The sequence below is a fragment of the Hermetia illucens genome, chromosome 2 (assembly GCF_905115235.1).
Source record: "Hermetia illucens chromosome 2, iHerIll2.2.curated.20191125, whole genome shotgun sequence".
Taxonomy (NCBI): Eukaryota; Metazoa; Arthropoda; class Insecta; order Diptera; family Stratiomyidae; genus Hermetia; species Hermetia illucens.
The window spans coordinates 74,085,071-74,349,117 of NC_051850.1; the positions used below are offsets into that span (position 1 = coordinate 74,085,071).

The following is a 264,047-nucleotide window of genomic DNA, read 5'->3' on the forward strand; positions in this document are numbered from 1 at the left end:
ATGAGTTGAAAGCAGATCGCTTGACGGCAACAGGACCGACCACACATATTCAAGCAGAAGGTACTCCCAGACCAGGAAAAGAACCCATTCAAAAGTAGTTCGTCAACTCTGAAATCTCCACCAATGCTAAATATCAGGAAAGATAAAACGGAGGGAAGGTCAATGAACGCCAAATGTGAAGGACTATTCAAAACTAGTAATCCGTTAGGACTCATGGAGGGCTGAGTCCTGATCCAGAAGAATCACCCTTCAACTTGGTGCAAAAATAGTTGCGCTATCCGAGTTCATCATTCAAATAAACCTCAATCATTGCAGGGTCGATCAGGATTTACTCGAGCAGACCACACACGAATCCAAGGTAGAAATTTCCATTCGCTAATTAGCGAACACTATAGAAACCGTCACGTCGACTGGTGGAGCGGCGATATGGGCATGCGTTCGACAAGTCATACAATGTACTGGGAGTCAGACAGCCAACGGCTGTCACGCGAATTCGAGGAAATACTGTACAGTCTTGTACTCGACGCAAGGGGTCGTAGTCCAAGGGTGATTGCTGGTGACTTCAATACTTGGGCCCGTGAGTGGGATAGCAGAGAGGCAAATGCAAGGCGCCGCAGTCTATTAGGCGCTATTGCACAGTTGGATATAATTCTGGCCAACGAAGGTAATGTAAACACCTTTCAGAAAGGGGGCCTGCCTCAATCGTAGACCTAACTTTTGTCAGCTCTGCACTGGCACGTGGTATGTCCTGATGAGTCAGCAAGGACTACACCCATAGCGATCACCAGGCAATCTTCTTTGGGCTACGGGTGGAGTCACCGGGCAGAATACCATTATGCCCGAAACAGAGAAAGATGTCAGGCTTGTCGGCGAAAGCTCTGAATGAGCAGACCTTCATAGAGGTGTGGCTAGAACAACCTAACAAGGCCCCTACGGAAAGAGTGCCCATGTGGCCCGATGCATTGCCAACGCGTACGACGCGTCTATGCCTAGGAAGTGCTTATTCCCCAGTAGAAGGCCAAACTATTGTTGGAATACTGAACTGACCGTCCTTTGATCAACCTGTCACCGAGCCAGAAGAGCGGCTTAAAGGGCAGTAGGCAGAATCGACCAAGGGCAAAAGAGCGCGCCTATAAGGAAGCCCGCAAAACCCTCAAGCTCGCCATCCAACGGAGCAAGAGGGGAAGTTTAAGGAGCTCTGTTCGGAAGCGGACGTAAACCCGTGGGGGAGAGCCTATAAAATCATGATGGGGCGATTCGGAGGCCGATCATTTCCGCAGATCACGTGCCCTTCACTCTTGTTAAAAATTATCCAAGGGTTATTCCCCCAGGAAGAGGAGGACATAGACAGTTTCCAGCAACCTCTGAATGTGACAATACCACCAGTCATCAGTGCTGACGAGCTCCTGGAGATCTGCACTAGGATAGGAGATGACAAAACTCCGGGTCTGGATGGCGTTCTGAATAGGGCCCTTAAACTTGTGGTGAAATCCAGACCGGACATGTTCGCTGAGTTGTTCGAAGCGCGCATGTTCGAGGGGATATTTCCCGCATCATGGGAACGACAGAAGTTGGTGCTATTGCTTAAGGCTGGCAAACCTACAGAAGAGCCAACCTCATATAGACCGCTTTCTCTTTTGGACAGTGTGGGCAAAATGCTAGAGCAAGTAATATATAATAGATTATTCCCAGTTGTTGAGAGCCAGGGAGGTCTCTCCGATCGTCAGTATAGGTTCCGTAAAGCCAGATCGACCATTGATGCCATCAAAATGGTCACTGGTTTGGCTGAAGATGCAATCCACGGAAAGGGCAGTACTAGCAAATATTGCATAGTAGTGGCCCTGGATATGAGAAATGCATTCAATTCGGCCAATTGGAACCTAATACGGGAATCTCTGGCGAAGATTGGTATTCCCGCTTATCTTGGAGCTATTGTCAACCGCTATTTACAAGAACGGAGGCTTTGGTATGACACCGATGACGGACCCAAGGAGTACGTTGTCTCCACGGATGTCCCAAAGGGCTCCGTACTGGGCCCATTGCTGTGGTACACCATGCCCTTCTGGAGGAAGCCACAGTAGTGGATTACGCCGACGCTATAGTGCTGGTTATAATCGCAAAGTTTCTCGAAGATGTGAGGTGATCAGTGCTGTTAAGGGTTGGCTAGAGTTTTGATCTGATACTTACGGAGGAAAAATCGGAAGCGGTCCTGCATTCGAATTGGGAATCATATCATCACTTCTAAGCCTGCCATCAAATACTTCGAGGTGATGATAGACGGGAAGCTCAGTTATAAGCAACAGCCTGGTAAAGATGATGGCGAACGTGGGAGGGCCACGGCATGCTTCCAGGTTGCTTATAGCTAGGGTAGTGAGTTCGATCGAGCGCTATGCAGCTCCTGTTTTGGGCAATACATTGCATGTGATATTTAACGCTAACAAACTGAGTTCAGTCTATAGAAGAACAGCCCTAAGGGTGTGCACGGCATTCTGGACTGTCTCAGATGATGTAGCATTCGTCATCTCGGGAATGATGCCCATTTACATTTTGGCAGATGAGATGACGGATATATACAATGCGAAGTCTATCTCTCCTTTATCGCAGACCTCTAAATAGATGGCAAGATCAGGCTCATCCCTGTCATCAAGGAGTGGTTGGAGAAACGGCACAGTGAGATTAATTATAATCATACCCAGTTTCTGACAGGGAATGGAGGATTTCACCAATGCCTGTTCAGGTCCCAGAGCACGTATTCATTCACTGTTCAAGATTTCAGGAAGAAAGGAAGGATCTAGAGGAGACTTTAGGAGAGGTGCTCGTACCAGCAAATCTGGCGCAAAGAATGCTAGGATGTCAGGAAGACTGGGATGTGATCAACTCCATGGTCGCCTCTATCCAGGGCAAACTGCGAAAGGCAGAGGAGACTAGAAAATCGCGGTTACGTACACCACGTCGAGACGAAAGATGACCAAGCTAAAGGGAGCTGACTCCGCCCCGTAATGGAATACCTTGGGTGGTTCCACGGGGCTGAGGGGGAGTCGGGTGTGGTTTTAGTGGATAAGAATCTCACACGCTGGCGTGTCCAGGCCAGTGTCTTTCTAAGATTTCCACCTCTCAAAAACAAAAAGAGACAGATATCGACTCGATTCTAATAAGGTTTTGTTTCACAAAAAAACTTAAAAAAAGAACATATTTAGGTAAAGGTTCGATTCGTAGAGTGCGTAGCATCGTGATACCTATATTGTTGCAGGCGTGTATATTTTTAAAGTCAATAGAAAATGAACTTTCATTTGAAAAAGCAATAATGCCCGGCACTATCCAGGAAGGTTTTTGAAAGTTTATGCAAAGAAAATAAAACAGAAACTAATTAAGGGTAAAATAGACAACGCCTAGCACCGATATAATTAATAAAACATCTAATAAATATTATTAATTATTGCTTAAAATAGGAGTACATACCTGCATCTTGAATTCCCGTTACAGAGTAACTTGAATAAATATAACTTTTCCACAAAACGAACCCAAAAAAACGACAGGTAATGAATCACAGATAACACGGTACACCCTTAAAATATGATGTATCAATTTCCAAGGGTGAGGAAATATTTATACCATAATGAAGTACCACCAATAGTGAATGATTGGATGTCAACCAAGAAGAATTGTCTTTGAAAGTATGTACACAACTGTCGTATTGATCGTGTCAAGTCGTTGTATGATGATGTGTTTCACGTAGGTATAGCGGAGTCCTTCGAAAAATAACTGTAGGACACTTCAGGTTGCAAAAGGAGTCCATTTCTATAATGCCTACGCTTTTAAGTAGCAAATATCGTTTTTGTCCCTGACAAGTGAGGACGGCTTGATTCGTAGTGGAAGTAAGAAATAACCAAATGGACTAACTTTTTCCACAACACGCTCTTGAGGTTAGTGATGTGTTGTGGGCATAGTGATTTGTTAAATCTATTGTAGATCTCGTCCACGATACAATTACGATGTTCATTGATGCTCGACAAGATGGTGATTGCGGAATGAAATTCAGTTATTTGTTGTTTCTCGCCCTGGTTGTGCTCTACTGAAGTCAGGGTGAAGTATGTTTGGTCGTCGCACCTCAGTTCGAGATAATTTCGAGTGATGTCGGGAACTGAGAAATTTCCATTTTCTAAATCGTGTAGTACTCCAGTGAAGTGCATGAACTCGAAATTCTTGTTTGCGACGATATGAAAATAACCGAAAATCATAATTCCGTTTTCCTAGATTGAAACGTAAGCTTTGCCTACTTCCTGTGGAACTAAGGTTAGTTCACCGCCGAGCTTCTCTTGTATCCGAGAGAGGGTAGTCATTGCGGTTAACGCTGGCAATACTTCCGAAACGCTTCCTACTCTTGACTTAAGGGGGTCATCCCGTGCAAAATTATTTTGAAGGACGGGATAAAGATAGAAACGTGATTTTTTCACCATATGTTCATTGATATCTCTATTATATGTGATAAATTTTTCAGCTTGATTTCATAGCTAATTTTCGGAATAGGTGTTAATTTATGCACCCATCTCCAAAAAAAGGTGTTTTTCTGCTGCCACGCTGGAGGGCGCTGTGTTCATCTGAGTGAAATGTGGACAATATTCCACGTTCCGTAAACTAGGATAATTTGAAACTATTAAAAGGTAAATTTTTGGTGGGCTTTTAAACTTAATTTTTTGGATTTTGGTGTTTTTTTACGGCTTTTTTATGAATAAAAAAAAAACGACCCGTCCGATGCAATTATCCTAGTTTGCGGACCGTAGAAATATATATTAAAGAAGTGGTGAAAATTTCAAAGAATTTGGTTGGATAGATTTTGAGCTATGGTGGCAGCCGATTTTCAAGATGCAGTTTCGAGAAAAACGCATTTGAAAATTTAAATGTCATTATAAACAGTAAAATTTTAACTCAGCATTAATTTGCTGTACCTGATCCATAGAGAGCACCCTCCGTTTCTTCAAAAAAGTCTTGTAAGGCCGATTGTTGCTCTCTGGTTTCAATTCTGGCTCTTTTAGAGAGGTCAGTCGATCGTCGTTCGGACCGCCAAATTCGCGTTTCATTTAGGCGGTCGGCATAAACCTGACATATGTGACCAACTTAAAATCCCTTTGTCACTAGGTTTTTGAAAATGCCATTGAATCCTTCATTGAAAATAATTACAGCCGGAAAAGTGACTACTTCTACATACTTGGTCCCAGAATGAAGGTGTTTATGAGCGAAAATCCAGATCAATGCATTTAACGACTCATTGTTATTCTGGGTCTCTGCTCTTAAACATCTGTTCAAGAGATCATCTCCTGACAAATCTTCGTAGATCGGTTTGATGACTGTTTGAACTTCTTCAGTCAAAGGTGCCTTCTCGTGGTGACAACTATCCAGTTCTCCTTTTGCTTCAGCTTTACGCCATTTGCACAAACTGTCCTCGCCTGCTGGACAATTTTGATGGTGAGGATTTTCGTCTGTAGAACATTTATGGAAGAAAGTTTCCCAAATTTCTTGCTTCATTCCTTCTAGCGAATTTGCGTGTCGACGAATAGCTAGCCCAGAAAATGTAGTGAGGTCCTTATCAGCCCCTTTTCCACCAATGCCTTTGTGATTCTTCTTTGCATTTCTAAGCCGCGTTCCCATTCTTTTCTCGACCTGTCCTACGTATTCCTTTTTTACTACTACGTATATTTTATTATTTGCAGAAATTTGCAGAAATACCGGAGAAAACTCCAGCAAAATCCAATATACAAAACTTGTCGCAATTGGAACATCCATGTTCATGCTTGCTAAAAGTTTCTTTGCTGATGTTGATGCGAAGTCCTTTTTCTTCTCTGATAAGTATCGATTCTCATGAAATACTCGTTTTTTAGTGCGAGCATGACGTTGAACGGTAAAGCGATCTCCCTTCGTACGATCCATTTAAAAAAATCACTGAACACACAAACAGCATAATACTTACAACAAAATATAACTGAGTATAACTTGAACGCCTTTCAGTGCTCACTCTAGACGGGATTATCCTTTTTATTCCAATCAGCAAATAAGTTTAGACAATTGATTGATTTTTCATCTTTTTATATTTATACCTGTGTTCAAATTTATAAGGCTCAGGTAAAAAACTAACAGGTAAACAAGTCGGAATACCGGAAGCTCGTGCTTCGGGTATAAAGGTTTTGTGTTCATCTTATGTAGGAAGTTTCAACGTACATTTTTCTATCCATATATAACTACAAATTCAACATAATCTTTCGTATTTTTCGAAACTACGAGACATACGTACATATTACAGCCATAGATATTCCGCACACCCTAAACAAACAAACTGTCTATACTGTACACATATATGCACGTATATAAATGGATCGTACCCATATTTCCGATTTACTTCTTATATCTATTTGAATACCGGCAAAGTTCATTAGCACCCATATATTATATGCCTACATACACACATGTCTGGTTGACAAATAACTAAAAAACTAAAACAGAATAATTCTCTGCGACCCAATTCATAAGAACTCATTTCATTGTGGTATTGACGAATTGATATGTGATGATGGCGTCATGCAGGTTGTAGAGTGCACGAAATTCACAAAAAAATGTGAAGTTTCACCCCCTATAACTTTGTTAATAATAGTTGGATTTTCTTCAAACTTGACCAAATTGCGCATTATGTTCTTCATTACACGCATGCCAAATTTTGTACTTCCGGGATGAACATAAGGGGGGTGCCGGTACATTTCTAAAATGTGGAAATATACTATTATTAACTTTATTCGTGCAGATATCGGAACCGAATATATTTTGAGGCCTTGATTTCGTAGAGATGCACCACTGTGATTTTTTTCAGATTTTTCGGTTGGATAGGTTCTGAGAACGAGACCTGTTACACTTTTTGGGGGTCATATTTTGAGCCCTCACTCCCCTATGTTTCACCCAAAATCAAATATTGAACCAGTTTCGAAAAGTACTAATTGAGACCTTTCATTTGATATCCCACATGGCTATATTTTGTGAAAAAAAAATTTGCACCCTCCATTCACATGTATGGGGAGCCCCCCCCCCCCCTTAAACTTAACACAAAATGGCGCCACTTACTGCATGTAAAGGGAACACCAGATTACAGACGGACAGACCTGTGAAGAGTGGCCAGATCTCCCATCAGGCGCGACCCCAGCTGGCGGATTGGGGCATACCAATTGATGTGTAAATATGTGTTCATGCACTTTTCTTTTCTGACTGTGCATGGGCTAGTGTTTGCTCATCTCTGGTGCGTGGACCAAAATGGCTATGGGAAGGATACCCAGAACATAAAACCACCATGGAAGACGAGAAAAGGAGGCAACTTACGGTGCAGGGGCTCGGAACCCCAGTACCGGCGGCTTTTGGAAGTGAGCAAGCGGGCTCCCGATCGTCGATATCCCTCGACCGCAGTGCCTCGGTGGTGGACAACTTGGCCACCTTGGCATATAAAGCTACAAGTGATTTGGATCTGGAGAAGGAGGTATTCAAGCGAAGTACGACTTTACCGAGAACACCAATAACAAGACCAAACAAAGATGAACTACAAGCAGCTTTTTGGAGAAAAAAAAAACCGTGACAACACCCAGCGCACATGTTCAAGATGCTCGACAGCAGGAGGTGCTCCAGGAACAAGGAAGGAAGAGATTCATTCAAAAGAAGCTCAACTTTGAGATCTCCACCAATGTCAAAGACGATGAAGGATAAAGTACAGGCTAAAAGTGAAGGACCATGTAAAAGGAGTAACCCTGCCGGGACTTATAGGGAGCAGAGTCCCGGTCCGGAGGAATTACCCTTCACCCAGCTTGGGGCAAAAATAGTTGAGCTGTCCGAGTTTATCAAGGACAAGCACAACGTGCACCAAGCCATAAAGAATATGGTGAGGGCTATTAGAGTCCTCTATAATAGATCACAGATGGAGGGAAAGAATAATAAGGACACGCAGAACGCCGCTGTGCCAACAGTATCACAAGCGACCCAAGTGACGCCTAACCGTACTACCATCGAATCCCAGCGAAATAAGCGAGAACGTGAAAAAGAGGGGTATCCTTTAAATAATCAGCAGGCGCCTAAGAGAAAAAAAGGTGGACAGGACATCAACAGCTCAGAAGGAGGAAAGCATACAGCGAATCTAGGAAACTCGACCAGCGTTGTGAAGCCCAAGACGAACGAAAACGATGGATGTACTAAAGTTACCAACAAAAAAGCGAAACGAAAAGCAAAAGTCTGAAGTCGTCCAGATGCGATTGTTATCTCCAGTAAGGGCAATCTGTCCTACGCGGAGATACTTAAAAAGGTCAAAGCTGATCCCAACCTAAAAGATCTGAGCGGAAATGTGAACAGAATCCGAAGAACCCAGAAAGGGGATCTCATGTTCGAGCTGAAAAGATCCAGCGGTGGCAAAACTGATGACTTTCGCACTCAAGTGAAAAACTCACTTGGGGAGAATGCCGCAGTGCGTGCCCAAAAACATGAGATCTATATACAATGTAAGGATCTCGATGAAGTTACATCGAAAAGAGAAATTTGTATTGCTCTGAAGGAGCAATTCAAGTTGAAAGAACTTACAGAGGAGTCTGTTGTCGGTCTACATATGGTGGCCTATGGTGGCACTCAAATGTTGTTAGCTGCCGGAAGGGTTCGGATTGGATGGGTTGTCTGCCGTTTAAGGGAGCAAACTTCACTAAAGAGGTGCTTTAAATGCCTCATGTTTGGGCACTTCGCGAAGGCATGCATTGATCGGTCCGATCGATGCAGAAGGTGTGGGGAGAAAGGCCATATTGCCAGAGAGTGCAATGGGGACTCCAAATGCCTATTGTGCGAAGCAAAAGAGGGACAGGATAACCGGCACGTTGCCGGAAGTGGCAAATGTTCGGAATTTAGGAAGGCGCTCACTGCAATGAGAAAATGAGGTTTATTCAAATAAACCTCAATCATTGCAGGGTCGCTCAGGATTTACTTGAGCAGACCACGTTCAAATCTAAGATGGAAATTGTCATCATAAGTGAACCATATAGAAACCGCCACGGTGGCACATGGGTCACAGATTCGACTGGTGGAGCGGCGATATGGGCTTGTAGTCGACAGGCCATACAATGTACTGCAAGTCAGGCAGCCAGTGGGTTTGTGTGGGCGAAAATAAGTGGTGTATATATGTATATACAGCTGCTACGCCCCACCAAGTTTGACACTGCCTGAATTCGAGCAAATACTTGATAATCTTGTTCTCGACGCAAGGGGACGAAGTCCAAAGGTGATTGCTGGTGATTTCAATGCTTGGGCCCTAGAGTGGGGTAACAGAGAATCAAATGCTAAGGGGCGCAGTCTATTAGAAGCTTTTGCGCAGATGGACATGGTTTTGGCTAACGAAGGTGCTGTAAACACCTTTCAGAAAGGGGGGTCAGGCTCAGTTGTAGACCTGACTTTATCAGCCCTGCGCTGGCGCGTGGTATGTCCTGGTGCGTCAGCGATCACTACACCCACAGCGATCACCAGACAGTCTTCTTTGAGACATGTGTCGAGCCACAGGGCAAAGAGCTATCATGCCCGAAACCGAAAAAGTTTTCAGGCTGGTCTGCAAAATCTTTGGCAGAGGAAAGGAGAAAAGCGCGGTCACGTGCGCTGCGTATAGAAGAAATATGGGATTAAGCTAGAGTGAGCTTACTCCGCCCCATGATGTAATACCTTATGGTGGTTCCGCGAGGCAGGGAGGGAGTCGGGGGTGGTTTTAGTGGGTAAAAATCCCACACGCTGGTGTGTCCAGACCAGTGTCTTTTGAAGATTTCCACCTCACCAAAAAAGAAAAAAAAGACGGACAGACAGACCGTCTCGATTCTAATAAGGTTTTGTTTCACACAAAACCTTAAAAAAGATTCGATGCTCTTTCTCATCGAGTACTCTAGCCGCGGTTGCAAACTCCTTACCTGTTTAACCCTGTAATTTCTGAAGGACTCGGAATATCGGAAAATCTCTTTGCTCACATATTCTCCACTATATATAGATACAATTCATGCAAACAAAAAATCGATTTCTCCAACCCGACACATGGGATGACCCCCTTAATTTTGTAAATCACTTTATAGTGCCTTTGAGTGTGCTCCAGCCAAGCGAATGTCGCCTAGTACACTGCTAAGAGTTCACTGTTAATCCGGTTTTTGTTGGTGTACCAGGTGGTCATTTCTGCCATTGTTTTGAAGACTAGATCGGCTTTCGTAGCAAGAAGGTGTAACTTAATGGTTAGAGTTCGACGCATCTCTTTCGTTAGTGATGTAGTTAGTACTTAGCAACAAATTGCCATGATGTTTTGAAGCCTTGATCTCTTTGATTCTCATTCAGGTTGCCGATACCTGCATAGACTTCGCCGTTTAATCCGAAGAAACTATAGTTGCTTTTTGCGTCTGCGACACAAACTAACAAAGCTGATCATCAGTTTGGACATTTTTGATATCTTTTTCACAGGGCGAGGTTCTTGTTGCCCTTTTTGGATTTGGACGGATGCCAACGTTAGCAACAGTACCCATTCACCATTGTTTGGCAAAGGACAAATCTTCGAAATAAGTCGTTTGATTATATTATTGTCGGTCTTCAGTGTCACTGCTTTAGTTAATCTATCGTTTCCATGATGAACTGCCACAATTCTTCCCAGAGGTCATTGGGCAGGCGGTTGATTTCTCGTTTTATGAGTTCGGACAAAGGGTTTGCCGCATCGGATGTTGCGAGTCAAAATTTACACCACTCTGCTGTATTCTTCCACCAGCCTGTAGGATCTGGTCGAAATCGAGAAATGATGTTAACCTAATCAGCGATTGATTGATTGATCTGCAAAAGCCATTTTCTGAATCATTCTAAAGAGAGTGTTTGCCGATTGTTGGAGTTCATCTGACTTCAAAAATAAGTTTTGAGAGTTCGCCCTCCATTTCCCGCAAAACACAATTACTCTGATGAGTCTTGTTAATGAGAAAAACAGTTGTGACAGATGTTTCCTTTTGTCTGTACGGTTGTCAAACGCGTTGTTTTTTGCCGTAATTCTAAATTTCGCGCCGTTGCATTTGTCCCAGCCAGTCTGGTCCATTCCACAATAACGTACGATTAATCAACACTTTCGGGAAGATTCCACGTGACGCAACATTTGCTGGATTTGCTTGGCTGCTTATGTGTCGTCATTGTTTGATGTCAGATGAGTGGATATGGCTCACCCTATTAGCGACAAACACCTCCCACTTCGCTGCTGGACTCTGAAGCCATTGTATGATAGAACGATCATGGAATCGGTCCAGTAATACGAATTAGCATTAGTCCAGCCATGAGCTTCTAATGCGGTTGCCATCAAGTCGCACGAAAGCACTGCGCTGCACAGCTTGAAGCGCAGTATTGATTGTACTTTCAACGACGCAATCTTGGATTTTAATGTCACGAGTTTAACAGGGGTCCCATCCCATCGGATCTAAAAATTTTGCAATCTCAGAAAAAGCTAGCGTTTCGTTACCACATTATCGGTGATTTCTTCCAGTTTGACTTTGAACAGGAAAGAATCCCTTGCTGCCACCGTAAACCTAATGCCATGATGTGCCCGCCCTCATCGATGTTTAATGGTACCTTTGTTTCCCGATCAGAGGTAGAAATAGATTTCAGCATATCATTGTGACTGGCTATCCATTTTCGCAAGTTAAAACCTCGTTTCACTAACAGCTTTATGAGGTCCTGCTAAAGTGGCTGCGATTCCTTCAAGATATCTCTGTCAGTCAGGACGTCATCCACGTAGAAATCCTCCTTGAGCACTCGACAAGTTCCAAGATGGTACAGTTTTTCGTCTGCCCAGTTAATGGAGAGTCCGGATTGCCAATTAAGGGGCGTTAGCAGTACCATACGTCACTGTGATTAATTTGAAATGTTTAAGGCGTTCCGATGGCTTCATTTTACATAGCATATGCTTCAACCTAAGAATAATTTAGAACTTACAACTAAATAAACAGATAACAGAAAACAACGCAAAATAGTGACTACCGGAACATTAACCCGACGCGGTTAGCCTCTGTGAAAGTCTGAGGAAGAGCTTTGATAAAAGGAGACAATAAAGAGGGGGGCGGCGTGATGGTTGAGAGGAGAATTACTATCCGGGGGAGGGCCAGACCTGACACGTAGTATCTCTGCTCGCCCAACGAAGCGTTACGCGCAGTAAGATCTTTTATCAGTGGATCAGGGTGGGCCAGCCATTTCTTCAGTTTGACGCGCGGCAGTTTGCTCGTACGCGGAATTATGTTAGCCATCCCGCGGAGAGAATTTTTGTAGAATTTAAGTTCGGTCTTCTCTATTTGGCCGTACATTTCATGAGGATGATATCCTTTCGGAGCGTTGGAGGGCTTCTGATACGTTAGGCGACTTGGTAGCCCATGCTGGGAAACCATAAATCAGCATTGATCGAATAAAAGTTTTGTATAAAAAGGTTTTGGTGGCAGGGAAGGAGGTGGCAGGATGAGAGGAGGTTTTTTAAGGCAGCTGAGGCCTGAGAGGCTTTGGCAATAGATGATCTAACGCGAGGGTTGGATTCTTATCTTCTTATAGTCTTATTGAGAGAGATTCCCAGGTATTTAGTGTTTAGTTTTGGCTTGAGAGTGTGATTGGCAATGCGTAGATGAAGGTTTTTACCTTGTGGCATTGTGCGCCAGTGGCACTTCCCACTGGGGTTTCTGAAGCAAATAACCTCAGTCTTAAGAGACCTTATTGGCTAGATGTTTGAGGGGGAGAGAGGCTAGTGATGGCCTGCACCACTTGCGTATAGAATGGTGTCGTCAGCGAAGAGGATCCCTCGTGATGCGGGAGCATCATTGTCGTTGGGGAGAAAGGGCAGACGGGGGGCAGCCTGAGCTGTCATTGACGTAAAGGACAAGTTTACGGGGGGAAGAAGAATATCATGGAGGAAGGTGTCAAAAAGTTTGGGGCCTAAGATGGATCCCACGAAAAATTTTAACTTTTCCGAAACTTTGAAAGTCAAACAGGCATAAATGCCTTATGAATTTGCTCAAGTGCAGAGCAATCTTACCTAAGCTTCAACGGAAGAAAAAACTTCGATACGTGAACAATATTAGATCTTTATTGTATTGAACATTTATTATATACAAAAATTTTGCTTACGGGTTAAAATTCTTAGTAGACTAAGAATTCATAAAGTACAAAGCAAATCGCTATGTTAGCCTTGGGTCATCGTCCAGGTCACTAATAATTTCCCATTTTACATATTTTACGCTACACATGAATTTGAGCTGATTATGTTTAATTCTGTCTCGAATTTCCAAAATACTTTTTACGGAATTGTCCATCCAGAAGGAGGGCAAAAATCTTTCGGAGGACTTTTCTCTCGAACGCGGCCGAGAGTTCGCAATTTTTTTTTGTTAAGAGCTCAGGACTCCAAGGAATACATGAGGACTGGCAAGATCATTGTCTTCTACAGTAAAAGCTTTGACCGTATGGTGAGACGACGAACGGAACAGTTTTTGTAAGCCGAAATAGCAACCGTGTGTGGAATTCATCGTCGTAGTTGATATCGGTTGCGATTTTAGACCGTAGTGAAGAGAAATTATCAACCATCTCAAAGTTGTAGTCTCTCTCTCTTTGTTCGGTGCTGACGTTGCTATCATGTACTTGGTCTTGGCTTCATTAATGTGCAGCCCCAGATCTCGCGCCGCCTGTTCGATCAAGTTGTTCTTCCCATAATGTCAAAATCGCTAGTATAGGCCAGCAGTCCGCAACACAACGCTTTAACGCAAAGTGTGTGCGACTATGCAGAAATGCATTAATAAATTCCTGCCAGTCGCAAACACTTCAAGCAGTGTCACGATGGTTTTAAACTACAGAGATATGAAGATTGTAAGTAGAAGACAGTGCGAATTAAGAATAGATTGTTACCGGAGAGATCTCTTCAGGCTAGAATACAGGTTGCAAGGATGCTCGCTTTTTCATCTCCATGACGACTGGGACTGCTTCGATCTCTTACGGTCCACATGTCTGCTTCGTATAGTTTGCAAAGGAACCACAGTTCCGTTTTTCAACAGTATTCTGGTCCAATGGTATAGCTATATCGATTATGAACCACGTTCATTCCTCCTTGAGATGGTGGTAACAGTGTGCTCTCATAGTAATTTGACCCGATTATTTTCCAAGATTCCCTGAGGAATATATATATACGCCTGGCATTTCAAGTTAATGAATAACAGGGTGTTTCGACTCAACAAAAGAGTTGAAAATTTGAGAAAAGAGATTAGCCGTGACTCGCAGTAATATCTTGGAAATCCATCAAGAACAGCGCACAGACGTGTTAGGAATATCATTGGAATCTACCATCAGTCCAATGAAGAAATCGAAGAAATAGTCGAGGTGCTGAAGCAAGAGCTTCAGCTCGAATCGCATCCATAGTTAGCAAGAGTTTCCAACGATGGACAGGCAACAGTTTGTTCTTCCAAAACCAAAGGGGATTTTATAAAAATCTCAGCAGCTCAGATCGGAAAAGTAATCTCGATCTAGTTCCGGTAGAAAATTTCTGGAGAAATGCTTGGAGTGAACCCAGCCGTTGCAATTTAAAAGCACCATGGCTCCCGCACCTCATGCGTTCCTGCGAGGCCTCCACGAAATGATCATGCCTGATATCACTGAGGCTTATATTGAAATGGAGGCGGCAGTTGATAAGATTCACAACTTCTAGCGAAATCACTCACAGGGTATTGACAATCAACTGGTTGCCGTTCCGAAGGTAGTTCCATCATTTTTCACTAAGGGAATAACTTATCTCATTCCTACGGAACAAGGGGCCCCTTGCACTTCAAAATCTCAACCAATTACTTGTCTTCCCACCATTTACAAGGTATTCATTTTAGACCACTACGCGAACATCTCAAAACATCTTGATGTGATGGCACCGACAATGTCTCCAAACACCACACTGACAATGAAGGATACAGTGAAAATGTGATCCAAGTTGAGGTATGGATTGGGGCGATGTCTACAAATACCTCGGCATATTGCAAGCAACAAGATCTGCAGCAACGATTAAATCTAAGTTACTGCACTGGTTTGGAATCTGTAAATAGAGCTGTCGAATAATTGAGAATTACTACCCCGCAATGTCAATTATATCAATGAATCAATAAATTGCCTCATTTGAAAAGAAGATAATGGGATCAGGGGTCATATAAAGAATTTGTTGTTGTCATGCATTGACATCGGAACCGCCAACAAATGGTTGACTAACAGTGTACCATTCTCTTAAGGGGGTCATCCCGTGGGCCGGATCCGAGGAATCGTTTTTTTTGGTATCATTGTATCTAGATATAGTGTAGAATATATGGACAAACTGATTTTAAGTGTTAAACATTTAAAATGTCACATGCCAGGTTTTTGTCGATTGCCGTAATAACGTTCGTATTTATCGGTCCGAATGACGTTCGAATGTCTTCGCTAAAATCATAAACATTGAAGCTAAGGCTTTACATGTGTCTCTTCAAAAAACCTAAGGTTTATGGACTAGGTATAGCAGATTGATGGTTAGTTAAGATTTTATGGTTAAAAATCGCATTCTACTTTTCAAATGTATTTTTCTCGAAACTGCATATTGAAAACCTGGTGCCACCATAGCCCAAAATCTATCCAACGAAATTCTTTGAAATTTTCACGATGATAAAACGCTCGCCAATTGGTAAATTTATAATAATGTCAACCAGAAAACAAAGAAAGCAATCGCTGTCACCCGAGTGGCCCATTATAAAAATCTTTACGATAAATTGGAAACTCGGGGTGGCGAGAGAGATCTGCATCGACTTGCCAAAAGTCCAAAGGAACGCGCAGATGGTATTCTACTTTCCTGAATAACCCGATTAAAGAATTCATTGAGTCACAGTGTTCGGCCCCAGCTTTTCGCTTTCCAGAGCTCAGATGCGATGTCGTCAGTTCCTGTGCCTTTCCCCGATGTCATTCGTTTTATTGCCTCCTCGAGTTAAGTTGCACTGACACTTAAGCCCTTGCGGGTTTTACGTGAGCACCTGTCTGAAAGACTTAATCCCACGGTCTTCTTAGGACACGGATTGAATTTGTGACTACAATCAGAGCACCGCTGTGACAAGCAAGAACGGTACCAGTTTATACCAAGTGCATGGCTCAGCATTCATACTGGTGGATGCAAGACCTACCTAAATCTCCACCGAACTAAGGAGTACGGCACCCGTGTTGAAACGCAACACCATGCCGAGGCCCGAAGGTCTCTTCTCGCTTAAGCATCACATTCCCCATGTAGCTCCCACTGGGGGCCAACCTCAAACAACCGAGTTGTACTCACATACACCCGAAGTATGTGAGTCCAGGGGCTTTCCCGGTTCCCACGGTACCAGTATACCCCTGGTAAGGTTTTGTGACCAATTTGCCATTTCAGATGAGTCCCCGTGCAGACTCGGGTCTGATCGCCCTGATTAGGCCTTTGGAGCATTCGCCTACTGAATCACGGCCGGCAAACCAAAGTGATTACAGCGTCTCCCGGTGACACCACTATGGAGGTTCTCCTCGGCCACTTGGTTTTGGTTTGGCCGATAGGGTTGACGCCCCATCTTCCTCGCCGCCACCTCTGAGCACCAGTTGCACTGACAGGTGGAATTGCTCCAAATGTCGGCAATGGTTATGGAAGTGGAAGATGAGCAAATCCTTCAGTTGAAATCTGCTCAAAATATTCTTGCCACCTATTCGTCGTGGCTCGACGGTTGGTAAGAAGGTACCGTTCTGGTCATAAACGCAATTGATGTGTTCGATATCCTGTGTGCCTTCCTTTCCGCTTTTGGCAAGTCGATGCAAATCTCTCTCCCCACCCCGAGTTTCCAATTTATCGTAAAAATTTTTATAATGGGCTACTCGGGTGACAGCGATTGCTTTCTTTGCTTCCCGGTTTGCATTCTTATAAATTTCCCAATTGGCGAACGTTTTATCGTCGAGAAACTTGTGGTAGAGGCGTTTCTTTTCACGGACCTTTATTTCAACATCGTTATTCCAAAGCCAAGTATCTCGGTTGATGTACCGATTACCTTGCTTGGTGACCCCGAGGGTAGAAGGAGCCGCTTTGTGGATCGTGACTTTAATTTCGTTCCACATTCGTAATGGTTGGTAATCACGTAAGTGAGGTCATTTCGTATTTCTTCTCATGAAATCACCACTATTTAATGCGCTGCGGGCCAGTGCGTTCCTCACACTGTTTTATGGGTAGCTTGATTCGCAGGACGGCAATCGAGGTTGAGGTGTAATGGTCTCATAGGGAACGGTTTTGCAATCAGTGACGGTGGTAAAATGTCAGCGCCTTATGAGAATGTAGTCAATTTGCGTTTTACTATTCCCACTATAAAATGTACGGAGATGAGATAATCGTTTGATGAACTCGCAACTTCCGGTTTAATGTCTTATATATATATAGGGTACGGCTTGGCAATCAGTGACGGTGGTAAAATGTCGGCGTCCTATGAGAATATAGTCGATTTGTGTTTTATTATTCCCACTATAAAATGTAGTAAGATGAGACAATCGTTTGATGAAACATGTATGCATAAGTACAAGGTCATGGCGCCCGCAAAATCGATTATACGCTCGCCACCCTCATTGCGCGCTCCAAACCCCTTTCCCCCATGGCACCTGTTACCGTCTGCATTTTCACCCACATGACCATTAAGGTCGCCGGCAATGGTAATATAGTTGTCAATAGGCACGTGACAAGTTTTTTCATCGAGAAGTTGCCAGAAGGCATCAGGTCGACCTGTCTGTGGTGCGTCTGCGGTGAAGAAGTGAATAGTGCATTCAGCTGATATAATGGTGAGCTTCACTTTCCGATCATCAAATCGTTCGACTTCTTTAATGGCATCACGGAAACCCTCTGAGATGGCAATGCTAATACCATATTGAGTGTGTGGACTACCAAAACAGAGAAGTTTATAGCCATTTTTACCGCATTCGCGTCCAGCTTTTGGCACCAGACCATCGTGTTTCTTGCAGAGCGCAGATATCAATGCGCCTTTTCCGAAGGGCTCTTGCGAGTTCCTCGGTCTTTCCAGTTAGCCAACATTTAGCGTGCAGACACGTTTTGTTTGGACAAACTTACTTACATCCTGACGCCGTCCATATGTCAAGAACCCTTGCCCATTTCTCGACAGGACCGGGGCCCATCCTGCCGCGTCGACCGAGGTGGACGCCCTTGTATTTTCCGAGACTTGTTACTCGATCCGATCATCTTGTTTCTAACGACAATGGATGCATTTTCTTGGCCGGCCTATCGCGGGGCATGTCACCAAGGGAGATCAGGTAAGATTTAGCACAGTGGAATAACTACAACTATACTTTATTTATCTCTCTCTCTCTCTTTCCCTGACTTTATTTTTTATTTACTGAGGTAGTACAAAGTACGCTGCCTCAAACCCTCCTTAACCGGCCCAGCTCTAGATGCATTATTCAATTTGCAGCCCCTCATAGACTAATTCGTTTAGATCTATGGGGAAACAACGGAAATGAGACAAATAGCATTGGAAGGTTTACTGAATCCAGTTTTTACACTGCCTTCTGATTCGTGGGTCCCCATACATCTGTTTGGTAGAAGGTATGAAGTTATACTAAAACGTAGAGAAAACTGGGAACTCTCAGAAGAATTTGTGGCAGGATATACGGAAGTCGTCTACACCAACGGCTCAAAAACAGAACAGGGTTCCGGAGCAGGAATTTGCCCCTCTCGAGCAGAAACGAGAAGTGAGCTATTTAATCGATTTTTCAGGGTGAAGCGTATGCAATCCTAATGGTGGCAACCTGGATGATTGACGAACAGTTTGAAGAGCGGGGTATGGGTGTTTCCTAGATCAGTATCCAAGCGGGCTTTCAGGGTTTAATAATAATAATCGTTGGCGCAACAATCCATATTGGATCAGGGCCTTGAAGTGTGTTAGAACACTTCACTCAAGACCATAACGGTACACTACAGTACACTGTACGAGGCAATGTGATCAGCATTATGCTCCACCGAAATTATTACCCTGATTTGAGTCAGGTTCACAGCTGAGTCGATTGGTATCCGACGTCAAATCATGATACAAATCCCATTGCCACCAATGAGATTTGAAACGCGATCTTCCATACGATAGCCTTGTGCTCTAACCACTCAGTTATCCGGACAGTTTCGGGATTTGCCTATCTATAAAAAATTTTCATAGGTGTTAACCTTTGTATGCATTACCTCTTTCAATATTTCCACCTCGTGAATTGTGTGTCCTTCTTCTATAATATGCTTCGCCACGGATGATTTGCTGCCCATTCTGCCGTTTGGATAGTTCTGCCTCCTTTATATGTTCGCTGTCTCGGGCATGAACCAACATTTTTGTTTGGACAATGTGCTGCTATATTTCATACGATATTTCCCGCTGATACCTTTCTGTTTTCTGCCCTTCTTTGTTGTTAACCGGCACTTGAGATTATGTTCCCTGCTGGAAGTTCGTCCGTATTTCGCCGACGAATTCTTTGCTCATCCTATACGCTTTGTTCTTACTTTTTAAGGTTTTGTATAAAACAAAACATTATTAGAATCGATTTAATGTGTGTCTGTCACAGCCGATTTACTCGGAAACGGCTAAACCAATTGTGACAAAATTTGGTGGGGAGGTGTGGTCTGTGAATCCTTTTGCATATGGCAAGTGGCGCCATTTTGTGTTGAGTTTCAAGAAGGGCTCCTCATATATGTGAAAGGGGGTGTAAATTCTTTTTCACCGAATATAGCCGTGTGGGGTGTCACATGAGGTTCATAGTACTTTCCGAGATTGATATTTTTGATACCGGGTGAGACTTAGGAGAGTGAGCGCTCAAAATGTGTGCCCCAAAAAGTGTAAAAGGTCTCCTTCTCGAAATCTATGCAATTGAAAAAATCTGAAATAAATCATAATGACGCATCCATACGAAATCTAGGCCTCAAAATACATCCCAATACGATGTCTGCTCAAATAAAGTTAATATGAGTATATTACCATGTTTTGGAGAATCACCCGAAAACCGGCCTTAAGTTCATCCTATAAGTATAAAATATATAAGCATTAACACAATTCATAAGTTTAGAAAACAAAAATGCCACTATTATTAACTAAATTATGGAAGGTCAAAATTGTGTATTTCATATGAAATTATCGCCCTCTGCGACGTGTATGACGTCATCATCATATAAAGTGAACTCATATGAACGGCAGAATTGGAGTTTGGAAATATATATGTATATATCAAGGAATAATTTGAATTGAAGGTATATACGGATGGGAAAAGCGAATACTAAATTCCACACACTTTCTGTGTTTCTCTGAAAGTCAAACCTTCCTACCCGAAGCGTCTAGCTTCCGGTATTCCGATTCGTTTCTTATTTGTATAGGGTTGTGTTGTAGATTTTTGACAGTATCCTTCGGTTTTTCTTTATAATTTAATCGATCATCTGGGGGCGGAATTAATTTTTTATGGCGGCATCTTTGATGAACCTTCTTTCATTGTTGAATCCTTCACCAGTTAGGGGTGCTGCTAGGAGTCGGTGTATTAAGGAATAATATGCAGCCGTCTTGCGTGTGGTATGTTTGGTTGGACCTACTTATAATAGTCCTTTAGGTCGGGCTCGCTTTTCTGAAAATGTAAAATTCTATTTTATTGTTATTATGAATTATGTTGATGTCGAGAAATTGGACTTCTCCTTCTTTTACAGTTGTGGTAATTTTGATGTGTAGGGTGTAGTTTGTTTATATTCTCTAGAACTGTCTCCTTATCGCTATGTCCGTACCGTATCCGTACCCTAAGCATTGTGCTATTGTTGCCATTCTCTTCTCTAGCCACGAATACCTAGCTTATCAAAAAAGATAGTAGGTTATTCATAGCTCCATAGCTCAACCTCATTTACGAGTGACGTTCAGCTCCTAAACGCCGGTCACTTACAGCGTGCCAGGCAGCCACACTCCCTTTTTCCTTGCAACATGCATCGTGGGCCCTGGACCATCTTCCCCGTAATTTTTACAGCTTGTTGACTTGTCATGTTGGCTGGTTAATGCTGCTGCAAAATGGACTTAATAAAGATATCTAAAGCATCTCTTTAGAGATATCTGCGCTTTGAGTCTGCGACACAGCCTCTCCTAACTTTGCCGTGGTACTTAATTTAACCACTACTTCCATCGGCAAACTAATAATAGCAGTTTGCGTATCTCCCTATATATATGTCCTTTTATTGCATTCTGGTCTATATTGCTAATATTGAATTGCTTTCAACGCAGTGCAAACACCTTCCGCGAATTGATCTCGTCTAAGTTCTTCTATTCGGGCTTTCTGCCTCTTCCTATACGTATCCGGTGTGAATCTATTTTCCGCACCACTTTTATCTCTGGTTGCATTAGATGCCACCGTTGCCATGACAGCCGCTGGATATCGACGGTCTGGGGATCGCTTGCCCACTCACAAAAACTAACAGTACTGGGTTACCAAAGCCCTGAACGGAAAACAAATTCACTTTATCCCTTTCAAAATTTGATTCGGTTTTTATTCACGAGTGGGCTTTTATTACCACCTCCCAAGCCTGCGTATAAGCATGTTCATGTGCGCACATATGCATATTCAAAACGCATCTGCCTAGTGTTCCCTTATCCGCTAGAAGGGATGCACCTGATGGGAGATTCGGTAGCTCCATATAGAATTCCAGAGATATTTTATTCTAGGGTGTTATTTCTGATTTCCTTATCAGTGAATATAATGTGTAAATACATCTTGTTAGTTTTAGTATTACATTGTCTACCTGATCGTTAAAAGTAAGCTGTCCGAGATCATACAAAGATGATTAATTGATTCGCTGAAGGGAAAAGTTTAGTTTGGCTTGAGAAAAATTAGAAAACATTGGTAAATAAAGATCACTCAATTTTCCTATTTATTTATGATGGGAACTGAGTTTGCTCTTCCGTATATAGAAACCATATAATAGCCAATATCGCTCGAAATAAGCTTTTACTGAGATGTTTGCAGCATAGATAACATTGGACTGAGGCATGAACCCTGCAAAACACCATCAGATATGTCACGAGAATGAGATTCAAACGTATCTTACTGCGTGCCGACGATTTACTAGGAATGATCCACATTTTGATCATATGGATATAAGGCAATTATGCTAAACAATGTCAATGATTTTGGTATATCAAGCGTCACAAGTTTCACCGATTGCGTTTTCTGTAGTGTGTTCTTAATAAAACAGGTTATTCGATGATCAGTAGTTGAGGCGCTTTTTTGAAATTGAAAATGTTTATCTGAGTGTAATTATGCGGTGTTTCCAGCGATTAATTATTTGAAAAATAAAAAACTTGTTTTTCCTTTTTCGTTGGTGTAGATATATTAATTTTTGTTAGCACTGATGAAGAGAACAAGTGGTTCCCGAAATATCGGTATTGACAAAAAATAAATATATCTACACTAGCGAAAAAGAAAAAACAAGTTTTTTATTTTTTTCAAATTGAAAATGTTGGCACGATGTGTTTTGTATCTGGGTTAGTTAGTAGATAGCAATTATTTTTAGAATATTTCATTAAACACCGGAAACAAACTAATAGGACGATATTTTTGGTAGCAATTCTGCTTTTAAATATGATCGATATTTTTCTAGGCTTATTACTACGATTTGATAATCTCAAACAGTTTTGGGAAAGTTACTTGGAGATTTACACCGTTTAGTGAAGATTCTTTAAAGGTATCCGAACTCTTACAACTTGGGTTCGTAGCATAATCACCACAAAGTAAATACTTTCAACTTATTGTTAATAATTTCAAATCTAGTTTGAATGCCTTTAATTTTTCCCGGTTTAATTTAGTTCCCCTGCAATAAACCACAGATTTGCAGTTTTTACGGTCTCAATTTTAGTTCAAATTGACTGAATAATTTTAGCGTCAAACAAGCGAATAATATTATGTTGACTATTTTTTAATACATGTACATACGTATGTTGATGCGTTGATCACAGAGAACGCCACTTCATTCAAGTGATCGTGCTTTCTTTCTATGGCGCTGATAGTGAGTCCTTGAGGGTTTTACTTGCCTTCTTAAGGCACGGATTGATTTTGTGACCACAATCAGAGCCCTGCTGTGACAAGCAACAACGGCACCAGTCTATACCAAGTGCATGGCTCAGCATTCATACTGATGGATGCAAGACCTACCTAAATCTCTACCGAACTAAGGAGTACGGCACCCGTGTTGAAACGCGACGCCATGCCGAGGCCCGAAGGTCTCTTCTCGCTTGAGCATGAACCTCCCACTAGGGGGTCAACCGCAAACAACCGAGTTGTACTTACATACAACGGGAGTTCATCCGAAGTATGGGGCAATCCCGGTTCCCATGGTACCAGTATACCCCTGGTAAGGTTTCGTGACCAAGTTGCCATTTCAGATGAACCCCCGTACAGACTCGGATCTTATCGCCTTGATTAGGCTTTTGGAGCATTCGCCTACTGCATCACGGCCGGCAAACCAAAGTGAATACAGCCTTTCCGACAGGGTTGCCATCCCGTCTTCCTCACCGCCACCTCTGAGCACCAATGGCGCTGACAGGTGGAACTGTTCCAAATGTCAGCCGTGGTTGTGGATGCGGAATATGAGCAAATTATTCCGTTGAAATCTGCTCGAAGTATTCCCGCCATCTGTCCGTTGCGATTCGTCGATCTTTAACCAATGAACACTTCTTGTCATTAATTCAACAGAAGCGTTCCTGTGTGCTCTGGTGCCGGCTTTTGACAAATTAATACAGATCGCTTTCGCCGCCCTGAGTGTCTAGGGCTTCTCTATCATTTGTCGAAATTCTGTAGCTTTTGTTATAAACTTTCAAGTTCTCTTTAAAAGTTTCTATATCGGCCAAAACATCTCAAATCGCCATTTCGGCTTGCAACAAACACGCTTTTTTACAAGTTACAAACAACCGACTTCGTATCCCATTTGGGATCATGAATGTTCGTGACGGGTTGCTTGCAATTCATACACATATATTAGACCACCGGAAAGTTTTGTCCGTTTTGGTAGCAACCAGTTTCAACAGCTATGTGAAAATTTATTTTACATATATTTGTCTCTTTCTTATTGCCGCTGAATGTATACATACTGACCTATCGAATGAACTTGAAATGATGACTATTGATAAAGCTCATTTACGACTCTGTATTTTATACAAATTTCAACAGTGGAGGAATGTTTCGCTAGTGTGTGTGTGTGCTTAGTGAAGGTACAATTTGTGCCAGAACATACAAAGGATAGTTTGAAAAATTTGAAGTAGGAAATTTTGACCTTTCAGATAATCCACGTTTTGGGCGACCGCCTTTAATTGACCACGATATTTTGAAGACCATGTTAAGGGAAAATCCTTTTCTGACAATATCGGAGGTCGCGAAAAAGCTTACTTCAACTCAACAAACCATTTGGGGCCACATCCGGAATCTAGAATTGGTGTGGAAACATTCGAAATGGGTGCCATATGAACTAAGTGAGAAAAATTCGAATGATCGAGTCTTAAATGCTGCAAACTTTTCGTGAATCATAACTGGAAATTACCTATGAAAACATCGTAGGAAGAAGGGCGTATTACCCCGGAAGACTTGCCTCTTCCACCCTAAACAGAACTTTAACTTAAGTAACAGAATATTTTGAATATGGTGGAACATTGGACGACTGATACAGTATGCGTTGCTGAAACCAGGAGGGGTACTGCCAGTAGTTATATAATTTAAGCACATCACTTCAAGGAAAGGGGTCGGCCATGATCAATAGGAAGGATATTGCTTCCTGATAATGCCAGGCCACATGCTACTTTAGGGACGAAAACCGGCACAGCCAGGCTGAGAAATTCTACCGCAGCCACATATTTTATGGACGTAGCACCCTCCGACTACCACTTGTCTTTGTCCTTACAAATTTTTTTACAAGATAAAAAATGCAAAAACAAAGGGGATGTTAGGCACGCCCTGATCCAATTTTTCGACCCCAGGGAGAAGTCCTTTTTTAAAAATTGGATATACAAATTGTCATTATGGCAAGAAGACATAAAGACATAAATAAATAAATAATGATGAAAATTATGTTATTCAATAAAGTTGATTTTATGTATGAAAAAAATGTGATTTTGTTTTAATATGAAAACGGGCAGAACTTTCCGGTAGATCTAATACATATCTACAAGCGGGTTGGCTGCAAACCGAAATGGTAAATTGAGATGCCCACAAATATGTGTATGCGCGTACTGTGGCCTGGACTATTATTCCAAATTCAGGAACAGATATGGGTATTTCGTAAGTAGCATATATGTACGTAATTTGTGTATTGTGTGTGTACTGTCCAATTCCGACGGAAACACCTGTTTGGTTCAGACACAGCCATCTGTCTGCCTGTTGTCGAGAGCAGCCGTTTGCCTGGTAGGAAAGTACCACCGTTCCAATATGGAAAAAGAGAGGTAGTCCAGCTGTTCAAATTACCAGCCGATCTGGCTGCTGAAGAAGACTTTTGAAAGCGTTTTTCAAAAACCGTATTCGCGACATGATTTAAATAACTGTGAATCAAGCCGGGTTCGTCAAGAACTGCCGAACCACTAACGCAATACACGCTGCGCGGTTATTCATGGAGGAACATCGTGAGAAGCATCGCCCTCTTTACATTGCATTTCTGGATCTGGAGAAAGCCTTTTACCGTGTTCCACACAAACTCATCTGGTATGCTCCACGTCAACACCCAGTGCCAGAAGAACTGGTGCGCTAGGTTCAATTGTTCTACCACGAACGGAAAACTAAAGTTTGAAGTGTGGTGGGCATATCAAAACCGTTTCGTATCTTTGTCTTATGAATTAAGCGCCCTTTCATGACTCCTCTTTGTTTTTGTTGTTGATACTATTACGCGGAACATCCGACGTCCAGGGCCCTATACACTGCTATATGCAGATGATGTTTTCCTAGCGTCTCATGGCAAAAATGATCTCGAGTAACTTGTCCAAAAATGGAATGATCGCCACATACAACACAGTCTCAGAATGAATCTAAATAAAAATGAATTTTGACGACTGATACCCATGAAACACTATCACTGTCAGAACTGAGTGATTTAAATATCTCGGGTCAATGCTATCAGCCAATGGGGAACTGCGTTATGAAATGAGCGCAACCTGGATGAAGTAGCCTTCTACAACTGATGATCTTTGTGATAGATGTATCAATCAACGTCTCAAATCAACGCATGTCGGTTTTGAGTGTTTGCTCTAAGAGACATGGAATGGCGTCCCGCGATAATAAAGACGAGGGTGTTGCGTTGGACTAGTGGCGTCACACGCCTTGATAAGGTCATGTAATTTGCGCTAACCAAAATTCACTCGCCAAATCATCAGTAGCTTGATATGTTGGATGATGATTTGAAAGCCTTGCGACTACATCTAGGACAGGCCTTTAATAGAACAAAATGGCACAGCTGATCAAGACGAGCCGACCCCGCTTTTGAACGGGATAAAGGCTAAAGGCGAAAACATACGTTAATGATAACGTTTTCAACATGTACCTACCAGCGGGCAACACATACTTGCCTGCCTGACGTCTAAGACAGACACAAATATTTTTCTGTATGTTATCTGAGGTGGGTAGAGACCTAAGCCAGATATGGATGTTACTCCGTCCATCGCGTCGTGTCGTTCCCAGCGGGTGTTAGGGAATCTCCTCCTCCTCCCCTCCTTTGTTTGAACTTGATTATACGTAGCTTGTTGATTTCGTTTTTGATTGACTATGATGTTGGGGAAAGTTGTTTCTGATGATAATCAGTTGCTGATTGGGTCGTACATTAGGGTGAAACACGTGGTTTCTCGTTTTTGCGTAATATTGATATAATGGGCTTTCTTAGGCATTCTATATTAGCAAAATTCTGCTTTTCACAATTGGCATATCCGATCCGCTCCTTTCCGCTTTCTTTAACATCGCATAATTGTTTCGATTTTACTAGCTTTTCCTCTTCCTAGTATCGTATATTGGCATCATTTTCAAACCAAACTCTTCGATGACAAGCTTATTGATTATACCTATTTTTATTCCCCTTGCCAATATATGAATCGTAAGCGGAAGCTATTTTATCTTTTTCAATGTTTTCGTTGATTCAGATGCTACTGAAGCGTGTAGTACATAGTCCATTAGGACAGACAAATTTATTGGCGGTTTCTATCTTTGCTACACGTTTCACTTTAAGTGTGGCCCTAACGAGCATGTCCTCCGAGGAATCCGCCCCATACCGTTTTTTCACGAACTTCCTAACGCATTTACTTTTAATATTAAAACTAGGAATAATATAAGAAGGGAAAATGACTAGTTCAAATGCTAAAATTTACTTGAATTATTGATCTTCCGTAATCGTTGAAAATACTTGCATTAGCTCCGGAGATTCGAACTTGAATGACTATAAAATAAATTTATGACAAAAAATCTTGCACGGACAATATTTATTGATAGAACTTTTGTCTTAAAGTAACTGAAGTTACCTTTATTGACCTTCAATTGTAACAAATTAACAACAGTAAAGTTGTCTGTAAGTGTTTACTGCTATTGGAATGGTAGGTGGTATCAGCTGAAAATAATTTTAAATCTTTGGTCATTTGCGAATATGTGGACGATGGAAGTTATAATTAAATAATATATAATAATCGCAGCTGTCGAGAAAAAAAGGACGCATTCAAAATGCTCATTTTACGTTTTAACTTCTATACTCTTTAAGGTCAGTAGTGTGCAATCTGCAGGCATTTGCATTCACAGTCTCATTGATATAACGTAATCTTTTTTAAGGCGCAATCTCTATATTTAATAAATATGTATTGAATGCTGTATAAACTTCACACATGCGCGTTTAAAATATCATACATTTCTCCAAGATTCAATTGGAAATTGTACTAGACGACCGACAGCTAGTATTAGTCTTTTTCACAATTTGTTTAATTTCAATAAAGAGCTGGTATAGATTAGCCAAAATTACCAGTTTATTGACATCAAGCAGATAATATCATTGCCTAGGACCCGGGACATGTTCTCGATAATCCTTTAGTTTTGATTCCATTGCCTGAAAAAAAAACATTTAGAGTTAACCAACCAATATTTAAATGTTTATATCTTTTCAATAGTAAATATGCCTGCCTTTATATCGAAATTTAAACGTTATCTAGCAAGCAAGAGTTTGCCAGCGAAATTTGAAATTGCACGTCGATTCTGTGCATCTTGGATTGTTTATGATACACAATTTAATACTTTCAATTTTATAAAAAATCGGATTGTGATAAATATGAAGCCAAATATACTCCTATTATTCTTCCTTATACCTGCCGTTGCCGCGTACCGAAAACAATCTGCAGACAGTTTGAAATACGCTAATAGCGTAGTTCCCGAAGAGATTTTAAAATTTGATATTAGATATTTATAAAACCCATTATTGGCCACGTTTATGATTTAAATAACTAGGAAACCGGCAGCTAAACATTTCCAAGAGGATATACAGGAAGAGGGTTTGAGGCCACGTACTTTCTACTATCCTCAGTGAAACAAAAATAAAATGCTGAGATCAGGGAAAAAGACAAATGTTATAGTTGGAGTTTCTTCACTATGTTAAATCCTACCTAATCTCTGTTGGTGACGGGTTCAGCGACAAGACGACCAAGAAAATGCATTCAATGTCGTTAACATCAAAAATGATCGGGTTGGATTCAAAGCTTCGGAGAAATGCTAGGACGTTCACCTTAGCCAACGCGGCAGAACGGGCCCCAGTCCTGGCGAGAAACTTGGACGGCGTCAGGACGTAAGTAAATTAGGCTGAGTAAAACAAATACAAACAAAACAAATATTGGTACCCTTACTGCAAAGCTGTGTCAAAAGCTGCGACATTGGACGTGAATATGTTAAAATGGTTATAAATTTCTCTATTTTGGTAGCCCACACGCTCAATGTGGTGTTGGCATTGCCATCTCTCACGGACTCCGTGATGAGATTAAAGATATCGACCAATTCAATGACCGGTTGATGAAGCTCATCATTATATTGCACGATTCATATTCTCACCGAGATAGATGCCTTCTGACAACTTCTCGACACAGAGACCTGTAACATGCTTGCTGATAACTATAGCGGGAAACACAATTACGATGCGTGCGGAATGCGGACGAGAGAAACACGCAGTTCAATGTACAATGAAGATTTCAAGTCGGCAAAGTTCGCTCCACGTCGGCAAGGTTGGTTCTGATGACAGATAATACGCCAATTGCAATATGGCTGCGCTTTTTATTTTCGCCTGTTACTTTTGCATGTAAATAATTTGATTGAATTCGTTTTGGGAACTATGGAAGGCACTATTTGTGTCGCAAGTGCTAATTATTAATGCCACTTGCATTGTCCAGTAGCTTCCATTCATAAGAATTGAATTTAAGCCGGAGGTATGTGCACTCTTAGAGACATTAATATTATGATTTTCATAACATAAAATATGCAGGCAATTCGATTGTCCGCGCACAAAATCACGGCATTGCACATAATCTACAAGCTTATGGATCTTCCTGTATTTTATTTTATGAAATTCATGCAAGAAAATGATTCTAAGAGTGCACATACCTCCGGCTTAAATTCAATTTTTATGAATGGAAGCGACGGGACTAATGCAAGTGACATTAATGATTAGTACTTGTAAACTAAATAGTGCTTTCCACAGTTCTCAAAACGAGTACAATCAAATTATTTACACTCAAAAGTAACAGCCGAAAACGAAAAGCCATGTTGCAAATGACGCTATTATTACAACTATTATCTGTCACGCATCGTAAAGGTTGAATTTTCCGAACTATTTTGGATGCCGCATTGCGCATTGGACTTGTTGTATATTGCTTCACACAAGTCCGTGTAATGAACTTCATTCGACAGCTCTCTCATTCCGCACGCACCTAGTCATTCCGCTGTTGTGTTTCGGATTTATATCGTCATTGAGGACGACCTTAATTATTATGTGAGTGAAGGGGCAAACGGCAACAAGCGCTATGAGGAAAATGGCCTGGTGCTTGTGAATACTTTTTCTAGTGGGAACAGTTAAACGGCGCTCCTTATGAGTTCATCGCAATTCAAGATCGTTCGTTAAAAAAAAATCATTGTTGCCTAGGCTCCGAAATACTCGCCATTTCGATATCTGTTCAAATAAAGTTAATAATAGTATATTACTATAATTTTCAGCAAGCCAGCAAAGCCCCTTTAAGTTCATTCTCGCACCTGCCTCAGGGGTCGTCAACGATCCTTAACGGGCCGCTTACGATACGGAGAGTGGCGTCATCGAGGTGCCCGGGCAAGTCCTAGGTAGTAGCTACGAGAAAGTTTCTCGGTGAAGAGCGGACTGCCAATGAGCGATACATGCCGGGACACACTTGTCGACGTCGATGGGGTGATGTGAGCCTAGTTTTGCCAAGACGGTAGTTGTGGCGTGTGTCAAGAGCCAGCCCCTTCGGGACCCTGGTCGGGCAGGGTGCATTGGACCGGTATTAGTAGATGGCGTTGCCCCGAGGGAGCGCTGATCCGTCCGTGAGTTCTGGGATCAGTTAATTGGCCCCAGGGAACTGGGGTAGGGGCTTTCTCCCCGAGAGTATACCCGTTTCATACTATTGCGGCCCGTTCTCTTGCGCATCGTGTGCAAGGGTAACAACTTAAATGGCGAACAAGAACAAAACAAACGAGGAGATAGTGGAAATGGAGAGTGAATTGACTATACGCAGCACGAAAATTCACCGTTCGCCCAACACCCAGCGAAGGATGCAACAAGGGGTGAAATACCCGACGAGACATCGGGACGCGCAGACCGAGAGAAGGACTCGCAGTGTTTCGCCACCTACAACGGAGACTGGAACCCAGACCTTAATGAGCAATGCTATAATTGTGGAAAGAGGCACAGTGGAAACTACCAAAATTAACCAAATGGTTTTGAATATAAGCTGAGTAGGAGGGCTTTCGATTACTCTGGCGCAAGCTGAAGAGGAAAGGCTTATAAAGAAATGCGTGGCAGTTGTGAAGCGCATGCTATCTGCGATTCCTCCAGAAAAACGTCATCAAAGGGCTGAAAAATGGACTAATGGAACTGGAGGACCTCCTGGACAGAATTTCATGTTATAAGCGAACATGGGGAATAAGAGAAAATCCGAAGGAAGCAGAAACAACCGCGTCTCTCGACGAGAACACTACGAGTACCAAGCGGACCAGACCAGACAGCCCATTGCAGAGCAAACTGGGGAAAAACGAAAGGAGGAAGGACATCTGAAGGAGACTTCACTCAGGTACTCTCCAGGGCTTAAAAGAAGAAGGGGAAGAGGAACAAGAAACAACAACACGTCGCGTCATAAGAAAAACCTCTGACTAAAATTAAGGGGGACACGAAAGACGGAGCGCCAAAAGAAAAGGTGAGAAGACGGAGGAAAACTAGACCGCCAGCTCTACATATTAAGCCGACGGAAGGCAAGACTTTTGCGGAAGTCCTCAGTGAAATCCGTTACAAGATCAAACCCGAAAATAGCGGAGCAGAAGTGTCTTCCATTCGTAAAACGAAGGGTGGTGGAGTCCTAGTCGAACTAGGCCCGAGGACAACAAATAAAGTTGTGAATGGGGCATGCCTTACACAAACTCCAGAGGGAAACGAATTCTGGAAATGGCAGCGAGAACAGGGCTGGTAGTTCTAAACACCGGATCCACTCCAACGTTCCAGCGCCCAGACTGCGAGGGAAGCATTCCAGAGGAAACCTTCGCGTCGGAATCGCTGGTGGACGGGTGACGAGTTTTTGAAGAATTCACGACAAGCGATCATCAATACATTGCCTTCGTCACCTGCAATAAACAAGATCAAAGATCGCCGCTGGCAGGATCTGGTCGACGAGGTGAATAGCGATCCGTGGAGACTCGGTTACAAACTGGTAACCCGAAAAATTGGGGCTATGCGGAAATCCTGTTCACTTAAGACCGCGTAGATGGACTGCATTGTACGGACACCATTCCTTGCGCACCGCGTATGGGATGATGACATCGGCGCAGAGAGCGCAGAGGACTGTCAACTTTTCACTATAAAAGAATTGGAACAGGAAGTCCTCTCTATGAAAAAGAAGGCGCCAGGACCCGATGGTATTCCAGTAGAGGTATACAAACTGGTATTCCCTAGTTGCCTGGAAGAGATTCTTTTTGCGCCATTACTCCAAACCTAACTGCATGCTTGCATCCCTGCTGAACTGGATGGTGATGTCCAGCAAGGAACGAAGTTGGTCCTGGTCTTTTGCATACAATTTGACGACATGTCAATATATATCAAATGACAATGTACATTTCGACAATATACCATGTCTGATTTAAAATCCGTATTTGCTTTCATGCAGAAGATGAGATAACGGATTCAAATCCAACCAAAACCACAGTGGGCTTAGGGATTCGCCTTGGAAGATGCCACCTCTGATTGATATCTCCCCTGATGTTTGTGAGGATACCGGTAGCTTCGTGCTCCGACTCTTCATCACTGTTCTGAGGAGAAGAACGACATTCGGGTTGATTTTGTACAAGCGCAATCCTTGTAATAACCACGAATGTAATATGGAGTCAAAGGCTGATTTATAATCGATGTAGGCTGTCGAGATATTTCGCTTTTTGGACAGCCTGCTTTACAGTGACCATATCCGTTCTTTACAGCCTCGGAAGCCTTTTGCACATCCTTTATCCTCCTCAGTTATCAATTTATGAACATTATTCTAAATTGCAACGGTTAGATTCGCTCCAAACACTTCTCCAGAAGTTTTCTGCCTCATCCAGATCGAGGTCACTTTCCTGACTTCTTCGATAGGCACATCATTGGAACTAGGTGGAGATGGTAGTTTCCGACGATGTTTGCAGCACTCCTGGTTCCAAGAAGTGTTTACGTGAAACGACCAATCTCAACTTTTCGACTCTTTTGTTGAGCCAAAATATCCAGAACGTTAAAGTCCTCGTTTTGAGAATGAAGGGGGGTCCTAAGTCCGCATCAACTTAATGCAGGACCGGACCAATTGAGGAGCAACTTACTCCTTCTTTTCTGGTCCACGGACCCCTCGCAGGGTTTGCACCCAAACTTTTTTAAAAAAAGTCAAGCGACGACGGCTTTACGGTTTCGTAGGCATGTCGTGTTTTACGAATTATATAAAGGAGCATTCAACATCTGCGAGCCGCTACGGTCACGCTGCTCCCAGGGCAGAGGTGAGGCAGCGTCTGACGATTTGCCTCTGCCCTGGTAAGAAACCGTAAAGCCGTCGTCGCTTGACTTTTGTTAAAGTCCTCTTACGCATACCTCTAATATTCGCTCTATGATGTTGACTATGGAGACGAATAACCTTGGTAGCTGCAACTTAGATCAGGCTGTGAACCTCTGTAGCAGTAATCTCGCTAGCCAAACGGTAGGTGTGTCGATTCCTTCGCTCCGGATTACGGATTTATTAAGGAGGTTTACTCCTAAAGAAAGGGAAGAATAGGTAAGGGGAGACGAACACAAATGGAAACGTTCTGCTTGTCCGCGGTTACTTATTTACAAGATCATCTTTGGATATTCGACCAGGCGCGTATCATGGGAGAATGATATGACCCGCCGGGTGAGCTACGGATAAAATCAATTGTTCGGGGAAAATACATAGAAAACGAAGGATACAGCCAAAATAACATCCAAATTGAGGGTATACCTTAGCATATTGCAAGCAATAACACCGGTTGCGGCAATAATTAAATCTAAGTTGCTGGAGCGTCTGCATCTTGTTCTGAAAACTGAGCTGTTCCTTCGCCATTCCCGTCCTTCTATATACTTTCGGTGTAATACAGTGGAGTAACACGGATTTAGAATCGTCAATAGATGCTCTAGCCAATAACAGCCAATTAGGCTACCGTCATGTCAGATAATAAATTATCACCTTTGAACTTGAAAACAGAAAATTCGATTCCATGTCGAATGTTACTTCAGTCCAACAGAAGATCGACATATGGAAAGAGAAACCCATTCACGGAGGTCATATAAATTTTTTTTTGTTCCCAGACATTGATAATTGAAGCCTCCAACAAATGGTTGACTAATGGTGTACTATTTTATGAGACCGAAACATTCCTAACTTTAATTCAGGATGCTTCGCTCACAACAAAAAATTATAAACGGTACATTCTTCATGACTCCTCAATTATCAACTCTAGTTGTAGGTTATGCAACTGTGAAGAGGAAACCATCCAGTACATAACATCTGCGTGTAGGAAGTTGAGTAGTAACGAGTACACCAGTCGTCATAACTACGTCTGCAAGATTCTCCATCAAAATCTAACTTTGATGAATAACCTCGTTGCAACCTACCATCTTTATTATAAGTATGCTCCGCAGAGAATCTTGGAAAAAGATTGGGTCAAACTATTGTGGGATCACCCTATTGCCACCGACCACGGTGTTAATTACAACAGACTCCATCAAGTTCTGCTTCTCAATGAAGAACGAGTGTCCTTCATAATCGATATAGCCGTACTGTTGGACCGAAACACTGTTGAAAAACAGCAAGAAAAAATCCGGAACTACGGTCTCTTGGCGGACGATATAAAGCAGATTTCGGACTATAGAAGATGGAAGTAGTCCCAGACGTGATTTCGACGACGGGGCTAGTCCCGCAAAATTTGCATAAAGCGCTGAAAACGCCCGATCTTAGGGCTGGACCTGCAACCTGTACTATAGTTCGAAGAGTCCTGTCCGGTAACAGTCTGGCCTAGTGGGCTCCAGTCTTGATTCGTACTGTTTTCGATTAACATCAATATATCTCTGAAGTTTATAACCACCGCGTCTCTGCTTGAAGTGTTTGCGACAATCGAGATGTAGCAATACATTTTCCCATGGTCGCACACACTTTGCGTTGAAGCGCATCATCGTTGTGATGCGGGCCTATGGATGTTGCCTTCTGCCCATCCTTAGGTTGGTTGCCTCTCGGTGCGGGTTGGGTGGGAAAGGGGTCCATGGGTTTTTCGAAGTATATATATATATATATGAATGTGTGTGTCGAGTTGCCAAATCTCCCATCGTGTTCCTTCGTCCGGATAAGGGAACGCTCGGTGGGTTCGTTAGCGGCATGCACATGACGAGAAAGGAATTTTTTTTATGGTGCAGGGCTTCGGAAACCCAGTCCCGGCGGTTTTTGGGAGTGGGCGAGCGGGCTTCCGGCCGCCGGCAATCAACGCCTTCGCCATTTCCGCCTTTCTATATACTTCCGGTGTGATACAATGGCATAATATGGATTTAGAATCTGTCAATAGACGAGTAAGGGCAGTTCTTTCAAACTACAACATGCACAATAGAGCTGCCAAAAAATTGAGGATCACTACTAGGTAGGAAGGGGTACTTGATTTGAAAACATTGCACTAGACTCAATTGCATTCTCTTCGTGAGTTTTTCTTTGAGAAACAGTCCTCTAGTCAATTCCACCAGGCATGACGGTAGAATAATAAATAATCTCCTTTGCATTTGAGAAGCAGAGAATTGGATCCCACGTCTAATGTTACTTCAGTCCAACAGAAGATCGACATGTGGAAAGAGACTAACCGCGTACTATTATATGAGACCGAAGCATTCCTTACTTCAATTCAGGATGCTTCGCTCTCAACAAAAAATGATAAACGGTACATTCTTTACGACACTTTAATCCCCAAGTCCAATTTATTTATTTAATTCAAAATGTGCAATAAACAGAAAAATTCCATAAAGATATTGTATGTGCATATATAATAGAAAGAACATTACTGAGAAGAAAAGTAAAAGAAAACGACAAAAAGAAAAATTTGAAATTATTACAGTCTCGACGCTTCTTTCTTCTTAAATAAATGAAGTGATGAGGAGAAACGACCAAGCTGGAAGCAATTTTCTTCACGAAGCATTCTTAGCAGAGGGGAGTTAACAGTAGCATAAAAGCTTCGCGAATTCAAGTAATAAACAGTTGTAGGGGCTGGAAATTTGAGGGATTAAACTAACGTGAAACATTTACTAACTTATCAAGTTGGTGCTGTGTTGTTCTGGTGCTGACGAATTGACATGTGATAATGTCATACACGTTGTAGAATGCACGAAATTCGCAAGAAAGGGAAAAGTTAACTTTGTTAATAATAGTTGGATTTTCTTCAAACTTGTTCAAATTGTTGTTATCCCTTATATTGATGCCAAATTGTGTGCCTCTAGGATGAGCTTAAGAGGGGTTACTAATAATAATAATAATCGTTGGTACAACAATCCATATCGGACCAAGTCCTTGAAGTGTATCAGAGCACTTCATTCAAGACCGTAACGAAACACTGTAGAAGGCAATGTGGTCAGCATTGCGCTCGCTCGAGATTATTACCCTGATTTGATTCAGGTACTCATTTACAGCTGAGTCGTTTAGTGTTGGTATCTGACGTCAAATCATGATACAAATCCCACTGCCACCAGTGAGATTTGAACCGCGATTTTCCGTACGACAGCCTTGCACTCTAACCACTCAGCTATCCGGACACTTAAGGGGGCTTCCGGGCAAAATTCTACAATATGAAAATATACTATTACCAACTTATTTGTGCAAATACCGGAACTGGATATATTTTGAGGCCTAGATTTGGATTTTTTCTGATTTTTCTGTTGAATCGGTTTTGAGAACGAGACTACTTTTTGAGGCACACATGTTGAGCCCTCACTTCTCCATGTTTCACCTAATATTAGAAACAAGATGATTTTCGAAAAGTACCAAACGAATCGTTTCATTTGATATCCCACGCAACCGTATTTGATGAAAAAAAATGTACACACCCTTTGACATGAATGAGGAGCCCCCCTCAAACTCAACACAAACTGGCCCCACTGACTATATGTAAAGGGACTCGCAGACCACACCTTCGTATAAAATTTCGTAACAGGTTTCGTTCTTAGAACCTATCTAACCGAAGAAACTGAAAAAAAAAAATCACAGTGGTAGTAAATCGAAAATTGGTGTTAGATCAATTTATATACATGCATATGGAAAACAGTATTCGATAATAGGCAATGTGTGGTTGTTTAGCGTGAGCATATCTACGTCTGTAAAATGTACATATATCTTGCAGTTTGAAAAGAATATGAAGGAATATTTTGGGTTTTTAACCATATACGAATGGAAAAATGTGCGTAGAAAGTTTCTCACATAATATGAACACAAAACCTTTATACCAGAAGGGTTACCTTCCGGTATTACGACTTGTTACCTGCTATTTTCTTGTTTGCATACATTTTTTACCAAGTGCGTTGTGTAGTTTCCTTCAGGGTTACCTCCCTTCTTTTATGATGCATATGCTTTCCGCTGCAAACAAAACATTATTGAAATTGGTTCAATGTCTGTCTGTCCGTCACACGCACTTTTCTCAGAAACGGTTATACCATTTCATATGAAATTTGGCGAGAACTGGGAACGCCTAGACATGCAGTGAGTAACATCTTTCTACGTTGAGATTAAGAGGGTATTCTCATACATGCAAAAGGGGAGTGTACATTTTTTTCACTGAATATAGTTATGTTGGGTATCAAATGAAAGGTCTTGATTAGTACTCTTTCAATCCCAGTATTAGTTTTAACATTTGTTGGAAAGGCGGGGAGTTGAAAGTGATGATTTCTTTAACGGACCCATTCTCAGAAAATACCCAACTGAAAAATTTGAAGCTGCTAAATATCAATATCAAACTAAAGTGAGTAGTCTGATATGTTAAATGCATATACATTACCGGTAACGTACAAACGGGATAGTTTTGCACTCAAATATACTTACAGAAGAAACAAATAAAACCTGTCTCATGGATTTTTGGTTGGAGCCTCATTCTCGATAAAGACGAGTTTAGTATCTTTCGGTCTGTAATGTTTCCAAGTATTTTCCTACTTTCATCGAACGCATTTTCTACCCTTTATAACTCAACTTTAAAAAAATTCGCATTCTTCAATTTTTCTTCTAGGGCGCTGTTATATTCATTCTTGTCCATTATTACAACCGCGTTTCGTGTAGAAAACAACCTTTTCTCGTAATTTCTTAACTACTGGATCATATTTGTATGCTTTTTTGCTTTTTGTTCTTCTGTCCAGAATACCCCCAATTCTTGCGAAAGATTTCCTTTTATTCGGCTTCTAGATCACGAATGGCTCCTCTTATGTCGATGACTATGTCTTCAATTCGTGGCTTCGTATCTATTGTGAAATGGCGTGCTTTGTTGAATAGTTCCAGCTTACTTATCGTAAATGTTACCGATTTATTAATAATGAAATTCGGTATTTGTTGAATCTCTAGGGTAGTGGCTTTATTTTCATTCTGTATAGCTTTTTGTTCAGCAGATCCGACTTTCGTCTTTTTTCACATTCGAATGTCCAATCTAGTCGTTAAGTATTTTGCTAACTTTAGATGCGCGATGTAGGCGACTAAGTTGAAATTGTCCATATTTTTTGTACTTTTGATCGATGCTATCCTTCTCCTCCTCCTTTGCGCAGGATTATATATCCTGCGTGTAATTTTACTCGGTGTGATGACGATGTAAGCGAGTCGGGGGTGATTTTAGTGGGTAAAAATTCCAGGCCAGTCTTTTGAAGATTTCCACCTTCTTAAAAATAAAAAAAAGACAGACAGACAATGGGGAGAAAGAACATATGGCCACGGAGTGCAATAGAGACCCCAAATGCATTTTGTCGCAGCGGCGATATGGGTATGTGGTCGACAAGCCATACAATGTACTGAAGGTCAGACATACAGCGGCTTTGTGTGGGCGGAAATAAACGGGGTATATGTATACAGCTGTTACGTCCCACCAAGCCTGATACTTCCCGCATTCAAGGAAATGCTTGACAGTCTTGTTCTCGACGCAAGGGGTCATAGTCCAAGAGTGATTGCTGGTGACTTCAATGCTTGGGCCCGTGAGTGGGGTAGCAGAGAGACAAATGCAAGGGTCCGCAGTCTATTAGACGTATTCGCACAGTTGTATATAATTCTGTAAAAACCTTTCAGAAAATGGGGGTCCGTCTCAATCGTAGACCTAACTTTTGTCAGCCCTGCACTGGTGCGTCAGCAATGACTACACCCACAGCGATCACCAGACAATCTTCTTTGGGTTATGGGTGGAGTCACCGGGCAGAAGACCATCATGACTGAAATCGAGAACGATGTTAAGCTGATCGGCAAAAGCTCTGAATGAGCAGACTTTCATAGAGGTGTGGTTAGACCAACCTAATAAAGCAGGCGCCTTTACGGAAAGAGATGCCCATGTGGCTCAATGTATCGCCAAAGCATGTGACGCGTCCATGCCTAGGAGGTGCTCACTCCCCCGTAGAAGACTAAACTACTGGTGGAATACTGAACTGGCCAGCCTTCGATCAGCTTGTCACCGAGTCAGAAAAGCGGCTCAGACAGTAGGAAAAATCGTCCAAGGGCATAAAGAGCGCGCCTATAAGGAATCCCGCAAAACCCTCAAGCTCGCCATCCAACGGAGCAAGAGGGGAAGTTTAAGGAGCTCTGTTCGGAAGCGGCCGTAAACCCGTGGGGGAGCGCCTATAAAATCATGATGGGGCGATTCAGAGGCCGATCATCTCCGCAGATCACGTGCCCTTCACTCTTGTTAAAAATTATCCAAGGGTTATTCCCCCAGGAAGAGGAGGACATAGACAGTTTCCAGCAACCTCTGAATGTGACAATACCACCAGTCATCAGTGCTGACGAGCTCCTGGAGATCTGCACTAGGATAGGAAATAACAAAGCTCCGGGTCTGGATGGCGTTCCGAATAGGGCCCTTAAACTTGCCGTGAAATCCAGACCGGACATGTTCGCTGAGTTGTTCGAAGCGTGCATGTTCGAGGGGATATTTCCTGCATCATGGAAACGACAGAAGTTGGTGCTATTGCCTAAGACTGGCAAACCTCCAGATGAGCTGACCTCCTACAGACCGATTTGTCTTTTGGACACTGTGGGGAAAATGATAGAGCGAGTAATATATAATAGATTATTCCCAGTTGTTGAGAGCCAGGGAGGTCTCTCAGATCGGCAGTATGGGTTCCGTAAAGTCAGATCAACCACTGATGCCATCAAAATGGTTACTGGCTTGGCCGAAGATACAATCCACGGAAAGGGCAGTACTAGCAAATATTGCATAGTAGTGACCCTGGATGTGAGAAATGCATTCAATTTGGCCAATTGGAACCTAATACGGGAATCTCTGGCGAAGATTGGTATTCCCGCTTATCTTGGAGCTATTGTCAACAGCTATTTACAAGAACGCAGGCTTTGGTATGACACCGATGACGGGCCCCAGGAGTACGTTGTCTCCGCGGGTGTCCTATAGGGCTCCGTACTGGGCGCACTGCTGTGGAACATCATGTAAAACGGTATACTTAAGCTTCTTCTTCTGGAGGAAGCCACGGTGGTATAGCGCTGGTCGTGGTCGGAAAGCACCTCGAAGATGCTGAGTTATACTCATGCGAAACGATCAGTGCTGTTAAGGGTTGGCTAGAGACTGCTGGTCTGACACTTGCGGAGGAAAAAACGGAAGCGGTCCTCATCACCAAGCGCCGTAAAAGAAATTTTGCCCGTATTCAAATTCGGAATCATATCATCACTTCTAAGCCTGCCATCAAATACTTGGGAGTGATGATAGAAGCTTAGTTTTAAGCAATACGTGCAGTATTCTTATGAAAAAGCATCCACTGCAAGTGTGGCCCTGGCAAGGATGATGCCGAACGTGGGAGGGCCACGGCATGCTCCCAAGTTGCTTACAGCTAGGGTAGTGAGTTCGATCGAGCGCTATGCAGCTCCAGTTTTGGGCAATACATTGTATGTGATATTTGACACTAACAAACTGAGTTCAGTCTATAGAAGAAAAGCCCGGTGGACACATAGGCTCATCCGTACCATCAAGGAGTAGTTGGAGAGACGGCAGGGTGAGATTAATTATAATCTTACTCAGTTGCTCACGGGCATGGAGGATATCGCCAGTACCTGTTTAAGTTTAAACTAGATACCTTACCCGATTGTCCAAACTGCGATGAAGCCCCAGAGGACCCAGGGCATGTATTCTTCCACTATCTAAGATTTATGGAGGAAAGGAAGAACCTAGAGAAGACTCTAGGAGAGGTGCTTGTACCAGAGAATCTGGTGCGAAGAATGTTAGCATGTCAGGGAGACTGGGATGCGATCAACTCCATGGTCGTATCTATCCAGAGCAAACTGCGAAAGGCAGAGGAGACTAGAATAGCGCGGCTACGTACGCCACGTAGAGATGAAAAGGAACCAAGCTAAAATGAGCTGACTCCGCCCCGTGATGTAATACCGCACGGTGGTTCCACGTGGTTTGTGGGAAGTCAGGGGTGGTTTTAGTGGGTAAGAATCTCACACGCTGGCGTGTCCAGGCCAGTGTCTTTTGAAGATTTCCACCTCCTCAAAAAAAAAAAAAAGACAAGCAGACAGACCTGTGGGGAGTGACCAGATCTCCCATCAGGCGCGACCCCAGCTGCCGGATTGGGGCATACTTATTGATGTGTAAATATGTGTTCATGCACTTTTTTTCTGACTGTGCATGGGCTAGTGTTTGCTAATCTTTGGCGTGCGGACCAAAATGGCTATGGGAAGGATACCCAGAATATAAAACCACCATGGAAGACGAGAGAAGGAGAAAACTTACGGTTCAGGGTCTTGGAATCCCAGTACCGGCGGTTTTTGGGAGTGAGCAAGCGGGCTCCCGGTAGTCGATATCCCTCGACCGCAGTGCCTCGATGATAGACAACTTGGCTTATAATGTTACAAGTGATTTGGATCTGGAAAAGAAGGTGTTCGAGCGAAGGATGATCGCAGATGGTTGGAAAATAAAAACCGTGATAGCACCCACTTCATATGTTCAAGATGCGCGATAGCAGGAGGTGCTCCAGATACAAGGAAGGGATCCATTCAAAAGAAGTTCTTCAACTTTGAGATCTCCACCATTGGCAAAGACGATGAAGGATAAAGTACAGGCAAGGTCAATAAACACCAAAAGTGAAGGAGCGGGATAGTCCTCTATAATAGATCGCAGATGGAGGAAATGAATAATGAGGATACGCCGAACCATGCTGTGCCAATAGTGTCACAAGCGATCCAAGTGACGCCTAACCGTATTACCACCGAATCACGGCGAAATAAACAAGTACGTGAACAAGGGGAAGATTCTCTAAATAATCAGCGGGCGCCTAAGAGAAAAAAAGGCGGGCAGGACATTCTGAAAACCAGCACCAGCAGCTCAGAAGGAGGAAAGCGCACAGCGAATGTAGGAAACTCGACCAGCGTTTGCGAAGCCCAGGACGAACGAAAACGATGGATAGACTAAAGTTACCACTAAAAAAGCGAAACGAAAAGCAAAAGAGCGAACTCGTCCAGATGCGATTGTTATCTCCAGTAAGGGCAATTTGTCCTAAGCAGAGATACTCAAAAAGGTCAAAGCTGATCCCGACCTAAAAGATCTGAACGCAAATGTGAACAGAATCCGAAGAACCCAGAAGGGGGTCTCATGTTCGAGCTGCTGAAAAGATCCAGCGGTGGCAAAACTGATGACTTTCGCACTCAAGTTAAAAATTCACTCGGGGAGCATGCCGCAGTGAGTGCCGAAAAGAATGAGATCTATATACAATGTAAGGATCTCGATGAAGTGACATCGAAAGGAGAAATTTGTACTGCTCTAAAGGTGCAATTCAAAGCCTATGGTGATATTCAAACGGCCACAATACGAGTACCAGCGGAAGTAGTGCAGATGTTGTTAGCTGCCAGAAAAGTTCGAATTGGATGGGTTGTTTAAGAGAACAAGCTTCACTAAATAGGTGCTTTAAATGCTTCATTTTTGGGCACTTCGCGAAGGCATGCAAAGAACTATCGTGCCCGAAACCGAAAAAAAATCAGGCTGGTCTGCAAAATCTCTGGATGAGCACACTTTCGTAGAGATGTGGTTAGATCAACCTGATGAAGCAGGCGCCTCTACGGATATAGCCGTCCACCTGGCTGAATGCAACGCCAAAGCATGTGACGCATCCATGCCTTGGAGGTGCTAATTTCCCAGTAGACGACCAAACTACTGGTGGAATGATGAACTGACCGGCCTTCGATCAGCCTGCCACCGAGCCAGAAGAGCGGCTCAGGGGGCGGTAGGTAGGGTCGATCAAGGGTAGAAAGAGTGCGTCTATAAGGTAGCCCGCAAAACCCTCAAGCTCGCCATCCAGCGAAGAGGAAATTCTTTAAGGAGCTCTGCTCAGTAGCAGACGTAAACCCGTGTCGAAGTGATGAACCGTGATGGGACGATTCAGAGGCCGTTCATCTCGGCAGATTACGTGTCCCACCCATTTACTGAACATCATCCAGGGGTTATTCCCTAAGCAAGAGGAGGGCACCAACACATTCCAACCACCTCTGAATGTGACGCCAATTCCGCCAGTCACCAGAGATGAGCTGCTGGAGATCTGCGGTAGAATAGGAGACAATAAAGCGCCGGCCCTGGACGGAGTACCGAATAAGGCTCTTAAACTTGCCGTGAAATCCAGGCCGGACATGTTTGCCGAGTTATTCGTTTAGTGCATTAGTGCATGTCCGAGGGGATATTGCCAGCGGTATGGAAGCGGCAGAGGCTGGTACTTCTGCCAAAGCCTTGTAAACCTCCAGGTGAACCATCCTCATACCGACCCATATGTCTTTTGGACACGATGGGGAAAATGTTAGAGCAGCTTATCTATAATAGATTATTCCTGGTTGTTGAGAGCGAAGGCGGCCTTTCAGATCGGCAGTATGGGTTTCGTAAAGCCAGATCAACTATTAATGCCATCAAATTGTTTGCTGGCTTGGCCGATGATGCAATCCACGGAAAGGGTAGTACCAGCAAATATTGCGTGGTAGTAACCCTGGATGTGAAAAATGCATTCAATTCGGCCAATTGGAATCTAATACGGAAATCCCTAGTGAAGGTTTTTATTCCCGCCTATCTCGCTACTATCGTCGATAGTTATTTAACTGAAAGGCGGTTCTGGTATGACACCGATGTCGTGATCGGTTTCGCTATTTCGCTCTATCGAATGCCTGATCTGGGTGCAATCTTGAGGCTTTTAAATCACCATCCAGCGTATCAAGCCATCGTTGTTTCGGCCTGCCTTTTGGTCGTTTACCATGAATTCGATGTGTAGACCAATCTTGGCAAGTGAATTCTCGTTAGCACGAATTACATGACCATACTATCGAAGACGCCTCTCTCGCAACTTTTCCATCGGTGCAACCCCATAACGATCGCGTATATGCTCATTTCGGATGTGATCAAAACGTGTCATGCCACTACTTCAACACAACACCTTCGTCTCCATTACCGCAAGACGTCGTTAATTGTCTTTCATATTTGGCCAACGCTCACAACCATAAAGAGCGACAGGACGGACGACATTGCGGTAAATTATAGATTTAAGATGTTCGTTGATACTTCGATCGCAAAGAACACCAATTGTGGAACGCCACTTCACCCAGGTTGCTTTAATGCGTGAAGCGTATGTTCGCGATAAATCATCCACTGCTAGTATGGCCCCGGCGTGGGAAGGCCACGGCATACCTCTAGGTTGCTTATAGCCAGGGTGGTGACTTCAATCATGCTCTATGTGACCCCAGTTTGGAGGGAGGCGTTGCAGATGTCAGTTAACACCAGCAAACTGAGTGCAGTCTACCGGAGGATAGCCTGTCATCAAGGAATGGTTGGAGAGACATGGTGGGATTAATTATAATCTCATGCAGTTTCTCACGGGCATGGAGAACATCGCCAATACTTGCACAGGTTTAAATTGGACACCTCATCCTACTGTCCAAATTGCGATGGAGTCCCAGAGGACCCAGAGCATGTAATCTTCCACTGTCCGAGATTTGTGGAAGAAAGGAAAAATTTAGAGAAGACTCTAGGACAGGTGCTCGTACCGAAAATGATAGGACATCAAGAAAATTGGGATGCCAAACTGCGAAAGGCAGAGGAGAGGAGAAAAGCGTGGTCCCGTGCGCCGCGTATAGAAGAAAGGTGACTAAGCTGAATGAATTGACTCCGTCCCGTGATGTAATACCTTATGGTGGTTCCGCGGGGCGTGGAGAGAGTCTTTTAAAGATTTCCACCTGCTGAAAAAAAAGACAGACAGACAGACCTGTGAGGAATAACCAGATCTCCCATCAGCCGCGACCCCAGCTGGCGGATTGGGGCATTTCTATGCGTGTGCGATGTGTAAATATGTATTCATGCACTTTTCTGGCTGCGCATGTGCTAGTGTTTGCTCATCCCTGGTGCGAGGACCAAAATGGCTATGGGAAAATTGATAGGCCAGTAGTTTACTCCAAACTACAATTTTATTTTATTATGTATATATATATTTCGGGAATAACTTACTCCCTTCATCAGTACAAAGCTACATAGCTTACTCCAAATTACAATTTTAATTTATTATGTATATATATATTTCGGGGGCAACTTACTCCCTTCATCAGTACAAAGCTATGCGACTATGTACCATAATAAAATAAAATTGTAGTTTGGAAAAAGCTACTGGTTTATCAATTTTAGACTTAACTACAATTAGAAGACAATATCTAACCTCATGGGAAGGGCACCCAGAGAATAGAAGCAACATGGACGAATTTAGAAGGAGTAAAGTTACGGTGCGGGTGAGCAAGCGGGCTCCCGGCCGTCGAGCGCAATGCCTCGGTGGTGGACAACTTGGTCACCGTTGTATCTAATACTACAAGTCTTTTTGATTTGGATAAGGAGGTGTTCAAACGAAACGTAAATCTGCCAAGAACACCAATTGCAAAGGCAAAGGATGATGGGCTAAAGGGAGATAGCAGGCCAAAAAAGGCGATTTCGACACCCATTGGACTTGATTAAGAACAACAGTAGCAAATAGATCCGTTCAGGAGAAGCTCATCAATTTTACGATCTCCTCCAATACCAAAGCCGGCAGCTCATGTGAGCTCAGCAATTCAAAAAGGTGAAGGAGTCAGTAAAAGGAGTAATATGATCAAGATTCACCGAGAACAGAGCCCTGATCCAGAAGAACTACCTTTTATGCAGCTTGGGATGAAAATAGTTGAGCTGTTCGAATTCATCAAGGACAAGCACAACGTGCACCAAGCCATTAAGAACATGGTGAGAGCCATCAGGATGCTTTATAATAGGTCCCAGGAAGAAATAAGAAAGCCTAAGGAAAAGCCGGACATCCCAGCCCCAACAGTGTCACAAGCGACACTAAAGCACAAGGTAATTGATCTTCGATCAAGTAAGCGAGTGCGAGACAAAGAGGGGAAAGCTTTGGGGAATCAACAGGCACTGAAAAGGAGAAAGGAGTCTTGACCAGTTCAACAAACGGAACTAAAAGTTCAGAAGGGCCTAAAGTGTTCAAAGTAGGAACGTCGGCTAGCGAAGCGAAACCGAAAGAAAATAAGAACGGTGATTGGACTAGGGTAGTGAACAAGAAAAGAAACAAGAAACCAAAGGTGCAATTCGCCCGGAGGCAATTGTAATCTCCAGCAGAGGACATCTAACGTATGCGGAGATACTGAAGAAGGTGAAATCGGATCCCGACAAAAAAGACCTAGTCGGAAATGTCAGCAAAATCCGGAGGACCCAGAAAGGGGATCTCATGTTTGAACTGAAAAAATCCAGTGTGGGGAAAACTGACGGCTTTCGTGACCAAGTTATAAAATCACTTGGGGAGAATGTCGCGGTTCGTTACCAAAAAAAACGAGATCTATATCCAGTGCAAAGATCTCGATGAGGTAACATCCAGAGAAGAGATCTTCACTGCCTTGAAGCAACAATTTAAGTTGGAGAAATTCAGCGAGCCTAAGAAAAGTGTATGGCGGTACTCAAACGGCCGCAATGCGATTACCAGAGGAGTCAGCGCAGAAGTTGTTGGCCGTGGGGAAGGTTCGGATTGGATGGGTTGTTTGCCGACTAAGGGAACATATCTCTTTAAAGAGGTGCTTCAAATGCCTAATGTTTGAAAATTTCACGAAGGCAGCACTAGCGGCATCGATCGGTTTAATCGATGTCGAAGGTATGGGGAGAAAGGACATATTGCCAAGCAATGCAATAGAGACCCCAAATGCATTTTGCGTGGAGGAAAGGAGGTACGGGATAACTGCCATATTGCCGGAAGTGGTGAATACCCAGAATTTAGGAAGGTGTTAACTGCAGTGAATAAATGAAGTTAATACAAATAAACCTTAATCATTGCACAAGATTTGCTTGCGCAGACCACTTACGAATCCGCGATGGAGGTTGCTATTATTAGTGAACCGTACAGAAATCTCTACGGTGGTGTGTGGGTCACAGATTTGACTGGTGGAGCGGCCATTTGGACGTGCGATCGTTAAGCTATACAATATAGCATGCGCCAGGCGTCTAGTGGCTTTGTGTGGGCAAATATAAGCGGTATATTCGTATAAAGCTGCTATGCTCCACCGAGCCTCGCACTGCATGAGTTTGAAGACCTGTTAGACGATCTTGTTCACGACGCAAGGAGACGAAATCCAAAGATGATAGCCGCTGACTTTGATGCGTGGGCCAGCAAGGAAATTAACGCAAGGGGGCGGTGCTTATTAGAAGCATTTGCCCAGTTAGATGTAGTTCTCGCCAACGAAGGCGATGTAAACACTTATCTGAAAAGGGGAACTGGTTCAATTGTAGATCTGACTTTTGTCAGCCCTGCGTTGGCACGTGATATGCCCTGGCAAGTTAGCGAGGACTTTGAACTAAGGACGGAGCCACAAGGCAGGAGACCCGCACCCCGGAAGCCGAAATGCAAAAGAACACCAGGATGGTCTGCAAAAGCGATGGATGACAAACATTCATCGAAGTGTGGCTAGACCTGCCTAGCAAAGCAGGTACCTCCACGGATAGAGCTCTCCATGTTACACAAAGCATCTCTAAAGCATGTGACGTGTCCATGCCTAGGAGATGCTCATTCCCCACTAGAAGAACCAATTATTGGTGGAATAGTGAACTTGCCAGCCTCCGTTCGATTTGTCACAAAGCCATACGAACGGCTCAGAGGGCAATAGGTAGGATCGATCAAGGACAAAAGGAGCATGCCTATAGGGAAGCTCGCCATCCAGCGGAGTAAGAGGGAATGTTTGGAAGCAGACATAAATCCGTGGGGTAGCGCCTATAAAATCGTGACAGGACGATTCAGAGGCCGATCATCTCCGCAGATCACCTACCCTATGCTCTTGTTGAAAATAATCCTGGGGTTATTTCCCCACCTTCCAGCGTCCCCTGAATGTTTCGTCAATTCGGACAAGTTGCTGGAGATCTGCAGTCGAATAGGCGACAGAAAAGCCCCGGGTCTGCACGGAATACCGAATAAGACCCTCAAACTTGCCGTCAAATGTAGACCGGATATGTTCGCGGAGCTGTTCGGATCGTGCATGTCGGAGGGTATCTTTCCCGCACCATGGAAGCGGCAGAAGCTGGTGCTGTTGCCTAAGGCTGGCAAACCGCCAGGGGAATTGTCCTCCTATAGACCCATGTCTTCTAGACACTATTGGGAAAATGTTGGAGTGGATTATTTATAATAGACTACTCCCAGTCGTCGAGGGCCAAGGGGCCTTTCAGATAGGCAGTATCGGCTCCGTAAAGCCACATCAACCATTGATGCCATAAAAATGGTTACTGGCTTTGTGGAGTTGTACCAGCAAATATTGTGTGGTGGTGACCCTGGATGTGAGAAATGCATTCAACTCGGCCAATTGGAACCTTATACGAAAGTCTCTGGCGACGATTGGTGTTCCCACCTACCTCGCAGCTATTATCGATAGCTACTTCCATAAACGAACACGATGATGGACCCAAGGAGTACATTGTCTCCGCCGGTGTCCCATAGGGCTGTGTACTGTCCCCACTATTGTGGAACATCATGTATAAAGATGTACTTAACCTTCTGGTTCCGGAGGACGCCGCGGTGGTGGGTTACGCTGATGATATAGCACTGGTTGTGGTCGCAAAGCATCTCGAGGATGCAGAGTTTTACTCAAGCGAAGCAATCAATGTTGTTAAGGCTTGGTTAGAGAGTGCTGGATTGGCTCTCAGAGGAAGAAAAGACGGAAGCGGTTCTCATCACTAAGCGCCGCATAATAAATTATGCCTGCATTAGAATCGGTAATCGTATCATCACTTCCAAGCCGGCCATCAAATACTTGGGGGTGATGATAGACGGAAAACTCAATTTTAAGCAGCACATGGAGCGCAATGCTGACCACATTGCCTCCTCCTGTAATGTACCGTAACATCTTGAATGAAGTGCTCTAACACACTTCAAGGCCCTGATCCAATATGGATTGTTGCGCCAACGATTATTATTATTACATAGAGCATACTTACAAAAAACCATCCACCACGAGTATGGCTCTCATAAAGATGATGCCGAACGTAGGAGGACGGCGGCATACTTGCAGGCTGCTCATAGCCAGGGTGGTGATTTCTATCATGCTGTATGAAGTCCCAGTTTGGGGAAACGCGCAGCAAGTTTTAGGCAATGCATATAAATTGAGAACGGTTTACAGAAGACCAGCCTTAAGGGTGTGTGGTGTGTTGAAGAAACCTAAGGTTTATGAACTAGGTATGGCAGATTAATGATCAGTTAACGTTTTATGGCTAAAATCGCATTTAAAAATGCATTTTTCTCGAAACTGCATGTTGAAAATCGGCTGCCACCATAGCCCAAAATCTATTGAACGAAATTCTTTGAAATTTTCAGGACTTATTCAGAACATATTATATTTCTACGGCCCGCAAACTAGGATAATTGCGATTCATTTAGTAGTTTTTTTTTATTCATTAAAGAAGCCTTAAAAAACACCAAAATTCACAAAAAAAGTTTAACACGCCGCCAAAAATTTAGCTTTTAATATTTTTTAATAATCCTAGTTTGCGGACTGCAGTTAAGTCTGTACGTTAAAATGCCTTTTGCATTTTTTCTTTAAGATGATCGCGGCGCCCTCTAGCGTGGCAACAGAAACCCACCTTTTTTGGAGATAGGTGTATAAATTGCTCTGTATTTCAATAGCCAACTATGCGGTCAGTTTGGAAGAATTACTATGCACGCTCCAGATATTAATAAATCTATGGTGAAAAATTTGTACTTGCATCTTTATCCAGTTCTTCACAAAAAATTTCTAAATAAAGCCAAGAAAAGAAAAACGGCCTTCACACGGGATGATAACCTCCTTAATATCTAAATTGTTGATAAGAAATTCGACAATGGTAGGAGACAGAAGAGTGGAATGGGAGGCAAAGAGTGAAAGAATATCGAAACTATCAGAAGATGGGTGACAAGACGGGATAGATATAAAAACTGAAGAGAAGGAATTTCGAAGAAGCTCACATGCAGAATAGAGGGGGACCGAAACACAATCATCGAATTTTATGTTAATCGCTCGAGAAGCAGTCGAAGAGACTAGACCAGAAGGGCTTAAATTCGTATCGCTCGAGAGAGCCTTCAATATTCGAAAGGGATATTGAATAAGCATTCGTAATTGAGGTTTTGGTGGATAAATTTACGACTTTAAAGTTGGTTGGTTGGTTGTTAAACACTAGGATTTTACTTATTTATAAATATATATAATAGAAAACCTCCAAACATTGTTATTGTAGGCTTAATTTATAATTATGATAACAAAAAATTTAATAAATAATTTAATATAATTTTTAAATTTATTTTCTTAGCTCACACTTTTATAATTCAGTCAAATAATAACAAAAACTAATTCAATCAAGTAAATAAAATAATTTAATTAGAGCAAAAATTGTTCAAATCTGCAAATAAAACATTAATCGATATCGTCATCATTCTCATCATCGTCATAATACTCATACTACCTTTTTCTGAAGCAGGTTCTATCAAATCTATGGTTTCACTATCCTGAGGGAGGAATTCAAGATAACTTTCTTTCTTTTCTTTCTTTGCCGCGGTTAGCATCTTTTGGCTTTGACGGCTTTGACTTACGTCTTCCCGATGTGATGTGAGGAGTAACATATTTAACTGATATTTATTACTATCTTCCTGACTTGTTTTGCGCGTATGATATATCCGATTATGCCTAATGTCTTTATGTAGTATGGTTCCTAAGGCTTCTTTAGAAAGTACGCCTATCGGAAGATCGAAAAACTGTATTATGTTACAACCATGAATTAGTATTTTATGTACAGTAATTGGCATATAATACCAATTATATAGGTTAAAATACAACCCTAAAGTATCCTTCAACAGCACGCTAAATGTGACTGTATTTATTTTATTGCCACAAGATAAAACTCTTAAAATTATATTAAATTTATGTCAACGTTTGTTATTTGGGAGCGAATGTTACTAAAAAACCTCCTAGCCATATTCCCATCATTTGTGGCGCCATATCCCGGCTTTGGTTTTTCAACAATGAGACTGGGAGGCGATGGGACTTGAATTGCTCTTGGATTTTTTTATTGTTTGCAAATACTATCTTGTTTTCTTCACCTCACACTGGCCACTTCTGCTAAGGCAGCCTATACGAAATATGAAGCAAACATTAAAAGAATCTTATCCAGTAGTGCAAGGTGGATAAACCAAAACGATAATGGTCAGTATTTGGAGGTTTTTCAGTAACTCTTTTCAAATTCATCTCCATTGAGGTCGCCCCACAAATATAACATTTTGATGAAGAGTTCACGTTCGATAAAATGATACTACAGTTTCACCCCTTAAATTGTTTACACATAGGAAAAGGTTTTCTAATTTGATTGTTTATGTTGCGTTCATGTTTTCTTATTAATGATACACAGTTCCTCATTTAAATAAGTTTTATTGGCCGGTAAAAAAGTCTTGATGATGGTCGAAGATTTACTCATAGGGCTTGGTAATTTACACTAAGGAAACCTCTTTGCCTTTGTGGAAGAATTAACGAATTTTTGTTCGTACGTGTTATGATCTGAGCTTCCGTCAAACCCCCACTGACAAATAAGATTTAAATAGGTAGTGAATTCGGGAGTGTCAACCATTTTAAGAAAAAATGAATTTTTGTAAAGTTTAGTAAATCCCGCGAGGATAATTCTACAGTTGTTTCAGTCGCATTTATGGGGGGCGGAAACGTACTTTCCATTTGTCTTAACACCTTTACAGAAGGGAAGCAGTTTTCATGAATTGAGTCTAAAAATGAACGAAGAATTATGTACTTTCATTCACTGAAGTCTAAGTAGAAATGCAAAGCAAGGATATCAGCAGGTGACCGCCATATTTCTGAATGTGGTTGAAATATTGAGAAAGATTGTTGAGATGTTTGTAATATTTCGGCGGCAAATAAAATTTCTTCTGGACATCTAGAAACACTAAGTTTTGAATAAGACGTCTTTTAGTTCTTAATGATGCTTCAGAAAATAGCACTTCCGGCCTGCCTCAACTACAGGTTGGTTGGGGTTCGCTGAGTCTGAGGCTTAAAACTTCTTCTGAAACATAAATATATTTATCAAGCCACTCAAAATGACGTTGGACAACTAATTTTTTTTACCAGAAGCAATCTTTCCATTTTTTGCCCAAGGCTAGGCAATAATTGTTGGAAATTTTAGCGATTTCTTTTTCCACTGCAACAGAACACTCGTCTGCTATATTTAGTATATTCTTTAATTTTAAGGTAATGGCCGATAATTTTTTTTCTTGCCTTAAAATCCAAATTTCTTATGAAACGATTTTTTAAAAAAACCCATAAAAGTTATTGTTGCAGTTACTTTCAGATAATTTTTGCACAAGAACCTAGAATAACGGACGTATCCGAATCAATTGAAACTACAAGATTTTTGCACCGAAATTAAGATATTTGAATTTAAACATTAATATCGATACTTACTTCTGCCAGACATTTTTAGCAAAATAAACAGTCCCAGACCGTTAAATTAAACGTAGTGTAATTTCAAAACGCAATTGACAAAAAATTGCAATCCCATTAATTATATGTTCACCTTTCGAGTCATACATGCATAAAAATGCGCTCTTCAATTGTTTATAAACATTCAGTAATTTACCGTTACTCCTATCTGAAATAAACTGCCTAGTTCCAAACCACCAATGAAATATATAAATTTTTGATTTTGTGTCCACTGAGGGCCGCACTGTGATGCATTCTGAATTTCTAATGTAAACCAAACCGGGAATATACAGTGCCCGACAAAAAAATGTTCGCACTGCGAGTTTGAAAGAAAATACAAGTCCAAAAGGTGTTTTTCGGGCTTATCATGAAGCTGGAGAATAAAGTTGTGCTTCATGTGTTGCATGTGAAGTTCTATTCAAAGAATGTAGTGGAAGTTTTGAGGGAAAATCTACGTTCGACAAAGATTTGGGTGTTAATAGTAGAATACAAAAAACCTCTAAAATAAACAAATACACAAACAATTTGTTAAACAATTTTTTTTTAATGAAAGTACATGAATGAAGGTTTCTATAAATGTGAACTTAGAAGAAATGAATTTTCGCTTTTTTTATTTTTGGTCTTTAATTTCGTATGACCACCTTTCGGGCATCGATTGGTATACATTTTCAATAAATCGTCCGGAATTTCATTAAACTATATCTTTTCTAAAGTTTTTTCGAGTTTGCTTTGTTCCTTATCGATCTTTGTTGCAGTCGCCGCTTCATGAACGCCCATAAATCCTCAATAGGGATCAAATCTGGACTGTTTCCTGGCCATGGCAGCGAATGTATGCCAAGCTCCTCTCTCCAAGATGTTACCCGTGAATAAGAACCGCATTGAGGATAAAACAGATAAAAAATTTGACGCGGTAAAAATTTCGTTTCCTTACAGTGCGAACACGCACGGAGCACACGGAGCTGAATCGTCCTGAAACATTACTTAATCAAAGTGCTTATGCAGTGCTTCTACCGTCTGGACAACGCAATTTTCGATAGCTTTTCTGTACTTTCCTGCGTTGACAGTATCGCTTAGATACGAAAAACCACCAATTCCTTTGGATGTTATTCATATCCACATCATTACTGAGGAAGAATGGCGTGCACACTGAGGGTCAAATCCCTCTCTTTTTCTTCTTCAGACTGGGGACGGACTGTAAGATCCCAGCAAATTGAATTTCGACTCATCAGAGAACACAACCCAGCCCCAATCGTGCACAGTCCAGTCACGTTGTTCCAATGCCCAATTCAGCATGTTTTCGAGCATAGCCTTCATTAAAATCTCTTTTTTTGCTGGTCTTCGAGTTCTGAGTCCCAATTCATTTATCCGTCGTTGCACCGTTCTTACACTATCTAACACATTTTCCCTTTCCGACCGCCTAGCGGGGGAGTAATCACCTGCTTCCTCCCGTTCCCTTGTTTTCGTCCCAGACTGCCATCTCTGGCATACTTTTTAAATACATTTCTAATACTTGCCACAGGAAAATCAATTTTTCTCCCTAATTCCCTATTACTATCACCCCGTTCCCGCAAAATCAGAAAACGGGCCTTTTCCTCAACACTTAACTTTTTCCTTCCCGACATTTTTTCACACAAAATTAGGGGTTTCACTTTCCCTCCTTTCAAATTTCGAAGCAAACTGATACTGAACTAAATCTGAATATGACAATCCTTTTATAACATCAATATTTAAGTTAAGAAAAGAACTAGGTGTTTTTCCTTATACTGTAAATATTTTTATTTTTTCTCCCGCATACAATTGTTTCGGAGACCACGTGCCTCCTTCCTCAGTGCTAGTACCTAAAATTAAGTCTCCGAAACAATTATATGTGGGAGAAAAAATGAAAATATTTACAGTATAAGAAAAAACACCTAGTTCTTTTATTAACTTATATACCAACTGTAAGAAAAAAACATGGACATTAATTTCAACCAATATTTAACTTTAAATCCCAAAACAGACATCATTAGGCGAGACTAAATGTTATCAAGACGTAATAAAAAGGTGGAATCATAAAAGTGTCGATTGCGGACATTTTTTTGTCGGGTACGTACGTAGCTTCTGGTACGGGGTGGAAATGAGAATGGAAGCAATTTTTCGAAAGTGTCATAAAACGCTAAGAAAGCCTAGTTTCAAGATAAATTATAGAGGGCAGCGGTCCAATCAACCGAGCTAAGAGTTGAGTTTTGGAACCTTAGGTATTGGTTGTACGATGGTTCGATTAATATGGAAGCCGACTTCAAGAGGAGGATGGTGAGCATCCATTTTAAGATAAATGGAGTTATTGTTATGATTGGGATGGACGTTAAATTGTAAGGTGGGGCAGGAATTCATGAATGGCAAGATAATTAGAAACGAAGGAGGGATATGTTTGGGAAGAACGGGCGGTACTCTTCAGTTGATATATTGGACGCTAACCTGGATAGGGAAAGCTATTTCGGGGGATGATAACACATAAATTCGGAGCGGCTGAAGCAAGTGCTGACGTTAGCACCACCTGATTGGGTCGCTGAACTGATGACAAAGAATCTGACGAAACTGTTTGCTGTCATTAGGCTTGCAATATCTGCTTGCAAGGCCGACACGTTAGAACACGAATTCGGCGTAACAAACGATGGACTGATTGCACTCGTCAACTTGCTTGATTCGTTGTCAAGCCGTAAGACACCTAGAGAAGATAACGCGTAAGTCTAGCGGTGGACTTTGGGCACAACACCGAGTTACTTCATCATGTATTCCAGCTTTGCGATTAGCACTACTCGATTGCAATGGGACAGGCGGCACAATAGCACCCACCGCCGGAGAGGTACTAGATAAGTGAGTCATACCGGCAGACATATCAACAATTCGCTGGATGGCAGCAACAGTCGCAAACTGCTGATTGAATTGCGTCAGACAATATAGCGTCATATATCCCAGCGATATTTAAAGTTCACGGAAAATTTCGTGTGGATCTTCAAGACCATAAAAGGAATGCCCAGGCATTTTACGTGAAATGACTTCCCACAGTAACCATCGCAGTGATTCTGGCTTGCTACACTTTAAGTAACGAATATCATATATAGATAAAGAAGCCATAATAAGTATAAAGTTAAGCTCAAGCACGCAGGCTGAAAGTGATCAAAGCTATTTCACTCTTATAAGTTAATTTTCACCCTTTCACAGTTGTAGGCTATGCAATTGTGAAGAGGAGACTTTCCAGCACATAACATCTGCGTGCAGGATTTTGAGCAGCATCGAGTACATCAGTCGTCATAACTCCATCTGCAAGATCCTTTATCAAACACTTGCGTTTAAGTATAACTTAAGACAAACTACCATCCTCATTATAAGTAGACTCCACAGAGAATCTTGGAAAATGATCGGATCAATTGGCTATTGCGGCTTACTCCCTATAAGAAGCAATTGCAAGCATAGATAGCAAAAATGAAGAGGAGTTGACTGCGTCGAATTATTCTCTAACTTAAATTTTTCGGCCTTTCAATAACGTTTCCGTCAATTTCCTATAAAGAATTCAAACTTTAAGTCGAAGATTCCTTCCTCGAATTATCTTTTTAGCTTTTGGGAAAATATTTCATACATCACAATTCCTTTAAGTCGAAATCGTAAGATCGGCTCTACGGTGCGAATCACAAATCTTTCTATATTCTTGTATGCAGGTTTATATTCAGAAACTAATGTCTGACATAATAATTTCAATGAAAAAATAGTGTTGCCCACAGAAGTTTCACCGCGGGCTCCGTTTCTATGCATGATTTACATCTCGGGGCCAAATTGCGGTGTACGGTGTCTATCTACAGTGATTTTATGCAGAATACCTATATACACGATCTCCATCTCCAAAATAACGTCCGATTCAGAAGGATACTGAAAAAACTTATGGGATCTAGGAAGAAATTATATCAGGAGAAAGTCCAGCAATCAAGAAACGGTAGACCATTGATTCAAAGGACTTCATTCAATATTGTCCTATAATTCGACTGGTGAAGATATAAACAAAAACAATCTTTTCTTCTGTTTGGCAACACTTTAATGCTAAAAGAAGATAAATGTTTTGACTTCAATAATAGGGAGAAGTGACAAATTTCATTGTTTCCGAGATCCCTCCCCGTTGATTACATCGGTCATGGATGGCAGGGGATGTTTTTACAAGTTGATAAGTGAGGACAAGAATATGATGGGTAAAATTCAATCAAAGAGTCATGGGAATCATTACATCAACTTCTAAACGCATTACCAGAAATGTAGGTTAAAGAAAGTTCTATAATTCTTGTTTTTTGTATTCAAGATATCACGGTTATTTATTTTCCAACTGGTGGCAGAAAAAATATGAGAATAAAGAACTTGGCTAGACTGTCAAATTCTTTATTCTCATTAGACGTGACGATGAAAATGATGATGATGACGACAATTACATTAAAATAAAAATACCTGATAGAGATTTGTGTATCAGAAAAACATGTTTTCATTCATTTCATTTCTAATCTATGGGAACCGTTCGACGAACGCCTCCATGCCTGTAGAATTGAAACGAAAGTAGATATCATTATTCTTCAATGTATTATCGAACAAAATGTGTTAAAAGAAAAAAAAATGGAGGAAACATTCTTTAATCCTAAGTCGAAATCTTTATAACCCGAACAACTTTTGGCAAACGAGAATTCGAGTTAGAGAGGTTTTACTGTATATAGAAATTTGGTTAGTTACACGATTTATAACTCAAGAACGTATGGTCCAATTTTCACGATCTTTGATTTATTTGATTCTCTTCTGACGATTTTTTTTGCTTTGCAACTCATCAGCAAAAAATGACTTCAAAGAGCGAAGTTTAATTTGATGAAGTGCACATTGTTGAAGATTATGTCTTTTGCCATTGTAAACGCATCGACAATCAATCCAATCTGTGATTTTGGCCTGCGATTTTCCAGGCGAATTCCTTCATAATATAATTTGAATTGACATATCAGAAGACTTTTTCCATCGCGTCAGTCCAGAGAAATTCCAACCCTGAGGTGAATGGGGAGATACATAACCAAGCCTTGCGGCAGTTTGTTAGTCAAGTCAATCAGTTCAAACGAATGTATCCCCCTCGGACACCACCTTGTCGTGGTGGGGGAGCCTGTAATAGTTTACTATTGCACTAAGGGTATCCAAAATATAAATATGGAAACGAAGGATTTAAATTCTCCAAGTGGCAAGAAGTCGCAGATTTCGAATCCATCCGCGACCACGAGCAATCATATCGCGGCCGAGGCGCGGATTATGGAAGCCTCACCACATTCATACCCCTTTATAGACAAATGTGTAGTAGGCATGCTTTCTGATTCAGTGGAAAGTTTGCATTTAGTGCCTACGGCGAAGTTAGCCAGAAAGGAAAGTACGGTAACTCTCAACTTGGGAGAAACTAGGGCCGGCCGTAGGTCCGCGGTGCTACAGTCCAAATCTACCCGCAAAGGAAAGAGGAAGGCTCGGCAGAAGGGAAGTTCGGCCACTAAGGAGGCACTACAGGCTGAATCCTGCCATCACCCTTACCGGGAAGAGCGGAAGAGAGGGAAGCTGGTGACGTGGACGCTACTGGTTTAACGACGGTATGTGGAAATGGATCCAAGCGGCCCGGACAACATGGACGTGGAAAAGCCCCCAGGCCGGCGGCAGAAGAAGGCACTGCGAAGGAAGATGAATGAGGACATGCATGTGGCTATACCGCTAGGATTTTTTGGCAGAAAGTGATGATAAACTGGAAACCCTGGTGAGATCCATACTGAACGCACCAGACTCTTCTGGCAGCGGTAATGCCCGCAAGAAGCGTAAAACCAACACATCTGTTGTGGCCAACGCTTTACTGTGCTCTGCACCAGAGCTTACATCCACGCGTCCCGCGGGGATTAGGACCGATGTGCCAGGAGGTGATCAAATCAGCGAGAGAGATCTCAATGAAACTGGTCCCTCACATAGAAATTCGGACACGAAGGCGGGGAGGAAGAGGACGTATTCGCAAGCTGCAGCCTCTCTTTTGACTGCTGCCGTGTTATAGAGCAAATTGCAGCATCTTCGACGCGCTCTCCCACAATGGAGCTGCGCGCGGAGGATAGTGCATACAGAGTCGGAACCCCCGCATGGGAGTCCGCATTGGTGAAGGAACTACAGAATGAATCCTACGTGCTAGTAACTTCTCCTACATCTTCCAAGGAACAGGGGGAAGAAAGGGAAGCCAGAGACGTGAACGGAACTGATTTGATGCCAGTTCGAGTGATCGAATCTATGCAAACCGGACACCGCAAACCAATCAAGACTTTTCATGGATGAGGACATGGGAATTGCGATACCTCCAAGTGGGACTTTTCTCAGAGAAATCAAACATGAGGGGATCGAGTCTCTGGCAGAACGGTGTGGAGGAAACTCCGTCACACGCGGACTGCGGCATACGCTTATGTTTTCCATACCACATTAGACTATGTTTATGTCGAAAAACATAAAGATTGGTCAAATCAACCTGCAGAATGCCGAAGCCTTCTCCTATCTGTTGGCAGCGAGGCTGACAAAGCTGCAGGACTTCCCCTACATTTTTCTGGTGTAAGAGCCGCGGATTCGATTTAACAGAATCTGTAGCATTGGATCAGTAAAGGGAGCTAGGATCTGCTACGATGAAAGATCCATGAGACGATTAGAGGCATCCATGTTGAGATAGTTCTGTTCCCAGGACTTAGTTACGGTCATTGTACAATATCAGATAAATGGCGAAAGGAAAAACATAGTTGCCTCCGCTTATTTACCCTACGATTCTTTGTATCCTCCACCGACGCAAGAGCTTAGGGATCTGGTCTCAAACTCTTAATGGGCTACGATGCGAATGCTCAACATATTTGTTGGGGTAGTAGCAAATGCAATCCAAGAGGGGAGAAGCTATTTGATTTCATCACTTCAGCTGGTCTTATGACTGCAAACGTAGGATACACCCCTACGTTCGTGGGACCGAGAAGAAGCGAAGTAATTGACCCAACAATCTGTACCACAAAAGTGTTAGAGTCGATTATACGTAGAACCTAGAATTCAATCTGACTATTGCGGATGAATAGTCTACAGTACAAAGACGGAACCCTCGGAAAACGGATTGGACAAAGTTCAATGAACTTCTTGGCAATAAAGTACAGTTCCCTAAGCAACTAACGACTCCTTTGGCGCTGGAAAATGGATTGACAACTCTCACTTTTAGAGTGCTATGAAAAGGTTTGTCCTATTCCCAGAGGCCAAAGCCGTAAAACGGTTCCTTGGTGGAACCGGGAACTGAAAAAAACTCAGGAAATCAACCAGGCGACTTCTGAACCGTGCTTGCACGGTTGAATTTCAGGAGCTCACAACGTGAATATAAGAGTCTCGTTAGGGTTTCGAAGCGAGGCTTTAGAGCGTACTGTGAGGAACTGGAAGGCGAAAGAGACTTCAAGGCTGTGCAGAGCCCTTAAAAGGGAGAAGTCGGCCAATTTGGACTCTTTTAGAAAACCCGACGGTACTTTCACGAGCTCTGCACTGGATTTAGTACAGACGCTCCTCGAAGTACACCACCCGGAAGAACGGGTGAGAGAAGTGGCAGGGGGAGAGTTGACGGTTCTTCAATACGCAAGTGCTGCAAGGGAAACTGGAACACTGTGAAAACTAAAGGAGGGAATGGAGCACTTAGAACATCCTCTCAGAAAAATGTTGCGAGGATGCCTTGCTTTTAGCTTCGTGCCTTCCACTTTGCAAAAAGTTAAGGTAGTCTTCATGCCGAAACCTGGGAAAAATCGACTCACTACTCTGCGAATTGCAAAATTTGCCAATACACGCTCAAGCTTATGTTGATGTGGCTGGATTTGATGGACAGTTGGTGCCTAAGACATGGCCTTTCAGTTAGTCAAAAAAAAAATATTGGTGTTATTCACATAAAGGAGAAAACTGGATGGACTCTGCCTCCCTGGGATGAGGGGTACTAGCCTTCAACCCTCCGAAGAAGTGAAATATCTGGGAGTCACTCTAGATAAAAAACTTCTTTGGAACAAACATGTAGAGGTAAAGATAAAACGGGCTCTCACAGATTATGAGCTGTGCAGACGGACCTTTGCCTCGACATGGGGACTCAGGCCTCATGTGGTAATGTGGCCGATTGCAATCATTAGGTCGATGTTCGTTTATGCATTCGTAGTGCGGTGGGTTAAGGTGAGACAAAAAAGGTTTTCACCGTAAACTAACCACACTGCAAAGAATTGTGTGTCTGGGTATCACTGGTGTCATGAGCACGACATCCGGTCCAGCTTTAAATGCACTAGTCATTTTGCCGCCCTTGGATATATTTATTAAAAGCACTGAAATAAGAGTAGCTCATAGATTAATTCGATTAGATCTATGGGGAAACAACGGAAGTGGGGGGCACAGAGCACTGAAAGAGTTACCGGGAGTACTGAATCCAGTTCTTCTGATTCTCGTTCCCCCGATACATGTGTTTTTTTTTTGGGGTAGGGTAGGTGAAAGCATTTACGCACACAGTGTTGGACTCCCGATTCGGTACGTCGTCGGACTACCAACTAAACACCTCCCCATCGTTAGAGAGTTAGCCTGGAACCGTTTGTCACATTACTTCGGACTAGTCCCCGAACTCTCCCGCTAGGCGGAGCCTTCAAATCAGGGAATTCCTTTCACCAACGGGAGGGGAGAGGAGGAAGGGAACTGTCAGTTCAAGGAACCCCCTGCCATCCGGCTCCTCCACCGGTCGAGTTCTATCTTCTTAGCAACAAGAAGGGCCCGAACGTAGAAAGATCGCTGGGGTGGCGCACACCGAGACTTTGTGTCCACCACTTCGAAAGCAATGTATTGGTGGCCACTTGCCGAAAAGTCTTCCAGAACTCGCCACCCGTCCACCAGCGACACCAGTGATTCCGACACGAAGGTTACGTCTGGAATGCTTCCTTCGCAGCCCGGGCGCCGGAACGTTGGGGTGGATCTGGTGTTTAGAACTATCAGTCCTGTTCTCGCCGCCATTTCCAGAATTCGTTTCCCTCTGGAATCTGTGTGAGGCATGCCCCATTCAAGTGCCCTAGCATTGAAGTCACCCCCGACCAGGATCCGCAAATCCGTGCTTAAGATAGCGTCCTCCAAAGCATCAAGCCTCCGACGAAAGTCCGGCATCGTCTCATTCGGAGTAAGACAGGCACTAAAAAACGTTATCCTTGAACACCGAATTCAAACAAACCCGTCCCCTCGACCTTGGGCAAGAATCCCCAGGAAGGTGCCGTCCCGAACCCAGATGGCAGCGGTACCTGATATGTCTGGGTGCCATGAAACTGGGCCCTTATTTCGGTACTGCTCACTGATGAATACTAAATCAGCTTTGGTCTCCGCAGCGAACTGCGCTAGCAACTCGGTTGCACTCCGGTGCATATTGATTTGTAGGATGCGAATCATGTTGACCGTATCCTAGCTCTTTCCAGTTCTGCTCTGAAAACTGGACACCGCCCCGATCCCGCAGTGTGCGCAATGCCCTCATCAATAGCGCCACGGTCCCTGCATAGGACGCAGCTTTCCTTTTCATTGCAGGTGTTCGCTTTATGGCCTGCCGGACCGCATTTACGGCATGTTGCCCTTCTGTCAGGTCCCCGACAGTTTGCAGAAGTGTGCCCATAACCCAAACATCTGTAACATTTGGTTGGGGCGGCTCGAATTCGTATCCTACACACTACCCAACCAATTCTTATTTTCCCGCTGTTTAGAAGCTTCCTCGCGTATTGCTCGGCAACTTCCACCACAGAGAGTTTTTGGCCTCGAGACTTTGCGGAGGTGATACCAATCCGGACATTGGTTACCTCTGGGCATTCGCGTTTGATGGCCTCTTCTACCTCGTTCTTTTCCGTGAGACAGTCAAGGTCTCGGATTTCTAAAGCACACGTGGGTTCCAGGCTGGAAACCAAAGCTTTTTCTCCTAGAAGCCCCTTGACTGCTTCACAGAACGTGACTTTATTTATAGTCTTCGGGCCTAGTACGACTAAGACTCCACCACCCTTCGTTTTACGTATGGAAGACACTTCCGCTCTGTTGTCTTCGGGTTTGATTTTGTAACGGATTTCGCTGAGGACTTCCGCAAAAGTCTTGCCTTCCGCCGGCTTAATAAGCAAAGCTGGCGGTCTAGTCCTCCTTCGTCTCCCCACCTTTTCTTTTGGCACTCCGTCTTTCGTGCCTTAGTTTTAGACAGAGCTTTTTCTGATGGCGCGACGTGTTGTTGTCTTTTGATCCTCTTCGCCTTCTTCTTTTCAGCCCTGGAGAGTACCTGAGTGAAGTCTCCTTCAGATGTCCCTTCCTCCTTTCGTTTTTTATCAAGTTCGCTCTGCAATGGGCTGTCAGCGATCCGTTTGGTACTCGTGGTGTTCTCCTCGGGAAGGGCGGTTGTTTCTGCTTCCTGCGGATTTTGTATTACTTTCCATGTTCGCCAATAGTATGAAATCCTGTCCAGGAGCTCTTCCAGTTCCATTAGCCCGTTTTTCACCCCCTTGCCGACGTTTTTCTGGAGGAACGTCGAAGATCGCATGTGCTTCACAACTGCCGTGCATTTCTTAATAGGTCTTTCCTCTTCAGCTTGCGCCAGAGTAATCGACAGTCCTCCCACTCGGCTTATATTCGAAACCATTTTATTAGTTTCGGCACTGTGCGGTATGGTCTGGGTTCCTATCAGTGTTGCAGGTGCCGCATCACTTTCCGAGTCTTTCTCTCCGTCTGCGCGTCCCGATGTCTCGTCAGATATTTCAGCCCTTGTTGCGTCCTTCGCTGAGCGCTGGGGCGAACGGCGCATTTTCGTGCTGCGAATAAACGCAGCCAGCTCACCCTCCATGTCCACTATCTCCTCGTTTCGTTCGTTTTTATTCTCCATTTGAGTTTTTTACCAGCGCATCGTGTGCAAGGGAGCGGGCCGTAATAGTCAGGAACGTGTATACCCTCGGGGACACAGCCCTTACCCCAGTTCCCTGGGGCCTGACCTACGCTTAGCTGATCCCGGAATTCACGGACGGATCAGCGCTCGCTCGGGGCAACGCGGTCTACTAACACCGGTTCAATGCACACTACCCGACCAGGGTCCCGAAGGGGCTGGCTCCTGATACACGCCACAACTATCACCTTGGCAGAGCTAAGCTCACATCACCCCATCGACTTCAACAGGGAGTTGTCGACGGCTCCGGGGACTCCCAGTGTGTCCCGGCGTGTATCGGTCATTAGCAGTTCGCTCTTCACCGAGAAACTTTCTCGAGGCTACTACTTAGGACGCAAGTATTATGCCAGCTAGGGGGTCAGAACTACTTGCTCGGGCATACATCTGTTTAGTAGAAGCTATGAAGTTACCCTGAAGCGTAGAGAGAAATAAGCAGTCCCAGAGGAATGTGTGGCGGGATATACGCAAATCTTCTTCACTGATGGCTCAAAAAAAGAACAGGGTTCGGGAGTCGGAGTCTACCTTTCGAATAAAAACGAGAAGTCGGCGTTAGCTTTGGGACAATTTGCAACGGCTTTTCACGCCGAAGTTTATGCGATCCTAAGGTCGATTGAAGGGCAGGCGCATCGCAATCAGCAGTGATAGCCAAGCTGCATTGAAGGCGTTGAGTAATCCTTTGATCATCTCGAAAATCTTTCAGGAATGCAGAAACCGTTTGAAGTCTATCTCTAGATTCAATACGGTGGAACTACTCTGGGTACTTGGATGCTTTAGCGAAAGAGGGGGCAATCTCACCTATGCCGGGACCGGAACCAGCAATTGGAATATCAGAGGCATTGGCTAAGTCTGTCTCCATAAAACTGGCAACAAGCTTCCCACAATGACAAGTGGCGGAGCTTAAATGCTGCTCGACACACCAAACTTTTCCTGCCAGAACCGAACACGAGCACCGCAAAGTTTATCCTGTCGAAAAGCAGGAGGACTTGCAAGAGTATTGCGGGCATTCTAACAGGCCATAATTTACTAGCTGGGCATATGTTCAGAGTAGGAATTATTCAAGATGATACGTGTCCCTCCTGTAATGAGGAAGCGAATCCACGGAGCATTTCCTATGTGTTCTCCAGTTGCGACGGGTAGCATCACATCCACTAACGGAGATCCTGCGATATGTTAACGAATCCGGAATATTCCGTTAGATAGGGGTGGCGAGTATAATGGGCCAACGCGGCCTGAGTGTTCAGAAGCGGTAGCTCCTCCTTCACCACATACACACACCCCTATTGCGCCCCCAACCGAATGCAGGATACGATACGTATATGAAGGCAATTGATGATGAGAATGGTGACTTTTTTTCCTAGATCCATCCGATAGAACTCGGAGGATATTCCTCATATTATCGATTTTGGCCAACGTTTGCTTTTTCTCGGATAGCGGCAACGTTGCTTGAAAGATGCCGATAGGCTCATTTAACGTTGAAATCAGGGTTAAACCTTCAAGAAAGTAGAAACCCGACCTGTAATATTGCAAATACTGGCGTGATTGCAAAATGGCATACAAACGTGGTTGGGAGCACATAATTGAATAAAAGATTTTGCGTAATGACTCAAAATGTTCTGGAAGCACAATGCTCCTACTTTCTGGCGATTTCCGCCAAACATCACCAGTCATTCCAAAATTGGTGGATGCCAATGAAATAACCATTTGACCCAAATCATTGACACGGTGCGCTATGTGAAGAAACGTAACCTGACGGCAAACATTCGAGTTGCTAAACGATTCTTTAAGCAATTGCTAATTATTGGTAATGGTCGTGTTCATGTCGACGAACTGCACGGTTCAACATCAACAAACTGTGGTTGGATGAAAAAGCAATTTCTGCGGCAAATAACAAAGATTTTAATCACCTAAAGTTTATAATTCAAATCAAATATTTGGTCCACTGTATTTCTTCAAATCGAGCCACTGTGTAACCAACAAAAACACACAATTTACAACGGAAGACTGACTCGGTGTCATTATGGTTCGAAATCTCAACCAACCAAAACTATGTAACAAACGCATCTGGTGGTAAGAAAATGCATGGATAATGTGATCCACGCGGCGATCTTAAAGGAAAGTCGCTCGAGTTTGAACGAATCAAATTTCTAATTTGTCTTGCATTCGCCGTGACGGTTATTCAAATTTCAATGTCATCCCTTCTACCTAACTCCGCCATGCTATTAACATAGTATGCTGGTCCCAAGCCCAGGTAAAGGAGGAGGGTTTGAGGCAACGTACTCTGTACTATCCTCAGTAAAACGAAAATAAAATGCTGAGATCAGGGAAAGAGATAAATAGAGTATAGTTGGAGTTATTCTACTATGCTAAATCCTACCTGATCTCTCTTGGTGACAGGCCCCGCGACAGGTCGACCAAGAAAATGCATAGAATGTCGTTACAAACATGATGATCGGATTAAGTCACAGGCCTTGGAGAAATGCTAGGGCGTCCACCTCAGTTCATATTTCTACGGTCCGCAAACTAGGATAATTGCAATCGGACGGGTAGTTTTTTTTTATTCATAAAAAAAGCCGTAAAAAAACATCAAAAACCAAAAAATTAAATTTAAAAGCCCTCCAAAAATTTACCTTTTAATATTTTCTAATTATCCTAGTTTGCGGACCGTAGAATATTGCCCACATTAAAATGCAGTTTAGTTTTTTTTCTTCAGATGAACACAGCGTCCTCCAGCGTGGCAGCAGGAAAACACCTTTTTTGGAGATGGGTGCATAAATTGACACGTATTCCGAAAACTAGCAACGATATCAAGCTGAAAAATTTATCACATATACGAGAGATATCCATAAACATATGTTGAAAAAATCATGTTTCTATCTTTATTCAGTCCTCCAAAATAATTTTTCAAAAAAAGGCAAAAAAAAACGGCCTTCACACGGGATGACCCCCTTAACAAACAAACGCCTATTTCCGAATACTGTACATATATGGTATATGCACGTATATAAATTGATCGTATTCATATTTTCATATTTACGTCGTGCATAAAAGCATGCTTATGGACGTATGTAGTACGCACATCAAATACGGCTGGTTTAAGGCACAAATATATCTATCTAAATTAGACACTACCCGCAAACTTCATTAGCACGCATATATTATATACCTATATACCGACATGTCTGTTTGGAGTAATTGATATTCATATACATACAAACGACTAAAAAACTAAAACACAATAATTCTTTGCGACCCCATTCATAAAAACTTATTTCGCTGTGATATTGACGAAATGATATGTGATGATGACGCCATATAGGTTGTAGAGTGCACGAAATTCACAAAAAAAGTTAAAGTTGCATCCTCTATAACTTTGTTCATAATATTTGGATTTTCTCACTGACCAAATTATGTATGTATATGTTATTCATTACATCCATGCCAAATTTTAGAATTTTGGGATGGACATAAGGGGGATTGTCGGATAAATTTCTAAAATGTGAAAATATACTGTTATTAACTTTATTTGGGCAGATATAGGAACCGGATGTATTTTGAGGCCTAAATTTAGTAGAGATGCACCACTGTGATTGTTTCCAGATTTTTCGGTTGGAGAGGTTCTGAGAACGAGACCTACTTTTTGTGGGTCATATTTTGAGCGCTCATTCCTCTATCTTTCACCCAATGTCAAATATAAACTCGAACCAGTTTCGAAAAGTACCAGTTGAGCCCTTTCATTTGATACCGCGCTTTTAGGGATATCGAATTGGTAGACCTCGGCACAAAACCGAGATGTCCGGTTACCGGTTGTTACCCCGTTGATGATAAGACGCCAACATTTTACCACCGTCACTGATTGCAAAGCCGTTTCCTATGAAACCATCGCACCTCAACATCGGCCGTTGATTGCCGTCCTGCGAATGAAGCCTCCGATAAAACAGTGTGAGGAACGCATTGGCTTGCCGCGCATTAAATGGTGGTGATTTGGTGAGAAGAAAGAAGAAACGACCTCATTTTCGCGATTACCAACCATTTCGAATGCGAAAGAATCGTGGAACGAAATTAAAGACACGACCCACAAAGACTGCAATACTCGGGGTCACCAAGCGAGGTAAGCGATACATCAACCGAGATAATTGGCTTTGGAATGACTATGTTGAAATGAAGGTCCGTGAAAAGAAAGGCGTCTATTACAAGTTTCTCGACTATAAAACGCTGGCCAATTGGCAAATTTATAAGAATGAAAACCGTGAAGCAAAGAAAACGATCGCTGTCACCCGAGCGCCCTATAACAAAGATCTTTACGATAAACTGGACACTCGGGATGGCGAGAGATTTGAATCGACTTGTCAAAAGCCGATACGACCGCACACAGGTTATCGAACACTTCTGTTGCGTAAATGGCAAGAAGACTGTGGCTCAGTGAATTCTTTAACTGGGTTATTCAGAAGGTAGAGCACCATCTGACTGGCAAGAAAGTACAATACAGTTTCAATATGGAAAAAGAAGGGTAATACAGGAGAATGTTCTAATTACCGTTCGATCCACTTACTTTCCCATATCATGAAGATTTTTGAACGAATTCGCGAAATCGTTTAAATAACTGTGAATCAAGCCGGGTTTGTCAGGAACTGCGGTACTACTGACGCAATATGCGCTGCGGTGTTACTCATGGAGAAGGGGGGTATACATTTTTTTTTCATTAAATATAATCATGTGGGATATCAAATGAAAGATCTCGGTTAGTACTTTCCAAAGCTGGACCTAGTTTTGACATTTGTTGGGAAGGCGGGGAGTTCGGGGGGTCGAAAGTGATCATTTATTTAAGAGAGCCATTCTTAGAAACTGCCCGACCGAAAAATCTGAAAAAAATCAAGATGCTGCCACTATATGGTGACTAGGCTCCGAAATACCTTCGATACCGATATTCATTCAAATAAAGTTAATAATAGTATTATACTATAATTTTTAGTAATTGGCTGCAGAACCCTCCTTAAGTTCATCCTAGCACCACGTAGGCTATAATATAGAGCTTTATCCTACCAAGTTTGGTGGAAATCGCACTATTACTAGCAAAGTTATAATAGGTCAAAGTTGCTACTTCTTTAGAAATTCAAGATTTTGAATGTCAATATCACCCGAAAGTGAATATTCTCACATAATATATGCGTATATTATGTGTTTTGTACTAATGGGAAAAATTCACACTCAAATGTCTTTATAAAAGAAATACACAAAACCTTTCATGCCTGAAGTGTCGAGGTTCCGGTTTCCCGACTTGTTTAGCTTTCTTTAGTTATTTGCATATCAGCGCCAATTACCCGAGATAGACATGTATCTGCTAATGCAAGCTTCATTAAGTAGTAACAAATATATCTTAATAACCCTGCGTGTACTGTGTTACTAGCAGTTTTTCATTTATGTACATATAACATATGTATGTTTTCATCCACGGAGTAAAGTGGAAATGTGTGAAGATGCGTTTTTTTTGGGGGGGGGGGGGGGGGGGGGGGGGGGGTAGGGTAGGTGAATGCATTTACGCACACAGTGTTGGACTCCCGATTCGGTACGTCGTCGGACTACCAACTAAACACCTCCCCATCGTCAGAGAGCTAGCCTGGAACCGTTTGTCACATTACTTCGGGTTAGTCTCCCGCTTTGCGGAGCCTTCAAATCAGGGAATTACTTTCACCAACGGGAGGGGAGAGGGGGAAGGGAACTGTCAGTTCAAGGAACCCCCTGCCATCCGGCTGCTCCACCGGTCGAGTTCTATCTTCTTAGCAACGAGAAGGGCCCGAACGTAAGGGGCAGCACACGATGCGCTGGTTACTTTTTCATGGAGAATCTTCAGAAAATTATTAAAAAAAAACGACGAAACAACAGACAAGGAGGAAGAGCTGGGTGCGTTTTGGCGGAGCACAAAAATGCGCCGTTCATCACAACGATCAGTGAAAGAGGCAACGAGGGCTGACGTACCCGATGTGACACCGGAGATGGCAACTCCATTACCTTGCAGTGCCCCTGTCTGGAAGTAAGCTCAAATCGAGTGGAAGTGCATTCGACCGTCCTCGCTAGAGCCGAAGAGGAAAGGCTCATCAGAAAGTGCGCAGCAGTGGTGAAACGTATGCGGTCGGCAACGTTCCTTCATAGGAACGTCAGCAAAGGCGTCAAAAACAGGCTGATGGAACTGGAGGAACTACTGGACCGCATTTCCTTTTATAGACGAACGTGGAGAGCAGCGGAAGACGATTGTAGAGCAGAAACAGTCGCACTCCCCGCTGAGAATGCTGCTTGCGTCAAACGGATCGCAGATAGCCCTCTGCAAAGTGAACTGGGGAAAAAGCGGAAAGAGGACGACGCGCCTGAAGGAGACTTTATCGAAGTAGTCTCCAAGGCCCAAAAAAAGAAGACGAAAAAGGATAAAAAGAAACAACGGACTCCGTCGCCAGAGACACGTCTGTCCAAAAACAACGAGCCTGCCAACCCAAAGCCAGTAGCGGAAAAAACGAGGAAACGAAGGACTAGACCGTCGGCTCTGCTCATTAAGCCGACGGAAGGCAAGACATTTGCGGAAGTCCTTAGTGAAATCCGCTACAGGATGAAACCCGAGGAGAACGGAGCAGAGGTGTCTTCGATACGGAAAACGAGGAGTGGTGGAGTTCTCGTCGAACTGGGCCCAAAGACAACCAACAAGAACACGTTCTGCGAAGCGGTCAAGGGGCTATTGGGAGAGAAGGCTCTTGTTTCCAGTCTGGAACCCATGTGCTCTCTAGAAATACGGGATCTTGACTGCCTCACAAAAAAGGCCGAAGTAGAGGAGGCGCTAAAGCGTGAATGTCCAGAGGTGACCAATGCCCGGGTAGGTATTACCTCTGTAAATGCTCGAGGCCAAAAGCTCGCCGTGGTGGAAGTCCCCGAGCAATATGCGAGGAAACTCCTTAACAGCGGGAGAATCAAAATCGGATGGGTAGTATGCAGGGTACGAATGCGGATAGTCCCCACCAAGTGCTACAGGTGTCTGGACTATGGACACAAGTCAGCAGCTTGCAAGGGTCCGGACAAGAGGACAGCATGCCGGAGATGCGGCCAAGCGGGTCACCAAGCGAAGACTTGCAAGGAAAGCGAGAGTTGTGTTCTCTGCAGGGATCGTGGCGCGTCTGGCGAAAGCGTTGCACACACTACGGGCTCGGGACGGTGTGCGATCTTCAGGGCGGAATTGGAGAGGGCTAGGGTGCGAACGCCATGATCTGCACTTTGCAATTTAACATGCACCGGAGTGCAACCGCTCACTAGTTGCTAGCACAGTTCGCTGCGGAAGTAAATGCTGATCTAGTGCTGATTAGCGAGCAATACCGAAACAAGGACCCGTCCTCATGGTATCTCGACTTATCGGGCACCGCTGCCATCTGGGTTCGGGACGACGTTCGACTTCGTGTTCTTGCCGAAGGTCGGGGGGACGGATTTGTCTGGATCCGGTGTTTAGGGATAACGTTTTTCAGCGTTTACCTGACGCCGAATGAGTCGATTCCGGACTTTCAGCGCCGGCTTGACGCTCTGGAGGACACCGTTTCGAGCACGGAGGGACGAATCCTGGTTGGCGGTGATTTTAATGCCAGGGCTCTTGAATGGGGCATGCCTCAATTAGACTCCAGAGGGAAACGGATTCTGGAAATGGCGGCGAGAACCGGGCTCGTAATTTTAAACACCGGATCCACGCCACCTTTCGGCGCCCAGGTTGTGAAGGAAGCATTCCAACACGACGTTCCCCCTGCGTGTGGAATGTCGCGAGGGTGAACATCGGAAGGTTCGTCGAAGCTCTTGGAGCAGGTAGGGCCGCGCTGGGGGGGCACTCCGGGGGGTGGTGGTGTCGCAGCTGACACCGTCGTAAATTCAGTGATGAATCTGATAAAGACGACGTGTGAGGCTTCCATGCCCCGGAGAGGCCCCAGGCGCGACAAGCCTTCTATGTACTGGTGGACGGCGGAAATTGCCGACCTACGGAAGGAGTGTCATAAGCTTCGCTGTTTGGCACAACGTTTGTACGCCAACGAGGAGGCATGTGCCATAAAGGCACAATATAGATCAGCAAAAAGGAGACTCCGCAGTGCTATAAATAAAAGCAAAGCTCGCGGCTGGCAAAATCTTGTTAATGAGGTGAATGATGACCCGTGGGGACTTGGCTATAAGCTTGTCACTTGGAAAATCGAGGCTCTGCGGAAGCCCTGCATATTGAGCACCGACCAGATGGACCGCATTGTGCGGGCATTGTTCCCCAGACACCCTGTACGGGTTGATGTAAATAGCGCGGGAAGTGTCGTGGATTGAATTAGACCCATGGTTGAACAGAAAGCACGGTGAGATTGATTACTTCCTTACCCAACTTCTAAGTGGGCATGGAGGTTTTCAGTCTTACCTGCACAGGGTCGGGAAGGCGCGATCTCCTGATTGGGTGTTCTGCAATAGAGTGGCGGATGACGCTGAACACACCTTTTTCTCTTGCGAGAGGTGGGACGGCCTCCGCCAGCAGCTTTATGCAGACACAGGGGAGCTCTCTCCAGACAACATTGTCAGAGAGATGCTGAAGAGCGCTGGCAGCTGGAATCGTATTGCGCATTATGTTCGGGCTCTTCTTACTACGAAGAAGATTGAACTCGACCGGCAGAGGGATCGGACGGTAAGGGGTTTCCTGAACTAACAACAACTCCCTTCCTCCCCTCCCCTCCCGTTGGTGAAAGGAATTCCCAAAGCCGGAATAGCGGGAGGGCTAGCCCGAAGTAATGTGTCAAATGGTTCCAGGCTAGTTCTCTGATGACAAGGAGGTGTTTAGTTGGTAGTCCGCCAGCGTGCTGTTGCGGGAGTCCAACACTCTGTGCGTAAACGCATTCACCTATCCTACTCCCAAAAAAAAAAACACGGTTCCACCTGTCAGTAGTCCTCAGCATCTCTTCGACAACACACAATCCGGAGAACGCGCCTTTCCAATCTTGTGCAGGTAATACTGCCCACTTAAAAATTGGGTAAGGAAATAGTCAGTCTCACCATGCTTCCCATTCAGCCACGCACCTAAGTTGCCGATGAGCCGCGCAGTCCATCTGCCTCTAGTTTCATTTTGCCAAGAGAGCTGCCACTCGTCTAGATTGTGTTGCCGTTTTTCGCGGGCAACCACCTCCCTTGCGCTTGTATATGGCCTGACGCTCCCTAGCAAGAAGGGCAACGGGGATAACTCCCGCGATCACCATCACGGCCGGTTCAGAGATAGTGCTGTACGCAGATGCCACCCGTAAAGCTCCCCATCTCTGTACTTGCGCGAGGCGTTTACGATATACCTCCTTGTTAAGAGCACCAGCCCATACCTCTGCACCGTAGAGCAGGCCAGACTGCGTTGAGCTCATCAGGAGACGTCGCCTACTAGACGTAGGACCCCCAATGTTTGCCATTAGCCTACTTAACGCCGAAACTCCAGCCGCATCCTTGTTCGCTGCTGCTTGGATTTGCTCAGAAAAGCTCATCTTTGAGTCAAGAGTCAACCCGAGGTACTTTACCGCTGATTTTGACTCGATGATCGACTCGCCGAACGATATGGGACGCAGGTCGGAATTCTCTTTTTTGTTAGGATGACTACTTCGGTTTTTTCCAGTGCAAGGTTGAAACCATGAGTAGTCATCCATCCGCTTACCCGTCGCATCAATATGCCGAGTCTGCTTTGCGCCTGTTCGACAGTGCGTCCAGCAACAAGCGCAGCGACATCATCTGCGTAGCCGACCAGGCGCGACTCTTCTGGCATGTCGAGTTTAAGCAGACTGTCATAGGTAGCGTTCCAGAGGTCCGGCCCTAGGATGAATCCCTGTGCTACCCCCGACGTGACCTCCATCCACCTTTGACTCTCTAGTGTTTCATAGAGCAGAGAGCGGTTCCTCAGATAGTTCCTCAAAATCCGTAAGAGATAGTTCGGCACGTTGAAGGTATTGTCTAGTGTGCCTAGAATGTCTTTCCATCTTACGGAATTGAAGGCGTTTCTGACGTCAAGCGTTACGAGGAGCACCACCTGTCGAGTTCGGCGGCTATGTGCCTCTGCTCGTCGAACGGCGTCCACAACTTGCATGACAGCATCAATTGTCGATCTTCCTGCTCTAAAACCAAACTGCCGGGGAGATAAATCTCCGGCAGCGCGTATCGCTTCAGCGAGTTTACTTCTGATAAGCTTGTCGAGCACTTTCCCAGCAGTGTCAAGCATACATAGTGGGCGGTATGAAGACGGAAATTCGGGGTCGCCCTTCCCTTCAGGTATCAGCGCAAGCCTCGCAACTTTCCAACGAGCAGGGAAAATGCGTTGAATGTGCCGAGCAGTAGGTCTGGCCGGTGTTGGAATACCAGTTTGTATACCTCTGCTGAAATACCATCGGGTCCTGGCGCCTTCTTGATTTTCATGGAGAGGACTGCCTGTTTCAACTCTTTTATGGAGAAAAGTGGACAGTCCTCTGCGCTCTCCGCGCCGACGACATCATCCCATACGGGGTGTGCAGGGATGAGTGCCCTTACAATGCAGTCCATCTGCTCGGCCTTAAGTGAACAGGGTTTCCGCAGAGCCACGATTTTTCGGGTTATCAGTTTGTAACCGAGTCCCCACGGAACCCCATTCACCTCGTCGATCAGATCTTGCCAGCAGCGAGCTTTGCTCTTGTTTATTGCGCTGCGGAGTCTCCTTTTGGCTGATTTGTACTCCATCATTATGGTACATGACTGCCCCCGGTTGCCTAGACGTTGTGTTAAGCGGCGGAGCCTGTGACACTCCTTCCGGAGCTCTGCGATTTCCACTGTCCACCAATACATAGAAGGTTTGCCGCGCCTCGATGTCTTCCTGGGCATGGAGGCTCCGCAGACCGTCGTTATCAGGTTCATAACTGAATTTACGACAGTGTCAGCTGCGGCGCCACCGCCCCCAGGATTACCCTCCAGTGTGGCCCCACCTGTACCCAGAGTTTCGACAAACTTCCCGGTGTTCACTTTCGCGACGTTCCATGTACATGTAGATCGCTGGGGTGGTGCACACCGAGACTTTGTGTCCACCACTTCGAAAGCAATGTATTGGTGGTCACTTGCCGAAAAGTCTTCCAGAACTCGCCACCCGTCCACCAGCGACACCAGTGATTCCGACGCGAAGGTTACGTCTGGAATGCTTCCTTCGCAGCCCGGGCGCCGGAACGTTGGGGTAGATCCGGTGTTTAGAACTATCAGTCTGGAATCAGTGTGAGGCATGCCCTATTCAAGTGCCCTAGCATTGAAGTCATCCCTGACCAGGATCCGCCCATCCGTGCTTAAGATAGCGTCCTCCAAAGCATCAAGCCTCCGACGAAAGTTCGGCATCGTCTCATTCGGCGTAAGATAGACACTAAAAAACGTTATCCCTGAACACCGAATCCAGACAAACCCGTCCCCTCGGCCTTGGGCAAGAACCCCCAGGAGGGTGCCGTCCCGAACCCAGATGGCAGCGGTACCTGATATGTCTGGGTGCCATGAAACTGGGCCCTTGTTTTGGTACTGCTTACTAATGAGTACTAAATCAGCTTTGGTCTCCGCAGCGAACTGCGCTAGCAACTCGTGAGCGGTTGCACTCCGGTGCATATTGATTTGTAGGATGCGAATCATGTTGACCGTATCCTAGCTCTTTCCAGTTCTGCTCTGAAAACTGGACACCGCCCCGATCACGCAGTGTGCGCAATGCTCTCATCAGTCGCGCCACGGTCCCTGCATAGGACGCAGCTTTCCTTTTCATTGCAGGTGTTCGCTTTATGGCCTGTCTGACCGCATTTACGGCATGTTGCCCTTCTGTCAGGTCCCCGACAGTTTGGAGATGTGTGCCCATAATCCAAACATCTGTAACATTTGGTTGGGGCGGCTCGAATTCGTATCCTACACACTACCCAACCAATTCTTACTTTACCGCTGTTTAGAAGCTTCCTCACACTTCAAGGCCCTGATCCAATATGGATTGTTGTGCCAACGATTATATATTAGAAGCTTCCTCGCGTATTGCTTGGCAACTTCCACCACAGAGAGTTTTTGGCCTCGGGAGTTTGCGGAGGTGATACCAATCCGGACATTGGTTACCTCCGGTCATTCGCATTTGATGGCCTCATCTACCTCGTTCTTTTCCGTGAGACAGTCAAGGTCTCGGATTTCTAAAGCACACGTGGGTTCCAGGCTGGAAACCAAAGCTTTTTCTCCTAGAAGCCCCTTGACTGCTTCACAGAACGTGACTTTATTTATAGTCTTCGGGCCTAGTTCGACTAATACTCCACCACCCTTCGTTTTACGTAAGGAAGACACTTCCGCTCTGTTGTCTTCGGGTTTGATTTTGTAACGGATTTCGCTGAGGACTTCCGTAAAAGTATTGCCTTCCGCCGGCTTAATAAGCAAAGCTGGCGGTCTAGTCCTCCTTCGTCTCCCCACCTTTTCTTTTGGTACTCCGTCCTTCGTGTCCGCCTTAATTTTAGGCAGAGCTTTTTCTGATGGCGCAACGTGTTGTTGTCTTTTGATCCTCTTCGCCTTCTTCTTTTCAGCCCTGGAGAGTACCTGAGTGAAATCTCCTTCAGATGTCCCTCCCTCCTTTCGTTTTTTACCAAGTTCGCTCTGCAATGGGCTGCCAGCGATCCGTTTGGTACTCGTGGTGTTCTCCTCGGGAAGGGCGGTTGTTTCTGCTTCCTGCGGATTTTGTATTACTTTCCATGTTCGCCAATAGTATGAAATCCTGTCCAGGAGCTCTTCCAGTTCCATTAGCCCGTTTTTCACCCCCTTGCCGACGTTTTTCTGGAGGAACGTCGAAGATCGCATGTGCTTCACAACTGCCGTGCATTTCTTAATAGGTCTTTCCTCTTCAACTTGCGCCAGAGTAATCGACAGTCCTCCCACTCGGCTTATATTCGAAACCATTTTATTAGTTTCGGCACTGTGCGGTATGGTCTGGGTTCCTATCTGTGTTGCAGGTGCCGCATCACTTTCCGAGTCTTTCTCTCCGTCTGCTCGTCCCGATGTCTCGTCGGGTATTTCAACCCTTATTGCGTCCTTCGCTGGGCGCTGGGGCGAACGGCGCATTTTCGTGCTGCGAATAAACGCAGCCAGCTCACTCTCCATTTCCACTATCTCCTCGTTTCGTTCGTTTTTATTCTCCATTTGAGTTGTTTACCAGCGCATCGTGGGCAAGGAAGCGGGCCGCAATAGTCAGGAACGGGTATACCCTCAGAGACACAGCCCCTACTCCAGTTCCCTGGGGCCTGACCTACGCTTAGCTGATCCCGGAATTCACGGACGGATCAGCGCTCGCTCGGGGCAACGCGGTCTACTAACACCGGTTCAATGCACACTACCCGACCAGGGTCCCGAAGGGGCTGGCTCCTGATACACGCCACAACTACCACCTTGTCAGAGCTAGGTTGCTCACATCACTCCATCGACGTCGACATAGTGTGAAGATGCGTTAGATCAATTAAGATGCACACATATATATGTATGCATCGTCATGCGGCAATAGGCAATGTTTGTTTATTTAGGATGAACACATTACTTAAGGCTTTATATATACATATATACATATGTGTTATACATATATACATATGTGTTTCTTGGAGTTTAGCAAAATATGGAGGAATATTTTGTATTCTTAGCTATGTACGAATAGAAAATCGTGCATAGAGAGTTTCTTACATAAGATGAACACAAAACCTTTATACATGAAGTGCACAGCTTCCGGTATCCCGACTTGTTTTTTAATGAATCAGCACTATTTTTTCATATTTTTTTTCAAAGTATATAAAAGCTTTTGTGGGCCTACAAAAACTGTCTCTTTTAATTTTGTGTCTGAAGTGCTCGGAATCATTTTGTATAAATATTTAAAAAGCCCAAGCCCAATCAGCACAAATTAATACTGGGGGTAAAATTATATTTTGCGGATCCACAAAAAATATATTTTTCATATTCATTTTTCCCGTTAAATTCCTTTCAGACAGGCCATTCTTTTTTAGCAATGTTCTTTAGCTCGACTACCCTTTGTTTCATAAGTTTTTCACTGAAGATCAGTATGTAAAGGTGATTTTATATTGTTGTTAAGAAGTCAAAATGTGTTTTCAGTGGTTTAGATGAATCAATGTCATGTCTTACGAAAATAACAATCACTTTGGTGGTTTGGAAGGTCCCTCCACAGCATTGGTGAACCAAATTGAAAATAATATTATTCTCTCGAAGCTCAAAGACCATGTGGGACATAACATATTTTTTTCTTGATTACTGAGAGTTTAAAATAATGCAAATATACTGTTTTAAAACGTCTTAATAATGATCTCTTTTGATTAGAATTTAATCAATAGAGAGACATTTTAAAAAATATAAATCCAGTTTAGTTCGCAAAAACAAAGGCAAATAGAATAGATAAAAAATAGCTCTTTCATATTAAAAAAATATGACCTGATAGAATTTTTCCAAACAGGGCCTTCCATTAGTAGGAGCTAGTATAATAAAAAAATAAGTGTTTCATTGGAAGTATAAAAAAGGTAAAAATTGCACTGCTCTAAACTGGCCATTGTGACAATCGGGTCGATCACTTTCGATTAAATTGAGCATGATAGAGAAATTAAGTGATAATCGAATTCAAACAAGTTGTATTTTTAAAAGTTTTATGCACGTCCAGGGGATTCTTAATTAAAAAGAAACGGAAAATGGAATGTAAGTCAATGTTCTAGATTATAATATTTTCGCTTAACTTACATTAAGTTTCCGTAGCATATCAGCTACAATATTTAACGCTGTTGTTCTGGAACTTGCAGATAGAACATTGCCATTCAGTGTATTATCAGGAGCTGGAAAAAATGAAAGTAAAATGAATTTAATATGTTCGTAACAGCGTTAGCTTATTATTCAACTAATAATTGATTCAGCTGTTAATTGCAATGATTGTCCAACAATTGGTTAGTCGTAATCACGAAATCACGAAAATTTTGTAATTTTGATTTATTATTTAAACTTTGCAACTGCTAATTAAAAACTGGAAAAATTATTGGCTCCCTCATAAGTATGACTTATCGAAGATTAACTGTAATTGGCAATCAATTTTCTAACTAATTCTGAATCGTACCTACGAAAGCTGTACGAGTAGAAAATTAAACTTTGATTATTGCAAAACAAAACCTTATTAAAATTGGTTTATTGCTTGTCTGTCCGTCTGTCTGCCACACCTTATATCTCAGAAACTATTATTCCTAATGATATGAAATTCGGTAGAAAGCTGGGACCTGCGAATCCACTCGCATACAGTAACATATTTTTACGTTGAGTTTAAGAGACAAAAGACGAGTGTAATTTTTTTTCATCGAATGTAGTTATATGGCGTAACAAATTAAAAGCCTGGGTTAATACTTTCCGAAGTCGGTATTAGTTAGTTAGTTAGCATTGATTGCAAAGGTTAGTTAATTAAGGGAACCGTTCTCAGAAACTACCCAACATAAAAATCTGAACAAATCGGAAAACCGGAAGCTCGGCGCTTCAGGTATGAAAGGTTTTGTTTGCTTCTTCTGTGAGTATATTTGAGTGCAGAATTATCCCGTCTGTACGTAGCCCGTTATGTATATGCATTTAGCATGTCAAACTACTCACTTTAGTATGATATTGTAAATTTACACGGAAAAGTTAACTTTGTTAGGAATAGTATGATTTTGATCAAACTTGGGAATAATATGCTTCATATTATGTGCTATACTACTACAAATTTTTATAACTCTAGGAGAAATTTAGGGGGGTTTTTACTAAATTTTCCCAAAAATGTGGTAATATACTATTATTAACTTAATTTGAGCAGATATCGATATGGAGAGTATTTCGAGGTGTGGACACCATATAGAGGCAGCTTCTTGATTTCTTTGAGATTTTTCGGTTTCGGTAGTTTCTGAGAATGGACCCGTTAAAAAATCATCACTTTCCACCACTTTCATTTGAGCAGATATTGATATGGAGAGTATTTTGAGGTCTGGACACCATATAAAGGCAGCTTCATGATTTTTTTGAAATTTTTCGGTTTTGGTAGTTTCTGAGAATGGATACGTTAAAAATCATCACTTTCCACAAATGTGAAAACTAAGACCAGCATCGAAAAGTATTAATCAAGACCTCATTTGATACTCAACATCACTATATTCGGTGAAAAAAATGTTATACCCTCAAAAAAAAAAAAACCTTAAAAAAATATGGTCCATGTAATAATGCCCCAAAATACTCTGCATACCGATACCTGTTCAAATAAAGTTCATAATGTCATATAATTATGTTAATGTACAAATATATCTATTTGAATTAGGAACTACATCAAAGCTTGATTAGCATATACGTACATATTTCTGTCTCGAGTAATTGATATTGATACGTAAATGATTAACAAAATAAAACGAAATATTTCTTTGCGATCCCTCATTCAAATGAGCTCACTTTGATGTGTTTTTGACAAATCGATATGTTATCATGACATCATGCACGTTTTAGAATGCACGAAATTCACATAAAATGTAAAAGTTTCACTTTCTATAACTTTGTTAATAATAGTTGGATTTCCTTCAAACTTTCCAAAGTTATGCCTTATGTTATCCTTTATACCACTGCCATTTTTACTTCTAGCATGAACTTAAGGAGGGTTTCCGGTTAAATTTCTAAAATATACTACTATTAACTTTATGTGTGCAGATCTCGGAACGGAGTGTACTTTGCGGCCTAGATTTCGTATATATACAACACTGTGATTTTTTTCAAATTTTTCGGTTGGACAGGCTCTGATACGAGACCTGTTTCATTTTTTGGGTCACACATTTTGAACTCTCACTCCTCTAAGTTTCACCCAGTATCAAAAATATTATTAATTTCGAAAAATACTAACTGAACCGTTTCTTTAGTTACCCAACATGACCACATTCGGCGAAAAAAATTTTACTCCCTTTCGCATGTATGGGAACACCTCTTAAACTCAATACAAAATGACGCTACTTGTTATATGTAAAGCGATTCACAGACCACATGTTATCACCAAATTGCGTGACAATCGGTCCAGCCGTTTCCAAGTAAATCGAGTGTGACAGATAGACAGATATCGAATCGATTTGAGTAATAATAATAATAATCGTTGGCGCAACAATCCATGTTGGATCAGGGCCTTGAAGTGTGTTAGAGCACTTCATTCAAGACTGTAACGGTACACTACAGTGAACTGTAGGAGGCAATGTGGTCACCATTGCGCTCGCCCGAGATTATTACCCTGATTTGACTCAGGTACTCATTCACAGCTGAGTCGACTGGTATCCGACGTCAAATCACGATACAAATTCCACTACCGCCAGTGAGATTTGAACCGCGACCTTCCGTACGACAGCCTTGCGCTCGCCCGAGATTATTACCCTGATTTGATTCAGGTACTCATTCACAGCTGAGTCGACTGGTATCCGACGTCAAATCACGATACAAATTCCACTACCGCCAGTGAGATTTGAACCGCGACCTTCCGTACGACAGCCTTGAGCTCTAACCACTCAGCTATCCGGACACATTTTAGTAAGGTTTTACGTCAGTCATTGCCAATCGGAGAAACACATACTACAACCCTACGCCACAAATCATTCCTCAAACTGCAGAAACCAATTCATTATCTGATCCGGTTGAGCACTTTTTGCGAGTTGTAGTATTTTGATGGGAGCAATATGATATTTTTATATGCTTTTTACTAAATTCTAAAATGAAGTCATAAGTAAACTTATAGTACTATCAAGTTTGATACGATTTCTACTATTATTAGCAAAGTTATAGTGTCAAATGCGTCTTCTTCATTTAAATTTACCGTATTCTAAAGCATCATTACTGATCTAACCATTTTGATCTAAGACGTGATCATTCGTCAATACCTGTGTGCGTCGTACCATCGGAATACGCTGGCCTGACACTATTTCAGACGAACAACTTGGTCGATGCTCAGGCTTGGTATTCGTATGCGATGTGATTGGAAGACGAAAGTGGCACTGGATAGGTCACTTATGAAGGACGAGCGACAATTGTATTGTGGGCCATGCCATGCAGTGAAATCCACTCTTCCAAGATGGCCGACAAGTGGGTCGCCCAAGGGCACTTGGCATAGAATAGTAGAGGTCGAATGCGAGCGTCTCTCGGGACGTCGCAAGGAGAGTTGAAGCGTATTTCAGGTAACCGCGAACGATGGCGCACAGGTGTAGCTGACGCGCTATACCCCAAGAGGTAAATGGCCGAATTGATGAGAAAACGTGAAAAATGTGACCTCATCATGCGCTAACCAAAATTGTTTACGATAGATTCTCCACTTAAGTTTGGAATTTACCCAGACGAAACAGCTGAGTAATCGGGTTTCCTTTTACCAATAACTTCAACAAACAAGCTAAGTAGAAAGTTCAATCTCATTTGTACACCTAGCGAAAGCTCTGCCGTTTCGATCATTTCTTAAACTTACATGCGTGCTCATCTTTAAGGATTTGGAGGAATAACAATAGCACGATAGCAATAGCTTACGAGGTATACGCAATAGCAGCCCTTGCGAGGTACACACGCACAGCAGCTCTTACGAGGTAACTCAACTTCTCCAGAAAACTGGAAGCAAACATTGTTCGAGAAGCAATGACCTCGACTTCGACGTCGGTGGAAACGGTGGGATATGCGCAGTATTGGAACTTGTTTAATTTCTTTGGAAAATACTGAGACCAATTCAACTTCTACGGAAGGCTGTCCGATTCCGGTCAAGATAGGAAACATCCAACATATTGCATAAGGATATTTTGTTGTTATAATCTGCAAATTGTTTGCTTGTTCCTAAAAGTGCATTCAAAACAGAATTGAACGCCGAAATGTGTTTAAAACCAATACCAGTAGGGATTTTTCTAACAGAAATCGGTTACCTAAAATTAGCCATGTGAAATCGTCCGTAAAATGCTACAACTGTGGCAAGCTCGGACACATAGCGCGAAATTCCAGGTCAGGTGGACAATCGAATCAAAGCAAGCCCAACTTTAGTAAAGCGAATAAAAGCAACAAAACAATAATATACTATAAATCGTAACCAAAATAAAACAGGATACACAGCAAATAGTGAAAATGAAGAGTCTAGCAAAAGACATGCAAATACTAGCAGCAATTTTAAAGTGAATGCCGTGAATAGAATACTCGAAAGGTAAGGAAATGATAAATAGTCCGCATATATTTATCAAAGTTAACGGTGAATATATCAAGGTACTCATTGATAATGGAGCAGATGTGAGCTTGATTTTAAAAGAACAAGTGCATGAATATCAAGTGAACCAATGTGAAATAGTTAAATTCAATGGAGGAATAAGCGAAAATTCCAACGGAAAAGCCATGAAAGCCGGGAATATACCACACAGCATAGAATTTCATATTGTCGAACGGTACGTATTACGTTTTCGGCATTGATTTCCTTAAAAGGAATGAAGCATCTTTCAATTTCAAAAGCAATAATTTTAGTTGCGGAAATGTTGACATCAAAATCGGAAAAGATGATTTCATAATTCCAAGCAGACATTAAGTTTTGCGTTTTGTTTGCGTTGATGGGAAAATAGGAGAAAATGTTTTTCTATCCGAAACTAAAACTGATTGTTTAATCGTCTCAAATCGTGTTCATACCGTCGACGAAACTAATAGATTTCCTATAACCATTCTAAATACAGGAGACTTAAATATTGTGTGTAGGGTTAATAAATTCCAGGGGCATCAGGTTAAAGAAGAAACAATACCTGAAAAAAATGAGAGTCGCCAAAGATCAGCATATGAATGAAGAAGAAAAAGTTCCAATTTATGAAATAATAGAGAAATACAAAGTTTTTTTTAGGGAGGTAGACTCTAACAATTTAGCAAAGGTTGCAGTGCATTCTATTGACACAATCGGAAGTGCGGAACCCGTTCATATCAAAATTTATAGATACCCCAAAACACATGAACAGGAGGTAAAAGAGCAGATAAACAAATTATTGAAAGACGGAACCATTAGAGAAAGTAATTCTCCTTGGAACTCTTCCGCAGTAATCTCAAAAAACAGGACGCATCGGGAAAAACCAAGTGGCGAATGGTCATTGACTATAGGAAACTGAATGATCTTACTATAACGGATAAGTACCCTTTGCCTAATATTTCCGAAATATTAGACCAACTATGGAAAGCCAAATATTTCAGTACACTTGATCTTACATCAGGCTTTCATCAGATTCCGGTCAAGGAATCTGATAAACCAAAAAATGCATTCAGCACTCCGTACGGGCATTATAAATATAACCGAATGCCGTTCGGACTTAAAAATGCACCATTCTGCTTCCAGAGGATGATGAATAGCATTCTGAGCGATTTACAAGGAACGAGGTGTTTCGTTTACCTGGACAGCATTGTAGTGTATGAATAAATGAAATTATCAGTGAAATAGAAGAAGCTAATAATCATACAAATGAGCATGAGAAACTGATTAGATTAGAATCATACTACGCAGAACTTTACTCAAAGATAAATCATAAGCTCGAAGTTACTGATATGAAAATCGAAACCTTTCGAGATTCCTTATTAACCAGAACGACTTTTGGAACAATTGAGCAAATTGCAGGAAAAAAGAATATTTAGCCATTGATCCTTTAATAATTACCAACAGTTAACGAACGATCAAAAATTAAAAGCTTTTATAAAAAAAAAGAAAGTTTATGTTGTTATAAGTATTGATAGTCACAAAAGAAAATTTTGATTTATACGAAGTTCTTATTTTTCCATACCTAAAAGAAAATAAAGTAATCATCATCGAAAATCTCCCAAAATATCTCATAGTTAGCAAAGATCATGAGCATTATACAACTTCAAATGACATTGATTGTAAAGTTTTTGGAAACAAAAATATTTGTAGACCAACACCTCTAAAGTCGATTTATTCAAAAGCCTGTATGACAGAATCGTATTTTAGACATCACGATAAATTTTGCCAATTTCGGACATTAAACATTGAACTAGATATAATGCATAAAATAAATAATTTGCAACTTATTATCTCTAACTCAATTGAAATTAATTAAAGCACCGATGTAATAAAACTGAAAATTCAAAATTATTTGGCACGTACTTAGTAACACTTGCCAAAGATTATCCAATACCCTCCGTTAACCACGATTATATTCCGGTTATGGAGGGAGAACAAGTAAAAACTACAACTAGAAAATTGTTGTTTTAATTTGAATTTTGATGATATAAAACAAAGCAATGTTAAAATAAGTAAATTAGCATCTGAATATTCACGAGCTGAAAGAATTAGAAGACAGAAGTAGCAGAACAATCCAACTTTTGGGAAAACAATATCAAACCTTTACCTAAACTAATCTTCTTTTTCTTCAGCCTTTGTCCCGTTCAAAAGCGGGGTCGGCTCGTCGTGATCGGTTTCGCAATTTAGCTCTATCGAATGCCTGATCTGGGTGCAATCTTGAGGCTTTTAAATCCCCATCCAGCGTATCAAGCCACCGTTGTTTCGGCCTGCCTTTTGGTCGCTTACCAACGACTTCGATGTTCAGACCAGCCTTGGCAAGTGAATTCTCGTTAGCACGAATTACATGACCATACCATCGAAGGCGCCTCTCTCGCAATTTTTCCACGATCGATGCAACCCCATAACGATCGCGGATTTCCTCATTTCGAATGTGATCAAACCGTGTCACGCCACTAGTCCAAGGGGTCGTTAGCGATTTTTAAACGGGTCGCTTACGATACGGGGTGTGACGTCCCCGAGGTGCCCGAGTAAGTAGTTCTGCCCCCTAGCTGGCAGCATACCTGCGTCCTAGGTAGTAGCCTCGAGAAAGCTTCTCGGTAAACACACTGGGAGTCTCCGGAGCCGTCGACAACTCTTTGTTGGCGTCGACGGGGCGATCTGAGCGTAGCTCTGACAAGGTGGTAGTTGCGACGTGTATCAGGAGCCAGCCCCTTTGGGACCCTGGTCGGGAAGTGTGCATTGAACCGGTGTTAGTAGACCGCGTTGCCCCGAGCGAGCGCTGATCCGTCCGTGAATTCCGGGATCAGCTAAGCGTAGGTCAGGCCCCAGGGAACTGGGGTAAGGGCTGTGTCCCCGAGGGTATACACGTTCCTGACTATTGCGGCCCGCTCCCTTGCACACGATGCGCTGGTTACTTTTTCATGGAGAATCTTCAGAAAATTACTAAAAAAAAAACGACGAAACAACAGACAAGGAGGAAGAGCTGGGTGCGTTTTGGCGGAGCACAAAAATGCGCCGTTCATCACAACGATCAGTGAAAGAGGCAACGAGGGCTGACGTACCCGATGTGACACCGGAGATGGCAACTCCATTACCTTGCAGTGCCCCTGTCTGGAAGTAAGCTCAAATCGAGTGGAAGTGCATTCGACCGTCCTCGCTAGAGCCGAAGAGGAAAGGCTCATCAGAAAGTGCGCAGCAGTGGTGAAACGTATGCGGTCGGCAACGTTCCTTCATAGGAACGTCAGCAAAGGCGTCAAAAACAGGCTGATGGAACTGGAGGAACTACTGGACCGCATTTCCTTTTATAGACGAACGTGGAGAGCAGCGGAAGACGATTGTAGAGCAGAAACAGTCGCACTCCCCGCTGAGAATGCTGCTTGCGTCAAACGGATCGCAGATAGCCCTCTGCAAAGTGAACTGGGGAAAAAGCGGAAAGAGGACGACGCGCCTGAAGGAGACTTTATCGAAGTAGTCTCCAAGGCCCAAAAAAAGAAGACGAAAAAGGATAAAAAGAAACAACGGACTCCGTCGCCAGAGACACGTCTGTCCAAAAACAACGAGCCTGCCAACCCAAAGCCAGTAGCGGAAAAAACGAGGAAACGAAGGACTAGACCGTCGGCTCTGCTCATTAAGCCGACGGAAGGCAAGACATTTGCGGAAGTCCTTAGTGAAATCCGCTACAGGATGAAACCCGAGGAGAACGGAGCAGAGGTGTCTTCGATACGGAAAACGAGGAGTGGTGGAGTTCTCGTCGAACTGGGCCCAAAGACAACCAACAAGAACACGTTCTGCGAAGCGGTCAAGGGGCTATTGGGAGAGAAGGCTCTTGTTTCCAGTCTGGAACCCATGTGCTCTCTAGAAATACGGGATCTTGACTGCCTCACAAAAAAGGCCGAAGTAGAGGAGGCGCTAAAGCGTGAATGTCCAGAGGTGACCAATGCCCGGGTAGGTATTACCTCTGTAAATGCTCGAGGCCAAAAGCTCGCCGTGGTGGAAGTCCCCGAGCAATATGCGAGGAAACTCCTTAACAGCGGGAGAATCAAAATCGGATGGGTAGTATGCAGGGTACGAATGCGGATAGTCCCCACCAAGTGCTACAGGTGTCTGGACTATGGACACACGTCAGCAGCTTGCAAGGGTCCGGACAAGAGGACAGCATGCCGGAGATGCGGCCAAGCGGGTCACCAAGCGAAGACTTGCAAGGAAAGCGAGAGTTGTGTTCTCTGCAGGGATCGTGGCGCGTCTGGCGAAAGCGTTGCACACACTACGGGCTCGGGACGGTGTGCGATCTTCAGGGCGGAATTGGAGAGGGCTAGGGTGCGAACGCCATGATCTGCACTTTGCAAATTAACATGCACCGGAGTGCAACCGCTCACTAGTTGCTAGCACAGTTCGCTGCGGAAGTAAATGCTGATCTAGTGCTGATTAGCGAGCAATACCGAAACAAGGACCCGTCCTCATGGTATCTCGACTTATCGGGCACCGCTGCCATCTGGGTTCGGGACGACGTTCGACTTCGTGTTCTTGCCGAAGGTCGGGGGGACGGATTTGTCTGGATCCGGTGTTTAGGGATAACGTTTTTCAGCGTTTACCTGACGCCGAATGAGTCGATTCCGGACTTTCAGCGCCGGCTTGATGCTCTGGAGGACACCGTTTCGAGCACGGAGGGACGAATCCTGGTTGGCGGTGATTTTAATGCCAGGGCTCTTGAATGGGGCATGCCTCAATTAGACTCCAGAGGGAAACGGATTCTGGAAATGGCGGCGAGAACCGGGCTCGTAATTTTAAACACCGGATCCACGCCACCTTTCGGCGCCCAGGTTGTAAAGGAAGCATTCCTGACATCACTTTTGCCTCGGAATCTCTGGCATCATCGGTGGACGGGTGGCGAGTCCTAGAAGACTTCTCGGCAAGTGATCTTCAGTACATTGCGTTCGAAGTGTTTGACGCTACTTGCCGGCGAGCACCAACACGACGTTCCCCCTGCGTGTGGAATGTTGCGAGGGTGAACATCGTAAGGTTCGTCGAAGCTCTTGGAGCAGGTAGGGCCGCGCTGGGGGGCACTCCGGGGGGTGGTGGTGTCGCAGCTGACACCGTCGTAAATTCAGTGATGAATCTGTTAACGACGGCGTGTGAGGCTTCCATGCCCCGGAGAGGCCCCAGGCGCGACAAGCCTTCTATGTTCTGGTGGACGGCGGAAATTGCCGACCTACGGAAGGAGTGTCATAAGCTCCGCTGTTTGGCACAACGTTTGTACGCCAAAGAGGAGGCATGTGTCATAAAGGCACAATATAGATCAGCAAAAAGGAGACTCCGCAGTGCTATAAATAAAAGCAAAGCTCGCGGCTGGCAAAATCTTGTTAATGAGGTGAATGATGACCCGTGGGGACTTGGTTATACGCTTGTCACTCGGAAAATCGGGGCTCTGCGGAAGCCCTGCATATTGAGCACCGACCAGATAGACCGCATTGTGCGGGCATTGTTCCCCAGACACCCTGTACGGGTTGATGTAAATAGCGCGGAAAGCGTCGTGGATTGCCCCCTTTTCACAATGGGAGAACTCGAAGAAGCGGTTCTCACTATGAAAAACAGGAAGGCGCCAGGCCCTGATGGCATCCCGGCGGAAGTTTATAAACTGGTGTTCCGCCAACGGCCAGAATTGCTGCTCGAAGCGTTCAACGCGTGCTTGCTTGAAGGAGGGCATTTTTCCTTGTCGCTGGAAAGTGGCCAGACTCGCGTTGATCAGTAACGGTAAAGGAGACCCGGAGCTCCCGTCTGCATACCGACCGCTGTGTATGCTTGACACGGCCGGAAAAGTGCTCGAGAAGCTCATCAGAAGTAGACTCGCTGAAGCGATCCGTGCTGCCGGGGACTTATCCGCAAGGCAGTTCGGGTTTAGAACAGGGAAATCTACAGTGGATGCTGTTATGGAGGTCGTAGATGTGTTTAATCGAGCCGGGGCACACAGTCGCCGATGTCGACGGATAGTGCTCCTCATAATGCTTGATGTCAGAAATGCCTTCAATTCCGTAAGATGGACAGATATGCTAGGCACACTAGAGAACTCCTTTCACGTGCAAAGCTATCTCTTGCGGATATTGACGGATTATCTGAAAGACCGCTCCCTGTTCTATGAGACGCTAGAGAGCCAGAGGAGGATGGAAATCACGTCGGGAGTAGCGCAGGGATCCATCCTAGGGCCGGACCTCTGGAACGCTTCCTACGATAGTCTGCTGAGACTCGATATGCCCGAAGAGTCGCGCCTGGTCGGTTATGCAGACGACGTTGCGGCACTTGTTGCCGGACGCACTGTTGAACAGGCGCAAAGCAGACTTGGCATATTGATGCGACGGGTAAGCGGATGGATGACTGCTCACGGTTTCAATCTTGCGCTGGAAAAAACCGAAGTAGTCATCCTGACCAGAAGGAGAATCCCGACCTAGCGTCCCATATCGATCGGCGAATTGACTATAGAGTCAAAACCAGCGATTAAATACCTTGGTTTAATGCTCGACTCGAAGATGAGCTTCTTCGAGCAAATCAAAGTAGCCGCGGACAGGGCTGCAGCAGGAGTCGCGGCCTTGAGTCGGCTAATGGCGAATGTGGGCGACCCTATATCAACTAGGAGACGTCTCCTCATGGGAGCAACGCAGTCCGTCCTTCTCTATGGTGCGGAGGTATGTTCTGATGCCCTTGACAAGGAGGTGCATTGTAAACGCCTCGCTCAAGTGCAGAGGCGGGGAGCTTTGCGAGTGGCGTCTGCTTATCGCACCGTCTCCGAACCAGCTATGATGGTGATTGCGGGAATGATCCCCGTTGCCCTCCTTGCCAAGGAACGCAAAGCTATCTATCGCCGTAAGGACGAAAAATTAAGAGAAGTGGTTGCCCGTGAAGAACGTTAACGCACCCTTAACGAGTGGCAACTTTCATGGCAAAATGAGCCAAGGGGCAAGTGGACTGCGCAGCTAATCGACAAATTAGACCCATGGTTGAACAGAAAGCACGGTGAGATTGATTACTTCCTTACCCAACTTCTAAGTGGGCATGGAGGTTTTCAGTCTTACCTGCACAGGGTTGGAAAGGCGCGATCTCCTGATTGTGTGTTCTGCAATAGAGTGGCGGATGACGCTGAACACACATTTTTCTCTTGCGAGAGGAGGGACGGCCTCCGCCAGCAGCTTTATGCAGACACAGGGGAGCTCTCTCCAGATAACATTGTCAGAGAAATGCTGAAGAGCGCTGGCAGCTGGAATCGTATTGCGCATTATGTTCGGGTTCTTCTTACTACGAAGAAGATTGAACTCGACCGGCAGAGGGATCGGACGGTAAGGGGTTCCCTGAACTAACAACAACTCCCTTCCTCCCCTCCCCTCCCGTTGGTGAAAGGAATTCCCTGACTTGAAGGCTCCCAAAGCCGGGAGAGCGGGAGGGCTAGCCCGAAGTAATGTGTCAAACGCTTCCAGGCTAGTTCTCTGATGACAGGGAGGTGTTTAGTTGGTAGTCCGCCAGCGTGCTGTTGCGGGAGTCCAACACTCTGTGCGTAAACGCATTCACCTACCCTACTCCCAAAAAGAAAAAAAAAAACAAAAAAGAAAACAAACTAGTCCAACGTAACATCTTCGTATCCATTACCGCAAGACGCCGTTCATTGTCTTTTATAGTCGGCCAACACTCAGAACCATAGAGAGCGACAGGACGGACGACATTGCGCTAAATTTGAGATTTGAGACGTTCGTTGATACGTCGATCACAAAGAACACCAGTTGTGGAACGCCACTTCATCCAGGTTGCGTTAATGCGTGAAGCAATTTCATAACGCAGTTCTCCATTGGCTGATAGCGAACTGCGTTATGAAAATAAATGATACAGTACAATTTTCGTAACTATGATGGCAATTGGAATCATCTTGTAGTCAAGTGCTGTTTTCGTGAAAATTTTAAATTTACACTATTCAAGAAGTATAAATAGAAAGAAAAGATTTGCTGTTCATCCGGCTGTAGAGTATTTAAAAGAAAATACAACATCCAGAGAAACCCCTACCGAAAATTTACCACGATTAAGAATCAACCTGTAAATTAATTGTAATAGAATATGTAAAATCCTAGCGAATAAAGAAATGAAATACTATTTGTAAAAATTAATGTTAAAAATGAAAATCGATTAGAAAAGGAAACACAAGAAAAAAGGGGAAGGGGAGTTGTTACGATCCGAAAATAATACGATCACGTTAATGAAAAACGTGAAAAACTTGACATCATCATACGCTCTAGCCAAAATTGTTTACGAATGGAACTTACCCAGACGAAACAGCTCGGTTCGGTTTTCTTTTACCAATAAATTCAAAAAACAAACTAAGCAGAATGCTCGGTTTAATTTGTACACCTAGCGGAAGCTCTACCGGTTCGATCAAGTTCTGTGTACTTAAGATTAAATTCTTAAACTTGCGTGCGTGTTAATCTTTAAACATTTGAATGAAAGTATACGCAATAGCAGCTCTTACGATGTGCACGCAATAGCAGCCCTTACGAAGTACACACTCACAGCAACTCTTACGCGGAAACTCAACTTCTCCAGAAAACTGGAAGCAAAAATTGGTTGGGAAGCCTTGACCTCGACTTCTACGTAACATATATATATATATATATATCAATACCCGGTGAAAGTGAAAAATAATCGAGTTGCTCTACCAGGCAACAAATTCTCCACGTAGTTTCACTTGTGCTCGGTCTGGAGTCATCAACTTATCGGACTGAAGAGAGGAGCAACACGAATACTCTACCTGTAAGGCACTCCACGAATCCGGTAATCAGGAGAAGCTTAGTGACTGGGGATGTCAACCCAATTTATAATGAGGCTTTGACCGCATTCCAGGTCGCATTCACAGAATATGCTGAGATTCTCCCAGAAGTTAGGCCAAAGATCCCAAAATTGAAATTTACTTCGGCAACTGTTACAGCATTGTTGCCGTTGACAGAAGTGTGGCTGATCGTTAAGCTAGTGAGATTACTGCTACAGCGGTTCACCGCCTGACCTACTTTGCAGCTGCCACGGTTATTCGTCTCCATAATCAACAACTTAGAGCGAATAATAGAGGTATGCACAGGAGGACTGACCTAAGTGGCAAACGCAGAGCTGCATGCGATCATGCGCGTGCCATGGTTGCGGATAATGGCATGGCTTACTGGGTCAGCTACGAATATCCCAAGTTAATCCTGTAAATAAGTAACCGGGGGCAAGCAGAACGTTTCCATTTGTGTTCGTTTTTCCTTACCTATTCTTCCTTTCAGGAGTAAACCTCCTTAAAAAAATCCGTAATCCGGGCTGAAGGAATCGACGCGCCTATCGGATGAATTACAGTGACTTCTTCCTTTTCTTTTTCTTCAGCCTTTGTCCCGTTCACAAGCGGGGTCAGCTCGTCGTGATCGGTTTCGCCATTTGGCTCTATCGAATGCCTGATCTGGGTGCAATCTCGAGGCTTTTAAATCCTTTTGCCTTTTGGTCGTTCACCATCGACTTCGATTTTCAGACCAATATTGGCAAGTGAATTCTCGTTAGCACAAATTGCGTGACCATACCATTGAAGACGCCTCAATCGCTATTTTTCCACGATCGGTGCAACCCCATAACGATCGCGAATATCCTCATTTCGGATGTTAAGTCCTTGAGGGTTTAACGTGAGCACCTGTCTGGACGACTTAATCCCACGGTCTTCTTAAGACACGGATTGATTTTGTGACCACAATTAGAGCCCCGCTGAGGCAAGCAACAGTACCAGTCTATACCAAGTGAATGGCTTATCACTCATACTGGTGGATGCAAGACCTACCTAAATCTCTACCGAACTAAGGAGTAAGGCACCCGTGTTGAAACGCAACACCACGTCGTGGCCCGAAGGTCTCTTCTCGCTTGAGCATAACCATAAACCCCATGAAACTCCCACAAGGGGGCCAACCGCAAACAACCGAGCTGTACCCACATACAGCGGGAGTTCACCCGAAGTATGAGAGTCGAGGGGTTATTCCGGTTCCCATGTACCAGTATACCCCTGGTAAGATTTCGTGACCAAATTGCCACTTCAGATGAGTCTCGGATCTGATCGCCCTAGTTAGGCCTTTGGAGAATTCGCCTACTGCACCGCACCCGGCAAGCCAAAGTGAGTACAGCATCTCCCGGTGCCACCACTATGGAGGTTCTCCTCGGCCACTTGGTTTTGGTTTGGCCGACAGGATTGCTGCCCCATCTTCCTCACCGCCACCTCTGAGCACCTCATTTCGGATGTGATCAAAACGCCACTAGTCGAACGCAACATCTTCGTATCCATTACCACACGACGTCGTTCATTGTCTTTTATAGTTGGCCAACATTCAGAACCATAGGGAGTGACAGGACGGACGACATTGCGCTAAATTTGAGATCTAAGACGTTCGTTGATACGTCGATCACAAGGAACACCAGTTGTGGAACGCCACTTCATCCAGGTTGCGTTAATGCGTGAAGCAATTTCATAACGCAGTTCTCCATTGACTGATAGTGTTGACCCGATGTATTTAAAATCGCTCAGTTCTGCAGATCACTGCCGCTGACAGTGCCTGTTTCATGGGGATCGATCGTCAAAAATTCAGTTTTGTTTAGATTTAATCTGAGACCGTGTTGCATGAGGCGATCATTCCATTTTTGGACAAGTTGCTCGAGATCATTTCTGCTATTAGCGGCTAGGAAAGCATCATTTATATAAAGCAGTGTATAGGACGTGGGAGGTCCCATGTGACCGTGTACATAACAAGAACAAGGAGAAGTGGTGAGAACGCGCTTCCTTGATGAACACCAACAGAGACACGAAGCGTTTTCGATACACCCGCCATACTATTTCGAACTTTACTTTTCGGATCGTGGTAGAGCAATTCAACCCAGCGCACGAGTTCTTCTGGCACTAAGTGTTGTCGTAAAGCATACCAGTGGCACACGGTTAGGTGCTTTCTCTAGATCCAGAAATGCAATGTAAAGAGGGCGATGCTTTTCACGGTGTTCCTCCATGAGTAACGGCGCAGCGTGTATTACGTCAGCAGTTCCGCAGTTTTTGACAAATCCGGCTTGATTCACGGTGATTTCAACGATTTCGCGAATACGGTTGTCAAGAATGCTACACTTCCCGAGTATGAGCAGAGATTTGCCGCTGTGTTTTTGGATGCAAGAGGACGTTGGCCGACCATAATAGCAGCGATTTTAATGCGTGAGCTCTTGAATTGGGAAACCGGACAACTGTCCTTTTCGAAGCATTCGCGGAACTAGACATGGTACCGACAAATGTTGGGGTCCCGTACACTTTCCGGAGGAGGGATGTGGGGTCCATAGTGGACCTGACATACGTGAATGTCACTTTAGCGGGCTTGATTCACGGTTTTTTTTTATCGATTTCGTAAATACGGTTGTCAAGGATGCGTTCAAAAATCTTCATGGTATGAGCAAGTAACCGGATCGAACGGTAATTTGAACATAAGCGGATTATTGATTCTAATAATCATGAAACAATTGAAAAACTATATAATCAAATTAAAATACACTCAGTTTAAGAGGATAATGCAAACGAAATAAATAATAACAATAATAACATTCAGAAACAAGTAGAGAAAGAATTAGTAGATAAAATGAATGAATTTCAAAGAATTGTAAATAAAGAATTGGTAGAGATTCAAATTGCACAGGCCTTAAGCCATATTCAAGACGAATTAGAAAAAATAATTGACAATATAAATTCAGCAAAAATAGGAACCATGACGAGATCCTTCCTGACAGAAGAATAAATTAACTAAAAAAAAATAAATATTGAGAAGTTAAAACTAATAACTTTAGTGGTTCTACAAGAAAAAACAAACTTACTTACGTACTATCCATTTCAAGCATAAAGGAATATCCTCAATTCCGTATACTGTGATGAATGTAAAATACAAAATAAAGATTTCTCGTATGTAGAACAAATCAAAAAAGGAGAAATCTTTATTGTAAATGCAAATAAATTTCACTGTGTACAAAAATGTAATATTATTATAAGAAAATTATTTAATCATATTTCTAAATTGTGACATTATAATTAATAACAAAACATACACCAATAAACTAATATACCATAGCGACAACATTGAAACAAACCCAATAAAGAATACATCAAATATTAAATTCGAATTCAATATTACAGAAGTAAAAATTAAAACATTCGAGAACAAGTCGGGAAACCGGAAGTTCGACGCTTCAGGTAAGAAAGATTTTGGGTATTTCTTTTATAAAGACATTTGAGTGTGTATTTGCCTCATTATTACCTAACACGTGATATATGCATGTATTATGTGAAAATATATAAACAATATATACTTTCGTTTGACATTGACATTCCAAGCCTTGGAGTGACAACTTTGACCTATTATAACTTTGTTAGGAATAGTGTGATTTCCACCAAACTTGGTAAGACCATGCTCTATATTATAATATAGCCTACATTGCTGGAATTTTATGATTCTAGGATGAACTTAAGAGGGTTAGCAGCCAATTAATAAAAATTATTATTATTAATTTCATTTGAAGGGTTATCTGTATGGAGGGTATTTCGGAGCCTAGGCACCATACAGTGGAAGCGTCTCGATTTTTTTTCAGATTTTTCGATTGCGTAGTTTCTGAGAATGGGTCCGGTAAAGAAATTATCACTTTCGACCCCCCGCACTCCCCACCTTCCTAAAATTTTTTGAAACTAATACCGGGTTCAGAAAGCACTAACTGCGACCTTTCATTTAGTACCCCACATGACTATATTTGTTGAAAAAAATACACCCATCTTTTGGATCTATGCCCCTCCCTCTTAAATTCGACGTAGAAGGGTGTAACTCACTGTATGCGTGAGCGTTCACAGTTCCCACCTTTTCCCCAAATTTGGTGTCAATCGCTATAACAGTCCCCGAGAAAAATGCGTGTGAAAGACAGAGAAACGGACAGATAGACAGTAAACCGATTTTAATAAGGTTTTGTTTTACACAAAACCTTAACAATATTAATCCCACATTTGAATCGCATTGATCCAAAATTTTTAAAAAATTTTTGGCGACAGTCATGGTAGGGTGGCATATCACCTTATCAGTGCGTTCATCTGAGGGTGCTAATACATCAGAGCCCATCCGTATACGGAGGGGCATCTTCCAGAGTGATTCGTTGAGTCCTCTTTGGTTTTGTGTGGCATTGAACCCTCTTTCATGGCTACTGAATGATTAGACAAGTGTAGATGGAGCGGATGAACCTGCCTCGTGACATCGGAGGTAGGGGCGTGGTTCACGTGGCGGCACAGCATCATCGCTAAGTTGACTCGCTGCGCGCTTATTTTTACAGCAAAGAGCAGGCGAGCAGACTGTGGACTGACTCGAATGCACAGTAAACACATGAATTGTCTTTGGCACCCATTTGTCGAACAGATGGCTGTGTGCTTGGGAGCTCTTTGCTGAGACGGAGGGGTTCATGTGTGCCATTCAGGACGGCGTGGTCGCCACCCGAGCTTATAAAAAGCTCATCATGAAAGAACGGGTGGAGAGCGACCAGTGCAGAATGTGTGGTTCGGCATTAGAGACGTTGGACCATCTCATTTCTGGCTGTATTGTTATGGCACCGGTGCAATACATCACCAAGCATAATGCTGTATGTAAGGTTATCCATCAAAACCTTGCATATAAGCATGGGCTGATTACGGGGACATGCCCGGTTTACCGTTATGAGCCGCAAGCAGTACTTCATAGTTCTGCTAATAGCATGTCTTGGGACCGGCAAGTTCTCACTGATCGCCATACTCTACACAACAAACCTGACGTACTGTTAGTTGACAAGACGGGTCGCCCCGCGTATATTATTGATGTTGCTATCCCCCATAATAGCAACATCGAACGGAAATACGTGGAGAAGAAGAACTATGAGCCATTGGCTCGGGGAATCAAAGAAATTTGGCGTCTCGAGCGAATGGTTGTGGTTCCCATAATATTGTCAGCTACAGATATTGTACCTAAATCCCTCATGGCCTCCCTTGATATCCGGGGACTTTCGTGCAGTCTGGTTGCTCGATGTTGCGGGGAGTTCTCGACGGATTCTCTCATTAACCTACCATCGGCCACCACCCCCAGCGCCCCTTTAGTTTTTAAGTAGGTAGGATCGTCCGAGTCTAAATGCTTGGCACTTAGTGCTAGTATTAGGTAAAAGTCGGCATCTGTCGAGATTGTGATAACTCGGAAATAAAAATCGTTGGCGCAACAATCCATATTGAATCAGAGCCTTGAAGTGTGTTAGACTACCTCATTCGTCTTCCTTTAAATCCCCTGTTAGACTGGCCCACTAAATCCTCCGTTTTCAAATATTATTGCCCAAAATGTGCTTACTGATGATTCATTACACCTAATTTTGTTAGATATGGCAACATTTATCGTTTTTATAGGTTGTGGGAAAACTATGGTTTTTAGAGAAATGGAGAAAATATACATTTAATGAAAGTGTAAGAAGTTGTAAACTTATGTTTTTAAAAAGGACAAATGTTGCTATGTCTAACAAAATTAGATGCAATGAACCATCAGTAAAAAAATGTTGGATGAATTATTTTTCAGAGACAGAGTCATTTGTTAACATTTATCCTAACCAAATATTCGCCCATTTTTCCCACAGTGATGTTCGTCACAATATGTTTTCTTAAAAAGAAAAAAAAAATGCAAATAAAAACTCCATATGGCTCTCACCAAAATACTACCATTCGCAAAACGTGGTTAAGCCGACCTCGTGTCCTAGACATCGCGCCAATTTGCTAATAGAAAACTCCCTTCATGGTAATGGAATGGAATGATTTGTGATGTAGGGTTGTAGTATAATAGTAATAATCGTTGGCGTAGGAATCTTTATTGGATCAGGGCCTTGAAGTGTGTTAGAACACTTCATTCAAGACCGTAACAGTATACTACAAGATTACAGTACCCTATAGAAGGCAATGTGGTCAGCATTGCGCTCGCCCGAGATTATTGGCCTGATTTGACTCAAGTACTCATTCACAGTTGAGCTGACTGGTATTTGACATCCAGTCACGATAAATCCCTCTGCCGCCATTGAGATTTGAATCGGGGCCTTCCGCTGCGACAGCCCAGCGCTCTAACAAATTGAGCTATCCGGACACATCATATAAGTGCATCACCGTGATTTTTTTTTCAAAAATGAGTCGTTCCTCACTATAGGTGTGCACATTTTGACTCGTGCATTTTTCAATTTGCGTCAAAACTAATATCGGTTTCGGAAAAAACAATACTTACTATACTATATTCCCACGAAAATTCAGTCGGATCGGTGTAGCGGTGTTGGAGAAAAGTGCGTATGACAAACAGACAGACAGACAGTGAATCAATTTTAAGATTTTGTTTTAATTTATTTTAAGATTTTGTTTTACACAGAAAACACTAAAAAGCCCCTTTGAATAACTTGTTTTATTAAAAAAAGGCGGTCAAACGGTAGTGTAGGTCCCAGAACGGATCGTGGATTGGGAAACACGTGCTGAACCAACACCAGCAGCTTTACTACCAAACCATATCTGAAAAACTGAAGACGACGAAGAACAAGTCGGAATACCGGAAGCTCGAGCTTCGGGTATAAAGGTTTTTGTGTTCATCTTATCTAAGAAATTTCAACTAACATTTTTCTATCCGTATACAGCTACAAAACTACAAGGCATACGTACATTTTACAGCCGTTGTTACGTTCACCCTAAACAAACAAACTGTCTATTTTCGAATACTGTACACATATAAGCACGTATATAGATTGATCGTACCCATATTTCCCATTTACATCTTATATCTATCTGAATTAGGCACTACCCGCAAAGTCCATTAGCACGCATATACTATATACCTACATACACACATGTCCCGTTGGAATAATTGATATTCATATACAAATGATTAAAAAACTAAAACAAAATAATTCTTTTCCACCCAATTCATACGAGCTTACTTCGTGTGGTATTGGCGAATTGATATGTGATGATGACGTCATCAGGTTGTAGAGTGCACGAAATTCACAAAAAATTGTAAAGTTTTATCCCCTATAACTTTGTTAATAATAGTTGTGTATTTTTTCAAACTTCACCAAATTGTGCATTATGTTCTTCATTATATGCGTGCCAAATTTTGTACTTCTGGGATGAAGATAAGGGGGGTGCCGGGTAAATTTCTAAAATGTGGAAATATACTATTATTAACTTTATTTGTGCAGATATCGGAACCGGATATATTTTGAGGCCCAGATTTCGTAGAGATGCACTACTGCGATTTTTTTCAGATTTTTCGGTTGGATAGGTTCTGAGAACAAGACCTGTTACACTTTTTGGGGGTCATATTTTGAGCCCTCACTCCCCTATGTTTCACCCAATATCAAATATTGAACCAGTTTCGAAAAGTACTAATTGAGACCTTTCATTTGATACCCCACGTGGCTACATTTTGTGAAAAAAAATTGTGCACCCTCCTTTCACATGTATGGGGAGCCCCCCTTAAACTTAACACAAAATGGCGTCAGTTGCTGCATGTAAAGGGAACGGCAGATCACATACTCCTACCAATTTTCGTGATGATCGGTCCAGCCGTTTCCGAATAAATCGGCTGTGACAGACAGACAGACGCCTGTGCGGAGTTGCCAAATCTCCCATCAGGCGCGTCCCTTCGTGCGGATAAGGGAGTGCTCGGCGGATGCGTAGGAATATGTACATATACGCATTTGGAGGTGTGCGTGGTATGGGCATGCTTATGCGCAGGCCGGGTAGGTGGGAAGTAAACGCCCGCCCGTGGATAAAAATTGGCTATGGGAAGGATACCCAGAAATAAAACCAAACATGGAGGAACAGAAGGAGAATAAAGTTACGGTGCAGGGCTTCGGAAACCCAGTACCGGCGGCTTTTGGGAGTGGGCAAGCAGGTTCCCGGTCGTCGATATCCCTCGACTGCAGGGCCTCGGTGGTGGATTACTTGGCCACCGTTGCATCAAATACTACAAGTAGCCTGGAGAAAGAGGCATTTAAAAGGAGTACATCACTCCCGAGAACGCCTGTTCAAAACCCAAGAAAAGATGGGGCACAAACTGGTCAGTTATTAGCCCATAGCGGGGTAACTACACCTGGTCGAAACATGTCGCAGGACTTAGTGATTGATCCATTTAAGAGAAGCTCGACGATAGTGCGACCTCCTCCGAAATCAACCTTGATGAAGGAAGGAAATCAGGGAGGCTCTCGGAAGGCTAATAAGTACGTAAGCGCCCAATGTGAAAACCAAGCGGAGGAGCTATGTCAGAGTCCGGAAGAATCATCGTTTGCCCTACTCGGAGGTAAAATAGTAGAATTGTCTGAATTTATTAAGGACAAACACAACGTGCACCAGGCCATCAAAAACATGGTCCGTACCATTCGGGTACTATACAATGGTGCCAAGGAAGAAAAAAACGCCTCGAAGAAATCAAGCGTCACCCAGGCAACACAAGTGACACCCCCTCAAAATCCAAAATGCGGTAAACTTGAAAAGAGGAGTAGAGATTGCGCGAACGATTCTTTCGGATCCTCACAGGACGCGAAAAGGCAAAAAGACCTCTCACCGGCAAAAGGCAAGGGAAACAAAATTACCAACATCGTGGAAACTGCGGCGCCGGCTCCAATTAACCCAAGGGAGGCAAAGCCTTCAAAAGGGACCAAGGAAGCATGGACCAAGGTTGGCGGAAGGAAAAATACGACGAAAAGAAGATTACGGCCCGAATTAATCATAATCTCCAAAAAAGGGGATATGACTTACGCCGATATCCTTAGGAAGATCAAATCCGATCCTGAGCTGATGGACCTTGGAGAAAACGTCAGCCGAATCAGACGCTCCCAAAAAGGAGAATCGATGCTGGAGCTGAAGAAGTCTCCGGGCAAAACGGTGGAAAATTTCCTCGGCAAGGTGGAGAAGTCCTTAGGAGAAGAAGCTCAAGTACGGGCCAGAAAGCAGGAGCTTGTCATAGAATGTAAGGACATTGACGAAATCACGACCAAGGAGGATATCCGTGACGCCTTAGAAAAGCAGTTCGGACCACTTGGCTTGCAAGATTCCGCAATCAGGGGACTGAGGAAGGCATACGGAGGCACGCAAACGGCAACCATAAGCTTACCAACTGAAGCATCGTTCAAACTGCTGGCGGCTGGGAAAGTAAAAATAGGTTGGGTCGTTTGCCGACTCAGGGAGCAGGCATCCCTTAAGCGCTGCTTTAGATGCCTGGAATTCGGCCACATAGCCGCGAAATGCACCGGTGACTGTGACAGGTCAAAATGTTGCAGAAAATGTGGGGGAGAAGCCCATATGTTCAGGGAATGCAAGGCTGAGCCTGAATGCATGCTCTGCAAGGAAAAAAAGGGCGTCGACTGTAGGCACGTTGCAGGCAGCAGCAGATGCCGTGTTTAGGCGAGCCTTGAATGCAGTAAAAAAATGAGGTTGATACAAATCAACCTCAACCACTGCGAGGCAGTGCAAGACCTTCTCTCGCAGACCATCTATGAGAAGGGAATCGAAGCTGCCGTAATCAGCGAGTCTTATCGCAACAATAAGAACGGTGCCTGGACTGCAGATGAAACTGGCAAGGCGGCAATATGGGCGTTTCCAGAAGTTGGATTCATCAGGGCAAAAATAGCTGGTATCTATATATATAGTTGCTATGCTCCACCAAGCGCGACGAGAACAGAATTCGAAGGAATGCTAGGTATGCTAGTCGAAACCCCAAGATCATAGCTGGTGATTTCAACGCGTGGGCCGTTGATTGGGGCAGTCGCACTACGAACGCCAGGGGCCGTATCCTGCTCGAGGCTTTCGCGGAGCTAAATTTGGTGCTTGCCAACACGGGAAACGTTTCCACTTTTCGTCTGACATATGTGAGTACCACATTGGCGAGGAGAATGACATGGTTTGTCAGTGAGCATTATACTCACAGCGACCACCAGGCGATTTTCCTCCAGATCGAATATGGGCCATGCGTCGATATGTGTTCCCGTGAGGCTGGAAACCGGGGCTGGTCCGTGAAAGGGCTTGAGGAGGATGCATTCATAGAGATGCTATTGGGAGGCCAAAGTCCCGGTGGTGCGGCTACGGAAAAGGTAAAGCAAATGATGGGACGCATAACGGGAGCATGCGACGCTACTATGCCGAGGCGACGAGTTCTCGCAAAAAGGCGCTCAAACTATTGGTGGAATGAAGAGATCGCGGTGTTACGGGATGCATGTTTTCGTGCTAGAAGGAGATCTAGAGCAAGACCAGACTTCGACGAGAAACGGCTAGCATATGTGAACCTTCGAGGTAAGCTTAAGCAGGCTATACGGACCAGCAAGCGAGAGTGCTTCAAGGAGCTTCGCACAGAGGCAGATCAAAGCCCCTGGGGAACAGCGTACAGGATAGTTATGAAGAAGATGAGAGGCGAACACCACAATTGACCTGCCCGCATCTTCTGCTCGATATCGTGACGGCGCTCTTCCCCCGGATAAAGGGGAGCGCAAACAACACAAGCGAGCACTCGACGTCTACACCATACCTGCGGTAACTGAGGAGGAACTTACGCAAATTTGCCGGAGAATTGGTGATAACAAAGCACCCGGTCTGGATGCTGTTCCCAATAAAGCCCTTAAACTCGCTGTTAAGACCAGACCCGACTGGTTTATCAGCGTGTTTGAAACATGCATGATAGAAGGAGTTTTCCCCGACCGGTGGAAGAGGCAAAAACTAGTTTTGCTCCCGAAGCCGAATAAACACCCAGGACACCCATCATCATATCGACCAATTTGCCTTATCGACACGGCAGGAAAGATGTTCGAAAGGGTCATCTACAACAGACTGCTCCCTATCATCGAATACAAGGATAGACTATCAGAGCGACAATTTGGATTTCGTCAAGCCCACTCAACGATCGACGCCCCAGACGTTGTTTTGAAGCTGGCTCGAGACGCGATGTCGTCTAAAAAATGCTGTGCCGTAGTAACGTTGGACATCAAAAATGCGTTCAATTCCGCAAGCTGGGAGTGGATAAAAAGTTCACTGGCTAAAACGGGTGTCCCTAGTTACTTGACTAAGCTCCTCAACAGTTACCTTTCGGAGAGGACACTGTGGTACGACACGGATGAGGGATCCAAGCAGTGCACCGTCACCGCAGGAGTACCACAGGGCTCAGTGTTGGGTCCTCTCCTGTGGAACGTCATGTACAATGGGGTCCTTGTCCTTCCCGTGCCAAAGGAGGCCACGATAATCGGTTTCGCAGATGATCTAGCTGTGGTTGTCGTCGCGAAAGAACCTAAAGACGTTGAAATGTACGCTAACGAAACCATTAGCGCCATAAAAGCGTGGCTGGAGATGGTTCAGCTTGACCTTGCGGAACAAAAGACGGAGGCAGTCTTGATTACCAATCGTAGGAAGAGGAATACGATTAATATTCGCGTTGGTGGTCACGTCATCACTTCGAAGCCGGTTATCAAATACCTAGGAGTGATGATTGACGCTAAAATCAATTTCAAGGGACATCTGGACTATGCCTGTGAGAAAGCGGCAAATACCAGCGTATCATTAGCGCGGATGATGCCTAACATTGGAGGTCCAAGGTACAGTCGCAGATTACTTGTAGCCGGAGTGTTTCGCTCCACACTATTATACGCGGCACCAGTTTGGGACGAAGCATTAGCGTGTGAGAGTAATCGTAGGAGAGTGAATATGACTTACCGCTTAGTGGCGCTAAGGGTGTGCAGTGCCTTCAGAACAATATCAGGCGAGGCAGCGTGTGTTATTGCGGGAATGATCCCGATAGACATTCTGGCAAGTGAGACACACTGCCTGTACGAGACAAGGAAAAGGAATCCTCTTGAAAAGGATGCAGAATGCCGAAAGGCGGCAAGACGAGAGTCGCAGGAGAAATGGCAGAAACGGTGGAATGACTCGCAGAGGGGTCGCTGGACCCACACTTTGATTCCCCGTATTGAAGAGTGGATCCAGCGACGACACGGTGAGATTAACTACCATCTGACGCAATCCCTGTCAGGACATGGCGGTTACAGGAAGTACCTGCACCAATTCAGGCTGGATGATTCTCCCTTGCGTCCTGAATGTGGTTGCACACCTGAGGACCCGGAGCATGTTATGTTCCACTGTCCACGATTTCTCTCAGAAAGGAGGAGTCTAGAAGACTCCCTGAAAACCACTCTAAGCCCGCAGAACATCGTCGGGGAAATGTTGAAATCGGAGGGAAACTGGTGTGCGGTGAACACCGCCATCAAACGAATACAAGAGGAACTGGCAAGAGGGGAGCGCGCAAGGAGGACGCGAAGAACGGAAGGCGTGGTCGCGTAAAGCGCAGTCCATCCCGCGAAGTAATGCTTTGCGGCGGTCCCGCGGGGAGGGAAAAAGGAGAAAGTGGGGGTGGTTTTAGTGGGTGAGAATCCCACACGCTGCTGCAACCTGGCGCGGCAGTGTCTTTCTAAGATTTCCACCTCCATCCATAAAAAAAAAAAAAAAAAAAGACAGACAGACATCGAATCGATTCTAATAAGGTTTTGTTTCACACAATGAGTTTCTCGCGTTTAAAAATAGGACAAATTGTAAATTGACAACTGCGTTTTTTGCAAAGATCGTGGCGCGTCTGGTGAACGCATTGTATTCACCAAGCGAAGACCTGGAATGAAAGCGACAACTGCGTTTTTTGCAAAGATCGTGGCGCGTCTGGTGAACGCATTGTATACACTGCGGGCTCGGGTCGGTGAACAATCTTTACGGCGGATTTTGAAACATACAGCGGAGTGGCCCCGTTCACGAGTTGCTAGCGCAGTTCCCTACGGAGATAAAAGCCGATCTAATGTTGATCAGCAAGCAATACTGAAACAGGGACCCGGCTTCATGACACCTCGACTTATCGGATACCGCTGCTATCTGGGTTCGGGACGGCATTCGACTTCGTGTTCTTGCCCAAGGCCGAGGAAATGGTTTTGTCTGGATTCGGTGTTTAGGGATAACTTTTTTAAGCGTATACGCGCGTTTGACGCCCAATGAGACAATGCCGGATTTTCGGCTCAGCTGGACGCTTGAAGAACGCCGGGAGGTCACGGACTGACGAATTCTGGTGGGAGGTGACATTAATACTAGGGCCCTTGAATGAAGCCAGTCAGACTTCAAAGGGAAACGGTTTCTGGAAATGGCGGCGAGAACCAGGCTCGTAGTTTTAAACACCGGACCCACGCCAACGTTCTGGCGCCCAGGCTGCGAAGGAAGCACCTCTGATATAACTTTTGCATCGGAATCTCTGGCATTATCGGTGGACGAGTGGCGAGTTCTAAACGACTTCTCGGCAAGTAATTATCAGTACGCCGCGTTAGAATTGGTTGACCCAGCTTGCCCGCGTGCCCCAAATTGACCTCTTGCGTGCGGAACGTCGCGAGGATGAATATCGAGAAATTCGTCAAAGTTCTTGGAACAGGCAGAGTGGCGTGGGAGGGCGCTCTAATAAATTCGGTGATGAGCTTGGTAACGACATCGGGTAAGCCTCCATATCCCAGAGGGGCCCCAGCCGTGACAAGTCTTCTATGTACTGGGGGACGCCAGAAATTTCCGACCTACAAAAGGAGTGTCATAAGCTGTGCCGTTTGGCACAACGTTTAAACGCCAGCGAGGAGGCATGCGCCATAAAGGCAGAGTATAGATCAGCAAAAAGAAGACTCGGTCGGCAGAACTTAGTCAATGAGGTAAATGGGGACCCTTGGAGACTCCGTTATAAACTTGTCACACGGAAAATCGGAGCTATGCAAAAACCATGCATGCTAATCACCAACCATTGTACGGGCATTACTTTCCAGACTTCCCGTATTCCCCGGATTGATGTCAGCAGCACGGATACCGTTGAGGATTGCCCCCTTTTCACAATAAGAGAGCTCGAATAAGCAGTTCTAACGATGAAAAACAAGAAGTCCTGATGGTATCCAGGCGGAAGTTTACAAGGTGGTGTTCCGCCAACGGTTAGACTTGCTCAAGGCGTTCGACGCTTGCCTGAAGGAGGGCATTTTTCCTGGTCACTAGAAAGTGGCGAGACTCGCGCTAATTACCAAAGCAGAAGGAGCTGCATGCGCTTTATCGAGCCCAGGTACAAAGCCCCCGACCTCGACGAATAGTGCTCCTCACAACGACTGATGTCAGAAACGCTTTCAATTCCGTAAGATGGACAGATATACTAGGTACATTAGAAAACTCATTCCACGTGCCAAGCTATCTCTTACGTATATTGAGGGATTATTTGAAAGACCGCTTATGACTCTATGAGACGTAGCTTTATGCAGACACAGAGGAGCTCTCTCCAGACAACATTGTCAGAGAGATGATGTGGAGCGCTAGTCGATGGAGTCATGTTACGCACTATGTTCGGGCTCTTCTTGTTGTGCACAAGATTGACCTCGACCGGCGGAGAGATCGATGACAAGAGGTTCCTCGCATTAACACCCCTCTTCCGCCTCTCCCATTGCGTTGGTGAAAAGAATTCCCCGAACTTAAGGCTCCCAACACCGGATAAGCGGGAGGGCTAGGCCGAAGTAATGTATCAAATGGTTCTGAATAGGTCTTTGAAGACAAGGAGGCGTTTAGTTGTTAGTGTCCGACGGCAACTGTTGCGTTACTCCCAAAACAAATCCGAATACCGCACGTTTTTCCATTCGTATGTAGCGACAAATCCAACATATTCCTTCATATTTTTTCATAATAGAAAATATACCGTACATACGTAAAAAAGAAACTATACATATACCATACATGCAGCTTGTACATATATTTCCAATTTACTTCGTGCACAAAAGCATACATATCTACATATATAGTACGTATATTGAATATCGCTGGTTTAATGTATAAATATATCTATTTGAATTAGACACTACTCGGGAAGTTCATTAGCAACATGTGTCCGTCTGAGTAAATGACTAAAAAACTAAAACAAAACACTTCTTTGCGCTCCCCATTCAAATGAACTCACTTTGTTGTGGTATTGACGAATTGATATCTGATGATGACGCCATACACATTGTAGAATGCCAAATTTCCCCCTCGACAACTTTGTTAATAATAATTTTATTTAATGAAATTGTGCCTTTATGTTATCCCTTACATCAATGCCAAATTACGTTATCCCTTACATCAATGCAAATTTTGTACTTCTAGGATGAACTTTAGGGGGTTCCCGGGTAAATTTCTCAAACTCAACATAAAGTAATGATGGCTATATGTAAAGGGATTCACAGACCACATCACCTTACCAAATTTCGTGACAATTGGGTTAGCCGTTTTCTAGTAAATTGGGTGTGATACACAGATAGACATTGACTCGATTTTAAAAAGGTTTTGTCGCTTCCTCCAAACTACAATTTTTAGTTTTAAACGTAAATATATATTTCGGGAGCGACTTACCCCCTTCATCAACACAAAGCTGCTGAAAACAATTGCGATTATACGATCCTCTTATACTATTCACTAATTACTTAAATTACTTTTGAATTTTTTTTAAACTATCAACCTAATTACCGCGGCGAGTCTTATTAATTTCGCGGAGCAGTCACCTGAATCTGTGTTTAATAATCGCGTCGCGTCTTCTCTCAAAATTTCTAAACTTTCCCAAGAATCCAAGGTTGTCTTTCAGTTCGCATGAGGCAAGTGTTCAAGATTTTTCCGTTGAATGGTATGGCCTTCTTCGAATATATGCGCTGCAGCTGATGATCGTATGCATGACTTTTGTTTCCGAACACTACTTACCGCTTCCTTGATGTGTTCATTAAATCTAGTCGTTATCAGGCGTTTAGTCTGTCCTATCTATATCTTATTCCAATCGCTATTCCCGCTTTTTTCCTCCGCCGACAAAAGATCCTTAACGCTTCCATCTATCACTTTCAGCCGAAACTTTTTTATCCAATTCATGATATTGTTAAATAGGTAGGAATACGGGATACTTATTCGCCTCGTGGTGGCCTCCTTATGCTGCGAGAATAATGTTGTATAGGCATGGCCATTGTGTTGCTTGATTTTCTTTACGATCAGCTTTTCCATAGTTTGAGAATTATACCCATTCTTAATAGCGGTATTAATAATATGCTGTCGTTCCTTATTGAAGCAGTATTCCGAAAGAAGGCATGTGATCAGTTGGTGAATCATGCAATTATAGTCTGCAATTTTTTGGGAAAATGTGATGTTGCTGGTATCGTTCTCTGCGTTGCTGTAGGGTTACTGTATATTTCGAACTTAAGCTTCCCGCTAGAGTTGACGATATTCACAGCTAGGAAGAGTAGAGTCCCATCTTTTTCCACCTCTAGTGTAAACTCGATTTTATGATGATGTCGATATCGTCTCTTTTAACAATCGCAAATACGTTGTCTACATACCTTAATCATACTTTAGGCATTATTCACCTCGAATCAATTTCTTGTTCGATTGATGACATGAACCTTTCAGTGAGTAACGCCGTGAAGGGGTTCCCCATCTCTACTCCTGAAGTAGTTTTATAGAATCTACCCCAAAACTTAAAACAGTTTCCGTTCATGCAGAGCCTGGCGAGGTTTGTATAAATTCGAATTTTTCTTCTCCATTCTGGGCCAGATCCAAATTGACTCAGCGATCTTTCGAGTCCGAAAATTAATTCTTTCACTGCCGTGTTGGGAAACAATGCCTTCACGTCGAACGACACCAACACCTCGTCCTAACCCATCCTCTCATCGTCGTCCCAAGCGACTGGCACGCATTGATCAACCACTTGGCGATGTTGTACGTCGGTGAGTTCAAGTCGGCAATGATTTTTCGCATCTCGTCCCCTTTTTGAAAATTTTCGGATTCGGGAAGCAGGTTGTTTTGGAATTCGAAGAAATTTCCACTCTCCAGTTTCCGACAAACAGCCTGGTCATACGTATCTTTGTCCATAACGACAACGTTGTTCCCCTTGTCCGCTTTAAGAAAATATAGCGGTTTATCATGAAGTTCGCGTATTGTTTTTAAATCGCGTTTTTAGCGGCGCATTATTCCGAATGGTCTTACTTATACCCGAACGAATATCATCCTTAGCGTCCTTATCCAAAAATGTTATACCTGCCTCGACAACCTTAGTGGGTGGTACCGCGAACACAGGACCGTTATTAACAACTTCATTTCGTTACGCTGGACTACAAGTAGCAGACGAAAATCAACTCTCTTAGAAACAGTACCCAACCAGAAGACTGAGTTCAACAAATTGTTGAGGATGAAGAAAATAATTACGAGGAACAATAAGAATATCCAATTTTTATAGAAATGCTTCAAATCCGGCGTAATACCGAAGTTCCATCGCATTAAGATGAAATCGGGTCGCGTTAATAGTTAGAGTTAGAGCTGTAATACGTCACCGTGACTCTTAATTCTCTGTACGCTAAACAAAATAACATCGCGTTATGGACATACAGCACTCACCTCAAGATGGCAAAAGAAGCCGCAGAATCGGATCTGTCAATCGAGCAAATAACCGCGAAACTACACCGGGCTTTTGAGTGTGAAACTATAAAGAGACGGCACATTCTAAATAAAAAATTGTCCACCCAGGAAAAACGAATTGAGTCCGCAGGCAAATAGTAATAACATCGCGCATATTCATAACTACGTAAGAAACAAAACGGCAATTAAACTGACCGATAACTAACGGTCTTGCGTTCGTGGTGTAACCAATTAAGGTTATCGACGAAACTGTAGGTAACATCGACTCAGGTATAAAATTATTGGGTACAGACACTAATGATGGAATTGTTTCGGGTATAAGTTCGGAATAACACGCCGCTAAAAAATTGTAAACGCGATTTATAAACAATACGCGATCTTCGTAATAAACCGCTATATTTTCTCAAGGCGGACAGGGGGAAAAAAGGCCTTGTTATAATAATAATTATCGTTGGTGCAACAATCCCATTCCGACCCCGCTTGTGAATGGGACAAAGAAGAAAAAGAAGTTGGTGCAACAATCCATATTGGATCAACGTCTTGAAGTGTTTTAGAGCACTTCATTTAAGATCATTGCGGTACACTGTAGGAGACAATGTGGTCAGCATTGCGCTCGTTCGAGATTAATAATCTGATTTGACTCAGGTACTCATTCACTGCTGAGTTGACTGGTATCCGACGTCAAATCACGATACAAATTCCACTGTCACCAAGTGAGATTTGAACCGGGACCTTCCGTACGACCGCCTTGAGCTCTAACCACTCAGCTATCCAGACACGTTGTCGTTATGGACCAAGATACTTATCTCATACTTATGACCAGGTTGTTTTCGGAAACCGGAGAGTGGAAACTTCTTCGAATTGCGAAACAACCCGCTTCCCAAATGTATCAAAAGGGTCGATGGAGCGTTGAAGGAAGCTAGTATGGTATTCCCAAACATTGGGCGACTTGGAATGCCTAATCCTGCGTTTCCAAGAATCAGATGTCAACCGAAAATCCACAAGGAGGGGACGAGATGCGAGAAATCATTGCCGATCGAATTCACCGACGTAAACATCGCCAAGTTGATCAATGAGTGCCAGCCGCTTGGGACGACGATGAGAGGATGGGTGAGGACGAGATGTTGGTGTCGTTCGACGTGAAGGAATTGTTTCCCAACACGGCAGTGAAAGAGTTAATTTTCGGACTAAAAATCGCTGAACCAATCTGGATTTGGCCCAGAATGGAGAAGAAAAGTTCGAATTTATGCAAACCTTGCCAGGCTCTGCATGAGCGAAAACTATTTTAAGTTTTGGGATAGATTCTATAAAACTACTTCGGGAGTAGAGATGGGGAACCCCTTGAAGCTGTTACTCACTGAAAGGTTCATGTCATCGAACAAGAAATTGATTCAAGGGGAATAATGCCTAAAGTATGATTAAGGTATGTAGACAGCGTATTTGGGATTGCGCGATTGCGATTGATTCTAAGAGACGATATCGACATGGGCATCTCCTCTATAAACGAGATTCCTCATAAAATCGAGTTTACACTAGAAGTGGAAAAAGATGGGGCTCTACTCTTTCTAGATGTGAAAATCGTCAACTCTAGCGAGAAGCTTAAGTTCGAAATATACAGTAACCCTATAGCAACGCAGAGAACGATACCAGCAACATCACATTTTCCCAAAAAATGGCAGCCGGCTTCAATAAGGGACGACAGCATATTATTAATACCGCTATTAAGAATGGATATAATCCTCAGACTATTGAGAAGCTGATCGTAAGGAAAATCAAGCAACAAAATAGGCATATCTATACAATACTATTCTCGCAGCATAAGACGGTCGTCACGATGCGAATAAGTATCCCGTATTCCTACCTATTAACAACATCATGAATTGAATAAAGAAGTGTCACCTGGAAGTCGTAGGTTCGAGTCGTTCGTCTACCTTCTTACTGGGAAGCGTCAAGGATCCTTTGGCAGCGGAGGAAAAAAGCGGGATAAACCGAATAACGTGCAGCGATTGTAATAAGGAATCAAGAAAGCGGTAAGTAGTGTTCGGAAACAAAAGTCATGCATAAGATCAACAATTACAGCGTGCATAGTCGAAGAAGGCCATACCATTTAACGGGAAAATCTTGAGCACTTGCGTCATGCAAACCGAACGACAACCTTGGACCCTTCGGAAAGTTTAGAAATTTTGAGAGCAGATGCGGCACGATTATTAAACACAGATGCAGATAACTGCCCCTCGAAATTAATAAGACTCGCCGAGTCACGTCAGTTTTCACGAGTTACTTTTATTCATAATTAGTCTACTTTATGAAAAATAGGGAAATTTGTTTGACGTTTCATATCAATCACAAAACTCGTCGTATCACAATATTTTTTTTGTTTACTTAATAAATGTTTAATTAGTATTTCGTTGCACTTTCTTTTGCCTTAATTACGGCTCGAATCCTCGCTGGCATTGATAAAATAAGATTCTGCAGTATCTACAGGTCAACTTCATCATTCCACGTTCTTAAGAGAATTAAATCAAGCTAATGTTGGCCTTTCGGCTTCTGTTCAGCTATATTTTTCTTCATTAGTGCCCACAAATTCTCTATGGGTTTTTAATCCGGGCTGTGCCTGGGCCAAGTCAGCTGCTTTGCTGAGCTTTCGGCCAGAAAGTTGCACACCTCCAAAACAAACAAGGTCAAATAATTGGAAATCTTTCAATATTTTTTTTTAGCTACAGAAAACAAAAAAAAATATTGCTTACAATATGGGACCTGTTACATAGCGCAGAATCGTCCTGAAAAATTATCCCACTTGAATACTGATATTGCTCTTCAATGCAAAGTATCAGATGATTCCAAGATTCGTTTATAGACTGTATCATTGACTCTTCCATCAATTAATGCATGTCCTTTCACACCATAGTACGAAAAGCAGCCCCAGCTCATCCTCCTCACCGACTGGCGCACTGTGGTCTGAATGGACTCGCTCACTTGATCTTCTCCATACGTGGTGGATCACATCCGATCCAAAAATATTAAAGTGGGATTCATCGGAGAATATAACAGTTTGCCATTGTTCCCGGATCAAATTTTCGTGCTCCTTTAAAAAAAGTCTTCTTTGCCTCCAACGAACTGTGAGTGCATCAGTTTCTGTCCCAATGGCATCCTTGAGCTCTTTTTAATGCCTGATGAACTTTTGAACCGATCCTGCAGGCGGAATCTCCGCGCCAGCCTCTCTTCGGCAGATGTATTCTTTCTCGGCCTTCCAGAACTCTGTTTCCGGGCAGTAGACCCAATGGCCCAATTTTTTTTTTTAAATCAGCTATAGAGAACTGATTAAAGTCCAAAACGACCGCTATTTGTCGGGTGCTATATTTTTTATGAAATAAAATTAAAGAATTCACTGAGCCACAGTGTTGGGTTCCAGCTCTTCGCTTTCCAGAGCTGAGATGCGATGTCGTCAGATTCTGTTGCTTTCCCCGATTTCAATTTATTGCCTCCTCGACTTCAGTTGCGCTGACTGGTGGAACTGCTCCAAATGTCGGCAATGATTTTGGAAGTGGAGGATGTGCAAATTCTTCAGTTAAAATCTGCTCGAAGTATTCTCGCCAACTATCCGTTGCGTCCTGGCGGTTGGTAAGCAAAGTACCGTTCTTGTCATTAGCGCAACAGAAGTAATCGATATCGTGTGTGCGTTCATTACGGCTTTTAGCAAGTCGATACAGATCTCTCTCGCCATCCCGAGTGTCCAGTTTATCGTAAAGATTTTTGAAACCGTTCGCTCGGATGACAGCGACCGCTTTCTTTGCTTCCCGGTTGGCATTCTTATAAATTTGCCAAATTACCAGGTGTTTTATCGTCGAGAAATTTGTGGTAGAGGCGTTTCTTTTCACGGACCTTCATTTCAACATCATCATTCCAAAGCCAAGTATCTCGGTTAATGTACCGCTTACCCGGTTTGGTGACCCCGAGGGTTGCAGAGGCCGCTTTGTGGATCGTGTCTTTCATTTGGTTCCATGATTCTTCTACATTCGTAATGGTTAGTAATCGTATGAGTGAGACCGTTTCTTCTTTCTTCTCACCAAATCGCCACCATTTAATACGCGGCGGGCCAGTGCGTTCCTCACGCTGTTTTATCGGTGGCTTAATTCACAAAACGGCAATCAACGGCCGATGTTGAGGTGCGATGGTCTCATAGGGAACGACTTTGCAATCAGTGACAGTGGTAAAATGTTGGCGTCTTATGAAAATATAGTCGATTTGCGTCTTACTGTTCGCACTATAAAATGTAGGAAGATGAGACAATCGTTTGATGAACCATGTATTCATAAGTTAAGTACAAGGTCAGGTCAGGCTCGCCACCCGCATTGCGCGCTCCGAACCCCTTTCCGCCATGGCACCTGTTACCGTTTGCCTTTTCACCCACATGACCATTAAGGTCGCCGGCAATGATTATATATTCGTCAGCAGGCACGTGACAAGTCTCTTTCATCGAGAAGTTGCCAGAAGGCATCTTTCTCGGCATCAGGTCGACCTGTCTGTGGTGCGTACGCGGTGAAGAAGTGAATAGTGCGATTAGCTGATATGATCATCAAATCGTTCGACTTCTTTAATGGCATCACGGAAACTCTTTACTTTATTTAGAAATTTTTTGTGAAGAATTGGATAAAGATACAAACACGAATTTTTCACCAGATTTAATTTTTCCAGCCCGATCGCATAGTTCGTTAATGAAATACAGAGGAATTTATAGGCCCATTTCCAAAAAAAGGTGTTTTTTGCTGCCACGCTAGAGGGCGCTGCGATCATCTTAAAGAAAAGGGTAAATGGCATGTCATGTTAAACTTTTTTTTGTGAATTTTGGTGCCCATACTAAAGAGGCTTCACTCCAGGCAAATCAGCAACAGATCAGATTTTCTCTCTGCGGGAAGCGATGGAAAAACTGTTGGAATATGGACAACAGTTGCACCATCTGTTCATCGACTTTAAAGCCGCCTATGATAGCGTAGCCAGGGTAAAACTGTACACGGCCATGAGAGATTTCGGTATCCCGACGAAATTAATAAGACTGACTAGGCTGATCCTGACCAATGTGCGAGGCCAGATAAAAGCAGCAGGATCACTCTCAAGACCATTCGACATCAACAACGGTCTACGACAAGGGGATGCGCTATCATGCGTCCTCTTTAACCTGGCCCGAGAGATCGTTGACAATTTCTCCTATCTAGGGTCGAAAATCACAACCGATAACAGCTACGATGATGAAAACCGCGCACGGTTGTTGTCAGCCAACAGAGACTATTTCAGCTTACAAAGACTGTTTCGCTCGAAACGTCTCACCATAGAGTCAAAGCTCTTACTGTACAAAACTATGATCTTGCTAGTCCTCATGTATTCCTCGGAAACTTGTGTTCCTAGCAAGAAAAATTGTGAACTCTTGGCCGCGTTCGAGAGAAGAATCCTCCGAAGAATTTTTGGCCCTCTACATAAGGATGGACGATTCCGTAGGATACACAATGACGAAATCTATGAGCGATACCATGACCGTCCGGTTGTGGATAAAATCTGGCTCAATAGGTTACGGTGGGCGGGTCACTTAATCCGTATGGATGAAGATGATCCCACCCGGAAAGTCTATAAGGGCAATATCTATGGTAGAAAATGAAAATGAGGACGAGGCAGACCGTGCCTAAGATGGAGCGATGGCGTAGGTCAGGACGCCAGACAGCTTTTAGGGATATCGAATTGGTGGACCTCGGCGCAAAACCCGGATGTCTGGAGTTCCTTATTAAGGCAGGTCTAGACCGGATACCGGTTGTTGCGCCGTTGATGATGGTGAATTTCGAGAAAAAAGCATTTAAACAAGTCGAAATACCGGAAGCTCGCGCTTCGGGTATAAAGGTTTTGTGTTCATCTTATGTAACAAATTTCAACGCACATTTTTCTATCCGTATATAGCTACAAATCCAACATAATCCTTCATATTTTTCCAAACTACGAGACATACGTACATATTACAGCCGTAGATATTACGCTCAACCTAAACAAACAAACTGTACACATATACGCACGTATATAAATTGATCGTACCCATATTTCCCATTTACTTCTTATGCCTATCTGAATTAAGCACTACCCGCAAAGTTCATTAGCACGCCTATACTATATGCCTACATACGCACATGTCTGGTTGGAGTAATTGATATTCATATATAAATGACTAAAAAACTAAAACAAAATAATTCTTTGCGACCCCATTCATAAGAACTCATTTCGTTGTGGTATTAACGAATTGATATGTGATGATGACGTCACGCAGGTTATAGAGTACACGAAATTCACAAAAAATTGTGAAGTTTCACCCCCTATAACTTTGTTAATAATAGTTGGATTTTCTTCAAACTTGACCAAATTGTGCATTATGTTCTTCATTACACGCATGCTAAATTTTATACTTCCGGGATGAACATAAGGGGGGTGCCGGGTAAATTTCTAAAATATGGAAATATACTATTATTAACTTTATTTCTGCAGATATCGCAACCGGATATATTTTGAGGCCTAGATTTCGTAAGGATGCAACACTGTATTTTTATTCAGATTTTTCGGTTGGATAAGATCTGAGAACGGGACCTGTTACACTTTTTGGGGGTCATATTTTGAGCCCTCACTCCCCTGTGTTTCACCCAACATCAAATATTGAACCAGCTTCGAAAAGTACTAATTGAGACCTTTCATTTGATATCCCACATGGCTACATTCTGTAAAAAAAAAATTTACACCCTCCATTCACATGTATGGGGAGCCCCCCCTTAAACTTAATACAAGATGGCGCCACTTACTGCATGTAAAGGGAACACCAGATTACATACTCTCACCAATTTTCGTGACAATCGGTCTACCCGTTTCCGAATAAATCGGGTGTGACAGACCGACAGACAGACAGACAGACGGACAGACAGACACCGTCTCGATTCTAATAAGGTTTTGTTTCACACAAAACCTTAAAAGGGCTAGGGAGAATTAGATTCTTCTTGAATGGAATTTTATTATTTCACTCGAATTTCAATTATTCTCGTTAATTATGACGTCAGCATCTTATTTGTATGGCTTAGAATGCTGTTAATTAGCACGAAATTGATAAATTTGAACTGCTATAACTTTCCCACTAATAGTTGGATTTTCATGAAACCTGGCATGCGTATGCACGAGGCTGTCCTCTATGTCGGTGCAAGATTTAGTACACTTAGGATGAACTTAAGGGGAGTTTTTTAGTCTATTTCTAAAAGTTGATAATATACTATTAGTAAATTTTTTGAGCAGATACCGGAATAGGATATCTCTCGAAGATTAGATTTCACATAAGTGTTTTACACAAAATCTTAAAAAGGGCTGCAGATAAATAGATTCTTCATAAATGTGACTTTAATATTCCACGCGAATGTCAATTATTCCGGGTAATTATGATGTCAGCATCTGATTTGCATGGCTTTGGAAGCGGTAAACTCGCTCGAAATTGCTAAGTTTTAATTGCTATAACTTTGGCGTTAATTGCCTGATTTAGCACGTATATACGAAATATTGTCCTCTATGCTGGTACAAAATTCGGAAGTCCTAGGATGAATCTAAGGGGGGCTTTTCAGTAAATTTCTAAAAAGTAGTAATGTACTATTAGTAAGTTTATTTGAGCAGATATCGGAATGGGACATATTTTGAGGCGGCTACATCAAATCGCGAATATTAACAGAATATCACAGCTTGCAGAGAAAAGAACGAGAGCTTTTCTACGCAGATGTAAGTCGGTAAAGAACCCGCTAATTGCATCTTTCTCTAATTATTGCTAAGGTATACATTATTAGAGTTAGTTTAGGCTAGTAATAGGTATAAGTTTAGGTCGTAAGTTGCAAGCTAGGTTTTTTTTAAATTTTCCTAGGGAATTTTGAGAATTGAAGCGATTGCACTTATTAAGATTGTTTATACTGCACAACTTACCATAGTTGAAAAGACTTAGTCTGTATCACTTAAATATTGATTGTATCTGAACATGAATTGATTTACACTAATAAAGCTATCAACATCCAACATCCTAGCACGTATATTCGAAATATTGTCCCCTATGCTGGTGCAGGATGAATTTAAGGGGGGTTTTTCAGTAAATTTCTAAAAAGTAGTAATATACTATTAGTAAGTTTATTTGAACGGATATCGGAATGGGACATATTTTGAGGCCTAGATTTCATCTAGGCGCACCACCCTGATTTTTTTCGGATTTTTAGGTTGGGTAGTTTCCGAAAATGAGTCCTGTCTCACTTCAAGTGCGTACATTTTGACTCCTTACTCACGCACTTTGCAATTTATGCCAAAACTAATATCAGTTTCGGAAAGTACAAATCGAGACCTTTTATTTGATACCCTACACAACTATATCCAATAAAAAAAATTGTTGAATCCCCCCTTTGCATGTACGGGGAGCCCCCCTTTAAACTCCACCTAAATTTATGCCACTCACTGTATGCGTGGGATTTCATAGTTCCCATCTGTCCACCAAATTTCGTTCGGATCGGTTTAGCCGTTTTGGAGAAAAATGGATGTGACAGACAGACAGACAGACAGACATTGAATCGATTTTAATAAGGTTTTGTTTTACACAAAACCTTGAAAATGGGATGCAATTTTTAGCCATAACACCTTAACTGACAATTAATCTGCTATACCTAGTCCATAAACCTTACGTTTCTTGAAGAAACACTTGTACAGACTTCGCTTCGATTCCTGTCCTTTTAGCGAAGACATTCGGACCGATAAATACGAGCTTTACTACGGCGATCGACATAAATCTGGCATGTGACTTATTACGTGTTTAACACTATAATTTCCGAACGACTTCGAAAATCAAAAAATCACTTTGCCCATATATTCAACACTATCCATGGTGCATTGAGACAAAGAGGGGATCTGATTTCCAACCGTATGGGCATATGGTGTCCGGATAGCCGAGCGGTTAGAGCACCAGGCTATGATATGGAAGGTCGCGTTCAAATCTCCCTGGTGGCAGTGGGATTTGTATCGTGATTTGACGTCGGATACCAATCGATTCAGCTGTGAATGAATACCTGAGTCAAATCAGGGTAATAAGTTCGGGCGAGCGCAATGCTGACCACATTGCCTCCGACAGTGTGTTATAATGTACCGTTACGGTCTTGAATGACGTGCTCTAACCAAGGCCCTGATCCAATATGGATTGTTGCGCCTACGATTATTAATATTATCACTTTCACCCAGTTCTGTTTTATTGCGTCTTTTCTCACAAATAAAGATGATAGCGCAGAGAATGATGACATCCGCTCGGATTTCTATAAAGGGTGTCCAAGGCCGCAAGTTGTCCTTTAACACAGACGAATGTTGAGTCCGATGAATGATCAGCGTTTCCACATTCAGTCGCGGTACATTTATATTCACCATACTACTATTTATTCTCATTAAGGTACTGTTTAATTCTATTTCTGTTAAACTTGGTGTTTTGTTACTTTTACAGCGAATTAATTAAACACGGGACATTCACAATACACGAAATTGAGAGGATCTCTCAAAATTTTCTCGCGTCCTTTCGCAACGATCGTACGACTGCAGCAGCCTCAGCTTTTCGTTGCTGTCATTTTCACAACAGCGCCATGAGATTTCAAGGCCTGGCACTTTTGAAACGCAATTTCAACTACGAAATAATCTAAAGTAAGCCTCACTTACTCACTCAGTAATCTCCTCTGCTGTTTTTCCCTTTCTCCGCGGAACGACGCGTCCCATTCCACCAACTTTTTTCCCAAAATGGGCGAGTCTCCGCCAACGCTAGGTGTCAAAAGCCAAGCAATTTCGCGCGGCAGAGCGAGGTAGTGATGCCACAAAAATAAAAATTCCTTCTCCGCAGCCAAAGTTCGAAGACTTAAACCCGAAGTATCAAATTTGACTTTTCAAACTCCGAATGCAGGCCAGAAAAATTCATCAACATAACAACTCCTTCTTATAATCGAGCATCGATGACGTTTTCGACTGAAAACTAGATGGCTTTCTCATATCTTCTATCTTACTCTAAATCACTGAGGAAGGAGAAAATTGAGTCCTGAAATACATATCTGCAATAAGGAAAGCTATCTTCGAAGTCAATCTTTTACTTGAAACTTTGGCTACCTAACCACGTCCTAATTCAAACCATTTGTTCATATTTTTGTCAAACTCCAAGCTATATGTAAATACATACAGATATAAATATTATGTTCACAAACAAATATTGCTATTATCGAATACTATATTCGTATGTAAACTGATCGTACGCATATTTCCGATTTACTTCGTGCGCAAGAGCATATATACATAGATATACAGTACGTATATTGTATACTGCTGGTCCTAATGTATAGACGTGCATATCTATCTGAATTAAACACTACTCCCAGACTTCATTAGCATATACATCCATATAATAATAAGCTAAGCTAAAAAGTTTGCCTATTCGTTACAAACATATTAAAATGCACTAAGTTCACATACAATTTAGAAAGCGTTCACCTTCTGTAACTTTGTTTTATTTCCTTCAAATTCCCCAGAATGCTCAATATTCTCATTCTGATGCCAAATTCTGGGTTGAATTTAAGGGGAATTTCGTATCGATGCATGTGATTTTTCGGTTGGATAGGTTCCTAATTGTCTTAGATTTCACCCAACATTAAAAATAGTTCTGAAAAATACTAGCTGAGCCTTTTAATTAAATATCGCACATTGCCATTTCTGTGAAAAAAAGTGTGCACCTTTATTTTGCATATATGGGGAGCCCTCAAATTAAACGGAAAATGGGGCTTGTGTGATTAAACACCGGATCCACGTGAACGGTGCAGCGTCCAGGTTGTAAGGAAAATATTTTCAACGTAACCTTCGCGTCGAAATCAGGTGGCGAGTGCTGGAATGCTATTCAGCAAGCGACCAGTTGACAGTTGCAATCGAAGCCACCGAGGATTGCCCAAGTTTTCTCCATAAGCGAGTGGGAAAAGGCAGTTCTCTCTATGAAAAACAAGAAGGCGCCAGGACCCGATGATATCCTGTCAGAGATACAAAAACTGAGACTCCAAAACCGTGTAGACCTACTGATTAGCAAAGGTAATGAATTCCTTGAGCTGCCACCTGCATATCGGCCACAAGAGACAGATAGGTTGTGTGGCTCATTGACAACTTAATACGTGGCTAAATCGAAAGTATGATGAGACTTACTATTCCTTCCTTAGCTGCTAAGTGGACACGGAAGTTTTCACGGCTCCTGCCTGCTCCTGATGTTGGTTTTTTTTTTGGACCACGCAAATCACCTTTTTGTTTTTCCTAAGAGTCGGAATAGTCGTCAACCACTTTATTTAATATTAGAAACATGCTAAAGAGCGTTAGCATTTGAAATCATGTTGGGAAGACGATTGAACTCGACCTAACAGCTTCCTTCCTCCTCTCCTCTTCTGTTGGTGAAAGGTCTATTTTTTACTATCGCTAGTTAGGAAATTACTTATTCCCGACATGATGACTAAGGGCCCCGAAGAATGCATTTGGGTTTCTCCCATTTTTTGGACCTGACCTGTGTATTTCCACATTGTAGATGCTTCTACGGAGCTATTTGCAGAATGAATTTCCTAATTTTGTTTCGGTTTGGGATAAAAACCGTTTGTAGCTATCCATCGAAAATTATTTGGGGTGGTCGGGTTAGCTCTGTTTTAATTTTTTTTTAAAGGAATAGGACCTAACAGCAAACTAAAATATTTTTGGGACGGGAAAGAATTTATGCATAAAGAACAGGCATCCCCAATAAATTAGCCTTCTTGGTGATAAAAGCTGTCAAACTATAGACCAAGCCAGGAGAAAAACGTTTATCACATGAAAAGACAACCATAAAGTAAATTATTTTTACTTCAGGAGGTAGCTCAAGAGTTATGGAGTCAATAATACTTCATATTGTATTTCAAACAGGAAAACCTTGGGTTTATAATATTACAAACACAAGTAAAACGAGTGTCAAAAGCCTATTACGATTTCCTCAAGGTAAATGATTAAGTCATTCAGTACAAAATTCACTTACGTTTTAATGATCGTGTATGCGCGCCACCTTGAGAGTTTGCTTCAACTACGTTGACTGTATCATCGGTATATATCAAATCAGATAAGCTGTTTCTATTCATACAAGGTAATCTATCTTTCACATGTAGTTCTTGCTTTAGATCTGAAAATAAAAAGCTAGTTTTGATACTATTTGTTGTAAATCGTTTACCTCTCGTTTCGTCCATAAGTCGTTGTAATTTTTCTTGGAGAAATTCTTTTTCATCAACTTCTATTTCCAGAAGGGCATTTTTCTCATATGCCTTGTCAAGATCAGTTTTAACACCTGCAATGCTTTCACTCAAAATTCTATACCCTCGTTCCAGGTCATCGTTTTGCTGCTCTAACTGTCTTAAATATTTTTTCATGTTCTCCTTTTCTACTTGTGCGCTCATCAACTGTTTTTCGGCATTTTTAAATTCCAATGCAATTGATTCCAATTTGACCTATAAGTGGAGAAAAAATACCTTCAATAACTCATGTGAATATTTATAATAGAATCGGTAATATCAACGATTTGCTTCTTCCGCTTATGAGAGAGCAGGAGTCCCTTAACCTTAAAGGCCATGTACGGTTAGCTAAAAGGCTATGTTCGGTCGTAGTTTACCGTACGTAGCCTTATGGTCGCCCCGGGGTTGAAATTTACATAGACCCACCCCAGAGTCGTTGAATCAATCTTATTTTGTTAAATTATTATTGTGGAACAATGTGCGGAGTTTACATCCCTATCTGTTCAACGTCAATAGGAAGTGCATGTGGAGTGCTTTACGCAACAGGGATATTCCGGAAAAATTAGGAGTTATGAGGGCAACATATGATTGTGCAAAATGGCACATGCTGCATCGAGATCAAACGTCAGAGGAATTTGAAGTTGAAAGCGAAATCTGCAAAGATTGCATTCTGCCGCCGATATTTTTCTTCTTGTTATCGGTGACGTCTTCCATGCTATGTTGGATGGAAGATGTGGAGGGATTCAATGGACCCTGCAATCTTTCCTCAATCGATTCGACTACCTTCATTTTGAAACTGATACGACTACCTTGATGACGATAAAATATCTTTTTTATGATGGTTAGTACATCTGGGACGCAAAGCTCAAAAAAAAAAACGTAGGAGAGAATTCTCTCAACTTGAGAATTCGCTGAGATGCGACATCCAATGACGGAAATTTATCCGCGAGCATGGCTTGCGTGTGTATCAGTGAGGCAACAAGGACATGGCCAACGGTATCCCTGGAACTGCATATAAACATGCAGGCAAGCAGAGTGATTTTCAGAAGATCCGGGAGTACCAGCGAAGCGGGGCATCGTCTAAATCGAAGGAAGATTGATACTCTTTCTACATAGGTAGAATCACATATTACTGATTCCAAGGGATAATATGACTACGAGGTTTCACTTCGATAAGAAGTTTGAAAAACGTTAAAGCAACAAGGCCAACTGGTGCATGGCACTGACATACAAGTAAAGCCAGCAAATGATTACGTATTATGAACCAATGGGCAAGCAGACCAGCATATCCGAGGCGAAAATATACGTTGTAGACAGGTATACCTCCGTCAATGGCAAAATGAAATTAGCCTAATGCCGGCTTTTAAAAGTCCTAATCAATCCATTTTATGCTCCACATGATTATATTTTGCGAAAAAAATGTACACCCTCTTTGCAAGTATGGGAACCTCCCCCTTTAAGCTGCCCCCTTTAACGTAGAAGGGTGTTATTCACTGCATGCGTGGGGATTCATAATAAAGACCTTTCTAAAAAATTTCATATCAATAGGATCAACTGTTTCTGAGAAAATGCGTGTGATAGACAGACTAATAGATAGTAATGTGCGAAGTTGCCAGATCTCCCATCAGGCGCATCGTAATGTTTATACGCATGAACGTATATTTGGAGGTGTGCGTGCATGTTTATGAACAGTTCGGTTAGGTCGAAAAAAAAACACCCATTCGTGAACAAAAATGGTTATGGGAGGGACCCCCGGAACAAGAAACCAATATGGAGGAAGAAAGGACAGTAAAATCTATGGTGCTGGAGATCCCAGTTCCGGCGGCTTATGGGAGGGGATAAGCAAGCTTCCAGTCTTGATATCTTTCGTCTACCTCAGCCGAGGCGGCAGGACGGGCTCCGGTTCTGTTGAGAAATGGAAAAGGGTTTTTGACGCATGGACGGCGTCAGGACGTAAGTTAGTTCAAGCAAAACAAATCCATGATTGCATGCTAAATGTTGGCACCATAACTGGAAAGATCGAAGAACTCGCAAGAGCCCTTCCAACAAGCAGCATTGATATCTGGGCTCTGCAAGAAACCCGACGATCTGGTACCAAAAGCTGCGACTTAGAACGCGAACGCAGTAAAAATGGTTATAAACTTCTCTATTTTAGTAGCCCACACATTTAATATGATATCGACGTTGCCATTCATTCATTTCTTCACAACGTACGGACCAGACAAGTCGACCTGATTCCGAGAAAGATGTCATTTGGCAAGGCAGACGGTAAAAAATGTCATGGGGGAAAGGGGTTTGAAGTGCACAATGAGAGTGGCGAGCGTATAATTGATTTTGCGGACACCCATGTCCTTCCACTTATGAATACATGGTTCATCAAACGATTGTCTCATCTTCCTACATTTTATAGTGGGAATAGTAAAACGTAAATCGACTGTATTCTTATAAGACATCGACATTTTACCACTGTCATTGAATACTAAGTCGTTCCCTATGAGGCCATCGCACTTCAACATCAGCCGTTAATTGCCGTCCTGTGAATCAAGCCTACGATAAAACACTAGCATGCAATGTATCAAATGGTGGCGATCTCGTGAGAAAAAATTATCTCACTTACAGGCCATTACGAATGTAGAAGAATCGTGGAACCAAATCAACCCCTGAATTCACATACTTCAGGCGAATTCCTGTTGTATGTGCGTTCAGCTCAGTCATTGCTCCTAGTGGGAGCTTCATGGGGGTTCTTAGTTACGTTCAAGCGAGCAGAAACTTTCGGACCTCGACATGGTGTTGCGTTTCAACACGGGTGCCATACTACTTAGTTCGGAAGAGATTTAGGTAGGTTTTGCATCCACCAGTATGAATGCTGAGCCATGCACTCGGTATAAACTGGTACCGTTGTAGCTTGCATCAGCGGAGCTCAGGTTGTGGTTACAAAATCAGTGCGTGTCCAAAGAAGACCGTGGGATTAAGTCCCCGAGGTAGGTAAAACCATAGAGATGCACCTGTTAGCGTAACTGAAATCGAGGAAGCACCGCGGCTCAGTGAATTCGTTAATCGGGAAGGTAAAACACCATCTGACTGGCAAGAAAGCATTGCATTTCTGGGTGTAGAGAAAGCGTGTGCCACACGAACTCATCTGGTATGCTTTACGGAATACTTAGTACCAGAAGAACTCGTGCGCTGGGTTCAATTACTTTACCACGATCTGAAAAGTAAATATCGAAGTGTGGGGGATGTATCAAAACCGCTTCGTGTCTCTGTTGGTGATCATAAAGGAAGCGTTCTCACACCACTCCTCTTTGTTCTTGTTATGGACACCGTCACACGGGACATCCAACGTCCAGCGCCTATACACTGCTTTATGCAGATGATGTGCTCCTAGCATTTAATAGCAAACATGATCTCGGGCAACTTGTCCAAAAATGGAATGATCCTGTCATGCAACACGATCTCAGATTCAATCTAAATAAAGTTGATTTTTGACGGCCGATCCCCATAAAATAGGCATAATTACTGTCAGCGGCAATAATCGGCCCAGATCTGAGGGATTTAAATATCTCGGGTGCGTTGTGAGGTTCCTTCACGCATTAGCACAACATGGATGAAGGGGTTCCACAACTGGTGTTCTTTGTGACGTATCAACGAACGTCTCAAATCTAAAATTTACCGCAATGTCGTCCGCCCTGTCGCTATCTATGGTTCTGAGTGTTGATCGACTATAAGGCAATGAGTGGCGCCTTGCGATAGTGGAGACGAAGATGTTGTATTGGATTAGTAGCGTGACAGATTTTGATCACATCCGAAATGAGAATATCTGCGATCGATATGGGGTTGCACCGATCGTGGTAAAACTGCGAGGCCAGCCGAATCAACGGTGGTTTGATACGCTGGATGAGGATTTAAAAGCCTCGCGATTGCAACCAGCTCAGGCATTTAATAGAACCACTGGCGAAATCGATCGCGACAACCCGACCCCGCTTGTGAACGGGACAAAGAATGGAGAAAAAGAAGATACAAATGACTAAAAGAAAATGTTTCTTTGCGACCCCCATTCAGATGAGCTCACTTTGTTGTGGAATCGACCAACTAACATGTAATGATAATATCATAAACGTTATAGAATGCTTCACACAAAACTGGAGAAATTTCACCCTCTATAACTTTACTAATAATAGTTGAATTTTCTTCACCACACCAATGCCAAATGTTGAATTTCTAGGATGAACTAAAATATGGAAATATATTATTATTAACTTTATTTGTGCAGATATCGGAGCCTCATGTCGACCTAGATTTCGTAGAGTCCCACTGTGATTTTTCGGTTGGATAGATTCGGAGAATGAGGCCGGCTTCATTTTTTAGGGCACGCATTTTGAGCAGTCACTCCTCTATAAAAATAAAACTAGGTAGCTTGCTCCTACTACAATATATTTTAATAGTTAGTAAATACGTATTTCGAAAGCTACTTACTTTCTTCCTCAGTACTTAAGCTACTAAATCATTGGGAAGTTTTTCCTGAATTTTTAAATAAAACAAATTAAAAGTCTGTAGAGACAGATTATAAAAAGTTGCTTAAAAGCTAAAGATCCGTATGTGGGTACAGATTCTAAAGGGTAAAGAGAAAAACGTAAAAAGGTCCACATGCATAAGCACAAACGAAATGATGGTATCATTCGATGTCAAATCCTTGTTCCCAAACACTCCGATAAAACCAGCTATTCACCAACTAGAAGTTTGGCTGAATAAATTTAACACCACAATTGATTGGAGGGCCAAAGTGAGACAATACACTAAATTGGCATCACTATGCATGGGGGAAAATTATTTCACATTTCGTGAAAAATTTTATAAAACCACAGCGGGAGTCTCCATGGGCAACCCAATATCACCACTGGTGACGGAAATGTTTATGGCATACGTTGAAACAATCATCGAAGAAAAGGGGATAATGCCGAGGATTTGGTTCAGGTATGTCGATGATGTATTTGCCATAGTTGAAAAGGACAGGGTAGACAACACGTTAACAGAAATTAATAGGATACACCCGAAGATCCAATTCACAATAGAAAAAGAAGAGCATGGATCGTTACCATTTTTGGACCTACGAGTAATTAACAATAGCGGAAAACTCGAATTCGAGATATACAGGAAGCCAACGGCAACCCAAAGAACGATACCAGCAACCTCGGCTCATACCGCAACACAACAAATGGCTGCCTACAACTCAATGGTGCACCGTCTTTGCACATACCCCCTAACCAAAGATGGCTTCAATAAAGAAAGAATGTTCATACTTGATACAGCTATCAAGAATGGTTACACGGTCGAAGAAATCGAAAGGCTGATCAAGAGAAAGAAAGACCAGATATGGAAGAACCAACAGTCAACATTGTTCGAGCAAGAAAGCACTCTAGCTGATACTAAATGGGTGAGCATACCATTATCCAATGACTTTTATAGAATAAAATCTCTCCTAGGGAAATACAATATAAAAGTGGTTGGATCAAGCAGAGACGCAACCCTTAAAAAACAATTAGGGAGCGAAAAGGACCCATTAACGGAAGGGGAAAAAAGTGGGATCTACAAGATCAGCTGCAATGACTGCGAGATGGTCTACATTGGCCAGACAAAACGCCTCATCACTACTAGGTTCCAAGAACACCTAAAGGAAGTAGAGAGGGGAGAAAGACGAGGAGCCAACACGGTGCGTTCTTCGGTTGCGATGCACGTCATAGAGGAGGGGCATTCTGTGACGAGGGCAAATCTTGAGCTGGTACGAGAAGTGAATAAGCCACACACCTTGGACGCATGGGAAAGCTTGGAAATATTGCGAAAGGATGCGGCAAAATTGATGAACACAGATGGAGGGAATTGTGCATCAAGGCTAATCAAAAAACTCGCTGACAAATACAGGGACCGCACCACCCACTAACTATTGATAATTGACGGCCATGAACCCTAAAAGTTATTATATTATCCCTACCTGCATGTGGACCTTTTTACGTTTTTCTCTTTACCCTTTAGAATCTGTACCCACATACGGATCTTTAGCTTTTAAGCAACTTTTTATAATCTGTCCCTACAGACTTTTAATTTGTTTTATTTAAAAATTCAGGAAAAACTTCCCAATGATTTAGTAGCTTAAGTACTGAGGAAGAAAGTAAGTAGCTTTCGAAATACGTATTTACTAACTATTAAAATATATTGTAGTAGGAGCAAGCTACCTAGTTTTATTTTTATTTAGAAGAACTACAAGCATCGGAACGATAACTATTTTAACACTCCTCTATCTTTCAGCCCATATCAGAAACAAGATCATTTTCGAAAAGTACTAATTGATAACTTTCATTGGATATCCCATATAACCATATTTAATGAAAAACAAGTCGGGAAACCGGAAGCTGGACGCTTCAGGTATGAAAGGTTTTGTTTGCTTCTTCTGTGAGTATATTTAAGTGTAGAACTATCCCATTTGTACGTAGCCTGTTATGTAGTTACATTTAGCATGTCTGGCTACCCACTTCAATGTGATATTGATATTTAGTTACAGTAAATTTACAGGGGAGAGTCAACTTTGAGCTATTGCAACTTTGTTAGTAATAGTATGATTTTGATCAAACTTGGGGATAATGTACTTCATATTATATTTTATACTACTACCAACTTCTATAATTCTGGCATAAACTTGATGGCGGTTTTACTCAATTTCCCTAAAAATACGGTAATATACTATTATTAACTTAATTTGAATAGATATCGATATGGAGAGTATTTTGAGGCCTCGACACCATATAGAGGCAGCTTCATGAATTTTTTCAGATTTTTTGGTTGGGTAGTTTCTGAGAATACGTCCGTTAAAGAAATCATTACTTTCCACCCCTCCCACTCCCCGCCTTTTTAACAAATCTCAAAACTAAGACTGGCTTCGAAAAGTACTAATCGAGACCTTCATGACTATATTCGGGGAAAAAAAATTGTACACCCCCTTTACATGTACGGGGACCCCCCCTAAATCTGAACGTAGAAGGATATCACTCACTGCATGTCTAGGGGTCCACAGTTCCCACCTTCTTACCAAATTTGGTGTCAATCGGTATTGCCGTTTCTAAGAAAAGTGTTTCTGACTGACAGACAGACAGACAGACGGGCAGACAGACAGACATTGAACCGATTTTAACAAGGTTTTGTTTTGAAACAAAACTTTAGAAATAAGGACCATGCGCTTACGTGAAATGTAATCCTCAAAATGTCTCATTTCGATGTCTGCTCAAATAAATTTAATAATATTAACAGCTTTTCGAAGTTATTAGCAAAACCCACCTTGAGTATGTCGTAGGTTTATTAAATTATCCAGTAGGTGAATGCTCTTAAGGCCTAATTAGGACGATCAGACCCCGAGTCTACACGGGGACTCACCTGAAGTAGCAGTAGATCGCCACACCTTAAAAGGGGTATACTGGTACCATGGGAACCGAGAGCCGTAGCAGCATAGAGGACAGTATGGTGCACAATACTGCAAAGTTTCGTGTGAATCTAGCTATTAGGATCAAAGTTTCCTGCCAATTTACTGCATCTGAAGCCATGCAAAGTCATAATTAACGAAAATAATTGACATTCAAATATTAAAGCCCTATATATGAAGAAGCTACTTCTCCTCAGCCCTTTTGCGTTTTGCGATACCTTTTTAAGGTTTTGTGTAAAATAAAACCTTATTAAAATAAATAATTTGACACACGACATGATTATATTTTACACACCCCCTTTGCATGTATGAAAACCCTAATTTTTACTGTAAACATAGCATAGCATAAGCAATTTAAAAGCATTAAAGGAAAAATAAATGATACAGAAACAACAATATATAGTGTACATGAAAAATACAAAAGTTTGGTTCAAAAGGAACAAAATATTTAAAAATACGATTATTTTCGTAGTTACCAATGGTAAGTAACTAGTTAGGTATCGTTTGCGTTTGTTAACTTCTGCTAAGCAAGCAGGAATTGAATTTGTCAACTTGGTTTACTGGTAAGACGTTATATTGCTCCATTCTTGATTACGATCTTAGGCATTTCTTTGGATGAAATATTGTGTCTCGAATCTTAGACTCTAATAAGTCATCTATCTCTATCTGTAGCAATTTCTAAAGCCTTTGTCCTAGGGTTTTGTTTCACTTTTTTTGAAATTGCGACGCCGTTCACATTCACTCAATTTAAGCGGGCGTTTAGAACGTAGCATTGATACGGTCGAACCGAACGATTTGTAGTTCACAATTACCCTCTAACCATATAGCATTGCGATTCATTTTGTACGCAAACTCTTTCTATTGTAATTACAATAACTGTGTAAATATCTCGGATTAACGCCATCAGCCAATTGTTGGACGCATCAGCACTTGGATTAAGTGGTGTTCCACAACTGGCTTTCTTTGTGATAGGCACATCAACGAACGTCTCGAATTCAAAATCGACCGCAGTGTCGTCCTCTATGGTTTTGAGGGCTGGCCGACTATAAAAGGCAATGAACAGTGGCATGTGGCAATGGAGAAAAAGATGTTGCGTTCGACCAGGGGTAGCATCCCATGATCAGTGAATCGAGTGGAAATTGCGAGAGAAACGGCTTTGATGGTATGGACTTGTAATTCGCGCTGGGGAGAATGATTGATTTGAATATCTGTCTATGGGGAGCAACCTAAAGACCGGCCGAAATGAATAATGACTTGATAAACCATACTCCTTTATGTTGGGCATATGTAACCCACCTCGACTAACCCATTGAGCTGGATGTTGCCGTAAGTGGAAACAGTCCAGATAGAAATGCCACGATCACTGAAACTGAATTGGCTTCACTGGTAATTTGGCTAATGCCTGAGATCCGGTGAGAATAGGCATATCAAATTTTGAGAAACCCCCTGTCACTTGCATTAAAGTGATTGCACTACGAAAAGTTATAAGCATTAAAATGCGAGAACAGCTGTTGTGAGGTGTTTGGCATTTTCAGAGGAAATATAACTGATTACATTGTTAATTTGCTAGCAGCACACTTAAAAATTAAATATGACAACACAAACTTACAAACTTAGGTTTTCTTTAACTTCCTAACAACTCACTCTGAAAGATTCGCATTCATTTTCATGAAAAGTAATTTGTTTTCGTAAGTCCCTTATAACGTTTTCCTTCTGTTCTGCAGTCGCTTCCATTTCCGCTTCCAGCTGTTTTGAGTCCTCCACATACTCATCGAACTCCTGTTTAGTATCAGTCCACCTAAATCAAGTGATCAAAGAATTGTGACATATATTATACATATCAGCTACTTAGCTTACTCTTTATAATAAAATTTTGCTCTTTCCTTCCAATATCGGCACTCATCTTCAACACTGTTGAAGATTGGAATCTTCTCCATTTGCTCTATAAGAGTTGATTTAATATATCTAAATTTATAACGTCGAAACGTCCTACTCTTGCCACATATATCCGCACTGAATCCCAGAAATTCTAATCCAATCCAGCTATTACTTTATCGATGAGAACATTCAAAGGACATTAGTCAAACCGAATGCTCTCATAAATCTGTAGATTATTTCTACTAAATAACCACCTTACGACCGAACAAGTTACTTCGCAATGCTTAGTTTATACAGTATGACACAAATACGACATGGGCTTGGAATGTTGATATTCAATACTTGAACCCTTTGGCGCTCGCGAGCCTCGCAAGGTCCGCGACGACAAGCGCGTTTTGCTCGCTGTTACTGTTGGCCAAAACGGAATATTGAGGAGATAATTGTTTAGAAGTAGTAATTACATGTAATGAAAAATTCTCTTTATTTTTTAGCTGATTTGAGATTTTATCTGAATTGGAAACTGACGTAACGAATGACAACCACGATTACTTACGTACCGTTTGGCGATCGCAATGACCCCCGCGCGATTTGCGTGCAATTGTTATTCGTTATGTCAGTTTTCCAATGCGCTTCGCGTTATTTTAAAACATCGAGAAAAAACATGAAATCAGCTGAGAAGCAAGGATAATTTTTCATCAAATCATATTACATACAATTACACAAAGTACTGTTTGTTTGCTTGTTTGAATTTGTGATTGCTCGAGGAGTCGAGGCGATTTTCCTGATCACGTAGAACGGTCACGTAGAAGGTTAACATAAAGTATTTGCTCAATAATTACCTTCTCAAAATTTCGTTTTGACAATTAAAAGTTGAAAAGCAAAGGAAATGTTATTCGACGTCATCGTCAAGTTGGCTTTGTCAAGCTCGCGGGCGCCATACCGCACGCAACTATTAGATGGAAAGGAACGCAGCTATTAGACGCCAAACGGAAGACTTCGCGAGCCTCGTGAACCCTAAACGGAACTTACCTAATACAACCACTGCGGATCTGCGGAAACTAGTAGAGCACGATTATGGTTTCCGTGACCCCACGATTTGATGATGGATTCTCGTATAATGGCCTAAAAGACGACTAAAATAAAAAGAGGAATATTTCGAAATCTCCTTTTGTTTTCGAAATATCGAAGGTTGAAGTTTTCGAATTGGCCCACATTCAAAACTTGTATTTCGTTGCGTTTTACGTGTGCCCGCGATCTGATGACGGATTTGGGCACAATGGCCCAAGATAGGACTAAAATAATAAGTAAAAGTTTTCGATACCTTCCTCCGTTTTCGAAATATTGAAGATTGAAGTTTTCGAATTGGCCCCTAGTCAAAACATTTACTTAGTCACGGTTCCGGTAGCCACGGGTTTCGATGATCGATTTTCGTAAAATAAAACAAAATGAAACCAAAATAAAATGTTTCGACATCTCGGTTACCTTTCGGAATATTAAAAACTTTTCATTATCTCATTTAGTTCTTAGTTTCTCGTCAAACTGAATTTCAGCTCGTTCAGTGCAATTTTATTGTATTTTGTTATTCAACTTTAATTCAACAAACAACTTAATAAATCCTTTTGTTAGAAATATAGGTTAAAAAACTTGAAGATAGCTATGATTTCGTTAAACATCATACTCGTTAACAATCATACTCATTTCTATTCATTTTCGTGTGTATATACTGTATTCCCACGACATCATAGTATATAAGGGTCACCTTGTAATAACTAGCCTAACAACACAAGAAAATCAGAAAACTTTTTATACTCGAAATGCACCACGGCAAGGTATTGTCTAATGCATTTCATCCCCGCCGAAGAGGGAATCCCTTGCTTCATCACTTCCGAAATATTTAATGACTCCAAAACCCTCTTGGTATGTAGTGACTCGGAAAAGTCTTAAAATACTTCCTCACCATAAAATTCTACTCCGAAGTGTCTTCAGCAATTGCACTGTCGATGTCGTCTTCTGCGTCATCCGCGCATTCATTGAGGAGAAGTCGCTTCGCGGGAGCAAATACCGTTTTGCCTCTTCCGGTTCTATATCATTCAATTTAAGGCCATCCCGCAAATTTCCGTCTATCTCCGCTCGATAAACTACTTTATATCAAGCAGCAATAACTGTAGTATTCAACTATTGCATTTCGGCTAAGCTCGGAGTTAACTCGATGATGACGCAAAGATAGTAGATGTCTATAGGCATCAGTAACCTGCATCTTGGTGACGAAACAAATTATTATATTATTGTAACCACGTGATGCATTTCAATGCTACAAAAGTGCCTTCAAAACCCGTGCCTATAGCTGGGTTTTTCTTCCATCCTTTTGATGAACATCTCTATACCCATTTAAATTTCTTGGTTCTCAGATCATGCAGTTACTGCTTGATATAAAGCATCGAGGGGTGACAGACGAAAATTTTCTTTTCATTCTAAGCTATTGTGCCAGAATCCACTATTAAATCGCGGGGCCATGGAAGCCGTATTCCCTCCACGACTAGATTTCCTCGATATGTAACAATATGGAACGCCGTTTACTCAATTCCCAACCAGAAATCTTCTAATTCATCATCTATACCACAATTGTCTAACCACAGACAATTTAAGTCAAAAGTTACACACACATCTTCCGCGTTCCCTTAGGCTTTCGCAAGGACCACGGCCGTGGTGAATGCGGTTGCAAATGATTTTGAGCTTTTCGAGTCGATACGTTACTACGGGCTGAAATGTAATGGCATATTCACATATTTTAAGCGAACTTAATTGCGACAGCAAATTCGGAGTTGAGATTCTCTGAAATTACAATCGCTTCTATGATTTTGTCTTTTCCAGAGCCATATCGCGCTGTATTTTCATTCAACACCTTTATTCGGCCACCAAACTGATACAAACGAACACGGCGACCCACCAGTAGAGATGGATCGTTGCGAGCTGGGTGCGGCCCACTCGGGACTTACCGAGCGATGAATAAAACGCAAGAAACTGATTCAGATTTCAGACTTATTTATTGAGCAAAGAAAAGAAATACATGTGTGGTACTAAAGGAATAATAACTTAAAAGCTCAAGCGTAACTAATTAAGTATGTAATGCTAACCTACGGAGATATGCAGCTTAGCCAGTTACATGTTATAAAGTGAAAAGGTGGTGCATGTCAGTGTTCATTCGACATAACATGTGCTTAAACCTAAGAATAATTTATAACTTACAACTAAACAAACATAACACAAAATAGTACTCCGTACTGGGAAATGGGAAAAAGGGAGTTTTTTAGGCACCGATGGACAGGATTGATTAACGGAATTGGAGTAAAGCGCAGTTGTTTCTCAATGGTGTTAGCATTCTGAGAAAGGGCTACCTTTTACTCGATTTGGGACTGTGTGAGGACAGTGACCCAAGGCGTGAGGGATGAAAAGGACTGGGGGATTGCGGGGCATGTATTGTGGGGCTTAATTGGTAGAAGGAGGGACCTTAATTTAGGGAAGAAATTAATGCTTGGAGGTATTACATTATGTATAGGCTAATTAGTGTCTATTGTCTTAATCTGGACTAAGTAAAGAAAAAATAATAGAAGGTGATCTACACCTGCGCGAGGATTGACTGCCAGAACATTGGACTTACGCGTTTAGCCTTTGTGGAAGTGCGGGGAGGAGCTTTGATAAAAGGAGGGGATGAAGGAGGGAGGAGAGGCGTGATGGTTGAGAGGAGAGTTACTGTCCGAGAGGAGAGTCGGCCCTGACACGTAGTATCTCTGCTCGCGTAATAGTGCATTGCGTTTAGCGAGATTTTTTATCAGCGGGTTAGGGTGGGACAGCCACTTTTTCAGTCTGACGCGCGACAACTTGATCATGTGCGGAATTATGGGGCAAACCCCGGAAAGGTCGTACAGAAGAGATTTTTTGGTAAAATTTTAGGTTTGGCCTTCTGTATTTGGCCGTGCATTTCCTGAGTATCGTCTTTTCAAAGTGTTGGAGGGCTTCTGCTACGTTCGGTGACATGGTAGCCCATGGTGGGAAACAGTAGGTCAGAATTGGACGAATGAGAGTTTTGTGTAAAAGGGTTTTGGTGGCAGGGAACAGGGCCCGGGATGAAAGGAAGTTTTTTAAGGCAGCTGAGGCCTTAGAGGCCTTGGCTATAGCAGATCTGACGTGAGGGTTGGATTTGAGTTTGTTGTTGAGGGAGATTCCCAGGTATTTAATATTTGATTTCGGCTTGAGTGTGTGGTTAGCAATGCGTAAATGCAGGTCTTTGCTTGCTGGTACTGTGCACCAGTGGCACTTCCCACTAGGGTTTCTGAAGCAAATAACCTCAGACTTAAGGGAATTAATGGTAAGGGCCCACCGGTTGAAATAAACGATGACCCTATTGGTTAGGATATTGAGAGAGAGGGAGGCTATTGAGGGCCTGAGACCACTCGCATACAGGATGGTGTCATCAGCGAAGAGGATCCCTCCTGACGCGGGAGGACCATTGTCGTTGGGGGAAGAGGGCGGGAGAAGGGCTGCCTGAGTTGCCGTTGTCGTGGGGGATAAGTTTACGGGAGGGAGGGGAATATCGTGGAGGAAGATGTTAAAAGGTTTGGGGCCTAGAATAGACCCCTGAGGGACTCCTGAGTTTACCGGGAAGTCGCTGGAACGTAGCCCATCGAAACGCACGTGGCAAGTTCTGTTGGAGATGAAGTCTGAATAAGGGGAGGGGGCAATTGGACTGGATTAGTTTGAAGAGCAATCCCTCTTTCCAAACAGCATCAAACGCTTTTTCGAGGTCTAAGGCGCAGGCTACGGTGCAATGCCTGTTTTCCAGTTGATTGAGGTCTTGCAGGTACATGATTGCCTGCTCCGTGGATCTGAGGTTTTCGAAGCCGAATGGGTTAAGTGGAATGGTAGCGGAGTAGTATCTATTGAGGTGACTTAGTAGTATACGTTCGAAGATTATTCCAATATTGGAAAGAAGAGAGATGGGCCTCATTTCTTGATATCGCCGAGCACCTCTTCTTAGGGATGGGTATGAGAAGGGCGGATTTCCAAGATACCGGGAAGTGGCCGTTGTTCAGGCAGTTGTTGAAGAGGATGGCGAGACGTTCACTGAAGGTAGGCGCACACTTCCACAAACAAAGGAGGCGAACGGACCTGTTCTGACTACGTCAGCCGGGCATCTGCGAGGAAAGGAGCAAAGGTAAGACCCTTCCAAGTTCAACCTTTTATCGCTGACAGCATTGGCGACCACCGAGTTCCACATGGGGTCTGCTGGCGGTTTTGCTCTGACTAAGTGGCTGAAATAGTCTACGCAGGCGGATATTTTTTCCTCGGGGGAGTGACACTGGAGGTTACCTATTTTTATCGGGGTTTGGTGGAAGTTAGTATATTTTTTTCCTCCGGCCAATCTATTGATTACTGAGAAAACTTGTGGGCCGAGTTTGAGGGATTTGAGGAGTTTCTTGTAAGATGCATTCAGTTCGGACCGAATAGCTCCATTGATTTTGTTGGACAGGTGTTTGATGATCTCGGAGAGGAGACGGTAGTCAGCGTTGCATCTGTTCCATGACCGGTAAAATAAACATTTCCTGAGTTGCCAGTACTCTGTTTCTATCGCGGACTAAGAGGAGGGTTGAGGGGGAAAGGCACCCTGCAGTAACCAGGTTCTTTAACTGGGGCGTGTTTGTCGATTGTAGTTTCGAAGGCAGAGTTCACTTTCCGGATGTATGTATCTCGCTCAACATCAGAGTGGATGCGGGATTTGTCCAGGGGAGGGCCCACCACGTTGTCTAAGTAGCGTCCCAGTTTGTCAGATTGAAAGATCTGTATTTGTGCGGATGGTGGAGTGAAGGGAGAATTTGCTGTAGATATAGAGAGAGGCTGAGGGCATGATGGTCCGAGTGTGCTGCTAAAGAGGAGCAGCTAGTGACACATGCTGAGAGATTGGATGAGATTATAAAGCCGTCTAGGAAAGAGAATCCACGAGGAAAGGATGGCACTCCCGCGTTAATGATGTCCGCGCTAAGGAATGGACATGAATGGAACCAATCGAAGAGCACTTTGCCATTTTCGTTGTTGACTGAGTCGCCCCAAGATACGTGCCTCGCATTGAGGTCGCCGCCGAGAATGAAAGCGTCGAAACTGCTCGCGATTTCCCAGAGTTCGTCCAGAGTGGGAATGAGGTGACGACCTGTGCCGCCTGGGAAGTAGAGAGAGCCGATTAGGACTCGGAGGGCGCCACCACCCCAGACGGGAAGTCTGACTACTGCTAACAGGCAGTTTGATGCCAGTGCAGCCGATGGGATACTATTTGCCCTTAGTCCCGCTTTGACTAGTATGGCTGTGCCTCTGCCCGCGTCGTTGCGGAAAGTACTGTAACTGAGAGCATGTAATGCTGCGGGATGCTTTTTGCTCTTTCTTTGCGCTGGATAGATTCCAGTCTGCGGGGGCACTTAGAGAAGTTGGCAGGGTGACCCAATTGGCCACAATTTGCACATTTTAGTGGTGCCGCCGATTCCTTTTCGGTGTTGTCTTCTACATTGGAACGGGGGCAATCCCTCGAGGCATGTGGGTCCGCGCACTTCACGCACCTGGGTCGTATCCGCAGTTTGAGGATACGTGGCCAAATTGTTGGCAATTGAAACATTGGGTGACTTCCCCTTTTCGGGGCTTCTCCCAGCTAATCCGTTGATGCAGGAGGATTTTTGTTTTTGTGTGACTATATTGGCCTCTTCGTCAGAGTTGAAAGTCACACGGAAGAGACTCAGATTAGTGTTATTGGGGGGAGAAAGCCAATTCTATTCTTATCTTTAACTAACGGTAGAGTGGCCGAGTCAGCGGATTTCGAGGTTCCGGAACGTGCGTGCGTCGCTTCGGAGCGATGCTCGTTGTCAGAGAGGAGATAAAATCGGTTTTTGTTCGCTGGGGCCTCGTTGGCCGAGATGCGCGAGTCTGTTTTCGTTTGAAAATTGACTTACCTGAAGCAAGTTTAAATTCATCTTGGAATCCTTGGATGTACAGGGTGCGGCAGCATAACTTCCTTTTTTAAAATGCCCGCCACTTAGTTAGATGATGTCAAAGCGGAGCGCTAGTGGTCTCATTCAAGAGGGGATACTGTAAAGTTTTGTCCCGACACGGTTCAGTTGCCATCGTTGGAATAGTGAGGAGCATGCCTTTGCCGTTGAGGTTTACTTTTCAAGCGGATGTTCGGTTATTGCAACACAGCGGAATCGCTTTAATTTAGCCCCGTTGGCTCCCGTCCCAGACCGCAAATCAATTGTTACATGGGTCACTACATTCAGACAAACTGCAAGTGCGACAAAAGGAAGAACTGGAGGCCCTTGGCCCGTTAGATCACCTGAGAACATTGAAGCAGTGAGAGCGTCAATGTTGCGATCGCCACGGCGTTCTGCGCGCAAACACGCATCTGCCCTTGGACTATCCGATCGTTCCGTGAGAAGAATTCTTCGTGATGATCCTCATTTTCATCCCTATAAGATGGCGATAGTGCAGGAATTTTCAGAACGTGACTTCAATTTTCGGATGAACGCGTGTGAGAAGCTCACACGCGTTCATCTTGATGTCGTTCTCGAGGGTGCTATTGTTTTTTTAGCGATGAAGCCCATTTTCATTTGTGTGGGTCGGTTAACAAACAAAACATGCGCTACTGGGCTGACATCAACCCTCGAGAATTGCATCAAAAGCCTTTGCATTCACCGAAAGTCACAGTGTGGTATGCAATTTCCTCAGCTGGAATTATTGATTCCTGGTTTTTCGAGGAAAATGAGGTTACAGTGACAGTGAATTCGGACTGGTATGTAAACATGCTACAGAATTTTTTTTTCCCACGGCTAGAAAATTTGGATTTGGGGGACACTTGGTTCCAACAAGTCGGTGCAACAGCACACACTTCAAGAGCATCGATGGCTGTTTTGAGGGAACACTTTCCAGAGCGCCTTATCTCAAGTAGAGACGATTTCGAATGGCCGGCACGCTCTCCCGATCTGGCCCCTTGTGATTTTTTTCTATGGGGTTTTTTGAAATCCCATGTTTATGTGAACCGTCCAAGAACCCTACAAAATTTGAAGACCAACATCCAAGAAGAAATTGTTATGTTGGCAATTGGCACCTGCTATGTTAACAAGAGTCATGACAAACGCCAGAAATCGGTTTACGCAATGTATGGAGAATGGGGGACGTCACCTAACAGATTTGATCTTCAAAATAATGTAAATAAAAACTTTAGACATGTACCTACATTATAAAAAATAAATAAATATTTTCCGATGCATACAATAGTTTTTATTGAGTTTTGAAAAAAGGAAGTTATGCTGTCGCACCCTGTAGTTAATGCAGTAGTTTTCTTCACCAGTCCGAGCGTCGGGCTGGTCCCCAGGAGGGAAGCTCTGGTCGTCGTCGACAGTTATGACGGGGCAGTCGTCACTTATCATTTCTTCGGCCGTAATGGTCTTGCGGGCCGAATGGAGCAGTTGCGTGGAGATATTAGAATTGCCCAATCCATGGGCGGCGCCAGTGTAAGCTGGTTCCGCGTCCTTTACACGCTGTGGTTTCGTGTCCCTCGAGTAAGAATGAGTTCCACACTCGCGGCGCGAGGCTTGTACCGGCTTCACTTTGTTAACGCGAAGTCACGGTTATTAAAATTCTAATTGTCACTTTTTTACCGTTAAATAAACCGTTAATCAAACACGGCTAAACAATTGAGTATCGATGATCGTAAACTTGGCAACAGCGCACAAGCCCGATCAGAACATAATCGAGAGCAATCGTCAAAACGAACCATTCGCTTCGACGGACACAAGCGAACTCAAATGCAAGAAACAATCTTCGTCAAATCCCGTTAGTAAAACAAAGATGAAAATAGACGCATTTGCCAAGCCTCAACAAACCGTCGTAACGCAAACGTGTGGTCAGGGTGGTTGGCTCGGCATGTGTACGCTCGCTAGCGCTTGCCCCCGATCCGATCGAGTTTGGTTTTCTGGCACAAATCAAAGGGCGAGTGCGCGAGATGAAGGGGCGGTGTGAAATGCAGTTTTTGAACTAACCTTGCCGACTTGTAACGAACTCCGCCGATGTGGAATGTTCATCGCACATTGCAGTTGCAAGTGATTTGCAGCTCACATCGCAGGTTTCTGGGAATTTGAAGTTTTCCAACGGAAAAAGAACGCATTAAAAATATTTTTAATGCGCTGGGTTAAAAACAATACTTTGCTTACTTGTTTTTCAAATGAAATTTGTTCTTTCTATAATATATTCGTAAAATATAATATTTTCACTTATCAATATAACTAAGTCTGTATTTATAACACCGCAATGTTTTACCTAAAACTTTTATTCGTTTCACAGCCCTTGAGTGAAGAGCTTAAGTTAATCAACAATTTTCCCAAAAGCTCTTGCGCAAAAACAAACAAAAGAATAAAAATGTATATGCGTGTGTACTTCCACCAAGAATTTTGAGGAATCATTCGTTAGCAGATCTTTAAGGAAGCTCTGCCTTTGGATTCTGCTGGGTTGCGACAAGTGGCTAACGTGTTGAACCGAATCAATATTAGCCGCATACGTGCAAGCAAGTTGTCAAGTAAGTTATTGGTTGCAGGGAGATTGCACGTTTGTCGGTAAGTTGATTGCACGTCTGTGTACAAGTTGCCCACACACGTACAATCTTGCCCCAATCAACAGCTTGCTCGATAACTTGGTTGGAACTCTGTGGTTAGTGAAATGCACTTGCACACGATAAGGATGCAGATACGCAAAATCATGGTAAATATTTGTTGAAGGTTTGCAATTTGAGGCAAGTGGCAAGCGTGTAGACGCCGCATGATAAGTAGTATCCAAACGCAATGGGCCGGACTTGCGAAAGTATTGGGGAACCTTATATGTATATACCATAGCCACTAAAGCTCGGGTAGATACTATTAGATGTTAGGGCCTATGATGTATACGGTTAAGCTACCCCAATACAATTAGGACGGCTTTACGGTTTCTTACCAGGGCAGAGGCAAATCATAAGGCGCTGCTTAAACTAAGAAACCGTAAAGCCGTCTTAGCCTAATATTTTTTAAGTTTGGGGGCTAAGCCCTAGTCCGTGGATAAAAAAAAGAGAGAGTAAGTTGCTTTCGGGCCAACGCAATCAGCGTTATGAAATTGCTTCACGCATTAACGCAACCTGGATGAAGTGGCGTTCCACAACTGGTGTTCTTTGTGATCGACGTATCAATGAACATCTTAAATCTAAAATTTACCGCAATGTCGTCCGTCCTGTCGCTCTCTATGGTTTTGAGTGTTGGGCGACTATAAAAGGTAATGAACGACGTTTTGGGGTAATGGAGACGAAGATGTTACATTGGATTAGTGGCATGACACGTTTTGATCACATCCGAAATGAGGATATCCGCGATCATTATGGGGTTGTACCGATCGTGGAAAAGTTGCGAGAGAGGCGTCTTCGATAGTATGGTCATGTAATTCGTGCTAACGAGAATTGACTTGTCAAGATTGGTCTGAACATCGAAGTCGATGGTAAACGATCGAAAGGTAGGCCGAAACAACGGTGGCTTGATACGCTGGATGGTGATTTAAAAGCCTCGAGATTGCACCCAGATCAGGCATTCGATAGAGCCAAATGGCGAAACCGATCATGACGAGCCGACCCCGCCTGCGAACGGGAAAAATAATAATAATAATCGTTGGCACAACAATCCATATTGAATCAGGGCCTTGAAGCGTGTTAGAGCGTAACGGTACACTACAGTACACTGTAGGAGACAATGTGGTCAGCATTGCTCTCCCCCGAGATTATTACCCTAATTTGACTCAGGTACTCATTCACAGCTGAGTCGACTGGTATCCGACGTCAAATCACGATACAAATTCTACTGCCACCAATAAGATTTGAACCACGACTTTCCGACAGCCGTGTGCTCTAACCACTCAGCCACAGTTAGATACTAGACAGCTACCTCACTCCCCCTTGCCCCTCAAGGGGGGAAATCAGTGCGAGTACACACGATTTCAAATTGTTTTGCCCTTGAGCATGAGTGAGATGTACCGAAAACCCGATCAGCTGTGTTTGACATACCGCCCGGACTTGCCAATGTATTGGTGAGATCGGCAAGTTTTTGCTTATGTATAAGTGAATACGTGAAACAACTTTTTGCTAAATGGGTGAGCACGCCGTAGTACCAGAATAGCAAAAGCTCACCGATCTCTCTCTTACCAATACGGTTTGACGAAGATTATGTCTTTTCCTTGTTTAGCGTCTCTGATGTGTACAGATAAGCTTCTGCAAGCACATTTGCAAGTGGGGTCATTTTTGTAAGGGTACTGTCTATAGTAGATCTACTGTGCACTCAGCTATCCGGACTACTTTCTTTGTGATCGGGAAAAAGGCTGAAGAAAAAGAAGAAGTTGCTTTCGATTTGTTCCGGTCCGACATTAAGTGTATGTGGACCTCAATCCATTCAAATCCGGGGACATTGAGTGTGGGTACTGCCTAGTAGAGATACCGCGCCTCCGGCTTCGAGCATGAGGATTATATACAAGAGATCGACTCACATGAGTTTGACTACCAGAGTTCGCTCGTGTCCGCCTAAGCGGATGGTTCGTTCTGCCGATTGCTCTCGCCTGTGTACGGATCGGGCTTTTCCGCTGTTGCCAAGTTTACGAACATCGTCATTCAATTGTTTAGCCGTGTTTGTTTAAGGGTTTTATTCAACGGTAAAACAGTGTCAGTTAGAGTTTTAATACACATGATTTATCGATAACAAGGTGAAGTCGGTGCAAGCCTCGCGCCGCTGGTGTGGAACTCATCCTTATTCGAGAGACACGAAACTACAGCGCGTAAAGGACGCAGAACCAATTTACACTGTCACCGCCCATGGACTGGGTAATTCTAATATCACCCCACAACTGCTCCATTCGGCCGACAAGACGTTATGGCCGAAGAAATGATTAGTGATGACTGTCCTGTCATAACCGTCGACCAGAGTTTCTCTCCTGGGGACCAGCCCGCCGTTCGGATCGGTGAAGCAAATTACTGTGTCAATTACATCCCAGGCTTCCAAGACGAATTCAAACTTGCTTCAGGTAAGTCTGTCTTCAAACGAAAACAAACGAATTCGGGCATCTGCTTTTATCTTCTCTCTGACAACGAGCAAAGTGCCAAAGCCACGCACGCACGTCCCGGAACCTCGAAATCTTTTGACACGGCCAACCCACCGTTAGTAAAAAATAAGAATAGAATTAGCTTTCTCCCCCCGTTTTTCTTGTATGGATTGACAGCCAGGGATAACTCCCGCGATCACCATCACGGCCGGTTCAGAGACTGGGCGGTAAGCAGACGCCACCCGTAAAGCTCCCCGTCGCTGTACTTGCGCGAGGCGTCTACGATATACCTCCTTGTTAAAAGCGCCAGCCCATAACTCTGCGCCGTAGAGCACGGCAGACTGCGTTGAGTTCATCAGGATACGTCGCCTACTAGACGTAGGACCCCCAATGTTTGCCATTAGCCAACTTAACCCCGAAACTCCAGCCGCAGTCTTGTTCGCTGCTGCTTGGATTTGCTCAGAAAAGCTCATCTTTGAATCAAGAGTCAACCCGAGGTACTTTACCGCTGATTTTGACTCGATTATCGACTCGCCGAACGATATGGGACGCAGGGTCGGAATTCTCTTCTTAGTCAGGATGACTACTTCGGTTTTTTCCAGTGCAAGGCTGAAACCATGAGTAAGACAGCCAGGGCACTGGCCCTTGTAATCAAGAACATAGACAAAAATGCCAAACTTGAAATTACCAACCTACCGGCCGATAGGCTCAAAGTTTGTCTCACTTGTCCCAATATCCATAAGAAACTAATACATCTAATTAAGATCACCATACTGGCAGGCGATTCCTTCACGCTGAAAGAGGCGAGGAAGCCAACCCTCATCCTCAGGGGAATCTTCCCCCACCCCCTGAGTTCACTCCCGAATACGTGGCTTCGGAAATTAAGGAGCTAATGCAGATTACGCCTGTCAGCGTAACTAGGCTTTCCACTCCGTGGTCACGAGCCAATGACACCAATCTGAGCCTCTTCCGTGTGACTTTCAACTCTGAGGCAGAGGCCAATAAAGTCACAAAAAATATCCTACTTTATCAACGGATTAGCTGGGAGAAACCTCGAAAAGGGGATGTAACCCAGTTTCAATTGCCAACAATTTGGCCACGTATCCTCAAACTGCGGATACGACCCCAGATGCGTGAAGTGTGCGGGCCCACATGCCTTCAGGGACTGCCCCCGGTTGAATGTAGAAGACAACGCCGAAAAGGAGTCGACGGCACCCCTCAAATGTGCAAACTGTGGCCAACTGGGCCATCCTGCCAACTTCTCTTAGTGCCCCGTAGGCTGTATTCTTTCCAGCGATCTGCTTCGTTCTTCCGCCGTCCTGACAGACCCTCGTCTGTTCGTGTCTCGCAGCCCAACACCGAGTCCTAATCGGCTCTCTCTACTTCCGCGGGGCATGGGTCCTCACTTCACTCCCATTCTGGGCGAACTCTGGGAAATCGCGAGCAGTTTCGATGCCTTCATCCTCGGAGGTGACCTCAATACGAGGCGCGTATCTTGGGGCAACTCAGTTAACAACGAAAACGGCAAAGTGCTCTTCGTTTGGTTCCAGTCAGGCCCATTCCTTAGCGCGGACATCATTAACGCGAAAGTGTCTTCCTCTTCTCATAGGCTTTCTTTCCTAGATGGCTCAATAATCTCGTCCAACCTCTTATCATGTGTCACTAGCTGCTCCTCTTTAACAGCACACTCGGACCATCATGCCCTTAGCCTCTCTCTACATCTACAGCAAATTCTCCCTTTATTCCACCATATGCATAAATACAGATCCTTCAATCTGAACAACTGGGACGATTTCCAAAGCGACTTAGCCAGTGCGCTGGGTCCTCCCCTGGACAAATCCCGCATCCACTCTATTGTTAAGCTAGATACATACATCCGGAAAGTGAACTCTGCCTTCGAAACTACAATTAACAAACACGCTCCACTGAAAGGACCTGATTACTACAAATACGGGTGCCTTTCTGCCTTAATCCTCCTCTTAGTCCGCGATAGAAACAGACTACTGCAACGCTGGAAACGATTATTTCACTGGTTACGGAACAAATGCAACGCTGACTACCGTCTCCTATCCGAGATCATCAAACACCTGTCCAACAAAATCAATGGAGCTATTCGGTCCGAACTGAATGCATCTTACAAGAAACTCCTCAAATCCCTCAAACCTGGCCCACAAATTTTCTCAATAATTAATCGATTTAACCAAATCCCGGTAAAAATAGGTAACCTCCAGTGTCAATCACCTGAGGAGAAAATATTCGCTTGCGTAGGCTATTTCAGCCAATTATTCAGAGCCAAATCGCTAGCGGATTCCACCTGGAACTCGGTGGTCGCCAAAATGAAATGATGCCGAACTTTTGACGTAGGGTTGGTGCTTTGGAGGACGTTGTCTTGTGCATAGAAGGGCGGATGCTGGTCGAATGTGACTTCAATGCTAGGGCCTTTGAATTGGGCATGTTTCAGCCCGATTCCAGGGGGAAATGTTGGCGAGAACCGGGTTTATAGTTTAAAACACCGTGTTTACTAAAAACACTAATGTTCCAGTGACAAGGCTGCCCATCAACACATCGTGTTCCAAGTGCTTGAATTGGTTGCGCTATTTTCCACCATGCATCAACTCGGTGCTTCCCCTGCGTGCGGAATATCATGTGGGCGAACATCGAGAAATTCGTCAAAGTTCTTGGAACAGGCAGAGTCGCGCTGATGACATTTCCGGTAGTAGCGTTGTAGTTGAAATGGTCGCAAATTCACTGATAAACCTGATAGCGACGGTCTATGAAGATTCCATGCTCTGGAGGGGCTGGAGTCGCTGCAAGCCTTCTATGTACGGATGCATGGCGGAAATTGCCGACCCAGAAAAGGATTGTCATAAGCACCGCGGTTTGGTACAAAGTTTACACGCCCACGAGGATAAGTATCGATCAACAAGAAGGTGATTCCGCCGTGGGGGCTCGGTTATAAACTTGTCAGTCAGAAGATCGGGACTCTGCGGAAACTCCGCATACTAAGCACCGAACGGATGATCCGCACTGTACGGATATTACTCCCTAAACATCCCTTATAGGTTGAGGTTAAAAGCGAGCAAAGTGTTGATGACTGCTCCTTTTCCACAATGAATGAGAATTAGAAGGCGTCAGTTCTTGATGGTATCCTGGCGGAAGTTTGACGTACTATTGTGTAAAGCAGATTTGGCATATTGATGTGACGGGTAATTGGATCGATGGCTGCCTATAGTTTCAGCCTTGCGCTGGAAAAAAACTGAAGTAGTCATCTTGACCAGAAAGAGAATCCCCATCCTGCGTCCCGTATCGATCGGGGGAGTTGACTATAGAGTCAAAATGCAGCTGTTTAATACCTTGGTTTAATGCTCGAATTGAAGCAGAGCTTTCTCGGGCAAATCGATGCCGCAGCTCAAGTACAGAGGCGGGGACCTTTGCGAGTGACGTCTTTTTATCGCAATGTGAGTGGGTGAGTGATCCCCGTTGCATTCCTTGTTAAGGAACGTAAAGCCATCTCCAGGTAGTACCCAAACCCAATGGACCAAATTTGTGTATGTATTGGGGAAGGTCCATCATAGGTTCTCTATATCTGGCAGTATCTAAATGTGGTTTAGTACCTGTGATGTCTTAAGAAAAGTTTTCCCAATAAATTCGCAACTCGGGTCCATTGAGTGTGGGTACTAGTTGTTAAATATACTGTGCTTTAGGTATAAAAGGCTTTGCCTTTCTTTATGTGAAGAACTTTGAGTGCGTGGCAGCTGCAATTGGCTAATCATTTAAAATTCAATTGCGTACCATTTTTGAGCAGCCATTTACAGAAATAATTTGCACTCTATCGATTACAGTTAATTATATACTCTTTACACTAGGAGTTGAACATTATTAGCAAATATGAAGAAGTTACCCTAGAACAGAAACAAACGAAAACAAGTCAAGAAACCGGAAGCTGCATGCTTTAGGTATGAAATGCATGTATTCTGTCATAAGCATATCAAGGGAGCAGTTGTACCTACAAATGATCTTCACAACCACCTGAAGAAAAAAAAAGTTGGAAAGGCTGGTTTGACGATAAATGTAAGCTAGCAACGGAACGGAAAAATGCCCCGAGTTGGAGGTCCCGCCAACTGAAGACGATGGACAAATACTGCCACCACCAAGTATAGGAGAAACAGTCCGTGCAATTCATCGGCTTAAAAATCATGTTGCCAGGAGCCGATGGAATTAGAGCCAAATTAGTTAAATATGGAGGCGACCAGTTACACCAAGTGGTTCATCAACTTGTGCTCAAGGTATGGGACAACGAATCAATGCCTGACGATTGGAAACGAGGCATTATCTGTCTCATACATAAAAAGGGAGATATCACACAGTGCAACAATTATAGAGGTATCACGTTGCTGAATACTATCTACAAGATATTCTCCACAATCTTGCTAGGCCCAGAATATCATTGGCCCATACCAAAGAGGCTTCACTCCAGGTAAATCAGCAACAGATCAGATTTTCTTTCTGCGGCAAGCGATGGAAAAACTGTTGGAATATGGACAACAGTTGCACCATCTATTAATCGATTTTAAAGCCGCTTATAATAGCATAGCTAGGGTAAAAGTGTACACGGCCATGAGAGAATTCAGTATCCCGAAGAAATTGATAAGACTGACTAGGCTGACCCTGACCAATATGCGAGGCCAGATAAAAGCATCAGGATCACTCTCATCGAAAAGAGGATGCCCTATCATGCGTCCTCTTTAACTTGACCCTCGAGAAAGTGATCCGTGATGCTGAGGTAAATGCAAGATGTCCGATCCTCTTTAAGTCCACCCAACTACTGGCCTATGCTGACGATATCGACATCATGGGAAGAACCACCCGAGACGTACAAACTGCATTCATCCAGATCGACCAGGCGGCGCGAGATCTTGGGCTGCACATCAATGAAGGCAAGACAAAGTATATGGTGGCAACGTCAGCATCGAAAACCAACGAACCAACAACATCAAACCGCACAGGTTAAACAGGAAGAATAAGGATAAGAGAATATAACTTTGAGACGGTTGATAATTTATCCTATCTAGGGCTGAAAATCACAACCGATAAAAGTTATGATGATGAGATCCGCGCACGGTTGTTGTCCGCCAACAGAGCCTATTTCAGCTCATAAAAACTGTTCCGCTCGAAACGTCTAGTACCAGTACCATAGGGTCAAAGCTCTTACTGTACAAGACAATTATCTTGCCAGTCCTCATGTATTCCTCGGAGACGTGGGTTCTTAGCAAGAAGAATTGCGAACTCTTGGCCGCGTTCGAGAGAAGAAGCCTCCTACATGACGATGGACGATTCCATAGCCTACATAACGACGAAATCTATGAGCGATACCATGACCGTCCGGTTGTGGATAAAATTCGGCTCAATAGGTTACGGTGGGCGGGTCACTTAATCCATAAGTATAAGGATGATCCCACCCGGAAAGTCTATAAGGGCAATATCTATGGCAGCAAAAGTAGACGAGGCAGACCCTGCCTAAGACGAAGTGTTGGCATAGGTCAGGACGTTAGACAGCTTTTAGGGATATCGAATTGGTGACCTCGGCGCAAAACCGGGATCTCTGGAGTTCCTTATTAAGGCAGGCCTAAACCGGATACCGATTGTTGCGCCATTGATGATGATGATGTACCTAGTACGTAATGTTTATGCATTTAATTTGTCAGACATTCAATGCAATAAATTCGCACGAAAGTGACTATTTTGACCAATTATAACTCTGTTAGTTATAGTGCAATTTCCACCAAACTAGATAGTACTATGCTTTATAGTATAGACTATATCACTGCTAAAGTTGATGATTCTAGAATAAACTTCAGGGGGATTCTCAGCCAATCTATAAAAAAAAAATGTATTTGTAATCAACACGGCAATATACATTCCGAGTTGCCACAATATCGGAAGATGCCGGATTCTACCTAATACTGGCACGAAATGTCAAGCATTTAGGCTCAGACGATCGTACCAACCTAAAAAGAGCACTGGTGGTGGTGGCCGGTGGTAGGTTACAACATCGAGTACGTATGCAGAATGGTGCATGGTTGCAGGCATTGTTTGAACCAGGCTGTGAAAGTCCCAGGATATCAAGGGAAGCCATGAGTGATTAAGGTACAATACCTGTAGCTGACAATATTATGGGAACCACAACCACCTATCACCCGAGACTCCAAATTTCTTTGATTGCCCGACCTAGTGGCTCATAGTTCACTTTCTTCTCCACGTATTTCCGTTCAATGTTGCTATTATGGAGACTAGCAACATTAATAATATACGCGGTGCGGCCCGTCGTGTCAACTTACAGTACGTCAGGCTTGTTATGTGAAACATGGTGATCAGCCAGAACTTATAAGCAGAACTATCAAGTACTACTTGCGGCTCATATCGGTAAACCGAACATGTTCCCGTGATCAGTCCATGCTTGTATGCAAGGTTTTGATTGATCACCTTACCTGGTAGCCTGGTGGTGTACCGCTCCTGGTCGTTGTGGTGCCTAGACGCAAAGCACCCCACGATCAGTGGTTTCGACGCCGTGCTGTCCATTACAGTAGCCCAATCCAGTCACCAAATCAGACGACTCCCGCCGGTTATCCGTACCGAACCTTAAATTTCTCCTTCTTCTTATTTGTGGGTTCGCATTTTATACCTAGCTGCCAGGCGTTCAGCTTGTAGTTTCCCGACTTGTTTGTTTCTGATTTGGTCGAACTTCTTCACATTAGGTTATTAGCGTATACTTAACTACATACCCTTCACAATATTTACAATATTATTATATTGAACTGCTAGTGTGAAGAATATGTAATGAACTATACGATACGATACGATGGTAGTAAGGTGGGACCTGTGAATTCCATTACATGCAGTGAGTAACATAGTTCCACCTTGAGTTTATATATATGCAAAAGGGTTCTGTAAATTTTTTTTTCACCGAGTATAATTGTTTGGGGTGTCTAATGAAAGGTCTGAATTTTCGCTCAGTTCACAGTACATAAAATAAGTTATATCCACACTGAATGAACCGGACCTGGAATGGAATGCTTGGGAAAAGTTTATCCGTACATCATAGGCACTAAACTACATGTAGATACTGTCAGCTTTTGAGGGTCTATGATGTGTACGGATAAGCTTTTCCAATACATTGACATGCCCAGCTCATTTAGTGTAGGTACTGCCTATTAGATATACTGTAACTCACTTCATTGATGATTGAGTGACTCATCGTAAAAGAGGCGAAATGACTCAAAAGAGTCCACGGCATCGAAACGCCTCAATTAATGTGACAACACATCAGCATAATCTCAACGGCACAATGAGCATGCTACACACTCCACTCAGCGAGATGCGCGACGACTCATTCGGTGAGGCGATATTGGATGGCTTCTTGATGTGGTGTACTGTGTACGAGTACATAGTGGATACATTTCTATTTTGCGAATGCAGCCAATATGAGTATTTTCCGTATGTATGTAAGTGGCTATGTTTACAGGGCAATTTTTCACTGTGCACATGGAAACGATCATTTTAAAGTGTGGTATGAATAAAATGTGTACAAATTTCAATATGGAATGAAGTACACAATTTTTTCATAGACTCCACACCTAATATTACAAATGAGCGACGTTTTACCAAGTCGAAACCGTAATTACAATGGCAATCAATTTTTCGAAAGAGGTTATCACTTTTTAGTGAATAAGATGAGAAATGTGTATGTACATGCATGTTATTTTCGGAAATAGGAGCAATGTAAGTTACGGAGTCTCGAATGACATAACTTGAAGTGAATATTTTTTTAATCACAGGTTGAATGTAACCAATTACAATTTCGTTTGTTAATTAAAATCTTATTTTGCAGCCGAAATGACAAGTGTGCACTTAAAAAGTTCATTACCCCAATAAATATTGCGTTTGCGTCCAATAAATATTTGCGATCGCCGGAAAAGATCTCTAGGCAAATTTGCTTGCATTCTAGAGTCTTTGGAGTATGGAATTGGATCGAGGGGTTGTGTGGAGGTAGAATTGGGAAATATTACTCTTGAAATTGAGGAATACGCTTCTTGAGTTTATAATGTAAGTGCTGACTTGAGGAGTGTGCTTAATGGTACAGAGACAGGAATGTGTTCTTTTGTATATAACCCCAACGCACCCAGACTTTTGCTTATTAATTCAGAGATTAAATCGATTGCTTGCCAAGACTTCTTTCTAATTTCTGAATCTCTAGCACCAGTAAACAGAAATCACAATATATTAGGCCGTTTATTCAGAAATTAATTTAGATGGGTTTTATTGTTTTAAGCTGATTTTTAAATTTTCGATAAAAATTTCCTCATAGTGCTTTAGGCAAAGTCAAAAGTAATGCTGACTCTTTTGAGTCGACTCAGCAGAGTGAGTGAGTTGAAATGAACCGTGTTGGAATGGGATACCGAAACAACCGAATGCGATAACGAAGACAAAAAATCTCCAGAAATTGAAAATATAAAACTCCTGCATCTGGTGAAGCATTATTTGTACTTTCTGGATTCCAAAAATATTTTCATAATAATGAAGAAGGTCATCTTGAATTGATTGAGGAAGCCAAAAAAGCCTAAAGAAATCAATTAAATTACATTTTAATCAAGAATCACTGAATTTCTTAATAAACGAAAATTAAATCATTACTTTCGCGCAATTTCTATTTACAATGCTCATTAACGATTTGCCCATTTTCTCATTGAGCGTGCGCTCCCTGTACAGACCGAATCCTGCTGAGCAGCTAGCCGATACCCTGTCCCAATATAAGGTTGATGTAACATCGTTGCAGGAGTTGCGATGGAATGGGGCCGATTTCCTGAGAATAGTCGCTACACCATATACTATAGCGGCCATGCAGTAAACCATGTGCTGGGAGTAGGTTTCTTAGTGAGTCAAAAAATGAAACCTGCTGTTATCGGCTTTGAAAATATAAGCGAAAGGCTATACACTCTGCGTTTGCTAGGCAAGTTTAGAAATACATATAAGCCACATAAACGTTCACGCCCCTACAGAGGAGACTGCAGAGCCGGAGAAGGATACCTTCTACGAGGCAGTTGAACGGACCCTCGAAACCTGTCCCAAGTAATGTCAAGCGATGACGGCTTTACACTTTCTTACCAGGGCAGAGGCAAATCGTGAGACGCTGCCTCACCTCTTCCCTGGGAGCAGCCCGACCATAGCGGCTCGCAGATGTTAAATGCTTATTTATATAATTCGTAGAATACGACATGACTTCGAATTATATTGAGCGCAAATCCGCCTTATTGACCACAGCTGGCCAGAGCTGAAAATATTTTGAGAATGATGGGGTCCCAGGTCCGCCTCAACTTTATGCTGGACCGGACCAAATGGGGCAGAGGTCAGCGTTTGACGATTTGCGAGGCAGCGTCTGACGATTTGCCTCTGCCCTGGTAATAAACCGTAAAGCCGTCATCGCTTGACATTTCTGTGAAGTTTGGGTGCAACCCCTAAGCGAGGCGTCCGTGGACCAGGAAAGAGGGAGTAAGTTGCTTCCCATTTGGTCCGGTCCAGCATTAAGTTGATGCGGACTTAGGACCCTATCATTCTCAAAAAACTGTCCCAAGTATTATATCAAAATCATACTTGAAGATTTCAACAGTCAAGTATGGACGGAGCCCGTATTCAGGCGATACGTCGACTCCCATAGCTTACATAGGGATACCAATGATAACGGACTGCGGGTTATTCAGTTAGCAGTATCGCACGAAACGGTTTTTTGAAGTACCTGGTTTGCGCGGAAAGTAGTCCACAAACATAAGTGGGCCTCTCCAGACGGGACCACTCTCAACCAAACTGATCACGTGTTGATTGAACGCCGCCACCTCTCAGCCTTGACGAATGTTAGAACGTTGCTGAGTACCATCTATAAGATACTCTCCTCTATCTTGCTAGTGCCCATACGCTCAGAACATCATTGGCCGATACCAAAGAGACCACTCTAGGCAGATCAGCAACAGATCAGATTTTCTCTCCGCGGCAAGTGATGGAAAAACTGTTGGAATATGGAAATCAGTTGCCTCATCTTTTCATTCACTTTAAAGCCGCTTATGACAGCATGGCCAGGGTAAAACTGTACCCAGCCACGAGAGAATTCGGTATCCCTGACTGATTGACTAGGCTGACCCTGATCAATGTGCGAGGCCAGATAAAAGCAGCTGGATCACTCTCGAGACCATTCAACATCAACAACGGTCTAAGACAAGGGGATTCCTTATCAGTCGTCCTCTTCAACCTGGCCCTGGAGAAAATGATTCGCTATGCCGATGTAAATGCGAGAGGAGATTAGAACTTTGAGACCGTTGATAATTTCTCCTATCTAGGGTCGAAAATCACGACAGATAATAGCTACGATGATGGAATCCGCGCACGGTTGTTGGCAGCCAACAGAGCCTATTTCAGCTTACAAAAACTGTTTCGCTCGAAACGTATCACCATAGGTCAAAGCTCTTACTGTACAAGATAATGATCTTCTCAGTCCTCATGTATTCCTCGACGAAGAAGACGAGGCAGACCCTGCATGAGATGGAGCGATGGCGTAGGTCAGGATGCCAGACAGCTTTTAGGGATATCGAATTGGTGGACCTCGGCGCGAAACCAGGATGTCTGGAGTTCCTTTTTAAGACAGGCCTAGACATGATACCGTTAGTTGCGCCGTTGATGATGGTAATAGTAGGGAAGAGCAAACCGGCTGCGAAGAAGTAGCTTCTTCATATATAAGAGATTAATATTTTACTCGAATATCAATTAATTATGTCGTCAGCATCTCATTAACATGGCTTAAGATGCAGTAAATTGGGTCGAAATTGATAATATTTAACTGCTATAATGTTGACATTGATAACCAGATTCTCACGAAACTTTGCAGTATTATGCACGATACCGTCTATTGCTATTGCTAACCTCAAGGGGGGTTCTTGGTTTGCTTTGAAAAGTTGATAATATAATATAAGTTTATTTGAGTAAATATCGAAATGAGACATATTTTGAAGATTTCATGTAAGCCCATGGCCTTGGTTTTTTTCAGATTTTCGGGTTGGGTAGTTTCCGAAAATGAGTTCTGTCTCACTTTAAGTGTGCTCATTTTTACCCTTCACTCATTCATTTTGCAATTTACGTCCAAACTGTAAAACTTAAGAAAGCACTGATCGAGACCTTTCATTTGATACCCTCCACAGGTGCAGAAGGTGAAAAAAAGGTTTATATCCCCTCTTTGTATGGGGCGCCTCCTTTAGACTCCGCCTAAATTTATGTCATTCGCTGTGTGCGTGGGATTTCGGGATTTCGTATTTCCGAAATGTCACTTGAATCGGTGTAGCGATTCTGGAGAAAAGTGCGTGTGACAGACAAACAGGCAGAGAGATGATGAATAGTTTTTAATAAGGTTTTGCTTTTTCGCGAGTTTGGTAGTCCGACAGCATCCCGTTGCGGGAGTCCAAAACTGTGCGTAAACTCATTCACCGATTCTTTCACCTATTAATTGGATGATTTTCTCGTTGGCATGTTGCTCCGGCTCGAATAACAACACGGCTAAAAATCCCCTCTTACAAGAGGTGAGAATGTATACTGAACCCATTCATAACCAATTCTCCATAAAAATGGATGCCGCAATAGTCGCAGTTAACAGAGTTTCTATAGATGAAGCATCGACAAATGATCTTCACAATCACCGGAACAACGTTATCATTACGTTACGTTATCATATGGTTGGCTTGACTATGAATGTAAGCTAGCAAACTAGAATGCTACATACTGGGTAATGCTGAACCCTCAAAGAATGCCCCCATGCGTGGAGACCTATCACGAACTACGTCGAGGGGAGAAATTGATGAACTCTGCTCAACAGATACAATATTGATGAATTGGAGATCTCGACTACTGAAGATGATTGGCAAATACTGCCACAAGTAACCATGGAAAAACCAATCCGTGCAATTCCTAGCGTTAAAAATCAGAAGTCGCTATGGGTCGATGGAATTACAACTGAAATACTTCAAGCGGCTCATCAACTGATTTTCAAGGTGTGGGACGGCGAATCATCTGGCATACATAAAAAGGGGGATATCACATAGTGCAGTAATTATAGAGATTTCAAAACCACCTAGAATTCAGAATCCCGGCTAACCAATGTGCGAGGCCAACATCAACAGCGATTTAAGTCTCTATTGTGCATTTTAACCTGGCGCTGAAAAAGTTTTTAAGTAGGTAGGATCGTCCGAGTCTAAATGCTTGACCCTGAGTACCAGTATTAGGTAAAATCCGGAATCTGCCGGGATTGTGATATGTCAGAAATAATAATAATCGTTGGGGCAACAATCCAATTGAAACAGGGCCTTGAAGTGTGTTAGAGCACTTGATTCAAGACCGTAACGGTCCACTATAGGATTATAGTACCCTATAGGAAGCAATGTGGTCAGCATTGCGCTCGACACACATTAATTAAGGCAAGACGAAATGTATGATGATGATGTCAACACGATAAACGAAAGGAGCAATAACTTCAAGTGACACTGGTCAAACGGCAGGCCGAAACAACGGTGGCTTGATATGCTGGATGGGGATTTAAAAGCCTCGACATGGCACCCAGATCAGGCGTTCGATAGAGCGAAATGGCGAAACCGACCACGACGAGCCGACTCCGCTTTTGAACGGGACAAAGGTTACAGAAAAAAGAAGAAGAGGATCTAGGGTCGAAGATCATAACCGATAACAGCTACGACGATGATATCCGCGCATGGTTGTTGGCAGCCGACGAAGCCAATTTCAGTTTACCAAAATTTTTCCGCTTAAAACCACTTCCCACAGGGTCAAAAAATTAAAAGACGTAAATGTCTACACTTGTGTAGATAGGAAAAAAGAAATAAAGAAAAAACGGGTTTATATTTTAAATTTATATGTATATTTGTGTTTCTGTTTTCGATTATTCTTACTTACTAAACTCCGCCCGAACAACTATGTGATTTAAACACAAGGCTGTCGTATGGAGGGTCGTGGTTCAAATTTTGCTGTTGGCAGTGGGATTTGTATCGTAATTTGACTTCGGATATCAGCCGACTCAGCTATGAATGAGTACCTGAGTCAAATTAGGGTAATAATCTCGGACGAGCGCAATGCTGGTCACATTGCCTCCTATAGAGTACTTTAATCCTGTAGTGTACCGTTACGGTTTTTAATGCAGTGTTCTAACACACTTCAAGGCCCTGATCCAATTGGATTGTTACTCCAACGATTATTATTATTTCCGAGTTATCACAGTCTCGGCAGATGTCGGATTTTACCTAATACTAGCACGGAATGTCAAGCATTTAGGCTCGGGCGATTCTACCTACTTAAAAACGGAAGGAGCGCTGGTGGTAGTGGCCGGTGGTGGGCCAATTGGAGAATTCGTCGGGAACTCCCCGCAACATGGAGCACGTATGCAGAATGGTGTACTTCTGCATGGTTTGAACCAGACTCTGTGAAAGTTTCAGGATATCAAGGGAAGCCGTAAGGGATTTAGGTACAATACTTGTAGCTGACAGTATTATGGGAACCACAACCAACCACTACCCGAGACGCCAAATTTTTTTGATTTCCCGGGCCAGTGGCTCATAGTTCAACTTCTTCTCCAAGTATTTCCGTTCAATGTTGCTATTATGGAGGATATCAACATCAATAATATACGTGGTGCCACCTGTCTTGTCAACTAACAGTACGTCAGGCTTGTTATATGCAGTATGGCGATTAGTCAGAACTTGCCGGTCCCAATACATGCTATTAGCAGAACTATGAAGTACTGCTTGGTTCTCATAACGGTAAACCGGGCATGTCCCCGTAATCAGCCCATGCTTATATGCAAGGTTTTGATGGATAACCTTACATACATTTATTACATTATTCTTGGTGATGTATTGCACCGGTGCCATAACGGTACAGCCAGAAATGAGATGGTCCAACGTCTCTAACGCCGAACCACACATTCTGCACTGGTCGTTCTCCACCCGTTCTTTCATGATGAGCTCCGGTGGCGAACACGCCGTCCTGAATGGTTCACATGGATTCCTCCGTCTCAGTAAAGAGCTCCCCAGCACACTGCCATCTGTTCCACAAATGCAAATCGACAAATGGCTGCCAAAGACAATTCACGTGTTTACCGTGCATTGCCTTCGACTTCCATTCATCGATCCGCTCTTTTTCCAACTTCACCCCACTCACAGGATCGAAAGATCGATCCTTCAAGTTAAGTGGAGTCAGTCCACAGTCTGCCTTACAGACAGCCGCATGCAAGGGACTCGCCTGCTCTTTGCTGTAAAAATAAGCGCGCAGCGAGTCGACTTGGCGATGATGTTGTGCTGCTACGTCAACCACGCCCCTACTTCCGATGTCACGAGGCGGGTTCATCCGCTTCACAGCAGAGTTTAGATGGTGCATTCGGAATTTGGACATAGTTATCCGTATCTGCCGCTGAACGTTTTCCAGATCGTCCTTCGCCCACGGCAATATTCCTAATGCATGAACCAGTGAAGGGACAGCGAATACATTCAACGTGCTTATTTTATTCTTTCCCGAGAGATGCGATTTGAGCACCAGCTTTACACGACGCAGGAGTTTGGACAGCAGAGCATCCTTCAGATCACCAACTCGAGCATGGATTCCTTGCAGACTTCCGAGGTACTTGCAGAAGTCTGTCTCGGTCATAGCTTCTATGTGAAGGTCACCAATGCTATGTCTGGCATACGGCTCGTGATGACCTTTGCGGATGGCTTGGATTCGACACTTGTCTAATCCAAACTTCATTCGAATATCACGGCTGAACATGTCTATTATTCGCAACAAACTTCTAAGATGGTCGTCAGTACCAGCACATAACTTGATGTCATCTAAGTATATCAAGTGTGTAAGTTCGCACTTAGCACGTAGGCCATACTTTATTTCAAAACCGTGCCCTCTATCTTAATTCAGGAGCCATGAAAGGGGGTTCAGTGCCATAAAAAACCAAAGAAGACTCAATGAATCCCCCTGGAAGATACCGCTCCGTATTCGGATGGGCTCTGAGTTATGAGCACCCTTATATGTATGCACTGATAAGGTTCCATGGTTGTCACCAACAAATTTTTTATTTTCGGATCAATGCGATACAGATGTAGGACATCAACTAGCCAGGTATGTAGAACGCTACCGAAAGCCTTGGCATAATCGATATTGCAACTAAAGAGGTTTCTTTGGCCTCAAGTTGCCTGTCTTATAATTACCGAGTCGACAATGCTTTTTGCAACCCCTTGATCCAACTCGGCAACCCTTCTGCTCCTCTGTTGTTGGTCTCGAGGTGCGCTTTGACCCTTCCACTAGTAATTAACGTTATGTAAGAATAAAACTAGGTAGCTTTCTAGAAAGAAAGCTACCTAGTTTTATTTTTATTTGGAAGAACTATAAGCATCGGAACGATAACTATTTTTAGGACGTTATGTTTGTAGAGGGTTTGTAAGCAAGTAATCGGTCTTGTATTTGCGGGGTCCTGCACCGGGTCCATCTAAGGGATAAGGTAGGCAATTCCCGCAGTGAGGAAGGGTGGAAATTCCTTCGGCCGACTCATGACCTGGTTTATTCTGTGTGCCAGCCGACTGTGTACGCTGGTAAATTTTCTATACCAGAAATTCTGCACTCCATCCAGACCTGGGCCCTCTTTCCTCCTCGATAAAATTCACAAAATTCATCCCAGGGGTATTGGCATTATGGGTGCCTTCGGCTGTGATCCACTCAGCATGCTGGGCGGGTAACCCCCAAAAATCCACCCCAATACTCTTTCGCTTCCGTCACCGAAAACTGTACTGTCTGGACGCTCTGTTGGGATTCGTTGAGAGATCCGCTCCTTAATCGCGTATGTTGTATTCTGGACACGTCTGGAACAGCTTTCGCCATACCGTCGTAACCGACTGCATATGGCAGAAAGTTTCTACTTTAGTGTGTCCAGAATTTCAACTGGGGATGGTATAGTTCCGATAAACCCTCTGTACTTTATTCTTCACCTGTCTGCTGGCATTGCCAGCGCTGATCTGAATCAGTCTAGCAATGTTCTGCCTTAGTGAGTCCCGCTGACGCTCCAAACGAATTTCCCATGGTGGATCTCTTTGGTCACTCAAGCTAATAACACGAAAGCGAATTTTCTGAACGTGCAATCTGATAGCCGCAACTGCACCACAATACACAAGTGATTGTAGTTGTCACTGCGACATATCAGCACACAATCGAGATGCAATCTCATCATTGATTTAAGATAGAATTCCCGGAGTTGCTGGAGATGCATAGAATCTGGGAATACCTGGTCTATGCAAAGGATCCATATCCGAGAATTCTGTACACGCTTTTTGGAAATCGGCCCGAACCTAAGCGGAAACCTTAGCTGGACGATGGAGAAAAGTGCTTCGGTGAGTACTGAAACTGTTACCTGCAGTGAGGCTTGGTATTCTTGATGTCGTCGCCTCTACCCCCATCGAATCTCGGTCACCAGTTTCCCCGCGACTCGCTGCACAGTCACGTGCACGAATTGCGTGAAACGCTCGACAAATCTCTGGTACAACAAGGGGCGGGTAAGATGTTGTACCCGCCCCCGCCATTATGAAGAGGATGTCGAAGAGGTTTATTTCTTCAGGCCATTTCATCCGCTACCTACGCGAACCTGCTGAAGTGGTCGCCACAGATTTTGGGGAAACAGCTGCAGCAGGCAGAGCTATGCACCTGGTCGTCGTGGGGCCTAGACGTTGAACCGCTCTTCGACTAGCGGTTTCGACGCCGTGCTGTCCATTACGAGAGCCCAACCCAGTCACCAAGTCAGACGGCTCCCGCCGGTTATCCATACCGGACCTTAAATTTCTCCTTCTTCTCATGAGATGGATTTGCATTTTATACCTAACTGCCGCTGTGGGGATAGCTTCCTCAGTGAATAATCTACAGGACTGCAAAGTTCCTGCACTTTCCTCATCTACCCCCTGAGAGGCTCTGGTGGCTTGCAGTAAGTATTATTACTTACTGTGCTACTTACAGTTTAGCATTCCTTATTTATACTCTACCTACTATTTCTTATATACACAAATATATTGCGGCGTAATAAAACTATTTCTTTCTTATCCTGGTTTTCTCCTTATCCTAAATAAATATCTTTCCGTCACACTTTTCTTTTTATCTAAAGCATACAAAAACCATTAAAGTATACGTGGCATCTTAATTACAAATACTATAATAATTAACATTTCGCACCTATCCTTTGAACCGACATGGTAATAAAGTTTTAGTGATTGAGAATATATATGTACATCACATACACATCTTGAACTCCTCCCAACCTAACCGAAAAAATCTGTCCTGAGCTTTAAGTTATGAATATTTTTTTTAATGGTTGGTTCTAGCTAAGAATACATAATGTTAGCTATTTTATTATTATAGTAAACGTTTTTTCGTTCCTGAGTACTTGTTATTCCTTCTAGAATAATTGAAAAGAAGGGTTGTTGCTTGTTGAAAAAATACAGCAACTGGTTTTCGTTATGGGGGGAGTGAATTGGGTTATTATATTATTTAACACATTCCCATACTGGATTAAGTTCCATTAAGTTTCTATTTCCCTGTTTTTGGCGTAAAAGATAAGTCCCTAAGATCCTCGTTCAAACGCAGAATAGTGGAATCAAATGAAAACCACGATTCACAAAGCGGCCTCTGCAACTCTCCAGGTCATCAAGCTAGGTAAGCAGTGCATATTTAGTTTGTTCAAGTTGTACAAACCCATCTTGACTGGTTTTTGTTTGTTACTTCCACACAAAAAACCAGAAAATACCAATCAAGTCTAAACACCACAGCACCACCCGTCGACGGGTGATATTGGAAGAATCTTCGTAGCGAATGAAATGTATCCTTTAGATGTATATGTAAATATATTTGTTAATATTTATAAATTATTTATTCTATGATCTAGTATGTATTTTATATTTTGTTTAATTTAGGTTGATCAGCACACACTCGCTCACTGTTTCGTCGAAGAATTGATTAATTTCCGTATTTATATTAAAATAACTTTCTCGTTTTCTACGTTCTTCGGTTGTATCAAATGACTTGCAATTCTTCGCTACTTAAAAATGCGGTTGTCCGTAGTCAAGGTTGGAGACAGAAGAGACCGGCTTATTTCCATGCGGTCTTTTCCTGTCCCAACCAACGGCACTTTCTCACCGCTAGCTATCCACTCCCGTGGCGAGTTCTAAAAGGTGGAGAGTTCCACGCCATCTATTTGTTCGCATTCGCAACATTCGAAATAAATTTCGAATGAATGAAACATTCGAAATAAATTTCGAATGCTGCGAATCCTGCCGCGCCACACATCAACCAAGATACTTGGGTTCAGAATAACGATGTTGAAGCGAAAGTCCATGATCAGTCTCTACCACAAGTTTCTCGACGATAAAGCGCTCGCAAATTGGTAAATTTATAAGAATGCCAACCGGAAGCAAAGAGAGTGATCGCGGTCATCCGAGCGACCCATTATAAAAGGGTTTATGATAAACTGGACACTCGGGATGACAATAGAGATATGTATCGACTTGACAAAAGCCGAAATGAAAGCACACAGGATATCGGACACTTCTGTTGCGTTTATGACCAGAACGGTACTTCGCTTACCAACCGTCGAGCCGTGACGAGTAGGTGGCGAGAATATTTTGAGCAGATTTCAACTGAAGAATTTGCTCATCCTCAACTTCCACAATCATTGCCGACATTTGGAACAGTTCCACCTGTCAGCGCAACCGCGTTACCCCGTACTCGAGGAGGCTGATCAAACCCAAGTCTGCAAGGAACTCATCTGAAGTGGCTCTGCCACGAAGCCTCACCGGAGGTTATCTGGTGCCATGGGAACCGGGATGACCCTCTGAGAGCATATGCTCCAGGAGAATTCCTGGAGGATGTGTTCTCGGTGGTTGTGGTTATGCCTACATCGCGGGCAGAGCTCCACGGAGCTCAAGCGTGGAGTTGCGCTGTACAACTTGGGCGCCGTACCGCTTAGTTGCGGCAGAGGTGTTAGATAGGCCTCGCATCCACTGGTATGAATGCTGAGCCTGCACTCAGTGTAAATCAGGACCGCTGTGCTTGCATGGCGGGGCTCTGATTATGATCACAAAATCAATCCGCGTCCGAAGAGGACCGTGGGATTAAGCCTTCACGGCAGGTACTTACGTTAAACTCCCAGGACTTTCGTGTCAGCGCAACTGAGGTGGCGGGGAGGAAGACGGGGCGGCAACCCTGTTGGCCAAACCAAAACCAAGTGGCCGAGAAGAATCTCCACGTGGTGGCACCGGGAACCGCTGTATCGCATTGGCTTGCCGGCCGTGATGCAGTAGGCGAATGCTCCAAGGCCTAGCAAGGGCAATCAGACCCGAGTCTGCACGGGGACTCATCTGAAGTGGCTTCGGTCACGAAACCTTACCAGGGGTATACTGGTACCATGGGAACCGAGGTAGCCCCTGGACCCTTATACTTCAGGAGAATACCTGTCGTATCTGAGTGTAGCTCGGTTGGTTGCGGTTGGCCCCCTTGTGGGAGTTTCATGGGGGCTGTGGTTGTGCTCGAGCGAGAAGAGACCGTCGGGCCTCGACGTGGTGTTGCATATCAACACGGGTGCCGTACTCCATAGTTCGGTAGAGATTTAGGTAATTCTTGCATCCACCAGTATGAATGCTAAGCCATGCAGTTGGTATAGACTGGTACCGTTGCGCTTGTCTCAGCGGGGCTCTGATTGTGGTCACAAAATCAATCCGTGCCTGAAGAGGGCCGTAGGATTAAGTCTCAAGACAGTTACCTACGTTAAACACCGAGGACTTTACTGTCAGCGCAAATAGTGCTCAGAGGTGACGGTGAGGAAGACGGGGCGGCAACCTTGTCGGCCAAACCAAAACCAAGTGGCCGAGGAGAACTTCCATAGTGGTGGCACCGGGAGACGCTGTACTCACTTTGGTTTGCCGGCCGTGATGCAGTAGGCGAATGCTCCAAAGGCCTAATTAGGGCGATCAGGCCCAAGTCTGCACGGGGACTCATCTGAAGTGGTAATTGGCCACGAAACCTTAGCAGGGGTATACTGGTACCATGGGAACCGGGATAGCCCCTGGACTCTCATACTTCGGGTGAACTCCCGTTGTATGTGAGTATAGCTCGGTTATTGGCGGTGGGTCCCCTAGTGGGAGTTTCATGGGCGTTGTGGTTATGCACAAGCGAGAAGAGAACTTCGGGCCTCGGCGTGGTGTTGCGTTTCAACACGGGTGCCGTGCTCCTTAGTTCGGTAGAGATTTAGGTATATCTTGCATCCACCAGTATGAATGCTAAGCCATGCAGTTGGTATAGACTGGTACCGTTGTTTCTTGTCTCAGCGGGGCTCTGATTGTGATCACAAAATCAATCCGTGGGATTAAATCGCAAGACAGGTGTTCACGTTAAACCCTCAAGGACTTAGCTATCAGCGCAACTGAAGTCGAGGAGGCAATAAAGCGAATGAAAACGCACATCGCATCTGAGCTCTGGAAAGTAAAGAGCTGGGACCCAACACTGTGGCTCAGTGAATTCTTTAATCGGGTTATTCAGGAAAGTAGAACACCATTTGACTGGCAAGAAAGTACCACTATTCCAATATGGAAAAAGAAAGGTAGTCCAGCAGAATGTTCAAATTACCGTTCGATCTGGTTACTTTCCCATACCATGAAGATTTTTGAACGCATTCTTGACAACCGTATTCGCGAAATCATTGAAATAACCGTGAATCAAGCCGGATTTGTCAAAAACTGCGGAACTACTGACGCAATACTCGCTGCGCGGTTACTCATATCGAAACTCCATGAGAAGCATCCCCTTTTTACATTGCATTTCTGGATTTAGAGAAATCGTTGGACCGTGTGGCACACGAACTAATTTGGAATGCTCTACGGCAACACTTAGTGCCTGAAGAACTCATCCGCTGGGTTCAATTGCTCTAACACGATCCGAAAAGTAAAGTTCGAAGTATGGCGGGTGTATCAAAACCGCTTCGTGTCTCTATTGCGTTCTCACCACTTCTCTTTATTCTTGTTATGGACAGTTTTTGACGATCAATCCCCATGAAACAGGCACAATCACTGTCAGCGGCAGTGACCTGCCCAGAACTGAGCTATTTAAAATCTCGGGTCAATGCTAGCAGCCAATAGGGAACTGCGTTATGAAATTGCTTCACGCATTAACCCAACCTGGATGAAGTGGCGCCCCACAACTAATGTACTTTGTTTGTGGTGTTCTAGCAACGAACGTCTCAAATCGAAAATTTACCGCAATGTCGTCCGTTCTGTCGCTCTCTATGGCTTTCAGTGTTCGCCGACTATAGAAGACAATATCTAACCTCTTATAAAAGACAATGAACGGCGTCTTCCGGTAATGTAGGGACGAAGATGTTGAATTGAAAATATCGGCGATCGATATGGGGTTGCACCGATCGTGAAAAAAATGAGAAAGAGGCGTCTTCGATGGTATGATCACGGAATTCGGACCAACGAGAATTCACTAGCCAGGATTGGTCTGAACATCAAAGTCGATGGTAAGTGAGCAAAAGATTGCCCAAAATTTTTTTTTACCGTATATAGTCATGTGGGATATTAAATGAAAGGTCTCAATTAGTGCTTTCCGAATCTGATATTAGTTTTGACATGATTCGCAAAGTGCGCGGGTAAGGAGTCAAAATGTATACAGTTAAAGTCAGACCCAAAAATCCGAAAAATAAATAGGAAAAGGATAAAATCTAGGCCTCAAAATACGTCCCATTCCGTTATCTCCTCAAATAAACCTACTAATACCATATTAAAAATTGACTCAACACCCCCTTTTGTATAAAACGCTTAAGTGAAATTTAAGCTTTGAAATGTGCCCCATTCCGATATCTGCTCAAATAAACTTACTAATAGTATATTGCCAACTTTTCATCCTAGGAGTATTAAGGACTTAGAGGACAGTACCGTGCATACGCATCCTAAATCATACAAGTAAGATGCTGACGTCATAATTAACGAGAATAATTGACATAATATTAAAATTCCATTAATGAAGAATCTAGTTCTCCCCAGCCCTTTTTAAGGTTTTGTGTGAAACATGGGAATGGAAGGTGCAACATTTTTTTCATAAAATTGGGCTACGTGGGCTATCGAATGAAAGGGTTCAATCAGTTCTTCTCGAAAGTGTTACAGGTTTCGTTCTCAGAACGTATTCAACAGAAAAATCTGAAAAAATCACAGTGGTGCATCTCTACGAAATCTAGGCTTCAAAATACACCCGGTTCCGATATCCCCACGAATAAAGTTAATAATGGTATATTTCCATATTTTAGAAATTTACCCGTCAACCGCCCATATGTCCATCCCAGGAGAGAGATAACATAGTGCACAATTTGTTCAAGTTTGAAGAAAATCCAGCTATTATTACCAAAGTTATAGGGGGTGAAACTTTGCCATTTTTCGTGAATTTCGTGCATTCTTCTGTCTTGTAGTTTGGAAAAATATGAAGGATTATGTTGGATTTATAGGTATATATGGATAGAAAAATATGCGTTGAGTTTCTTAAATAAGAAGAACACAAAATCTTTATACCCGAAGCGCGAACTTCCAGTAGTTCGACTTGTTTGTGTTGTAGATTGAATTCTTCAGATTTGCTAATAATATTAAACCCAGAGTGAGAAGCATATGATGTTGACTATTATCAATACTGTGCTTTTCATCAAATGATTTATTTAAATGGCTTTCTAAAAAATAGAGGGCAATGTAATTTTTAACTTTGTACGCACGGGACTGTCATTGCTCCTTGCGTCTTTTTCTTTTCCTTGAGCCTTCTTCCGCTCACAGGCGGGGTCGGCTCGTCGTGATAGCTTTCGTCATTTTATTTTATCAAACGCTTGATCTGAATATAAACGCAAGGTTTTAAATCCCCATCCAGAGTATTAAGCCACCACTATTTCGGCCGGCCTTTTGGTGGCTTACCGTCGGCAGTACTGAAACACAAAACCTTTCATACCTGAAGCGTCAAGCTTCCGGTTTCCCGACTTGTTTAAATTTAATTTACTTGGCTTGTATTTTTTTTTTTCAATTTGAAGAATTCTTTCTCCTTAACTAAAACATATCGCCCTTTTCACTTCGTGTTTAGAAATTATATTAACTCATTTCTATAGTTCTACTATTTATCATTTATCAGGAAGATTTTTGCCATTTAGTACTTTACCAATTTCCTTATCAAACAAGGTCTGATTATTTGACTCTTCATTAATTTTTTTGATGTTTTCGTATTCCTCGGATGATAATAAAAGCATTATTTTTTGGCATGTTTACTAAATAACAGATCATATAGCGGCCGAAAGTATGTTGACTTTCTGAAAATACTAACACAAACCCTCTTTGTTGTATCAAGGTTATCTAGACAGACCTTTGCTTCAGCCAATTTTTGCTTATTCTTTCTATACCCTTTTAAATAGCTATTCTCCATATCGGATTGGTACCTTCCGAAATGTTAAGTATCGTTTCACAAATAGTTTTAATTACCTCAGCGTCGCTTTTTTTGGCTTTTTTTAGAATTTTTTTCTGAAAAAATGGATGAAGATACAATTACGAATTTTTCACCATGAATTTATTAATATCTTGAGCGTGCATAGTCATTTTTCCAGCCAGATCAAACTCTTGGCCGCGTTCGAGAGTAGAACCCTCCGAAGAATTTTTGCCCCCTCCTACATGAGGATGAACGAGTCCGTAGCCTTCATAACGACGAAATCTATGAGCGATACCATGACCGTCAAGTTGTGAATAAAATCCGTCTCAATAGGTTACGGTGAGCGGGTCACTTAATCCGTATGGATGAGGGTGATCCAACTCGGAAAGTCTACAAGGGCGCTATCTATTGTAGAAGAAGAAGACGAGACAGACCCTGTATGAGATGGAGCGCTGGCGTTGGTCAGGACGCCAGACAGCTTTTAGGGATATCGAATTGGTGGACCTCGGCGCGAAACCGGGATGTCTGGAGCTTCTTTTTAAGACAGGCCTAGCCGGATACTGGTTTTTGCGTCGGATGATGATGATTGAAATTCAAATATATACTTAAATTTTTCTGTATTATTTCAAAAATATTTTTTTTTGTCAAGTATTACATATTAATTTGTATTACTTAAACTTCAAGTGGAATGTATTTAATTTGGTTGTGTAATTTTGAATGCATTAAATATCTGAATAAATAATTAAATTACTTTTTATTGTGAACTTCTACGTGTCCATATCTACTCTTAACTGAAAAAAGGCAGTTAGGAAAAATTCGATTAAATACCCAAGAAAAAAGTTAAAATAAATTAAAATTAGTTTTCTTTTTGGAGATTATTGTGTCCAGATAGCTGAGTGGTTAGAAGACAAGACTTGCGTACGGAAGGTCGCGGTTCAAATTTTACTGGTGGCAGCGGGATTTGTATCGTGATTTGACGTCGGATACTAGTCGACTCAGCTGTGAGTGAGTACCTTTGTTAAATCAGGGCAATAATCTCGGGCGAGTGTAATGCTGATCACATTTCCTCCTATAGAGTACTATAATCCTGCACTGTACCGTTACGGTCTTGAATCAAGGTGCCCCAACGATTATTATTATTTCCGAGTTCTCACAATCTTGGCAGATGCCGGAGTTTACCTAATACTAGCCCTAAGTGCCAAGCATTTAGGCTCGGACGATCCTACCTACTTAAAAACTGAAGGGGCGCTGGTGGTAGTGGCCGGTGGTGGGTCAATGGGAGAATCCGTCGGGAACTCCGCGCAACATAGAGCACGTATGCAGAATGGTGTACTTCTGCATTGTTTGACCAGAGTGTGCGCATACATACCATACGCACAACATGATCAGATCATTTCGGCGCTAACATTTGCTTGCTACCCAATCGATTAATTCTCAATAATTCCTGGCGGAGTTGGTCTGATGCTAATAATAATAGTCCTCCATGGTGTGCATCTACAAACAGTGTTGGGCATATTTGTATTCGTAAATATGAACACGAATAAATTCGTACGATGATTTCCTATGAATACGCATACGAATATATTCGTATTCAAAAGAGTGAAAATTTTGGTATTTACACAAGCGAATACGAATATGGCTGCATTCTCAGGTCCGATAATGAATGCAAATGTATTCGTATTTACGAGTACCAATACAAATTCCTTGTGATTAATATTTCCTAGTGTGAATGCGACTTTCTTTTTGTTCGGGTATAAAGGTTTTGTGTTCGTCTTATGTAAGAAACTTGAACGCACATTTTTCTATCCCTATATAGCTACAAATCCAACCTGTTCCTTCATATTTTTCCAAACTACAAAACATACGTATACATTACAGCCGTAGATATTATATTCACCCTAAACAAACAAACTGTCTATTTCCGAATACTGTACATATATATGCACGTATATAAACTCGTACCCATATTTCCGATTTACTTCGTGCGCAAAAGCATACATATGTACATATATAGTACGTATATTAAATACGGTTGGTTTAATGTACAAAAATATCTATCTGAATTAGATATTACCCGCGAACTTCATTACCACGCATATACTACATATCTACATACACACATATCTGGTTGGAGTAATTGATATTCATATACAAATGCTAGAAAACTGAAACAAAATAATTCTTTGACACCCCATTCATAAGAACTTATTTCGTTATGGTATTGATGAATTGATATGTGATGATGTCATAGCGGTTTTAAAGTATACGAAATTCATGAAAAATTACAAATTTTTACCCCCAATAACTTTGCTAATAATAGTTGTGTATTTTTTCAAACTTGACTAAATTGTGCATTATGTCCTTCATTACACGCACGCCAAATTTTGTACTCCTGAGATGAACGTGTGGGGGTTGCGGGTAAATTTCTAAAATGTGTAAATATATCATACTATTATTAACTTTATTTGTGTAGATATCGGAATCGGATGTATTTTGAGGCCTAGATTTCGTAGAGATGCATCACTGTGATTTTTTTCAGATTTTTCGGTTGGATAGGTTCTGAGAACGAGACCTGTTACACATTTTGATGGTCATATTTTGAGCCCTCACTTCCCTATGTTTCACCCAATATCAAATGTGGCCCCATTTTATGAAAATAAATTTTGAGCCCTTCACTCACATGTATGGGGAGCCACTTCCCCCCCCCCCCCCCCCCTTAAACGAAATTCTAAATGGCGCCATAAACTTGAAGATTATGGGCAATGCCGTAAATACAAAATGGCGCCACTTGCTGCATGTAAAGGGAACGGGAGATCACACACTCTTACCAATTTTCGTGACAATCGGTCAAGCCGTTTCTGAATAAATCGGCTGTGACAGCCAGACAGACAGGCTGACGGACAGACTGACATCGACTCCATTCTAATAAGGTTTTGTTTCACACAAAACCTTAAAAATGAGTTTAAATCGGAGGTATGTGCATTCTTAGTATCATTCAATTAAATGAATTTCATAACTTAAAATACAGGAAGATGCATGAACTTGAAGATTGTGTGCAATGCTGCGATTTTGTACGCGGCCAATCGAATTGCGTGCAAATTTTATGTTATGAAAATCATAATATTAATGCCTCTAAGGTATGTGCAATACCTCCGGCTTAAATTCAATTTCTATGAATGGATGCTACGGGACTAATGCAAGTGGCATTAACAATTAGCACTTGCAACAATACAGCAAGTCCAATGCGCAATGCGGCACGCAAAAAAAAATTGAATTTTCGCAATGCGTGACAGATAATAGGAGCCTTTCATCTGTTACTTTTGGATGATTTCGTTTTGAGAACTGTGGACGGCACCATTTGCGTCGGAACTGCTATGTATTAATGTCACTTGCATTAGTCCCATCACTTCTATTCGTAAAAATTGAATGGATTGAGTGACTGTGAAATGAGTTTCATCAGTATTTTTCTTTTTTTGGGAGTTGGGTAGGTGAATGCTTTACGCACAGAGTGTTGGACTACCGCAACAGTACGCTGCCGGACTACCAACTAAACATTACCGCGTTTGATACATTACTTCGGGCTAGCCCTCCCTCTCTCCCGGCTTTGGGAGCCTCCAAGTCAGGGAATTCCCTTCACCAACGGGAGGGGAGGGCAGGGAGAGAGTTGTTGTTAGTTCAGAAAACCTCTTACCGTCCGATCCCTCTGCCGGTCGAGTTCAATCTTCTTCGTAGTAAGAACAGCCCGAACATAATGCGCAATACGATTCCAGCTGCCAGCGCTCTTCAGCATTTCTCTGACAATGTTGTCTGGAGAGAGCTCCCCTGTGTCTGCATAAAGCTGCTGGCGGAGGCTGTCCCTCCTCTCGCAAGAGAAAAATGTGTGTTCAGCGTCATCCGCCACTCTATTGCAGAACATACAATCAGGAGATCGCGCCTTTCCAACCCTGTGCAGGTAAGACTGAAAACCTCCATGCCCACTTAGAAGTTGGGTAAGGAAGTAATCAATCTCACCGTGCTTTCTGTTCAACCATGGGTCTAATTTGTCGATTAGCCGCGCAGTCCACTTGCTCCTTGGCTCATTTTGCCATGAAAGTTGCCACTCGTTAAGGGTGCGTTGACGTTCTTCACGGTCAACCACTTCTCTTAAGTTTTCGCCCTTACGGCGATAGATAGCTTTGCGTTCCTTGGCAAGGAGGGCAACGGGGATCATTCCCGCAATCACCATCACAGCTGGTTCGGAGACGGTGCGATAAGCGGACGCCACTCGCAAAGCTCCCCGTCTCTGCACTTGAGCGAGGCGTTTACGATGCACCTCCTTGTCAAGGGGATCAGCCCATATCTGCGCACCATTAAGCAGAACCGACTGCGTTGTTCCCATAAAGAGACGTCTCCTAGTTGATATAGGGCCCCCAACATTCGCCATTAGCCGACTCAAGGCTGCGACTCCAGCTGCAGCCCCGTCTGCTGCTGCCTTGATTTGCTCATCTTTGAGTCGAGTATCAACCCAAGTTATTTAACCGCTGGTTGTGATCCTATAGTTAACTTGCCGATCGATATCGACTCCTTCGGTTTTCTCCAGCGTAAGGCTGAAACCGTGAGCAGTCATCCATCCGCTTACCCGTCGCATCAATATGTTAAGTCTGCTTTGCGCATGTTCAACAGTGCGTCTGCATAACCCACTAGGCGCGACTTTTCGTGCATATCGAGTCTCAGCAGACTATCGTAGGAAGCGTTCCAGACGTCCGGCCCTAGCATGGATCCCTGGGGTACCTCCAACGTGATTCTCATCCCCCTTTGGCCCTCTAGCGTCTGATAGAGCAGGGAGCGGTCTTTCAGATAATCCTTCAATTTACGCAAGAGATAGCTGGGCACTTGAAATAAGTTTTCTAGTGTGCCTAGCATATCTGTCCATCTTACGGAATTGAAGGCATTTCTGATATCAAGCGTTATGGGGGCACTATCCATCAAGATCGGCGGCTGTGTGCCTCGGCTCGACGAACCGCAACTACCCAGCAGCGCGGATCGCGTCAGCGGGTCTACCCCTGATGCGATTCTCGAGCACTTTTCCTGCCGTGTCAAGCATACACGGCGGTCGGTATGCAGGCGGGAGTTCCGGATCTCCTTTACCCTTATTGATCAACGCGAGTCTGGCTACTTTCCAGAAAGAAAAGAGAGAGAAAAATTTCCTCCTTCAAGCAAGCGTTGAACACTGCAAGCAGCAATTCCGGCCTTTGGCGGAAAACTGCCGTGATGCCATCAGGGCCTGGCGCCTTCCTGTTTTTCATAATGAGAACCGTTTCTTCGAGCTCTCTCATTGTCAAAAGGGGGCAATCCTCGACGCTTTCCGCGCTATTTATATCAACCCATACAGGGTATCTGGGGAACAATGCCCGCATAATGCGGTGCATCTGGTGGGTACTTAGTGTGCAGGGCTTCCTCAGAACTCCGATTTTCCGGGTGACAAGCGTATAGCCAAGTCCCCACGGGTCCTCATTCACCGCGTTAACAAGGTTCTGCCAGCCGCGAGCTTGGCTTTTATCTACAGCGCTGTGGAGTCTCCTTTTGCTGACCTTTACTGTGCCTTTATGGCACATGCCTGCTTGTTGGCGTGCAAACGTTGTGTCAAATGGCGGAGCTTATGACACTCCTTCCGTATGTCGGCAATTTCTGCCGTCCACCAGTACATAGAAAGCTTGACGCGCCTGGGGCGCCTCTGGAGCATTATCAGGTTCATCACTGAATTTACGACGGTGTCAGCTGCGGTACTAGCACTTCCCGGAGTGCCCTCCAGCGCGGCCCTACCTGCTCCAAGAGCTTCAACGAACTTCCTGATGTGCACCCTTGCGACATTCCACAGGTAGGGGGAGCGTCGCCTTGGTGCTCGCTGACAAATAGCGTCAATCACTTCGAAGGCGATGTACTGGTGATCACTTGCCGAGAAGTCTTCTAGGACTCGCCACCCATCCACTGATGATGTCAGACATTCCGACGCGAAAGTGATGTCAGGAATGCTTCCTTCACAGACTGGGCGCCGACTCGTTGGCGTGGATCTCGTGTTTAAAACTACGAGCCTGGTTCTCGCCGCCATTTCCAGAATCCGTTTCCCTCTGGAGTCTGACTGAGGCAGGCCCCATCCAAGAGCCCTGACATTAAAACCACCACCTACCAGGATTCGTCCCTCCGCGCTCGAAACGGCGTCCTCCAGAGCGCCGAAAGTCCGGCATCGTCTCGTTCATCAGTTATATTCAGGCTAAGACGAAATTCAAAGTGTTAATACTAGAACATCCACCAAATTGGACTCAACTAGTAAAAACCTATCACTAGATATACCTTCTCGCCGTGGTTCAACCATAACGCAGGCTCGGTTAAAAAGAAATGGCATTATTTAATTGCGTGGAGATTGTACTATACGAGAGCCAACCGTTACTATTCAAGCGGATAGATTCTTTCCAAGTTACGTTAACATCTCTTTTGTACTGATCAGAAATAGCTTCGAATTCTCTTGACCATCAACCAGAATTAAGCAACAATATACGCTCGAGGGATTCCTTCTAGAGGAATTTGACCGAGATACAGTGCACCGAGTGCAGTAGCGGGAAATGTTAGATATTATCATACTTGGGGTACAGGCGATATTCATTTTATCTCACTGAGTCTAGGGTTAATTGGCATCGTAATTATCTCGAGCTGTCTCCAGTGTCCGGATAGATGAGTGGTTAGAGTACAAGGCTGTCGTACGGAAGACCGCGGTTCAAATCTCACTGTTGGCAGTGGGATTTGTATCGTGATTTGACGTCGGATATCATTTGACTCCGCTGTGGAAGAGCGCAATGCTGACCACATTGCCTCCTACAGTGTTACTGTAGTGTACCGTTACCGTCTTCAATGAAGTTCTATAACACACTTCAAGGCCTTGATCCAATATGGATTGTGGCGTCAACGATTATTATTATTATTATTATCTTCTATGGATTGATCGATGGAGAATAGCCACCAGCAGGTCGAAAATGCCAGTCCCTCCACCTAGAACTAATACAACATAACCTTTCACGATCGTAATCGAACAATCTGAATTATAAATATTATTATATATAACTCTATTTTGATTTTGCTAAATATTGTTCTTGTCAGCAATAAATCGCATATTTTGCTTACCTCGCAATTGAATTTCCATTACCATAAATTCTGGTCATAAGAAATTCAGTTGCATTTTTGACTTAAGGATAAACAAACGAAACTGGAAGCTATTATAGATGCTTCAGGTATGCAAAGTTTTCTGTTACTTCATGTGAAGAGCTTTGAGTGCAAGACAGTTGCCTTCGTACTTAGTTAAAAATTTAATTGCGCTCTGTTTTTTAAAGGGTCATTTACACAAATAATTTGACCGGGAAAGTATTGCATTGATAGCAGTCGATTTCATAGGCTTCACACTAGGAGTTCAACATTATTAGCAAATGTAACGGAGTTAACCTAGAACAGATAAAAACAAGTCGGGAAACCGGAAGCTGGGCGCTTCAGGTACGAAAGGTTTTGTGTATTTCTTAGTACGTAGCACGTAATATATCCATATATTATGTGAGAGTATCCACTTTCGGGTGATATTGACATTCATAGTCTTCAATTTTCAAAGAAGCAACAAATTTGAGGTATTATAACTTTGTTAGTAATAGTGCGATTTCCACCAAACTTGGTGAGATCATGCTCTATATTATAGCCTATATCACTGCAATTTCATGGTACTAGCATGAACTTAAGGGGGGTTTCTAACCAATTACAAAAAATTGTAGTAATATACTATTATTAACTTTATTTAAACAGAGATCGGCATGGAAGGTATTTCGGAGCCTAGGCACCATATAGTGGCAGCCTCCTGTTTTTTTTCAGATTTTTCGGTTTGGTAGTTTCTGAGAATGGCCCCCTTAAAGAAGTGATCACTTTCAACCCCCCGCGCTCCCCACTCTTCCAACGAATGTCGAAACTAAGATCGGCTTTGAAAAGTACTAATCGAGACCTTTAATTTGATACCCCACATGACTATATTTGATGAAAAAAAATTTTACACCCCCCTTTTGCATGTATGGGGACCCCTCCTTAAATTCGACGTAAAAGGATGTAATTCACTGTATGCGTGAGCGTTCACAGTTCCCACCTTTCTACCAAATTTGGTGTCAATCGCTATAACCGTCTCCGAGAAAAATGCGTGTGACGGACAGACAGACAGACAGACAGACAGACAGACCTGTCCAAAATTACTACAAAACATAGTGGACACTCTCTTCCCAGAGGATGTGAACTACACAAATCTGCCTAAAGTGCATGTAAACCCCGACGAAATCCCTGAAGTGGTAGAAGAGGAAATTTTTGATGCAGCAAGTAAATTGGCTGAAAATAAGACCCCAGGGCCAGATGGAATCCCGAATATCGCCCTGAAAGTGGCAGCCAGGTCAGCACCAGGTATGTTTGCTAAAGTTTTTACGGCATGCCTCAGAGAAGGAGAATTCCCCGAGCAATGGAAGCTGCAAAAGTTGATACTTATTCCGAAGCCAGGTAAACCATTGGGAGACCCCTCCTCATATCGACCGATATGTTTGGTCAATACCATTGGTAAACTATTTGAACGAGTATTATACAACAGGCTGCTCGCTGTTGCGGAAAAGGAAGGAGGCCTATCCGACAAGCAATTCGGGTTTCGTAAGGGGAGATCAACCATCGATGCAATCAGCATGGTGACTGGCCTGGCTCGCGCTGCAATACAAGATGACAAATGCTGCGCAGTGGTGACCCTCGATGTAAAAAATGCTTTCAACACTGCAAAGTGGACGAAAATCGTAGAGGCTCTAACCAAACTAAAGGTTCCAAAGTACATTGTACGCATCGTTGTTGCATGTCTTCTTGGAAGAAGATTATATTGCGACTCGGACGATGGAGAGAAATTATTCCCAATGACGTGCGGCGTACCACAGGGGTCTGTCTTAGGTCCCTTACTGTGGTTAATTATGTACAACGGAGTGCTGACGCTACGCCTTCCTAACGGCGTGACAACTATTGGTTTTGCGGACGATATCGGGGTAACAATAGTGGCAAAACGCTTAGACGAGATCGAAATCTATGCAAATGAAGCGATATGGGAGATAAATTCCTGGTTGAAAAAGTCCGGTCTATCACTTGCTGAACATAAAACGGAACTAGTGCTAATCAGCAAAAGAAGGAAAGACACGACCGTGAAAATTAAAGTTGGTGGAAAAACAATTTACTCCCAAGAGTCGCTTAAATATTTGGGAGTAATGATTGACAAAAGACTCAACTTTAAAAAACACATTGAGTGCGCTACAACTAAAGCATCTTCCATCGCTGTAACGATCTCGAGGATACTACCGAACATTGGTGGACCAAGACAAAGTCGACCTCGTCTTATTTCAAGGGTAGTTAGTTCCGTGCTACTCTACGCAGCTCCAGTTTGGGCAACCGTTCAGGAAAACAAATCAAACTGCAGAAAACTAGGAATGGCGTATCGGTTAAGTGCACTCCGGGTATGCAGTGCATATCGGACAACATCAGGAGAAGCGGCATATGTACTAGCAGGGATGCTCCCCGTAGACATCTTGGCGAAGGAAAGTCGGCGACTCTACGACAAAACGTATGCAGCTGGAGAGTCTAGCGCATTTCGACGGCAGCTGGCACGGTGGGAATCTATCGAACGGTGGCAACAGCGATGGGACGAGTCCCAAAATGCTCGTTGGACATACCGCATCATTCCGGATATTCGGAGATGGTTTGAACGAAACCATGGGGAATTAAGCCACGAGCTAACACAATTCTTGAGTGGACATGGAGGTTATCGTGCTTGTTTACATCGATTTGGTCACGACGAATCACCATGCTGCCCAAGATGTGGTAACGTGGCTGAGAATGCGGAGCATGTCATATTTGATTGCCCCAGGTTCACCGCGCACCGAACAAGAATGGAAGCGGTCGCAGACAGGCGTTTAACGCCCGAAAACATTGTGGAGTTTATGCTGGAGTCAACGGATGCCTGGAACCAGGTTGTAAGGGAACTACAAGCTATTCACCAACAGCTTAGGCAGGAAGAACTACGACGAAAACAAGGAAGGGAGAGAACCATAATGAGCCGCAGCTAAAAGCTGATCCAGCCCCGCGATGCAATACTTGATAGGAGTTCCGTGGGGAGAGTGGAATGAGAAGGAGGTGGTTTTAGTGAGTAGAAGTCTCACATAACTGCGTGGCAGGAGCCAGCAGTAGGTTTTGAACCTTTCCACCTTCCAACGCCGGAAAAAAAAAAAAAAAAAAAAAAAGACAGACAGACGGACAGACAGACAGACAGACAGACAGACAGTAAACCGATTTTAATAAGGTTTTGTGTTTACACAAAACCTTAACAAGTCGAAATACCGGGAGCTGGAGACTTCAGATATAAAGGTTTCTGATCAACTTGTGTGGGAAATTTCCAATTCACATTCCCCATTCGCATATACCTCCAATTCAAAATATTCGTTGAAATATGACATTTCCAAACTCCGACAATTTGACAATCACATTTTACAAGCTACAACTCCGCTGTTCATATGATTTCACTTTATATGATGGTGATGCCATAGATGTCCATAAATTCACATAAAATACACAATTTTGACCTTGGATTTTTGTTACAGATCGATTTTTGTTAAACTTTCAAAAATTATGCACTATGTTATTACTTACAACCGTAATAAATTTTGTAGGATGAACTTAAGGGAGGTTTTCTGGTAAATTTCTAAAATATGGTAAAATAGTATTATTAACTTTATTTGTAGATTTCAACTGAAGAATTTGTTCATCCTCCACCTTCATAATCATTGTCGACATTTGGTACAGTTCCACCTATCAACGCAACTGAAGTCGAGGAGGCAATAAAACAAATGAAATCGGGGAAGGCAGTAGGACTTGATGACACCGCATCTGAGTTTTGGAAAGCGAAGAGCTGGAATCCAACACTATGGCTTAATGAATTATTTAATCGGGTTATTCAGGAAGATAGAGCATCATCTGACTGGTAAGAAAGTACCACAGTTCCAATATGGAAAAATAAAGGTATTCTAGCAGAATGTTCAATTTACAGCCCCGTCCGCTTACTTGCCATACCATGAAGATTTTTCAACGTACTCACCACAAACCTATTTGCGAAACTGTTGAAATAATCGTGAATTAAGCTAGATTTGTCAAGTACTGCGGAACTACTGACGCTATACACGCTGCGCGTGTGCCACACGAACTCATCTGGTATGCTCCACGACAAAACTTAGCATCAAAAGAACTCGTGCGCTGGGTTCAATTGCTCTACCACTATCCGAAAAAAGAACTTCGAAGTGTGGTCGGTGTATCAAAACGGCTTCGTGTCTCTGTTGGTGTTCATCAAGAAAGCACCCTCTCACCACTCCTCTTTGTTCTTATGGACACCGTCACACGGGAAATCCAATGTCCAGCGCCCTATATACTGCTTTATGCAGATGATGTTTTCCTAGCGGCTGATAGCAGAAATGATCTCAAGCAACTTGCCCAAAAATGGAATGATCGCCTTATGCAACACGGTCTCTGACTGAATCTAAATAAAACTGAATTTTTGATGACCGATCCCCGTGAGAAAGTCATAATCACTGTCAATGACTATGACCTGTCCAGAATTGAGCAATTTAAATATTTCCGGTCAATGCTAACAGCCGATGGAGAACTGGTTCACCCATTAGTGCAACTTGGATGAAGTGGCGTTCCACAACCGACGGAAACCGATCACAACGTGCCGAGCCCGCTTGTGAACGGGATAAAGGTTGAAGAAAAAAAAGATTTTGTATGGATTTATAATACCATTGTGATGTTTTTTAGATTTTTCGGCTGGATAGGTTCTGAGAATGAGACCTATTACACTCTTTGTAGCACACATTTTGCGCTCTGACTCAGCTACGTTTCAGCCCTTATGAAAATATTGTCAGTTTTGAAAAGCACTAAATGGGCCCTTTCATTTCATACTCCACACGACTAGGAAACAAGTCGGAATACCGGAAGCTCGCACTTCGGGGATAAAGGTTTTGTGTTCATCTTATGTAAGAAACTTGAACGCACATTTTTCTATCCCTATATAGCTACAAATCCAACCTATTCCTTCATATTTTTCCAAACTACAAAACATACACATTACAGCCATAACTACAAAACATCACATTACAGCCATAGATATTATATTCACCCTAAGCAAACAAACTGCCTATTTCCGAATACTGTATATATATATGCACATATGTAAGCTCTAACCCATATTTCCGATTTATTTCGTACGCAAAAGCATACATATATATATATATATATATATAGTACGCATATTAAATACGGTTGGTTTAAAGTACAAATATATCTATCTGAAGTAGGCACTACCCGCAAACTTCATTAGCACGCATATGCTATATACCTACATACACACATGTCTGTTTAGAGTAATTGATATTTATATACAAACGAATAAAAAACTAAACCAAAATAATTCTTTATATATAATAATTTATAATTTTTTTAATAATAGTTGGACTTTCTTCAAACTTGACCAAGTTGTGCATTATGTTATTCGTTACACGTATGCCAATTTTGTATTTCTGGGATGGACATAAGGGGGGTTGCCGGGTAAATTTCTAAAATGTGGAAATATACTATTATTAACTTTATTTGTGTAGATATCGGAATCGGATGTATTTTGAGGCCTAGATTTCGCAGAGGTGCACCACTGTGTTTTTTCAGATTTTTCAGTTGGATAGGTTCTGAGAACGAGACCTGTTACACTTTTTGTTGGTCATATTTTGAGCCCTCGCTCCCCTATATTTCACCCGATATCAAATATGAAACTAGTTTCGAAAAGTACTAATTGAGCCCTTTTGTTTGATATCCCACATGGCTACATTCTGTGAGAAAAAACTTTGTACCCTCCATTCGCATATATGGGGAGCCCCCCCTTAAACTAAATAGAAAATGGCGCCACTTGTGCATGTAAAGGAAACAGCAGTTCACATACTCTCACCAATTTTCATGACAATGTTACAGTTTGATAACCGTGTTTTATAAAATTTATTTTCTGATAGGAAAACTTTTCATTTATGGGGGCATATAGACAGACTTGGTGAAATATTTTCTGAAATCTATTTGGTTTCATAGTGACCCCCTAAGCAATCGTCGCATAAAGAAAATGGTTTCAAAGAGGTTTAAGTTTAAGTTTTTTTTATTTTCATAGTGTCTTACTTCTAATACATAATTAATTACATTCTAGCTTAAATATTAAGCTTAACTAACTTAGCTTTATTTAAATGGGTGGCTATTACAATTGTTTGGCCTACCTGACCTTCTGTGTAATTTATTACTTTAATTGCAGTAATTTTAATACATAAATCTTCACATTTCTTTTGTACTAAACTGAACTATTTAAAGACTGCGCTTGCACTAAAAGCGCCAGAAGGCATCGCTTACTTACTTAAATACTTAAAACTAACTAAGTCTAAACTTAATCTAACTTAATCTAACAATAAATACTTAACCTACTATATACAATAGCACATTACATATCTTGTGCTTAGCCTCGATGTACCCCTACCAGGCAGGGAGAATCATATAGGGAAAGGATGGCGGGTTTAAGAGCTTCGCTCACTATTTGGCAGGGCCTTAGGAAGTTGGCCAATGGGAAGGTGCTTAAGTATTTATCCAATTTTATTTTTGAATTTTACTTTATGGATTAAACACTTTGTTAATTGCTATTGTAGTGGCGTAGTCGTACTAAAACTGCATTCAACTCTCTAAGAGAGAAAAATTACAAACGATATTTTTAGTTTTAAGAAACAGCAAAAGAGATATTTGAAACTTAAGTCACGAGCGAGCCGAAGTGTTCGGAGCCGCGGTTGGATACAGAAGAGACCGACTTATTTCCATGCGGTCCTTACTGTCCCAACCAACGGCATTTTTTTACCGCTGGTTCTCCACTCCCCTGGTGCGTTCTGAAAACGAGTGAGTGGAGAGTTTCTGAGTTCAGCGCCATCTACCCGTCCGCATCCGCAACATCCGAAATAAATTTCGAATGCTACAGATCCTGCCGCGCCACATCACTCCGCCCCCAGACGAAACCTAGGGGGTTTCGGCGACGGATCCCCGAACTTCGTTCGCCGTTAATCCACAAAGCGGACACGACGTTGCTTCGGGGCGCACACGGGTTTCAGCCTGGACAAAGAGACCGCCTTTTTGTGACCACCGATCTCGAGCTGGAAGAAATGTTCTCCCCTCTCGAGAACGCGGTACGGGCCCTCATATGGAGGCTGCAGCGGCTTCCGGACGGCATCCGTCCTGATCAGCACGTGCGTGCACGTGTCCAGTTCCTTGGGCGAACAAGCAGGTATGGACGAGTGTCGAGTGGGTGGTGGCGCTTTGATGCGTCGGAGATTGTCCCTCAGCAGACGCACCAACCCCGACTCCGTGAGACCCGATCTCTTGTCGAAGACCGGATCGCTTAGGAGTCTTGGGTTCTCCCCGTAAACCAGCTCCGCGGGGCTGGCAGCAAATTCCTCTCGGCGGGTTGTACGAAGGCCGAGTAGGACGAGAGGCAAGACTTGCGTCCAGGACGGGTCGTCGCGTGCCATAATGGCGGCTTTCAGCGTCCGGTGCCAACGTTCTAGCATCCCATTGGACTGCGGGTGGTATGCAGTAGTCCGCTGGCGTTTAAAACCCAGGAGTTTGCCTAACTTGGAGAAAAGGGTGGACTCAAATTGCATTCCCTGGTCAGTGATGATCACTGCAGGGACGCCAAAGCGAGGTATCCACTCTCGGCAGAGGGCTTCGGCACAAGATTGCGCCGTAATGTCCTTCAGAGGTATTGCCTCAGGCCACCGCGTGAACCTGTCGATGATTGTGAGGCAATACTTGTAACCGTGCGAGTCTCGCAAAGGCCCTATTATGTCGAGGTGTATGGTGTGGAAACGCTTGGTAGTGCGGGGGAATGAGCCCACTTCTTTCCTTACATGCCTGGAGACTTTACACTTCTGGCATGCGATGCACTCTCTGGCCCAGGAATTGATATCCTTGTTCATGGAGGGCCAGAAGTATTTTCCGATGACTAACCGGTTTGTTGTCCTGATGCCGGGGTGCGCCAAGTCGTGAACTGCGTGGAACACTTCCTTGCGAAATGTGGCCGGAATGTATGGCCGAGGTCCCTTTTCCGAGTCTTCGCAGCAGAGCGAGAGGTTTGAGCCGAAGATGGGCAACTCCCGAAATTTGTATTTGGGGTTGGACTTGAGGCTCTGAAGTGCTGCGTCATCCACTTGCGCCTTGGCAATAGCCGAGAAATCGAGTGAGGCGGGGATGTTAACTTCGGAGACACGAGACAAAGCGTCAGCAACAATGTTGTCCTTCCCGGACACGTGCTGGATGTCTGACGTGAATTGGCTTATGAAGCTCAGGTGTCGAAGCTGACGAGGGGACGCTTTGTCGGGCTTCTGTTTCAAAGCGAACGTGAGAGGCTTATGGTCCGTGAACACTGTGAACGGCCTGCCTTCTAGGGAGAAACGGAAGTATTTGATGGACAGGTATGCGGCGAGCAGTTCGCGATCGTAGGTGCTGTAGTTCCGTTGAGCGGGATTCAACTGCTTCGAGAAGAAGCTCAACGGCTGCCAAACTTGGTCCACCTTTTGGTGAAGGGCAGCACCTACTGCGATGTCAGAGGCATCAACAAAAACGGCTAGGGGTGCATCTTGATGAGGAAATGCCAAAAGTGTAGCATCAGCCAGTTGCTGTCTGGATTTATTGAACGCGCAGACAGCCTCTTCAGACCACACAATCCCCGATATTAAAAAAGTGACAAATTATCCGCCATCGCCGCCATTGGTGAAGTTCTATTAACGACAAAATTCGTCCGAGCAACACGGCAGAAATAGAACTTCCAAACACCGAGAAATCTATCAAAAACATCAGTAGACCGTACGGCAAGCGATTTTCACGCGTTCGCATCTACAGTTGAGTGTCGAGTGCCGTTGTAAACATCACGTCGGGGTCACCAATTAAGTATTTATCCAATTTTATTTTTGAATTTTACTTTATGGATTAAACACTTTGTTAATTGCTATTGTAGTGGCGTAGTCGTACTTAAACTGCATTCAACTCTCTAAGAGAGAAAAATTACAAACGATATTTTTAGTTTTAAGAAACAGCAAAAGAGATATTTGAAACTTAAGTCACGAGCGAGCCGAAGTGTTCGGAGCCGCGGTTGGATACAGAAGAGACCGACTTATTTCCATGCGGTCCTTACTGTCCCAACCAACGGCATTTTTTTACCGCTGGTTCTCCACTCCCCTGGTGCGTTCTGAAAACGAGTGAGTGGAGAGTTTCTGAGTTCAGCGCCATCTACCCGTCCGCATCCGCAACATCCGAAATAAATTTCGAATGCTACAGATCCTGCCGCGCCACAGTGCTACCCTGTTGGTAGAGTTGCCGGATTAGTGGATTTGGATGATTCTCCGTTCTTTCGAAGAACCGTTCCACCAAGTTGAGAACGAATTCTCGAAGAGGTTGTACCTTGGCGCGCCGATATATCTCGGCGTTTTTTCCAACCTTCTTGGTTTTCCAATTATAGGAAAGACCAGTGCAGTACCTTAATATCCGGCGTTCGAATGCCTCACATTTGGACATGGTTCGGGTGGAGCAAGTGATCAACGTGGGCGCTCCATAGCAGATAATGGGTCTGATCAGGGTCTTGTAGAGAGTCAGTTTGGCCTTGGTGCTGAGTCCTACCTTCTTTCGAAGAAGAAAGTAGATCCTACTGAATGCACCGCGTGCCTTACCGATAGCGAGCTCAAGATGTGGCTTGAACTTAAGGAGTTCGTGAAGTTTAACTCCTAAGTACTTGATGGTCTGGGAATTGCTCACTATAGTGTTTCCGATCTTCATTTTCAAGCGTTTATCTTTTCTATGGATTCCTCTAGAACCTAGGTATCTAGCTTTCCTCCGGAAGGTGCAGAATTGCGTTTTGGCCTCATTAATCTTAATGCCCCATGCTAGGTAATATTTGCCAAGGTCTTTCAAGTATCTCTCGACCGCTTTGGCTGCCCTGTTGGGATGGAGGCTTAAAGCGAAGATGAGAGTATCATCGGCATATTGAACAAGTTCGGTGCCGGGCTCGGGAGTTGGGACGTCAGCCGTGAAGATATTATAAAATGTGGGTCCAGAAATGGATCCTTGCGGTACTCCCGATGTTACCGACAAGAGATCGGAGAATTCATTCCCCACGCTGACGTAGAAATACCTATCTTCGAAGAAGCTTAGTGCAATTCTAATGATCGGAATTGGGAACTCAAGATCTATCAGTTTGTATGTTAGTCCGTTTACCCATACGGAGTCAAAGGCCTTTTCTAGGTCTAATGCACATGCTACGGTCGATTTATTATTGACGTTAAGTCTTGCTACGACGGTGTCGTGAAGGTAGCTAAGTGCATGTTGAGTTCCGTGCTTGCTGCGGAACCCAATCTGATGGTTCGGTATAATCTCTTTGAGATTGCAATATTGGACTAGCCCGATTGTCCATGCTCTCTCAAAGAGTTTGCCTAAATTGGATAGTAATGACACGGGTCTAAAGTTTTTAGGCTCAGTAGAGCCGCCTTTTTTACGGATCGCAATTATTTTAGCTACTTTCCAGGTGGTGGGAAAGTAGCCATTATTTATGCAGTTATTAAATACTGCCAGCAAAAATTTGATGGAGACTCGGGGAAGCTGCCTAATTACGTAATTAGGAATTTCGTCAGGTCCGGCTGATTTTTTACCGTTTAGGTTTGAGGTCAAGGCGGTGAGTTGTGATAAACTCAAGAATTGTTGCGAATCCGTTGGTTTTACCGAGGAGTTCGTTTGGGAGAATGTGACTAATCTATTTGAATGCCTAGAGACAAAGTCGGCGATAGTTGTTTCAACCATCGACACTATTGCCGGGTTACTTTGAGGCGGAGGGGTATTGAGCTGAGACTCAAATGATTCCGCAAGGACTTGCGCCTTTCTGGCGTCTCCGCAGATTGGTTCCTTGTTACTGGTAAGAACGAAATTACGGGACTTATTTTTCCCCGCTAGCCTATTTATATGTTGAAACATATCTGGCCCGGGTTTAATATCTGCGAGATTACGGGTTAATTCTTTATTGCGGAATTGCGCCACCATTTCCCGGATAATTGTACTCAGGCAATTAATCCGGGAGAGCAATGCTTTGTATTCAGCATTAACTTTATTTCCATTTTTATGGAAGTTGCGCTTGAGGTTCCTGCGCCAAATCTGTCTGACCTTCATATGTAGCATGATATCATGCGGGAGTTTGTTGTATACAAACTCATCGACTTTGATAAGCCTGGTATTTCTGCGTGTAGCAGTATTGATGGCGTCCGTGGCCAAAATGATTGCTTCGTCGATTTCTTTGTCCGACAGATTGCGATCTGTAGCGAGTTTCTTCAAGTTCAGCCTTGGTGCTAAATCTGACTTGAATTTGTCCCAATCAGTGTGGGCGAATGACCTGATGGTTATCTTAACTCGCTTCTGCAGTTGTGAAGTTGAGGCCATTTTGAGTTCAACTGCAAAATGGTCGGACATGCCTGGCAAGGTTTTGCAGGAAGTTACCTGAAAACTTTGCTTGGTTTCATCAGACAGCAGGAAAAAGTCAATGATGGATTGACTAGCGGGTCTTGTCGGCGAATCCGGCGAGACCACCTCAAGGTTGGCTGGCGTGAAAGGGTTGTGGATAAAGTTATACAGGGTTTTCCCATTTAAATTTTCTGCCTTATCGCCCCAGGATTTGTGCCGTGAGTTAAAGTCGCCACCGAAGATAAGATATTTTGATTTTAACTGGAGATCGCCCAAGACTTTTAAGTCATGGCCCAGTTTCTCACTTGGGGAATTGTATTTGAAATAAACGGAAACTACCAAAATCCGTTTATTATCGATAGTTTTAACTATTGCCGCTGCAGCGGAACAGACTAGTAAGCCCTCGATGACGACTTCTTCAAAATGGTAGTCTTTTTTGACTAGAAGGGCAGCGCCCGTGTTGCTGTTATGCCGAATAGTGGTATATCCGGTGAAATTGACATTATGTCTGTGGTTTAGGTGGGTCTCCGAAACGCAAAATATGTCTGCTTTCAGAGTATCAACCAACGCTTGGGCAGTGGCACGTTGGGCGTGTGAGACCAGGGACGCGGAGTTAAATGTAACTATATTTAACTCCATAAGTTCATGAGTAGTTGGATTGCGGCAATCTGCCGCTGCTCATTCGTTTGGGCGGAAGCGAGGCTATCGACCAAGTTCTTGAAGGCCCGTTTGTTGCCTTGTGGGGCTTGAGGTGCAGCTCTAGGAAGAGTATTCCTAGCTGCTTGGGCGTATGATACACCTGGCCGGGACAAGCTTTGTGACATCTGTGTCACCGTTTGCTTGGTCCTCGCCGTTTCTGCATTTTTTCGCGCCCTGCCAGCTTCCCTTCTGGCAACCATATCTTTGTATGCCGGGCATCCGCGGTAGTTGGCAGGATGTCCGGTCTGGCCGCAATTGCAGCAATGCGGCGCTTCCGCCGATGGTGCGGGACATTGCCCGCGGACGTGTTTTGTTGCGCACTTCACGCATCTGTGCACAATGGAACAGTTAGGGGCAATGTGGCCGAAGTTCTGGCAGTTGTAGCACTGCACTTCTTCAATTGGCTTGACTTTCTCAAGCGAAATCTTCTGGTGAAGTATATACTTAATTTTTAATACTTCACTGAGCTCTTGAGAGGGCTCGAAGGTGGCTATGAAAAGTCCCGATTGAGACCTCATCGGGAGTGCCGGGTTCTGGCTGTGCAGAAGCTTATCTGCACGCGTAATTAAATTGGCCACAGTTTTCAACTTTAATTGCGTATATGTCCGCTGGATCTGTCTCCCTGTGGAGACCGCGAATAACCAGCGAATTAGTTCTTAGGGTCGGTGGGGTGCTGGTGGTGGCGTGAAGCCCTTTCTCTCTTATGAGAGCGAAAATCGCGGCATGGTCTTCAACCGTCTCGGCGAAGATGAGGGTCTTGTCAGCCCTCGTGTTCTTCAGGGTTGCTTTCAACCCTTTTTCTTTAATCAGTTTTAAGAACTGTGGTACATTCAGTTTGTACCCAGTTATTGGAGGGATTTTATTTTTTTTGGGAGTAGCTGCTTGGGGAGAGGATTTTCGGGTGGTTGGTGGGGCACTTACAATGGTGGCACTAACCTTATTCCTATTTGATGTCTTCTTCTTCCGCATTACAAAGTTGAAGGGGTCTCCTTCCTCCTCCTCGATGATGACCTCCGGGCACATGCCGTCATCTTCTTCTGGCTGCTGTTGTTGCTGCTGCTGCTGTCGTTGCTGCTGCTGCTGCTCTTGTCGCTGTTGTTTCCGTTGCTGCTGCTGCTGCTGCCGCTGCTGGTTCAATAGTTGCTGCTGTTGCTCTTGATGGGCCGGCTGCTTCGCGGCCATGTTGGCTGCTTTCATTTCAGCCATCTCCTGCTGTAGCTCCTTGATGAGCGCCAACTGGCACTCCAACTGCTGGGCCATGTCGGCCTTTTCCTGTTCGAGCTCCGCAATCCTGATGAGCAGGCTCGAATCTGCGTCCATCTTGGTTGTAGGGCCCGTTGCTCCCTCTTCCTCAGACGAAATCTCGAATCAATTTTGATCTCTTGGCGGACATCCTGTCCCCAAGCCCGTCCTTGGTTCACTCTGAAAATAAAAGAAATTTTCCTTTATTTGCTTCTTTTATTTTTGTTGACAGTGTCTAATTAATATTGGTGCCACTGTTAAAGGAACAATACTTCCTTTGGTTTTGCTCCCACTGCACTGTCTTCACTTTTCCTTTCCACTTCCGAACTCAACTTTTTGCTCCAATATGCCCGAAGGCGTTTTTTGGGATACACTGAATTATGATCACGAGTTTCCGACCGTGATCCGCCTTTACAAAACAAATGATTACAACTGTGACTCTTCACTTTAATATCTTGGATAAGAGTGCACACTTTGCTTGCAGTTACATGTCCTTTTAAAGGGTTACAATGCAAGCAATAAAATACACATCTTCTCCTTATTCTTACTTCCTAACGATTATGTATTTACTTAGGTCTAGTGCAATAAAACTAACTTACTTGCTAGCGAGTATTTATTTAGGCATCGTTCTTTGATGATGCCGACATGTGTAGGCGGATGGATGAGGATGATGTAACTCCTCCCCACTAAATGTAAAGCTCGTCCTCGAGATTTTTATTTTTTTTTTATTGCCCTTATTCCTATGACTTATCAATAGATATAATATAATAATAATTTCTTACACGTAACTTCTTATTTTCCAACTTCTTTTACTTTACTACTTATAGGATATCAATGTTTATTATTTTCCTTTCTTTCTTTTTTTTTTTTTAATTGGAGTCTTTTTCTTGGCAATGTGTTTTTTGTCTTTTATATCTCTGAGGGTGTATCTTTCCAGAATTAGCTTGTATATATCTAGGATCTAGTTTTTTCGCTTTATGGTTCTTAACGAATCTACTGTCATATGCTGTTTCTTTTCTGTCCTTATTTCATTGTTTTATAGCCTTACTCTTTACCTTTTGTAGTTGTTCATAAATTTGATTATCAGGTACGTTTGTTTCTTTAAAAAAAATGTCTATTGGCTTAAGGCAATGTGTAGAGTGGAATGTGTTATTGTAATAGTTAACACATTCCTCTATAGGGTTATAATCGAGAAGATCTCGGTCTTCAGACTTTTGTCTGAGTAGGTACACTCTCAAATGTTCATTTAAGGATCTATGTGCGATTTCTATGTCAGAATTGCCGGTTTTATGGTATGGGCTACAAAAGTGATACGTTATGTTTTCCTTCTCTAACCATTCTTTAGTTTTTTGTGTGTTTAGTGCGCTTTCATTATCCGAAATAAGGTTTTCGGGTTTTCCTATTTTATTAAAAATTGCTCTTAGCGCGTTGTTAACTGAATCCCATTGTCTGTTTTGGAGTTTCTTTATTGTAAGGAATTTAGAGAATTTGTCTATGCAGGTAATGTATGGTGAGTTTCTATCCCTAAACCAAATATCGATGTGATATATCATATTTCCCTAATTTTTTTGGGCGTTTTAGTCTCTTTAAAAGGCAGTTTATTTGGGTTTCTTTCGTACTTTGCTTGGTTGCAAATGGTACAATTATTTATTTGTTTCGTTATCATCGTTTTAAGGTTCGGAAAGTAATATTTGTCTTTGAGCTGCATATAAGTTTTATTGATACCTACATGGTTGCTAGTTCGATGTATTTTTGCAATTAGTTCCTTTATTTCTATTGGTGTGCAATCACACAAGATTTTATTCGTTTGTACAACTGTTCCCTTTGGATTTGTTTCCTTCCAATTTTTATAATGTTTTTGGAAAATAAGCATAAATTCTTTAGTGTGAAATTTTACACCTGTTGTACCTTGTGTTGGTACATGGTTTTGTAAAATGTATTTTGCATTCTTGTCGTCGAAATTTTCGAATTGGAATGTAAGTCTAATTTTATTGTGGTGTTTTTCTCTTTTGACTTGATTACTCGTTCCCCTCTTTATTATGATTTGCCTCTTGTAAGCGTTAATGGGCTTTTCTGATATGAAGATGTAATTATTATTATCTTCAAAGGCTGTATGTTGTGTGGCTAACGATTCGTTTTCGTTATTATTGAGTGCGTGTATTTCAACTCGCGACAATGCGTCTGCAACGAAATTATCTCTGCCTTTGATATGTTTGATGTTGAAATCATATTCTAAAAGCTTCAACTTCCACCTTTGGAGTTTTGAATTATCCTCTTGAATATTTTCCAAAAACGTAAGTGGCTTATGATCCGTTTGTAAGGTGAATTTTCTGCCAAACAAATATGGTCTAAAATAAGATGTTGCCCATACTATTGCTAGCAACTCTTTTTCAATGGTCGAGTATCTAGTTTCGTGAGCGTTCAACGTTCTACTAGCAAAGGAGATGGGTCTTCCCTCTTGGGACAAAACTGCTCCTATTGCGAAATTGGAAGCATCTGTAGTCAGTGTAAAATGTTTGCTAAAGTCTGGATGCCTTAGTATTGGATCGTTCATTAGATATAATTTAAGTGTCTGGAAGGCTTCTTTATATTCTTGTTCATCGGGGTTAATAGTGGAGTCTTTTTTCAATTGTGTAGTTAGAGGCTTTGCTATTTTTGCAAAGTCTTTTATGAACTTTCTATAGAAACCAGTTAAACCGAGAAATGATTTGATTTCTTTCTGAGTTTTGGGTATTGGGAATTTTTTGATGGTTTCTATTTTCTTGGGGTTAGCTTTGATACCGTCTTTTATTATTACATGCCCAAGAAATTCAGTGCTTCTTTGCAAAAATAAGGTTTTTGACATTTGAATTTTTAGATTAGCTTCTCTGAGGATATTGAAAACTGCTCTGAGTGCGTTTTCGTGTTCTTTTAATGATGTGCTGAATACTAAAATGTCGTCCATATAGACTATGCAAATTTTGCCGATATGCTTTTGTAAAATAGAATTCATAAGGCGCTGAAATGTTGCTGGTGCATTTTTAAGTCCGAATGGCATTCGAGTAAATTCGAAATGACCTTCGTCGGTAGAAAAAGCTGTTTTTTCCCTGTCTTCGGGTTTGATTTCGATTTGATGGAACCCCTTGGCCAAATCAATAGAGGTAAAGTAGTTAGCGTTACCAAGCTTTCCGAGTATATCATCGATTTGTGGTATCGGATATTTGTCCTCTACGGTGAAATTATTAATTTTTCTAAAATCAATAATAAGTCGGTATTTCTTTTCGCCCTTTTTAGGAACTATCCAAATTGGGGAATTGTATGGAGATTTTGAGGGTTTAATAATGCCTTGCTTAAGATCTTCTTCTATTTGTTTTTTAACGAACTCTTTAAGTGCATACGGGTATCGATAATTTCTTTGATATATTGGGTTTGGAGTTGACAGTTTAAGTTCGTGTTTTATATCATGGGTAAATGACAACTTTTGGGTGTCATCGTATTCTAAATCGCAGAATTCTTTTTTGATTCTGTCAATGACTTCTTGTTCCTCTTTTGTGAGATGATTTTCTACCCCTAACGTTTTTTCATTTTCTGGCTCAAAGTTTGCGGCTTGAGCCATGTATACCACTTCTTGTTGGACAGTTATAGGCAACGCGATGCCGTTAATTGATAACGTATTATCTTCAAAGTTAATTATCGCTTTAGTTGGTTTTAAAATGTTTTGTCCTATAATACAGTCGAAAGTTTCACTTTGGAAAGGCAGTAATTTCCATTCAATTCTACCTTCAAATTGAAATTCTTGTGGAAATTCTGAATAAAATCCATGAAAGGTGGATGAAACTGCATTTACCGAACATATTTGCAATGGTTTAGATAACCTATGTTGTCTATGCTCTGCTACTGCCTTCGAGTTTAATATTGAGGTAGAACAGCCGGTATCGATTAAGCATCGAAGTTCTTTGCCTTCGATAGTTAGTCGAATAATGGGTAACTGGGGTTCTCTTCCGAGGCATATAGCCGAAAATCCGTGTTAACATGGAGCGAGCTTGAACGGGATGTTGCCGTATTCATGGAGACATCCGAAGGTAGAGATAGATCTGCTCTGTTTTGGAATTTTGTGTTTCCTAATGGAACGAAGACATTTGAAGGTGGAGATAAATTTGCTCTGCTTTGAAACCTAGTGTTTCCTGTTGGAGCTAAATTTCGCACTTTCGTATCACTTCTATTTTCACCATATTGATCAGCACTGTTATTCACATTTCTTGCACCACTGTAATTAACGTACCCTGTTTCTACTAACACTTTATAAGCACTTTCAAGTGAATCTGGTTTGTAGGCATGTAAGATACCTCTAATAGGTTCGGGACATTTGTTAACAAAAGTATTTTTAGCGATCTGATTTTTTAGCTTAATCATTTCCGACTTCTGTGCAGCGGAAAATGTTACATTATACTTAATCTTATGGTTTATTTTAAATAGACACTTACAGATATATTCGTATAATTGTCCTGCTGTTGTGAATCGTGCCGCTAGCAATCTTTCGGTGAGCTGAATTTCATTTTCCGGTGTATCAAAGTGATTGATGAGGAGCGCCTTGACCTCTGACCAGGATTCTGTGATGTGAGTATGCAAAACCTCTCTTGCTCTTCCAACGATGCGTCCTAATAACATCTGATCAAGGATGGCTTTGAAGGGGCTGTTGTTCACTTGATGTATCACTGCATCCACTGAATCTATAAAGGGGAATAGATCCACCTGCGTTCCGCCGAAATTCGAAAGGGCTCCAATATAGCCCGACAAACTTTTGAAGTCCATTGTCATGTTGAGCGTGAGTAAAGAGAAATCTTTGATGAGATTCTCCAGGTTCTTTTATTTGTGAGTGATAAACAGTTTTTAAACACTCGCAGACCGACTGCGCCAATTATGATCACGAGTTTCCGACCGTGATCCGCCTTTACAAAACAAATGATTACAACTGTGACTCTTCACTTTAATATCTTGGATAAGAGTGCACACTTTGCTTGCAGTTACATGTCCTTTTAAAGGGTCACAATGCAAGCAATAAAATACACATCTTCTCCTTATTCTTACTTCCTAACGATTATGTATTTACTTAGGTCTAGTGCAATAAAACTAACTTACTTGCTAGCGAGTATTTATTTAGGCATCGTTCTTTGATGATGCCGACATGTGTAGGCGGAGTTACGTCATCCTCATCCATCCGCCTACACATGTCGGCATCATCAAAGAACGATGCCTAAATAAATACTCGCTAGCAAGTAAGTTAGTTTTATTGCACTAGACCTAAGTAAATACATAATCGTTAGGAAGTAAGAATAAGGAGAAGATGTGTATTTTATTGCTTGCATTGTGACCCTTTAAAAGGACATGTAACTGCAAGCAAAGTGTGCACTCTTATCCAAGATATTAAAGTGAAGAGTCACAGTTGTAATCATTTGTTTTGTAAAGGCGGATCACGGTCGGAAACTCGTGATCATAATTGGCGCAGTCGGTCTGCGAGTGTTTAAAAACTGTTTATCACTCACAAATAAAAGAACCTGGAGAATCTCATCAAAGATTTCTCTTTACTCACGCTCAACATGACAATGGACTTCAAAAGTTTGTCGGGCTATATTGGAGCCCTTTCGAATTTCGGCGGAACGCAGGTGGATCTATTCCCCTTTATAGATTCAGTGGATGCAGTGATACATCAAGTGAACAACAGCCCCTTCAAAGCCATCCTTGATCAGATGTTATTAGGACGCATCGTTGGAAGAGCAAGAGAGGTTTTGCATACTCACATCACAGAATCCTGGTCAGAGGTCAAGGCGCTCCTCATCAATCACTTTGATACACCGGAAAATGAAATTCAGCTCACCGAAAGATTGCTAGCGGCACGATTCACAACAGCAGGACAATTATACGAATATATCTGTAAGTGTCTATTTAAAATAAACCATAAGATTAAGTATAATGTAACATTTTCCGCTGCACAGAAGTCGGAAATGATTAAGCTAAAAAATCAGATCGCTAAAAATACTTTTGTTAACAAATGTCCCGAACCTATTAGAGGTATCTTACATGCCTACAAACCAGATTCACTTGAAAGTGCTTATAAAGTGTTAGTAGAAACAGGGTACGTTAATTACAGTGGTGCAAGAAATGTGAATAACAGTGCTGATCAATATGGTGAAAATAGAAGTGATACGAAAGTGCGAAATTTAGCTCCAACAGGAAACACTAGGTTTCAAAACAGAGCAAATTTATCTCCACCTTCAAATGTCTTCGTTCCATTAGGAAACACAAAATTCCAAAACAGAGCAGATCTATCTCTACCTTCGGATGTCTCCATGAATACGGCAACATCCCGTTCAAGCTCGCTCCATGTTAACACGGATTTTCGGCTATATGCCTCGGAAGAGAACCCCAGTTACCCATTATTCGACTAACTATCGAAGGCAAAGAACTTCGATGCTTAATCGATACCGGCTGTTCTACCTCAATATTAAACTCGAAGGCAGTAGCAGAGCATAGACAACATAGGTTATCTAAACCATTGCAAATATGTTCGGTAAATGCAGTTTCATCCACCTTTCATGGATTTTATTCAGAATTTCCACAAGAATTTCAATTTGAAGGTAGAATTGAATGGAAATTACTGCCTTTCCAAAGTGAAACTTTCGACTGTATTATAGGACAAAACATTTTAAAACCAACTAAAGCGATAATTAACTTTGAAGATAATACGTTATCAATTAACGGCATCGCGTTGCCTATAACTGTCCAACAAGAAGTGGTATACATGGCTCAAGCCGCAAACTTTGAGCCAGAAAATGAAAAAACGTTAGGGGTAGAAAATCATCTCACAAAAGAGGAACAAGAAGTCATTGACAGAATCAAAAAAGAATTCTGCGATTTAGAATACGATGACACCCAAAAGTTGTCATTTACCCATGATATAAAACACGAACTTAAACTGTCAACTCCAAACCCAATATATCAAAGAAATTATCGATACCCGTATGCACTTAAAGAGTTCGTTAAAAAACAAATAGAAGAAGATCTTAAGCAAGGCATTATTAAACCCTCAAAATCTCCATACAATTCCCCAATTTGGATAGTTCCTAAAAAGGGCGAAAAGAAATACCGACTTATTATTGATTTTAGAAAAATTAATAATTTCACCGTAGAGGACAAATATCCGATACCACAAATCGATGATATACTCGGAAAGCTTGGTAACGCTAACTACTTTACCTCTATTGATTTGGCCAAGGGGTTCCATCAAATCGAAATCAAACCCGAAGACAGGGAAAAAACAGCTTTTTCTACCGACGAAGGTCATTTCGAATTTACTCGAATGCCATTCGGACTTAAAAATGCACCAGCAACATTTCAGCGCCTTATGAATTCTATTTTACAAAAGCATATCGGCAAAATTTGCATAGTCTATATGGATGACATTTTAGTATTCAGCACATCATTAAAAGAACACGAAAACGCACTCAGAGCAGTTTTCAATATCCTCAGAGAAGCTAATCTAAAAATTCAAATGTCAAAAACCTTATTTTTGCAAAGAAGCACTGAATTTCTTGGGCATGTAATAATAAAAGACGGTATCAAAGCTAACCCCAAGAAAATAGAAACCATCAAAAAATTCCCAATACCCAAAACTCAGAAAGAAATCAAATCATTTCTCGGTTTAACTATAGAAAGTTCATAAAAGACTTTGCAAAAATAGCAAAGCCTCTAACTACACAATTGAAAAAAGACTCCACTATTAACCCCGATGAACAAGAATATAAAGAAGCCTTCCAGACACTTAAATTATATCTAATGAACGATCCAATACTAAGGCATCCAGACTTTAGCAAACATTTTACACTGACTACAGATGCTTCCAATTTCGCAATAGGAGCAGTTTTGTCCCAAGAGGGAAGACCCATCTCCTTTGCTAGTAGAACGTTGAACGCTCACGAAACTAGATACTCGACCATTGAAAAAGAGTTGCTAGCAATAGTATGGGCAACATCTTATTTTAGACCATATTTGTTTGGCAGAAAATTCACCTTACAAACGGATCATAAGCCACTTACGTTTTTGGAAAATATTCAAGAGGATAATTCAAAACTCCAAAGGTGGAAGTTGAAGCTTTTAGAATATGATTTCAACATCAAACATATCAAAGGCAGAGATAATTTCGTTGCAGACGCATTGTCGCGAGTTGAAATACACGCACTCAATAATAACGAAAACGAATCGTTAGCCACACAACATACAGCCTTTGAAGATAATAATAATTACATCTTCATATCAGAAAAGCCCATTAACGCTTACAAGAGGCAAATCATAATAAAGAGGGGAACGAGTAATCAAGTCAAAAGAGAAAAACACCACAATAAAATTAGACTTACATTCCAATTCGAAAATTTCGACGACAAGAATGCAAAATACATTTTACAAAACCATGTACCAACACAAGGTACAACAGGTGTAAAATTTCACACTAAAGAATTTATGCTTATTTTCCAAAAACATTATAAAAATTGGAAGGAAACAAATCCAAAGGGAACAGTTGTACAAACGAATAAAATCTTGTGTGATTGCACACCAATAGAAATAAAGGAACTAATTGCAAAAATACATCGAACTAGCAACCATGTAGGTATCAATAAAACTTATATGCAGCTCAAAGACAAATATTACTTTCCGAACCTTAAAACGATGATAACGAAACAAATAAATAATTGTACCATTTGCAACCAAGCAAAGTACGAAAGAAACCCAAATAAACTGCCTTTTAAAGAGACTAAAACGCCCAAAAAAATTAGGGAAATATGATATATCACATCGATATTTGGTTTAGGGATAGAAACTCACCATACATTACCTGCATAGACAAATTCTCTAAATTCCTTACAATAAAGAAACTCCAAAACAGACAATGGGATTCAGTTAACAACGCGCTAAGAGCAATTTTTAATAAAATAGGAAAACCCGAAAACCTTATTTCGGATAATGAAAGCGCACTAAACACACAAAAAACTAAAGAATGGTTAGAGAAGGAAAACATAACGTATCACTTTTGTAGCCCATACCATAAAACCGGCAATTCTGACATAGAAATCGCACATAAGTAGTAAGGGATGTACCCTCAGCATAAGCTCTGTGTGTTAGAGGGAGATAGCATGCTAGAGCTTTTAAGCTTTCATGCTATCTCGCTCACTCCGTCTCTTTCGCACTATGAGCTTTTTGGGTGCGCGCCTTGGGTAAGTGGTGTGAGCCTGTGCTGTGGACTTTGGGCTGTGAGCTTTTAGTGGGGGCTCTGGGTGTGAGCCTGTGCTGTGGGCTTTGGGCTGTGAGCTTTTAGTGGGGCTCTGGGTGTGAGCCTGTGCTGTGGGCTTTGGGCTGTGTGCTTTTAGTGGGGGCTCTGGGTGTGTGCCTTGGGTGAGGGTGCCTTTGGAACCTTTGGGTTTGCGACTTGGGAACGGGGTGTTGCTGTGTGTGTGGGGGCCTGTGCTTTGTCTTGGGGATATTAAGCTCTATTGCTGTTTCTCTTGTTTTGCTGTGTGTCTCGGATATGTTTTGCTGTGTTTCTGAGATAGCGATCTTTTTCAAGTGCTTTTTGGGGAGTGTCAAGTTGCTTGTGTGCCTTTACGGGGTATCGATCTTTTTGGTGTGCTTTTTGTGGGTTATTAAGCTGGTTTGGTGTGTTTCTGAGATAGCGATGTTTTCCGAGTGCTTTTTGGGGAGTGTCAAGTTGCTTGTGTGCCTTTATGGGGGGTATCGATCTTTTTGGTGTGCTTTTTGATTTATTAAGCTGTTTTGATGTATTTGCCTGGGTATCGGTCTTTGCGGTGAGTGTCTTGGTTGAAGTGGGGTCTGTGGGGTTCACGGCGGGCGGCTAAGGTGTGGGCTTTAGGTGGTAGGCTTCGCCGCGGGCTTGAGGCGGTTGGCTGGCCGATGCAGATTTTGCGGTTATCATTGCTGACTTGGGAGTTGGGATTAAGTTTAAATGAAAAAGTTCGTTAAAGTTCAAATATTTATTTTATTAAATTTATTTACACATACATCATTCAATATTCTTTAAATTAACAATATGTGTACACTTATTTATATATCTTTCTCGATATCAAACAATGACTCTAGAAATTTATTTCACAGTATAACGTAAAAATTTCATATACAAATTATGAAATTCATTACAAATCGGGTGGTGATGTCATTTAAAATTCTTATAAAACTATTTCACAATATTATTCGACATTTTGAAATTACAGTGCATAAGCTGAAAAATTATTATTTTGAACAAATTTTATTTTGAAATAATTGTGTTCCTGCACATCCACTCCTTCGAAAACGAAATAGTGCTCCTGAATAGCGTTCAGCTCATCGACCTGCTTCTGACTACGAATCCTTTCGGAGAAGCGAGGGGGTAAGAAAACAAAATTGTTACTACTAAAATGGACTGTCAAACGCTGTCCAAATTTAGTTTTAACAAGCTTGAATTCGGTGATGAGATATTTCTTACCCACCTCTAAACTGGATATTGACACATAGGTCTGGGGTAACGTTTCGCTGACATTGTTCAGGATTTCGATGGTATTCTAAGGAAACAAATAATAAACTGTTGTAAAATATTTTCCAAAGTAAATCAAGAAAATTGTACTAGCGACCCAAACTTGAAGTTGGCGCTCGGTTCTCTTGGGCGCATCGAATTTTATTTTAAAACCAATTTACAATCGAAATGGAAGAAATATTAGCGACCCATACATAAAGTTGGCGCTGAGTTTTCTTGCGCTAAAAGCACATAGAATTTTACTTCAGAGATTTTTTTTTTTAGTTTCGGAGACAGATTTTTTGTGTTTCATCAAAGTTAAAAAGTATATAATAGCGACCCAAACATAAAGTTGGCGCTCAGCTTTCTTGCGCTAAAAGCGCATTGAATTAAATAAAATAAACTTACCATGTTTCTATAATGCAGCCTTGCAAATGATACTTACCTCCAGCAGAAATTCCTTTTATACATGTCTTCGCTACATGAGAACATCATATAGCGATCATGAAGATAACTACATAGCTCATAAAAAATCGTCATCATCATGATACTTGCCTTGTAATTTATCCAGGACAGTTTTGTGATGTTTTATGAAATGAATTACACAGCATGTAAACTTCCTACAAATTCATAATACTAACATATGCAACCATATGCTTGCGAACAAGATTCCGCAGATATTTGTCGTATAATTTATTGCAACATTTTGTATGATTTTCAAAATGAATAAAAACAAAAACAAAATACATTGGCCTAAGATATTGCGATCATGAAGACAGGTTGCCCGTCAAAAAAAAAAACAGTGCTTATGCTTATCTCTTGGTTCTTTGAGTTATCCACTGCAACTTTTTTGATATTTTTATATTCTCTGAAAGCAATTACCCGACATCTGTAATTTCATTATTCCATGCAACCAAATGCTTGGGAATAATATACTTGTCTTATGGTTTATATTATACATTTCGCATGTTGCGTAAAACAAAACAAAAACTGTATGGAACCATTGCGATCATGGAGATATGCATAAATTACTTACCAACAAAAAGGGAATTGCATATGCTTCCGCCTTGATTTATTGATTGATTGATTGATGCGAAATGATGCATAAAAATGCAATGGATTAAGATACTGCGATCATGATGATGAGTTACTTGTGAACAAGAAAAATACGCATGCATATGCCTTGATTTATCCGGTGCAGTTTTATGATATTTTTATGTTCACTGAAATTAATTACCCAGCATCTGCGAATGTAAACTCCTTACAATTTCATTTGTCTGTTGATTTATTGCAATATTTCCCATGAAAAAATACACGGAACCAAGAGATTGCGATAATGATGATGTGTTACTTGTGAACAAGAAAAATACGCAGGCATATGCCTTGATTTATCCGGTGCAGTTTTATGATACGTATAAATAGTGCAAATTTCAAGTGGAAAATCCACAGAAATTTTGAAACGATCAAGAAGGAAGGTAGCATTGGGGTAAGAATCTTTTGTAAATTTTTTTTCAACAATTATTAACAGGTTTTCTAATTTCATTTCAGATTCAGATAAAACGAACAATAAAGTAAAGAACCAGTACCGTTGGCTTATTAGCTAAGGTATTTGATAATGAGCTTTTCAGCTCTTTCAAAATAACAAAAAAAAAATATAAAAGAAGCATACAGTAGAACAAAATTTTCTAAAAATGTCTTTCACTTTTAATTTAATTCAGCTGTTACAAAATTCTGTTGCTTTGGGTAAAGAGTTTTGCTTTGAGGTGATGAACACTGTTATTAGTTACTTGGAAAAACAAAAAGTTTCAATAACAGTGCAAGAACAGAATTTATTTTTCAAGATTCTTCTTGAATGTTCCAAGCAGTTTAAAATAAATCAGGATGACGTAGTTTTTCATAAATTTTTCAAAATTATAGATGAGTGTCCAGAATTGTCAGATTGTTCAACTACAAACAATAGTACCAATAGACCAGCAGTTTCCACTTCATCGATATGTGTAGCTACTACTGTTACGAATGCGCGTAGTAATAGCAATAATCAAAATTATCAAGTCGGTTCAGGATTAAAAGAAAAAATTGAACTAATTTCAAAAAAAGTGACAAATTTCAAGAAATTTAATGTGATGGGAGTAAAAATGGTTTTCCGACTGAATGAGTTTAAAGATCCTGAGGAAAATATTTTGGAAGGTCTTAGAAATACCTTTAACGAAGTTGTAAATGAAATCGTGAAAAATTCTAAGGAGGGTAGTAAAATTTCAATGTATATTTCATTGCCAAACTCGCCGCACGAGAAACCTATATGGTCTAGTTTAAGACCTGTAAGCGAGCTAAATGGCGAACACATTCTATCATTAATATCAAGCATTAATCAGTCAAATTCAACATTTCTTTCAGACGACATTATACAGATTGATGCAAATATCGTCAATTTTCCATTTGGGAAGGGTAGAATTAATCCAAAAATGCTAAGTGAAGCTGACGTCCTATTGAAAAAAACTAGCGTTGTAGATGTTGGCAAAGAAGGGGATGTCCATTGTCTTCCGAGAAGTATTTGCTATGTTTTGGATAGTGAAATAGCAAAAAATAGTTTAAGCAAGGCAGCTAAAAAACTTTGTAAACTTGCAAATGTAAATGTGAGTGAAATAAATGGCTGTAGCTTACTAGATCTGTACAAATTTCAAAAGTATCTCAACAATTATCAGATTGTTGTGTTCAATGATGTCACTGATCCAAATTCTATACTATTTAAAATTCCATATAATTTTTTTATGACCGAAATAAAAAAAATTTACCTGTATTATTCCGCATTACAAAACCATTACTACGTTATCAAATCGCTTACAGCCTTTTTTAATAAGAATTATACCTGCAATTATTGCGATAATGTCAGCAATTACAGATTTCATAAATGTGCAATGAAGTGTCCATACTGTTATTGCTATCCTCCTTGCCAATTCACTTCTACATTGAGGGATTGCCTAAAGTGTAATCGATCGTTTAGAGGAGAACACTGTTATCTACAACATATTCAGAATAAAATTCGTAAAGATAGTGTTTGTGACTCCTTACAAATCTGTAAGATATGTAACAAGTTCTTGAACTTTGTTATTAGAGGTAAAAGAGATCATACATGTAATGAGTACTATTGCCAAACATGTTATAAAGTAGTTCCACAAGAACATCTATGTTACATTCAACCATACCGGGGGAAAGGTAATTCACGTTTTCTAATTATTTTTTTCGACTGCGAAACCACACAAGATACTATTTACGGTGCATCTCCAGATACACATTTACATATTGTAAATTTAATAACTGCCCATCAAGTGTGTTTTTCATGTTATAATGACTCTGACATATCAAATGATTGTGTCAATTGTGGTAAAAGAGAGCATATCTTCGAATATAATGAAGACATCGATGTTGTGAAGCAATTTGTCGATTACGTGTTTATGACGCGATCTTATGTGACAAACATTATTTGCGTTGCGCATAATTTTCAAGGCTTCGATGGACACTTTCTAATATCAGAACTTTTGAATAGAAAATTCGCCATTAATCCTGTAATGAATGGCACTAAATTAATGAAACTAACTTGTAAAAATGTTAGTTTTATTGATTCTTTAAATTTTCTGCCATTTCCTTTATCCAAATTTTCTGATGTGTTTGGATTTGAAAATCATAATAAGGGTTACTACCCATACTTTTTCAATACAAAGGAAAATTTTAATTATATTGGGAAATACCCGACACCAAAAATGTATGGTTACAATTCAATGAAGCAAAAAGAGAGACAGAAATTCTTAGAATGGTATAGTTCAAATTGTACAAAAATGTTTAATAATAAAAATGAAATGTTAAAGTACTGTATCAATGATGTCACTATTTTACGTTTAGGATGCTTATCCTTTATGAAAGAATTTCTGGAAATAACTGCGGTTAACCCTTTCACAGAATCCTTAACAATAGCATCTGCCTGCATGCTGGTATTTCGAAAAAATTTCTTAAAAGCTGAAACCTTGGCTATCATGCCAAAAAATAAATATTTGAAAGGAAAACAATTTTCATTTGCTTCACTCAAATGGCTACATTTCAAAGGCATGAATACTACAGTTGGAATTTTATCCGCACTAAATACAGGTGAAGTGAAATTAGAGAAAGGCGGACTCTTCGTCAATGGGTTTGACCCAAAAACAAACACTGTTTACGAATTTTTTGGTTGTTTTTACCATGGATGCTCAGACTGTTTCAAATTCAACTCGTCAGATATTATTAAGGGTAGTAAGTGTGACACGTTAAGTCAGAGGCACGAAAGCACCATGAAAAAAATTTCCGCTATTAGGAAGAATGGTTATAATTTGGAATACATTTGGGAATGCGATTTTAAAGACTTTTTAAAAAGGAACCCCGCGGTAGACAAACAAATAACCGAAGATCTCGCATATTTTACTTTACCTTTGACCCCCCGCGACGCCGTTTATGGGGGAAGAACAGAAGTATTTAGGACTTATGCAAAAATTAATGCTGAAAATGAAATAATTCGTTATTTAGATTTTACAAGTCTGTATCCATACATCAATAAATACGCACCATACCCCATTGGGCATCCAACAATATTCAGAAACCAAACCCCACCAGTTTCTGAAATTTTAGAAATGCATGGATTTATTTCTTGCTCTATTCTCCCTCCTGATAATCTCTTCTTACCCGTTTTACCTTACAAATATGACAATAAATTATATTTCCCACTTTGTAGAAAATGTGCAGAAAATAATAATGTCTTTAGATGTATACACGAAGAATGTGAAAGACAAATTACCGGCACATGGGTGATCCCTGAAGTAGCCTTGGCAGTTAAGCAAGGTTATAAAATACTTAAGGTTTTTGAAGTTTGGAAATATGATTACACAATATTTGACCCAAAAACGCAAAATGGTGGGTTATTCACCGAATATGTAAACACATTTTTTAAAATCAAGCAAGAAGCTAGCGGTTGGAGTAGAGAATGTAAAACAGAAGTAGATAAAGAGAATTTCTTGAAAAAATTTGAAGAGCGTGAAAGTATTAAACTGGATATAGATAATATAAAGAAAAATTCTGGAAAGCGAGCGGCGGCAAAACTGATTTTGAATTGTTTTTGGGGTAAGTTTGCTCAAAGGGAAAATAAATCATTTACAAGCGTGTTTGGTGATTTCAAAGAGTTTTCCAATTTTATTCAATCACCAGGAATAGAGATATCATCCATTTTACCTATCAATGAGGACACAATGTGGGTAAACTGGAGATATTTTGATGAAAATCTAAACATGCTCCCGCACATTAATATTCCCGTTGCAGCATACACAACTGCCTTTGCACGGATAAAACTGTATGAAGCAATGCAAAATATCGGTAACGCGCTTCTTTATTGTGACACTGACAGTTTAATATTTATTGAAAATAAAAAGACACCTTCCGTTTTTAAAATATCAGATTATTTAGGCGATTTAACAGATGAAGTGGAATCCTTTGGTCCTAATGCATTTATTTCGGAATTTGTATCCATTGGTCCTAAAACATATAGTTTTAAAGTTGAAATTTCTCCTGATGCTCAATATATCACAAAATGTAAGGGTATAACAATTAATTTTCAAACATCCAAAATTGTAAACTTTAATCATTTAAAATCTTTGGTAATGGGAGAAGCTGAGGAAGAAAATGGGGCGATTATCAAGTATGAAAATAAAATTAAGCGAAAACGAGTAGGAATTGTTATAACAGAACCGCAGAAAAAAACTCTGGCATTTACTTTTAATAAAAGAATTCTCGTGGATAATCATTTATCCTATCCATACGGCTTTAAGAGAATTAAATTACAAGAATGAAAAGAGAAGAATAATAAATATAAATAGGGATGCTTCTTTTATTTTTTAGTATTCTGATGGCAGACTCGAAAAAGATAGTGCAATACATTATGGAATCTAACAAAAAGTCGGTTATTGTTGATGTCCAGTTTGTAGTTGGTAACAATAAGCAAATGTTTGTAAAAGAACTAGTTACATTGAACACTGACTCCATTAACCCAGTTTTGTATCATTTCAAACCTCCGTTCCCGCAGGAAGAACTTAACCCAAATAGTGCATGGCAATCAGATTATAATTATAAATTCATAAATGGATTAACGTGGTCGAATGGCGTCATTGATTATAATCATTTACCAGAAATTTTATCAACCCTAGAAGGTTCAGTAATATATCTAAAAGGAGAAGAGAAAGCAAAAGTTTTGAAAAAATACCTTAAAGACGTTGAAATTATTCAGGCAGATATCCCCAAACTAGGTCTTTTAAAAAAGTATAAAACAAATTGTATACTACATGGGGAATCACCAAATGTTAGATGTGCTTTAGAAAATACTGTGAATATGTATATGTATCTGCTGAAAAATAAAATCATTGAATAAAACAGAAAATATTGCCTTTTATTTAATATGCTCTTTTATTTCTTTATAAACACAAAGTATTAAACAGTACATTAGCGCTACAAAATATTGGAATTTCATAAAAAAGTCTGGAATAATTAACATGAACGTAAGATGCTCTCAATGGTATAAAGAAATCTTCGTCTGGCAGTTTGATGGTGTTTTTCTCTCGGCATTTTGTGACGTATCCATTATAGTATTCTTTCACGCTCTCTGATGCACTGTTGTTGTGGTACATAACAATATTGAAGAATCGCATCATCTCATATAGCTTCAAAAGTTCAAGTGTCTGCAATTGGATACTGCCCTCGCCTACTGGAATTTTGTATTTTTTCGAAAGCCCAAACTGATTTTCCGGTAAAAATTCTCCTGTTTCCTCTTTAAGCTTGTTTATATGATCGAAAACTGCACACCATCCTGAATAATTTGTCGATACTGGAAACCGTCCATGAAGATGAAAAATGATTTTGGCTTCAAAGTTTGAAGGATCAAAACCAAGCACGATTTTTCGGTTCTGACATCCATCCAAGTAATAGGTGTAATTTAACAGCACTTGTTCTCCCGGCACTGCAGATTTTCTTTCTTTCACCGTTTTGGTCGTTGTTTTTTTCTCACTTTTTAACTTCTTGGTATCAGGCTTCATCATGAACAAATGTGGTTGCGAAACTGGATGTAAAATATGTCGTTTCGGGTTTTTATACTTAGTTTTCATCTCGATGAGTACATAGATTTCCTCCTGCTATATATGCACATGATTCTTTAAATACACTTTTCTGTATAAAGTAACAACCTTAGCGTCATTCCAAGTGAAATCATATGATGAAAATTGGTTTAGAAAATTTCTAAGACTTCGTCCCTTACAACGCCAGTAAAGATACATACAACAGTAATACCCACAAGTGGATGCAAACGCACTTTGTAATCGTTTCTTATTATTTATAAATACGGACGAATTAGTCATGAGAAACTTTTGAAAAAATTTATTTACTGGGTAACCTCCAAATGAATCAAAGTACTCCGCAGGTCCTTTTTTCGGAATGAAGAATGCAACCCAATGAGTTCCACTTTTGTAAGAAGGATCTGTATTAGCTATTACACATGCCGGTCTTTTAACTCGCTTCGGTAAATAATTACATGGAAAAACGCCTTTGAAGAATCTTGATGGTATTTTGTTCGTTCTGAGTGTTCTGTTTAGTTCAATCGTGTTCATTCCTGTTCAGAAAAGTTGCAAGCTTCAATATTAATAATTTTCGAGTGCGATGTTACATAGTGCTTTATAAATTCCTTTGCACCATCATCTTGAACAAATACCGTAGTAAATTTCGCCAATGTTTTTATAACGTCTTCATCCAACCGTCTCAGCTCCAAGTTGCCGCATCTTCCCAATTGTTCCACACCTGCTAGATTGCTTGTTGTAGTAGGATATCTAAAGGTGATCTCTCTGGTGAACAACTTATTATCCGCAGTAATACCAGCGAACGACACCTTTTTAAAGAAAGCTAAATCACCTCCAGGGAGATAGTCAACATTCACTAAACAGCTCATTTCGACTTTTTAATAAATGTGGAAGAATGTCGGAATGTCGGCACTATATATAGATTTTAATAGCTTGTGAAAACATTCCGAGCCTTGTCTATCTCGATACTGCTATCATACTCTGCGTAAACAACGCAGGTGACGCTTTTCTTTAGAGCGTCTTTGAATCGCCCCTCGATCCTAATCGTGCCCTGGTTGAGTAGACTTCCACATGTTGAATTGTAAGAATTGTCCGGAGTGAGATCAAACGCCAACAAGAACGCTCCATTATCGAAGAATTTTTTTGATATTTGATGATCCTTGTCGGAATAATGTATTCCAGTACCCTTGAACAAGCTCAGATATCCTCGCGTACTAATGGGAGTTTCATTTGAAAAGTCAAACTCTAGAGGTTGGTTCGGTACTTGTACTCCATTGACTGATAAATTGAACCTTGTCAGATTATTGTGTTTAAAGTTGTATGAATTTTTCGACCGTTTTCCTGTATATGCCTCATTGTCTACCATACCAAACACTAGCAAGTTAGGTAATTGTCCAATGACCACATTATCGAGTGAAAGTGAAAATGTGTTTGCAGGTAGAGTATATGTCTTCACTTCTACACGTTTATATGGATATATTGCATTAGATCTTTGGAGAACACTTTCATGCGCAAGTAAGATGTTCGGATTGACAGTTACATGGTTCATGTACATTGTCGCCTCTATAATTTTGATTAGTGATGGCTGAACGTCGTCTTTACAATGCAAGTAAAATTCGGGTTTTTCTAGCGAAAAAATGACACGCAAATCTACCCCGTTGATTAGCAACTTATCTTGATTTAAGATATCTCCATGAACTTTTCCCATAAACTCCACCACATTGCTGTGTGCAAGCAATTTGGATCTTTTACTATATCCTTGGTTTGAATCAGATGGCTTGCCACTTTCAACTATGTCCATCTCATTCTCATCGAGATACCATCCGACAGACTCCAAGTGGGTTTCGGCGGTATTCTTGCCATAATTTAGCAAATTTTCAATATACGCTCTGTATTGGTAATTGTGGTCAGTTTGCGCTATTGGCCTACCATTTAACTGTATTGTACATTGTCTGAACAACGAATGCAGAACATTATTGACAACGCCAATTGGTGGAGCACCTCTATCGTACAATTCCTCTTTCCCATCTTTTGCTTTAATAAGTTGTACTTTTAGTCGAAGATATATGCTAGACAGATCGCGGTATGTATCGCCATGACCTAACGACACAAATTCTAAAACGGTAGAGTTATCTAATGAAGCTATGGGCTTGTATGCTACTTCCTCTGTTTTTAAAATATTACTTTGAATTGGCGAACTTGAGAAAAGATCTAGTTCAGACTTCATGCACTCTTTGTACGACATTTCTACTTATCAAAAATGTCTATCACACGTTTACGTATCTGCTTTTTGCGTGGTTTGCCTTGCTTTGAAGACGGAGATTTTTTAACAGCTTTTCTTCCTTTAGAATACCTCCTACGTTTAAACTTCGAAATCGATCTTGATTTCTTCGTCTCAAAGGGATTGGGTCTTTTTCGAGATGAATGATTATTGATAACAACATTATGTAAACCTCTGAAGAGTTTATTTATACCTTTCTGGGTTAGCTTCCGGGCAGCAGTTTTAGCCTGCCTCTTTAGAATGGTCTTAATCGGCTTACTTCCTACTTCTGATAGTATTGCCTTACCAGTTTTTACTGCTTGTTGTTTTAAGGTTGTAGCTCCTGCCAAGACCAGCGGGCTTGCGTGTCGCACTAAACCTCTAAAGAAACTCCCAACACCTCCACCATGCTGACTAATATCTGGTGATCGATATAAATTCTGAATTGAGGAATTCCCGCCGCTTTGGATTAGGTAATAACGTGTGAAATAGGAATCCATGTCTGTGACAATTCAAACTCCTTAAGTCTTCTAATCAGAGTATAGCTGGTTGACATCCAGACAGTATATTTATACTTTATCGACGTTTGAAATGCAACATGAGGTATGATGGAGCCTCGCTTGCACGGAATTCAATCAATTCGCCTTGCTGTTTAGTTACTTCCACAGAAATACTTTCAATAAAAGTTTTTTCGATTGGATGATATTCTATATGTTCAAATCTTAACAATTTCCCACACTCTTCCAGTGGTATTACACGTAGGCATCGTACGAATCTATCACCCACCATTGTCGGTCTTACAATGTCACTGGAGATAAAAGCCATTCCTCCATTACTATATTTGCTAGATACAGTAGGCGACTTTTCTGAAGTACTCTTCGATATCCCCCCAACTTTTTTATCCAAATATCGAATTTCATCTAGTATCATTGAAAGTTCTTTGCTAAAGCCTCTACCAGAATCAGAGGTTTTCTTGTCAAGCTTTCCACTAACTTCACCAATTAATTCATTAAGACTGCTAATTTTATTCATTATTGAGGTGTATTCTTCATGAATCTTTTCAGATGATGCGGTTTTTTCATCCGGGAGCCTTTCCATTATACGATGAATATCGCTTTCCATTGTTTTAACCTTCTCTAATAATATTGCACTGTCAGTAGTTGGAAGCTTGCTAAGAGATTCAGTGGATGGTGGCGGCAAAGTTGCACCTAAAACAATAATGGATTCTAAACTGTCATACATTCTTCGTTTCCTTGGGATTTGACCTATAATCACATCAATGAAGTGTTCAATAGAGGGATATGTATAGCCTTTCAAAATAACTTTCTCTACAGCAGTGTCGGATTGTTTTATGTTTAGTGTAAATTCAGTCGGAAGAGCCTCGTAAGAAGCTTCAGCTATGACTTTATCTATTAAATCAGCCTCTACACGTTTCCACATTTTCTCTTTTACTCTGGTGACCCCCCGATTACTTGGATCAGGAGGATCTATTCTGGTTAGAAAAGAGTAAAGAAACGCTGTAAAATCAATTGATCCATCTTTATTGCTTATCTCTTTGAGCTGCTTTTGCGTCCAGTTAAGTGAACCATGAAAGTCATCAAAGTCCAGTACAATTCGCAAAGCTATGGGATCAGCTTTAGTTATTTCTGGTAAAGCACGTTTTGTTCTCTTCTTACCACTTTCCTCAATTGACTCGCCGGGAAATCTTTTTGTGCTCACCTTTTGCACTGGCAATGCTACTTCTGTGATTCCTACACACCAGGTATCGTTTAGTTTACACAATCTTGGTAATATATTTCGAAAACGTGCGTGTGTGTTATCAGGGTAAAAGAGCAACGAATTATTACTTAGGAGGGAAATATAAAAGTCATCGCTTTCGATATCGACGGGCATCTTTATCACTTTATATCCTTTCCCAATCAAAATCCGGTACACTAGCGGCTCGCTCCTTTCTATCTTTCAAACGTTCACTTTGCCTTGCAGTTTTTTTCACTGGAAAAGATATTTCATATTGACCAGGATCTAGACGTGAAGGTTTTAATGTAGTCTTTTTGACAGCACCTGTTTGCTTCCTTTTATACCCTTCCTCTTCTCTCTCCTCTAACTTCTCCATAGCTTTGACAACTTCACCGGGACTCATGTCTATAGGAACTGTGTATTGAGTTATACCATCATCAGCTGTTATTATCCTATAATCATCCGTGCCTGATCTACTTGTACTAGTTTTCTGTATTTTCGGTTGCTGAAGATTTTTGGCAATACTACTTGCTGATAAACGTCGTTTAGCTGCAGGTGAAAGGGATTTTCTGGGTGGCGTTATTTCTTCAGCCTCTGCCTCAAAGTATTTCTCTCCCGTCAAGAACGGTTCCCTTTCTGGTGATGTCTGGGTTGATAAATCTTCTTTAAAAATCAATCTTGTCTGCGTCTGATTGTCTCGGAGACTTTCCTTTTTGCTCAAACCTCTACTAGCTACTGGAAAATCGCCTTTTAGCTCTGGAACATGTCTACCACGTCGTTTGGTGTTTAAAAATTTTATTAGCTCATTTCTATAGCTATACCACTTATTCATATCAGGAAGGTTTTTATTCTTCAGTATTTTACTCATCGCCTTATCAAACAAAGTCTGATTGTTCGATTCTTCAATAACGTCTTTGAGGTTTTCGTATACCTCGGGTGATAATAGAAGCATTTTGTTAAGAACATTATTTCTCTGCATATTTGCTTTTAAATAACTGCTCCTATAGGACTTGAAAGTAGACTATCTAATAATATGGGAACAAAGCCACCCCGCTGTATAAGCACTTTCCGTTGTTTTCGAACAGAGCGTTTTGCTTCAGCCAACTTTCGCATATTCTTTTTATACTTGCAGAGTTGGTTAAATACTTTTCTGCTTGGAAGGTGGTTACCATTGAGGGTGTTTAGTGTTATTTCACATATCGCTTTTATCACTTCTGGATCAGCCGTCTTGATTATTGCATTTCTTAAACAGGATTTAGCATTCTTGAGAACGCACAATATATGCTTGTTGTCCTTTAATCGTCTCACTTTCGACACCATGATTATTCCTTATACCGTCTGGTGAACAATAGCATGTAAGGAAACTTTTTTTAAAAATATCAGTCCGAAATCTAAGGATTTCGTTTATACCTTGGGTTAAATCCACCAGTAAATAACTATACGGCCTCTGTGTGATATCTTTATATATTTTCACTAGCTCTCTACTATTCTCTGGATAAATCTGTTTAGCAAGATGGAGAAACTGACTTTTGTCCCGCGGGTTTTTAAAAACTACTAGGTATTTGCAATTAAGCGATATGTCGCGACAGAATTTGCCTTGGTGAAACACATTTTGTGTGACTAAAACTACTGAAAAGTTACGATGATGGGATCCTTTTGTGAAAAGCTCACACACCTGCCTTGAAAAAGCATTCAGCATCATGTCGTCTAATACAATTAGTGTCGGCTCATTTTGGATGTTGGTAAATTCATCTGGAATAGTATCCAAGTATTCAATGTTTGCAAATGATAAGTTTGAAGGTAGGGCATGTTTCTCCGCATTACACCAAAGAATTTTCTTAATTTGAGGCTGTATTAGAGATGTGTTGTTTAGAAGATTTTCTATAAATGTTGTCTTCCCGCATCCTGAAGGACCGGCAAGCATCATTGTAAATGGATGAATAAACTTTAACATAGTTCTTATCTCGTGCACAAAGCCACTGGTACGTACAACCAATATAAAAATAAAATCCGAGCCGATATTTATACGCATTTATTATGAAAATGAGTAGGAGACAGGTTATCAACGAGTTACATAAACCGGCTCGCAGAAATTTTAAACGTCGAGGTGTCGTTATCAAAAGTATAGATGACTTATGGCAGGCAGATTTGGTTGATATGAGTGCATTTTTGAGTGACAACCAAGGATTCAAATTTCTCCTTACAGTCATCGACACATTTTCCAAATTTGCCTGGGCAGCGCCAATCAAAAATAAAAGCGGGGGCGAAGTGGCAAGAGCTATGGAGACAATTCTAAACCAAAAACGTGTACCAAGAAATTTGCAGACAGATGATGGCAAAGAATTTTTTAATAAAACGTTTAAACAATTGATGAAGAAATTCGAGATCAATCACTACTCTACCTACAGTTCCTTGAAAGCGTCAATTGTAGAAAGATTTAACCGTACGTTAAAACATTTTATGTGGAAAGAATTCAGTATGAACGGGAACTACCATTGGATCAGTTTGCTCGGCAGATTAATAAAGAAATACAATATGACCAAACATCGTACCATTAAAATGAAGCCGGTAGATGTTGGCCCATCAAACGAAATCAAGTTATTATCAACCGTGTATAGAAAGGTTAACGTAACCTCGAAACCGAAATTAAAAAAAGGCGATTATGTAAGAATTAGCAAGCACAAACATGTCTTTGAAAAGGGCTACACTCCAAATTGGTCCACAGAAATATTCAGGGTAGATCAGATAAAAAATACAGAACCGCGTACTTATACTCTTAAAGATTACCAAGGAAATTTAATAAAAGGAGGGTTCTATGAACTGGAATTACTACAAACAAAGCAACCAGATGTATATCTCGTGGAAAAGATCTTAAAAAGGAGGGGGGATCGTGTTCTTGTCAAGTGGCTTGGTTTCACATCCGACCACAACTCCTGGATTAATATAAAAGACGTCATTTAAAGTGGAAATTCACAGTCAAAATGTTAAACTTAAAACGTGAATACGATCGTCTGAAAACTTTCAGCAATTTGAACATTGAGGATAGAAAGGCGCAAAAATTTGCAAAAAGTGGATTTTTTTACACAAATTTAAAAGACTATGTTAAGTGCTATTTCTGTGCGTTAGAAGTCAACGCATTCAACACTCCCTCAGACATTGAAGCTGAACATCTGCGTCTTTCACCAACATGTGTTTATGTTAACGGAGAAGATGTGTGCGGACCATTTAATCGACCGAGTGTTAAATCATCGTCTTCAAAGAGTCACAACCATATTTTCAACCTAATGAAGCCTATAGCGGCAGTAGTTATAGCCCTAGGTTTTGCCTATTATATACACCAAAATTGTAATGGCTTCATCAAACACTGCGAATTGCACACATTTTAGATGCACAGTAGAAAATATATATAAATAAGTGTACACATATTGTTAATTTAAAGAATATTGAATGATGTATGTGTAAATAAATTTAATAAAATAAATATTTGAACTTTAACGAACTTTTTCATTTAAACTTAATCCCAACTCCCAAGTCAGCAATGATAACCGCAAAATCTGCATCGGCCAGCCAACCGCCTCAAGCCCGCGGCGAAGCCTACCACCTAAAGCCCACACCTTAGCCGCCCGCCGTGAACCCCACAGACCCCACTTCAACCAAGACACTCACCGCAAAGACCGATACCCAGGCAAATACATCAAAACAGCTTAATAAATCAAAAAGCACACCAAAAAGATCGATACCCCCCATAAAGGCACACAAGCAACTTGACACTCCCCAAAAAGCACTTGAAAAAGATCGCTATCTCAGAAACACAGCAAAACATATCCGAGACACACAGCAAAACAAGAGAAACAGCAATAGAGCTTAATATCCCCAAGACAAAGCACAGGCCCCCACACACACAGCAACACCCCGTTCCCAAGTCGCAAACCCAAAGGTTCCAAAGGCACCCTCACCCAAGGCACACACCCAGAGCCCCCACTAAAAGCACACAGCCCAAAGCCCACAGCACAGGCTCACACCCAGAGCCCCACTAAAAGCTCACAGCCCAAAGCCCACAGCACAGGCTCACACCCAGAGCCCCCACTAAAAGCTCACAGCCCAAAGTCCACAGCACAGGCTCACACCACTTACCCAAGGCGCGCACCCAAAAAGCTCATAGTGCGAAAGAGACGGAGTGAGCGAGATAGCATGAAAGCTTAAAAGCTCTAGCATGCTATCTCCCTCTAACACACAGAGCTTATGCTGAGGGTACATCCCTTACTACTCACATAGATCCTTAAATGAACATTTGAGAGTGTACCTACTCAGCCAAAAGTCTGAAGACCGAGATCTTCTCGATTATAACCCTATAGAGGAATGTGTTAACTATTACAATAACACATTCCACTCTACACATTGCCTTAAGCCAATAGACATTTTTTTTAAAGAAACAAACGTACCTGATAATCAAATTTATGAACAACTACAAAAGGTAAAGAGTAAGGCTATAAAACAATGAAATAAGGTGTGTGTGTGTGTGTGTGTGTTTTTGATTTGTCCCACGTTGTCCCGGCAGGCTAACGATGTATACCACCAGATACCACCTACGATGACTCCGTGACACGGTTGGCTAGACTGTTGTCTATGTTGCCAGCATGACTACGAAAAATATGGGCTACTGGGCCTTATATTGCTTTGTAAATTTTTAATTTGTTAACGTGATTGAGTAGTAAGAAGTAAGATTCATTTTGCTTATTTTTAAACTTATAACCGTAAAAATTTAGGCTTTTACCTAGGCTTTATTTAAGTGCTAAAGTTTTACTTCTGCTTGTTCCAGAAAGGTGATAATTTCTAGTAGGTGTTTATTTAGGTCCTCTGCAAGCAGGAGCTCTACAGAGTTGATGGATCTATCCCAGTTAAAATTATTTCTGATTTGGATATACTTAGTACATTTGAAGAGGATGTGGTCTAAGGTTTCCTGCGCATTGCATGTATTGCAACTGTCATTTCTTATGATTTTCATCTTTTTGAGCCATGGTTTATTATAGGAGTGACCTGACATGATTCTGTTGGCAGTTTTTATCCGCGACACCTTTTGTTTGGAAAGGTCTTTCGGAGGTTTTATGGGTACATGGGGGAATATTTTTGCAAAGAATTTCCCTTTGGAGCGAATGTCATTTTGATAGCTTGAGTCCCACTCCTCTGCTATTTGGTTGGCAACCAGAAGGTTTAAATCAATGGGTGCTAGGTAACAGTTCATCAGCGTGGCGCTGTTCTGGCCTTCGGCAGCTGCCAGATGTGCACTTTCATTTAATTTGATGCCACTCCTTGCCGGGCACCACATTATGACTACTTCTTCACCGTTCATGCATTTGATGTTGTTGTGGATTTCGTTTACCATGTAGTGAGTGGTAGACTCTTTGCCCAAGATCCGGCACGCATGTAGGGAGTCAGTAATTATGACCACTTTCTTATGACCTTTATCCAACGCGTATTTAGTGGCTAGCCAAACCGCTTGGAGTTCTGCTGATAATGTTGTGAGTTGATTTAGCCTGTACTGACCCACCGTTTCAGCATGATCATTGACCACTGCAATGCTTACATCACCTCCTCTGACAGAGGCATCTGTTGCAAATATTTCGAAATTCCTGGATTTGTAGTTGCATATGGAGGAGTTGATCTCATTTGCTAAAGCCGTTTTTGGAATGTTTCTGCCTGACGCCTGATTTATAACCACTTGTAAGGTATGTGGAGGGCTTGATTTTATGTCAGCTCTCAGGAGGTCAAAGAGGTGAGAGAAACGTTTGTAAGTTGCAGAGAGGCCATTTTTAGCATCTGCACTCTCTTGGACATTCCGAAAAACATGAGGTCGATTTGCATGGAGCCTTATTAGCTCCTTAGTTGCTAAAACTGTTATTCTGAGATGGGGCGGCGGTTCATTTGCCAGAGCAAAGGTGGACAGGTGGGGAGCAGTTTTGGTAAGCCCTAGGCATCTTTTTAGGATTGTGGCCGCTATTGAGGTGATTTTGTTATTCAGGTATTTGGGTGCTAATACAGATGTGGCAGCGGCGTAATCTAGGATGGGTCGTATTAGCACTCTGAACAATTTGATGCTATTTTCGGGAGGAAGGCCCCAAGAATGCCCAGTAGAGAAATTGATGACTCTAGCAGCTTTTTTAGCCTTAGAGATGGTGTCAATTGTTTGGTCTTTTAATATTAAAGATGAGTTGATTGTCTTGCCAAGGAAGGTTATCTTTTTGAATTGCTGTATGCTGATATTGCCAAGATTCAAGGGGTGTAGTGTACTACTATTTCTTTTAAGGGTAATGAATTTTGATTTGTCCGGATTTATGTGAAGATTTAGGCTTTTGCATTCGTCAATGAGGGCTACTGTTTGGGCTTTAATGGAGACTTCAGTTTCCATAATTGTTTTGCCAGTGGCTAATATGAAAAAATCATCAGCATATTGATAGATTTCTATGTTGGGGTCGACTGGTTTATGAAGTGAGGCCGTGTAAATATTGAATAGCGTGGGGCTCAAGACACATCCTTGGGGTATACCATTGCAAATTCCCACCTTCGCATCACCTAGGATTAGATTCCTGTTGGCCAGAAACCGTGAGATCCAGATAATGATTTCGGCTGGTATTTTATGAAAGATCATTTTAGATTCAAGGGTTTTTAGATCTACACTTTCATATGCTTTGGATACATCAAGAACTACCGCTTGCGCCTGCAGTTTGTTTGCTTTGGCTATGGAGATTGCGAGAAGGATGTCATTTAGACATGTCACAGTGGATAATCCGCTCTGATAGGCATGACTGTTGGGAGGGAGAATTTTGTGCTCTAGAATGAAATGGTTTAGTCTGTTTTTGACAAGTGTGTTGAGGATTTTGGCGAAAACATTAATTAGAGATATGGGTCTGAAATTTTTAATGTCTGACAGATCTTTATTTATTTTGGGTATGGGAACTATCTTAATAGCAGACCACTCCTGTGGAGGGTTTAAATTTTGCCAGGTTTCATTAATGGAGGTAAGCAGAGCAGATTTGACAGGAGGGCTAAGCCACTGAATGTAGGTGTACGTAATTTGGTCAATACCCGGTGCAGAGTTCTTTTTCCGTTTGTTGAGGACCAGAGCGAATTCCTCAGGAGTAAAATTTTGTTGCAGCAATGGTGGCGGTAAGTTGGATGTAATATTATTTGGAGTTGGCTTGTTGTAGCTTGAGCTTAGAAAGTCTAGGTATTTCTGGTCATTTTCAGAATCCCAAATCCGGTTGCTGGATTCTTCCTCTTGAAAATTTTTAAAATTTTTTATGCTTTTCCAGAATACCTTAGTGTCTTTTTCGACACTCAGTTCTTCCCAAATCTCGTCCCAGGTTTTTTTCTTAGCCGCTTTCACCGCTTGTAACCAATTTTTGTTTGCAACCGAGAAAGATATGAAGTTGGTGTGGTTGGCATCCCTGTGGTAGGCTCTCAGAGCTTGCCTTTTCTCTACAAATAGTGTCTTCAGACCACTGTTCCACCATGGTTTATGGGAGGAGCCCTTGCGGATTTTGAATGTCGACTCTTTAATTTTGCTTTGGATTTCTGCTGTCAGACCGTTCAAATTCTCCGTGGGAGGGATGGACTGCAAGGCAGTTTTTAGATGTAGGAGGCCTATTTTGTATTTCTGTTGAATTACAATGGTGTTACTGTGGATGGCTATTGGTTTGTGCTTGCTTTTGGAGATCGGTTGTGCCAGCGCGATCCAGGACCAGGATATAGTAATGGAATTAGTAAGGGTGACATCTGGTGCAGATGCTCTTGTTTTGCCGTTTGTTACCTGGTCCACAAAGGTTAGTGAACCGTTGTTGAGTAGTCTAAAGTCAGATCTACATAGAGCGTTTGAGAGATGCCTCCCTTTACTATTCTCAATGGAGTCCCCAAGTATGAATGACCTGGCATTTAGGTCGCCCGTTATTATGGTGTTTGGGGTATTGCTCAGAAATTGAAGTAGCTTGTCCAGTTCTACTTTGAAAGTGGCCGTAGTTGTATGCGGGGGCATGTATATGGAGGCAATGGTGATGTTTGGAGTAAGGTTCATGGTCTTAGCAATAATGATGTCCATGTTGGTATCATAGGTTATTGGCCTGGCATTTATGCCTTTGCGAAATGCAAGGGCAACTCCACCATAGCCATCCTCTCTGAATTTGTACATAAGGTTGAAACCTTTTAGGTACCGAGAATGATGGGACGAGTTAAAAGTGAAGATTTCTTGTAGGGATAGTATGTCATAGCCATGAGTATTAGCAAAGTATTCAATTTCAGACTTATTGTTAGCTAGACTTTGAATGTTATATTGTAGGATGTTTACCATTTGCAATTTCTACGAACGTCAAGTCGCTTGTGATGTTGAGTTTATCAGTCTGTTTTTTTATTTTTTGCATGTCTTCTGCCAAAGATGGATCTTGTATCTTTGAAGAGATGTTGTTCATGAGTTTGATGATTTGCGCTAGTATTTTTTGGTACTCAGATACAACCGTGTACGTTGGGTGTTCGAAAACAGTTTGATTTGGCGTAAGTGGTTCTTGATAGTCACCTTTGGGAAAGGGTGTTCTGGTGTTCTGACGTAGATTTGATTTGACAGCAGAACTGAATTTTTTGCTCCCTCTGATGGTTCTGTTGAACTCATCTTGAGGATTCCTTGTCCAGTTGTTCTGATTTTCTCTTTTTTCCAGCGGAGGGAAGGCAACGTCACAGTCAACATCGCAGTCCAGTGAGTCGTAATAATTTTTCACTTCTTTAGTGGCTTCCCTCATGGAGATATTTTTTATTGCTGCCGTCTTGATAATCGCCAGGTGTTCGACCCAGATGGTGCACTTCCTGTCTCTGGCGTCATGGTCAGTCTTGCCACATAAAGCACATTTTTTCCCGCATGTGTTGCCATCGCACTGATCTTTTGGACCACTGCAATTTAAGCATCTACTCACTTTCGCTTTGCAGTTACTGGCAATGTGGCCCAATCTGCCACAAGCAAAACATTGCCTCGGTCTGTTTAAATAATGATCAACCTCAACCCTCACGCTACCGATTGAAATATGTTTGGGGATGTCAGAGCCAACGAAGGTTAATTTGACTGTTCGAGATGGAAGGAAGACATCTTTGTTTTCCTTAGATCTGAAGTTCAGCCTTTGAACTTTCGCCACTTTTATCGGGGAGTTAATGTCCTGAAGTATTTCATCTTCTGTGAAATCTGTGGGGATGCCTTTAATAATCGCAAATCTATGGGTATCTCTCAAGGAAATAAATGCTTTTAGCCCTAATGTGACCAAGCGATTGTCGGATGCCAAATTGTTCGCGCAGGATGCTGATTTGCAAAAAACTTTTACCCTCGTAGGCCCATCTTCCTTGACCGTAACTACCTGGTCCTTGAGGTTGAGACGCCTCGTAAGTTTATGGAAATTGAGGGGTTTGAAACCCTCAATTCTTTCCTGTCCGTTAACCTTATCTATGTATGTCATGGGGTTGCTTCTCTCCACACATACTGTGTACGTTTTGCATTGAGCGTTCTCACTGTACCTGTACACTGGGGCTGTTTGCTCCATCGGAACTATTTTTTGTTTTTCCATTGGTGAAAGGGTCTTGCTTTGGTCCTGAGATTGGGTGACCTCAGGGAAAGCTTGGAGTTTAGTCGTGGCTGGTAGAAATCCAGAAACCTTTTGTTGTTTAATTGTGGGAGACTGGATTGGGGATCTTGACAGGCTCCTCGAAGCCCTTCGCTCTTTCCTGGTTAGGACATAGCCACCGATTTCAGTTGGGCTTTTGAACTGTGGCCCTACAGCTGCCTGAGGAGATGTTGGCATTTGGGAAACAGACCGGTCAAAATTTATTTTCCCCTTGTCCGGGGGTTCACACTCCCTAACCTCCATGGCCTAACTTGACAGATGCCAGAATGCCTGTTTACAGGGGAAAAACCACCAAAGGATACAGGGGCAGATTTCTACTTACAAGATTGATTGCGTGAAGAAGCAGAAATAAAACTAAGGCACTTACCTTCTTCCTTAAGCAGGAACCGATTCACCGCCAAAACTATCAAAAACAGAAGGAAAACACGGTTTATTACACCCACGCGGATAGGCAAAAAGAAAATTAGCTTCAAACTAAAAACGCACTGTCGATACAAACACGAAATGCGTCTGCCCACGGCAGATGTCACGAAGCAAGTGATGAAATAAGGACAGAAAAGAAACAGCATATGACAGTAGATTCGTTAAGAACCATAAAGCGAAAAAACTAGATCCTAGATATATACAAGCTAATTCTGGAAAGATACACCCTCAGAGATATAAAAGACAAAAAACACATTGCCAAGAAAAAGACTCCAATTAAAAAAAAAAAAAGAAAGAAAGGAAAATAATAAACATTGATATCCTATAAGTAGTAAAGTAAAAGAAGTTGGAAAATAAGAAGTTACGTGTAAGAAATTATTATTATATTATATCTATTGATAAGTCATAGGAATAAGGGCAATAAAAAAAAAATAAAAATCTCGAGGACGAGCTTTACATTTAGTGGGGAGGAGTTACATCATCCTCATCCATCCGCCTACACATGTCGGCATCATCAAAGAACGATGCCTAAATAAATACTCGCTAGCAAGTAAGTTAGTTTTATTGCACTAGACCTAAGTAAATACATAATCGTTAGGAAGTAAGAATAAGGAGAAGATGTGTATTTTATTGCTTGCATTGTGACCCTTTAAAAGGACATGTAACTGCAAGCAAAGTGTGCACTCTTATCCAAGATATTAAAGTGAAGAGTCACAGTTGTAATCATTTGTTTTGTAAAGGCGGATCACGGTCGGAAACTCGTGATCATAATTGCGGATGGATGAGGATGACGTAACTACTGTAGTTTCTCACTTTGCACAACGTCTGTTCGCCACGAAGTCTCGGAGCGAACTGATTCAAAGAAGAATATGGATAAGATAGGTTTCCGATCGTGATGACGATGGTTGCTTGCTGTTGATTGGATGGGTAGGAGGTGTTCGATTTCTACAGTGATGGCTGCCGGTTGCTGATTGGCTGGTGTTTTGGTGATGAGGTGTGTGGTGTTGCTGGGCAGGATGATTTTGGGTAGAAGATTGTGTGGAGGCTGAGTAGACGGAAGAAACACTATGGTGTTGTCTCGCTTTTAGTTTCGCGGAGCATGCGGATAGTGGAACGGTTAGAAACTAGTTAGTTTGTATGGAATGTATGGGTGGAAGGATCAGACAGTATGTTACCGTTCCGCTTTTACTTTCGTAGAGCATGTGGATGGTAGAATAGGTAGGATCTAGTGGTGGTAGTGTAGTCAATGGGGTTTTTCCCCGACTTAAAATACCCAGTCATTGGACATTTATTCCGACCTATTGGTATTTTTGTATAAATGAAACTAGTTCACATATTTATGATAGTTCGGAATCTTTATTATCAAATTTCTACATTGCAAAACAAAGTTATCTCTATTTGTGAAATATCAATATTCCATTGTGAAGTGAATTAATGCATAGTGGATGTACTCCCCTGTTTGTTGAAGGTATCATAAGCCCTGTAGATCTGTGTGACAAAGGTAAACATGATAGCTGCTGTTAATAAAATTTTCACCGCACCAGGTTCATTTTGACTGAGACGGGTACTTTACACAACGTCTTTTATATTAATCCAAGAGTTGTGTACTGCTGGGAAGCCCAACCATTTTATGGGAACTTCATCCCCTCGTCATTTTAAGAATTTTTCAACAAGGTATACATCGGGGTACTTGGCCAACGACAACTCCAGTTCATAAAACTCTCCTCGAATTAAGTTTCCTTGATAATTCTCGAAAATGTAAGTTTGAGGTTCTGTGTCTTTTACCTCACGCACTTTAAATACCTCTGTGGACCAGTTTGGAGTATACCCTTCTCAAAGAATTGTTTGTGCTTGCTTATTCGAAAAAAAGTTCCAACTTTGTATTTTCGTTTAGGCGAAACTTTCTCTTTCTTGTACACATTGGTTATCAGATCTATCCCCTTGGAAGTATTAAGGTGGACAGGTCTCATCTTGATAGCTTGATGTTGGGTTGTGTTATATTTTCATACTAGGTTTTTTAATAAATTGATCCATTTGTAGTTTCCTTCATACTAAATTCTTTCCACATGAGATTTTTAAGAGTTCTATTGAATCGTTCAAGAATCACCCTAAATCTTTCAGACGAATTTGCCTAACATCGTTCGTACTCAAAACGGTGGAGAAGGTCATAGACAACTATATCAGAACTAACGTTCTAAAGCGTAATTCTCTATATCACTGTCAGCACGTTTACTGAGCAGGACAGTCAACTGAAACTACTCTGTATCAGCTGAGAGAGGTACTACGGGATGCCATAGAAACAAAAGAAATTGCACTGTGCGCGTTTTTGGATATCAAACGAACATTCGACAACACATCGCACACAGAGGTACAAGATGCCCTGAGCCGAGGAGTGGGAAAGACCCTGGCATTCTGAATGGGCAAAATGCTAGAAAGCACGCAAATAGAGCTACCGACAGGTACAAATTCTATTATCATGAACACCACTCAAGGCTGTCCACAGGGTGGGGTACTATCGCCGCTGATGCGGAGTATAGTAGTGGATGAATTCCTGGACGTATTAACAAATACTGGAATACAAGTCCAGGAACGCGGACGACATTGTTTTAATCTGTAGGGGCAAATATAAAGATACCCTATGTGATAGAATCAAAACTGGACTAAGGATTACTAGTGGCCTGGTGCAGGAAGGTGGGACTGCGGATCAACTCAGCCAAAACCACCATAGTACCATTCACTAGGAGGCGTAAATTTGATCACCTGAGAGCCATAATATTACATGATATGGAGGTGAAACGAGAAACAGAGGCCAAATATTTGGGAATTACGCTAGACCAAAAATTACTCAGGAAGACACATGTCGGAAACACTTGTCGGAAAGCCATGAGGGCTCTGATGACTTGCAGATCTATAGCAGGAAAAAAATGAGGTTGCAGCCCGAAGATACTACTTTAGATATATACTGCAATAGTAACGCCAATGATTACCTATGGAGCGGTAATCTGGGCAGAAAAAACCGAACTCAGCATACAAGCCAGGGAATTACATAAGCTCCAAAGGTTGGCTTGCGTGTGTATCAGTGGGGCAATGAGGACATGCCCAACGGCATCCCTGGAGGTCATTCTGGGATTAACCCCTCTCCATCTGCACATACAGATGCAGGCAAGGAGGGCAATATTCAGGATGGCCGGTAGTATGAGTGAGGCGGGGAGCTGTCTAAATCGAAGCAAGATTGATATTTTTTCTAGGCATGACAACGAGGTTTTACTTCAATAAGAAGTTTGAAACACGTTGGAGTAACCAGGCAAACTGGGAGAGCGTGGCTGCGACATACGGCTTAAACCTGTAACTGATTAGTTGGTACACTGGCGGAACCGGTATCATCGGTCTAAAGAAAATGTACTTTGAGCCAATGGGCAGCAGCATATTCCAGGCGATAATATATGTCATAGACAAATGTGCCTCCTTTAATCTGCAAAGGAACTATAGGGGGTAGAACATAGCTATTCTGACCGATAGCCAAGCAGCGATCAAGGCACTTAGGTCCAACTAGGTGAACTCAAAACTGGTATGGGAATTCCTTGAGACACTAAATACCCTCGGCTCGTCCAACAAGGTCTGGATACTTTGGGTTCCAGGCCATGCTGGGTTGGAAGGCAACGAGGCAGGGACGACTTTAAACGGGCCAGAACCCTTCTGTGGAATCGGAAACGGTTTCATGGTTATGAATCTAAGAAATGAAGAGGAACGGTTGAGGGAACTATACTGGGCGGGCCTACCAGGGATGGAGCGGGGTGCTTATTGGGGGATACGAATCCATACTCACAAGGGATTGCTTAAACCTTACCAAAAAGCCTCCGAATTATAGTGGAAATTCTCACTGGTCATTGTCGGCTGAACTATCCCCTAGGGAAGCTAGGGATATCTACGGACACTGCCTCCAGGTTTTGTGAGGAGGAGGACGAAACCTCTACATACGTCCCGGGACAGTGTCCGGCACTGCAAAGCTGAAAGATCTGGAAGTAGGGAACATACTAAAGTTCTCTACGGTTATAGACCTGCTTGAGATGCTATGATCAATAGGTACACTATAACCATTAAAAGGGCACAATGGTTTTTCAAGGACGCGGTGTGACTTTCTCTTAACAGAATAATAACAATAATAATAAAAATAACTAACTTCGCCGAAGCCGGTCCCAAGCCCGGTTGTGAAAGGAGGAGGGATGGATAGCTCCAGTCTGAATGGCTGTACGCCACCGCAGCGTCTCAGGGGGTAGGTGGGGAAAGTGCAGGAACTTTGCCGTCTTGCAGATTACTCACTAAGGAAGCTATCTCAACACCTGGCAGCTAGGGATAAAATGCACTACCAAAAATGAGAAGAAGGAAAAATTTAAGGTCCGGTACGGATAACCGGCGGGAGTCGTCTGACTTGGTGACTGGGTCGGGCTCTCGTAAAGGACAGCACGGCGGCGAAACCGCTAGTCGTGGGGCGGTTCGACGTCTAGGCGCCACGTGTTCGACTTGAAGTCATCGGGGAAACTGGTGACCGAGAGTCGATGGGGGCAGAGGCGGCAGCATCAACAACACCACGCCGCACTGCAGGTAACAGTTTCAGTACTCGCCGAAGCACTCTTCTCCACCGTCCAGCTGAGGTTTCCGCTGAGGTTCGGGACGAATTTCAAAGAGCGTGTATAGAATTTTCGGATATGGATCCTTTGCATAGACCAGGTATTCCGAGGCTCTCTGCATCTCCAGCAACTCCGGGAATTCTATTTCAAATCAATGATGGGATTGCATTTCGACTGTGTGCTGATATGTCGCTGCTGCAACTACAATCACTTGTGTATTGTGGTGCAGTTGCGGCTATCAGATTGCACGGTCAGAAGATTCGCTTTCGTGTTATTCGTTTGAGTGGCAAAAGGGGTCCACCATGGAAAACTCGTCTGGAACCTCGGCGGGACTCACTAAGGCAGGACATTGCTAGACTGATTCAGATCAGCACTGGCAATGCCAGCCGACGGGTGAGAAATAAAGTACAGAGGGTTTATCGGAACTATGCCATCCCCTGTGAGACACCCGTAGTTGAAATTCTGGACACACTAAAACAAAAACTTTCTGTCATATGCAGTCGGTTAAGACGGTATGGCGAAAGTTATTCCAGACGTGTCCAGAATACAACATACGCGAGGAACCAGCGGAGCATTTTCAGATCTCTCAACGAATCCCAACAGAGCGCCCAGACAATACAGTTCTCGGTGACGGAAGCGAAAGAGTATTGCGGTGGACTTTGGGGGTTACCCGCCCAGCATGCTGAGCATGCTGAGTAGATCACCACCGAAGGCACCTGCCATGCCAATACACCGGGCATGAATTTTGCGGATGTTACCGAAGAGGAAGTTCGACGAGCCATAAACATCTCGAAGAACTGGAGGGGCCCAGGTCTGGATCGGGTGCAGAATTTCTGGTATAAGAAATTTACCAGCGTACACAGTCGGTTGGCACGCAGCATAAATGAGGTCATGAGTCGGCCGGAGGAATTTCCACCTTTCCTTACTGCGGGGATTACCTATCTTATCCCTAAGAAGGACACGGTGCAGGACCCCGCAGACACAAGACCGATCACTTGCTTACCAACCCTCTACAAATTCATCACGACCATTATTAGTGGAAGGATCAATGCGCACGTTGAGACCAACAACATTCTGTCCGAGGAGCAGAAGGGCTGCCGAGTTGGGTCAGAGAGAGCCCATCCGTAATACGGAGGGTCATCTTCCAGGGGGATTCGTTGCGTCCCCTTTGGATTTCTATGGCACTGAACCCCCTTTCATGGCTACTGAATGATGCTAGAGGGCAATAAAGTATGGCCTACGTGCTGAGTGCGAACTGACTCACTTGATGTACTTAGATGACATCAAGCTGTATGCTGGGACTGATGATCATCTTAGAAGTCTGTTGCGAATCATAGACATGTTCAGCCGAGATATTCGGATGAAGCTTGGATTAGGCAAGTGTCGAATCCAAGCCATCCGCAAAGGTCATCACGAGTTGTTTACCGGACATAGCATTGGTGACCTCCACATCGAAGCTATGACCGAGACAGACTTCTACGAGTACCTAGGAATTCTGCAAAGAACCCATGCTCGAGTTGGTGATCTGAAGGATGCTCTGCTGTCCGAATTCCTGCGACGTGTAAAGCCGTTGCTGAAATCGCATCTCTCGGGGAAGAATAAAATAAACGCGTTGAATGTATTCGCTATCTCTTCACTGGCTTATGCATTCGGAATATTACCGTGGACGAAGACCGACCTGGAAAACGTCCAGCGACGGATACGGACAACTATGTCCAAATTCCGAATGCATCACCCAAAGTCTGCCGTGGAGCGGGTGAACCTGCCTCGTGACATCGGAGGTAGGGGCGTGGTTGACGTGGCGGTACAACATCATCGCCAAGTCGACCCGCTGCGCGCTTATTATCACAGCAAGAGCAGGGGAGTCACTTGCCTGCGGCTGTCTGTAAGGCAGACTGTGGGCTGACTCCACTTAACTTGAAGGATCGATCTTTCAATCCTCTGAGTGGGGTGAAGTCGGACCAAGAGCGGATCGATGAATGGAAGTCGAAGGCATTGCACGGTAAACACGTGAACTGTCTTTGCAGCCATTTGTCGATTTGCATCTGTCGAACAGATGGCTGTGTGCTGGGGAGCTCTTTGCTGAGACGAAGGGGTTCATGTGTGCCATTCAGGATGGCGTGGTCGCCACCCGAGCTTACAAAAAGCTTATCATGAAAGAACGGGTGGAGAACGACCAGTGCAGAAGTGTGGTTCGGCGTTAGAGACGTTGGACCATCTTATTTCTGGCTGTACTGTTATGGTACCGGTGCAATACATCATCAGGCATAATGCTGTATGTAAGGTTATCCATCAAAACCTTGCATATGAACATGGGCTGATCACGGGAACATGTCCGGTTTACCGATATGAGCCGCAAGCAGTACTTGATAGTTCTGCTTACAGCATGTATTGGGACCGGCAAGTTCTGACTGATCGCCATACCGCACACAACAAGCCTGATGTACTGTTAGTTGACAAGACGGGTTGCTCCGCGTATATTATTGATGTTGCTATCCCCCATAATAGCAACATTGAACGGAAATACTTGGAGAAAAAGGTGAACTATGAGCCATTGGCTCGGGAAATCAAAGAAATTTGGCGTCTCGAGCGGGTGGTTGTAGCTCCTCTAATATTGTCAGCTACAGGTATTGTACCTAAATCCCTCGCGGCTTCCCTTGATGTCCTGCGACTTTCGCACAGTCTGGTTTAAACCATGCAGAAGTACACCATTCTGCATACGTGCTTGATGTTGCGGGGAGTACTCGACGGATTCTCCCATTGACCTACCACCGGCCGCCACCACCAGTGCCCCTTTAGTTTTTAAGTAGGTAGGATCGTCCCAGCCTAAATGCTTGGCACTTAGTGCTAGTATTAGGTAAAAGTCGGCATCTGCCGAGGTTGTGATAACTCGGAAATAACTCCGCCTAAGCCGGTCCCAAGCCTGGTTCTGAAAGGAGGAGGGATGGATAGCTTCAGTCTGAATGGCTGTACGCCACCGCAGCGTCTCAGGGGGTAGGTGAGGAAAGTGCAGCAACTTTGCCGTCTTGCAGATTACTCACTAAGGAAGCTATCTCAACACCTCGCAGCTAGGGATAAAATGCACTACCAAAAATGAGAAGAAGGAAAAATTTAAGGTCCGGTACGGATAACCGGCGGGAGTCGTCTGACTTGGTGACTGGGTCGGGCTCTCGTAAAGGACAGCACGGCGGCGAAACCGCTAGTCGTGGGGCGGTTCGACGTCTAGGCGCCACGTGTTCGACTTGAAGTCATCGGGGAAACTGGTGACCGAGAGTCGATGGGGGCAGAGGCGGCAGCATCAACAACACCACGCCGCACTGCAGGTAACAGTTTCAGTACTCGCCGAAGCACTCTTCTCCACCGTCCAGCTGAGGTTTCCGCTGAGGTTCGGGACGAATTTCAAAGAGCGTGTATAGAATTTTCGGATATGGATCCTTTGCATAGACCAGGTATTCCGAGGCTCTCTGCATCTCCAGCAACTCCGGGAATTCTATTTCAAATCAATGATGGGATTGCATTTCGACTGTGTGCTGATATGTCGCTGCTGCAACTACAATCACTTGTGTATTGTGGTGCAGTTGCGGCTATCAGATTGCACGGTCAGAAGATTCGCTTTCGTGTTATTCGTTTGAGTGGCAAAAGGGGTCCACCATGGAAAACTCGTCTGGAACCTCGGCGGGACTCACTAAGGCAGGACAATTGCTAGACTGATTCAGATCAGCACTGGCAATGCCAGCCGACGGGTGAGAAATAAAGTACAGAGGGTTTATCGGAACTATGCCATCCCCTGTGAGACACCCGTAGTTGAAATTCTGGACACACTAAAACAAAAACTTTCTGTCATATGCAGTCGGTTAAGACGGTATGGCGAAAGTTATTCCAGACGTGTCCAGAATACAACATACGCGAGGAACCAGCGGAGCATTTTCAGATCTCTCAACGAATCCCAACAGAGCGCCCAGACAATACAGTTCTCGGTGACGGAAGCGAAAGAGTATTGCGGTGGACTTTGGGGGTTACCCGCCCAGCATGCTGAGCATGCTGAGTAGATCACCACCGAAGGCACCTGCCATGCCAATACACCGGGCATGAATTTTGCGGATGTTACCGAAGAGGAAGTTCGACGAGCCATAAACATCTCGAAGAACTGGAGGGGCCCAGGTCTGGATCGGGTGCAGAATTTCTGGTATAAGAAATTTACCAGCGTACACAGTCGGTTGGCACGCAGCATAAATGAGGTCATGAGTCGGCCGGAGGAATTTCCACCTTTCCTCACTGCGGGGATTACCTATCTTATCCCTAAGAAGGACACGGTGCAGGACCCCGCAGACACAAGACCGATCACTTGCTTACCAACCCTCTACAAATTCATCACGACCATTATTAGTGGAAGGATCAATGCGCACGTTGAGACCAACAACATTCTGTCCGAGGAGCAGAAGGGCTGCCGAGTTGGGTCAGAGAGAGCCCATCCGTAATACGGAGGGTCATCTTCCAGGCGGATTCGTTGCGTCCCCTTTGGATTTCTATGGCACTGAACCCCCTTTCATGGCTACTGAATGATGCTAGAGGGCAATAAAGTATGGCCTACGTGCTGAGTGCGAACTGACACACTTGATGTACTTAGATGACATCAAGCTGTATGCTGGGACTGATGACCATCTTAGAAGTCTGTTGCGAATCATAGACATGTTCAGCCGAGATATTCGGATGAAGCTTGGATTAGGCAAGTGTCGAATCCAAGCCATCCGCAAAGGTCATCACGAGTTGTATACCGGACATAGCATTGGTGACCTCCACATCGAAGCTATGACCGAGACAGACTTCTACAAGTACCTAGGAATTCTGCAAAGAACCCATGCTCGAGTTGGTGATCTGAAGGATGCTCTGCTGTCCGAATTCCTGCGACGTGTAAAGCCGGTGCTGAAATCGCATCTCTCGGGGAAGAATAAAATAAACGCGTTGAATGTATTCGCTATCTCTTCACTGGCTTATGCATTCGGAATATTACCGTGGACGAAGACCGACCTGGAAAACGTCCAGCGACGGATACGGACAACTATGTCCAAATTCCGAATGCATCACCCAAAGTCTGCCGTGGAGCGGGTGAACCTGCCTCGTGACATCGGAGGTAGGGGCGTGGTTGACGTGGCGGTACAACCTCATCGCCAAGTCGACCCGCTGCGCGCTTATTATCACAGCAAGAGCAGGGGAGTCACTTGCCTGCGGCTGTCTGTAAGGCAGACTGTGGGCTGACTCCACTTAACTTGAAGGATCGATCTTTCAATCCTCTGAGTGGGGTGAAGTCGGACCAAGAGCGGATCGATGAATGGAAGTCGAAGGCATTGCACGGTAAACACGTGAACTGTCTTTGCAGCCATTTGTCGATTTGCATCTGTCGAACAGATGGCTGTGTGCTGGGGAGCTCTTTGCTGAGACGAAGGGGTTCATGTGTGCCATTCAGGATGGCGTGGTCGCCACCCGAGCTTACAAAAAGCTTATCATGAAAGAACGGGTGGAGAACGACCAGTGCAGAAGTGTGGTTCGGCGTTAGAGACGTTGGACCATCTTATTTCTGGCTGTACTGTTATGGTACCGGTGCAATACATCATCAGGCATAATGCTGTATGTAAGGTTATCCATCAAAACCTTGCATATGATCATGGGCTGATCACGGGAACATGTCCGGTTTACCGATATGAGCCGCAAGCAGTACTTGATAGTTCTGCTTACAGCATGTATTGGGACCGGCAAGTTCTGACTGATCGCCATACCGCACACAACAAGCCTGACGTACTGTTAGTTGACAAGACGGGTTGCTCCGCGTATATTATTGATGTTGCTATCCCCCATAATAGCAACATTGAACGGAAATACTTGGAGAAAAAGGTGAACTATGAGCCATTGGCTCGGGAAATCAAAGAAATTTGGCGTCTCGAGCGGGTGGTTGTAGCTCCTCTAATATTGTCAGCTACAGGTATTGTACCTAAATCCCTCGCGGCTTCCCTTGATGTCCTGCGACTTTCGCACAGTCTGGTTTAAACCATGCAGAAGTACACCATTCTGCATACGTGCTTGATGTTGCGGGGAGTACTCGACGGATTCTCCCATTGACCTACCACCGGCCGCCACCACCAGTGCCCCTTTAGTTTTTAAGTAGGTAGGATCGTCCCAGCCTAAATGCTTGGCACTTAGTGCTAGTATTAGGTAAAAGTCGGCATCTGCCGAGGTTGTGATAACTCGGAAATAACTCCGCCTAAGCCGGTCCCAAGCCTGGTTGTGAAAGGAGGAGGGATGGATAGCTTCAGTCTGAATGGCTGTACGCCACCGCAGCGTCTCAGGGGGTAGGTGAGGAAAGTGCAGCAACTTTGCCGTCTTGCAGATTACTCACTAAGGAAGCTATCTCAACACCTGGCAGCTAGGGATAAAATGCACTACCAAAAATGAGAAGAAGGAAAAATTTAAGGTCCGGTACGGATAACCGGCGGGAGTGGTCTGACTTGGTGACTGGGTCGGGCTCTCGTAATGGACAGCATGGCGTCGAAACCGCTAGTCGTGGGACGGTTCGACGTCTAGGCGCCACGACGAACAGGAGCACAGCTCTGCCTGCTGCAGCTGTTTCGCTACAATCTGTGGCGACCACTTCAGCAGGTTCGCGTAGGAAGCGGATGAAATGGACTGAAGAAATGAACCTCTTCATCATCCGCTCCTACTACGAAATAACGGCGGGGGCGGGTACAACATCTTACCGCCCCTTGTTGCACCAGAGATTCGTCGAGCGTTTCCCGCAATTCGCGCACGTGACTGTGCAGCGAGTCGCAGACCAGTACCGCTTTATTACTCACAGCGACACAATCCCGGCCACCACCAGGGAACGTGTTTGACTTGAAGTCATCGGGGAAACCGGTGACCGAGAGTCGATGGGGGCAGAGGCGGCAGCATCAACAACACCACGCCACACTGCAGGTAACAGTTTCAGTACTCGCCGAAGCACTCTTCTCCACCGTCCAGCTGAGGTTTCCGCTGAGGTTCGGGACGAATTCCAAAGAGCGTGTATAAAATTTTCGGATATGGATCCTTTGCATAGACCAGGTATTCCCAGGCTCTATGCATTTCCAACAACTCCGGGAATTTTATTTCAAATCAATGATGGGATTGCATTTCGACTGTGTGCTGATATGTCGCTGCTGCAACTACAATCCCTTGTGTATTGTGGTGCAGTTGCGGCTATCAGATTGCACGGTCAGAAGATTCGCTTTCGTGTTATTCGTTTGAGTGACAAAAGGGGTCCACCATGGAAAACTCGTCTGAAACGTCGGCGGGACTCACTAAGGCAGGACATTGCTAGACTGATTCAGATCAGCACTGGCAATGCCAGTCGACGGGTGAGAAATAAAGTACAGAGGGTTTACCGGAACTATGCCATCCCCTGTGAGACACCCGTAGTTGAAATTCTGGACACACTAAAACAAAAACTTTCTGTCATATGCAGTCGGTTAAGACGGTATGGCGAAAGTTATTCCAGACGTGTCTAGAATACAACATACGCGAGGAACCAGCGGAGCATTTTCAGATCTCTCAACGAATCCCAACAGAGCGCCCAGACAATACAGTTCTCGGTGACGGAAGCGAAAGAGTATTGCGGTGGACTTTGGGGGTTACCCGCCCAGCATGCTGAGTAGATCACCACCGAAGGCACCTGCCATGCCAATATACCTGGCATGAATTTTGCGGATGTTACCGAAGAGGAAGTTCGACAAGCCATAAACATCTCGAAGAACTGGAGGGGCCCAGGTCTGGATCGGGTGCAGAATTTCTGGTATAAGAAATTTACCAGCGTACACAGTCGGTTGGCACGCAGCATAAATGAGGTCATGAGTCGGCCGGAGGAATTTCCACTTTTCCTCACTGCGGGGATTACCTATCTTATCCCTAAGAAGGACACGGTGCAGGACCCCGCAGACACAAGACCGATCACTTGCTTACCAACCTTCTACAAATTCATCACGACCATTATTAGTGGAAGGATCAATGCGCTCCTCGAGACCAACAACATTCTGTCCGAGGAGCAGAAGGGCTGCCGAGTTGGATCAAGGGGTTGCAAAGGGCAACTCATTATCGACTCGGTAGTTGTAGGACAAGCGACTAAAGGCCAAAGAAACCTGTTCAGTTGCTATATCGATTCTTTTCTTTTTCTTCAGCCTTTGTCCCGTTCACAAGCGGGGTCGGCTCATCGTGCTATATCGATTATGCCAAGGCTTTTGATAGCGTTCCGCACACCTGGCTAATCGACATCCTACATCTGTATCGCATTGATCCGAAACGAATAAAGTTTTTGGCGACAGTCGTGGAAGAGTGGCATACCACCTTATCGGTGCGTACATCTGAGGGTGCTAATACCTCAGAACCCATGCGTATACGGAGGGGCATCTTCCAGGGGGATTCGTTGAGTCCCCTTTGGTTTTGTATGGCACTGAACCCCCTCTCATGGCTCCTGAATGATGCTAGAGGGCATGGTTTTGCAATAAAGTATGGCCTACGTGCTAAGTGCGAACTGACACACTTGATGTACCTAGATGACATCAAGCTGTATGCTGGTACTGACAACCATCTTAGAAGTCTGTTGCGAATAATAGACATGTTCAGCTGTGATATCCGGATGGAGTTTGGATTAGACAAGTGTCGAATCCAAGCCATCCGCAAAGGTCATCACGAGCTGCATGTCGGACATAGCATTGGTGACCTCCACATCGAAGCTATGACCGAGACAGACTTCTACAAGTACCTAGGAATTCTGCAAGGAACCCATGCTCGAGTTGGTGATCTGAAGGATGCTCTGCTGTCCGAATTCCTGCGACGTGTAAAGTTGGTGCTGAAATCGCATCTCTCGGGGAAGAATAAAATAAACGCGTTGAATGTATTCGCTATCCCTTCACTGGCTTATGCATTCGGAATATTGCCGTGGACGAAGACCGACCTGGAAAACGTCCAGCGACGGATATGGACAACTATGTCCAAATTCCGAATGCATCACCCAAAGTCTGCCGTGGAGCGGATGAACCTGCCCCGTGACATCGGAGGTAGGGGCGTGGTTGACGTGGCGGTACAACATCATCGCCAAGTCGACTCGCTGCGCGCTTATTTTTACAGCAAAGAGCAGGTGAGTCCCTTGCATGCGGCTGTCTGTAAGGCAGACTGTGGACTGACTCCACTTAACTTGAAGGATCGATCTTTCAATCCTCTGAGTGGGATGAAGTCGGACCAAGAGCGGATCGATGAATGGAAGTCGAAGGCAATGCACGGTAAACACGTGAATTGTCTTTGGCAGCCATTTGTCGATTTGCATCTGTCGAACAGATGGCTGTGTGCTGGGGAGCTCATTGCTGAGACGGAGGGGTTTATGTGTGCCATTCAGGATGACGTGGTCGCCACCCGAGCTTATAAAAAGCTCATCATGAAAGAAAGGGTGGAGAACGACCAGTGCAGAAGTGTGGTTCGGCGTTAGAGACGTTGGACCATGTCATTTCTGGCTGTATTGTTATGGCACCGGTGCAATACATCATCAGGCATAATGCTGTATGTAAGGTTATCCATCAAAACCTTGCAAATAAGCATGGGCTGATCACGGGAACATCTCCGGTTTACCGATATGAGCCGCAAGCAGTACTTGATAGTTCTGCTTACAGCATGTATTGGGACCGGCAAGTTCTGATTGATCGCCATACCGCACACAACAAGCCTGACGTACTGTTAGTTGACAAGACGGGTTGCTCCGCGTATATTATTGATGTTGCTATCCCCCATAATAGCAACATTGAACGGAAATACTTGGAGAAGAAGGTGAACTATGAGCCATTGGCTTGGGAAATCAAAGAAATTTGGCGTCTCGAGCGGGTGGTTGTAGTTCCCCTAATATTGTCAGCTACAGGTATTGTACCTAAATCCCTCACGGCTTCCCTTGATGTCCTGCGACTTTCGCACAGTCTGGTTTAAACCATGCAGAAGTACACCATTCTGCATACGTGCTCGATGTTGCGGGGAGTACTCGACGAATTCTCCCACTGACCTACCACCAGCGCCCCTTTAGTCTTTAAGTAGGTAGGATCGTTCGAGCCTAAATGCTTGGCACTTAGTGCTAGTATTAGATAAAATCCGGCATCTGCCGAGGTTGTGATAACTCGGAAATAATAATAATATAGTATAGTAGTATAGTAGTATATAAACGATATTCTTAGGTTTCGAACCGATTTATTTAATAAAAGATTTGTGACATGTTATTGCTTGTGAAGTGTTCTGAAAAATAATAATGGTATCGAAAATGAAAGGCCAATGGGCAAATATTATATGTTCTAAAGAACGCTAAATCATGTATAAGAAACGCTATATTCAAGAATGCCGATGCTGAGGTAATTAAAACTATTTATGAAATAACACTAAACATTTTGAAAGGTAACCATACACCATGCAGGAAAGCATTTAGCGGACTTTGCAGGTATAAAAACAAAATGCGAAAGTTGGCTAAGGCAAAACGATCTCTCCCGAGACAGAGGAAAATCCTGATACAGCAAGGTGGATTTGTTCCTGTATTGCTAGGAAGTCTTCTTTCGGGTGTTATCGGACCTACTATACAGTGAACGTGAAGAAAAATAGTGCACTAAACAAAATTCTTTTATTATCACCCAAGGTGTTTGATAAGGCAATGTGTAAAATTCTGAGGGGCAAAAATCTTCCTGACAAGGATAAACGGTACAGATATAGAAACAAGTTAATAAAATTTCTAAATACGAAGCGAAAAGGGATACCTGTTTTAGACGCAAAGTCAAAGTTATCATCAACTAGTAAAGGATTGAGGCAACAGAAAGGTCTACGAGATACCCAGAACCAGACGCCGATTTTTCAAAAAGATTTATTAACGCAGACAACCCCAGAGAAGGTACCATTCTTGACCGAGGAGAGTTACTTTGATCCAGAAGAGGTAACACCACCTAGAAGATCTCTTTCACCAGCATCTAAACGACGATTATCAGCAAACAGTATGGTTAGAAACCTTCAATCAATGAAAGTACAAAAAGCTATCCTAGATAAAACTAACAAGGGGATTATAGAATAATTACTGCCGAGGACTGATTAACTCAGTATACCGTTCCTATGGAAATGAGTTCAGATGAAGTATTCAGTGCTATGGAGAGGCTGGAGGAAGGCGACCGGGGAAAATATAAAAGCGATCCGAAAGGGAGCCATCGGAAATACCTTTACGGTTAAATCCTGGTCAATATGAGCTAGCTTACCTAGCGAAAAAATCTGCTCGTCAAAGTGAACGTTTAAAAAGTGGAAGAGAAGGGAGAAAGCGATGCTGTTGTAGAGAAAGTTGTTTTGAAAAATTATACCTACCCCTCTATTGAAAGCTTCACTGATATGATTATCGGTCAAATTTCGAAGGAGCTGGGAAATCGCGACAGTTTGCAGTCTTTAATCGTTTTGGGAAGTTCTTTACCTGCATCCCTTGAACTTCCTGATGAAACGAAATCTATTGATACTTTGGAATTTAAATGGCTAGGACTAGGTGTTCAGGTGAAAATTAAAAAACCATTGCCTTTACGAAGTGAATTTAGGGATTTTATGAAACTTTTGCTAGCGTGCCTATCCTGTTTCAGATGTCATCATTAGCACACATGGAAAACCAATAAATATAATATTTTATATGTATTTCACAACTTGTAAAAAAAACAAGTCGGGAAACCGGAAGCTAGACGCTTCAGGTATGAAAGGTTTTGCGTATTTCGTTTATAAGGAGATTTGGGCGTGCATTTGTCCCATTAGCATGTAGCACGCAAAATATGCATTTATTATGTGAAAAAAGCCACTTTCAAGTGACATTGACATTCATAGTCATAGTACTGAATTCGCAGAGGAGCGCAGATTTGACCTAGTATAACTTTGTTAGTAATAGTGCGATTTTCACCAAATTTCGCAGGATCATGATCTATACTGTAGCCTACATTGCTGCAAAATTTTGTGATTCTAGGGGGAACTTAAGGGGGTTTTCCTGTCAATTACTAAAAATTATAGTAATATACTATTATTAACTTTATTTGAACAGGTATCGATATGAAGGGTATTTCGGAGCCTAGGCACCATATAGTGGCAGCCACCTGATTTTTTTCAGATTTTTCGATTTGGTAGTTCCTGGGAATGGGTTCATTAAAAAAATGACCACTTTCAACCCCCCGCACTCCCCACCTTTTCAGCAAAAGTCAAAACTAATACCGGCTTCGAAAAGTACTAACCGAGATCTTTAATTTGATATCCCACATGACTATATTTGATGAAAAAAAAATTTACACCCCCCTTTTGTATGTATGGGGACCCCCCTTAAATTCGTCGTAAGAGGATGTAACTCACTATATGCGTGAGCGTTCACAGTTCCCACCTCTCTACCAAATTTGGTGCCAATCGCTATAACCGTCTCCGAGAAAAATGCGTGTGACGGACAGACAGACAGACAGACAGACAGACAGACAGACGGACAGACAGACAGACAGTAAACCGATTTTAATAAGGTTTTGTTTTACAAACAAAACCTTAAAAATGGAAATTACCCCTAAATACATATATCCCATTTCACAATGTCGGATAATCCTTAAACAGCACTATTTGAATTTCACTATACTGAGTTACTTCTTCTACTATTAACAATGTTACGTAATGTCTGTATTTCACAACTTAACTAATAATGAATTTGACAATACTATGTAGTCTTATAAAGCACACAGGAGGTAACTTATTATTCGCTCTGTAATCTAGTCCGTTTGAACCCATATTGGTATAAAAAATTTTCTTCCGTAACAACTCTTTTATCGAATGTGAATTGTAAATGTTTTTTTTTCGTCATTGAGATTACAGCACAGGCCGCTTGTGTCTAATTTTGCTATTATTTACCTTCCAGTTTGAATCCCCCCATAATCACCAGTCACTAGATTCTTCCAGTTATCCAAATTAACAACTTTTGAATTTTTGGAAATTTATCGTTATCCCTTTACACTTCAAATGTCCAGTGCCCAAACCCGCTTCAATCTTAACACCGTAAGTACGACTTTTTTTAGAGCCTCGTAAAGTTTTATACGCGCAAAAGCTGTTGTATAAACCGCGATAGGTATGTTCATTAATAGGGATTACCAGGTGATTGTAAAAAGTTGCTAAAATCCCCAAAACTGTTGAAAACTTTGGTTTGCGTTCTGTTTTCTCTTTGTGCAAACTTCCCCCCGAAAGAATTTAAACAGATTTTAGCTGTATTTCTCCTACCCGGATTCTTGTGAATATTATCTTTATCGAGAAGAATATCCTTTCTCGACTGATAAGAATGTATGAAATTCTCTTTTCCAGCTTCATTTTCATATTTATCCGCCCATCCACTTGCCTCCTGTTTAATCTTAAGAAAGGTATTGACATAATCGACAAATAATCCTCCACTTTTTGTAATGGGGTCATATTGGGTGAAGTCATGTTTTCATACCTCACATACCTCTTGAATCTTATAACCATTTTTAATGGTCAGTGAGACCTCAGCACAAACCCGGCATAAGGCAAAATATAATTTAAGGTTGTTTCACAAACAAATCATTATCATCATCGATGCAATTTCCTCAAGCAGGTGTATATTTTCAAAACGGAAAATTTCAGGGTGACCAATAGGGTACGATGCATATTTGTTTATATATGGATATAAACTAGTGAAATCTAGATATCGTATTAATTCATCGCCTTCAACTTTATGATGTAGCTTCAGTGCGTCCCCTAAAAACATCGTCACATGGATTAAGTGGAGGTAGAATATTAACAATATTTTCATTCAATTGCCGCCGTATCTCAATATTTTTCTTTAAAATTTTTTTGAAGTTTGAAGTCCCAAGAATATATTAAATTGTAGCCACTGCGCTTTATTAAATCTATTATTTGCATTGTATTTTCATACTTTTGCGATAAAGCATCAACTTTTCTAGTTACATTTGTTGACGTTTCTAATATCTTGACACATTCTCTACATCCATGGTAAAAAAAACCCAAAAAATTCGTATACTGTGCTCGTTTTAGAATTTAATCCATCCACTAACAGTCCACATCCCTCCAATCCCACCTCACCCTTATTGTTTATTGAAGCTATTTCATCACTGGTTTTTGAACTTTCCAAAGCAAGCCATTTCCGTGCAAGAACAGACTGATATTGGGACTTATAATAACCACATCTAGGGATTATAACTAGGGAATTTTCGTTCAGAAAATTATGTCGAAATACTAGCATGCACGCTGATGCAACCTGTTACTGTTATATTAAGAAATTCCCGCATAAATTTACTACACCCCAATAGCAAAATGTTGACGTCCTTTTTACAATACAGTAACATCTCTTTCTTATTATCAAAGACTCCTTGGGATACTATATTATACCACTGGAAGAAGTCATCTCTTTCCTTTACCTTCATAGTATTATGCCCATACATTTCTACAGACGGAAATTTACCAATATAATCAATATTATCTACCGTATTAAAATAGTAAGGGTATCCCTTGGAATGGTTTTCAATGTCAAAGACACTAGGAAATTTTTAGAGAGGGAATGACAGAAAGTTCAAAGAATCAATAAATGCTAGCCATCCACAAGTCAATCTCATTATTTTAGTACCATTCATTGTCGGATTTACATTTTTTTCCTAGTTAGTAATTCGGAAATTATAAAATGTCCGTTATAGCCCTGTAAATTGTGCCTTAAACAATAAATATTGGTGAAAGCAGGACGATGCATTAAACAGTAATCTAGAAACCTCCCAACTACATCTGTTTCATTATTACCTCACACACGTTGCATTGGTTTTGTATATCAGAATTCTCATAACAACAACATGCCCGAAATAATTGCTACCATTAGGCTTAGGCGTATCTTGAGTGGCTTCACAATCGAAAAATATAATATTATTAAGAACTTTTTTTCAGCACTGCTTCTTTACCGCTTTATGTAGCATAAATGTTCTGACGGAACAATTCTTGAGCAGGCCTGGCAAAGGAACTCGTCGCATTTGTGATCGTCTTTCCCTCTTTTCTCGAGATTTAAAAATTTTGAGCACATAGTGCATATTTTAAAGGTATCACAAACTGTTTATCAGTAACTTTATTCTGAATATAATGACTGAAACAGTTCTCGCCCCTGAACGCACGATTACACGCATCACAGTTTACCATTATTTCGACAAAGCCATATGGGGGTGATGAAAGGCAATATGTGCACTTCATCTCACATTTGTGGGACCTGTGATGCATCACTCTATCACAGAAAGAGCACAAATATTTCCTGTTAAAAAGGCGGTCTTCGACTTGATGACATAGGAATGCTGCAACAGTTTAGAGTAATAAAGATATATCTTCTTGAGAGACTGATTTTCCACTTTGATTCTGAAGAGAATAGAATTTGAATCCTTGAGGTTGTCAAACACAATTATTTGAAAACCATCTAAAATTTTTTGAAATTTGTAGATGTCAGCTGAAGTGCAACCTTGCTCACTAATTATGACGTTAGCCTTTTGCACAAGTTTATGGCTAATCCACCCAACAATTTCATCACGGATAAGTGGCTGGCAGGCAGGTGGTGGAAGGCAGTAAAAATCATTGCTTTTGCCAACATCTACCACACTTCTCTTTCTTCTTAAAACTAATATTTCATCTACCGTTCTAGGAGCAATGGTTCTATTTGTATCCCCACCGCCGAAAGCAAAAATTAACAATGTGGGTTTGCATTTTCATGATCACATCTGAAAAAAAAAACGTCATTTAATTGGTTTACATTTGATATTAAGTCGAGAATATCCTTCCCACTTAAATCATTGACAGGCCTCAAACTAGACCATATTGACGAGTTTTGGAAGTGTTATGGTAAAACTGACTTTACTTCCAGCGATCGCATTTGAGACAACATTCCTAATGAAGCATCGAATGCTTTTTCCACATTTCCGAACTCTTTTATGCGGTTTTTCAACTTCACACCTTCAACATTGAATCTTTTTTAGCTAGAATCTCATGCAAAGTAGGTACACTACCTCCTCCCTGACTGACGACCCCGCTGGCAGGTTCATTTTCACCACCCGAGACACTTTGAGAATTCTCCCCCATCGACATATTATTATCAATAAGGAAGGTGTATGCTTTCTTTAAGGCCTCAGCGGAAAAAGAAACATCATATTTTGCTCAATTCAATTAAAATGTTTTGGGGAAGATATTGGTCCTCCCGAGAAAGCAATACCTTTTCCGATTGCATCTGATTAATTAAAATGAGTAAGGTTGATATGAACAATTCACAACTTAAAGACAGTGCACTTTTTAGGTGATCAATAACGGCACCTGGATTCATTTTTACAAAGGAGAATACAACTATGCTATAAAGTAATATTATATATATTATGTGTACGCTAACTCTAAAATATATAAATGAAGACGTCAAAATGCACACTGCCTTTTAAGAAGAAAATTCTCTTCATTATTTTTTAAAAAGTCTACAAAATATTCACTTACCTGTAACGACGAGATGACGCGCACGAAAACCCTAGAATAAGGCACAATATTTCCCTGGAACTTTCACTTTCCTACAAGGAAACATATCTTCACTATTTTTGAAAAATCGCCACAATATACACTTATACACATATACAAGAAAATGTTTGAATAACATATACAAGAAAATGTTTGAATAAAACATAATATTTCCCTCAGGCTTTCACTATCCTGGAAGGAAAAAATCCACTTCATTATTTTATAAAAATCGCAAGAATATTCACCTACCTGCAACTACGAAAGGACGCCCAAGTTACACAGGACCTTACACCCATTAATATAAGTACACATAGTACACTTGTACCTAACCCCAAGGTCACCTTCACCAATAGTCCAGATGATGACATCAGCCCATATTATCCATAATGTAAATATCCCTCAACTAATGTAAACAGTAATATAAGTTCATATGTAAACATCCCTCAACTAATGTAAACATCAATCCGATCAATTCCATATGACTCATCACCTTATCTTTTCCAATATTCAATTCGTATCTCAAATACGATGAGTCATCAGTATTTCAAACAATAGATGAATTCATTCGATATAGATCGAACAAGATAAACAAATTAGATCAAATGAAGATCATCACATAAACAAAATATTAAATTACAGAATATGCAAAATGCATTATCAGCATTTTGCATCTTTTGTCTGAAACACTATAAAGATAGATCTCATCGCAGTTCGAGTCAGTTCTTAATTCCATTAAAGTCGAGTCGGGTTAGTTAAATTAATTGCGGTTAGTTAGTTCAGTTCTTCATTCCGGTTAGTTTAGTCCAGTTAATTACTTTAGTTCCGGGATATAAATTATATAAGTTGATTCATATAAATGTAATTACTATTGTTTAATTGATGCATAGCTTTTGTGAATAAAAGTGTAAGTGATAATAAAAGTGACTCTAAACACATATTGTTTTGAATAGTGCAAACGCATTATTCGTAATTGGCGCAGTCGTCCGTCAAAAGGTGGGAGGAAACCCCCTCCGCAAAATGGTTGAACAAATCCCTCTATCACTCGACTTTGGAGAACTCATCAATAATAATAATCGTTGGCACAACAACCCATATTGGATCAGGACCTTGAAGTGTGTTAGAGGACTTCATTCAAGACCGTAACGGTACACGACAGTAGACTGTAGGAGGTAATGTGGTCAGCATTGCGCTCGCCCGAGATTATTACCCTGATTTGACTCAGTTACTCATTCACAGCTGAGTCGACTGGTATCCGACGTCAAATCACGACACAAATCCCACTGCCGCCAGCGAGATTTGAACCGCGACCTTCCGTACGAAAGCCTTGTGCTCTAACCACCCAGCTATCCGGACACAAAATTCATCAAGGAAGCGAGAAAACTTCCCACATACACCGGTAACAACAGAGAATACTCTTTGACAACATGGCTCGAGAAAGCCACATCAGTACAACTAGTATAACTTGGTGATCAACAATCATTCATCTTGAGACTAATACTCTACAAACTGCAAGGCGAAGCGAGACACGTAGTCTAGAAATTACCTAACCCAACATGGAACACCGTCAAAAACATTCTACAATCAACATTTGGAGTCCACAACATATTCTACAATAGTAAACCGCATTCATAAAGTAATTTCTAGAAATATAGTGGACACATATTATAAATTAAACAAAGTATTAAACAGAATAAATACTAAATATGTACAAGATCCTCATTCTCATTCCGAATTTAATCCATCCATCCATTTCACCAGAATTCAAGTCATACTTAATTGAGACGAGAAATTGCGAAACGCTTAATCAAGCTTATAACTTATTACGTGAAATAGAACAAAATATCGACAACAGTAGTAACACACACAAAAATAATTATAATAATAAATACAGAAACAACAGTAATAACCATAATAATAACTTCAATTCAAATTCAAATTCAAATTCAAATACTAACAGGTATCAAATAAACGGATACAACAATCACAGACGTAATAACAGTAACAATAACAGACAAAATAATATAATCTTAACCACTACCGTAACCGAAATAATAATAACTACAATCAAGACTATAATCGTAATTACAACCAAAATTATAACTCTAACAACAGAATGGAAGTAGACAATTCCAATATATACAGAAATAATAACCCAAACCCAGATCCAATTGAAACAATGGATACAAATTTTCAGGAAATCGCCTCGGAAATTACCTACCAATAATCAATCTCCATATCGATAACCAAATTGTACCTACACTAATTGATACAGGTGCATCCATTTCTAGTATTGACAAAAATAGTTTTCCATAAAACCCAAAAATTTCGCTATACACTCCAATCTCTGTAAACGGATTAGGTGGATCTTATAATGTACAAAAAAAAATTAAATCTAACATGCCCACTGAATTCAATTTCCAAAATAAGGAATTCAAAGCCGTTATTGGTCAAAACATTTTACATCCCTTAAACGCCCAAATAAATATAGGCGAAGGTGTAATGGTAATTAATAGTGAAAAACTAACATTCAATTATTCGATCCCTGAGGAGATAAATTATCAAATTGACATTGAAACCAACCAATCTCGCGATTAATTGTTTGAAGGATTGATCAGCGAAGAGGCAAGAAAATACTCAGCGAATATGAGTCACTTTTCTATAAAGAAGGACAAAACCTTAGTTGCACAACCCAAACAAAACACGAAATCATTACCAAAACCAATATACCCCTTTATTCCAGAATCTATCGTTTTCAACCTGGCCATGAAAAAGAGGTAGAAACCAAATTAACGACATGTTAAAACAAAACATTATAAAACCATCACATTCCCCTTATAACGCACCAATATGGGTCGTTCCAAAAAAATTAGATAACTCCGATAAACAAAAATGGAGAATAATAATTGACTATAGAAAACTGAACGAAGAAACTGTAAATGACAAATTTCCAATTCCAAACATAGAATCCATATTTGACAAACTCGGGAAAGCCCAGTATTTCACAACTCTTGATCTAGCAACAGGATTTCATCAAATTGAGATCAGCGAACATGATCGTCATAAAACTGCCTTTTCTACTCCCCAAGGACACTACGAATTCAATCGTATGCCCTTTGGTTTGAAAAACGCCCCTGCAACCTTTCAGCGAATGATCAACGAAATTCTTAGAGAACATGTGAAGTATACTTGGATGAACTTCTAATAAATCACCCCATCCTCAAATATCCCGATTTCAAATAAAAATTCGTGCTTACAACAGACGCTTCAAATAAGGCAATAGGTGCCGTCCTTTCACAAAATGGACATCCGATATCGTACGCAAGTACACTCAATGAACATGAGCGTAACTATAGTACAATAGAAAAAGAACTATTATCAATCGTTTGGTCCACAAAATACTTCAGACCTTACCTATACCGAGTAAAATTCAATATTAAAACAGACCACAGGCTCCTTATATGGGTCAGTAACCTAAAGGAACCCAATTCTAAACTACAGCGATGGAAAATAAAACTAAACGAATACAACTTTAACATCGAATACGTTAAAGGAAAAGAAAACAAAGTAGCTGACTTTTTGAGCAGAATAAACGCCGACAAATGCGAAATATAGGTATTAACAAGTCGAAATACCGGAAGCTCGCGCTTCAGGTATAAAGGTTTTGTTTTCATCTTATGTAAGAAATTTCAACGCACATTTTTCTATCCGTATATAGCTACAAATCCAACATAATCCTTCACATTTTTCCAAACCACAAGATATACGTACATATTACAGCCATAGATATTACGCTCACCCTAAACAAACAAACTGCCTATTTCCGAATACTGTACACATATATGCGCGTATATAAATTGATCGTAGCCAAGTTCATTAGCACGCATAGATTATATACCTACATACACACATGTCTGGTTGACAAATAACGAAAATACTAAAACAAAATAATTCTCTGCGACCCAATTCATAAGAACTCATTTCGTTGTGGCATTGACGAATTGATATGTGATGATGACGTCATGCATGCACGAAATTCACAAAAATTATAAAGTTTCACCCCCTATAACTTTGTTAATAATAGTTTGAAGAAAATCTTCAAACTTGACCAAACTGTGCATTATGTTCTTCATTACACGCATGCCATGTACTTCTGGGATGAACATAAGGGGGGGGGGTGCCGGGTAAATTTACAAAATGTGGAAATATACCATTATTAACTTTATTTGTGCAGATATCGGAACCGGATATATTTTGAGGCCTAGATGTCGTAGAAATGCATCACTGTGATTTTTTTCAGATTTTTCGGTTGGATAGGTTCTGAGAACGAGACCTGTTACACTTTTTCAGGGTCATATTTTGAGCCCTCACTCCCCTATGTTTCACCCAATATCAAATTTTGAACCAGTTTCGAAAAGTACTAATTGAGACCCTTCATTTGATACCCCACATGGCTACATTCTGTGAAAAAAAATTTGCACCCTCCATTCACACATATGGAGAGCCCCACCCCCCTTAAACGTAACACAACATGGCGCATGTAAAGGGAACACCAGATTACATACTCTCACCTATTTTCGAAATAATCGGTCCAGCCGTTTCCGAATAAATCGGGTGTGACAGACAGACAGACAAACAGACGGACAGACAGACAGACGGACCTGTGAGGAGTGGCCAGATCTCCCATCAGGCGCGACCCCAGCTGGCGGATTGGGGCATACCTATTGATGTGTAAATTGTGTTCTTGCACTTTTCTTTTCTGACTGTGCATGGGATAGTGTTTGCTCATCTCTGGTGCGCGGACCAAAATGGCTATGGGAAGGATACCCAGAACATAAAACCACCATGGCAGATGAGAGAGGGAGGAAACTTACGGTGCAGGGGCTCGGAACCCCAGTACCGGCGGCTTTTGGGAGTGAGCAAGCCGGCTCCCGGTCGTCGATATTCCTCGACCGCAGTGCCTCGGTGGTGGACAACTTGGTCACCTTGGCATATAATGCTACAAGTGATTTGGATCTGGAAAAGGAGGTTTCCAAGCGAAGTACGACCTTACCGAGAACACCAATAACAAGAGCAAACAAAGATGAACTAAAAGCAGCTTTTTGGACAAGAAAAACCGTGACAACACCCATCGCACATGTTCAAGATGCTCGACAGCAGGAGATGCTCCAGGAACAACGAAGAGATCCATTCAAAAGAAGCTCATCAACTTTGAGATCTCCATCAATGGTGGTCAAAAGGTAGTATAGGTCCCGGGGCGAAACGTGGATTGGTACCCACGATGGAGCATAAAACCTGGGAAATGCCTGCTGAACCAACACCAACAGCTCTACTACCAAACCCTATCTCCACCTCCACGTGGTGACCGCTGGGAGCTCTTTCTTGACGAAAAGCTGCAGACGGAGAAGGATGAAGGCGAGTCTCCCGCGCCTAAAAACGGGACAAATTGTACCAACTGGTCCTCCAGGTTGGGGGTTGGGTAGGGCTGACAACCCTACACGGAAAACAACCTGTTACGAAGCCACAACAGGAGCCTCGGATAGGACGGATGTTAAAACGACGGACCCGGCAACGACAAAGGAACAACGATTTGCGCACTTTCTCATGGAACGTGCGCTCCCTGTACAGAGATGAAGCTGATAAGCAGCTAGCCGATACCCTGTCCCAATATAGGGCTGATGTAACAGCGTTGCAAGAGATGCGATGGACAGGGACCGGTTTCCTGGAGAAGAGCCACTGCACCATATATTATAGCGGCCATCCAGTAAACCATGTGCTCGGAGTAGGTTTCTTAGTCAGCCAAAAAATGAAACCTGCTGTTATCGGCTTTGAAAGTATAAGCGAACGGCTATGCACTCTGCGCTTGCGAGGCAAGTTTAGAAATATAAGCCTCATAAACGTTCACGCCCCTACAGAGGAGACTGCAGAGTCGGAGAAGGATACCTTCTACGAGGCAGTAGAAAGAGCCCTCGAAGCCTGTCCCAGATATGATATCAAAATCATACTTGGGGATTTTAACAGCCAAGTAGGGAAGGAGCCCGTATTCAGGCGATACGTTGGCTCCCATAGCTTACACGAAAAAACAAATGATAACGGACTGCGGACTATTCAATTAGCAGGGTCACACAAAATGGTTGTTGGAAGTACCTGGTTTGCGCGGAAAGCGGTCCACAAACATACGTGGGCCTCTCCAGACGGGACCACTTTCAACCAAATTGACCATGTGTTGATCGAACGCCGCCACCTCTCAGCCTTGATGAATGTCAGAACATATAGGGGGGCCAATATAGACTCGGATCACTATCTCGTTGGCATGGTGCTCCGAGCTCGAATAACAATACCACCTAGAATCCCCTCTGACAATCAGGTGAGAGTGGACACTGAAGCCATCCACAACACAACCCTCCGCGACACCTATAAGAGGGAAATGGATGCCGCAATAACCGCAGTCAATAGAGGACCTGGAGATGAAGCATCAACTAATGATCTTCACAACCACCTGAAGAACGTTATCATGGATACGGCCACAAATATACTTGGCCCCAGCCGCAAAAGGAGTCGGAACGGCTGGTTTGACGATGAATGTAAGCTAGCAACGGAACGGAAGAATGCCGCATACCGAGTAATGTTGCATTCTCAAAGAACGCGGGCACGCGCAGAGACTTATCACGAACTCCGTCGAGCGGAGAAGCGACTTCACAGACGGAAAAAGGAAGCCTGGGAGAACCAACAAGTCTGTGAACTAGAAAAGTACAGGGAGCAACCGCACCAGGCGCGGAAGTTTTACCAACAAGTCAGCAGGATGAAGCCTTATACACCTCGATGCTCATCCTGCCGAGACAAAGAGGGAAATCTGATTTCCGACAGAATGGGCATATTAGAGCGATGGGTTGAGTACTTTGATGAGCTACTGAACAACCAGAACATCGGCGAGTTGGAGGTCCCGCCAACTGAAGACGACGGACAAATACTGCCACCGCCAAGTTTAGGAGAAACAGTCCGTGCAATTCATCGGCTAAAAAATCATAAGTCGCCAGGAGCCGATGGAATTACAGCCGAATTGGTTAAATATGGAGGCGACCAGTTACACCAAGTGGTTCATCAACTTGTGCTCAAGGTATGGAACAGCGAATCAATGCCTGACAATTGGCAGCGAGGCATAATCTGTCTCATACATAAAAAGGGAGATATCACACAGTGCAGCAATTATAGAGGTATCACGTTGCTGAGTACCATCTATAAGATATTCTCCACTATCTTGCTAGGCCGGATAGCCCCATACGCCCAGAACATCATTGGCCCATACCAAAGAGGCTTCACTCCAGGCAAATCAGCAACAGATCAGATTTTCTCTCTGCGGCAGGCGATGGAAAAACTGTTGGAATATGGACAACAGCTGCACCATCTGTTCATCGACTTTAAAGCCGCCTATGATAGCATAGCCAGGGTAAAACTGTACACGGCCATGAGAGAATTCGGTATTCCGACGAAATTAATAAGACTGACTAGGCTGACCCTGACCAATGTGCGAGGCCAGATAAAAGCAGCAGGATCACTCTCAAGACCATTCGACATCAACAACGGTCTACGACAAGGGGATGCGCTGTCATGCGTCCTCTTTAACCTGGCCCTCGAGAAGGTGATCCGTGATGCTGAGGTAAATGCAAGAGGTACGATCCTCTTCAAGTCCACCCAACTACTGGCCTATGCTGACGATATCGACATCATGGGAAGAACCACCCGAGACGTTCAAACTGCCTTCATCCAGATCGAGCAGGCGGCGCGAGATCTTGGGCTGCACATCAATGAAAGCAAGACAAAATACATGGTGGCAACGTCAGCACCGAAGACGAATCAACCAACAACATCAAACCGCACTGGTGAAACACAAGCACGAACAAGAATAAGGATAGGGGAATACAACTTTGAGACCGTTGACAATTTCTCCTATCTAGGGTCGAAAATCACAACCGATAACAACTACGATGATGAAATCCGCGCACGGTTGTTGTCAGCCAACAGAGCCTATTTCAGCTTACAGAAACTGTTCCGCTCGAAACGTCTCACCATAGGGTCAAAGCTCTTACTGTACAAGACTATGATCTTGCCAGTCCTCATGTATTCCTCGGAAACTTGGGTTCTTAGCAAGAAAAATTGCGCACTCTTGGCCGCGTTCGAGAGAAGAATCCTCCGAAGAATTTTTGGCCCCCTACATGAGGATGGACGATTCCGTAGCCTACACAATGACGAAATCTATGAGCGATACCATGACCGTCCGATTGTGGATAAAATCTGGCTCAATAGGTTACGGTGGGCGGGTCACTTCATCCGTATGGATGAAGATGATCCCACCCGGAAAGTCTATAAGGGCAATATCTATGGTAGGAAAAGAAGACGAGGCAGACCCTGCCTAAGATGGAGCGATGGCGTGGGCCAGGACGCCAGACAGCTTTTAGGGATATCGAATTGGTGGACCTCGGCGCAAAACCGGGATGTCTGGAGTTCCTTATTAAGGCAGGCCTAGACCGGATACCGGTTGTTGCGCCGTTGATGATGATGATCAATGCCAAAGACGATGAAGGATGAAGTACAGGCCAAAGGTGAAGGACCATGTAAAAGGAGTAACCCTGCCGGGACTTATAGGGAGCAGAGTCCGGATCCGGAGGAATTACCCGTTTGGGGCAAAAATAGTTGAGCTGTCCGAGTTTATCAAGGACAAACACAACGTGCACCGAGCCATAAAGAATATGGTGAGGGCTATTAGAGTCCTCTATAATAGATCACAGATGGAGGGAAAGAATAATAAGGACACGCAGAACGCCGCTGTGCCAACAGTATCACAAGCGACCCAAGTGAGAAAAAAAGGTGGACAGGACATCAACAGCTCAGAAGGAGGAAAGCATACAGCGAATCTAGGAAACTCGACCAGCGTTGTGAAGCCCAAGACGAACGAAAACGATGGATGTACTAAAGTTACCAACAAAAAAGTGAAACGAAAAGCAAAAGCCCGAACTCGCCCAGATGCAATTGTTATCTCCAGTAAGGGCACTCTGTCCTACGCGGAGATACTCAAAAAGGTCAAAGCTGATCTCGACCTAAAAGATCTGAGTGGAAATGTGAACAGAATCCCAAGAACCCAGAAAGGGGATCTCATGTTCGAACTGAAAAGATCCAGCGGTGGCAAAACTGATGACTTTCGCACTCAAGTGAAAAACTCACTAGGAGAGAATGCCGCAGTGCGTGCCCAAAAACATGAGATCTATATACAATGTAAGGATCTCGATGAAGTGACATCGAAAGGAGAAATTTGTACTATTCTGAAGGAGCAATTCAAGTTGAAAGAACTTACCGAGGAGTCTGTTGTGGGCTTACGAAAAGCCTATGGTGGTATTCAAACGGCCACAATACGAGTACCAGCGGAGGTAGCGCAGATGTTGTTGGCTGCCGGAAGGGTTCGGATTGGATGGGTTTTCTGCCGTTTAAGAGAACAAATTTCACTGAAGAGGTGCTTTAAATGCCTCATGTTTGGGCACTTCGCGAAGGCATACACCAGCAGCATTGATCGATCCGATCGATGCAGAAGGTGTGGGGAGAAAGGCCATATTGCCAGAGAGTGCAATAGGGACCCCAAATGCCTACTGTGCAAAGTAAAAGAAGTGGTAAATGTCCGGAATTTAGGAAGGCGCTCACTGCAATGAGAAAATGGGGTTCATTCAAATTAACCTGAATCATTACAGGGTCGCTCAGGATTTACTTGAGCAGACCACGTTCGAATCTGAGATGGAAATTGCCATCGTAAGTGAACCATATAGAAACCGCCACGGTGGCACATGGGTCACAGATTCGACTGGTGGAGGGGCGATATGGGCTTGTAGTCGACAGGCCATACAATGTACTGCAAGTCAGGCAGCCAGTGGGTTTGTGTGGGCGAAAATAAGTGGTGTATGTATATACAGCTGCTACGCCCCACCAAGTTTGACACTGCCTGAATTCGAGCAAATATTTGATAATCTTGTTCTCGATGCAAGGGGACGAAGTCCAAAGGTGATTGCTGGTGATTTCAATGCTAGAGTGGGGCAGCAGAGAATCAAATGCTAGGGGGCGCAGTTTAATAGAAGCTTTCGCGCAGATGGACATTGTTTTGGCTAACGAAGGTGCTGTAAACACCTTCCAGAAACGAGGGTCAGGCTCAGTTGTACACCTGACCTTTGTCAGCCCTTCGCTGGCGCGTGGTATGTCCTGGTGCGTCAGCGAACGCTACACCCACAACGATCACCAGGCAATCTTTTTTGAGACATGTGTCGAGCCTCAGGCCAAAGAGCTATCATGCCCGAAACCGAAGAAGATTTCAGGCTGGTCTGCAAAATCTTTGGATGAGCAGACCTTCATAGAGGTGTGGTTAGATCAACCTGATAATGCAGGTGCCTCTACGGAAAGAGCCGTCCATCTGGCTCAATGCATCGCCAAAGCATGTGACGCGTCCATGCCTAGGAGGTGCTCATTCCCCAGTAGAAGACCAAGCTACTGGTGGAATGATGAACTCACCGGTCTTCGATCAGCTTGCCACCGAGCCACAAGAGTGGCTCAGAGGGCGGTAGGTAGAGTCGATCAGAGGCAGAAAGAGTGCGCCTATAAGGCAGCCCGCAAAATCCTTAAGCTCGCTATCCAGCGTAGCAAGAGGAAATGCTTTAAGGAGCTCTGCTCAGAAGCGGACTTAAACCCGTTGGGGAGAGCTTATGGAATCGTGATGGGACGATTCAGTTCGTCTCCGCAGATCACGTTTCCCACCCTCTCGCTAAAAATAATCCAGGGGTTATTCCGCCAACAAGAGGAGAGCACCGACACATTCCAACCACCTCTGAATGTGACGGCAATCCCGCCAGTCACCAGAGACGAGCTGCTGGAGATCTGCAGCAGAATAGGAGGCAATAAAGCGCCTGGCCTGGACACATCGCACATCCCACACGCTGGTGTGTCCAGACTATTGTGTTTTGAAGATTTCCACCTCCTCAAAGAAAAAGGCAGACAGACGGACAGACGAGCAGACAGACACCGTCTCGATTCTAATAAGGTTTTGTTTCACACAAAACCTTAACGAAAAATAGTCCAATTGAAAAAATGGATAAAGATCAGACATCCGATAGTGCAACCATACATTCTGAAACAGAAGACGAACATGACCATATCCCTATAAACAAGTCGAAATACCGGAAGCTCGCGCTTCGGGTATAAAGGTTTTGTGTTCATCTTATCTAAGAAATTTCAACGCACAATTTTCTATCCGTATACAGCTACAAAACTACGAGACATACGTACATATTACAGCCGTAGATGGTACGCTCACCCTAAACAAACAAACTGCCTATTTCCGAATATTGTACATTTATATGCACGTATATAAATTGATCGTACCTATATTTCCGATTTACTTCTTATGTCTATCTGAATTAGGCACTACCCGGAAAGTCCATTAGCACGCATATACTATATGCCTACATACACACATGTCTCTTTGGAATAATTGATATTTATATACAAATGACTAAAAAACTAAAACAAAATAATTCTTTGTGACCCCATGCACAAGAACTCGTTTCGTTACGCTATTGATGAATTGAAATGCGATGATGACGTCATACAGGTTTTAGAATGTACGAAATTCACAAAAAATGGTAAAGTTTCACCCCCTATAACTTTGTTAATAATAGTTGGATTTTCTTCAAACTTGACCAAATTGTGCATTATGTTCTTCATTATACGCATGCCAAATTTTGTAATTCTGGGATGAACATAAGGGGGGTGCCGGGTAAATTTCTAAAATGTGGAAATATACTATTATTAACTTTATTTGTGCAGATATCGGAACCGGATATATTTTGAGGCCTAGATTTCGTAGAGATGCACCACGGTAATTTTTTCACAGGATAGGTTCTAAGAACGAGACCTGTTACATTTTTTGGAGGTCATATTTTGAGCCCTCACTCCCCTATGTTTCACCCAATATCAAATATTGAACCAGTTTCGGAAAGTACTAATTGAGACCTTTCATTTGGTACCCCACATGGCTACATTCTGGGAAAAAAAATTGCACCCTCCATTCACATGTATGGGGAGCCCCCCCCTTAAACTTAACACAAAATGGCGTCAGTTGTTGCATGTAAAGGGAACGGTAGATCACATACTCTTACCAATTTTGGTGACAATTGGTGCAGCCGTTTCCGAATAAATCGGCTGTGACAGATAGACAGATAGACAGACAGACAGACACACAGACAGACATCGAATCGATTCTAATAAGGTTTTGTTTCACACAAAACCTTAAAAACGGAGTAGTAAATCTGTATAAAACTCATATAATAATTGTAGAGAGAAAACAAAAAGAAAGTCAAATCGTCAATAAAAAAAGGCGAATATTCATCGATCAGAACGATATAAATTCAGAAAATGCTATAATAGATATACTTCGAAGTTACATACTTGAAGGTATATATTGCAAATTAAACGATCATCAATGGAACCCTCGGACACGAGAAGAATCGACTCTTCTTCCAGACCGACCACCGGGTTCCGTCGCCAAAACGGAGGAACGCGTACGGCGAGGGCGGTCACTTGCGGGTCCGATGGGCCTGCCGCGTCTTTGTTGTCGAACGACATCTTGAGTAACAAAAGGTAGGAGTTTGCAATGAAAACGCGGTGAGTTTGTAATGAAAACGCGGTGAATTTGCTGCGACACGGCAGGCCGCACCCACAAATGACCGCACGAACAAAGAAGACAACAACACCCCGAAGCGGGCGCTCTCAAGCGCAGACCGAAATTAAGAAGGACCTCGCCCAGAAAATGGAAAACCCGCGATGATGATAAATACCTTGACGCCGTCTCTTGCAGCGATTATTACTTTAATTGATTTTTAAAATGAATATATGAATATAACTTAATATTACTATTAAACTAACTAACTAACTAACTATTTTTTTCAATTCAATTCTAAGTAGTTCTTTAATTAATTTTTTTGATAGTTCACTGCACAGTTGAAATAAGACTTGGAGCAATATTATTCGACATACTCAGCATCCTAATCACTTTTCGTTGTTTTGGACGTTGCAATGGCCCTTACAATTAAAGTTACAAAAAACAATACTAAAAGCAATGAAATTCGGTTTATTTCCATGCGGTCTTTTCTGTCCCAACCAACGGCACTTTCTTACCGCTAATCCTCCACTCCCGTGGCGAGTTCTAAAAGTGGAGAGTTCCGCGCCATCAATTTGTTCGCATTCGCAACATTCGAAATAAATTTCGAATGCTTGTCGGCTGCCAGTTCCTCCAAGGAACCGGAGACGCAAGCTAGGATCGCCTGGGTGCCCTCCGGGAGCCGTCGCAGCCAGAGCGACTTGATCAGGTCATCGCCGATCTTGCTCCCACCTAATTGCCTCATTTCGCGAAGCAATTGGCTGGGGGTTCGATCACCCAACGTTAAACCCGCCAGCAAGTGGTCTAATTTTGCCGACTCGCTTGCCGACATGCGCCTGATCAACTCTCTCTTGAGCTGCGAGTATGATGCCGACTGCGTCGGACACCAGAAGAATCGACTCCTCATCCAGGCCGACCACCGCATAGTTGAAGCGGGTCGCGTCCGATGTGATTCCGGACATTTGGAACTGCGCTTCCAAATGTACGAACCAGAGCTCCGGGTTCCGTTGCCAAAACGGAGAAACGCGTACGGCGAGGGCGGTCACTTGCGGGTCCGATGGGCCTGCCGCGTCTTTGTTGTCGAACGACATCTTGAGTAACAAAAAGTAGGAGTTTGCAATGAAAACGCGGTGAGTTTGTAATGAAAACGCGGTGAATTTGCTCCGACACGGCAGGCCGCACCCACAAATGACCGCACGAACAAAGACGACAACAACACCCCGAAGCGGACGCTCTCAAGCGCAGACCGAAATTAAGAAGGACCTCGCCCAGAGAATGGAGAACCCGCGATGATGTGTAATGATAAGAGTGGGAATAGGAGATCAGGTCGATCATCCTGAGTGGCCGATAACGACCTAGAGGGCAGAGCTATCCCAAAAATCTAAACAAATTGGCTAAATTGACCGTGAAGGTCCGCCCACAAAGATTGAAGCTCCATCAAAGTGCTCGGTCGACACATTCTTGCACGCCTCTGTGCTAGCCAGGCTCGGGAATGTCGGGGAAGTCCTTTGAGCGCTTTGGTCCCTCACGCTTCACTACTACAAATCAACGTGTCTATTCCTATGCGTGGGTCCGGACCAGATTCTAAAATAGACGTTAATTAGGATTTCGCGACGGCCTATCGAATAATAAACAGAACGCAAACTAAAATTAGAAATTAGAAAAGAAAAAAAACAACGGCTCGACCGCGCGCGTGGAGCCGTAAGTCTCCGGACTTGAGTGCCGCGATCAAGGAGGGAAAGATCCACGACGGATCACCGTCTCAATTATTTTCTCTTCCGCCTCAGATCTTGTATGAGGCGCGGCCTCTGAAGTTCCAACCCTTCCTCGACATCTTCAGGACAGTTATTCATTTTGAGGATGTCCTTTTATTAGAAATTCCGCGGGAAAAAGGAGGATACGAAAGGGAGGAAGTTCTCAAACTACGATTTAACTATTCACGCATCATTATGCAGCCAACTTCATAACAATAATTATAACAAAAAAATGAAAATAAAAATAAATAATATGTAAAATTCAAAGGAAAATAATAAAAAAAAGAAAATAAAAACAATGACTCACCCAGGTAGTCACTCCGAGCTCGGATTGGCGTGCTGTTTGGCTTGACTCAATGTAATAATTGCTTAATTAATTTCTTTATTATTTGTCGATATTCTTAAATTTATTTAGTCAGAATGCAAAATGCATTCAATCCAATTTATATGGTAACGCCGTTTTTCCTCGAAGAGCGACAGCATCCGATCCTACTACTCCAACGATATTGCAACGAAATGAAAGTGAACGAGGCAAATGAACATTGTTTGTGATGTTATGCAACCAAAATAAATCAGATAAACAGAAAACTCGTCGCTTGGCGACACGTAAAATGTATCAACAAAACGTTGCCGTTCAAAAATTCAAAAATTAGTAACCGTTTTCTCAAATTTCATAATGCAGCAATCTAATCCATCATTGCGCGCCCTTTCCCACTGACTTTCCTTTATGATGAAGAAAAACGAAACGATCTCCTCTAACACGATTACAAAGTGGAATTAACCATTGTTAAAATATAAAATACAATAAAATTTCATTCCGTGATTGAAACCATGGGTTTCTGGTTTTCGAATCGCACATTTTTTTGTTAATCACTGTTAATTACAGCAGTTTTCGACCGTTGTAGAGATAATATTAAGAAGTTCCTAAATGTAGTCCATTTTAATTAGTGTAAACTCATTTGCATAGTTAAATCTTCCAGGAGATTACTAGAACCATCAACAATTCATTTAGTTTGCGTTTAGCTGCTTTTTCCGTAAATAATGAAACTACACCGTCGAACCGTTAAAGGCCTCGAGCAATTTTTCTTCGCGTCAATTTTCGCAATTAATTTTTATTTTTCTAGAAACTTCTCAGATACATTTCTATCGCTTTTGCCAAACGCACAGTACGACAAGAATCCTGCGAACTCGGGATTTTCAAACTTTGGTTGCTCGAAGCAAAGGGCGGACGAGATTCACGAATTCAGAACATTTTACCTAGTAGAACTTTTGGAAACGTTTCAAAAAGGAACTCTTTATCTTCCCGCGGTGCTTAGCAGTCCCCCGCAAAGGAGGCTTCTCAAAATCCTTTTCCACAGCGTTACTTCACGGCTGGTCCCGTTGCTAATCCAACCTTCCATTCTTTCACAAAGGAAACTCCGCCAAAATCCTTTTCCACTGCGTCACTTCACGGCTGTTCCCGGTGCTAATCCCACCTTGCCTTCTTCCTCAATCGAAACTTTTCCAAAATCCTTTTTCATTGCGTCGCTTCACGGCTGTTCCCGGTGCTCATCCAACCTTGTCTTCTTCCTCAATCGAAACTTCTCCCAGTCCTCTTCCCGCCAACCAACTCCGTTCTTCTTCTTCTTCATTTCCCCCTACATAGCTTTTCTCACTCGCTAGGCAATGTTGCGGCAACATGCGCATGCGCCTGCGGATGCGGCAAATCATTCGCCTCTTGTCAAGATCAATTCGCCCGAATGCATTCAATAATGTGCAATCCGCGGCGAACCTTAAGGCAATTGCACACTATTAAATGCATTGTTTAAGCAAATTAATTAAGAAAGAGCCGAATGAGATTCCGCTCTCGTCGCGCAGCCGCGGTCACTACAGATGATAAATACCTTGATCTTGCAACGATTATTACTTTAATTGATTTTTAAAAAGAATATATGAATATAACTTAATATTACTATTAAACTAACTACCTAACTTACTAACTATTTTTTTCAAAATTCTAAGTAGTTCTTTAATTAATTTTTTTGATAGTTGACTGCACAGTTGAAATGAAACTTGGCACTTTTCGTTGTTTTGGACGTTGCAATGGTCCTTACAAATAAAGTTACAAAAAACAAAACTGAAAGTAATGAAATTTCACTAATTCACTAATTCCCAAAGGTTGGTTCGAATAGAGGAGGAGACTGATGGTGTGCGGCAGTAAATTTGGCCGCGGTCGGTGCTGCACCTGCTGTTGTTGCTGACGTGCGGGGCTGCGGTGATGGCGTCGGGGCTGTAGCGGCGGCTTTTTCGGTGGTGGTGGAAACGGCTGTGGCGTCGACTACGGCGGCGGCGCCTTATGGCTGCGGCGGCGTTGGCGGTGCTGGAGACGGCGAGCGTGGGTGCGGCGGCGCTTGCGGCAACGGCGGCGTTCTCGGGGTCACCACTTTAGTGTAGAATTACACATCGACAACCGAACTGTGCAACTCAAATAAAACATGCATTTTTCACTACATAACAAAATTGAATATTTAAACGAATTGCCTATATGAATATAATTTACTAATTCACTTCAAATTGGTTATTCTATACGACTCGACTGCATATTTCTATAATCGAAATAGAATAAAATATAGTCCGCAAAATTTGTAAAGATATTTGTGTGTACTCGAACTTCCAACCTCCTTGGTGGTTGAGACAGAAGAGACCGGTTTATTTCCATGCGGTCTTTTCTGTCCCAACCAACGGCACTTTCTTACCGCTAATCCTCCACTCCCGTGGCGAGTTCTAAAAGTGGAGAGTTCCGCGCCATCTATTTGTTCGCATTCGAAATAAATTTCGAATGCCGCGAATCCTGCCGATATCGATATGCGAATATCTAGAAAAAGAATCATTGGATAAACTAAATAAACCCTTAGACACTTCCGATTTTATTATAATAAACGAGAAAAATATTCCAAACCAAACTAACAGTAATGATTGCGGAATTTTGGCATGCACATTTGCAAAAATAAATTGTTTAAGCGATTTCCCACAAGCAATCGATCGCGTAAGTCCGCATCAACAGCGTCAGCAATCATAGGCAGTGATTGCTGCAAGGTCAGCGTACGTTGCTGACTGATCAAGTATCACAATAAACAACAGCAACCTCGTCCATGTGCTAATGCACAACATGCACATGTGCTAATGTGCAAAATGCAAGTGATTCCGTGTTCCGGCTAGCTACTGAGCGATGTCGTCACCAGCACCATAGCATATGGGAATATTCTGACGACATCGCCCAACGGTTGACTGTTGTGTATACAGTTTTTGGTTTGATTGGACCTTTCAAACAAACTTAAGTTCCGAGTTGCTGCGAATGGACTTTACGTATTAAAACTGCTGCGAGGCGGAGTCGTGTTGGAGTTCTTTTGGAGTCTAGTCGTGTTGGAGTCGAACGTGTTGGAGTCGAGTCGTGTTGGAGTTCTTTTGGAGTCTAGTCGTGTTGGAGTCGAACGTGTTGGAGTCGAACGTGTTGGAGTCTAGTCGTGTTGGAGTCGAACGTGTTGGAGTCGAGTCGTGTTGGAGTTCTTTTGCAGTCGTGTTCGGAGTCCTTTTGGAGTCGTGTTCGGTGTCTTTTTTATCGGATACCGAGTTCTTTTTGGATATTAAGTTTGGATTAATCGAGAGTAAACGAGCGATCGAGTAGCTAGGATAGGTAGAAAGTTAGTGGTAGATAAGCAAAATTAGTATATTATTAAAAGTTCAATAAAGTATTAGTGAAACCAGAGAAGGATGTTTGTGCCTTTATTGGAACCGCTGGAACTTCCAAAACAATTGGTAAGACCCTAACTTTGTCCTTTCCACAGCTTTACTTGACAGCGAGGGATAAAGGATCAGGACTCCATCACTCCCAAGGGATAAGCGCGCAAAGTTAAATACTTGGCTGGACTTGGGTGCGATCTGCGCTCTATTAGGAGACTTCCCAAACATAAATCAATAAATTTCACACAGGAAGACATCCCCATTCTTAGAAAAAGAATGATATTCGAAATAATACAAGGAAAACTTCTTCCATAATTATAGATCCTTTCATTAAAAACTTCCTCCATAATTACAGATGCTTTCATTAAAAACAATATGCATAATGCTGTTACTCACCATCCCATTAATTAAAGCCGCGATAACCATAGAAAAAGTAGAATCAAAATCTGGAATATTATTAATAAAGAAAGACCCTGTCCACTTAATTAAAAATTATAAATGTATCTATCACAAAATTAACCTAACGGGAATGAAATAGCATTAAATCAAATAACTTCAGAAATCCAAGCAAATCCCCCATATAACAAATATGATAGAAACAATAAAAAGTGAACCAAAACTGTTTAAAATTTACTAATCTCAGACAAAAAGATGACTATGAAGAAATAACAGAACACCTTAAAATAATCGATTCTAATAACCAAGCGATAATAAAAAACATGTATAAACAAATTAAAATCAATAACTCAAATAAACAAATTACTAATAAACATACAATTTAATCGAAACCTCGACTCAATAAAGGATGAAATTGAAAAAATAATAGATAACATTAACTCAGCGCGAACACGACTAATGTCGCATTCTATTTTAACAAAAGATGAAATTTCAGATCTAAAAATTTCCTTTGACGAATTTAAAGACATAAATATTAATGTATTTGCTATATACTTACTCAACCAATATTATCCTGCTATGTAAAACAAATACCTAATAAAAATAATGAAACCTTCAATATAAGAATAAACGATGTAATACTATACCATGGAGAATACTATGAAACAGAAAAACGATTAAAAAATAAACTAAAATGTAATAAATCAGATTGCATATTTGCAGCTAACGTTAAACCAAATGTAATAGAAATAGAAAAAGGATTATTATATACAAGGATTATTACGTATAACAAATATTAATGGAAACATTATACAAAATTGTAATGAAAAAACTTACCAATTAATTGGACATTATATTATCAGATGTCAGTGTCCGAATAGCTCAGTGGTTAGAGCACTGATGTAATAGAAATAGAAAAAGGATTATTATATACAAGGATTATTATGTATAACAAATATTAATGGAAACATTATACAAAATTGTAATGAAAAAACTTACCAATTAATTGGACATTATATTATCAGATGTCAGTGTCCGAATAGCTCAGTGGTTAGAGCACTGGGTTGTTATACGGAAGGCCGCGGTTCAAATCTCGCTGGTAGGATTTGCATCGTGACTTGACGTCGGATACCAGTCGACTCAGCTGTGAATGAGTACCTGAGTCAAATCAGGGTAATAATCCCGGGCGAGCGCAATGCTGACCACATTGCCTCCTACAGTGTTCTATAGTGTACCGTTACGGTCTTGAATGAAGTGCTCTAACACACATCAAGGCCCTGATCCAATATGGATTGTTCCGCCTACGATTATTATTATTATTATTATATTATCAGATATAAATAATGTAAAATACAAATCCTTGACAAAATATACAGTAATGAAATTAAAGAATTCCAACAAATATCCAAATTAAATCCAATAACAAATCTAACTGGATAAAGTAAGAAATGATATAAAAATAAAATTCATAAATAATAAACAAATAGAACCTGAAATAGAACTAAGTAAAATTAAAATTGTTGAGGACAACAATATACTTAAGGTGGGAGGAGTTACACAGGACCTTACACCCATTAATATAAGTACACCTAGCACACTTGTACCTAACCCCAAGGTCACCTTCACCAATAGTCCAGATGATGACATCAGCCCATACCATCCATAATGTAAACATCCCTCAACTAATGTAAACATCAATCCGATCAATATCATATGACTCATCACCTTATCTTTTCCAATATTCAATTCGTATTTCAAATACGATGAGTCATCAGTATTTCAAACAATAGATGAATTCATTCAATGTAGATCGAACAAGATAAACAAACTAGATCATCACATAAACAAAATATTAAATTACAGAATATGCAAAATGCATTATCAGCATTTTGCATCTTTTGTCTGAAACACTATAAAGATAGATCTCATCTCAGTGCGAGTCAGTTCTTAATTCCATTAAAGTCGAGTCGGGTTAGTTAAATTAATTGCGGTTAGTTAGTTCAGTTCTTCATTCCGGTTAGTTCAGTCCAGTTAATTACTTTAGTTCCGGGATATAAATTATATAAGTTGATTCATATAAGTGTAATTACTATTGCTTAATTGATACATAGCTTTTGAGAATAAAAGTGTATTCAAGTAACAAAGTGATATTTTAATAATAAGTCTGACGGATGGGACTCTAAACACACACACACAGGGAAAGAGATAAATAGAGTATAGTTGGAGTTATTCTACTATGCTAAATCCTACCTGGTCTCTCTTGGTGACAGGCCCCGCGACAGGTCGACCAACAAAATGCATAGAATGCCGTTACAAACATGATGACCGGATTGAGTCACAAGCCTTGGAGAAATGCTAGGGTGTCCACCTCAGTCAACGCGGCAGGACGGGCCCCGGTCCTTTCGAGAAATGGGCAAGGGTTCTTGATGCATGCACGGCGTCAGGACGTAAGCAAGTTAGTCCGCACACAACGAACAAAACAAATACGTGTCTGCACGCTAAATGTTGGTACCCTAACTAGAAAGACCGAGGAACTCGCAAGAGCCCTTCGGAAAATGCGCATTGATATCTGCGCTCTGCAAGAAACCCGATGGTCTGGTGCCAAAAGCTGCGACATTGAACGCGAACGCGGTAAAAATGGCTACAAACTTCTCTATTTTGGTAACCCGCACACTCAATATGGTGTTGGCATTGCCATCTCAGAGGGTTTCCGTGATGCCATTAAAGAAGTCGAACGATTTGATGATCGGCTGATGAAGCTCCCCATTATATCAGCTGATTGCACGATTCACTTCTTCACCGCGTATGCACCATAGACAGGTCGACCTGATGCCGAGAAAGATGCCTTCTGGCAACTTCTAGATGAAAAGACTTGTCACGTGCCTGCTGACGATTACATAATCATTGCCGGCGACCTTAATGGTCATGTGGGTGAAAAGGCAGACGGTAACAGGTGCCATGGTGGAAAGGGGTTTGGAGCGCGCAATGAGGCTGGCGAGCGTATAATCGATTTTGCGGACACCCATGACCTTGTACTTATGAAAACATGGTTCATCAAACGATTGTCTCATCTTCCCACATTTTATAGTGGGAACAGTAAAACGCAAATCGACTATATTCTCATAAGACGCCAACATTTCACCACTGTTATTGATTGCAAAGTTGTTCCCTATGAGACCATCGCACTTCAACATCGGCCGTTGATTGCCGTCTTGCGAATTAAGCCACCGATAAAACAGCGTGAGGAATGCACTGGCTCGCCGCGCATTAAGTGGTGGCGATTTGGTGAGAAGAAAGAAGAAACGGTCTCACTCATACGATTGCCAAGCATTACGAATGTGGAAGAATCATGGAACCAAATGAAAGACATGATCTACAAAGCGGCCTCTGCAGGCCTCGGGGTTATCAAGCCGGGTAAGCGGTACATCAACCGAGATACTTGGCTTTGGAATGATGATGTTGAAATGAAGGTCCATGAAAAGAAACGCCTCTAAAAAAATTTCTCGACGATAAAACGCCTGCTAATTGGCAAATTTATAAGAATGCCAACCGGGAAGCAAAGAAAGCGGTCGCTGTCACCCAAGCGAACCATTACAAAAATCTTTACGATAATCTGGACACTCGGGATGGCGAGAGAGATCTGTATCGACTTGCTAAAAGCCGTAATGAACGCACACAGAATATCGAACACTTCTGTTGCGTTAATGACAAGAACGGCACTTTGCTTATCAGCCGTCGAGCCGCAACGGATAGATGGCAAGAATATTTTGAGCAGATTTCAACTGAAGAATTTGCTCATCCTCCACTTCCACAATCATTCCCGACATTTGGACCAGTTCCACCAATCAGCGCAACTGAAGTCGAGGAGGCAATAAAATGAAATCGGGGAAAGCAACAGGACCTGACGACATCGCATCTGAGTTCTGGAAAGCGAAGAGCTGGGACCCAACACTGGCTCAGTGAATTCTTTAACCGAGTTACTCAGAAAGGAATAACACCATCTGACTGGCAAGAAAGTACCACTGTACCAATATGGAAAAATAAAGGTAGTCCAGCAGAATGTTCAAATTACCTTCCGATCCGGTTACTTTCCCATACAATGAAGATTTTTGAACGCATTCTTGACAACCGTATTAGCAAAATAGTTGAAATAACCGTGAATCAAGCCGGATTTGTCAAGAACTGCGGAACTACTGACGCAATACACGCTGCGCGGTTACTCATGGAGAAACAACGTGAGAAGCATCGCCCTCTTTACATTGCCTTTCTGGATCTAGAGAAAGCGTTTGACCGTGTACCACACGAACTCATCTGGTATGCTTTACGACAACACTTAGTCCCAGAAGAACTCGTGCGCTGGGTTCAATTGCTTTACCACGATCCGAAAAGTAAAGTTCGAAGTATGGCGGGTGTATCAACACCGCTTCGTGTCGCTGTTGGTGTTCATCAAGGAAGTGCCCTCTCACCACTCCTCTTTGTCCTTGTTATGGACACCGTCACACGGGATATCTAACGTCCAGCGCCCTACACACTGCTTTATGCAGATGATGTTTTCCTGGCATCTGATAGCAAACATGATCTCGAGCAACTTGTTCAAAAATGGAATGATCGCCTCATGCAACACGGTCTCAGATTGAATTTAAACAAAACTGAATTTTTGGCGACCGATCCCCATGAAACAGGCACAATCACTGTCAGCGGCAGTGATCTGCCCAGAACTGAGCGATTTAAATACCTCGGGTCAACGCTATCACCAATGGAGAACTGCGTTATGAAATTGCTTTACGCATTAACGCAACGTGGATGAAGTGGCGTTCCACAACTGGTGTCC

At 42.5% G+C, this 264,047-nt stretch overlaps 2 protein-coding genes across 9 annotated transcripts; one reads left to right on the forward strand and one right to left on the reverse strand.

The window, feature by feature from the left end:
• Positions 1-27,510: 27,510 nt before the first annotated feature.
• Positions 27,511-132,860, reverse strand: LOC119647923 (nuclear distribution protein nudE homolog). 8 transcript variants are annotated; one of them, XR_005248966.1, is made up of 10 exons: positions 132,179-132,860; positions 131,445-131,873; positions 131,232-131,385; positions 122,065-122,338; positions 121,876-122,016; positions 95,148-95,192; positions 78,736-78,827; positions 57,468-57,553; positions 28,055-28,138; positions 27,511-27,652 (listed from the first exon to the last, which is right to left on the reverse strand). XR_005248966.1 is itself a non-coding variant. In XM_038049251.1 (10 exons), the coding sequence occupies exons 3-9, from the start codon at positions 131,522-131,524 to the stop codon at positions 28,082-28,084; spliced, it is 843 nt and encodes a 280-aa protein (XP_037905179.1). In that variant the 5' UTR covers positions 131,525-131,529; positions 131,581-131,873; positions 132,179-132,855; the 3' UTR covers positions 27,511-27,652; positions 28,055-28,081. The 8 variants fall into 8 exon arrangements, 7 of the variants coding, with proteins under 7 accessions (XP_037905179.1, XP_037905178.1, XP_037905177.1 ...); XM_038049251.1 differs by lacking the exon at positions 57,468-57,553 and having other exon boundaries at positions 131,445-131,529; positions 131,581-131,873; positions 132,179-132,855; XM_038049250.1 differs by lacking the exon at positions 57,468-57,553 and having other exon boundaries at positions 132,305-132,855.
• Positions 126,764-128,928, forward strand: LOC119647922. Its single transcript, XM_038049248.1, has 2 exons — positions 126,764-128,539; positions 128,676-128,928. The coding sequence occupies exon 1, from the start codon at positions 126,786-126,788 to the stop codon at positions 128,055-128,057; it is 1,272 nt and encodes a 423-aa protein (XP_037905176.1). The 5' UTR covers positions 126,764-126,785; the 3' UTR covers positions 128,058-128,539; positions 128,676-128,928.
• Positions 132,861-264,047: the final 131,187 nt, after the last annotated feature.

What these genes read in the sequence shown, in the direction of transcription:
- LOC119647922 (XM_038049248.1), top strand. Translation starts at nt 126,786, where the DNA reads ATGATGGTATCATTCGATGTCAAATCCTTGTTCCCAAACACTCCGATA.
- LOC119647923 (XM_038049250.1), bottom strand. Translation starts at nt 131,524, where the DNA reads ATGGAGAAGATTCCAATCTTCAACAGTGTTGAAGATGAGTGCCGATAT. An exon ending in GCAAAATTTTATTATAAAGA is followed by an intron (nt 131,386 to 131,444) that starts GTAAGCTAAGTA and finishes CACTTGATTTAG; the next exon opens with GTGGACTGATACTAAACAGG. An exon ending in ACTTATGGACGAAACGAGAG is followed by an intron (nt 122,017 to 122,064) that starts GTAAACGATTTA and finishes TTTTATTTTCAG; the next exon opens with ATCTAAAGCAAGAACTACAT.